Consider the following 287,168-nt stretch of genomic DNA (forward strand, 5'->3'; position numbering starts at 1 on the left):
GCAACAAACACCGTTCAAAAGTTTGGGGTCACTTAGGAATGTCTGTGTTCATGAAAGAAAAGCCCCCACCAAAAAGTCAATTAAAATAACACATGAATCAGAAATACAGTGTAGACATTGATAATGTTGTAAATTACTATTGTAGCTGGAAATGGCAGATTTTTAATGGAATAGCTACATAAGTGTAGCCCATTATCAGCAACCATCACTTCTCACTAATCTCGCAGCAGTTGGCCAGTCTATTTTCAAGACATCTCACACCTACTCTGTTACGGAGTCAGTTGAGTTTGGCTCTTAACATCCATTCCTTTTGGGGATTGTGTGTGGAATTTCCCCAAATATATTCTGATATCCATATAATGTTATTACTTAATTCACATATTGCCATGACAACAGGACTATATAATTATACCTCATACAGTATAAACGGGGTGTTATACAGATGATCTGATCTGTAAGACATATCTGTATTTCCACTTCTGTCTAGACAGGGAGAAGATCATCCATGCTACTGCAATAAATGCAATGCTTGCTTGGCTTCGGTTGATGCCCGTTCCACCTGTATGATGTGCCTAGGCTTAGAGCATGGGGCGGCAGCGTAGCCTAGTGGTTAGATCATTGGACTAGTAACCGAAAGGTTGCAAGTTCAAATCCCTGAGCTGACAAGGTACAAAATCTGTCGTTCTGTTGTTCTGTCGTTCTGTTAACTCTGTTAACTCACTGTTCCTTGAAAATAAGAATTTGTTTTTAACTGACTTGCAGTTAAATAAAGGTCAAAGAAAAAAATGCCATTCCTTTTATTGTGCTACTTTTGGCACGTGCAAAAATCGCTGAAGTTGGAGACTTTTATCTCCCTCACCAACTTCAAACATCTGCTATCTGAGCAGCTAACCGATCGCTGCAGCTGTACATAGTCTATTGGTAAATAGCCCACCCATTTTCACCTACCTCATCCCCATACTGTTTTTATTTATTTATTTTTCTGCTCTTTTGCACACCAATATCTCTATCTCTACCTTTACATAACCATCTGATCATTTATCACTCCAGTGTTAATCTGCATAATTGTAATTATTTGCCTACCTTCTCATGCCTTTTGCACACAATGTATATATAGACTCCCCTTTTTTCTACTGTGTTATTGACTTGTTAATTGTTTACTCCATGTGTAACTCTGTGTTGTCTGTTCACACTGCTATGCCTTATCTTGGCCAGGTCGCAGTTGCAAATGAGAACTTGTTCTCAACTAGCCTACCTGGTTAAATAAAGGTGAAATAAATAAAATAAAAAAACGTGAAGTATGATGGAGACAAACTCTAGAGGCGCTGGGAGCGCAGCGGGCCTGCCCTCCAAGAAAGACGGGACCTACTCTGGATGAGTTGGAGGCCCAGGCAGCCTCTCTGTCTTAGCAGCTCTGCTCTCTCAGCCCAAAAGGCTCAGCTGAAGACTTAAGACAGGATCTTGATGCTATCTCCATCCTTGCTGGTAATGACCTAAATGAAGACACCTTTGAGGCCCGTTCTGGATCAGCAAACTATGGCTCAGAGAGAGCTGAGAGTGAAGCGCCTTGTTCATCAGCTGATATGCAGGAGCTCCTCAATAGGGTTCTGAATGCTCCGGATGTTAAACCAGACCCTAATAGCATTCTGGGCAGAGTGAACATTCCTCAGTGCCCCAAGTTCTCCAATGAACTGTGTCAAACTTGGGCTAAGGTGAACTCAAGGTTCCATCTCTCAAGCCAGTGCAAGCCTTTGACCTTCATGGCTTCCCCTGAGGGGTTGGGACTTCCTTTGTCATTGGGTGCTCTAGCTGTCCTGGAGGGCAGGCAGTGTGTCCCAGGTGATGCGTTGGGCAGACCGTACCACCCTCTGGAGAGCCCTGCGGTTGCGGGCGGTGCAGTTGCCTTTAATTGTAAAAGTTGCTCTTATTTGTAAAAGTTCCTGAGGGTTTTAGGGGCCAAGCCGAATTTCTTCAGCCTCCTGAGCTTGAAGAGGCTGTGTTGCGCTGCCTTCTCCACACTCTCTGTGTGGCCGGAGGAACACTGAGTAACTTGAAGCTTTCCACCTTCTCCACTGCGGTCCTGTCAATGTAGATAGGGAGGTGCTCCCTCTGCTGTTTCCTGAAGTCCACGATCAGCTCCTTTGTTTTGTTGTCTTTGAGGGAGATTACTATTTTCCTGGCACCACTCCACCAGGGCCCTCACCTCCTCCCTGTAGGCTGCCTCGTCATTGTTGGTAATCAAATCAAATCAAATCAAATTTTATTTGTCACATACACATGGTTAGCAGATGTTAATGCGAGTGTAGCGAAATGCTTGTGCTTCTAGTTCCGACAATGCAGTAATAACAAGTAATCTAACTAACAATTCCAAAACTACTGTCTCGTACACAGTGTAAGGGGATAAAGAATATGTACATAAGGATATATGAATGAGTGATGGTACAGAGCAGCATAGGCAAGATACAGTAGATGGTATCGAGTACAGTATATACATATGAGATGAGTATGTAAACAAAGTGGCATAGTTAAAGTGGCTAGTGATGCATGTATTACATAAGGATACAGTCGATGATATAGAGTACAGTATATACGTATGCATATGAGATGAATAATGTAGGGTAAGTAACATTATATAAGGTAGCATTGTTTAAAGTGGCTAGTGATATATTTACATCATTTCCCATCAATTCCCATTATTAAAGTGGCTGGAGTTGAGTCAGTGTCAGTGTGTTGGCAGCAGCCTCTCTATGTTAGTGGTGGCTGTTTAACAGTCTGATCGCCTTGAGATAGAAGCTGTTTTTCAGTCTCTCGGTCCCAGCTTTGATGCACCTGTACTGACCTCGCCTTCTGGATGATAGCGGGGTGAACAGGCAGTGGCTCGGGTGGTTGATGTCCTTGATGATCTTTATGGCCTTCCTGTGACATCGGGTGGTATAGGTGTCCTGGAGGGCAGGTAGTTTGCCCCCGGTGATGCGTTGTGCAGACCTCACTACCCTCTGGAGAGCCTTACGGTTGAGGGCGGAGCAGTTGCCGTACCAGGCGGTGATACAGCCCGCCAGGATGCTCTCGATTGTGCATCTGTAGAAGTTTGTGAGTGCTTTTGGTGACAAGCCAAATTTCTTCAGCCTCCTGAGGTTGAGCTTCTTCACAATGCTGTCTGTGTGAGTGGACCAATTCAGTTTGTCTGTGATGTGTATGCCGAGGAACTTAAAACTTGATACCCTCTCCACTACTGTTCCATCGATGTGGATAGGGGAGTGTTCCCTCTGCTGTTTCCTGAAGTCCACAATCATCTCCTTAGTTTTGTTGACGTTGAGTGTGAGGTTATTTTCCTGACACCACACTCCGAGGGCCCTCACCTCCTCCCTGTAGGCCGTCTCGTCGTTGTTGGTAATCAAGCCTACCACTGTTGTGTCGTCCGCAAACTTGATGATTGAGTTGGAGGCGTGCGTGGCCACGCAGTCGTGGGTGAACAGGGAGTACAGGAGAGGGCTCAGAACGCACCCTTGTGGGGCCCCAGTGTTGAGGATCAGCGGGGAGGAGATGTTGTTGCCTACCCTCACCACCTGGGGGCGGCCCGTCAGGAAGTCCAGTACCCAGTTGCACAGGGCGGGGTCGAGACCCAGGGTCTCGAGCTTGATGACGAGCTTGGAGGGTACTATGGTGTTGAATTCCAAGCTGTAGTCGATGAACAGCATTCTCACATAGGTATTCCTCTTGTCCAGATGGGTTAGGGCAGTGTGCAGTGTGGTTGAGATTGCATCGTCTGTGGACCTATTTGGGCGGTAAGCAAATTGGAGTGGGTCTAGGGTGTCAGGTAGGGTGGAGGTGATATGGTCCTTGACTAGTCTCTCAAAGCACTTCATGATGACGGAAGTGAGTGCTACGGGGCGGTAGTCGTTTAGCTCAGTTACCTTAGCTTTCTTGGGAACAGGAACAATGGTGGCCCTCTTGAAACATGTGGGAACAGCAGACTGGTATAGGGATTGATTGAATATGTCCGTAAACACACCGGCCAGCTGGTCTGCGCATGCTCTGAGGGCGCGGCTGGGGATGCCGTCTGGGCCTGCAGCCTTGCGAGGGTTAACACGTTTAAATGTCTTACTCACCTCGGCTGCAGTGAAGGAGAGACCGCATGTTTTCGTTGCAGGCCTTGTCAGTGGCACTGTATTGTCCTCAAAGCGGGCAAAAAAGTGATTTTGTCTGCCTACTACTGTTGTGTCGCCAGCAAACTTGATGATTGAGTTGGATGCCACTCAGTAATGGTTGAACAGGGAGTACCGGAGGGGGCTGAGCATGCACTCTGGCGGGGCCCCTGTGTTGAGGATCAGTAAAGTGGAGGTGTTGTTTCCTACCTTCACCACCTGGGGGCGGCCTGTCAGGAAGTCCAGGACCCAGTTGCACAAGGTGGGGTGCAGACCCAGGGCCCTGAGCTTAATGATGAGCTTGGAGGGTACTATGGTGTTGAATGCTGAGCTATAGTCAATGAACAGCATTCTGACATCGGTATTCCTCTTGCACAGATGGGATAGGGCAGTGTGCAGTGCGATTGCATCGTTTGTGGATCTATTGGGGCGGTAAGAAAATTTAAGTGGGTTTAGGGTGTCAGGTAAGGTAGAGGTGATATGATCAGAGGCTACCTAGAACATATCCCAGTCCGGGTGATCTAAACAATCTTGAAGCCTGGACTCTGATTGGTCAGACCAGCATTGAATAGACCTTAGCACGAGTACTTCCTGTTTGAGTTTCTGCATATAGGAATGGAGGCGCAAAATGGAGTCATGATCTGATTTGCCGAAGGAGGGCAGGGGAGGGCCTCGTAGACATCTCGAAAAGGCGAGTAGCATTGGTCTAGTGTTTTTCCTAGGCGAGTAGTACACTCAATGTGTTGATAGAACTTCGGTAGCGTTTACCTCATTTGCTTTGTTAAAATCCCCTGCTTCAATAAATGCGATCTCAGTATATGTGGTTTCCAGTTTGCATCAAGTCCAGTGTAGTTCCTTGAGGGCCGTTGTGGTATCGGAAAACCGATGAGTGGTCGAGGAGTGTGTCAATTCGTTAGTAGGCAAACGGAGGACGGTCCTCCTCTCCTTGATAGCCTACTTTTGGCGAGGAAGCTTAAGTGTATCCTACCGCGGAAGAGTTTTGATACCTGCCACAACCCCTTTATACAGATTTTCAGGGCTCTAGTTCAAATGGGGTGAGGAGCATGAGCTTTCAAAGGTTTGCATTTTCAATCACTTGTTATAGGCCAGAACATGATTATAATAATTTCTACATTGCTGTGGCCGACCCCTGTTCTAGGCCTCACCAACTCACAGGAATTTACTTTTTTTTTTCACTAAATCGTCAGAAGGAAAATAATAATAATCAACTTCAACAAATACAATAGGGTTTCACTCAGCTTCGCTGCTTGAACCCCTAATTAGTCATTTATAATACTAACATAGTTTATTTAACCTTATAGCGTAAGTTTTTGTAATGCAAGGACTCTCTAGTTTGGATACCACTGGTACAGTTTTACAGAGACATTTCAGGGATACAGCAGAGAGTTTGGCTAAAACTGCCAAATGTATTACTCCTAATAGCCTACACATGCTTTACCAGCTAGTAGAACACTGACCCAGGTTAAACTGGTTTGACCTGTAATAGGCTATAGGCCTACCCCAGGTCCAGGTAGACCTAGCTGGTTAAAGTGCTTATTAGAACAGTAGCTCTACTGGTATTTGCTTAGTAATAAAGGACCACTTAACCTAATTGATTAACCTAATACTATGTTTCCAAGTTAATTTATTCACAAAGATTAACATTCGGATCATGCTCAATATAGTATCTAGTACCCTTGAATGTAGTATCTAGTACCCTTGCATGTAGTATCTAGTACCCTTGCCTCCATACAATGCAGCACTGCCGGGAAACCACAAGAGGGCCCTTAACCCCCCAAAAACGTCAGAGTAAGACATGAGAAATTGAATGATGTGTGATATTTAACATTGTCCAAATATACAATAGTTTTGCGGCAGAATATAATGGCTGAACATTTGATGCACATCTCCTTTCAAAATGAGAACATGCTGAAAGTTGTGGGCCTGTGGTTAAGGCTGGGCTTTGTGAATAGAGGGGTCTGGTATTGGCATTCTGAGTCCTTCTCTTTTGTGGGCATGTCTGTTACCATGGTATTTCAAGCATTGAAGTGATGTTGTAGGGAAGGTGTTCGAACTGGGCCACCAGATACTGTAAAGTGGATCAAATGGTTTGTTTTTTCCCTTCTTGTTAATTATGGTGGGTGTTTAATTATTGCAACATTATAAACACTGACTGACTTTTCGCATTCACAGAAGAATGGATCATGCATGTCCCTTAACCTACAATCGTCATCTTTATTCTGTGTAGCCTAACTCTTCTTTGGCACATATTCTATAATATGACTGAAAAAACGATATCATTGATAGGAATGATGAATGGACACAGACAGCCTTGTTAAAAAACTTCAGAACTCATCGCGCAGGGTCTGTGAAATAAATTATATTATTGTGTGCCCTACAAATATCCTGCATTGATTTAGTTGATATCATCAACATGTGCAGCTCATTTTTAATCCAATAATACTGTGTATTTTGTTTCATTGTAATTGAGTGTAACTATCTTATGAAGGACATGGCTATCTAATTAAACTGCAAGGGTGGCTAGGCGAAGAATAGTAATTGAAAGCTCTCCTCGTGGAGGAGGGAGGGGGGATTTACAGTCTGCTAATCCCCTTGTCCTCAATCTTTCTCCGACAGGATGGAGCAGGACGCACCTGTGGGACGTGGGAGAAATCCTGAGATTCCAACAAACTCACAACTTTCTGTACAGCAGGCATATTTTTTGTTTTATAGTTGCTAGTGTGTCGTTCATTTAGATACGCATTTAACCGCGTGCATCCGTTAATTTTGATCTAAATCGAACGGTTAATCCTATTTGAAAACGCTACCAGCGCACGGGACTGGAGCGGAACGTTTATTTTTCGTCTCTTTCTTGCTGTTTTTGGATTCAAATCAACCGTTTCTCTATGAGCGACACGGAAAATTACAGCTCGGGTTCCAAATTGGAATCTGTAATACAGGTCATGTCATGGCTCGTGCACGATTGCACTTCTATTTATCGTTGTTTTTTAGCATGTATTGATATTCTTCTGTAAATAATTTATTGTAAAGCTTTATATAAATATCAATAGGCTACCCAATATGTTATAAGTATGTAGCCTCGTTGTAATTACAATAGACGTCTTCGCTGTGGATGCTGATGGTTTGACACTTCGACAGAGATGCCATGAAATCTGCTCTCTGTGTTATGAAAGTGTATGTATGCGTGCTCTGCAGAGTGTGAGGTCAGTGTTCTATTCTGAATACAGCTCTCTGGTAGACAGGAGTGACTGCTGAGAAGCCACCTGTCCTCATGGTACTGTGATCTGCAGGGCCCTTAGTTTTAGTCTGTCTCCGAGGAGATTAACTATAACTATGTCTTTGTCTCCCTGCCAGAGGGTGGAGGAGAGTGTGCTGTCTGAGGAGAAGAGGCTGACGGTCCGAGGTGCCTCCCCAGAAGACCCAACTACGTGTCTACCTGCACGGGTACGAGAGATTGTCACCAAGAACCTCAACGAGAGCTGTGAGTATCCAACCATCAGATTACTCTACTTTGAATGCATCTGTGATATTATAGTGTCCTGAATATTGAACAAAGCGCTGTGCTCTTCATTAACACGATTGGTTGTCTGGCACTCTCTCTCCCCACCCCACCCCAGCACCAGGAACCAGGTTCTCAGTGATGTCTGTCCAAGAGGAGAACCGGGTGCTGCAGGTAGAGCTGGGAAGGCTGGAAGACCTGCTGGCCCATAGCAAGGCGGACCGCCATGAGCTGGCTATCAAATACAGCGCAATCAGCGAGAGGGTAAGAGACAGAGAAGAGGAGGAAGAAGACCAGTAAGTAAAATATATACAATTAGATTGTCCAGGAAAAGATAACAGGATTGGATGTAAAGCACATAACAAAATGGAGGTTGAGAGAGAGAGAATTGAGGCATTTGGTGGGGATTAGTTAGTGAGTTCTCTTCTTAATTATTAGTTTGGACTGGTTGTATTACAACACTAACCTGGCTTCGAGAGGCCATATATGTGGTGGGTTTAAATGTTTCACCCACCATTGTGGTCTCTAATCTTTCCCGTAAAGGAATAGTAGGTTGAGTTGCCATACACCTGGCACTGTAAAGACCAAGCAGGCCACAGTCAAAGGGACATTTGACAGGCACATATAACAAATACCAATTTACACCATTCCCAATGTTCCTTTCATTATTTTCTTTGTCTGCTCTGGAGAATTTTGTCCGTCTCCTTGGTTACGGGGACAGGAATGAAGTGAAGTGGCATGTTGCTATGGCGTTTGTCACCCCTGGTGATTGTAAACAGGGGCTTTAGTGGGGAACAGAGGGGGGTCAGGCTAGAGGGGGAGACTCATTAGTATGGCGTTAGAATTTAGCCTTACTAAATGCGGGTGAACATCAAAGATTATTAGCCAAAACACAAACAGGAAATATCTACCATGTTATCTTTAATCAGTTTTCTTCATGGTGACAATGATTTGGCTAGCCTACAGTTAAAATGCATAAATAAAGGTTAAATAAAGGTTAAATGAAAATATTATATATTTTTAAATTAGTGATTATATTTTTTTAAATGAGCTCCGTTCCGGCCATTATTATGAGCCAGTCTCCCCTTAGTCCCTGACCCTACATTACTCATCTCATATGTATATGTATATACTGTACTCTATATCATCTACTGCATCTTGTAATACATGTATCACTAGCCACTTTAACTATGCCACTTTGTTTACATAGCCTACATTACCCATCTCATATGTATATACTGTACTCGATACCATCTACTGCATCTTGCCTATGCCGTTCTGTACCATCACTTATTCATATCTTTATGTACATATTCTCTTGCGTTCATTGCACGCTGAGTCAGTGTATATGCAACTGTTTGGGCCGCATAATTTGCCAGAATTTTATGTAATTATGACATAACATTGAAGGTTGTGCAATGTAACAGTAATATTTAGACTAATGGATGCCGCCCCTTAGATAAAATACGGAACGGTTCCGTATTTCACTGAAAGAATAAACGTCTTGTTTTCGAGATGATAGTTTCCGTATTCGACCATATTAATGACCTAAGGCTCGTATTTCGGTGTGTTATTATGTTATAAGTAAGTCTAGGATTTGATAGAGCAGTCTAACTGAGCGATGGTAGACAGCAGCAGGCGCATAAGCATTCATTCAAACAGCATTTTCGTGCGTTTTGCCAGCAGCTCTTCGTTGTGCGTCAAGCATTGTGCTGTTTATGACTTCAAGCCTATCAACTCCTGAGATTAGGCTCATGTAACCAATGTTAAATGGCTAGCTAGTTAGCGGAGTGCGCGCTAATAGCGTTTCAAACGTCACTCGCTCTGAGACTTGGAGTAGTTGTTCCCTTTGCTCTGCATGGGTAACGCTGCTTTGAGGGTGGCTGTTGTCGTTGTCGTTGTGTTCCTGGTTTGATCCCAGGTAGGGACGAGTAGAGGGACGGAAGCTATACTGTTACACTGGCAATACTAAAGTGCCTATAAGAACATCCAATAGTCAAAGGTTAATGAAATACAAATGGTATAGAGAGAAATAGTCCTATAATTCCTATAATAACTACAACCTAAAACTTCTTACCTGGGAATATTGAAGACTCATGTTAAAAGGACCACCAGATTTCATATGTTCTCATGTCCTGAGCAAGGAACTTAAACGTTAGCTTTCTTACATGGCACATATTGCACTTTTACTTTCTTCTCCAACACTTTGTTTTTGCCTTATTTAAACCAAATTGAACATGTTTCATTATTTATTTGAGGCTAAATTGATTTTATTGATGTATTATATTATATGAAGTTAAAATAAGTGTTCATTCAGTATTGTTGTAATTGTCATTATTACAAATACATGTAAAAAATCGTCCGATTAATCGGTATCGGCTTTTTTGGTCCTCCAGTAATCGGTATCGGCATTGAAAAATCATAATCGGTCGACCTCTAATATTGACATCACTTTTACAATAGCCTATGAAGGCACGCAGCTTACTTTATCGCCCCTCCCTGCTCTCTTGCTATAATGTGTGTGTTGCTCTCTGTTACGAATCCCTTTGGCCCTGCAGTCTAGAGGGGATGGAAACGAGACCCGTAACATATCTCATGCAAATCATAAGTGAAAAGGAACAGTGAGACCTAATATCAGACAACCTAATTCTACTGTCAAACACTTAAGGTTTATTGTTCAAACACACGGTAATGGGTGGTGTTGGTGGGGGGGCTGAGCTGGACCCAAGGAAAGAATTATGGTAAAACATTTCAGCATATCTTATTTGACTTTCTAGGTCTGACCACATAGCATAGCTTGCAGTCCCGAAGAAAAACAGTAAGCAACAGGGGTTACAGTGTGACTCCCCCTGTGCCACATCACCCCCTCAACCTCTCTGTTATGTGTTTTAATCTACGTAGCTAGAGCATGCGCTCTGCCTGGAGACGGGTGACGGGGAGCAGGATTCACCAGAGTCTCGCAGCCTGGCTCAGCAGAACGTGGACCTGCGCCGGCGTCTGGATGAGGAGCAGGCGGCCTACAAGCGTAAACTCACAGCCTACCAGGAGGGCCAGCAGAGACAGGCTCAGCTGGTGCAGAAGCTGCAGGCCAAGGTATGATGTATTTGTTTCCGTTCACCTCCATTTCATTTGGAGGGTAAAGAGTGTTTTACTAGTTTATTTGTAAGTCTGTAATTGTCTGCCAACCTTGTTAACAGGTTGAGCCTAATGGCGTGTTTTTTTGTTTTTTATTTACTTTATTTTTTATTGAAGAACACACAAATGAACACAAAACAGGTAATGGCTGTGTTTTTTTTATGGTTTTAATTTGGGAAGTGAGTTCATGAACCTCATAGATGTCTTCCTGTATGACATCACTGCCTTACATACTCTCCTACTAAGAATTAAACATTTTATGATGACAAATAGGAACTGACGCTGCTTATCTAATGTAATCTATATTATGTCACCAGTCAGAGAGCAGATCACCTCACTGTGTCCTCCCCTCCAGGTCCTGCAGTACAAGAAGAGGTGTGGAGATCTAGAGCAGACTCTAGTGGAGAAGTCCTCGGAGCTGGAGCAGCACAGACTGAGTGTTCGTACTGCTCTACACCACTATGGAGACATTCTGAAACAACTAACCATGCATTTAGTTACAGCATTGAGTTAATCTACAATTCACATCGGATGCGTAACTGTGATTCTTATTTCTCTTTAGGGTCGTTGTGATCTGTCCAGCAACAGTCACCGCGGAGAAGAGGTGGATCCATGCTGCGACTTGGAAAATGCTCTTATCCGGTTGGAGGAGGAACAGCAAAGGTTAGTGATTGTAATCTGCCTGGGCCAATCAGTAATGAAAATAATGGCATACAGAATTCAATGCAATTGATGCAATGCCGTGTTATGCTCCACAGGAGCAGCAGTCTGTCTGCAGTGAACGCCATGCTGAGAGAGCAGTTGGAGCAGGCAGGACACGCCAATGAGGCACTCAGCCAGGACATACGCAGGCTCACTGCTGATTGGTCTAAATCCAGGGAGGAGCTGGAGCAGAGGGAGTCTGATTGGAGGAGGGAGGAGGAGGTGGGTATTAGAAATGGGTTTTTGCAGATGGCTGTTTTAATTTTTTAAATAAGAAACACTTTTCTTATTTTCTGTCACATGCCATTTCACAATTTCTCTCTTAGTCTTTCCACAGTTATTTCAGCAGTGAGCACAGTCGTCTACTGTGCCTATGGCGACAGGTGGTGGGCTTCCTTAGGCAGGTGTCTGAGCTGAAGAGCGCTACAGAGAGGTCAGAACAACAAACTGCACAAATGCACCTCATTTTATATTGTGAAGTTGCCACGACATTTGTGCTCTATGGAATTTGTATTCTTTCATATTTCGCCCTCGGCCCCTTTCCCCCCCTGCCAGAGACCTGTCTGACATGCGTAACGAGCTGGTACAGACCTCCCACTCTATCCAGTCATCCTGCTCCGGCCTGTCCTCCACGATGCGCAACCGGGAGGGAGGGGCGGCCCTGGCTCTGGAGCGGGAGGTGGCGCTGCGGGGGCAGCTGGAGCTGCAGCTCAGAGAACGGGTGGCCGAGATGATGAGCCTGCAGACCAGGACAGACGCAGAGAGGGCCGAGCTCAACGCCAGGTCAGGGACAGAGTTGAACACTCTGCTCAGTCATTGGCAGTGTCTCAAATGGCACCCTACATAGAACACTACTTTTGACCAGAGCCCTATGGGACTCTGACACTGTCTGTCTCTCTGTGTTTACTGAGTGGCAGCCTGGTCTGTCCGGTGACGGTAAATCAAGAGGGTGAAGTGTAATGTGCATCTTAGAGATTCAATGGTGCGTGTGTGTGTGTGTGTGTGTGTGTGTGTGTGTGTGTGTGTGTGTGTGCGTGCGTGTGTGTGGTCAGACTGTCAGATGCAGTGCAAGAGTGGGAGAGGCTGAAGGGGCAGACTGAGGAGAGAGACAGAGACATGGCCTCTCTGACCAGGAGACTGGAGGTGAGATTGGCCTGTGTGACCCCAGCATAGAAACTCCCTGTAGCCATTAGCCATCATACCCCTCACTATGGTTCTATCCTCCTACAGGAGCAGAATGGCAACGATGAGACAGACATGCAGGTGATGAGAGCTCATACTGAAACACTGCTGGACACACTGAGAGACATCGCACAGGTACAGCAGTCTCTCACTTATGCACGCGCACACACACATATACACACACACACAGCAAACTTTGACCAACCTCCACATTTAAACCCCTCCCTAGACTGTCCTGTCCGATGGGGACTCGTCATCAGAGGCAGACCAGGAGAACACCGGAGCTCCTCTATTGGCTCTGCTCCGTGGCTCCTCCCCTCACCGCTCCTCGTCATCACGGCGATCCATCTCTCCCAGACGCTACTCCTTGTTGGCACCCGTCCCAGAAGCCAGCCTGTCTGCCCTGCGCTCTGCTGTCAACAGCAGACATCTCCAGCTGCAGGTACCCTGTCCCTCTGCTGCAGCTGGACACATTAACACATCTTCTACTATCTAAGTGGTTTTACTGTAGTCATTCCCTGGGATTGGGAATTGAAGCTTCTTCTAGCCTGCTTTATTACAATGTTACATTGTCCAACTTTCCTATACAAACATTTCCTATAAAAGTTGTCTTGTCTCTTAATTCCTCTGTATCACTTTCAGCATCCAGTGTTCAGTGTCCCACTCTATCCTCTCTCTCTGGTCCACAGGAGGTCCGGGGGTGCCTGTCCTCTGCCCATTCATCATTGCAGACACTGCGCAGACAGCTCGCAGAGGCGGAGTCAGCCAAGCGAGAGGCAGAGCAGCGCAGTCGGACCCTGCAGGGAGAGAGGGATGGATTTCAGATAGAAAAAGACACCACGCAGAGAGAGAGAGAACGTCTGAAACAAGACAGAGACACACTGGCTAGGTACAACCAGGAGAGTCCGCAAGCAGACTTATAAAACAACTTGGGTGATGGGAAAACCCTTTAGCACCAGGAACTGTCTTCCCTCAGGGCACTGGTTAAAGAACAGGCCTTCGTGTGCATGGAGAGAGGAGTAGCTAATGCTACATATATTATAAGCACTAGCAGTTCAATTTATTTTGAGGAAGCGCACATCTATCCTTTCATACAGTTTTACAGAAATCTCTAATCACCATGTCCTGTTGTCCTCTGTGTCTGTGTGTCTGTCCTCTCAGCGAGAAGATGGCTGTGGAGAAGGCAGCCCACACAGCTCTGATCAAGGCCCAGATCCTGCAAATGGACTGTGAAAAGCTGCAGCAGGCCGTGACGTCGGCCCAGAGAGAGCGGGATCACGAGAGAGAGGAGAAGGAGGCCGTACTGCAGGACAGAGACCGAGCCAAGGCTGAGACCGAACGAGTGTGAGTGAGAGAAGAGATCAGCGAAACCAATTGTCATTGATAGGGTGAGTGAATGGAAAACAAACCCTGTGGGCATGTCTCTGTGTCTAACGCTGTCCCTGACCCCACAGTCAGAAGCAGTGGGAGCAGAGTGAGAGCCGGGCGTCTGTCCAGCGAGGGGAGCTGTCTGTAGTGAGAGAGACCCACCACCAGGCGGAGGTAGAGAAGCAGCTGCTGGAGGGGGAGAAGGCCCAGCTCACTGAGGCTCTGAACCGGGTAAGACACACAGACAGACACGGATGATATCACTCAAACTCTCTGGATCCTCTTGTTTGGATGTTACCATTTGTTCCTCCTTTGACTTCCACTCCTTGAAAGTTCATCCCTTAAAATTTCACCCATCCTCTCTCTGTCCTGTATGTTTTCTCCTCTCTACCACAGGCTGAGAGCAGTCATACAGAGCTCTCTCTGCTGGTCAATAAGCTTCACTCTGAGGAGGCTGCCCTCCAAGACTCTCTGGCCAAGATGGGCAGCATGAACGAGGGCCTGGCCCAGGACAAGTCTGACCTCAACTCCATCATCTGCCAGGTAAGACACAGTGGGACCAACACCTTGATCAACATGTGACTAACACTTGTGGGTGAAGTCATATAGGACTGAAGCAAGAGTAACCATCAAAACAAAGCATCTCTCTGGCCTATTCTATAGGATAGGTATCATGGTATGCCTTCCTGGACCTCTTCAATTTAGGCCTTCCTCGCCCGTTCACACTCTCATACGTGTCCATGTTTCTCTCTCTCTGTCTGTCTCTCAGCTGGAGGAGGAGAAGGCCCATCTGCAGGCCCAGAAGCGTGAGGCGGAGCAGGAGAAGCTGACCATCAGAGATGAGCTGGTCCGAGTGGAGCAGGACAGACTAGAGCTGGACACCGCCCGCCTCGCCCTCCACCAATCACTGCAAGAGTCCGAGCTGAGCAGGGTGGGAATGGAGGCGGAGTTTCAGAGTCTCCGGGCAGATAGAGTGAAGCTGCAGGACAAAGTCACTCAGGTAAATGATGAGTCTCCACTCTGAATGGGAAAGTGGCATATGATAATGTGTCTTCTCAGCAAGAAAGAGCTTCAGTAATTAACAAAGCATGATCATCACTGAGTTCTGAAACCTTATTGTTCCATTGAATATGTCTGTAAATGTGTACAGTTTTACTGCATGTACCTGTGTATTTCTGCTGACAGTTGTGTGGCGAGGTGAGCTCTCTGGGGGTGGAGTTGGGCATGGCCCGGGGTGAGGAACAGAGGCAAGGTGTGGCCCTGGAGGAAGTAGGGCGGGGCAGAGTGGAGCTGGCTCGAGAGAGGGCGAGGCTGGTGGTCCAGCTGACTGCGTCAGAGAGAGAGAACACCAACCTGACTGAGGAGCTGGCCACATTCAGGTGAGATCTGTGTGTGTGCACGTGTGTGTGTGTGTGTGTGTTGAAGAATTGGTCCCTAATGTGTGTGTCGTGCCCCTGCAGGTCGGAGCGGGAGGCCCTGGAGACCAGCCTGTTTGAGGAGCAGCAGCAGCTGGTGCAGCTGGAGTCTTGCAGAGAGCAGCTGGAGACAGAGATCCAGAGCCTGCGTCTGCGCTGTGAGACAAACACTGGTGAGAAATGGAGAGAGAGAGAGAGGACAGGAGGAGGAACCAAATGAGTGAAAACAAGATGGTAGTGGCAGTGTGGCAGAGAGCGCATCAACAAGGAAGACGGAGGTATTGATATGTTAGAATGAAATATTGAGGAGCATTGATGAAGCCATAGAACATCAAAAGAACTAGGGGAAACCAGATCAAGTGTTAGTGAAAAGGAGTTGAGGAGAAATGATGCTATAGCCATTACATGACTGTCTGAACACCAGTGTGAAACTGCTCATCATGTCCCCTATTGTCCTGTGTAGCGGAGCTGAGGCGTGTGCGTGCTGATGGGGAGAATGCACTGGCACAGAGTGAGAGGGAGAGAGAGGCTCTGAGCCAGGCCCTGAGCAGCAACCAGCAGGAGTTCCAGCAGGCCCTACGCACTGCCATCACTGACCACCAGGAGGAGGCAGAGAGACTGACCGCTGAGAAGGTGCGGGGGGATGGGGGTTCTCAGACTCTGTAGAATTCTTATTTACAGTGACGGCCTACAGTAGTGTTACTAAACTGTCTAGGTCTGTTTGGAGAGGTTTCTTCTCTAGCAGTAAGAGTATTGTATGGATGGTTTTACTTGTATCCAGTACTATTAGCATTATAGTTATTTTTCTTTCTTTTGCCCGAATGTGTGTCTTGATTCTACTCAGTTGTTCGTGTTCTTTATTTGGGCTTGTCAGGGCCTTACAATGAACATCAACAACGGAGTGTGTTTGTTCTCCAGGAGGCCCTGCGTCACAGTCTGGAGTCTGAACAGGAGGGGGCACTACGCCGAGTCAGACAGGAGGCCGAAGAGCAGCTCCTCAGAGCCGAGAGAGACCGGGAAGACCTGAGAGATGAAGTGAGGAGTCTGCAGCACAACAGAGACCAGAGTCTGCTACAGGCAGAGACAGAGAAACAACAGGTCAGTCACATCTGAGAGACCAGACAGACACCATGTAATAGAGATCAGACTTTGTAATGAAGTGCAGAGTAAATAGTGATAAGATATAACTACCTTCATGAGATTGTGATCCATATGCCCAGTTCTAGAGGCCCTTTCTATTGCCCTCTGTCAGATGCTGTCCCTGAAGGAAGCAGAGAAGGCTGTGCTGTCTGAGAGAGTGTCCATCCTGCTAGAAGAGCTGGGTACTGCAGCCCTGGAGCTGGACAGACTAGCCAGAGAGGCAGCTCATTACAAAGACCAGGAGAGGGTAATTCTAGACCGCTTTAGAACTCTGTGCCCGTTCTGTACTATCCTGAATTGTTCTAAATTACATTAAAAGGCTAAACATGTATGTGTCCAAACTCAAACGTCTCCCTGACTTTTGTCTATAGGCCTCAGTGGGAGCTCTGACCATTGAGTTACTGGAGCTTCGCTCTCAGCTGGAGGATGCTGACAGTGTTCATGATCGGGAGCTACACAGGCTGCAGGAGAACTGCACTGACCTACAGACACACACGGACATTGCACTCAAAGAGGTTAGGGATGGTTAGAGTCAGGGATGGAGCCGGTGACCATTTCTGGTTCAACATTTCTTCACCACTCTCCCTAACTTCCTCTTCCAGTTGGAGGAGTGCAGAGCTTCTCTCTCAGCCAGTGAGGAGAGCCGAGACCAGGTGAGGCGGGACATAATGGAGATGGAAAGGCGCCTCAACCAAACCCGGGACACTGGAGAGGGGTACAGAAGGGACGGGGTGGAGCTACGGCGCACCCTCTGTGATGTCACCAAGGAGAGAGACACTCTCAGCCTATCAAATGCCCAACTGAGAGAGACACTGAGAAGTGCAGATACTGAAAGAATCAGGTAGAGCTTGGCTGCACACCTCCCACATGTTCAGTTCTAGTGTCACTGTTGGGTCGTAAATCCGAAAGAAAGCATCGATACAAAAGTGTGTAATGTTTGACATTTTAGTTTGACCGAACTCTCACTGCAGTAGTTGCAGTACTAATATTGTGTGTGTGTCAGTGTGAAGCGTCAGTGTGAGGAGAAGGAGCAGCGGCTGGCTGTTCTGGAGGAGAGCCTGTCGTCCGCCCAGAGAGAGGTGGCTGAACTCCGCAGCTGTTTGAGAGAGGTCGAGAGGTCACGACTGGAGGCCCGGAGAGAGCTGCAGGAGATACGCAGACAGGTCCTTCACACACACGGTCACATCTCTGAAATAATATTTGTATAATTTTACATTTATCGGTTTACCTTAAATGCAATGGAACACTCTAAATAACTTGACTAGGCATTGAGTTTTTGCTATCCACGTGATCTTACCAGGAAAAACTCCAGACTTTGGCTTAGACATAGTCTATAACTTGTCCTCCATCCGATCACTCCATCAGGTGAAGGTGCTTGATGGAGAGAAGGAACAGAAAGGGAAGGAGGTGGCTGAGCTGCAGACACGTCTCTCCCTGGAGGAGCAGAGAGAGGAGGAGAGAGGGAGGGCGATGGTCTCTCTCAAACAGAAGCTGGTCGAGGCTGACACAGCCATGACCTCCATCAAGAAAGAGGTGAGGATGGTGGAAGACATTGAGGAGGGTGTAGAGTGAGAGTTTAGGCTTGGTTAAACATAAAACTTAATCAACCTCCCTCTACACATCCCTTTCTGCTGCACCTCTCTTTCAATCTCTATCCCTCCCTCTTTGCTCCCTCTCTTTCTCCTCCCTCCAGCTGTCCATCCTCCAGAGGCGTCTGACAGAGTCAGAGTCAGGATGTCGGGGTTGTGAGAGGGAGCTGACGGCCCAGCTGCAGGAGGCCCGGGGCTGTGAGAAGAAGCTCCAGGATGAGGCCAGGAACCTGTCCCTGCGGGCCCAGACAGCCCAGGACTCCCTCACCCTGTCTAGCCTGCAGCTCAGCGAGGCCCAGGGCCGCCTGGCAGCCACCGAGGCAGAGCTGGCCCGGTCCGAGGCCGGACGCAGGGAGCTGGAGTTCCGCCTGGGCAGCCTGCAGTCGGCGCTGACCCGTACACTGGGCATCGGAGTGGGAGGCCGGAGCAGTGCCAACTGGGGCAGGAGCCCCAGGGGGAGCTCCCCAGCAGCATCCCACAGCAGCATCACACGTCACCGTAGCCTCTCGCCCCTACGCTGCTCACTGTCGCCCCCTAAAGGTGAGGGCGAACCCTTGCCAAACATCAGTGTGAAAGCAGGCTGTAATGTATTGTATTTACAGAGACTAACAAAGTCCTGTAGAATACTTGATGGGATTGGAGTTATACTTGAGGAATTACACTGATTGTCATTTTTTCTTCCAGATTTTGGAGGTTCGACCCCTGACAACACATTGGGCTGCTCGAGGCAGATCTCCCCAGAACAGGGTGACACGCCCCTCCCCATGCCTCTGCCTGAGCTGGACCCTGAGACGCTGCGCTGCGGCCTCAGAGACTTCCTCCAGGAGCTCCGAGACTCTCGGAGAGACAGGGTACTGTAGACATGATGCATGTCAGTCCAGTATCATATAAACATATAGATTTGAAATGTTATTTACCATTCCGTCAGACACATATATTAACATATATTAAGACTAAGTGATTTCTCTGTGCTAAACAATTATACAATAAATCTCTGAAATGTGAATTTATATGATAGAAATGGTCTGTCAGTGCATGACGGGGTTGTTGAACTGTGTTTCATGTTGTTTTCAGGACGAGGCTCGCTGCCAGTTGGGGGCGTTACAGAGTGTGCTGGAGGAGATGACGGGGGAGAGAGACTCCGCCCAGAACCACCTTTCTCAGCTACACAACACACTGCAGGAGTGCCAGGAGGGTGAGCCACACACACATGCACACGGGCACGCACACAAACCTTAAGAGGGCCAAGAGAGTCAATTACACAGTGAAGTCATTCACAGCCATCCAATGGCCCAGGACGGGCTCACATTATGCACACATTGGCATATAGACCTTGTCTGTGAATGCTCCAGTGTTGTGACTGTCTGTGTGTTTCCGTCCAGGTAAGCGTGGTGTTGACGGGCGTCTGAGCTCCACCCAGGCCATGCTCCAGCAGCAGGAGGAGACGGTGAGGAGGGGAGAGAGGGAGAGGAGGGCCCTCACTGACAGAGTCAAGGTTCTGGAGAGAGCCCTGCAGACTGCAGAGACGGAGAGGAAACACACACAGGTACACATATTGCAGAGACTGAAACTCACACCTGAACTCACATAAACACATATTTACTGTATTGTATGTGGAAGAACTTCTCTGACTAGGATTCTTGTGTCTGCTAACACAATGCTGCACACTGACCTGCCAACACTGTCGTATGGTGACCCTGCAGGAAGCATTAGGTGGGAGCAGAAAACTGACGGTGACTGTCATAACAACAGATGCCACAGAAACACTGAGTAATTAAACACAACTTCATGTCATATCTCTGGCCAAAGCAACTCCATATGTCCAGCCCTCACACAACCCTAGGAAACACAAGAAAAGTGCTCTCTGCTTATGAGAGAGAATTTATGATTATAGTTAGAGGGTCCAAATCAAATGGTCAGGTGAATGCTTTCTGTTGCTGGAAAGAGAGGGGTTAAATTTGGTTAGAAAAAGAGGGGGGGATTTGAGCATTAGAGGGAGTTGAGAGAAGGAGGGAGGGATGTGGCCAGCTGTGTGTTTATGTCTGTCTGGCCTCTCTGTGAGAGTGTTTGTGGAGTGTCTGTGTTTGCCCTCATGTCTAGTTCTATAGCTCTCTACAGCAGGGGTACTCAACTACTATTTGAGAAAGTCCAGTCACACACATTCCCTAAATTACATAGGTCCGGATGGATATAGTCATTACTTGGCTTAGTAACAAACCCCCACAACGTGACCCATGCGACCCCCAAACTGTTCACACCTCTCTTGTTGGTGGAGAAACATTTTTGCAGTTTTAAAGCAAATTTCCTGCAATTCTACACTTTGCCATGTCTTATGTGTACCTGAGTGACTCAACAAAATCAATGTAGTCGTTGAGTATGGCTGCTCTAGTCTCTAGCCCTCTCATTAGACAAGCAGCCTTTCTGCTGTCAGACTGTCACATACTGTATCTGTATGGACTGGCTGGCTTTGACATGTGACTGCCAGTTTCAGATCTTTCTCTCTCACATTGTCTCTCTCACTCTCTCCTCTTTCTCGCCCTCCTCCCTGTAGGACCAGTTGAGTAAGCAGCGTGCGGGCGAGGTGCGTCTGGAGGCTGAGCGGAGGAGACTGCAGGAGGCCCTGGAGACTGCCGAGGCCCGAGGGACCAGGGTGGAGCTGGGGAGACGCAGCCTGGAGGGGGAGCTGCATAGACTCAAACTGAGCCTCGGGGACAGGGAGGCTGAGAGCCAGACCACCCAGGAGCGCCATGACGTACTACTCAAACAGGTAGCACACTGGATGGACACTCTTACCCACATGTCTATGAACAGATACATCCCTGATAGAGGCAGGTTATGCTGAGATTTAACCAGAATCAAATGGGAATACACTTAAACCGTATACACACTCAAAGCACTAATACACACTGTGTTGTGGATCTGTCCCAGGTGTCGGAGGGGGAGAGCCGTGTGACGTCGCTCCAGAGAGAGGTGGAAAGGCTGAGCCAAGCTCTGTCTAAAGTCCATGAAGGAGAGGCCTGTCTCAGAGAGAAGACCCAGAACCTTTCACAGAGCCTCCAGGAGGCCACGGCTGCCCACAGCGCCACCCAGGGGCGCCTGGTCGCACTGCAGAAGACCCTGGGGCTGGCCGAGCAGGACCGCAGGCATCTACAGGTGGGCGGAGAGGAACCATTGATGGGACAGTAGGGATGAATTTCAAGTGTTTGTTGTCAAGGTTCATCCCTGTAATTTAAATAGGATTACAGCAAATTGTAATGAGCAGTGAATGGAGTGTTGCTGTGTTCAGGAACGAGTGGATGTAGCGCGGGCCTCCCTGGCGGAGGGGAAGAGAGGCATGGTGGCCCTCACTGAGCGAGTGCAGAGCCTTCAGACTGAGCTGACCCAGAGCGAGCTGAGACGAGGAGAGCTGGAGGCAGAGCTGGCCCACACACAGGAGGTGTGTGAGAGAGACTTTTACCCATACATAATCATTACCTGAAGGATAGGGGTAAAGACATAGCGGGGGCATGTAAAGAATTGAAATGGAGAAAAAGAGCGAGAGAGAAAGAGACATAGGCCTGATTCTCATCTGTGTAGCTGTTCCTTCACCCTGTCTGTCCTGTAGGCCCTGCGTCAACGGTCCACCAGTCTGACAGAGGCCCAGCACAGTGCCCAGTCAGCCCAGGCAGAGAGAGCGGCTGCAGAGGAGAGGCTGCGGGGGCTGCAGAGGGCCGTGGCCGTGCTGGAGACCGAGAAGAAAGATGCGGAGAGACAGGCTGTCCGCCTGGAGAAGGACAAAAATGCATTGAGAAATACACTGGACAAGGTGAGACGAAGACAAGACCGTGAGATAAACACCAAACACAACAGCCATCAGGAATATACACAGAGTCTGGAAATATTAACACCTTCCTAATATTGACTTGCACCCACCCCCCTGTCGTTCTCTGTAAACATCATCAATGCATTGACTCGCTCCTGTAGATTCATGCTTTACAATATCTGTAAAGTACGACCTTTCCTCACACAGGAAGTGGTGCAGGTCCTAATCCAGGCACTTGTCATCTCCCGTGTAGACTACTGCAACTCACTGTTGGCTGGGTTCCCCGCTTGTGCCATCAAACCACTACAAGTTATCCCGAATGCCGCAGCCCGCCTGGTGTTCAACCTTCCCAAGTTGTCCCATGTCACCCCACTCCGCCGCACACTCCACTGGCTTCCAGTCGAAGCTCGCATCCGCTTCAAAACCTTGGTGCTTGCCTAAGGAGCAGCAAGGCAAACTGCCCCTTCCTACCTTTAGGCTATGCTCAAACCCTACACCCCAACCGAGTGCTCTGTTCTGCCACCTCTGGTCTCTTGGCCCGCCCCCCCCTACAGGGGGTCAACTCCCACTCCGCACAGTCAAGGCTATTTTATGTCCTGGCACCCCAATGGTGGAACGAGGTTCCCCCTAACGTCAGGACAGCGGAGTCCCTACCCATTTTCAAAAACGTCTGAAACCCTACCTCTTCAAAGAGTATCTGAAATAAATCCCACGGCACTTGTCTTTTCTTACAAGTGTATCCGATGTGAAATGGCTAGCTAGTTAGCGGTGGTGCGTGCTAATAGCGTTTCAATCGGTGACGTCACACGCTCTGAGACCTTGAAGTAGTTGTTCCCCTTGTTCTGCGAGGGCCGTGGCTTTTGTGGCGCAATGGGTAACGGTGCTTCGAGGGTGGCTGTTGTCGATGTGTGCAGAGGGTCCCTGGTTCGAGCCTAGGTAGGGATGAGTAGAGGGACAGAAGCTATACTGTTACACTAGCACTGACTTTATTGAGGGAAAATTTAACTACTTTATTGAGGGGAAAATTTAACTACTTTATTGAGGGGAAAATGTAACTACTTTTTTGAGGGGATAATGTAACTACTTTTTTGAGGGGATAATGTACTTCCTACGACTGTAATAGGTGGTTTTCTCACTATCTTGAGATGCTCACTAATTCTAAGTCGCTCTGGATAAGTGTCTGCTAAGTGACTAAAATGCCAAATCTAATTTTCTATTAAAATGCGGAATTGACTGAATTAAATATGAAATGGACTCTAACCTTTGAGTGGTACTGAGGTGATTGTGACCGTTTGGGACTGTCTCTTGTCAGGTGGAGCGTCAGAAGCTGAAGACTGAGGAGGGTAGCATGCGTCTGTCTGCAGAGAAGGGCCTCCTGGATCGCTCCCTCACCACTGCCGAGCAGGAGCTGCAGAACGCACAGAGACAGATAGCACTGCTACAGGTGGGCAAGGACTAGTAGGGAGAATGTAAACTGTAGAGAAAGGCAAAGAAAGGTGAACTTTACTTCAGGGGGTAGCAGTAAGGTGACAGTGACTGTCATGAGATGTGGCTGAGTGTTTCCTCAACATGTGAGTCATCGTATTTCCCCTGCTAAATTAGCATAATTAATGATGGAGTCAGGCGTTAGTTATTAACTTGACCTTTATTTAGTTGGTTGGTTCTGTGTGGGTCAATGTGGTAATGAAACAATAATTTACATTACATTTTTCCTCGGCGCACACATTAGTATTTTACTGGGGTCAAACTCAATTTGATAATACAAAGCATTCATCAAAGTCAAGTCCCATAGCATATGATTGTAAGATAAAAATCAACCCCTCCCCCAACCACCAGTAAACCCCTCATTCACTGAGGCGATTGGCTGATGTTGGTGTACATGTTTTATTTGGCTGCTTTGTGAAAGGAGAAGTTGGTGGATGTAAGAAAGAAAATAACATTTTCCATGGCGAGTGTCTCAATGTCCGGTGTTTGTCTAGTCATTGCTATAATAGAAGACCAGGATAATTTCTACTTTGTAGTTTGTCTGAAATTCTCTGTACAGATAAGTGAGGGGGTTAGTCAGGTGAGATGGTGCTTTTGTTGCAGATTATTGTACTTTCCTCTTCATTAGTTTGACCCTCCCAGAGAGCCTGTCTGTTATTCCCTGAGCTCCGGGGGTCGTGTTCACTTCAAAGCCAGCCAAATGAAACCCCATGCAGGCGTGTGTTGGAATCACTACCAAATGGCTGCTAGTTAGATGTCTAATGTTGAGCAGTTAAGCAGAATTGTTTGGCTTGTTTGTCCTTGGTCTGGACCCTGATGGTGTCTGTTACGACTGAAGTTTTATAACAACGTGCACATCATCCTTGACATACATTTTGTACATAAATGACATGATGTGGCCTAGCTAGTAGGCCACTGTTGAATAGTATTTTACTGTGGAGACTTTGTTAAATAGTTGGAATTGTAAGAGTTGTTTCCCAGTCCCTTTCTCTGTGATGTCATTCTAATGGAATACAGAAAGAACATAACCCTGTCCCTTTCTCTGTGATGTCATTCTAATGGAATACAGAAAGAACATAACCCTGTCCCTTTCTCTGTGATGTCATTCTAATGGAATACAGAAAGAACATAACCCTGTCCCTTTCTCTGTGATGTCATTCTAATGGAATACAGAAAGAACATAACCCTGTCCCTTTCTCTGTGATGTCATTCTAATGGAATACAGAAAGAACATAACCCTGTCCCTTTCTCTGTGATGTCATTCTAATGGAATACAGAAAGAACATAACCCTGTCCCTTTCTCTGTGATGTCATTCTAATGGAATACAGAAAGAACCAAAAAAAACCTGTCCTCAAACATTTACATCAAAAGTTGCAAAGTTATGAACAAAGACACAAAACATCCACATCAAATTACAGATTTTTCTTGATCAAATAACATGGAAAACAACAACTTTTTGTGCAGTATTAATTTAACTTCCTTATAAACCACTTTTACACAATGTAAATGTACATAGGCTGGTCATCTAGGTTTGTACCTGTAGACTTTCCATCACCATGAAGAAAAACAGTACAGTAATGGAGTACATCAATGGTTTGTGATGATGTAGCTAGAGCATGGTGCTTGCAATGTGGCTAGAGCATGGTGCTTGCAATGTGGCTAGAGCATGGTGCTTGCAATGTGGCTAGAGCATGGTGCTTGCAATGTGGCTAGAGCATGGTGCTTGCAATGTGGCTAGAGCATGGTGCTTGCAATGTGGCTAGAGCATGGCGTTTGCAATGCTAGTGTTGTGGGTTCGATTCCCACGGGGGACAAGTATGAAAATATATGCACTCACTGCTATGTTTCTCTAGATAAGAGCATCTACTAAAATGGAAAAGGAATGAATAGACCGTTTCAGTTTTCACATAGAAATACAGTGCCTTGCGAAAGTATTCGGCCCCCTTGAACTTTGCGACCTTTTGCCACATTTCAGGCTTCAAACATAAAGATATAAAACTGTATTTTTTTGTGAAGAATCAACAACAAGTGGGACACAATCATGAAGTGGAACGACATTTATTGGATATTTCAAACTTTTTTAACAAATCAAAAACTGAAAAATTGGGCGTGCAAAATTACTTTCAGTGCAGCAAACTCTCTCCAGAAGTTCAGTGAGGATCTCTGAATGATCCAATGTTGACCTAAATGACTAATGATGATAAATACAATCCACCTGTGTGTAATCAAGTCTCCGTATAAATGCACCTGCACTGTGATAGTCTCAGAGGTCCGTTAAAAGCGCAGAGAGCATCATGAAGAACAAGGAACACACCAGGCAGGTCCGAGATACTGTTGTGAAGAAGTTTAAAGCCGGATTTGGATACAAAAAGATTTCCCAAGCTTTAAACATCCCAAGGAGCACTGTGCAAGCGATAATATTGAAATGGAAGGAGTATCAGACCACTGCAAATCTACCAAGACCTGGCCGTCCCTCTAAACTTTCAGCTCATACAAGGAGAAGACTGATCAGAGATGCAGCCAAGAGGCCCATGATCACTCTGGATGAACTGCAGAGATCTACAGCTGAGGTGGGAGACTCTGTCCATAGGACAACAATCAGTCGTATATTGCACAAATCTGGCCTTTATGGACGAGTGGCAAGAAGAAAGCCATTTCTTAAAGATATCCATAAAAAGTGTTGTTTAAAACCTGTTAAGGATATGGCAGACATAGAGAGATTGGGTACCCCTAGTAAACTGGAAAAAAAATCTGTCAAAAATTGCTAATATATGCAAATAAAAAGTATTATTGGATAGAAAACACTCTAAAGATTATAAAACCGTTGGAATTATGTCTGTAAGTATAGCAGAACTCACAGGGCAGGCATTCTTCCAAACTAGTTTTTGTGGCCATGAAAGTTGGAGCAACTTTGACGTCATGGCCCCCACCCTTCCCAACCAGTTATGATTCTGGGGACACTTTCTATCTCTTCCGCTAGATGTCCTCTTTCAGTAGAGCTTTGAATCGTTCAAATCCCGCGAGAATTGACCCTATGGGAGTGAAATTAGTGCGTGCCACGAGAGAATAGGCTGTGCGTATGGGCGCGAATTGGTCCCAGCCATTCCTTTGTTCCAGCACTCAAGAGAAGGGCAGACGATGGCCGATTGAATTGAAGTTTGTTTTGCGTGTCTAAAACATCATAAAGCTTGCTTCTGCACTTAGTTTGACCTGTTTAGTCGACATATAATATGTAATTTTGAAGTTTTGATGCGCAACTTTTCCGGACCAGAGGACGTTTTGGGTGCATTTCAGCTGATGTTATTAGCAGTAGCTAATACAAAGACGCAAGACTTGAAACCAAACGATGTATTGGGTAAGTATGAAGCCTTCCAGAACATTCTGAACGAAGACCATCGAAGGTAAGGGAATATTTATGCTTAAATCTGTGTTTCTGTTGACTCCAACATTACGTAGAAATGTAGCTTGGAACTGAGCGCCGTCTCAGCATATAGAATAGTGTGCGATTTCTGTAACGTTAAAAATAAATCTAACACAGCGGTTGCATAAAGAAGCAGTGTATCTTTCTAACTATATGTAGAACATGTATATTTAGTCAAAGTTTATGATGTCTATTTACGTTATCTTGCCGCGCTACATAGATTTCCTGCGGGCATTTTTGAGTAATTTCTGAACGTGAACTCACTGTAAATGGACATTTATGGATATAAATGGCATATTATTGAAAAAAAAAAATATGTACTGTGTAACATGTCATATTACTGTCATCTGATGAAGATTTTCAAAAGGTTAGTGAGCGATTTATTTTTTAATCCTGCGTTTGTTGATTGCATGTTTTGGCTATTCAAATGAGCTGTGTCTGGTGGTGGTTTTACATATATATGTGCTATGTTTTCGCCGTAAAACATTTTAGAAATCTGACTTGCTGGCTAGATGAACAAGGTGTTTATCTTTCATTTGAGCTATTGGACTTGTTAATGTGTGGAGGTTAAATATTTTTAAGAATATTTTTGCGTTCCATGCGCCACCGTTTCAGCTGAACGTGGGAGGGTTGATTCCCAATTGGGAACCAGTATCGTAGACAGGTTAAAGTTTGCCACAAGCCACCTGGGAGACACACCAAACATGTGGAAGAAGTTGCTCTGGTCAGATGAAACCAAAATTGAACTTTTTGGCAACAATGCAAAACGTTATATTTGGCGTAAAAGCAACACAGCTGAACACACCATCCCCACTGTCAAACATGGTGGTGGCAGCATCATGGTTTGGGCCTGCTTTTCTTCAGCAGGGACAGGGAAGATGGTTAAAATTGATGGGAAGATGGATGGAGCCAAATACAGGACCATTCTGGAAGAAAACCTGATGGAGTCTGCAAAAGACCTGAGACTGGGACGGAGATTTGTCTTCCAACAAGACAATGATCCAAAACATAAAGCAAAATCTACAATGGAATGGTTCAAAAATAAACATATCCAGGTGTTAGAATGGCCAAGTCAAAGTCCAGACCTGAATCCAATCGAGAATCTGTGGAAAGAACTGAAAACTGCTGTTCACAAATGCTCTCCATCCAACCTCACTGAGCTCGAGCTGTTTTGCAAGGAGGAATGGGAAAAAATTTCAGTCTCTCGATGTGCAAAACTGATAGAGACATACCCCAAGCGACTTACAGCTGTAATCGCAGCAAAAGGTGGCGCTACAAAGTATTAACTTAAGGGGGCTGAATAATTTTGCACGCCCAATTTTTCAGTTTTTGATTTGTTAAAAAAGTTTGAAATATCCAATAAATGTCGTTCCACTTCATGATTGTGTCCCACTTGTTGTTGATTCTTCACAAAAAAATACAGTTTTATATCTTTATGTTTGAAGCCTGAAATGTGGCAAAAGGTCGCAAAGTTCAAGGGGGCCGAATACTTTCGCAAGGCACTGTATATAGGGAAGGTAATCAGGGAAGTGATGGGGTCCAGGTGAGTGTCATAATGCAAAGATGTGCGTAACCATGGTAACAAGCAGGCTGGTGACCTAGAGGCCGGAGAGGGAGCACACTTGACAGATTACAGCTGTGAGTCTTTCTGGTTAAGTCTCTAAAAGCTTTCCACACCTGGACTGTGCAACATTTGCCCATTACTATTTTAAACATTCTTCAAGTTCTGTCAAATTGGTTGCTGATCATTGGTAGACAGGTATTGTCAAGTATTGCCATAGATTTTCAATTAGATTTAAGTGAAAACTTCAACTTGGCCACTCAGGAACATTCACTGCCTTCTTGTTGTTGATTCTTCACAAAAAAATACAGTTTTATATCTTTATGTTTGAAGCCTGAAATGTGGCAAAAGGTCGCAAAGTTCAAGGGGGCCGAATACTTTCACACGGCACTGTAAGTCATTCCCTGTCCCTTTACTAGTCCTGTATTAACAGGCCTTTACTAGTCCTGTATTATTAGTCCTGTATTACTAGTCCTGTATTAACAGACCTTTACTAGTCCTGTATTATTAGTCCTGTATTACTAGTCCTGTATTAACAGACCTTTACTAGTCCTGTATTAACAGACCTTTACTAGTCCTGTATTAACAGACCTTTACTAGTCCTGTATTAACAGACCTTTACTAGTCCTGTATTAACAGACCTTTACTAGTCCTGTATTAACATACCTTTACTAGTCCTGTATTAACAGACCTTTACTAGTCCTGTATTAACAGACCTTTACTAGTCCTGTATTAACAGACCTTTACTAGTCCTGTATTAGATTACCTATACTAGTCCTGTATTAACAGACCTTTACTAGTCATGTATTAACAGACCTTTACTAGTCCTGTATTAACAGACCTTTACTAGTCCTGTATTACTAGTCCTGTATTAACAGACCTTTACTAGTCCTGTATTAACAGACGTATATAGACGTCTGTAACACTGGACCTTTACTAGTCCTGCATTAACATACCTTTACTAGTCCTGTATTAACATACCTTTACTAGTCCTGTATTAACAGACCTTTACTAGTCCTGCATTAACATACCTTTACTAGTCCTGTATTAACATACCTTTACTAGTCATGTATTAACAGGCCTTTACTAGTCCTGTATTATTAGTCCTGTATTATTAGTCCTGTATTACTAGTCCTGTATTAACAGACCTTTACTAGTCCTGTATTAACATAACTTTACTAGTCCTGTATTAACAGACCTTTACTAGTCCTGTATTATTAGTCCTGTATTATTAGTCCTGTATTACTAGTCCTGTATTAACAGACCTTTACTAGTCCTGTATTAACAGACCATTACTAGTCCTGTATTACTAGTCCTGTATTACTTGTCCTGTATTAACAGACCTTTACTAGTCCTGTATTAACAGACCTTTACTAGTCCTGTATTACTAGTCCTGTATTAACAGATCTTTACTAGTCCTGTATTAACAGACCTTTACTAGTCCTGTATTACTAGTCCTGTATTACTAGTCCTGTATTAACAGATCTTTACTAGTCCTGTATTAACAGACCTTTACTAGTCCTGTATTACTAGTCCTGTATTACTAGTCCTGTATTAACAGACCTTTACTAGTCCTGTATTAACAGACCTTTACTAGTCCTGTATTACTAGTCCTGCATTACTAGTCCTGTATTAACAGACCTTTACTAGTCCTGTATTAACAGACCTTTTCTAGTCCTGTATTAACAGACCTTTACTAGTCCTGTATTAACAGACCTTTACTAGTCCTGTATTAACTGACATTTACTAGTCCTGTATTAACAGACCTTTACTAGTCCTGTATTAACAGACCTTTACTAGTCCTGTATTAACAGACCTTTACTAGTCCTGTATTAACATACCTTTACTAGTCCTGTATTAACAGATCTTTACTAGTCCTGTATTAACAGACCTTTACTAGTCCTGTATTAACAGACTTTTACTAGTCCTGTATTAACAGACCTTTACTAGTCCTGTATTAACAGACCTTTACTAGTCCTGTATTAACAGACCTTTACTAGTCCTGTATTACTAGTCTTGTATTACTAGTCCTGTATTAACAGACCTTTACTAGTCCTGTATTAACAGACCTTTACTAGTCCTGTATTAACAGGCCTTTACTAGTCCTGTATTACTAGTCCTGTATTAACAGACCTTTACTAGTCCTGTATTAACAGACGTATATAGACGTCTGTAACACTGGACCTTTACTAGTCCTGTATTAACAGACCTTTACTAGTCCTGTATTAACAGACCTTTACTAGTCCTGTATTAACAGACCTTTACTAGTCCTGTATTTACTAGTCCTGTATTAACAGACCTTTACTAGTCCTGTATTAACAGACCTTTACTAGTCCTGTATTAGTGGACCTTTACTAGTCCTGTATTAACAGACCTTTACTAGTCCTGTATTAACAGACCTTTACTAGTCCTGTATTAGTGGACCTTTACTAGTCCTGTATTAACAGACCTTTACTAGTCCTGTATTAACAGACCTTTACTAGTCCTGTATTAACAGACCTTTACTAGTCCTGTATTAACAGTCCTTTACTAGTCCTGTATTATTAGTCCTGTATTACTAGTCCTGTATTAACAGACCTTTACTAGTCCTGTATTAACAGACCTTTACTAGTCCTGTATTACTAGTCTTGTATTACTAGTCCTGTATTACTAGTCCTGTATTAACAGACCTTTACTAGCCCTGTATTAGTGGACCTTTACTAGTCCTGTATTAACAGACCTTTACTAGTCCTGTATTACTAGTCCTGTATTACTAGTCCTGTATTACTAGTCCTCTATTAACAGACCTTTACTAGCCCTGTATTAGTGGACCTTTACTAGTCCTGTATTAACAGATCTTTACTAGTCCTGTATTAACAGGCCTTTACTAGTCGTGTATTAACAGACCTTTACTAGTCCTGTATTAACAGACCTTTACTAGTCCTGTATTAACAGACCTTTACTAGTCCTGTATTAACAGACCTTTACTAGTCCTGTATTAACATACCTTTACTAGTCCTGTATTAACAGACCTTTACTAGTCCTGTATTACTAGTCCTGTATTACCAGTCCTGTATTAACAGACCTTTACTAGCCCTGTATTAGTGGACCTTTACTAGTCCTGTATTAACATACCTTTACTAGTCCTGTATTAACAGATCTTTACTAGTCCTGTATTAACAGACCTTTACTAGTCCTGTATTAACATACCTTTACTAGTCCTGTATTAACAGACCTTTACTAGTCCTGTATTAACAGATCTTTACTAGTCCTGTATTAACAGACCTTTACTAGTCCTGTATTAACAGACCTTTACTAGTCCTGTATTAACAGATCTTTACTAGTCCTGTATTAACAGACCTTTACTAGTCCTGTATTAACATACCTTTACTAGTCCTGTATTAACATACCTTTACTAGTCCTGTATTAACAGACCTTTACTAGTCCTGTATTAACAGACCTTTACTAGTCCTGTATTAACAGACCTTTACTAGTCCTGTATTAACAGACCTTTACTAGTCCTGTATTAACAGATCTTTACTAGTCCTGTATTAACAGACCTTTACTAGTCCTGTATTAACAGATCTTTACTAGTCCTATATTAACAGACCTTTACTAGTCCTGTATTAACAGACCTTTACTAGTCCTGTATTAACAGACCTTTACTAGTCCTGTATTTGCAGGCGGATATAGACATAATCAGCACAGACATATTTTTTATTCTGTATCCCCGAACTACTATGCCATGTATTGTTGACATACCTCTTGTTAGCACCTAGAAAACTACTCTTACCCTAAGTCTCTGACTTGGTGTTTCTGTGGCCCAGTGATTAACACTCCTCTCTATCTGTTTCTATGTCTCTCTGTGTATCCAGGCCCAGCTGGCTGAGATGGAGCAGTCCCACAGTGAGAGTGAGAGCTCTGTCCTCCAGCATGATGAGGTGCTGCGTGAGGCAGAGAAGCTGAGGGTCACCCAGAGGGAGTTAGAAAGGATTCTGGCTGCCCGGGACAGAGCCCACCGCCACCGTGTCAAAGGCCTTGAGGAGCAGGTATGTACACGCACAAGGTGAAAGGTTAAAGGGCGAGAAGACAAACCATGAATGTCTGTGTGTCAGTCCCTGACCCTCTCTGTCTGTCCCACAGGTGTCCACTCTGAAGGAGCAGCTACAGCAGGAGATGAGTCATAGACAGCCCTCTCTACCCACCTCCCTCATATCTGGGGGTAACTGAGCACTGAGCAGCGCTCAAGGGAAATGCTCAGTAACAGGGACGTAAACAAATGTGTTCCCAATTTGAGAGAAATAAGCTTTTTGTGTGTATGGACATTTTCTTGGATCTTTTATTTCAGCTCATGGGACCAACACTTTACATGTTGGGTCTTATTTTTGTTCAGTATACTTGTAACAAACTAGAAATAGCACATATCGAAGTGCATTATTTATAACTATTAGGATTATGTATAGGGTTGAATGCACATGCATCAATCAAGTGGATTTGAAAATGAGGGAACAGTTGTGTATCTGGAAGATATTAATGTTGATCAAGGATCTTTGACTACAATGCCTGTTTGTTTGAGTCCATGACAACCAGCTCACCAGGGCAGATTGATCCGTATAAAGTGCCAACAAACAAACTCATCACAATAAAATCACTCCAAGCTGAAGTTGTAGTAAAAAAAACATTTATTTTCTCCTCCATTATAGTGAAAGGGTTTTACAAAGCAGTAGTACAGTAACAATTTATGAGCCGCCACTTCTTGCCTCTGATATGTGAAACTATGCACTCACTGCAAGGTCACCAGCCACCGTAGCTCTAGTCATGTGGCCGACCGTGTTACACAAAAACACTTTCAGGAGAGATCAGGCGTCAGGTCAGAATCCGTCTCTTCAAGTCTGATTGTGGATGCTCGCCACCCAGGAAGTGCAGAGGCAGTGGGATGATGATTGAGTGCTGATAATGCCTCTGTTGTTGAGGTCAGTGCACAGTGGCTGCCACTCTTGCTGTTCCCTCACTACTATGACTGATTTCAACAAAGGTACAGTAAACAACAACAAACACCACACAATGATGTAGAATATAGGATACAGTAAGGCAAAAAAAACAAGATCAAGATTGTTTTATGTGCATCTCTTGAGTGCTGATTTCAATTCCTTAGCACCAGTATGTTAGTGATTTTATAGCACCAGTTATGTTATACAGTCATCAATGTTCTGTTGAATATGAAATAATATGTTTAGACATACACACATTCTACTGATCCCACCTTGCATTATGTATAATTCTGAAAGAGAGATGAAAAAAGGGATGATGGGGAAAGTCACTAGAGAAGTAGAGAAAATAAACAAATAGAGGAGTTTTTTGGAACCAAAGATTATGTGGAATACAGTCGAAGATTAAACAGGAAAAGAGATGGGACAGAGGAAGAGAAGGGTGTAGGGGGTGGGATGTGGACCCTAAGAGATGTGGCAGTATTTGGGCTGGAGTTCTCTCTGATGTGTCCATGTTCTCAACAGCCTCCACAGCTCTTCCCACAGCTGCTCCCCAGTGACCCACACTGGCCACTCACCGCCGCTACACCACACCGAGAGAACTGGTCACGGCACATGTCAGCTACAGAGGGAGAGAGAGAGAAGGGTTACAAGTTTGCTCCTGTACTGTCCACGTCTGAGTGTGTCCGTCGGCGTGTGGGTGTGTGTGTGCTTTTCTTTATTAGGGACAGTGGGTTGTGCAACATAAACCAGAAAAAGTGTAGGCTGACCACCTCTTAGCAGCTCTTCATGCGCACACACGGTCCTGACACACACCTCCTTGTTGATCACATACACCCTTCGCAAGCTGAGGAGAGAGTAGCGGGGTTACAGTGTGATATTGAACACTATATAAATCCACTGTCAATACCCTCATGGTAAAAACAAAGGTGCAGTAGCATACCTGTAGAAACAGAGGCTATTCAGACACTGTTTGCATGGCTTGTGAATAGAGTAGAGTCTGGTGCAGGGGTACTGCTCTTCTCGGCAATCTACACAACACAAAACAAGTGAGCCATGCAAGAAAATACATACAACCCTATAGATATCGCAATAAAGCCAATCATTCATGAATCACTTTACACACGGGCCCTCCCTTCCCCTCTCTCTTTCCCTATGTTTCTTACCTAGGGGGCCAGGTTCTGTGGGCTCTGTCTCTGGCTCTGGAAAACAAAACAGAAACTCAACTCCCATTGAAATGGAATACTTCTGTTAATGTGACAACAGAACATGACAGTGGGTGTAGATGTTGAACTGTAGATAATACATGTTGAAGAGTAGATCATGAGAGGTGGGTACGTACCAGATGGACGAGGACGTTCTGGCTCAGGGAATGGTCGAGGACCATGTAACAAGACCTGCTGCTGGACATCCGTGTCAGGATTCTCTGACAGGGAGAGAGAGTTTTCAGTACATCATCAAAGGGCAGAGAAGCTTTCTACATCAGTTTATCAAAACTACGTTTTTATCAAAACTGATGATACTACCAGAGTAATATAGGTAACAAGCTCATACAAGTATCTTACCAGGAAAATAATCAGGGTCATAGTCCTCTGTGAAGCAAAATGAACAACGGTACAGTATGAGATATGCTTTTGTTGCATTGACTGGTAACATATGAAAAACTTACAACAAACAAACAGACGGACGGACAGAGACAAGCATGCAAACCTTCATGACAGATGACTAACAGATCTACTCAAATACAGTGGGGATTTTGACCACCTGCTTTCAAAATTGAGAGGAAATGTATAGGAGATTGTCTTTATGCATTCCTTCATATTCAAGATGTTAGCAAATGATGAAATAATAAGTGGTATTTACAAAAGACTAGTGACATTATTTACACTACATGACCATTATTTACACTACATTTACACTACATGGCCTGCTTGTCGAACATCTCATTCCAAAATCATGGGCATTAATATAGAGTTTCCCCCCTTGGATGCAATAACAGCCTCCACTCTTCTGGGAAGGCTTTCCACTAGATGTTGGAACATTGCTGCGGGGCCTCCATTCAGCTACAAGAGCATTAGCGAGGTCGGGCACTGATGCTGGCTCGCAGTCGGCGTTCCAATTCATCCCAAAGGCTTTCGATGTGGTTGAGGTCAGAGCTCTGTGCAGGCCAGTCAAGTTCTTCCATACCGATCTCGACAAACCATTTCTGTATGAACCTTGCTTTGTGCACGGGGGCATTGACATGCTGAAACATGAAAGAGCCTTCCCCAAACTGTTGACACAAAGTTGGGAGCACAGAATTGTCTACAATGTCAATGTATGCTGTAGCGTTAAGATTTCCCTTCAATGGAACTAAGGGGCCTAGCCTGAACCATTATTCCTTCTCCACCAAACTTTACAGTTGGCACTATGCATTGGGGCAGGTAGCGTTCTACTGGCATCCACAAAACCCAGATTTATCCGTCGGAATGCCAGATGGTGAAGCGTGATTCATCACTCCAGAGAACACGATTCCACTGCTTCAGAGTCCAATGGCGGCGAGCTTTACACCGCTCCTGCCGATGCTTAGCATTGTGCATAGTGATCGTAGGCTTGTGTGCGGCTGCTTGGCCATGAAAACCCATTTCATGAAGCTCCTGATGAACTGTTCTTGTGCTGGCGTTGCTTCCAGAGGCAGTTCGGAACTCGGTAGTGAGTGTTGCAACCAAGGACAGATAATTTTTAGGAGCTACATACTTCATCAGTCGTCGGCCCCGTTCTGTGAGCTTGTGTGGCCTACCACTTTGCGACTGAGCCGTTGTTGCTCCTAGAAGTTTCCACTACACAATAACAGCACTTACAGTTCACATGGGCAGCTCTAGCGGGCAGAAATTTTACAAACTGACTTGTTGGTAAGGTGCCATCCAATGACGCTGCAACGTTGAAGGTCACTGAGCTCTTCAGTAAGGCCATTTTACTGCCAATGTTTGTCTATGGAGATTGCATGGCTGTATGCTCAAATGTGGACACCTGTTAGAAACAGGTGTCACTGAACCTACTAATTTGAATGGGTTTCCAAATACTTTTGTATATATAGTGTATTTATTTGTATTTTACTTATTTTATCCTCATTTTTACTAAGTAAGTTGACTGAGAACACATTCTCATTTACAGCAACAACCTGGGTAATAGTTACAGAGGAGAGGAGGGGGATGAATGAGCCAAATGGAAATGTATAAGGTTTTCTCTCTCCTCCTCACTGTCAGTCCACCTCCACACAGGACCCATGGCCCAGCGTCGTCCGGGTTGGGCCGGTGTGGGCCGGCAATGTAAATAAGAATGTGTTCTTAACTGACTTGCCTAATTAAATAAAGGTTACATTTAAAAATGTAATTTAAAATAGAGAGCAAACATGAGAGTCTTCCTACTGCTCTCCGTGCCACACACAGGACATGAAATGTTTCCACCTGCCTGGTCAAATTGAACATTTGTCATGGTTTACCCTCAGGGCAGGTAGACAAAAGATGTGAAAATGTGGTGAGACAGTACTGAGTCACTGTGTGTTTGTACACATGGACAGATAGTGTAGTAATGACATGGATGAACTCACCCAGGAAAGGAAAGGGTTCTTGGTAGAGTGGGGGCTGGGCTAGCAGAAGGACTGTTGAGGCAAAGTTAGCTAAATGTTTAGGCAAAGGTGCTGGACAAGTGTTTTGTGGTGGTGCTAAGCACAATGTGAAAAACAGTATTGTGTAGAATGAGTATTAGGTTGGTCTATTGTTGTGTGTACACTACAGTAGAGTTGTGCATGTTGTGTATATTATGTAGTGTGCAGTGTGCAAGACTCACCTGGCATGGAGAGCAGTAGGAGGACTCTCATGGTCGTGTTCTGTGTGGAGGTAGACTGACACTGAGGAAGAGAGACCTTATACATTGTCAAATGAGTTACTGATTCCAAGTGATATAGAGAGATCTGTCACATAGTGTTCACGCGACATAGATGTATTTCTATGTCACTTTTCAGAATCTTTACCCATGGGCCTCTTGTCTTTTCCCTTCCATCTCTCCTGTCTTGCATTCTAGCCTCACCTCTTCCCTTTCCCTGGACTCACCTCCCCTCCACCTCCTCCACGCTCTCCTTCATTCTGCCCTGCCCTGGCCCCATAAAGTCAAAAAAAAGGAAAACTTGGACAGAAAGAATGTGGCACGTCTGTCTTTCTTAACAATCCCTGTTTTTCTCCTTTCCTCTGTTCCACTGTGAAACGCTCTAAAGCAGACAGACCAGTGGCTAAATTCCAGGAAAATAACCACTGAGCCCCTCCACCATCTTCTATATCCCTCTCTCCACGTCTCTCATTTTCCCTCTGTCACCCTCTGTCATTTCCCTTAAACACTCCCCCTCACCTCTGTCTCTCTCTCTCTCTCTCTCTGTCTCTCTCTCTCTCAAGAAGAGAGCACTTTTCTTGTAGAATAAGCAAATACTCCTCTGCTTCTGCTTAACTGTACTGCACACAATCAGACAGTCCAGCTTATGTGGGTTTTGTGCACTTATCGTGTGATCATCCGTATGTGTGATTGTCATCACATATGTTTCATATTATGAGGTGTGTGGCATACATGTGCATATGATTGGATGTAATGTGTGAGTGTACATGTATGTATGAAGGTATATGTCACCAAAGTGTGTGTGTGTCTGTGTGTGTGTGTTCAGACATTCCTCTTGTGCATCACAGTGGCTATTGGAAACCATATGTTTTCACAGCACACATCTGGGAGCTATTACACCCCCTTCTTCAACCCCATTTCATTTCTCCCCCTCCCCAGCCCTCCCCGACCCCCTCCCCCAAAGCATAAGGACTTGGGAACAATGCCACCATGAAAGGGGAGAGCCATGTCTCTCCTTATCTTTCCTCTCATTCCTACTAAACAGTTTGTTTGTTTTCAAGTGCTATGTAAAATTTTAAAAAGTGCATATAATTTCCCTCCAGCTCTCCCCCTGGCTCTAATCCCCTCCCCTCTCCCTCTAATACTCTTTAATATCCCTCATTCATTTTCTCCTTTTCCTCTGTTTTATTTATGTTGGCCAGCCCCTCTCCATTGTATTGTCATGGCCTCCAGCAATAACCCCACCCCTGGAGTGCAGAAAGCCCCATCCAGTGTAAACAGACGACCAATAAACAACCTCAAGTCAGTTTAGAACAATCTTCAAATAAAGTACCATTCTGAACAAACCTCAAGTCAGTTTAGAACAATCTTCAAATAAAGTACCATTCTGAACAAATTAAATGATTAAAATACTTGTCAAATAACCACATTCCATTAGACCCAACCATGTCGTGAATTGCGTGATTTTATAAAAGTTGTAGAGGTAGGCTATAACTTCCAGTACTGATGATGGATACATACTGTATATGCATATTTCATATCGCACACCACCATGACAAATGGTTAAAAACTCCACAACTGTAGCCTACCTACTACTCCCTTGACCTTTGAATTCAAATATTAAAATTAATAAAAATAATCGCACATGATTACAAATACATTTATGCTGTTTTTGCAATTATTTAATATTTGGACATATTAATTTTAACAACTTGCATCAATTTGTAGCTCTTACCTTATTTTTATTTTCTCCGGCGATCCGCAAGTCTCATGCGTCCGTCTTCAGCAGTCTGACCGAGCGCCACATTGTAACGCCCCGCCTTCAAGCCCCCTCTCCCCACCTCTGTCTGTCCCATCGCCCACTCCCGCCAATCACAGTCAGGAGACCATGGCACTGACTGACTGCACATAAACCCACTAACCTTCAGGATGGATAAATAGGTTTGAAAGCAGTAGACTGTATACATGATTGATTCTAGTGGCCCATTTTGTTCTCCCTTTTCACTATGAGTGTACATGTCTCTCTACTCCAGGATTAGTCTGTAAAAGGCTGACATCTAGAGGACATGGATTGAAATTCCACACACGTATATGACACAGTGCACTAGCCTAGTGGGTCAATTTCTGCAACAAACTAAAAGTGATTAAACACGAGTGCTCCACTGTTTTGGTTCCCTGGTTACCACAGCGTAAATCGAACCGGTGTACATGTGCAGTACTGTGTGACAGCAAGAGTGCTGCATCTCGCTCATCTCAATATATCTGGTGCTGCCCATGGCAACGACATTTTGCAGAGAGCACCTTTAAAAAGTAAAATACAAACTGCAGGACTGACAACCAGAGCATGCAAAGTTTAATAACAGGACTGACAACCAGAGCATGCAAAGTTTAATAACAGGACTGACAACCAGAGCATGAAAAGTTTAATAACAGGACTGACAACCAGAGCATGCAAAGTTTAATAACAGGACTGACAACCAGAGCATGAAAAGTTTAATAACAGGACTGACAACCAGAGCATGCAAAGTTTAATAACAGGACTGACAACCAGAGCATGCAAAGTTTAATAACAGGACTGACAACCAGAGCATGCAAAGTTTAATAACAGGACTGACAACCAGAGCATGCAAAGTTTAATAACAGGACTGACAACCAGAGCATGCAAAGTTTAATAACAGGACTGACAACCAGAGCATGCAAAGTTTAATAACAGGACTGACAACCAGAGCATGCAAAGTTTAATAACAGGACTGACAACCAGAGCATGCAAAGTTTAATAAGCAAAGCAGGGTTTTTTGTTGACTTGAGCTGATCTTAAAACCAATCGACATTTGAATGCTGTACATGCTTCTTCAGCACTCCACAATGAATGTGATGTTAAAAATGAATTTGAACAAAATAGTATAGGACAGACAGCACGTTTGATCACAAGCAGGCATAATAACCAGGGATACAACGGTAGGCATTAAAGCATTACATTTATTACACATTAAAACAAAGACTCCCGTTATATATATATATATATATATACACTCACAGTTGAAGTCAGAAGTTTATATACACTTAGGTTGGAGTCAATTAAACTTGTTTTTCAACCACTCCACAAATTTCTTGTTAACAAACTATAGTTTTGGCAAGTCGGTTAGGACATTTACGTTGTGCATGACACAAGTAATTTTTCCAACAATTGTTTAAAGACAGATTATTTCACTTAAATCACAATTCCAGTGGGTCAGAAGTTTACATACACTAAGTTGACTGTGCCTTTAAACAGCTTGGAAAATTCCAGAAAATGGTGTCATGGCTTTAGAAGCTTCGGAATGGCTAATTGACATCATTTGAGTCCATTGGAGGTGTACCTGTGGATGTATTTCAAGGCCTACCTTCGAACTCAGTGCCTCTTTGCTTGACATCATGGGAAAATCAAAAGAAACCAGCCAAGACCTCCACAAGTCTGGTTCATCCTTTGGAGCAATTGCCAAACGCCTGAAGTCACCACGTTCATCTGTTCAAACAATAGTACGCAAGTATAAACACCATGGGACCACGCAGCCGTCATACCGCTCAGGAAGGAGACGCATTCTCTCTCCTAGAGATGAACATACTTTAGTTTGAAAAGTGCAAATCAACCCCAGAACAACAGCAAAGGACCTTGTGAAGATGCTGGAGGAAACAGGTACAAAAGTATCTATATCCACAGTAAAACAAGTCCTATATCGACATAACCTCAAAGGCCGCACAGTAAGGAAGAAGCCACTGTTCCAAAGCCGCATAAAAAAGACAGATTACGGTTTGCAACTGCACATGGGGACAAAGATGGTACTTTTTGGACAAATGCCCTCTGGTCTGATGAAACAAAAATTGTACTGTTTGGCCATAATGACCATAGTTATGTTTGGAGGAAAAATGGGGGGGCTTGCAAGCTGGAGAACACCATCCCAACCGTGAAGTACGGGGGTGGCAGCATCATGTTGTGGGGGTGCTTTGCTGCAGGAGGGACTGGTGCACTTCACAAAATAGATGGCATCATGAGGTAGGAAAGTTATGTGGATATACTGAAGCAATATCTCAAGACATCAGTCAATAAGTTAAAGCTTGGTCCCAAATGGACAATGACCCAAAGCGTACTTCCAAAGTTGTGGCAAAATGGCTTAAGGACAACAAAGTGGAGTGGCCATCACAAAGCCCTGACCTCAATCCTATAGACAATTTGTGGGCAGAACTGAAAAAGTGTGTGCGAGCAAGGAGGCCTTACAAACCTGACTCCGTTACACCAGCTCTGTCAGGAGGAATGGGTCAAAATTCACCCAACGTATTGTGGGAAGCTTGATGAAGGCTACTTAAAACGTTTGACCCAAATGAAACAATTTAAAGGCAATGCTACCAAATACTAATTGAGTGTATGTAAACTTCTGACCCACTGGGAATGTGATGAAATAAATAAAAGCTTAAATAAATCACTACCATTATTCTAACATTTCACATTCTTAAAATAAAGTGGTGATCCTAACTGAACCAAAGACAGGGAATTTTTACTAGGATTAAATGTCAGGAATTGTGAAAAAACAGAGTTTAAATGTATTTGACTAAGGTGTATTAACTTCCGACTTCAACTGTATATAGTTATGATGGATGAGCAACAGATATACATATTTATTGTCTGTGAATCCATCACCCTCTGAACTCAAACCCACCCACACCAGACCAAACAATGGGAATGAACCATCATTCTAGTGAAGTTAGCAGGTCATGTCTCACATCTCTCCCAACTGTTCCCTAGGAGTCCAATTTTTTTATTTTTTTATTATACCTTTATTTAACTAGGTCAGTTCAGAACAAATTCTTATTTTTAATGACAGTGAGTTAACTGTCTTGTTCAGGGGCAGAACAGAATTGTCAGCTCAGGGATTTGAACTTGCAACCTTTCGGTTACTAGCCCAACACTCTAACCACTAGGCTACCCTGCCGCCCCAGACCTACTGTTGGATGATCGACTCGAGAGATGTAGTGCTGGAGTGTGGAGTTGGTGAAGTTCACAAGTGTGCAGGCCCAGTAGACCTCACTGGTAGGGCATCTTAATTGTAGATTAATGTAAAGTGAGGGGGGGGGGTCAAGGGTCATGACCCCAGAGTTCAAGCAACAGCTGATTTCTTCTCCTTGTAAGTGGCCATCATCTTCTTAATCTCTGCAATCGCCTTCCCTGGGTTCAGGCCCTGTAAGTGTAGGAGAGAGGTGATGAATTTGACAACAATGAGAAAGTAGAAGTGAGTGCTAGTGAGCAGTGAAGTTTACCCTTCGAATGGAGGAGTAATGTTTATTAGACCGAGGTTACCTTGGGGCAGGTCTTAGTGCAGTTCATGATGGTGTGACAGCGGTAGAGAGAGAAAGGATCCTGCAGCTTGGAGAGACGCTCCTCTGTGAACTCGTCTCTCGAGTCGATCATCCAACGGTAGGCCTGGAGAAGGACCGCCATGTGAGCTCACAAACAGTCCAAGGTGCATACGCACATTCACTCATCAGTGTCCCGTTGATCAAAATACAACAACTCTGAATCAAACTAGTCAGACTAGTCTAAACTCATACACAAAAGCACAGGCCTGCATAAGGACAGCAGGTCCCAGGTACTTGTCTCCATTCCACCAGTAGCTGGGGCAGCTGGTGCTGCAGCACGCACACAGAATACATTCATACAGCCCGTCCTGACAGGGAGAGACAGGACAGTAAAAAAGAGAGCACAGAAGACATTTTGACAAAATGGACACAGTTGCAGCACTCTGTTCAACCATCTAAATTCTGCTCATTGTCAATGAACCAGAAGTAATTTGGGTGTACCAGTTTTTGTCTGTCCTCCACAGTCTGAGGGTATTGTTCCTTTCCCTCATTTGTCTCATCCTTCTTCTTCAGGTAGGGCTCGATTGACTTGTACTGAGCATAGAAATTACTCATGTCCTGCAACCAAAAGAACGCCATCACAAACTCACTCCAACTTTAATGTGGGATTGACAATTAAAATACAGCCAGTGTGTGACAAGCTTGTATGGAATGATGATACTCACAGGGACCAGATCTTTGACCACATACATGTGTGGCAGAGGGTAGATCTTGGTAGCCTTGCTGGTGTTGGTGTCAATCTTGTTCAGACAGGCCAGTGTGTTGCCTCCATTGATGTTCATTGCACAGGATCCACAGATACCTGCACCATAGCAAACACATACAAACACTGCCTTACTCACATTATATGAAGTTGCAAAAGGAACGGATCCGTGTTATTTTTCCTTGACTGGGGCATGTCCATTGGAGGATAGTCAGTCACTAGAATAAACCTGATCTGGTATCACCCCTGGACAACCTGTTCTAAGATAATTCCATCCTGGACACACTTTCCAACCTTAACGACATCTAAATAACTAACGTAACAAAAACACAGTAAACCAACATTTAAGAACACTAAGAACACTCTTCTCTCACTCCCCAAAGAACATTAGTGATTCACCACTAGAATCATCTCAACCATTTCCTCTATTCATCAGTATCCCCAAAATAACCCTACTTCCCTCCACACACTGACCCTCTCTGCAGGAGCGACGGAAGGTCAGAGTGCTGTCCATCTCATTCTTTATCTTGATGAGGGCGTCCAATACCATGGGGCCACAGCTGTGGAAAGGAGGGAAGCAGACAGTCCACTTATTGTTAAGAACCTCATCTGTACACTGAAGATGTATGAGAACAGGATTGACACCTATATACTGAACAAAAATAGACCCACCCACTGGGGAGCAAGGCCCAGCCAACCAGAATTTGTTTTTCCCCACAAAAGGCCTTTATTACAGACAGAAATACTGCTAAGCACCCCCTCAGACGATCCCACAGGTGAAGAAGTCGGAAGTGGAGGTGGTTACACGTGGTTTGCGGTTGTGAGGCCGGTTAGACGGACTGCCAAATTCTCTAAAACGACGTTGGGGGCGGCTTATGGTATAGAAATGAAGATTCAATTATCTGGCAACAGCTCTGGTGGAAATCCCTCCAGATGGCATGCCAATTGCACACTTACTCAAAACTTGAGATATCTGTGGTATTGTGTTGTGACAAAACTGCACATTTTAGAGTGGCCTTTTATTGTCCGCAGCACAAGGTGAACCTGTGTAATGATCATGCTGTTTAATCAGCTTCTTGATATGCCACACCTGATTATCTTGGCAAATGCTCACTATCAGGGATATAAACAAATTAGTGCAAAAACATTTTGAGAAATAAGCTTTTTGTGCGCATGGACAATTTCTTGGATCTTTTATTTCAGCTTATGAAACATGGGACAAAGACTTTACATGTTGCGTTTATAATTTTTGTTCAGTATACTTTACAAATCCATGCTATGATAGTACTCCAGGGTATTTTTGTCACAATGCCTCATTGCCAGAACTGAGCCAACAGAATTGGACAGATGGAGAAAGAACAGGAAGAGGACTGGGAACCTGTCCAGAGTATCAGGGTTTTCTCCTTCATTCCATATGAAGGGTGCTCATGATTCCCTCTCGAACAAATCCAAATATTTGTCACATGCGCCGAATGCAACAGGTGTATACTTTGTATACTTTTATACCTTGAAATGCTTACTTAAAAAGCCCTTCCCCAACAACTCAGTAAAAAAATAAAAAAAATAATAGGAAATAGCACAGTACCTTAACAATAATGACTCTATATACAACGAGTACTCCATCACCAGCAAACACAAGGGGAGGTCTGTACTAACAAGATCTGAAACTGTGATAAATTACAAAGTGCCTGTTCCAATAACCTAATGGAAGTGTTCAACTGATAAGGCGGGCTGTACTCACGTGTTGAGATCAATCTCAAAGGTCTGCATGCGGGGCTTATCCCCCACCGTGTCTGGGTCCCAGCGGTACACCTGGAACTTCTTGACTCTGGGCTGGGGTGCTGTGGCCGCCGCTGTCTGGGCGTACCGAACCGCCTGAAGTAACAGAGGAGAGAGAATGAGGAGAGCTCAGCCTGTCTGTCATGAACCACATTACAAGCTGTGGGATTGAACAACTTCTTCATGACTGACGACTCAATGCTCCTGGTAGAAGAATGTGTATTGGCAGTGTCGAGTGTATACACAACATTAAGAACACCTGCTCGACCAGGAGAAAGCTATGATCCTTTATTGGATGTCACTTGTTAAATCCACTTCAATCAGTGTAGATGAAGGAGAGGAAACAGATTCAAGAAGGATTTTTAAGCCTTGAGACATGTGTATATGTGCCATTCAGAGGATGAATGAGCAAGACAAAAGTTAAGTGTCTTTGAACAGGGTATGGTAGTAGGCGCCAGGCGCACCAGTTTGTGTCAAGAGCTGCAACCTGCTGGATTTTAATGCTCAACAAATCCTTCTTTAACCTCTCTCCTCCCCTTCATCTACACTGATTGAAGTGGCTCTAACAAATGATCCCTTATTGATGTCACAACTTCCACCTGGTCTGTCATGGAAAGAGCAGGTGTTCTTAATGTTTTGTATACTCTGGTCATATACAAATAAACAGGGTTTTAAATTATTATGTTTAGTTAAATATATCTGTTTGGGCTTTTTGCAGTCTACAAATTATTTGTAATTATGTTCCGGCCCCCTGATTATACGCTAAAGAAAAGAGCTTCAGCCCATGGCTAAATCTAGCTGATGATCCCTGGTATATAAAGCATACTGGGGTATTTTGAATTACCCATGGTTTGTTTCTCAATACAGTTTATATACACACATTGCTCAAAAAAACTAAGGGAACACTAAAATAACACATCCTAGATCTGAATTAATGAAATATTCTTATTAAATACTTTTCTTTACATAGTTGAATGTGCTGACAACAAAATCACATACAAATTATCAAATTTATCAACCCATGGAGGTCTGGATTTGGAGTCACACTCAAAATTAAAGTGGAAAACCACACTACAGGCTGATCCAACTTTGATGTAATGTCCTTAAAACAAGTCAAAATGAGGTTCAGTAGTGTGTGTGGCCTCCACGTGCCTGTGTGACCTCCCTACCACGCCTGGGCATGCTCCTGATGAGGTGGCGGATGGTCTCCTGAGGGATCTCCTCCCAGACCTGGCCTAAAGCATCCGCCAACTCCTGGACAGTCTGTGGTGCAACAGAGACATGGAGCGAGACATGATGTCCCAGATGTGCTCAATTGGATTCAGGTCTGGGGAACGGGCGGGCCAGTCCATAGCATCAATGCCTTCCTCTTGCAGGAACTGCTGACACTCCAGCCACATGAGGTCTAGCATTGTCTTGCATTAGGAGGAACCCAGGGCCAACCGCACCAGCATATGGTCTCACAAGGGGTCTGAGGATCTCATCTCGGTACCTAATGGCAGTCAGGCTACCTCTGGCGAGCACATAGAGGGCTGTGCGGCCCCCCAAAGAAATGCCACCCCACGACTTACCCACCGCCAAGCCGGTCATGCTGGAGGATGTTGCAGGCAGCAGAACGTTCTCCACGGCGTCTCCAGACTGTCACATCTGTCACATGTGCTCAGTGTGAACCTGCTTTCATCTGTGAAGAGCACAGGGCGCCAGTGGCGAATTTGCCAATCTTGGTGTTGTCTGGCAAATGCCAAACGTCCTGCACGGTGTTGGGCTGTAAGCACAACCCCCACCTGTGGACGTTGGGCCCTCATGGAGTCTGTGTCTGCTCAAACGGTCAGAAACATGCACATTTGTGGCCTGCTGGAGGTCATTTTGCAGGGCTCTGGCAGTGCTCCTCCTGCTCCTCCTTGCACAAAGGCGGAGGTAGCGGTCCTGCTGCTGGGTTGTTGCCCTCCTACGGCCTCCTCCACGTCTCCTAATGTACTGGCCTGTCTCCTGGTAGCGCCTCCATGCTCTGGACACTACGCTGACAGACACAGCAAACCTTCTTGCCACAGCTCGCATTGATGTCCCATCCTGGATGAGCAGCACTACCTGAGCCACTTGTGTGGGTTGTAGACTCCGTCTCATGCTACCACTAGAGTGAAAGCACCGCCAGCATTCAAAAGTGACCAAAACATTAGCCAGGAAGCATAGGAACTGAGAAGTGGTCTGTGGTCACCACCTGCAGAACCACTCCTTTATTGGGGGTGTCTTGCTAATTGCCTATAATTTCCACCTGTTGTCTATTCCATTTGCACAACAGCATGTGGTCCCAAATCTGGGATTAAGGGGCTCTTTTCCAAGTTTAAAATGATAAACATTCAACATTGGCCATGCTGTTAATGAAGCATGATTTGTGCCGCTTTAGTGAGTTGAAGACAACTGGGAAGTCAGGAATAAACAAGCTCCAAATGGGAAAATACGTTTTGAACTGTCATCCAACTCGGAATTGTAAATCCATCCTCTTTCTAGAGCAACGACCTGAAGATCAATGACGTCATCATGATTCAACCCACCCCGAGTTCCCAGTTGTTTTGAAAGCACCATAAATCCAGAGAATGCCAGACTTTCATGACAACATTTGCCCACCAAGGACCACCGCACCCCCTTCCTGTTCAAGTGAACACAGGACAACAAAGGTGAGTCCAAAAATGGAATGCATGCTGCTGCACAAATGATGTAATATGCTATGGAAATATTTATACTGTAGATAAGAAATAATACTAAGTGTATGTTGTGTAGTAAGATGTTAGTAGTCCATGTGACTCACCCTAATAATTTGGTATATTAACCCCTCTTAATTTCACCTATTGTACTGGACTTGGTGCTGCACATGTAGCCTATAACCTGTTTTAGAGAAATGTAATAATCAAATATTGTGAGAGCTTTCATTGTCTGCTTATATGCCCCCTTTAATTTATCCTACGGTTCTGACTTGATGTACAGGGAGAACACTAAGAACGGCCTATGTTCTGAATTATGTTGCTGTTCATTTCAAAAGTGCTAAAAAATAGTTATATTGACTACATCCATCCTAGCTCGCTCATTAATGTCTTAATCGAAATGACAGATGGCCTCTTATCCTCTCATCGTCCCCATATGCCATAGTTTGTACATCTGAATTATCAGTAGAAACCACATTTGTTTAATATCAGATGTTTTTTTTAAAGGCAGTAATTGAGACTGAATGAACTGTTTCGCTGCCAGACAAGGCTCCTCTGACAGCCAGGTGTAGCAGTGGTAAGATGTTGGGACTGTTGTTGGGACAACTTTATGTAGGCCCTAACAGTTTGTGGGCACCGTTTAAATGCTAAAATCACCACTGGTTTCACTAAGGTCAAATAATTTCGGTCAAGCACTGGGCTCCAGCTATGCATTTGGTTTGCTAACTTGCTCACCAAGTGTCTAGCTTGCAAGATCAAGCTTCTTGGTTACAGCAGAAACAATCAATCCCCTCCCGAGTCATAGATCAAGATCCCTGTTGTCTAATACTTGTTTTGTGCGTGCAGCAAACTGCGACCTCTGCCAAGTGAACCGTTGTTTGATAAACGGAGAAGGAGCAACCTTGTCATAGCATGGGACATTCTTTAAATTTTGGCAGGGGAAACAGAGTGAATTTTTTAAAATAAAAATCTATGGATTCCAACTCTAACAAATCAGGACAAACACAGGTACACAGTAAGCGTTAAATAATTGACATTTATAGAAGTATCTAGTGGTAGTGCATTTTTGAAGTCACTAATTTCATACACCATTGGAAAACAGTGGATTACGTTGCACAATTTGACAGAGGTCACATAGAATTACTTTTTTATAAAAAGGTATTTGGCCTGTACTGAAGCGCTCAATAACTTTCAACATTGCACCTTTCAAACAAGTCAGTTCGTAAAATGTCTGCCCTGGTCAACTGTAAGTGTGGTTATTGTGTAGTGGAAACCTCTAGGAGCAACAACGGCTCAGCCGTGACGTGGTAGGCCACACAAGCTCACAGAACAGTTCCTCTGGGTACCAGCTCATGTGGGAGTAGAGGGAAATGAGGAGATGGATGTTAACACCAAGCAGACTCATTAAACATCCTAAAGTTGAGAAGGAATTGTCAATCAGTAAAGCAGAAGCCAAGGGGTTAATAAGAACAGTGGTTAAAAACAAATGAAAAGATTTGTGGAACAGGGAGGGAAAGGGAAGACACCAGCATAAGATGCAGGGAGGTCCTCAGGTCGAGGTGAGAAGGGAGGAAGGGGTCATCACAAGGCTGAGATTGGGACACACAAGGATCAAAAGTACATTGAAATTGGTAGGAAAACATCTGACTGGGAAGTGTGATTGTCAGGAAGAGATGGAGACAGTGGAACACATATTTTAGTGCCAGCAATATGGGAGGGAAAGAGATTGTTATTCGATTTAAGGAGTAATGGGGTTGAAGAACCAATATTAAGTTAACTGCTGGGGTTCATCTTCAGGGGATGTAGTATTTAATTATGCATTTAGTTTCCTTAGACTTAGAAAATAATGGGTAGGATCCAGACCTTCCCTCAGTTCTGTCTCTGGTCCACACTCCAGTCCAGTTGGAGGCGGTAATGCACCTTAAAGTTGGTTGCCAACCTCCATATAAATTCCACAGAAGAAGCCCAAACAGCCAAATACTCAATTTAAATGTGAATCGATTCTCATTTGCTGTAATATTACGGTTGGTGAAACATAAATCCCTCTACTTTAATATCACAAATAAGTTTACAAATTGAAAACATACAAGTACTGTACACTAACAGTTGCAACCACATTATTGTTCAGTGACAACACGATATTGGCGTACCTTCCATTTACACACAAGTGTTAGTGTAACGGATGTGAAATGGCTAGCTAGTTAGCGGTGGTGCACGCTAACTAATAGCGTTTCAATCGGTGATGTCACTTGCTCTGAGACCTTGAAGTAGTGGTTCCCCTTGCTCTGCAAGGGCCGCGGCTTTTGTGGAGCGATGGGTAACTGTTGTTGATGTGTGCAGAGGGGACGTACTAAAGTTATACCGTTACATTAGGAGACACAAATAGCTAATTAGCACAGGTAGTCCGTCTTCCGTCTGTTTTCCGTAAACAAGAGCTGTAACATGGAAATACATGGAAATATGGCCATGTGGGAACCCTAACACTATAAAAAGGTGTGCATTAATTAATTGAACATGAACTTGAATGTTATTATTATTATTTCTCACCGATATTTTTTTTTATTAATATTATTTCTCACCGTTATGAAATATACATTCCTTATAATTCCAAAACCATAAGGAAAGCGATGGGTGTTCATGTTTAGAGTAAGCGTCAGGGCTCTTAACAAAATATCCAAGATCAGAAGATATTATCGTCAAGAGACACAATGTGCCAAATATTTTACCGGATGTATAAATGTAAAACATCCGGTTAGCGTTCACACTCACTACCAATATGGTGATGAGAGGAAACGAAGTGGGATAAATGGAATGAGATGGATTTTGGCCAACATTCTGCTGATCTACACACTGTTCTGCTTCCAAAACTGTAATCTGTAACAAACAGTGTTCTGCATTTTAGACTTTGACCTTTGCCAAAGTTTCACTAAATTGCGTTGTTTAAAAGTAGTGCAAGGGCAAATTGAGTTATTGCACACGGGCACATCATTCCCGAAAATAAATATGCTTGAACGCGCCAATAGGATTTTACTACTTCGTACTTGGCTCTGCCCACCTCCTTGATTATTCTGCCCACTGTGATTAATTTACTCCCATTGGAAACAACAGGCTCTGGTCGATCTTGGGTTAGTTATACAAATCTTTGCTAAAGCAATTAGTGTCTATGGGTATGCTAGCTGACAAGCAAGCGCACGTCGTTCGAAAAGATCAACAAACCGCATTAATTTATTAGGCAATCGTTCAAATGGACACAGCCTTACCACCATTCCAGTGGAAGAACGGAATGCCACCGTACTACAGCGACCCAAAGACGATAGACAAACGACCGACATCTTGCGCAATCTGTGGTTCTCTGACCTCTCTCTGGTATCTGCTGTCCCTGAATGCACTGCGGTATTTCCTTTAATAAAAACTGATCTGTGATCAGTGTTAAACGTCTTTGGTTTTACCAAACTATGCAGATTTGCGAAAATTATATTGTCACTATATGATTGATTTGCAGATTAGATCATTTGCGCAACGCTCGGTACAAAGAGGTTATCTGCATTTTAAACCCTCTTCCAATATACAGATGTCACAAATGATTGTGTCTGTTTAAATAAATGTACATGCACATACTATGCACATGATATTCCACATGTACAGTTTATGTAAAACCGTAAACTAAGAGTTTTTTACTTTATGTTTTGCTCAAATAAATGTGGGACCACTACGCGCGTGCGTAGTCAATGAAGTTAACGGCAGATACTCTTTGAGATCAACATTACAGCAGTCGTCCCCTGTCCTATATTATTAAAATAATATAATCCAGTGAGGTTGGCAAAGGGAAAAACGACAGGATTGTAGCAAAAATCGTTAAAGGTGGTGTTTTTTTTACTTTATCTTGTTGCATCCGCAATCGTGTGTCTCATAGATAATAGAATAGGTACAAAAAGTAATCAGTAATGCACGGGTAAATTAGCACTGTAGCCATTTAGCTAGCTATTCTATTTAATTGACATTACAGAATTTACTTTGTATGCAACATTTACTCAACGTAGTGACAGTTTCACACTACAGGTAACTCATGTATGAAGCTTGCTAAAATGGCTACCTAACTAGTTACAGACGAAGCATTTGGCTAATTTAACAAAAAACTGCCTGGCACACAGTTCAGGGCTAGCAAGTCTCATTCCAAAGAGAGGACTGTTCCAATTGTAGGGCTGTTATAAATACACATAGGCCTACTCACCTCTTGCCGAGTTAGCTTACAAGGTGGTTAAAAAAAAAACTAGTCTACTGATGAAGCATCAAGTAAAATAATACAAACATCCCAGTCAAAATCTGTAAATTTAAGGTAGAGATATGTTTTACATGGGCTTCATGTCAATATGCCTATGGCGGCCTTCCGCATCTGCGGAGGTCATCATCAGCCAATTAACGTTCATGAACTAAAAACTAATGTACCTTTCCATTTGGGTTTAATTCTATTTTATTCCTGTAAAATCAGGGGATTAATTAAAATTGTGCAATATGGTTTAATGAGTTTCAATTAACATCCTGTATGGTCAGTTCAAATGAACTTCACCCCAAACAACCCTGATACTCTTGTAGTGTATTGTCACCCTTTTTGCCCTTTCCTATCATCTGTATTTCTCTTCTATCTGTGTGTCCATCAACATTTCAGAGGTAGAAAGAACAGATGCTACAGGCTGGCAGTACAAAGGGCCTTTGTATATTCCACCAAGGCTCGCAAGATCAAATGACGTAACATGCGTATAGTAAGAGCATGGTCAGAAATATAGCCATGTCATTGATACATCTAATTTTATGTTCTAGCTATGCAATACCCTGGATCTATATGTGCACTCTTACATGTCATCAAGATCTCTCCTCTGTCATTATCATGTGCTTATGATAAATCAGCTACATGTAGATGTGTGCTATTGTGAGTGAGAACCTAAAACAATGCTTTTCACCAGCTTTGGATCTCACACATCGCGGCTGCTTCACGGGAGAACGGCATGAAGTACCCCACCTTTATGCACAACCTGGTGAACGTCAGTACAGTAGGCCAACAGCAGGGATCATCAACTAGATTCAGCCACCGGACAATTTGTTTTCTGGAGCGGATGGTCACAGGGCCGGAATATAATTACAAATAATTTGTAGACAGCAAATTGAACACAAGAAGCCCAAACAGATATAACATTTTACTAAAACATCATTTCAAATCTAGTTTACATTTGTATATGATCACATATAAACTAGTATGTGGACACCTGGTCATTAAAGATCTCATTTCAAAATTATGGGCATTCATATGGAGTTGGTCCCCCCCTTTGCTGCTATGAAAAAATCCACTCTTCTGGGAAGGATTTCCACTAGATGTTGGAAGATTGCTACTGGGACTTGCTTCCATTCAGCCACGAGCATTAGTGAGGTCAGGCACAGATTTTGGGCGATTAGGCCTGGCTCGCAGTCTGTGAGCTTGTGTGGCCTACTACTTGCTCCTAGACGTTTCCACTTCACAGTAACAGCACTTACATTTGACCAGTGCAGCTCTAACAGGGCAGACATTTGTTGGAAAGGTGACATCCTAAGACGGTGCGACGTTGAAAGTTACTGAGCTCTTTAGTGCGGGCCATTCTACTGTCAATGTTTGTCTATGGAGATTGAATGGCTGTGTGCTCGATGTAATACACCTATCAGCAATGGGTGTGTCTGAAATAGCAGAATCCACTAATTTAAATGGGTGTCCACATACTTTTGTCCAGTTAGTGCATCTCATGTATAGTTGTGCATGCATGGGAATACTTTGGAACAGATTTCAAAAATGTAAATCACTTGGAGCTGAAAAGTTGGGGGACCAAATAAAATCTCCCACGGGCCACCAGTTGGAGAACCCTGGCCTACAATATGTCTTAACCTATTTACCACACTATCTCTCCGTTCCAGCTTGTGATAATCTCCTGAGATTTGTGTCCATCCCTCCTCTTCTCTCCCCTTACAGAGTAGTGTTCTGAGCGACCTTGCCATCACAGAGCCTAAGTCATTCCTGTCTCTTGCAAAGCTGGTTAGGGTGAGGCAACAGGAGGGATTCGTTGCAGCGTTAGGCAATGTCAAAGAGCCTCCTGGTGTCGTCTCACTCATCGTCACACTACAGTGATTTAGCCACCTCCTCCACAGGCAATTGCAATTGACTCTATACCACCTATTTGCTTATCTCAGCAAGGGCCCACACATCTAATAACCCAGTTTCCTTACTAGCAATACGACCAACACAGTGCTGCCCTGCCACGATATTACTCCCTTTCTGAATCATGGCTGCTGGAGAGATGTTGACGTAATCACTCCGCACCTCACTCAATATGATAGCATTCATAGGAGAGGTATGACTGACAGGGGAATACTTGGCTTTCATTTGTAATGCCTTGTGTCTATGTACATATGTGTGATTGGAAAATCATTGTCTACTAAATAAAACATTTTGCTACTTATTCAGTGTTCTGATGTTGTTGCTAATATTACCAAAAAAATTATGCACTTTCTCCTCGAGAGATGACTCAATTTAGGGTTTTCAAGACAGACTACTAAAGGACTTCACCTAAGCAAGATCATTTTAAATTACTGTCCCAAGTAATTATAGTACTGTTACATAGACTGTTAATAAGTATTTAGTTCCTGTCAATGAATTTGTTCGAGAACGTTTTGAAAATATTCAGGTTTCCCTGAAATGCTACTGCAATGTATTACTTAAATCTAAACAGCTCTCAATGTAAGCTTATGTAAAATGCAATTAATTTAAAATGCGTTCTGTTGACAGAAGTACAAAAAAACTCCGCAAATGATGCAACTATCACATTCATTGTCTCAAATGGCCTTCCAGTGTGGTTATTCAGGGTTATTATAAGACTTACGTTTTAGACCACTGCGGCTACCATAGCCTCTTACGGATGGGCTATATGTTTGATCTCAACAAAGGACAAACTATCAGAGGAATAGTGTTTTTCCAAACCAATCAGCACGGGATAATTTTTTAAATTATTATTTATATTTATTGCGCTTATTCAAAGACTGCAGCATGACACGCGTGTGGAGGAAGTGTAGTGATAGACTGCCAAGCCTGATCACTTCCACCTGCCTGGGCCAGCAGTTTATTTTATGTTTTCTGGCTGCTCTGCCTGACTAAGGGGCAGCCTGAGGCGCCCTCAGAATTCCCAGTTCCAGCGCCACCCCCTCCACGGGTTGGCAGCTCCGGTGGTGGTGGCGATAAACCCAAGGACAAATTGAGCAATTTCGACCCAACAGGGCCAGCGCGAGCGACCCAGGCGGTAAAGAAGCTCGACAAGTCTAGTAAGTGTATTGCATGATAACTAGATTATATAGGACTGTGTAACTAGTAGCTAATTAGAGACATATTGGTAATCATTAAAGAACGAGCGATGCACCCGCAGCAGTGATGCTGATGCAACACCGGCCGGTGTTTTTACATAGCGTAATCTCCTAGCTAGTTTCCACTGTTATCTATCTAGTTAATTAGTCTTCATGACTGCTATCAGTAGGACAACACTATAGTAAACGAGAATGACATGTATCACATTGAACGTTGTGCTGCACGTTTTCATCCATGTTGGAAGTTGATCGAGAGTGCATTCAAGGTGAAAGGTGCAAAGGGTATTCCTTCATACAGTTCAGTTTGCCAGATAGTTCTAGTTACATTACATTTAGTATACCTTAATTCAGCCAGGTTTAAAACCTTGTATTACATTATTTTCCAGAACATTAAGTTGATTTTTCTGGAACTTCTAATCAGTTTGAATATAGTCTACTGTCATTAAATTAAATGTATGTCTCTTGAAGACCGAAATCAAGATACTGTTGCACTAAACAAGGCACATGCAGAGTAATGTGTAGGACACCAAATACATTGTACTATTAATCCAATATCTGATCATGCTATTTGTGTTCCCTCTGTGTGTGATGGTGGAAGGGGTATGAGGCAGCAGTGGAGCAGCTGAAGGGGGATCAGCTGCGTATTCAAGGGGAGGAGAGAAGAAAAACTGTCGGCGAGGAGACCAAGCAGCATCAATCGGTGAGGGAGCTGGTACTGAGAGGGTTTAGTGATACTGCAGAAGGGGTGATTGCGCAGTAGTATTCATTGTACTGCAGAGTATGGAGTCAATGATGGGCTCATAGCATGCATCATAATGCAGAGGTATGGGTAAACTGTAGAAGCAAGCATTTGCTTTGTAGTTGTTAGATGTCTTTGAGTTTGTAGAGAGTACAATTGTGTTGGTAAGTTTAGAGCTTGAAATTGTTTGCACAATTAGCTTTAATTCTGAAACAGGCTACAATGAGAGCTGGAGAGGAGCTTACATATAGGGGTTACATATCTGTCCACCAGAGGGCGACTAACATGTTACTATGGTTACCGTCTCCTCATATCCCTTTACAGAGAGCACAGTTCCAAGACAGACTTGCCAGACAGAGGTATGATCAACTCAAGCAACAGGTAAGACCAACTGCCATTAGCTGCAATATCTACTCAGTCCTGTTTAGGCTAGAAAGAAGTAGAGTGAAAATGCTGTGTCCACCTGACTGAGTGTCGCCTCTCTTCTGTGTCCTCAGCAAGCCCTGAATGAGGACAACCTTCGCAAACAGGAGGACTCTGTGCTTAAACAGGAGGCTATGAGGAAAGGTACTGACCCCGTATAATACAGTCACATAGCCTCCAGGAATATGGTTCTGCTTCGATTTTCACTGGTCATTATAGCCATATGGGGTCTGGCAATCACAAAATGTGTAAGGGATGATCAATAAGGGGGTATGTGTTCTATAGAGAAATAATGCATGCTCTAGAACAGGGGTGTCAAACTCAAATACCCAGTGGGCCAAAATGTAAAACCTGAACAAAGTCACGGGCCAACATTGAACAAATTAACCTTTTAATATGGACCCAAACAAGTTTTGCTTTAACATTGAATATGGAACAAGCATCGCTTATTACCATACAATATAGAATTTAATAGTGGAGACATGCAAAATCGAATTTCAAATGAAAAAACACATCAATGGCATTCATTTATTAAATAAATAAAATTTAAATAAAAATTGTATGCCTCTTTTCTATTTGCAGCCTTCTGATTTAAATACCAAAATAAAATGTTTCCACTGGCTAATAATTTTACAAATAAAATGATAATAAATCAATCAACCATTCAAGCCCATGCCTTGTAGCAAGAAAAAGTGCATAAAGAAAATGTTAATTATTGCACACTTGTCTAATCTGATGTGCCCAAGCCAGATACCTGGCATCTCTTCTTGGATGCTAGTTCATCAATGTCTGGGCTCAAGCTCTGAGCTGAAGAAATCCTCAGTATCGAGCGAAGATGTTCATTAGTCAGACGTCTCCTGTGAGTTGTTTTGGTCATCTTCATCGAGGAGAAAAGTTGCTCGCATAGATAAGTGCTGCCGAACATGGAGAGCATCTGAGCAGCTTGGGTGCGGAGCTGAGGCATTGTGTCAGGGATGAACCGTGGAAACTGTGCGGCGCCCACAGCATCATACTTTGACTTCAGCGTGTCGTTGCACTGGAGTTCAATCAGCTCCATTTGGATGTTGGTTGGTGCATTTTCCACATCAACTGCGAAGGGATTACTAAGCAGTTCAAACTTGCATTTCTGGGCATCGAAGTTGGCAAATCGCCGGCTAAACTCAGCGGCGAGAACACTGAGTTTTTCAGCAAACTGTGCGCATGGGAACACGGCGGTAGAGATCTGCGCTTTTATGGATTGGCAGCAGGGAAAATGGCAAGGGTTTCCTTGCAGCATCTGATTCTCCCACAGGCACAGTTTAGTTTTGAAGGCCCTCACTGCAGCGTACATGTCTGTGATGATCCGCCCCTGAAGCTGCAGGTTCAGCGCATCGAGATGGCTCGAGATGTCACAGAGAAAGGCCAGCTCACACAGGAACTTTTGCTCCCGGAGCTCTGCTGTATCCTTCCCTTTGGTTTCCAGGAATTGACATATTTCCTCACGCAGCTCGAAACATCTGTTCAGTACTTTTCATCTGCTTAGCCATCTCACCTCTGTGTGATACGGCACGTCTGCGTATTCCGAACCACACTCCTCCAGAAAAGATTTAAACTGGCGGTGATTTAGACCTTTGGCTCTTATAAAGTTAACTACCTGTGTTACTGTGGTCATAACATGTTCCATCTTTAAGGCTTTGGCACACAGTGCTTCCTGATGTATGATGCAGTGGTAAACAGTTAGCTCACCTGCACAGTTCTCTTCCCGCATCTTCTCCCGAACCATGCCCACCAGTCCACTCTTTTTACCGCACATCGCTGGCGCACCATCTGTCGTTAATCCAACGAGTTTATCCCACGGCAGCTTTATTTCAGTTACACATTTGGAAACCTCCTCAAAGATTTCCTTTCCTGTGGTTGTGCCATGCATTGATTTGAATCCTAATAGCTCCTCCGTAACACACAGATTTGAGTCCACTCCACGGATGAAGACTGACAGCTGAGCAGTATCAGATGCGTCGCAGCTCTCATCCACAGCGAGGGAGAACACAACAAAATCTTTTCCCTTTTCCATCAGCTGGTCATACAGATTGGTGGCAAGATCACATGTGCGATCAGCTACTGTGTTCCTGCTCAGGCTCACGTTTGAAAATGCTTGTTTTTTCTCTGGGCATACGAGGTCACAAACCTTCATCATGCACTTTTTCATGATCTCTCCCTCATTAAAGGGCCGGGCTGATTTTGCGATCTCTGCTGCCACTATATAACTAGCCTTTACAGAGCCTCGCTTTGTGATGTGGCTTTTTTAAACATATTCTGTTGTGAAACCAAACTTCTTTTCATCTCCTCTACTTTCTGGCTCCTTTGAGTCATGTCCAGGTCCTTGTATTTGTCATGGTGTTTCGTTTCATAGTGTCGTCTAATGTTGTACTCCTTACTTACAGCCACGTTGACTCCACAAACAAGACAAACAGGTTTGTCTTTTACATATGTAAACAGATATTCTGCCTCCCACTTGTCCAGAAAGCTCCTGTTTTCTGCCTTTCTTTTCGCCATTTTTGGGAAGGGTTAGCTCTCTGACAGTTGTAGCGTCTATGTTGCTATGACTACTGTCACAGAGGAGAGAGCGTTTCTGGGTCCTGTCCTGATTGGCGCGCGAAAACAGCAGAGCATTATGGGATTCGTAGTATTAGTGGTGAATGCGCTGTATAATACCGGCGGGCCAGCTCTAGTAGTAATTTGGTATTGTCTCGCGGGCCAAATATAATTACCCCGCGGGCCAAATTTGGCCCACGGGCCAGAGTTTGACACCCATACTCTAGAATGTCCTTCAAGCCAATAAGAAACAAGTATTCAACAATGCTATGGTATAATGATATTATATCCACGGATTTACCCGCTCCACATAGCAACAATCGAGCACGAGATGCAGCTGAGGCACAAGAATGAGCTGCTACGTGTAGAGGCAGAGTCTAAAGCACGTGCATGTGTTGAACGGGAAAACGCAGACCTCATCCGCGAGCAGATCCACTTCAAGGCAGCAGAGCACAGACTATACGGTGAGACAGACTTAGTGTATTACATTACAGACCATACAGAAAGATACTATATTGGATACCTGACTGTCTTTGTATATTTCAGGACTGCAGGTGCTGTGTTTGGGGAAGGATTCCAGGCCTTTGTGTCAGACTGGGATAAAGTCACAGCTACGGTGAGACCTGCCTTCCACTCTATTTCCTCATTTATGTTCATTAATATGCAAACTGCCAATGACTCCTAAATAAGTACCTGATATCTTAAAGGTTTATTTATATCTGATCTAAGCTGTTGTTGGAGTGTCTCTAAATGTAGTGTATTTGTTCCCTCACACCACTAGGTGACAGGACTGACCCTGCTGGCTGTGGGTGTATATTCTGCCCGGAACGCCACAGCTGTGGCAGGGCGCTACATTGAGGCCCAGCTCGGTAAGCTCTCATTGGTCAGAGACGTCTCGCATCACTGTGGCGGAGGCAATCAAGCACCCCACCAAGAGAGAGCGGCCCTGCTGTGCATTGTAGAAGTCCTGTGTCTGATGCTTTTTGTGTTTTATTTTTACATTTTTTTTATTGCAAGTAAATTAAGTTAGCTAAACACGTATGTAGAAGTACTATGAAGTGATGGCGAGGTACATTTTCTTATTTTTCCTCTCTTATAGATTTCAAAGTGCCTGACAAGCAAACCTCAGGATGCCCTGGAGGGAGTAGTGCTCAGTGTGAGTACCAACACTCAGCACACACCTGAGCACCAGAGAGTCAGTCATACCTTATACAGTCTCAACACAACTATACCTGGGAGATATTATACCCAGCACATGTATTAAAGAGACATTAATAGAGAATGCTGTGTACACATCTTGTGTAGAGTGAATATATGTTTTTGCAGCCCTGCTTTGAGACAAAATGTTGATCTCCCTGATATGAATGATTCCCTCCACTCCCCACAGCCTAACTTAGAAGAGTGTGTATGTGACATCGCCATAGCAACTAGGAACACACGGCAGAACAGGGGGCTCTACAGGAACATCCTCATGTACGGCCCCCCAGGTACTGGAAAGACGCTAAGGTAGGCCCCTTACAGAATCACCTTGACTTTGACAAGAGGTGATATGTTGGTAACTGTCTCTCTGTGGTTTGAGTAGAAGCTAGCCGTGCACTCTGGGATGGACTATGCCATCATGACGGGTGGAGATGTGGCGCCCCTGGGCCGTGAGGGCGTCACCGCCATGCACAAAGTCTTTGACTGGGCCAACACCAGTCGCCGTGGGTATGCTACCCTCACTTTCAGTGCTATCATACTATTGATAGAACTTAATGTAAATGTAACCATGATATAACCATGTAACGTAAGTATCTACATAATATACATTTTAACTTGCCATAAACAGACATGCACTTGAAATGATATACAGAGAACGAATTAAGACCAGTGCAGCTCTGCTAATGCCATCCTGTGTCCTGTCTGACACAGCCTGTTGCTGTTTGTTGATGAAGCCGATTGCATTCCTTTGCAAGAGATCTACCGTAAGTGTGTTGTGTACAACCTGGGATCAAATACATATGTATTTGAGTATCTGGTATTTAAAATACCCTTTTCTGTGTGTTTGAGTATTTTACAATACACAGGCCAAAACAATAACTTTTATTTGAGTATTTAAATGGTTATTTGTAAAAAATAAAATTAGTACTCTACCAAATTGTATTTGAGAGTATTTTCAAATACCTCTCTTAAATACTATTTTCAAATATCTGGATTAAATGCATTTTCAAATATATATTTATTTTTTATTTTCAAATACTTTCCAAGTGCATTTCCAAATAAAGTAAAATATTCAACTACTTGCCTTTTCAAATATAAGATATCTGAGTACTTACTTCGAATGTATGAAAGTAATTGAGCTATTTCAAATACTATTTGAACCCAGGTATTTGTATCTTCCTGTATTGAAATGATAGCAAAAACAAAGATCTTGTTGAAATATTGGAAAATAAAATTCAAGGTTTGTGTCTTTTTGTTTGCAGGAGAAGATCAGTGAAGAGCACAGAGCAACTTTGAACACATTCCTGTACCGCACTGGAGAGCAGAGCAACGTCAGTCCTCATTCACTCTAAATTCACCATATCTATGCCCAATACCCTGAAATCTGATGTACAAACTTCCTCAAATACCACAGCATTCTAACCCTAGTAGCCCACTGGTGTGTTGTCTTCCTCCAGGTTCATGATGCTGGCTAGTATGGTGCTGGCTTGTAACCAGCTGGAGCAGTTTGACTGGGCCATCAACGACCTGCCGGGTCCTGATGAGAGGCTGGTGTACATGTACTTTGACAGGTACGTGCTTGAGCCTGCCACAGAGGGGAGACGGTGAGTCATACAGCGTTACGCCCACACAGCACAGCAGCACAGGTTTAAATAGGGCACTCTCACAAGCACACACACACTGGGATGTATAATGGAACAAGTTCTAATGCCAAGTAATTAACTACTCCCAGACATACTTGGAGTCATCCACATTCCTTGACACACACACACACCTACCCACGCACACATGTGGACGGGCATTAACTTTTGAGTGCCTGGGTGGAAGGAGGCCCCTCTCTATTTTTCTTCAAAATAAGCTCTGGCTGTGGAGTGTCAGGAGCAGGTGTCCCAGCAGTAAGCAGCAGCAGGATCCCAGTCAGCCGTAGCCATGCTGAGTCACTAATTACAGTGGGGCTTTGAGGGCCTGAGAAGCAGAGGGGCAGGGGGAGATTTACACACCGGGCACAGGAAGCTGGACCAGGCTCAACAACACTCAGACAACCGAGCCAGCTGGTGGAGGGAGCTTGGCCACTTAAGGAGTGGCTACCCAGATAAGAGTCAGACAAACCTCATAACGCAGACCTGTTTCCATTTTGCCAGACAGGTTGTCATTCAGATCCGTATCTGTCTGTAATCCCTCTCTATGTTCCATGTTCCTCTGTCTCTGTTTGTCCCTGCAGGAGAATGAAGCTGGCTCAATTTGACTATGGTCAGAAGTGCTCAGACATCGCTGAGCGGGCAGAGGGCATGTCGGGCAGAGAGATCTCTAAACTGGGCGTGGCCTGGCAGGTATGTGATGCGATTCCCCTGTTGTTCATAGGTCAATGCTTTCTGCTGAGCTTTTTGAAACGATAACAACCAGAATTGTCCAATTATGCCAATTTGACATAAATGATTTGTTGTTAGGAGAGCCTGTGTAGAGGGTCATAGATAGATGAAAGGTTAGGGATGGCCACAGCAGGCAATTCTGACCCAAGGTGATTTGGTTACCAAGGAAGTCCAGACCCATTTATTCTCCCAACTATTTATAGAAGCAGAGCTGGGAAGTGGATCACTATGTATGTCACTGTTCCTCCCCTTCTGCTGTGTCATGTTCATCTCTCCTGTGAGACTCATTCTGTGGACAAGAACTGTAATGATCAAATATTTTATTTAGATTTAATGTAATAATGAATGTATTCTATGTCCTCCTGTAGGCGGCAGCATACTCCTCAGAGGACGGCGTCCTAACGGAGCCCATGATTGATGCTCGGGTGGACGACGCCGTGCGGCGGCACCTCCAGAAGATGGACTGGCTGCACGGGGAGGCTGGGGCCAAGAGCACAGCCTCTCCCAGCACTGGACCAGTAGACAGAAGCAATATAGGCTCTACTTCTATGGGAGCCACCACAGCCTCATGAGTACTCAACCCGGTCCTGGACATGGACAGCAGACCAGAGACCCCTGTCAAGTGGGAGGAGCTGGAATTGGAGGTGCCTCTACCTGCAGAATCAGCCCCACCTTCCTCAGACAGTACCACCCTGCCTGCGGAGGAGGGGACTTTCCCGGCCAAAGGGGAGGGTGTCGAAGCAGTGGTAACACCTTGGGGGGGAGGGGTAGAGGGTGTAGCCCAAACTGATGCAGCCCCTAGCAGTGAGGGTGGGACAGAAACTCCTCCCAAGGATGGGACTCAAGTTTAACATTAGGGGAAGGAAGAAAGAGGGTTGCTTTTTGGGATTAATGGGTTTACAGGAGGACGCCTCTTGTTCCTCCTGACTGTCTGTATACGTCTGTCTGACTGAAAGAGATGGGGGACGGGGAGGAGGGATGGAGGCACTAACAGATCATGAAACAATCCTGGAGAGGTTGGAGAGCTGTGAAAATACATGATTTGTATTAAAAGTATACTTTATATGGAAACACTGTCTAATAATATTAATGTTGATGTTGATGTGGACTGTAAGAGATGATACTCTATTATTCAGATGGTGTGGATGAAAATAATCCAGGTTTCTTACAATGGCTGCACCTATGTTAATAATTGTAAAAATCATGTGACCAACAGATGGTGATGAACTATATCTTGAACCTGTGTAATGATACACCAGGACTCCGTCACTGTTAACCTCCAGTGGTCCGTTTTAATGAAATAACCATTTAATTTTTACAACACCGATGTCTGCACAGAGGGATGGGGGTGGGCTGGGGAGGTGCAGGGAAGTGAAAGGGTGCTACATCCCGCTCCCTAGAGACTAATTCATAAGGGATGAACACTCAGGATCCCAATGGGTTACAGTCCTCATACAGTATCACTCTTCAATGCCATGACAAGAGCATGTTGCACCTGTGATATGAGTTAATACACCACAGGCAGTCCCTTTCAAAGCAACTATTATGTAGGCACTCTACAGCTGGCTGTTCAGTGTGAAGTATTTCGTCAACTATAAAGAGTTCCTGAGTGTTACCTTCCTTCTTGGAATTTCATCTCCAGGTTTCCATGGTGATGACCCTCTGGACCAAATATCAAATAAAACCTTTAACCCCTTAACAACACACACATACACAGCAGTGCCATTCCTAATGGCTCTTTAATGTTGGCACACTGCATATACTGTACACACCACACAATTAGATGAGCAGGCAGCATTTATGTTCTCTTCCACACCCCAAATAATGTGTAATTATTGACATCAATAACCAAGAAAGAAATGACACCCACCCACGAAAAATACATTCCCTCGGCCCCTTTCAGTACAGCTTTCACATGCCAAGTTTTTAAAATAGACAAAGTACTACCAATACACAAATCCCTCTCAAAATTTGACCACCCTCAAGAAAATAAATATTTTTATTTCAAAATGGGGATATTCAGGCAAAATAAACAAACTGTTCTACAAACGGACAAACCCCAAGCAAAATATACACCCTATCCCCACTTCTAGCTAAATTCACATTCTAAAACCAAATATATATATATATATATATATATATACTATTTTGAAAAACTGACACGCTTTTATCAAATTGCTAACCCCACTACTAACTGGATCCTACATCCTTTTACATGAAATCATTTCTAGTCAAGAAAAATATGGACGGTGAGGAGTTTTGCACTGTGTGTGAAGGCCATTGAGCCAGTGGCAATAAGAAACAGTATGGTTTGAAGGGTATATCTTGAATAGTCTTTGTTTAGCTGCCCTTGTGTCTGGTTGGTCAGTTGTCAGCAGGTCTCAGTCTATGGTCTCAGCCAGTCCAATGCTCTCAGAGGTGGCGTGGGCTGGGGTGTCCGTTGTGGTACAGTTTCTGCTTAATGTGCACCATGTTCCCACTTGAGTCCTCTAGCTTTTTAATGTGCACCCTTCTTCCCAGGTTACAGAAGCGGGGAACCCATGACCAGGAGAACGCATCTGGACACAGTAAAGGAAAAAAAGATGTGGGTTGGGGAAGATGTACGACATTGACTGAAAGATTAAAGATGTGTCCTCCAGTTAGTTTGTGTGTGAGTGTGCATGCATCTTTTTCACTTGCTGGCTCTGGGATTCAAGATAGCCACCTCTCGGTTACTGGTGAGAGGGGGGATTGAGAGAAGACGAGACCACTCCACCAAACTACTAAAGCCCACAGACTTTTCACAGGATAGACAGAATTAAATAACATTAATTTAATTGGTGAGATGGAAGGGAGAGATAAATTTCTGAATTTTAAGCGAGGGAGAGGGATTACAAATCTATACAGAGAGATGAGAAAGAGAAATCACAAGACACTGAAACATTGCAGTAAATCTAATCTGAACAGTTTTAAAACCACAGACACTCAAACGCTGTGTGTGTGTGTGTGTGCATTAGGGGAAAGATCAATTTGAAACGACATGAAGCTATACATGACTAATTTCTACACCAACCAACTCCATCACTTCATACACGGCAAGCAGCTCTGGCTGGGAATTATACTAATCCCACAACTGGATAGAGAAATATGAAGAGAAAACTCTACACACATAAAAAACTGTGACTAGACTAAAGGGGAAGAATGTATGATGACTTTATCAGTGCCAACAGTTTAATGTAGAAATCTGAGGGGGGGGGGGGGGGGGGCTCCCACTGTCATATATAAGCCTGAAAAACACTGATCCAAAATGAATTTTAGGAAATCAAAAGAGAAACAGCAGCAAGCTGGGGAATATTGTGATAAAGTGGGTCGATGGCTGAGTCACACTTATAAAAAGTCATTGAACCGTAGACAGGTTTACACACTGTACTGTAGTCTCCGGAACAGAGGCTGCCCACGATACTGCAGTTTTCATCAAACAAGGCTAATTCAAAGTTGAGACATCACACCTCTGCACCTTTACACATTTGTTCTCCTATACATTCCCTTACTTATCCAAAGAACATCCTATTTTTACCCCCACCCCATGAACAAAAAATCTGTATTCCTTACTAACTTTCTACTGCTGCTATTTTTGAAACTCAAAGCTGTGCTAGGCTTTTGAGACCAGCTTCCCATACATTGTCTCTCTGCCTCTCGGAGCCGGCCTGTGGTGTTGTGTCCCCCTGCTGACTCACCATGGTGCTGTTTGGCCCTCCAACGTCTGAGGGCAGCGTGCAGCGCCCCATCCAGGCACAGCAGCAGCCAGATGAGGAGGAAGCCCAGCAGCAGCCCCAACATCAGGTCCAGCTCCTGCTTGGTCACACTGTCACTCACAAAGTAGTTCTCTGCAGAGTCCACCAGAGACTGGTCCCCATCATACGGGATCACATAGTGTACATGGTGCCTGAAGCCCAGAGGGAGGTGACAGAGGGAGAGGGGAGGCGGGGAGGTGAGGAGACAAGGAGAAGAGAGAAGGGAGCAGGACACGTGGAGCGGGGAGGGAGGAAAAGGGGAGAGAGTAGAGCGAGAGAAGAGAGGAGGGACAGGAGGATGGGGGGGAGTAAAAAGTGCATTGAGGAAGATACAATGACATAAGGGAGTAATTAAATCTACCATACAAAGACTGTATATGGTTAGGCTATGTGTGGTTCTATGTACTTTGCTGTAGTGCTGTGTGTGGGTGAGTGGGATGGTTGGATGGATGGGGTTGGGTGGGCGTGCTGCTGTCAGCCCCATCATTGAGCGGTGAACAGCTGCAGCTGGAGGGCAGCACAGGAAACGCATCACTAACAGCTGGCCTCACTGCCCCATGGGAGGTGGGGCATGGGGGGTGTATGTGGACCAGCCCCCTCTACCACTTGGCTGCAGGAATCACCTCCAGTAGAGAAAACATAGCAGCAAGAAGAGTGTTGACGTGGGCAACCACTGGACAAAAACTTGTTGGATCAATGTGGTTTCCACATTATTTCAACCACAACTACAATGTGATGACGTTGAATCAACATGGAAAACTGATTGGATTTTCAAAAAGTAATCAACGTAAGGGAATTTAGTCTTTTTTTCACCCAACTTTTAACCTAAATCCAATGACGTGAATGTTGAATTCTCGTTAGTTGACAAGTCAAACAAAAACTAGACAGTAAAACTGCGTCTGTCCCCAGTGGCCAGAGAGTTGCAAGGGAGAAAGGTACTGTATGTGCCAACAAAAAAAGGAGGATGTGGAGAGCACAAACAAACAAGTCAATCAATATAGTATAATATCAATTGATCAATCAATGTGCATGAGAAAGCAGAGATACTAAAACAAACTATTCTTAAAATCAACATGCAACAAAGCATGCTGGAAAATATAATAATGAGGCAACTCCCACATCTTTTTCTATCTGAGTGAGTAAACGGAAACCTTAGGAGTTGATGGAAAACTTGACAAGTGACGTGTTTTAATAAACTAATTAGACACATTTTGGCAGTCTTGTTACAAAAGTTTGAACAGAAATTAAATGGTTCGTTGGATCAGTCTAAAACTTTGCACATGCACTAATGCCATCTAGTGGCCAAAATCTAAATTGCACCTGGGCTGGAATAATACATTATGGCCTTTCAAACCTGATGGTACAAAATTCAAAAGGCACTCACACATCTGAGCAATCTTATTTGCAGGTGCATGGCAAGGATTGAACAAGATGAAGGAAAAGGGAAACCGCACACTGCTCTTGATAGTATCACTGATCTTTAATAAGCTTACGTATCGGCCACACGGCCTTCGTCAGAGCTTTGTTGATTTTTTTTAATTTGCACCCTTATGTAGACCTGGCCCCACCCACATCCGTTTTACACATCGAAGGGGGTTGGAGGCAAAGGAAAAACAAATAAGTGCTACCAAATACAACAATATGCATTTCATAAATATTACAAAAGTGTATAAATAAGACGTATTGAACACGTCTGTAAAATCTCAATGGGGACATAGTAAGTTTTCATTAGTCACTGGGTACATCGTACGAAAAACGTCAGAATAATCTACAAAAGACACATATGTCATGTTCTAATTCACAACATAACATACATAGGCATTTCATCATGAAGTCCTTTAGGAAATAATGTCTGAAGGGTGAAAATCCCAAAACATTATCTTTTACTCAGAGTATTATTAATATCTCCTCCCCTGTCTGATATCTTAACTTTCTCTATGCTACAAAATCTAAAAGGTGGAAATGTCATGCTTCAGGTCAGTGAAGTGTAATGTGAAATGTAATAGGGCTTGCTCTAATCTGGAGCAAGCCCTATTAAACAACCTTATCTCAAAACCTGAATATGAATATTTTTGCTGCAAATGTGCCATACGTCCATGCTTATACATTTTACCGAAATTACACAAACTTAAAACACGACAAGGCAACTATCCAGGCAGACCAGTGGTTGCAGGAATAGGCTCAATGCTAGAGCCATTGTCGAACTTTGTAGGCTCTTTTATTAACAAGGTTGTCCACTACCGGCAAATCTATTTATTTTGCCCATCGAAATGTTAGCTATTAAAATTAGATCCAGCAATAACATCAAAGGCCTAGAAATCCAGAGCTTAAAAACAAAAGGTGTCATTGTACGCTGATTATTTATGTTTTTTCTTTTAAATCCTAAATTTGGATCTCTCCACATAGATGATATAGATCATTTTCCTAATCTCTCTGGATTACAACCAAATTATGATCTATTGGATCACAAAAAAAGTTTACCAATAAAATGGTCTGACGGTGAAGTGACATACTCGGTATTCATATCCCGAAAGAAAGAAATTATCACTACAATGGATTTTAATAGAAAGTTGACAAAAATAGATAAGATCTTGCTACCGCGGAAATGAAAATACCTGTCTATTTGATGAACAAAAAAAATCGCCCTGATTAACTCTTTAGTCATATCCCTGTTGACCTATTTGCTTATGGCCTTGCCTACACCTAGTGACTTTTAAAAAAATGATATGAGCAAAAAAACATTCCTTTTTTTATGGAAAGGCAAGCCAGACATAAAACGGGCCTATTTATATATTGAATATGAATTCGGAGGGCAGAAGTATTAAATATTAAAGCATAAGACCTCTCACTAAAGGCTTCAGTCATACAAAAAGTATACTTCAATCCAAACTGGTTCTCTAGCAGATTAGTAAGAATATCCCACACAATGTTCAAGAATGGCCTTTTCCCCTGTATTCAGACTACAACCTCTCACTTTTGGTTATTTGAAAATGAAATGAACTCCAAAATATCGCTATTTTTCAAACAAGATATAGAAAGTTGGTTGCAATTTCAGTTTAATCTACCAGAAAAGATAACAAATATTACAACAAATATTATGGTTAATCTAAAATGTACTAATTGATTAAAAAAAAAATATATATATATATTTTGGGAAAAAAATAAAAGGTATAATCTTTGGAAATGATATCATCAGGCCTGGTCTGCTCTACTCAAAATTACAGCCAACTAATTTCAGCATTACCAACCAAATGGAAGAGGCAAGTGGAAGGGGGAGAAAGTAAGGAACTTGTCTGTCGGCCTTGCATTAAAAACTAAAATTGGCTAAATTGTGATAAATAAAGAAATACACCAGTTTCATAAAATCTCAAAAATTGAAAAAATTGAAAAAAAGGGGATAATCCTTAAGAGGTTATCTATTTAGCAGTCTGGCTATTTAGCAGTCTTATGGCTTGGGGGTAGATGCTGTCTCGGAGCCTGTTGGTCTGAGAACCGATGCTCCGGTACCGTTTGTCAGATGGTAGCAGAGTGAACAGTCTATGGCCTGGATGGCTGGAGTCTTTGGCAATTTCTCAGGCCTTCCTCTGACACCGCCTGATATAAAGGTCCCAGATGGCAGGGATCTCGGCACCAGTGATGTGCTGGGCTGTCCGCACCACCCTCTGTAGCGCTTTGGGGTCAATGGCGGTGCATTTGCCATACCAAGTGGTGATGCAGCCAGCCAATATGCTGCTGTATAACTTTTTGAGGATCTGAGGGCCCATGCCAAATCTTTTCAGACTCTTGAGGGGGAAGAGGCGCTGCCGTGCCCTCTTCATGACTGTGCGGGGGGGGGGGGGGGGGGGGGGTATGTCCTTAGTAATGTCCTTAGGTTATGTCCTTAGTAATGAACTTGGAGTTCTCGACCTGTTCCAGAACAGCCCAGTCCCCTCTTTCTCCTATAGTCCACAATCAGCTCCTTGGTCTTACTAACGTTGAGGGACAGGTTGTTGTCCTGGCACCACACTGCAAAGTCTCTGACCTCCTCCCTTTAGGCTGACTCATCGCCATCGGTGATCAGGCCTACCACCATCGTCTCGTCAGAAAATCTTGATGGCGGAGTCGTGCGTGGCCATGCAGTCGTGGGTGAACAGGGAGTACAAAAGGGGACTAAGCACACACACCTGAGGGGCCCCTGTGTTGAGGGTCAGCGTGGTGGAGGTGTTATTGCGTACCCTCACCACCTGGCAGCAGCCGTCAGGAAGTCCAAGATCCAGCTGCAGAGGGATGGGTTCAGTGCAATTGAGATTGTGTCATCTTTGGATCTGTTGGGTCAGTACACAAATTGGAGTGGGTCTAGGGTGTCTGGGATGATGGTATTGATGTGTGACATGACCAGCCTTTCAAAGCACTTCATAAGTACAGATGTGAGTGCTACAGGGCGATAGTAATTTAGGCAGGTTACATTGGAGCTCATGGGAGCAGTGGTGGTCAGTTTGAAACATGTTGGGATTACAGACAAGGATAGATCTATCTTGCACTGACCCTACGCACACTCACTAGACTATATACTGTATACAAACCATATACACACTCACACACATTACATTGACACTCTCACACAAAACCCACACACATTCACATACACTGCATACGCACACACACATAACACGCACATGCAGACCGACACAACACAAGCACACATACATACACACACTTTTACAACCATAATTTTCTGCTGCTGCTCTTGTATTTAGGTTACTCTTATTATTATCTATCACTTTACCTTGTCTTTATGTACATATCTACCTCAAATACCTCTGGTACTAATCTGGTACTGATCTGGTACTGGTACTGCCTGTACATAGCTCCATTCCTGTGTATTTTATTTTATTCCTCTTGTGTTACTATTTTATTTGTTATCTTTAAACTCTGCATTGTTGGGAAGGGCTCCTAAGCAAGCATTTCACGGTAAAGTTCAGATCAGTTGTATTCGGCACCTATTACAAAAATACATTTGTTTTGAGATAAATAACTTACATTTTCTAAACTAATCCAATCTGTCACTTGGATTTATTGCACCCATTGCTGAGATGGTTGTTCCAGTTTAGATATTTTAGGTAGTCGTGTTTGTTTAGTCCTTCACCATAGCAGTCATTCTGAGTGCAGGTTGTGGGTGATAAAATAGTACAATTCTTGGGTATTCTCCCTCTGTCTGGATTCCGATAGGAATTACTAATCACTTCACAAACCAGCATGTTGTGTCTTGCAGGTCTGATGTGTCCCATGAGCCAGGATTTTCAAACCACAATGTCAATAACTAGGTCATAACTAAAGGTCTTATGAGATTAAATGTATAATTTGTCTTCATAAAGGGTTTACTTTTCATTTTAACACATTCACATAGACAGTCACCAGGTGAACGCTTCAGGAATATAAGTGATTGAATGCAACAACCATGCCTCTGTCACTATCAAATAGAGTCATTGGTGGGTATCTCTCACATTCACTTGAAAGGCATGCTGGGAAGAATGCAAATATGACTTTACCCTACAGTGTGAAAATAATACCCCCAGTGTTAAGTGTTTAAAACCGTAACGCCCTGTGCTGAATACACGTGTTCATGTGTTTAAAAGGGTTACAGCGAATGATGCGTTTAAAAAGTGTTACAGAAATGGGTTTAGTTATGTGCTCAGATCCTAAACACTTGCTTTTGCAGTGTACTTTTAAACAAACTGTTTATGAATGCTCTTGTTTTGCATAACATTAAATCACATTATTTTGGAAAGTTTGTTTTACCTTCCACAGTTGCAATGGCAGACGTGATCCTCCCCTCGTAAATGTGGTAAAATATAGTTGTGAAAGCGGTCCAGTAGCGCGTTCATGTCCGTTAGACACTCTACAGCCTGAAAAGAACCACTGAAGTCAACTGGGACAAAACAAGCCGCATTCCCATAACAGCATATGTTGCCCGAGTTCTCAGGTAGATGACACACAAAAATGTAAATTCTAAAAATATTTAAGTATAGTTACTCCAGAAAACAATGTTTTCCTTGACAGTTTAGTGATTGTTTCGCCTCATGTAGGCCATGTTGGTGTCTAGGTCGTTTGAAATATCCATTTGACAGCTTTGAACAGATTCAATTGTTACACATAAGGGAGTGTGGGGAATGAGGATAACGGTGTTCTTCTTACCATCACAAATAAATCCCCCAAAATCATAAAGATCGTGGCGGTTATGCACTATTGAATCAAAACTTCCAGTTTTTTGCTTTCCCTCCAGAACTATCCTGTGATACCTGTGCCAAAAAAAACACCCTGAAGTGAAGGCGCTCATGGATGCAGCATCAGTGTCCAACTACCCATCATTGCATCGTCTATCCGATGTTCCTTTCTCCGCGACATGAGGAGATGAGGACCAGTCTCATTTTCGCTCCCTTTTGAAAAGCACTCTGTGCACCAGCGAAGATGGTTAATCGAGGTGCGTGCAACCGGGAGGCGTGGTGTGAAAGCTGTAGCGTATGTCAGAAAAATGATTGTTAGGCTATTCCAGAGCACGGCACAGTTGATATCAGGACGAAGTCGCGATCCATGCGTTGCTGTGATGCCAGCCACTGCACATTTTCTGGTGTAGCCTATTTACCTGGACGCATCCACTAGCATTAGGCAAGGAATCATCGATTCGTGTTTTCTTCTCCAATCAGGTCGTTTTCCGTGTTAGCTCCCTCTAGCAGGTGTTTGTTCATTGTCAGGCTATCTATCATTTCTCATAGTCCGACAGGATAGGCTACTTTGGCCCAGCTGAAAGAGAATACGGAGCCTCCCACTGTGCATTCCAGTTGATAATAGCGGAGGCATTTTTGGACTCCTTCAGAGAAACAAATTATAGGCTGAATCAATTTCCACCCCATATTTGCCCTCAAAAGCTCAGTAGGTCCGCCTATTCATATGTCAAGGGTTTAGTTTATAATAGCATGCTTCAACAGAAATTAACAACGAATTAACATAACTGTTATGCATACTCTCTCTCTCTGACAATCAGCAGTTTAAATATGTATTCTACACCATTCTGTTGGGCTGGGCTTCGTTTGTGACAACACATTCACTTTATTGTCGACGTCTATCAGGGAAAAGCAAACAAGAAGAAGATGAATTGGGCCTGAGTGGATTGGGGCCCCGGGAATGCCAGCCCTGTGCCGGCCATGGTTAATAATAGAGTGTCACATATTGAAAGGCTTTTTCTTAATGTTGTCCTGACTCTCTAACCTGCATGGAACCAGTGTCTCCTTATAAGGTCGTACACATAAACAATTCAGCACCATGGACAGCGCCGCGAAGCGTGCCAGCTAACGATATAGCACCATGAACAGCACCATGACGAGCATAGGCCTACACCAGTCACCTGAAATCTAAAATGTCACAGAATCAGCTTTTGCCTTATTATATTGCCATGACAAACCAAACCACCCTGGTCTTATAGGCCTATTGTGAGGTAAGGACAAGGTAATTTATCCATTTGTGTCACTAGAGATGACAGGGGGAGGTTAGGATATGGGAATGTCACTTCAACCCTAGTTCTGTCTCCGGTGATTTTCTTTTTGCATTACCCATAAATAAGTGACCTTGCAGCCCTCCCATCCTTTCCTCTTCTCTCCCAGTATGAACAAACTGCTGCATCAGTCAAATAATATTCTCTGACATTATAGTCCATGTGCAACTCAAGGTGGGCCAGGCTACTGTGTTCCTGCCATTCAATTGTTTCTGTGCACCGAATATAACAACTGTATTGCTCATTATTAGTCAGTGAAATTGGAGTAAGCTTAGGACTGAACAATTTTTATTGGGCATGCTGTTAATGCCATGGGTAACTGCATAAAAAGTCCTGGGATAAAACACATATTTGAAATGGTATATACAGTACCATGTTGCCATGGACATGAGCATCAGCAGATGGAAGAGGACATTTTTTGCCATCTTTATGAATGCAGTCATTGGGCTATAGAACCTTTACAAGGTACATTTGTTAATTAAAATCTTCCATCTGCATGCAGAGTGGTGTATCCAGGATCTGTGCAATGCACTAAAAATAAGTCAATTCATCAAGTTTTTCTAGAGATGTTTATTCATTTAATGGATTCATATGTACATACAGAAATATTCAGGCACTCTGGACTGAACTCTCAGCTTGCAAATAATTACAATATTTTCATTCTTTTCAGTTTTCAAAAGAAAAAAAATATTACACCCTGAAAAGGTAGCAGATCTGAGTTTTTAAACATGAATCAAAACATAATGGAAACGAGGGCAAAAGAGAACCTCGTGGTCTCTATTTGGTTCATTATCCCCCTATTTTGATGAATTCCTAATTAACTACTGGTATACACACACACACACACATTCATGCCTAACCAGTCTCAACTCTATCCCATCCGTGGCAACAATACTACTCTCCACCATCAAGAGTAAATGTGACAAATCATACTTCATAAAAACAATATATATTTATCATTCTTAAAAATGAATTAAATTCATTGTTGCGCAGCAATCAGCATCCCTGTGCAAGACTTAGAAAAACATCCTCCTTTAGAGGTAGAGGAGGACGTGTTTGACAAAAGGGGCATTTCTCTTTGTGGGAAGGCGTGTTTCACTGTAGGATGGGGGAGGACCTTGGGCCCACCTTGGCCCTGAGGAGGAAAGGCAGAGCAGGAGGGATGAGCCTGCCTACTTGAGCGCATTCATCCCTGTCCCCTCAGCCCTGACCAACAGCAGAGGGTGTGTGTGTGAAAGGTAATCAGTAAGTGTATATGGAAGTATGCATGAGTTTGTGTATAAACGTGCATGTTTGGTCAGGGGCGTATGATATTGCAGATTTGGTAGCATGGGCATCAGTAGAAGCAGACAGTGTGGAGGAAAGGCCTGTTGCTCTTGTCCTCAAACTCCTGCAGCAGCTCGTCCATTTCGTTTTCCATATCATCCGTGTGCTGGATCTGAGAGAGGGAAGGGACGATCAGACATACAACACCTGCTACAGGGGTCAAGGCAAGACATCCATACACTTTAGGGCTCAGTGTAATAGAATTACAGTGACATACCACTTACTCATACAACATTTAAGCATGTATTTATCGCCAATATAGTTTGCACACCTACGTTCCAAATCATTATGGTCAGACACACCATGTATCTTGCAGAAACACATATCCCACTGTAGCAACAACGTGACACTATGTAGCCATACTACCATATATCTCTGATATCCATGCTATGACAATGTAACAGTGTAATCCTGTGATAATGGTTGCTGGTGGCCAGGCAGGCAGAGACACTCACACACTGACACAGCTCACAGATGAGGAAAGCCCCCAGTGTGGCCTCCTCGTGGTTGTCCTGGATGTCCACGTTGATGACGTGAACCGGCGTGAAAGTCTCCTGCTCCCGAGAGCTCAGGTCTGAGTGGGAGAAATTGGGGAGAATAGTGATCGTTGATCAACATGAATCCAGAGTGACCTAGCCCGAGACTAACTTTATTTTAAGCGTATTCACTATTCCTAATTGATATTTCACAACTTGACATGAGAAGCCCCCAACCCCCCCTTCTGTCCCAGGTCCCTTCTCACCCTCTAGCACTTGGTCGTAGACCCTCTCTTCACAGGTGATGACCAGGTCAAACTGGTCCTTACAGCTCTGGAAGCGTTCCGGTCGGGACTTGATCCGCTTGTTGCGGTCCAGCATGTGCAGGATTCCATTCTGTGTGTATCTGAGGTGCTCAGGGTCAAGGAACACAGCAAGACGAAAGACCAACACACAATAGCTCAAACATATGAAACTTAAGGTGTCAGTCAGTCACTGTGAATACTCAAGACACAATGCCCCCTAGAGGCCAAAACTCACTCAAAATGTATTTGATCTTTGGAAGCTTCTAATAAATGTAACTAATAACACTTATTGTAACTGGCCTCAAATAACTTGAACTACCAGTGCAATATTTTAGGAAGTCACCTACCCTATCTACTCAATTTAAACAACAAAAAAATTGCTATTTTTTAGAGCAAAAACCGAGATGAATAGTCAAGAAAATATTACAGAAATGATCTCCAATCCTCGCCTGCATTGTAAGGATAAGGTCCCACTCTTGTATACTCCCAAATAGGGACTTGGCCAGTGAAAGGGGTGCTATGGTGTTCCCACTAACAATTAATATATAGCCCTTCTTTTTACGAGCATGCAGATATCTCCTTGCACAAAAATAAAGTTTTGTACATTTAAACATACCTCTTTAACCATACCCACCCCAAAGCACTACTGAGCAGGTCTTCCAACACTGAAATGTTTTAAATACGCTGAATCCCAAATGGATCGCTAGCTGCTACCCCACCATGTACTTCAGTAGATCTGAGAGGATTTAATAGGCATCTACAATATGGCAATCACTCCACCTTTTCACCTTAAGTGCTTAAACATATCTAATTTTCTCAGATCTTAGGTGTGAAGGGAGTAGGAGTCCATTTACGGTTGGTCCATGTGGGTTCCAGAGTGGCCGTATGAATGTATGCCTATTCAAAGAAGTTGGCTCCAATGGCCAATTTATTTTCTGAAGAGCATATGGTTGAGAGCCCTGTAGTGGGGGGAGGGGCTACAATTCTTTACATGTGAAAGCATATACTGACACAGCACAGAAGGAAAGAATGTTCACATTCAAAAGTAGTGCCCTTGGCTAAACAATATGTAGGATAAAAAAAACTACACTGACAACTAGTTGGGTCAAATACATATAGTTATACAAACCAGCCCTTCTCTTTTGTTTAAAGTCTACATCCAGGTCCTGATATGGAAAGACTGGGATATGTTCCCTAGAAGTATTGGTTTCTTGGCCCCGAATCAACCTACCTGGTTATAGAGGGTAAATGGCTACTTGTTTACATGTTGAAACCTGCTGAAGGCAAAATATTCCAAGCGCACCACCATTGTTAAAAAAGCATTGTGACAGCATGTGAGAAATCTCAAAAATAGATGTAATTGACTAGCCTGAGTGGCAGTCTATGTGCTATCATGCCAGCTTCTTGTCATTCTGTCATGCCAATGTTTGGATTAACAGGGGCAGCAATGGTGTTCGCAAGAGCACAAACAGATCTGAGATCAGGTTAGTGAAGGACACCCTTACCTACAAAATCTCCCAACAATAAACACTATGAAATACTTCCCTGTTCAATCACCCTTAACAATTTAATACTTCTAATTCTGTATATTTTTCTGTGAAGATAAAGATAATAACTCACTGCAGAAAAGAAACATGAAGAGGTAGGGCTGTGTTTATGTTGTGTCTGTGTGTGAATGCAAGAGTGCAGGGGATACAGCTCCTTGTCCTTGCGGACCAGGTCGTTGTACATCTGTTCATAAGTGGTTTTGAAGTCGTACACATTGGGCTTGTCCGGTGCAGGACCAGGTAGCTTCACATGGGACCCTGTCCCAAAAGAGCGAACTTCAAAGCCTCGCTTGCTGTATAAACAAAGAGAATGATGGGGGGAAACGGTTACTTACAGACCAGCACATGCAAGACAAAAAGCATAGACCACAGAAGGGGAAATTTGTGGATCAGTCACCATCAATAAAGTAATCTCATCTCAAGAGCCATATCACAGGCGTCATTCCCCAATAGGCAGGCTCTCCTTACCTCTCTCCACGCATGGAGATTTTCCAAGTTTTATTTACTCAGTAAAATTACAAATTAGTCTAAGATACATTTGTTTAGTGTTAAGGCCAAACAAATCAAACGTGAACAAGCATTGCTTTGCGTAGACTCGAGAAGACTGGTCGCGAACGACAACGCCATCAAAAGCTTCATGCGCTACAAATTAGAAATCAAGTATATTTCTCTCGCGTGGAGGCAAAGCAACGCTCGATCGTGTTTGATTTGACCTTTACCCTACCTAAAAAAAAGTTATACATTTTGAGTGTAGAGGCTGCGTTTGATTTGACCTTTACCCTGCCTAAAAAGTTTCTAAATTTTGAATGTAGAGGCTGTTGAGTGACAACTACTTTATGACGCTTTCATGGAATAATCCCGAACCTGAAAGTACGTTGTAGGTGATGCATGGCAGGTCTCCCTATTTTTTTATATTTCACCATCTTTTTACAATTTCAGGTAGTTCACTGGTTGGTTGCCTAGTTCTAGTCAGAGTTTGATCTAGCTACCTCCAGCTAGTGACTGACGGAGGCTATGCGGATGGCCACTGCACTGAACAAAAAATGCCCTACTTCCGGTATTCGTAACACCGGCGAAGAAAAATAAATTAGCTTTATCTCCATGTGTGCCACTGGGAACTAGTTGAGCTTGATACGAAAATAAATAAGTATACGTCTCTGTCGTGTAAATATGGAAGTTAGCCATTGTGTATTGTAATAAAATGCGTCGTTTGCAGGAAACAGGCTGCGGTCTGCGTAGTAAGCCCATTGTTGTGTCGAGGAGGGTGAGCTCTCAGCCAGGTAAAAGACCCAGGCCGATGAAAATCAAAGGTCCTTGCTTCTTGGCATGTCGTCGTTGTTGTTTAGTTTTCTTCCAGTAATGTTACCTGAGGATGTTGTGCGCTTCCATGCTGCGGTTCTGGTTGCTCGAGCACACAACCGCCACGCGCAGCGGGTGGCTCGGCATTGCGAATGCTATTTTTCTGAAATAACTAGCAATCGAATGTTAAGTACAGCACACAACTAGTTAAAATGTGGTAGAAATGTAACTATTACAAAAAGACTGCTGGGAAGGCCTTCGATCTAGCTAACTAAGCAAATACAACGGGGTGTAAACGTTTCAAGGCGATGTTACAATCTTCTTTCTGTGAGCCTGTTAAAATGGCGGCGGGGACTTTTAACCAAGGTTTTACAGTTGATGTCATAGGGGGCAGGGCTTCATACCAAATCGATTTTTTTCCTCCTGTGCATGCATGACGTCATCCAAACAAACTTCTCAAGTGTTCCCAAGCCCTGATGATGCTGGAAAAGACGGCCACTTTTGATTTAATTTAATCTTTATTTAACTAGGCAAGTCAGTTAAAGAACAAATTCTTATTTACAATTACACCAGCCAAACCCAGATGACACAGGGCCAATTGTGCACTGCACTAATGAACTCCCAATCATGGCTGGTTGTGATACAGCCTGGATTCAAACCAGGGTGTCTGTAGTGATGCCTCTAGCACTGAGATGCAGTGCCTTAGGTCACTGCGCCACTTGGGAGCCCCCACTGTGCTACATGTATCCTACATTAATTGTACAAAAAGCTTAGGCATAGCCATCTATATTTTATTTTTTACAATGGATGGATGGATAGATAGACGGATAGACACAAATAATAATAATTTTCTGTACCCATTTACACATACAAAAATCATATGCTCGCAGTGTTTTATTGATTCCACAGGGCCTCCTAAACTAGAGGTTGGGCACAGTATATTTGGCAGACTGCAGAGCAGACCAGCCTGTTGAAGGTCTACAACAAAAATATAAACACAACATGCAACAATTTCGAAGATTTTACTGAGTTACATTTCATATAAGGAAATCAGTAAATTGAAATAAATTAATTAGTCCCTAATCTATGCATTTCACATGACTGGGCAGGGGCACAGCCATGGGTGGACATGGAAGGGCATAGGCCCACCCACTGGGGAGCCAGGCCCAGCCAATCAGAATGGGTTTTTCCTAACAAGTTTTTTTTTATTACAGACAGAAATACTCCTCAGTTTCATCAGCTGTCCGGGTGGCTGGTCTCAGACGATCCCACAGGTGAAGAAGTTGGATGAGGAGGTCCCGGGCTGGTGTGGTTACACGTGGTCTGTGGTTTTGAGGCCGGTTGGATGTTCTGCCAAATTCTCTAAAACAATGTTGGAGTTGGCTTATGGTAGAGAAATTAACATTCAATTCTCTGGCAACAGCTCTGGTGGACATTTCTGCAGTCAGCATGTAAATTGCATGCTCCTTCAAAACTTGAGACATGTGGCATTTTGTTGTGTGACCAGTGTAATGATCATGATGTTTAATCAGCTTCTTGATATGCCTCACCTGTCAGTATGATGGATTATTTTGGCAGAGGAGAAATGCTCACTAACAGGGATGTTCAGTATACATAGATCTCTACATCCAGGAGAAGGTAAGGCAAATAGGAATCATTCTTGGGTGCCTGAGGGTGCATTGTTGACATTAATTAAATTAACCCTCTCTGAGGTGAAAAGTAAGAAATCATTAATTCAATTACCTAATGTGCTTGAACTTATTACTTACCACTGAACATATGTAATTACTGCAAATATATAACTGGACCCCAAAAAAGAGGAATCGTTCTAAATACTGGTTCATAATATTGCTCAACTATAGACCATGTTTCACTCTTAGGTAGGCCTACTGACTAGCAGCTTACTATCTCTAATACAGAGCACTTTGATTACTAGCATAAAGGCTAATGAGATAAATACACAAGAGAAAAATAAACACACAAATTAATGCTCACACAAACGGAATTCTCTGAGCCCTATCATTTGAACAGTATTTCATAGTATTTGAAAGTGTGGTGGTCTGTTGTGAGGCTTAGTTCATCATTCTTCCACAAGCTTACAGATCTACTAGTGTGTAAGGTGCAATGCCCTGAATCCGAGTGAGATTTGTATTATGTGTGTGTGGGTGTTCAACCACAGTATGTTACATAAATGGGTTTTTAGTGTATTGATTTAGATGTGAGATTAAAATAAATGACTGCGATATTGCTGAATAAGGTTACGTGTGTGTGCACACACATGCGTGCGTGTTTGTGTGAGTGACATTAGTGGTAAGAGTTGTATGTGGAGTGTGAGTGCTGTGTCATGGGGCTCATGATGTTCTCAGTGATGTACGCCACCAGCAGGCAGATGATGACCAGCATCACACAGATGGCTCCTCCCACCGTTGTCATGGCAATCACAATGTCCTGCATGCCCAAGGGTGAGACAGTGAACTCCACACAGTCCCACAGGTTCTCCCTCTGGCCTGCTCCTTCTGAGTGGAGCTGTGGGGTCAGGGTGGAGGCAAGCTGATGCAGGCAGATGCGGTAAGGGACGTTCTCATGCAGCTCAGTCAGCAAGAAGTCCCTGCAACCAGAGCCAAGATGGGTGTTAGCGCACTCAAACTGGGTGTAGCTCCCGTTCCACCAGCAGCTTAGCCCAAACCCACCCCTTCTGACACGTCGTCCACCGAATACCCTCTTTGGTGGGGCAGTTACAAACCTGCTCTCTTCCCCAAGCCCTGTCCCAGGGGCCCCTTTCTGTCCCTCTACACTTGTTCCTCTAGTCTCTGTCTCTTGTTTATCTAGGTCATGTCCAGCTGTGTTTCCTTTATTTGTCCTTTGAGCCTCTCCCCTCAGATCTTCATATGTCCACTGTAGTAGCACGCTGCCGTTGGTCAAAATGTTGGCCACCAGGGACCCTCCTGCTGATGGAACAGTCCGGCAGTCTCCACGATGACACCTGAACCCCAGCAGTGTGTGTCGAAAACACAGCCGCCCCCCGATTCCCTCCTCCATCACCCGGTAGGCACATATTGGTGCCACTCCTCCATCCATGGCCCACCCTGTTCCACCTTGAACATGGTCTGGCCTGCCAAATATCATAGTGGTGCCTGTATTGCCTCTGCTGGTTTTGATGGAGGAAGTGCCATTCCTATGGCTGAAGTCCCCCTGCCGCCTTGGTGAGCCCATTGTTTCATTCTTACTGAAATAATCAACATTGTAGATATGCTGTTGGCCAGAGATTGGGGAGACAGCCACGTCCTTCTCGCTTCCCTTGTCTGATGATGTGGATGAAGTTTGCGCGTCGCGGCCGCCGCTCGTCCGGTTGGAGACGATTGTCGCGCGGCACAGACAGAACAGTACTGCCGAGAAGGCAACCAGCGATTTTCTTCTCATTTCTTCTCTTCTTACCAGTTTACTTTCACTGTATTTAGTGCAAATGCATAGTGGACAGCTCCGTTACTGTCGGCGGAGATCCGAGGCGAGAGAGTTATGGGGGCAGGTTGCTTCCATTACACAGTCCTACACCACCATCAAAGCGCTGTATTCCCCCGATGGCCAGCACGAGAACAATCTGCGATAAAATCGGACAATAAAAATGATATACCATAGAATAATAGATGGCTGATTGATACAGACCACACTTTTAGAGAATGAGCCAGACTGCTATCACTTACGAATGCTTTGTTTTAAGCCATACACCACATGTTGGTTACGCACGCAACTCAACAGACCAATAAATAGGTCACACAGCTTATTAGAATGGTTAATGTAAACGGCAATAAATGTAAGATGCAATTTGGCTATTGAGAGAGAACTTACATTTCTAGGTTTTCGAGAACGAAGACGGCGGCAATGATCTTTTCAGGTACATTTGTCTCAGTCTTGTCCTGTCTGGCTGTCTGTGATGATTGTTGTGAGGAAGAGTGTGTGTTTTTGTGTTTGTCAGAATGTTTGTAGCGTAGTCATCAGCAGCCAATTACATGAGTCATAATTTCAAGTCCCTACTCCAATCTTAATTTCCCTGCCACCCTTTCTGTTTTTTTGTGCCTTTCCATCCTTCCACCCAACCGACCGTCCTCCAGTTAACTCCCACTCCTTACTCCCACATTGGGTGCCAGGCTGTAGTCTTCAATGCTGCTGTGTGTAGTCTTTTGTCCATACTATCAAATCAGGCAGATTATTGGAAATGCAATATAATGAGATTGTTTTGTGCAAAAAAAATAGTTTCTTATTATCAGGCGTAATTGTCTTGTAATAGCCTAAGCATGATATATTCATACTTATTCAAAATTGTTGGAAAATAAACTCTGATAACAGTTTATAACACATTCGTCATGATATAGGCAGATGTTACCAATACTAACGAACATCTGGATATTGTCAATAGTGGGCTATAATGTAAACCTGAAATCTAGGACTATGGTTTGTTTTGATGTGATGCGATTTCCAAACCTAGACTCTAATAATCAGGGATTCAACAAGGGTTCTTCTAAGATCCTCAAAGTTATTCGAAGACCCTCAGGGCTCTTGGCACTGAAAATGAATCAAGGAACCTCCTTAGTTGGTGGGGGTTCTTGCAGGAACCTAACTGCCCAACTTCGATTTGAATTTGAAAGGACAGCAGGTGCAAGGGTTGTCCCTTGTATGATCTATATTCATATTGTTTTACAATGATACTCTCTATCTTTTCATATTTGGGCAAATCTTTCTAAAACAGAAAATGGACACAATTCAATGGGTATCAATCAACAAAGAGTTACGAATATTTAGGCTATAAGAATATGTTGAAGGCTAGCTGTATTGGGTGCAGATGACTGAACTGATCACCTATTACCTCATATTTAGATATTTTTATTATGAATTGCCACTAAAATCATAATAAACACGGACAACTCAAATATTGTGTTATTGTTCTTGTTGTTATGCATATTATTATTATTATTATTAATAACAATAATAATAGTAGGGGAGTTAAATTAAATTAAAATTAATTAAATTAACTCCAAAAGGTTCTTCAAAGGGTTCCTCGAGGATCCATTAAAACAAGTTATTTGAAGAATTTATAGGGGTTCCCCCACAGTTTCAAATTGAAGAACCCCTAAAGGATACTCCAGGAACCTTTTCTTTTTAGAGTGTACAGTGACCTCAAGTGGTAATAATTGATAGTCGGTCTACAACATTCTACAACAAGCCTGTGTTTCTTTTGTACACATTCAAACACTTCTGAAGTTTTTGCTGAAACATTCATGTCTGGTTAGATAAACAACCTCCTTATAACTTCTTTAAAATAGTATTTAATCTTTGAAATAATTATGGAGAATTATAACAAGGATAATCAGAGCTGGATTATATCAATCTAAATACTCATTCATTGCTAATCATCATATAGGTAATAAAACTCACAGTTTAACAACACCTACTGGCAGTTATAATGGTCACAAAAAGCTTCATATCTTTCTCTGAAGATCTTTAATTTGAGAACATTTAGTCTTTGATCAGTTTTGACTCAGCAGTTCTATGTGGAGGTTATTGGAGGTAATGATTATATGTCCATTCCTAAAAGGAAAAAATTGGCAAGCCAGCAAGGTAGTAGTGCCAAGGGAGAGGACAGGAACAGTGTGCAGCATCAGTGGAAGAGATGATTTTAATAAGACCGCTGGGAAGCCCCCGGGGGATGCTGGGTAAATGAGTCTAATGATGACTCTCTACGATCCTCCCCTCTGCGCAATGGGAGATAACAATGTGCGGGATGATGACATAACACACAAACATCTAAACATACACGTATGGGCCAACAGATATCTGCCACAGTCACATACCCCTTTTAAAATAGGTCGATTTAGCCATATTTTATTTGTTTGAATTGACAATTTACAGCCAGGTTTGTTAAAGGGCAACAAAGAAATACATGCCTGAACGCTCTCTCAAATGAGCTAAGATTGGCATGAAACCATTTGTATATCTTTATAGTATAGATGGTCTCAGGTGTTAGTCTTAGTCAGCCTCACATGTCTTGTTGACGTGACCTGTCTGTGTGATATGAGTTGATACACTATATATACAAAAGTACATGGACACCCCTGCAAATGAGTGGATTTAGCTATTAGCTGTATAGCTGTACTCGGGTCCAACACTCACTACCGAGTTTCAGACTGCCTCTGGAAGCAACTTCAGCACAATAACTAGTCGTAGGAAGCTTCATGAAATGGGTTTCTATGGCCAAGCAGCCACATACAGTACAAGCCTAAGATCACCATGCGCAATGCCAAACGTCGGTTGGAGTGGTGTAAAGCTCGCCACCATTGGACTCCGGAATTTAGGCTTGGTAGATGCCAGGAGAACGCTACCTGCCCCAATGCATATTGCCAACTATAACGTTTTGTGGAGGAGGAATAATGGTCTGGGGCTGTTTTTCAGGGTTTGGGCTAGGCCTCTTAGTTCCAGTGAAGGGAAATCTTAATCAATAACGTTATAGATGATTCTGTACTTCCAACTTTGTGGCAGCAGTTTAGGGAAGGCCCTTTTCTGTTTCAGCATGACAATGCCCCCGTGCACAATGCGAGGTCCATACAGAAATTATTCGTCGAGATCGGTGTGGAAAAACTTGACTGGCCTGCACAGAGCCCTGACCTCAACCCCATCGAACACCTTTGGGATGAATTGGAACGCCGACTGCGGGCCAGGTCTAATCGCCCAACATCAGTTCTCAACCGCCCTAATGCTCTTGTGGCTGAATGGAAGCAAGTCCGCACATCAATGTTCCAACATCTAGTGGAAAGCCTTCCCAGAAGAGTGGAGGCTGTTATACCAGCAAAAGGGGAGCCAGTGGTGTGTAAGTGGTGTGTGTTCGCTGCTGGCCAATGCAGTGACAAATCTGCATACCTAAGCAGCAGGCAAGGGCATGGAAGGCCTACCTAGGCGACAAATGATTAGAGTAAATTCACCCTGAGCCAGGTCAGCAACACTGAAGATGCTGAGTTTTTTTCTGGGATGGCTTTGTTTGTGTATGAGGGCGTGTAGGTGTCTATATAAATAGTTCACACTTAACAGGATAGAGGCAGAGGTAGAATTGAGACCCTAGAATAGCAGTAATACATGTAGGCAATGAACAACAAAGAAATTGTGGCGCCATGCTGAGGATACGATGTCAAAGGTCCTCACTGTAGATGCTATTCTTTTTGGGTTGCTGGTCTTTTCTGGCATCCTGTGAAACATACTGATCATCCATGAGGTGAGGAGAAATGGAACCCTAACTGTCAATAGTCATGAAATATCTCCGCCTGAGATAACATCACATAATTAGTATAGCAGTTCATTATACTCTTTCTCTCTCCCTCTCTCTCAGGTGTTCGTTGGCCATTAAAAGTCTCTCTTGTCGGCTCCCTCCTTCTGACAAAATCCTGGTGAACCTGTCGCTTGCCAACCTGCTGATGTCTCTGTTCCTCACGGTGCCCGTCTTTGTGTCTGGACGTGTCCCTGGCCCTGGACTGATGCCACCTCTTCTTGCTGCTGTGGGTGTGGTGGCGGGCCGTGGGCTGCAGAGCCAGGAGCTGTGGGGTCCCTAGCACAGCAACGTGAAAGAAAGAGGGTGTGGGTGGGCCCGGAGCTGGTCTATGGGGTCAACCTGGCCTTCTCCCTGCTGGTGCTGGTCAACACCACTCAGGTCCACGGCAACACCATGGTGGAGCTGATGGTCATTAGCTACACCACCCTGCTGGGCTGTGTGTGGGATTTCCCCTCTGAGGAGCATGGCTCAGCCTTCGCCTCCTCCTTCCTGGCCCTCAACAAGGTGGCTCCACTGGTGCTGATGGTGGGCACCAACCTGGCTACACTGGCCAAGCACGACGGGCAAGGCAGGGGGAGGAATGCAGGGAGAGCTGGGCAGTCATGTGGTCAGTGAACGCAAGGGTAATCATGTGATCATGATGACGCTGTTTGTGGTTGCGATGGTGACGTACTAGAACCATAACGGGGGGCACCATGCAGAGGGGCTGCTGACTGTGTCCCACTTCTCTACTTCTCTGTTTGTGGGCTTCAGCCCTATGGTGGTGGCTCTGGGAAATGACAAGCTGAGGAGGGTCAAATGTCAACAGGAGGAAATAGTGGAGGAATGCAGAGCTCCAGACACAATGGGAAAGAAGGTAAAATAAACTGTTTTCACTATTCAGTAAGAGAGAGGTAATCAAAGTACAGGAGAGAGTTGAAGCAAATATCCAATTATTAAAACAAATATGTGACTGAATAAATGAGTATGACTTTGTATGGAATAATTAAATAACCAGTGCTTGCCTCCCCCTCATTCTGCTTTTAAATGTCCACATATATATATACAAACCCTGTTATAAGTAGTAACCCATCCAATAAATACCTTAGAACATTTAAAGTCATGGAATGTTTAAGATCTGGAGTGTTGAAATATTGTGATAAGTTCTCACATTCTGCAAAGACAGATCCTGTTGGACTGTTCACTCCCTCTCAATGAGCTTCATGTAGAGGAGCCTCTGGCATAGAGGCTCAGAGATTGAGAGATGGTACAAATAAAGGCCTTTATTTTGACTGTTTTTTAAAGAGCAAACAAGACAGAACATGTAACAACAACTATCTATAGATAGGAGTGCCCTTTCACGTACAGTCTATACATCAAAAACATTCTGTCGCTCACAAAAGAGCAGGTTTACAGAAATAAAATGTGTTAACGTAATCTGACTGACATGTACAGATGAACACATTTCATTGCAATGATGAACTCTACAACCTTTTCTATTAAACTCCTCCAAACAACTAACAGTGCTATTCCTCAGTACTGATAAATCAATAGAAATTGTGATAAAAAATAAATGAATTCTCTCATAGGTGCCATGTTAAATCAGTCTGCCTCTGGAAGAGAATCAAATGGTTGCCAACGTATAGAGAGGAATGCCAACAACCATGTCATTCTAATGTATTGTTAGGCTATGTTAAGGCAAGTGTACTATTATTATTCCACTGACTTCCCCATAATGTCAGTTGCAGTGTGTGTCAGGGTGTGGGACCTGTCAGTGAGTAAGAAAAGACTTAACGACAGCACGCAGCCGCCGGTGACCCACTGCCAGCACAATGGGTGAAATGGCGATGAAGATAGTGTTGGCAAAGCGAGCTATAACCAGAAGGAACCCGGCTGACAAACCTCGGTTGTAGTTGAAGTAGTTTATAGAAATGATGCTGGTTCCCCAAGACCCAATGAAGAGCATGATGAGGGCTAGAATCACCTGGAGAGAAAATTCCTAATTTTAACAACAATAACAATGTTACAGGTCCAAATCACATGTTGTCCATCTTTCCATCCACAATAACCAGGCGGCAGGCCACACACAACAAGACATCATTCTGAATCATTCCAGTCTCTCTCACCTTGGCAGCCCGTCTCTCAGCCGGTATCCTCTTGATGACGGGCACGTCCTGGGTCATGTGTGCTGGGTTGTGGGTCCTGCCGTGGGTGTAAAGTGTGTAGAGGGAGCCCAGGTTGGTGATGGCCATCAGGATGATAGGCAGGATCTCGTGGATCACCATGGAGGTGGTGGCATATGCCAGGCCGTTGTAGCTGGAGGGGAAGTTCCACACACAGCCCAGCAGGGGGCGCGTGGTGCTGCTGACCAACATCAGGGTCTGGAGGGGAGGGGGAGTAGAGAGGGAGCGTGGAGGGAAGAGGAGACGAGATGGGATGGGGAGGGAAGAGAAGGTAGAGAAGGGATATAAGACATTTTCCCACAATTCAAAGAGGAATACACATCACAATTGTCTATCTCTCCGCTTGTATTGAATCAGGGTCCTACCTCTGTGCTGTTCTTGTTCCCCTTGGTAGAGTAGATGTGTGCAGGTATAGCATAGATCAGGTTGAGGAACCAGATGAGGCCCAGGCTAATCAGGAGGGTCTTGGGGGGCCTGCGGGGTCCGTGAACAGTCCCAGGGGGAGGGGCCACGCGTCTCAGTGTCTGGAAGTGGAAAGCACTGAGGAAGAGTGTTGACCACACGTTGACTGAGCGAAGCCACACCCACACCCCCATCAGGACGTGACACCCGTCTTTGGAAGAGTTCAGCTAGAGAGAGAGCTGGGTGTGAGGTTTTATGTGTGTACACTATAGTGCCTACCTGAACAATGCTCTTATCAGTAAGTATGGCATGGTATATTGACAGATTGCTTTATTTTCACATGGCATATCTCTAGTTACAGCCACACCACCCGCCATAACCCTTGCATTTTAAACTACAATTACTCAAAGACTAGCCCAAATCTTTCCTATATCTCAAGTATCACAACCATTTTACTTAGAGCCCAAACCACACATAATCAGCATACCTCCTTCCCCCTTGTTTCAAGCACCCACATACAGCCCTCATTCTTCATGGCATGCCCTACCAGAGTGCCCGACCCCTGCCACATTCCCATCCAGCTCCTTACCTCCAGCCCCAGGTCAGAGATGACCAGCAGGACGTTCCTCAGAACAGACACCAGCAGGTTGGACAAGACCATGTTCATCAGGATGATATCTGAGTTACGTACTCCACTGGGGTCTTTGAACACGCTGTCCAAGATCACGCCAATCACCGTGGTGTTACCCACAATGCCCAGTAGGACCAAGATTATGTAGAATGCGGTCTGGGTGGGAGACGTAGTGACACGGAGCCCCACACCCACAGGCTCCAACTCTCTCAACTCTGGCATTGGGCTCTCCATCTCGGCTACTGAATTGGAGTTAGAGTTCTGGGTAGAATACTCTTCAGTCTCTCTGCATCTTAATCTGTTTACCCAGTTTGTTATCAAAAGTTTCTTCTAAGAGTAGTTATATTCCAGTAACTGTCTGCAGCCTCTAATCCACTGCTAGATTTTTTATTCCAAATATCAACACCCTGTTGGTCATAGATCATAAATACAAATGTGCAAAACTCATATATTGATTGCTTCCCATCTATTATAGCTACACCTGTATAGACACTCCCTATTTCTGTAGCATTGAACACAAGCCCAACCTCCCACAGAACTACCAATGTCAAATCACCATGGACACCAGATAAATACAAAGTAGTTCCTGCCATACACATCCACCTAAAACCACAGCAAAAGGGTCTTTCCCTAGTTACCCAACCAACCTGTGCTAGGTCAGGTACACTGTACCCACTGGGCACAAACGTCAGTTCAATGTCTAGTTTTGATTTACATTTGGTTGAGTTTGTCAACTAACATGAACTCAACATGAAATCAACAGAAAATGTCACCATGTCATTGGATTTAGGTTAAACGTTTGGTGAAAAATGCCCTTATGTTGGTGACTTTTTGCAAATCCAATCAGTTTTCCAAGTTGATTCGATGTCACCAGATTGATTTTTGGGGTTGAAATTACATGGAAACAACATTGAATCAATCAGTTTTGCCCAGTGGGTATACCCATGGGAATTTCAGTGTTTCAACCTCAGATTTCTGCTACCAAGCTGAGAGTGCATAAAAATGGAACACAAGAGATTAATCAACTAGCCTAATTGAAACACGCTGCCTTAACAGCTATCTAGGTTCATTATAATGCCACACTAGCTCCCCCAGGGACAAATAGAGAGGTGCCTTTGTTTATGGTGCTCAATACGAAGTCCTCACTTGATGATTCCATTCATAAAACAAGACAAGAGATCATCTAAAAAGCATTTCATATATTGTTTGAACAAAAGCGTTGGACTATGATCTTTGGAGGGGAATTCAGACTTTTTTCTCTCCGCACGGATTTTAAGCATGGGGAAACGCATGTGCCAACCAGTTACGCTTTTGGGGTGGAGATCCCAATAACGGAGGTGTGGCAGAGGTGTGTAATATCATAATGTTTTTAAATCTATGCATGGGTTCTGAAACGGACATGAATATGTATATGTTTTGATGGCTATCTTTCATTGATCTCCATAATCTGAAAGCATTCTCCATAGGCTATACTAGTATTGTGCCAATCAAATTCTAATTAAAGGGATTGCTTTAGATAAATGAACTGAAAAACGAACTGAATGAAAACTCCCCGATAGCCGGAAAAAGTGTCCCAACCAAATATGGTGGATAAATTAAACATCCTACTCGGTCCATTTACAATTGAATAAAAAATGTCACAGTTCCGGTTCTTCCATAGGCACCAGTGCATTAGCAACTGGGTCTGGTCTGATTTCTCGCATCCTCTTCTGTCCCAACTGTCCCAAAAAAGGGAGTGGAGTCGGAGACAGAAGAGGAAGCAAGACACTTTTTTTCTGGTTCAAAGAAAGTCAATGAACTAAGAAGACCAGGAGCAACATCTAGGAGCAACAACGGCTCAGCCGAGAAGTGGTAGGCCACACGAGCTCACAGAACTAGACCGCAGAGTGCTGAAGCACGTAGCGCGTAAACATTGTCTGTCCTGAGTTGTAACACTCACTACCGAGTTCCTGCCTCTGGAAGCAACATGAGCACAAGAACTGTTCGTCTGGAGCTTCATTAGCAGCCACACACAAGTCTAAGATCACCATTCGCAATGCCAAGTGTCGCCTGGAGTGGTGTAAAGGGATAAATCACACTTCACCATCTGGCAGTCCGATGGACGAATCTGGGTTTGGCGGAAATCTGGGTTTGGTGGGAAATCATGTCAGTTTATATCCTGAGTAAACTATCCATTTAAAGATGGTACAGTGTGTGTTTGAAACAAGAACACTTACCCTCAGATGGACAAAGAGGTTCAAAGTTGTTTTTGCTAAGCATAGCTATGAATTTGTCTCTAGTATTTTTAATATTTTAATACAATGAATTGCAACTTTCAACCTTTTCAGTGGCATGTTGAAAGAGTCATACAGTAATTGAGCATTAGAACTTATTAATACTTATCTGTACTAAATATATTTGGTTTAAAATTATTATCTACACCTGGGGCAATGGACATTTGGGAGAATGGGCATTTACAGAATGTTCAGCTAGAAATGTATTGTGTAGATCAAATATGGTCTACTGTCAGATAGATTGGAATAGTATAGGAAATTGTGTGTGCATTCTTTTTGCAATTCCAGATACAGCCCTGCCATTTGTTGAAAGCAGCCAATCCAATAGTTTCTGAAAATAAGTAATCTCCTGAGCTCTGTGTTCAAATGTATTTTTTTAAGTAGTTGCTTTTTCAGATGTTTTCAAATAGTTTTCAAAATGTAGTTACTTTCTGAGATCTGTATTCAAATAGTTAAAACAATTAGACATTTCTGGGGATCTGTATTGAAATAGTTGTAGTCAGCTCCAAAGTCACTATTTGTTGCCCCCCAAAATTGTTACTTTCGACAAAGCATATTTAAAGATGCACTGTGCAGAAATCGCTCCGCCATTTCCTGGTTGCTAAAATTCTAATAGTTCTCCTAATTTCAATTCATATGACAAAACATGCAAGTATAGTGTAGACAATCATTGTACAACCTAAACTACTGTAAAATATATTTAATTAAACGACTATATTGTATTTTCAGCTGTTTGAAGCTGGTGTAGAAAACAGAAAGTAAAAAATGAAAAAATGAAACGTAAGAACAGGAAGCATAGAAACAGAGCACATAGAACAGATCTATTGCTTTTTAGACTTGTTTTCAATGATAATGACAGATCTGTAACTCACATTTCCATGTTTTTTATTCAACCTCTATTTAACTAGACATTTCAGTTAAGAACAAATTCTAATTTACAATGGCAGCCTAGGAACAGTGGGTTAACTGCCTTGTTCAGGGGTAGAAATACAGTTTATTACCTTCTTAGCTCAGGATTTGATCTAACAACCTTTTGGTTACTGGCCCAATGCACTAACCACTCTAACCACCTGCCGCCCCAGGTGAATTTGGTCGGTCCAAAAAGTTACATTTTGCAGCTAATTCTAGACTATATATTAAGATTCATATCTGATAGCCCACAACCATGTGCTAATGATCATACAGTGCCTAGTGAAAGTCTACACTACCCTTGCACAGTCTTTTCAAGTATTGTAGTGGCAGCATAATGTTTGGGTACATTTGTCATCAGCAAACCCAGGTAAAAAGTTAGAAGAAAACCTGCAGTAGTCTTCTGAAAATTTAACCCTGGGATAAGAGTTTTATTTTTCAGCGGGTCAATTACACAAATGTTTATCCCAAAGACACACCAGAAATGATTTCCAAGAGGTGGTGAGCAATGTTGGCGTGCAGCTCCCCCTGGATTGCCAGAGAACAAATATCAGCGCTCACAGAGAAGCACGAGATTGAATTTCACTCAACTTTCTAGAGTTTTTCCCATTAGTTCACTCTATCAATGTTTCCCTTTACCGTGGGAATTGTGATCGAATCAACGTTACATTAGCCCATTTCGATGCAACATACCGAAACAAAACTAACTATAGGCTACAAGATATTTTGTTGTAGGCAGAACGCATCCGAGTAGGATTGCATTGACAAACACGACTCTGGCTCGCAACGCACTCTACACAAACCGAACCGTGCGGCATAATCGGTGCGGTTGCAGTAGACAGTGGTGTAAAGTACTTAAGGAAAAATACTTTAAAGTACTACTTAAGTAGTTGTTCGTGGTACCTGTACTTTACTTTACTATTCATATTTTTGACAACTTTTACTTTTACTTCACTACATTCCTAAATAAAATAATGTACTTTTAATTTTACATACATTTTCCCTGACACTCAAAAGTACTCATTAGATTAGATGTTTAGCAGGACAGGAAAATGGTCCAATTTACGCACTTATCGAGAAAACATCCCTGGTCATCCTACTGCCTCTGATCTGGCGGACTCACCAAATTTGCATGCTTAGTTTGTAAATTATGTCTGAGTGTTGGAGTGTGCCCCTGGCTATCCATACACTAAAATAACAAGAAAATGGTGCCAACTGATTTGCTTAATAAAATGAATTTTTTATTATTTATACTTTTACTTTTGATACTTAACTATATTTTAGCAATAACATTTACTTTTGATACTTAAGTATATTTAAAACCAAATACTTTTAGACTTTTACTCAAGTTATTTTTTATTAAGGCATCTTTCCTTTTACTCAAGTATGACAATTGGGTACTTTTTCCACCACTGCAAATAGAACACTGCCATATATATATATATATATATATACATATATATATATATATATATATATATATATATATATATATATATATATATACAGTGCCTTGCGAAAGTATTCAGCCCCCTTGAACTTTGCGACCTTTTGCCACATTTCAGGCTTCAAACATAAAGATATAAAACTGTATTTTTTTGTGAAGAATCAACAACAAGTGGGACACAATCATGAAGTGGAACGACATTTATTGGATATTTCAAACTTTTTTAACAAATCAAAAACTGAAAAATTGGGCGTGCTAAATTATTCAGCCCCTTTACTTTCAGTGCAGCAAACTCTCTCCAGAAGTTCAGTGAGGATCTCTGAATGATCAAATGTTGACCTAAATGACTAATGATGATAAATACAATCCACCTGTGTGTAATCAAGTCTCCGTATGAATGCACCTGCACTGTGATAGTCTCAGAGGTCCGTTAAAAGCGCAGAGAGCATCATGAAGAACAAGGAACACACCAGGCAGGTCCGAGATACTGTTGTGAAGAAGTTTAAAGCCGGATTTGGATACAAAAAAATTTCCCAAGCTTTAAACATCCCAAGGAGCACTGTGCAGGCGATAATATTGAAATGGAAGGAGTATCAGACCACTGCAAATCTACCAAGACCTGGCCGTCCCTCTAAACCTTCAGCTCATACAAGGAGAAGACTGATCAGGGATGCAGCCAAGAGGCCCATGATCACTCTGGATGAACTGCAGAGATCTACAGCTGAGGTGGGAGACTCTGTCCATAGGACAACAATCAGTCAGTCGTATATTGCACAAATCTGGCCTTTATGGAAGAGTGGCAAGAAGAAAGCCATTTCTTAAAGATATCCATAAAAAGTGTAGTTTAAAGTTTGCCACAAGCCACCTGGGAGACACACCAAACATGTGGAAGAAGGTGCTCTGGTCAGATGAAACTAAAATTGAACTTTTTGGCAACAATGCAAAACGTTATGTTTGGCGTAAAAGCAACACAGCTGAACACACCATCCCCACTGTCAAACATGGTGGTGGCAGCATCATGGTTTGGGCCTGCTTTTCTTCAGCAGGGACAGGGAAGATGGTTTAAATTGATGGGAAGATGGATGGAGCCAAATACAGGACCATTCTGGAAGAAAACCTGATGGAGTCTGCAAAAGACCTGAGACTGGGACGGAGATTTGTCTTCCAACAAGACAATGATCCAAAACATAAAGCAAAATCTACAATGGAATGGTTAAAAAATAAACATATCCAGGTGTTAGAATGGCCAAGTCAAAGTCCAGACCTGAATCCAATCGAGAATCTGTGGAAAGAACTGAAAACTGCTGTTCACAAATGCTCTCCATCCAACCTCACTGAGCTCGAGCTGTTTTGCAAGGAGGAATGGGAAAAAATGTCAGTCTCTCGATGTGCAAAATTGATAGAGACATACCCCAAGCGACTTACAGCTGTAATCGCAGCAAAAGGTGGCGCTACAAAGTATTAACTTAAGGAGGCTGAATAATTTTGCACGCCCAATTTTTCAGTTTTTGATTTGTTAGAAAAGTTTGAAATATCCAATAAATGTCGTTCCACTTCATGATTGTGTCCCACTTGTTGTTGATTCTTCACAAAAAAATACAGTTTTATATCTTTATGTTTGAAGTCTGAAATGTGGCAAAAGGTCGCAAAGTTCAAGGGGGCCGAATACTTTCGCAAGGCACTGTGTATATATATATTCACTTTGAACTGGACTGATTTTACAGAACGAGCTTGTCTTGAGATCAAAGCTAAAGCTACATGTAGCGCAGTGTACACATTCGTTCATATCCTTTGCTAGTGAGTGAGTTATTAGCCCAGTTATACTGTATATCATTTGTAGTCAGCAATGAGGGGGTGATTGCTTCCTACAAGAGCACAAAACGTGTGCATTTCTAGACGTCTTTGAAAAGCGAGTCAGTTAAACATCTCTTAAGGATAGGATCCTTTTTTCCCATTTTCGCTTAAAATGACATACCCAAATCTAACTAGGCGCAATTTAGATTTTGTCCACTATGAGAGAGAAAAACAGTAGTTGAACAGTTTTGAAAATATTAATTTCTTCAAAAATGAAGGAGAAGCAAGAGAGAGCTAGCTACATTTAATTGTTTTTCCACTTTCACTTACTTAGCTAGTGAATGCAGCTAGCTAGTTTAGCCTACTCAAACATCCGACTCAAACGGAGAGGGATTCTATGGTACCTAAACTGGCTATGGCTATCCAACACTGGAACTCATCTAAGTCAAGGTAGCTTAAGGGTTTTATTCATTTAATTCCACCGGTGTTATCGATTTAAAGCCACCTGAGTCAGCTCTCCGTACTCATCCTGAGAAGTGTGTTAGAGTTCCAGTACAAGTGATGCCGGCTCTATGCACCAGGTCTCAGGTACGCCTTCCCAGCCCAGTACGTCCTCTGCTAGCTCCCCGCACTCACCATGCGGAGTGTGTCATCGTTCCGGCACCATCTGTGCCAGTTCTACGCACCAGGTCTCCAGTATGCCTCCACAGCCCAGTACGTCATGTGCTAGCTCCCCGCACTCACCGTGCGGAGTGTGTCATCGTTCCAACACCATCTGTGCCAGCTCTACGCACCAGGTCTCCAGTGCGCCTCCACAGCCCAGTACGTCCTGTGCCTGCTCCTCGCACTCTCCCTCAAGTGCATGTCCCCAGTCTGGTACGTCCTTTGCCTGCTCCACGCACTCTCTTTGAAGTGCGTGTTCCCAGTCAGGTACGTCCTGTGCCTGCTCCTCGCACACTCCCTCAAGTGTGCCTTCTCTGTCCAGGATGTCCTGTGCCTGCTCCCCGCACTCGCCCTGAAGTGCGTGTCACTAGTCCGGTGCCACCTGTACCGGCCCCACGCGTCAGGCCTCCAGTGTGCCGTCCCAGTCCAGGACATCCTGTGCCTGCTCTTCGCGCTCGCCCTGAGGTGCGTGTCACCAGACCAGTACCACAGGGGCCGACCCCACGCACCAGGCTTCCTGCGACGATCCCAAGCCCAGAGCTTCCGGCGACAGTTCCTAGCCCAGAGCTTCCGGCAACAGTTCCACAGTCCGGCACCTCCGGCTACGGTTCCACAGTCCGGAACCTCTGGCGACGGTTCCACAGTCCGGAACCTCTTGAGATGGTCCACAGTCCAGAACCTCCTGAGATGGTCCACAGTCCAGAACCTCCTGAGACGGTCCACAGTCCGGAACCTCCTGAGACGGTCCACAGTCCGGAACCTCCTGAGACGGTCAATGTTCCGGAACCTCCAGTTCTATGGCCGGAGCCTTCCCCTGCACCGATGCCCAGTCTGAGCACGGCATCCAGTCCTGCTCCAAGGCCGGAGTCTTCCTCAGCGCAGGTGCCCAGTCCAGTTACGGCGTCCGGTTCCGCTCCATGGCAGGAGCCTTCCCCTGCACCGATGCCCAGCCCGAGCACGGTGTCCAGACCAGCTCCAAGACAGGAGCCTTCTTCTGCACCGAGGCCCAATCCAGGTACAGTGTTAAGCCTGGATCCATGGCTGGATCCGCGGGATGAGAGGGTTCTTCGGCACGCACCAGAGCCACAACCAAAGATGGTGGATCCGAGAGCTGAGCGGGTTCTTCGTCCCGCACCAGAGCCGCCCCTGATGCTGGCGGATCCGCGGGATGAGTGGATACTTCGTCCCGCACCAGATATTATAGTCCTTCTCTTTTAGCCAGGGAAAATACTGATTGTCTATTCTTGTTTTCTGCTAAGCCGTTACAATTATAACTGGCTATACTTATTTCACCAATTACCATAATGAGAGACACAAGTTTCAATTATATTTATCATAATATATGTTTGTAAATGTACCATTAAAAATTAACATGATGATTGAGTGTCTATATAGCTGTACCATTATATTTGCATTGCTACTAAGTAAACCTCCAATTTGTCCCCACTTTTCCACTCGCTAAAACCCAGGTGTGTAAAACAGGTGTGTAAAATAAACTGTCAGTTCTTGGCTCCTTGTTCGGGCGGTGTTCGGCGGTCGACGTCACCGACCTTCTAGCCATCACTGATCCATTTTTCATTTTCCACTGGTTTTGTCTTGTCTTCCTTCAAACCTGGTTCCAATCCCATCAATTACATGTTCTGTATTTAACCCTCTGTTTCCCCTCATGTCTTTGTCGGAGATTGTTTTATTGTATGTTATGTGCAAGTCATGTGTCGGTGTGCGACAGGTTTTGTACCCACTTATATTATTTTTAGTATATTTTAGTTTTTGGAGTTTTATGAGCACTTATTAAACGACTCCATTTATACCAAGTTAGTTTTCCTGCGCCTGACCTCCCTGCCACCGACACGCACCCTTTACAGAATCACCGACCATAACTATGGAGTCAGCAGGAGAGGGTACCACGGCCATTGAGGTGGAGGAGCGCGTCCAGGAGCATGCAGTTATGCTCTACCATTTTGGCGACGCCATGGATCGCGTTGTCCAGACAATGGACCGCTGGGAGAGACAGGGAGTTCTTCCAGCGCCTCCACCAGCACAACCGGGGTCTCCCCTGAGCGCCCCTTTCCCGCCTGAACCCAGTGGGATCTGTCTCTATTTGCCCCAGGAGTACGACGGGAGGGCTGCGAACTGCCAGAGGTTCTTGTTGCAGTTAAATCTCTATATGGCCACAGTCCACCCGGCTCCATCGGACCGTGAAAGGGTGTCCGCCCTCGTCTCGTGCATCACCAGGAGAGCCCTGGAGTGGGCCAACGGCGTGTGGAGAGAGGGAGATGTGGCGTTGGACCAGTTTGAGGAGTTCAGCGGGTGAGCGCCTCTACCATCTGAGGCAGGAGACAAGGAGCGCCCAGGAGTTTGCCCTGGAGTTCGCCCTGGAGTTTAGGACTCTGGCTGCCGGCGCAGGATGGAACAACAGGGCCCTGATCGTACGTCGGGAGCTGGCCTGCAGAGACACCACCTTCACGTTTGACCAGCTGGTGGACCTGTCCATCCGGCTGGACAACCTGCTGGCTACTCGCGGACTTTCAGATCAGGGTCTGGTGGTTCCATCTTCCCGCACTCCCTCTCCGATACCCATGGAGCTGGGAGGGGTGGTGAGCAGGGAGACTGGAGGGGGTTCACGCTCGTGTACCATCTGTGGCCGCAGAGGTCACACTGCCAGTCGGTGCCTGGTTGGTTCCTCTGGGATGCGAGGCAGCAGGCAGGGCGCTCTGGCGTCACCCCAGGTGAGCCGGCACCACTCTCACCCAGGTTCTTCTGTTGTTCATATGTTTGTATCTGTCACGTTCCCTGAGTTTTCCTCCCATTCCCAGCATAAGGCGCTCGTCGATTCAGGCGCGGCTGGGAATTTTATTCATAGAGCTTTAGCCTATAGTTAAGGGATCCCCATCGTTCCCGTGGATGTGCCCTTCCCCGTTCATGCCTTAGATAGTCGACCATTAGGGTCAGTGTTGATTAGGGAGGCCACTGCGCCTTTGGGCATGGGGACCCAGGGGGTCATACGGAGAGAATTAGTCTCTTCTTCATTGACTCTCCTGTGTTTCCCGTGGTGCTGGGCCTACCCTGGCTAACTTGTCATAACCCCACTGTTTATTGGCCACAGAGGGCTCTCACAAGGTGGTCGCGAGAGTGCTCAGGTAGGTGTTTAGGGCTTTCCGTTGGTGCTACAATGGTGGAAAGTCCAGACCAGGTCTCCACCGTGCGCATCCCCCCTGAATATGCCGATTTGGCTCTCGCCTTCTCCAAACAGAAGGTGACTCAATTACTACCTCATCGACCGGGCGATTGTGCGATAGACCTCCTGGTTTACGCTGCACTTCCAAGGAGTCACGTGTATCCCCTCTCAAAGGCGGAGACGGAGGCTATGGAAACATATGTCTCCAAATCCCTGCGTCAGCGGTACATTAGGTCCTCCACTTCACCTGCATCCTCAATTTTCTTTTTTTTTTGAAGAAGGAGGGGGTCAGTGCCCTTGTATTCACTATCAGGGTCTGAATCAGATCACTGTGAGGTATGGTTACCCGCTACCGCTCATAGCCACAGCGATAGAGTCAATGCACAGGGTGCGCTTCTTCACCAAAATAGATCTCATTAGCGCTTACAACCTGGTGCGTACCCGAGAGGGAGACGAGTGGAAGATGGCTTTCAGTACCACCTCTGGGCACTATGAGTACCTCATCATGCCGTACAGGTTGATTAATGCACCATCAGTCTTCCAAGCCTTTGTAGACAAGATTTTCAGGGACCTGAACGGGCAGGGTGTAGTGGTGAATATTGATGACATTTTGATATACTCATCCATGGTGCGCAGAGTGCTTGGTCGCCTGTTGGAGCATGACCTGTCCGGCAAGGCTGAGAAATGTATTTTCTTCCAACAGTCCGTCTCCTTCCTAGGGTATCGCATTTCCACTTCAGGGGTGGAGATGGAGAGTGACCGCATTGCAGCCAGGTGTAATTGGCCGACTCCCACCACGGTAAAGGACGTGCAGCAGTTCTTGGGGTTTGCCAACTACTACCGGAGGTTTATCCGGGGTTTTGGTCAGGCGGCTCCCATTACCTCACTGCTGAAGGGGTGCCTGGTGCACTTGCAGTGGTCAGCTGAGGCAGACAGGGCTTTTAGTCAACTGAGGGCTCTGTTTACCTCGGCTACCGTGTTGGCCCATCCGGATCCCTCTTTGGCGCTCATAGTGGAGGTGGACGCGTCCGAGACTGGGATAGGAGCTGTGCTCTCTCGGCGCTCCGGTACACCACTGAAGCTCCGCCCCTGTGCCTTTTTCTCGAAGAAGCTCAGCCTGGCAGAGCAAAACTATGATGTGGGGGACCAGGAGCTGTTGGCTGTCGTCAAGGCCTTAAATGCTTGGAGACATTGGCTTGAGGGGGCTAAACACCCTTTTCTCATCTGGACTGACCACCGCAATCTGGAGTACATCCGGGCGGCGAGGACACTGAACCCTCACCAGGTAAGGTGAGAGATGTTTAACTTCTTGGATATAGGGGGCGCTCTTTTAATTTTTGGATAAAAAAACTTTCTTTCGTTTTAAACAAGATATTTTGTCACGAAAAGATGCTCGACTATGCATATAATCGACAGCTTTGGAAAGAAAATACTCTGACGTTTCCAAAACTGCAAAGATATTGTCTGTGAGTGCCACAGAACTGATGCTACAGGCGAAACCAAGATGAAATTTCAAACAGGAAGTGCCCCAGATTTTGAAGGCGCAGTGTTCCAATGTCTCCTTATATGGCTGTGAATGGGCCAGGAATGAGCTTACACTTTCTGTCGTTTCCCCAAGGTGTCTGCAGCATTGTGACGTATTTCTAGGCATAGCATTGGAAGATTGACCATTTTACACTACATCTACCAGGTGCTCGCTTGGTGTCCTCCGTCGCAATTATTGCGGAATCTCCAGCTGCGTGTATTTTTCCATTTTCTTCCGAGGAGAAACCCAACTGCCACGAATGATTTATCATCGAATAGATATGTGAAAAACACCTTGAGGATTGATTCTAAACAACGTTTGCCATGTTTCTGTTGATATTATGGAGTTAATTTGGAAAAAAAGTTTGGCGTTGTAATGACTGAATTTTCGTTTTTTTTTCTTACAGTGACAGTGTTGTTAACAAAAGGCTAAGCTTGTGAGTGAATATATTTATTTCATTTCATTTGCGATTTTCATGAATAGTTAACGTTGCGTTATGGTAATGAGCTTGAGGCTATGATTACGCTCCCGGATACGGGATTGCTCGACGCAAGAAGTTAAGGCAGACGCATTGTCCCGGCTGTATGACACAGAGGAGCGGCCCATGGATCCCACTCCCATACTCCCGGCCTCTTGCCTGGTGGCACCGGTAGTGTGGGAGCTGGACGTGGACATTGAGCAGGCGTTGCGTACAGAGCCCGCTCCCCTTCAGTGTCCGGCTGGGCGTCTGTACGTTCTGTCTGCTGTCCGCGACCGGCTAATCTATTGGGCCCATACGTCACCCTCCTCTGGTCATCCTGGTATCGGTCAGACGGTGCGCTGTCTTAGTGAGTAGTACTGGTGGCCCACTTTAGCTAAGGACGTGAAGGTTTATGTTACCTCCTGCTCGGTGTGCGCCCAGTGCAAGGCTCCTAGACACCTGCCCAGAGGTAAGTTACAACCTGTCGGTGGATTTCCTGACTGATCTTCCTCCTTCACAGGGTAACACCACGATCCTGGTCGTTGTGGATCGTTTTTCTAAGTCCTGTCGTCTCCTCCCTTTGCCCAGTCTCCCTACAGACTGCGGAGGCTCTATTTACACATGTCTTCTGGCACTATGGGGTGCCTGAGGATATAGTGTCTGATCAGGGTCCCCAGTTCACGTCGAGGGTATGGAGGGCGTTCATGGAAGGTCTGGGGATCTCGGTCAGCCTTACCTCAGGTTTTCACCCCAAGGGTAACGGGCAGGTGGAGAGAGTTAACCAGGATGTGGGTAGGTTTCTGAGGTTTTATTGCCAGGACAGGCTGGGGGAGTGGGCAGCGTTCGTGCCCTGGGCAGAGATGGCCCAGAAATTCGCTCTGCCACTCCTCCACTAACATTTCTCCCTTCCAGTGTGTATTGGGGTATCAGCCGGTTCTGGCTCCTTGGCATCAGAGTCAGACCGAGGCTCCTGCGGTGGATGACTGGTTCTGGCGCGCAAAGGAAACATGGGACGCCGCCCATGTCCATCTTCAGCGCGCTGTGCTGAGCCAGAAAGTTGGTGCAGACCGTTACCACAGTGAGACCCTGGTGTTCGCAGTCCACAGTTTGTGGGGCCATTTAAAGTCCTGAGGAGAGTGAACGAGGTGTGTTACAGGTTACAGCTTCCCCCCGATTACCGCATTAACCCCTCGTTCCATGTGTCTCTCCTCAGGCAGGTGGTGGCTGGCCTTCTCCAGGAGTCTGAGGTGCAGGAGGTTCCTCCACCCCCCTCTGGACATCGAGGGGGCCCCGGCGTACTCCTTTCATTCCATACTGGATTAGAGACGTTAGTTGAGGGGCCTTCATTGCCTCGTGGACTGGGAGGGGTATGGTCCGGAGGAGAGATGCTGGGTTCTGGTGGAGGACGTGTTGGATCCTTCGATGCTGCGAGATTTCCACCGTCTCCATCCAGATCGCTTGCGCGATCGAGGTTGGTGCTGACGCGCTGCTGGAGCCGCGTGTCAGGGGGGTGTACTATCACGACTTCCGCCGAAGTCGGCCCCTTTCCTTGTTCGGGCGGTGTTTGGCAGTCGACGTCACCGACCTTCTGGCCATCACTGATCATTTTTCAGTTTCCATTGGTTTTGTCTTGTCTTCCTCACACCTGGTTCCAATCCCATCAATACATGTTGTGTATTTAACCTTTCTGATCTCCCCATCCCGGATCCGGGTTCGTGAATACAGACTCAAGCTCATTACCATAACGCAACGTTAACTATTCATGAAAATCGCAAATGAAATGAAATAAATATGCTAGCTCTCAAGCTTAGCCTTTTGTTAACAACACTGTCATCTCAGATTTTCAAAATATGCTTCTCAACCATTGCAAAACAAGCATTTGTGTAACAGTATTGATGGCTAACGTAGCATTTAGCATTAGCATTCAGCTGGCAACATTTACACAAAAAAACAGAAAAGCATTCAAAAAAATAATTTACCTTTGAAGAACTTCAGATGTTTTCAATGAGGAGACTCTCAGATAGCAAATGTTCAGTTTTTCCTGAAAGATTATTTGTTTAGGACAAATCGCTCCGTTTTCTGCGTCACGTTTAGCTATGAAAAAACCCCTGTATCCAGGATTGTGTAAATCTATCAGCAAGCTCATTAGCATAACACAACGTTAACTATTTATAAAAATCGCAAATGAAATGAAATAAATATGCCATCTCTCAAGCTTAGCCTTTTGTAAACAACACTGTCATCTCAGATTTTCAAAATATGCTTCTCAACCATAGGAAAACAATAATTTGTGTAAAAGTAGCTAGCTAGAGTTAGCATTTCGCGTTAGCATTTAGCGTTAGCATTAGCGTTAGCATCCAGCACGCAACATTAACAAAAACATAAAAGCCTTCAAATAAAATCATTTACCTTTGAAGAACTTCTGATGTTTTCAATGAGGATACTCTCAGTTAGATAGCAGATGCTCAGTTTTTCCAAAAAGATTCCTTGTGTATTAGAAATAGCTCCGTTTTATACATCACATTTGGCTACCAAAAAAAATCCATAAATTCAGTCCTCAAAACGCAAACTTTTTTCCAAATTAACTCCATAATATCGACTGAAAACATGGCAAACGTTGTTTAGAATCAATCATCAAGGTGTTTTTCACATATCTCTTCATTGATACATCGTTCTTGGACACATGCTTTCTCCCCTGAATCAAATGGTAAAGTAGAAGCAGCTGGCAATTGCGCACCGAATTCGACGCAGGACACCAGGCGGACACTTGGAAAATGTAGTCTCTTATGGTCAATCTTCCAATGATATGCCTACAAATACGTCACAATGCTGCTAAGACCTTGGGCGAACGACAGAAAGTGTAGGCTCATTCGTTGCGCAATCACAGCCATATAAGGAGAGAATGGAAAACAGAGCTTCAGAAATTCTGCTAATTCCTGGGTGATGCATCATCTTGGTTTCGCCTGTAGAATGAGTTCTGGGGCACTTACAGACAAAATCTTTGCAGATTCTGAAACTTCAGAGTGTTTTCTTTCCAAAACTGTCAAGAATATGCATAGTCGAGCATCTTTTCGTGACAAAATATCGCGCTTAAAACGGGAACGTTTTTTATCCAAAAATGAAATAGCGCCCCTAGAGCTCTAACTTAACTTCTTTGGGACTGGGGGGCAGTATTGAGTAGCTTGGATAATAAGGTGCCCAGAGTAAACTGTCTGCTACTCAGGCCCAAAAGCTAGAATATGCATTTAATTAGTGGATTTGGATATAAAACACTCTGAAGTTTCTAAAACTGTTTGAATGATGTCTGTGAGTAACATAACTCATATGGCATGCAAAAACCTGAGAAAAAATCCAACCAGGAAGTGGTAAATCTGAGTTTGTAGTTTCTCAAGTCAATTGCCTATCGAATATACAGTGTCTATGGGGTAATATTGCACTTCCTAAGGCTTCCACTAGATGTCACCAGTCTTTAGAACCTTGTTTCAGGCTTTTACTGTGAAGGGGGAGAGAACGACAGCTGTTTCAACCAGGTGTCTGGCAGAACGCCATGAGCTCAGTCTCGCACGGGCCTGTGAGAATTAGCTGCGTTCCTTTCCCTTTCTAAAGACAAAGGAATTGTCCGGTTGAAACATTATTGAAGATTTATGATATAAACATCCTAAAGATTGATTTTATACATTGTTTGACACGTTTCTACGAACTGTAATATAACTTTTTGGACTTTTTGTTTGAACTTTCGCCTGGACTTGCCCGTGCCTCGTGAGTTTGGATTTGTGAACTAAACGAGCGAACAAAAAGGAGGTATTTGGACATAAATTATGGACTTTATCGAACAAAACAAACATTTATTGTAGAACTGGGATTCCTGGGAGTGCATTCTGATGAAGGTCATCAAAGGTAAGTGACTATTTATAATACTATTTCTGACTTTTATGGCATCTGTGACTTGGCGCTGACCAAACATAATCACAAGGTGTGCTTTTGCCGTAAAGTCTTTTTGAAATCTGACACAGCGGCTGCATTAAGGAGAAGTTTATCTATAATTCCATGCATAACACTTGTATCTTTTATCAATTTTTATTATGAGTATTTCTGTAATTTGATGTGGCTCTCTGCACTTTCACCAGATGTTTGTTTGAGACAATGCATTTCTGAACATAACACACCAATTTCAAATGAGGTTTTGGACATAAAGATGAACTTTATCGAACACAACACACATTTATTGTGTAACATGAAGTCATGTGAGTGCCATCTGATGAAGATCGTCAAAGGCTAGTGATTAATTTAATTGCTATTTCTGACTTTTATGAGGGCTCTCCTTGGCTGGAAAATGGCTTTATGGTTTTCTGTGACTAGGTGCTGACCTAACATAATCGTTTGGTGTGCTTTTGCCGTAAAGCCTATTTGAAATCAGACACTGTGGCTGAATTTACAAGAAGTTTATCTTTAAAATGGTGTTAAATGCTTGTATGTTTGAGGAATTTTAATTATGGGATTTCTGTTGTTTTGAATTTGGTGCCCTGCAATTTCACTGACTTTTGGCGAGGTGGGACGCAAGCTTCCCACATATCCCAGAGAGGTTAACCCTTTGTTTCCCCTCATGTCCTTGTCGGAGATTGTTTTATTGTATGTTATGTGCAGGGTTTTGTACCCACTTATATTATTATTTTTGAATATTTTGGTTTTTGGAGTTTTATGAGCATTTATTAAACGACTCCGTTTATACTAAGTTTGTTTTCCTGCGCCTGACCTCCCTGCCACCGACACGCACCCTTTACACAGAAATACAGTGTAGACATTATTCATGTTGTAAATGACTATTGTAGCTGGAAATGGCAGATTTTTTATGGAATATCTACATAGGTGTACAGAGGCCCATTATCAGCAACCATCACTCCTGTGTTCCAATGGCACTTTGTGTGAGCTAATCCAAGTTTATCATTTTAAAAGGACAATTGATCATTATAAAACCCTTTTGCAATTATGTGAGCACAGCTGAAAACTGTTGTTCTGATTAAATAAGTAATAAAACTGTCCGCCTTTAGACTAGTTGAGTATCTGGAGCATCAGCATTTGTGGGTTCGATTAGAGGCTCAAAATGGCCAGAAACAAAGAACTTCCTTCTGAAACTCGTCAGTCTATTCTTGTTCTGAGAAATTAGGCTATTCTATGAGAGAAATTGCCAAGAAACTGAAGATCTCATATAACGCTGTGTGCTACTCCCTTCACAGAACAGCGCAAACTGGCTCTAACCAGAATAGAAAGAGGAGTGGGAGGCCCCATTGCACAACTGAGCAAGAGGACAAGTACATTAGAGTGTCTAGTTTGAGAAACAGACTCCTCACAAGTCATCAACTGGCAGCTTCATTAAATAGTACCCGCAAAACACCACTCTCAACATCAACAGTAAAGAGGCGATTCCGGGATTCTGGCCTTCTAGGAAAGAAGGCAAAATAAACTGTTTTCACTATTCAGTAGGAGAGAGGTAATAAAAGTAGAGGAGAGAGTTAAAGCAAATATTAAAAAAAAACATGTAACTGAATGAATGAATGAGTACGACTTTGTATGGAATAATTAAATAACCAGTGCTTGCCTTCCCCTCATTCTGCTTTTAAATGTCCACATATATATATACAAACCCTGTTATAAGTAGTAACCCATCCAATAAATACCTTAGAACATTTAAAGTCATGGAATGTTTAAGATCTGGAGTGTTGAAATATTGTGATAAGTTCTCACATTCTGCAAAGACAGATCCTGTTGGACTGTTCACTCCCTCTCAATGAGCTTCATGTAGAGGAGCCTCTGGCATAGAGGCTCAGAGATTGAGAGATGGTACAAATAAAGGCCTTTATTTTGACTGTTTTTTAAAGAGCAAACAAGACAGAACATGTAACAACAACTATCTATAGATAGGAGTGCCCTTTCACGTACAGTCTATACATCAAAAACATTCTGTCGCTCACAAAAGAGCAGGTTTACAGAAATAAATTGTGTTCATGTAATCTCACTGACAAACAAACAGTGGTCTTCCTCAGTGATCAATACATTCTTAGAAATTGTCATAAAATAATAAATGAATGGGTTTGACTCTCATAGCACCATGTTAAAACAGTCTGCCTAAGAGGATCAAAATGGTTGCCAATGGTTAAACTGATGATGACCTGAGGCCGAAAAATTTGTGTTTTGTTTTCACTTTCATTTATGCACTTTCTTGCACTCTGATTTTTTGGGCACCATGCAGTGGCGGTTCTAGACCATTTCAACTGGGGGGGCCAAGCTGGGGCCAGTTGTACTGTTAGAGGTGCAAGTTACATTAGAACGTTATTGTTGACATCGTTTTCTTCACTGCATTGCAGGCATTAGCAGGCAGAAGACCATGTTCATAATCATCATCTTTGCCACTGTCTAATAATGGATGTAAAAAAAGAATGATAGCAAAAATGAGTTACTGTATGTAAAAATTAATTCATACTCCACATTTAGGGGGGCCACAAGGGGGTTTTGGATGTTTAGTTTTTTCGACAGTGTGCGAGCCTCCATCTCTCCCAGTATTCTTATTTTGACTCCTACCACACATGGAAAATATACTGCTCAGTTAGTAGTAAGTACCTTAAAAGAGCACAGATGACCTCATCATTTTTGCCAATGGTTAGAGGAATACCAACAAACATGTAAGTCTACTTTATTATTAGGCTATGTGAAGGGAAGTATAATATTTTTCCACTGGCTTCCCCATAATGTCAGTTGCAGTGTGATTCAGGGTGTGGGACCTGTCAGTGAGTAAGAAAAGACTTAACAACAGCACGCAGCCGCCGGTGACCCACTGCCAGCACGATGGGCGAAAATGCGATGAAGATGCTGTTGGCAAAGCGAGCTATTATCGGGAGAAACCTGTCTGAAGATCCTTTATTGTAGTTTAAGTAGTTGATAGAGATGATGCTAGTTCCCCAAGACACAATGAAGAGGATGGTGAGGGCTAGAATCACCTGGCGAGAGAGGGAAGGTAAGGAAAGAAAATACTGTGAAACTATTTACCTTTTTTCGTCCTCTCTTAGCACGACGGTCATAAAAGATACACACGCATTCTCTATAAAAACACTGTTAATTGAAAACACACCAGGATCATTAACACCTTAGTAATCCAAAAGCTATTTTTTTCCCACATTCCTCATTTTTTATGACAATAACAATGTTACAGGTCCAAATCACATGTTGTACTTCTTTCCATCCACAATAACCAGGCGGCAGGCCACACACAACAAGCCATCATTCTGAATCATTCCAGTCTCTCTCACCTTGGCAGCCCGTCTCTCAGCCGGTATCCTCTTGATGACGGGCGCGTCCTGGGTCATGTGTGCTGGGTTGCGGGTCCTGCCGTGGGTGTAGAGTGTGTAGAGGGAGCCCAGGTTGGTGATGGCCATCAGGATGATAGGCAGGATCTCGTGGATCACCATGGAGGTGGTGGTGTAGGCCAGGGTATTGTAGCTGGAGGGGAAGTTCCACACACAGCCCAGCAGGGGGCGCGTGGTGCTGCTGACCAAAATCAGGGTCTGGAGGGGATGAGAGAAGAGGGTAGAGGAGACAGAGGACAGCAGAGAGGAGAGGAAATGAGGGGAGATGGGGAGGGGGGAAATAAGGCGGAGAAGGTTTTGTAGACAGTTTCCCACAACTTAAATAATACACATCACCTATTGTCTACCTCTGTGCTTCTATTATATCAGGGTCCTACCTCTGTGCTGTTCTTGTTCCCGTTAGTAGAGTAGATGTGTGCAGGTATAGCATAGATCAGGTTGAGATACCAGATGAGGCCCAGGCTAATCAGGAGGGTCTTGGGGGGCCTGCGGGGTCCGTGAACAGTCCCAGGGGGAGGGGCCACGCGCCTCAGTGTCTGGAAGTGGAAAGCACTGAGGAAGAGTGTTGACCATACGTTGACTGAGCGAATCCACACCCACACCCCCATCAGGACGTGACACCCGTCTCTGGAAGAGTTCAGCTAGAGAGAGAGCTGGGTGTGAGGTTTTATGTGTGTGTACACTATAGTGCCTACCTGAACAATGCTCTTATCAGTAAGTATGGCATGGTATATTGTCAGATTGCTTTCTTTTCACATGGCATATCTCTAGTTACAGACCACACCACCCTCCATAACTCTTGCATTTTAAACTACCATTCCTCAAAGACCAGCTCAAATCCCTCCAATATCTCAAATTCCAAATTCCAACCCTTTTACTTTGAGCCCAAACCTCACACTTTCCATACTTGCCACCCCATTGGCTCAAGCACCCACATACAGCCCTCATTCTTCATGGCACCCCCTACCACAGTGCCCGACTCCTGTAACAGTCGCATCCAGCTCCTACCTCCAGCCCCAGGTCAGACATGACCAGCAGGACGTTCCTCAGCAGAGAAAGGAGCAGGTTGGAGAGGGCCATGTTTATCAGGATGATGTCTGAGTTACGTCCTCCACTGGGGTCTGTGAATACGCTCTCACTAATTACGCCAACCACCGTGGCGTTACCCACAATACCCAGCAGGACCAAGATTATGTAGAGGGCGTTCTGTAAGGGATACCCGTTGACACCGAGACCCATCTCCACTGGCTCCGCATCTCTCAACTCCGGCATTGGGGTCTCCATCTCAGCTACTGAATTAGAGTTAGAGTTCTGGGTAGAATACTCTTCAGTCTCTTTGGATCCTAATCCAGGGCCCTGTTTTCCCAGTTTCTTCTAAGAGTAGTTATATTCCAGTATCTGTCTGCAGCCTCTAATCCACTGATTGATGTTTTATTCCAAATATCAACAACTCTTGGTCATAGATACAAATGCACAGCAAAATATATATTGATTGCTGCCCATCTATTATAGGTACACTTTCATAAACACTCACTCTTTCTGTAGCATTGAACACAAGCCCAACCTCCCACAGAACTACCAATGTAAAATCACCATGGACACCAGACAAATACAAAGTAGTTCCTACCATACCCATCCACCTAAAATCACAGCAAAGGGCATTTCCCTAGTTACCCAACCAATCAATGCTAGACCAGGGGTACACTACACCCATGGGAATGTGGGTGTTTCAGAGTTTAGCTACCAGGAGCTGAGAGTGCATATACACAGAACAGGAGAGATTAATCAGCTAGTCTAATTGAAAAATGCCTCCTTAGCAGCTAGGTTAATTAGGATGCCACACTAGCTTCCCCGGGGAGGAGGGGGGAGGTGTGTTTGGTTTTGGTGCTGAACAGGAAGTAATCACTTGATGCCATTCATAAAACAAGGCAAGGTCATGCAAAAGCATTTTATTTTAAAAATATTGTTCAGACAAAAGCTTTGGACTATGATCTTAGAGCATAGTTTCCCAAATTATAATGTAATACAAGCAATGTACAAAAGTGAAAACATTGGAAAGTAAGAATCTGGCTTGTATTTGGTTCATGATGTGCTGTTTCATAGGCCATTTACAGTAACGCTCATGGCTCTTCATTGACAACAGCTATGTTCAACTTGAGTATTCATCTCTCCTTCCTCTTACCCTCTCGTTTTCCCTCTCAAGTTCACTCCGACGCTCCCTCTCTTTTTCCCTTTCTTTCTCTCCCTCTATCCCTGCGACTCATTTTCTGGTGGTGGGCGAGAGAGATGGTGTATGAAGGAGAAGAGACACTGCGACTTCGTCTGAAACCAAGACAGATGTTAGTCTCAGAGCTGAGACTCAAAAATGTAGCCCATATGGAACAGAGTAAGACAGTGCTTCTTCCCTATCTTCATCTGTCAGGAGAAATGAACTGAGTCACTCTCCTCATCACTACAACTCTCTCTTTTCTTCCTGAGAGAGGAAAAAAGAGCAAAGGAAAAGAGTATACATTGGGGAGAACAAGTATTTGATACACTGCCGATTTTGCAGGTTTTCCTACTTACAAAGCATATAGAGGTCTGTAATTTGTATCATAGGTACACTTCAACTGTGAGAGACGGAATCTAAAACAAAAATCCAGAAAATCACATTGTATGACTTTTAAGTAATTAATTAGCATTTTATTGCATGCCATAAGTATTTGATACATCAGAAAATCAGAACTTAATATTTGGTACAGAAACCTTTGTTTGCAATGACAGAGATCAAACGTTTCTTGTGGTTCTTGACCAAGTTTGCACACACGGCAGCAGAGATTTTGGCCCACTCCTCCATACATACCTTCTCCAGATCCTTCAGGTTTCGGGGCTGTCGCTGGGCAATACGGACTTTCAGCTCCCTCCAAAGATGTTCTATTGGGTTCAGGCGTGGAGACTGACTAGGCCACTCCAGGACCTTGAGATGCTTCTTACGGAGCCACTCCTTAGGTGCCCTGGCTGTGTGTTTCGGGTCGTTTTCATGCTGGAAGACCCAGCCACGACCCATCTTCAATGCTCTTACTGAGGGAAGGAGGTTGTTGGCCAAGATCTCGCGATATATGGCCCCATCCATCCTTCCCTCAATATGGTGCAGTCGTCCTGTCCCCTTTGCAGAAAAGCATCCCCAAAGAATGATGTTTCCACCTCCATGCTTCACGGTTGGGATGGTGTTCTTGGGGTTGTACTCATCCTTCTTCTTCCTCCAAACACGGCGAGTGGAGTTCAGACCAAATAGCTCTATTTTTGTCTCATCAGACCATATGACCTTCTCCCATTCCTCCTCTGGATCATCCAGAGGAGGACCTTGCGTCCGCTGCAGGATGGATTTTAATCCATGAATCTGTGTAGTTCTGGGCTGATCCCTCACCTTCCTCATGATCATTGATGCCCCACGTGGTGAGATCTTGCATGGAGCCCCAGACCGAGGGTGAATGACCGTCATCTTGAACTTCTTCCATTTTCTAATAATTGCACCAACAGTTGTTGCCTTCTCACCAAGCTGCTTGTCTATTGTCCTGTAGCCCATCCCAGCCTTGTGCAGGTCTACAATTTTATCCCTGATGTCCTTACATATCTCTCTGGTCTTGGCCATTGTGGAGAGGTTGGAGTCTGTTTGATTGAGTGTGTGGACAGGGGTCTTTTATACAGGTAACAAGTTCAAACAGGTGCAGTTAATACAGGTAATGAGTGGAGAACAGGAGGGCTTCTTAGAGAAAAACTAACAGGTCTGTGAGAGCCGAAATTCTTACTGGTTGGTAGGTGATCAAATACTTATGTCATTCAATAAAATGAATTACTTAAAAATCATACAATGTTATTTTCTGTATTTTTGTTTTATGTTGGACTTGGGAAGAAATCATGGAAGGACAGGAGACCCTTCCTTGGCAGGAGTCGCAGAGGACGCAAGAAGGGGACCGCGGCCACAGAAACCGCGGTCATGGAGCTGGCAGTTGAGCAGAGGGAAGAGCCAGAGACCATCTGGGAGGAGATAGAGAGGTGGTCGGTCGACCCAAGGAGAGTACCAGAGCCCACCTGGGAGTCGATGGAACAGTGTGAGGAGGCATACTGGAGAATGGAGTTGGCTAGTAGTATGCGGCAAAGCAGGCGTATGGCCTCCATTGCGCCTCCCCAGTCCGGTACGTCCTATCCTCCTCGCACTCTCCCTGAAGTGCGTGTCCCCGGTACGTCCTGTGCCTGCTTCCTGCACTCGCCCTGAAGTGCCAGAGACTGTCAGGGAGGCATTGGAGAAGTTAGGAGAGAGAGAGTTGAGAGAGATGTTGTGCAAGTGTGTTCTTCTCAACATCTGACCAGAGGATCTGATTAGCAGTCTGGTGCAACCTGGGCTGGCTCCACGCTTCTGGCCTCCAGTGCGCCTCTCCAGTCCGTTACGTCCTGTGTTTCCTCCTCGCACTTGCCCTAAAGTGCGTGTCACCAGTCCGGTGCCACCTGTGCCGGATCCACGCATCAGGCCTCCAGTGCGCTTCCCCAGCCCGATACGTCCGGTGTCAGCTCCCCGCCCTGAAGTGCATGTCACCAGTCCGGGGCCATCTGTGCCGGCTCCACACACCAGGCCTCCGGTGCGCCTCCCCAGTCCGGTGTGTCCTGTGCCTGCTCCCCACACTCGCCCTGAAGTGCGTGTCACCAGTCCGGTGCCACCTGTACCGGCTCCACGCACTAGGCCTCCGGTGTGCATTCACAGTCCAGAGCTTCCGGAGATGGTTCACAGTCCAGAGCTTCCGGTGACGATCCACAGTCCAGAGCTTCCGGCGACGGTTCACAGTCCGGAACCTCCTGCGACGGTCCAGGGTCTGGAACCTCCTGCGACGGTCCACGGTCTAGAACCTCCTGCGACGGTCCACGGTCCAGAACCTCCAGCGACGGTCAACGGTCCGGAACCTCCAGCGAGGTTCAACGGTCCAGAGCTTCCAGGCAAGGTTTCCAGTCTAGCTCCAAGGCCGGAGCCTTCCTCTGCGTCGGTGCCCAGTCCAGGCACGGTGTCCAGTCCTGCTCCATGGCTGGAGCCCTCCTTTGTGCCGGTGCCCAGTCCAGGCACGACATCCAACCCAGCTCCATGGCCGGAGCCCTCCTTTGCGCCGATGTCCAGTCCAGGCACGGCAACAGGGATGAAACAAATTTGTCACAATTTTTGTGTGTGTATGAAACTAATATATACTTAGTAAATAAGGTATTTGTTTTTTATATTGCTAAGTTTGCAAAAATGTATAAAAATCTGTTGTAGCTTTGTCATTATGGTGTATTGTGTGTAGATTAACGAGGGTAAACATTTATTTCATCCATTTTAGAATAAGGCTGTAATGTAACAAAATGCGAAAATGCTTCCATCCTCCTCTGGGCACATTGACTTCAATACAAAACCTAGGAGGCTTATGGTTCTCACCCCCTTCCATAGCTTAGAAAGTAATTATGACAACATCTGGAGGACATCCTCCAACCTATCAGAGCTCTTGTAACATGAACTGACATGTTGTCCACCCAATCAAAGAATCAGATAATTATTCTGAAAGCATAAGCTACAGCTAGCTAGTACTGCAGTGCATACAATGTGGTGAGTAGTTGACTCAAAGAGAGAAATACATTAGCTGAACAGTTTTGAACAAATTCATTTCTTCCAAAATGAAGGAGAGGCAAGAGAGAGATAGATAGAGAGAGAGATTTTATCATTTTTCCCCTTTCAGTTTCACTTACTTAGCTAGCAAATGCAGCTACCCAGTTTAGCCTACTCAGACACTATAGAATGCTATGTTAGCTAGCTGGCTATGAATATCCAACACAACACTGGAACTCTTCCAAGTCAAGGTAAGCTTTTGGTTTACAAATTCATTACCACTGTGGCCCGCTGGTGTAAGTGCTAAATTGCTTACTGACTGTACACTGCAACATTGCTCCATGATTGTAGCAGGTTTACTAACGCATTAGTTAGAACTATTAGCTATCTTTACTATGACGTTACCTTAGCTAATATGGTGACAATGATGTAGGCTGTGTGTAGCGCTTATGATATGGTTTGTAAAGATATGGCTTGGAAAGGTTTTTTTGCCTGGTCACATACAGCTGATATGTTGTGCATTGAAGTCCACATTCAAAGGGAAAAGGTGAGAGGAGGAGAGCACATAGATGTGAGAAGGAATACAATGTGGCTGTTATGAAAGTGAACTGTGTTTATGGGTGATCAGGGGTGTATTCATTCCACCAATTCTGTTGAAAAACATTTCTTAAACGGAATGAAACGGGGATAAACATACCTGAATTTGTCCAATGGAAACTCTTGTTTGCAACTGTTGGACTAATGATTACACCATAGATCAGCTGGATGCAGGCAAGAGTTTGCAAGGCGGTATTGAACATTTTTGTATCATGTAGTAGCCTAAACCAATCACTGTTATTGTCAGACCCTGACTGTTATTGTCATCCAACATGCTGTAATAGAAATAAGGATATACTAATGAAAAAATAAAATCGTCCTCATCTTAAATGTCACCGACCACTACTGATGTACACATGCTGGTTTTCCTTCAGAAAAGCATGCATCACAACTTTGTTCATTTGCAACATTTCTCTTGTTAATTTTCGCTTGTAAATGTCCACACTTGTATATACTTGTACTACTTTTTGAGCTGGATTTGCCTGTCTTTGAAATTCGTTTGTTCGTTTTCACACGTTAGCATTTAGCTAACAGCGTCTATGTGATTTCGCTGTTAGTTTATGTAAATTTGGTTAGCATTCTGTTAATAAAATCCAAATGAAATGTATTTATGAAGCCCTTCTTACATCAGCTGATATCTCAAAGTGCTGTACAGAAACCCAGCCTAAAATCCCAAAAAGCAAGCAATGCAGGTGTAGAAGCACCGTGGCTAGGAAAAACTCCCTAGAAAGGCCAGAACCTAGGAAGTAACCTAGAGAGGAACCAGGCTATGAGGGGTGGCCAATCCTCTTCTGGCTGTGCCGGGTGGAGATTATAACAGAACATGGCCAAGATGTTCAAATGTTCATAGATGACCAGCAAGGTCAAACAATAATAATCACAGTGGTTGTCGAGAGTGCAACAGGTCAGCCCCTCAGGAGTAAATGTCAGTTGGCTTTTCATAGCCGATCATTCAGTGTCTCTACCACTCCTACTGTCTCTAGGGAGTTGAAAACAGGTCTGGGACAGGTAACACATCCGGAGAACAGGTTGGGGTTCCATAGCTGCAGGCATAACAGTTGAACAGCTTTTCTTGTGTTTTTAGTGCCCCATTGTGTGCTATGCCAGTAATACTGTAAATCCCGGGATGAGAGAAGGATGGTATGACAGTATGAAAATCTGGATACCATCCAAGCCTACTCACTATGTCACCACCCATCAATTTCTTTCAGGCTACGGGTTGTGTCTGGACAGAACCTGGGTATCACGGCTACTCACTCACCCACTTACTCACTCACTCACTCACTCACTCACTCACTCACTCACTCACTCACTCACTCACTCACTCACTCAGGCATTGTCTAAAAATGTACTAGCTGCCAAATCCATGCATTCTCTGTCCTTGTTTCCTTTATTCCTCACCTCCCTCCCAAAGCACATTGGAGGAGAGTATTGAAAGTTCCTTGCCCTGGGGCCTCCTCATCCGATGTGCTTTGAAAGAGAGGTGAGGATTGGAGGAAACACGGACGAAGGAAACAAGGATTTGACATCTAGTCAGTGATTAAAATGCAATATAACCATAAAGAAAATATAGTGATACTAAAGTATTCATTAAATTGACCTTTTTCAGTACCTCCTCAGTACTGAACAGTGCTGCATCTGCTAATTACATGGACAAGGGGGACCTGATCAGTAATTCTAGATCAGCAATGCTACTATGATACAAGCCTAGATATGTCAAAAACAATTGGTGTGGGAGTGAGTACGTGGCAGGCAGGGGAAGTTAAGGAGAGGAGTGTACTGAAGGTGTCTTTGTGTAATTACTTATTTGCATTTTACATAACAGAACCAAATATAATACCATAGGGGCCTATAACGTTACTGTTATACCAAAACATCTAATTTCCAATGAGATTGTAGGATGGTTAGCTGAAGCTGAATTGTCCCCTTAAAAAATGATCATGCTCCAAAACTCAACCAGAGCGAGCCACTAAGCAGTATACATGCTTTGATTAAAACAAAATATAAGAAAGGCTAAAAGTTTGTTAATTAACACCATCCGCTGTAATTTGCTCATGAAACAGTAATTCAAGAAGATGCATAAAATGCATATTCCCATGAAACTGATTGAGATCAATCAATGACTGGCAGTTTGCAGGTTTCACCGGTAAAATGTGAAGAATTATCATGGCCTATTCTGGCCTATTTTGATGGCCTATTTTGAAATGATTTAGCCTATGCTTCACTTGATGTTTGAGGGTATTAAAAATATAATATTTTCTAGAGACATAATGGCTGCATTTACACAAGAAGCCCAATTCTGATATTTTTTCCACTAATTGGTCTTTTGACCAATCACATCAGATATTTTTCAAAGTTGATCTGATTGGTCAAAAGACCAATTAGTGAAAAAACAGATCAGAGTTGGGCTGCCTGTGTAAACACAGCCTATGTGTGGGCATAGGCAGACGTTGCAATTGGAGGATGCATGATATGCATAATCTATAATGATAGGCTCTTCAATTGGGTGCATCTGTCAGTAAAAACTTTAATTGAGGAAATGATGACGTCATTAAAAAAAAAAGTGCTTTCCCTCACCTAAAAAAAATGCTACATCATTGGTAGAGACTACAGTGTCATCAGCAAAGTGTCAGACAGTTTAATTAGCAAAGATCTGAGTAATGAAGAACATGCTTTTTTTTTGCATTACATTCACACTTAGGGGTGTACTGTGCATACAGTGCAGCAGGGAAAACATTCTAAACAGTTTAACGTAGGCCTGATTGTCACAACCTGTGGTAAAATATGTGTCCCACTAGATGGTGCTCTTCAGAAACAAGTTCACAAGAGCTAGGCTCACGTGTTGATTGCATTATGGGAGAAGTCAAAAACTGAAAAATGTGTGAGAAAGTACATTTTCACCTTTTATTCATGAACTGTATATGCTGTATATATTTTTTCTTCCAGAAATGCCTATGTGACATGGATGATGGGAGATAAAAAATATGCAGTTGTCTTCTTTTTCCCCTCCATCCACCCCTCCTCCTTTTCACCCTTATTCATCTCTCCCTGTCAGTGGCTATCCTTCTAATTGAAATCAGAGAAATGGAATCCATACATTTGGATTACATCACCTATATGGTGAAGCTACAACTCTTTATCTTGACCCAGCTGACCCAGAACGTGTCTTCCTTATGACATGACGGCATAATCTTCTGTCGTGGTAATTTTTACACAGAGACACTCAAAGTCAATCTTAAATTAATCATTGTTTATTATCAGTGAGCTGGAGATGTTCCAACAAACGTAATGCACCATAGTGAACATCTGTCAGAAGCTCTGCTGGGGCAGTCCCAACAGTTGTCTTACTGTATATACGGCAAAACACAGACAAGTTATATTTGCCTCATTTAGCATAATTCATTACAGTGCATTCTGAAATTATTCAGACCCCTTGACTTTTTCCACATTTTGTTACATTACAACCTTATTTTAAAAAGTATTAAATCACTTTTCCACCTCATCAATCTACACACAATATCCACAATGACAAAGCAAAAACAGGTTTTTAGAAATGTTTGCTAATCCCTAAAAAAAGTGAAATACCAAATTAAACTTTATTTGTCACATGCGCCGAATACAACAGGTAGACCTTACCTTGAAATGCTTATTTACAAGCCCTTAACCAACTGTGCAGTTCAAGAAGAGTTTAGAAAATATTTACCAAATAAACTAAAAAAACACAATAAAACAACAATAACGAGGCTGTATACAGGGGGTACCGGTACCGAGTCAGTGTGCGGGGGTACAGGTTAGTTGAGGTAATTTGTACATTGTACAAATATCACATTTACATAAGTATTTAGACCCTTTACTCAGTACTTTGTTGAAGCACCTTTGGCAGCGATTACAGCCTAGATTATTTTGGGGTATGACGCTACAAACTTGGCACACCTGTATGTGGGGAGTTTCTCCCATTCTTCTCTGCAGATCCTCTCAAGCTCTGTCAGGTTGGATTGAGAGCATCACTGCACAGCTATTTTCACGTCTCTCCAGAGATGTTTAATCGGGTTTAAGTCTGGGCTCTGACTGGGCCACTCAAGGACATTCAGAGACTTGTCCCGAACCCACTCCCACGTTGCCTTGGCTGTGTGATTATGGTTGTTGTTCTATTAGAAGGTGAACCTTAGCCCCAGTCTGAGGTCCTTAGCACTATGGAGCACGTTTTCATCAAGGAACTGTACTTTTCGCCGTCCATCTTTCCCTCAATCCTGACTAGTCTCCCAGTCCCTGCCGCGGAAAAACATCCCCACAGCATGATGCTGCCACCACCATGCTTAATGTAGGGATGGTGCCAGGTTACCTCCAGACGTGAAGCTTGGCATTCAGGCCAAAGAGTTCAATCTTGGTTTCATCAGACCAGAGAATCTTGTTTCTCATGGTCTGAGAGTCCTTTAGGTGCCTTTTGGCAAACTCCAAGCGGGCTGTCATGTGCCTTTTACTGAGGAGTTGCTTCCATCTGGCCACTCTACCATAAAGGCCTGATTGGTGGAGTGCTGCAGAGATGGTTGTCCTTCTGGAGCTCTGTCAGAGTGACCATCGGGTTCTTGGTCACCCTGACCAAGGCCCTTCTCCCATGATTGCTCAGTTTGGCCAAGCGGCCAGCTCTAGGAAGAGTCTTGGTGGTTCCAAACTTCTTCCATTTAAGAATAATGGAGGCCACAGTGTTTTTTGGGACCTTCAATGCTGCAAAAATGTTTTAGTACCCTTCCCAGGTCTACTCATTCCAGGGTTTTTCTTTGTTTCTTTTACTATTTTCTACATTGTAAAATGATAGTGAAGACATCAAAACAACGAAATACACATATGGAATCATGTAGTAACCAGAAAAGTGTTAAACAAATCAAAATGTTACATTTGAGATTTTTCAAAGTAGCCACCCTTTGCCTTGATGACAGATTTGCACTCTCTCTAGTTTTAATGACACTCTCATGTTCTATGACATTGGAATGTCTTTGAATAGCACTGAATTTGAATAGCACTGAATTAAATTCTACTTCCTGTCACTCAACTGCAATGTCTACATCCTGTGGAGTGTGGCCAATTTAATTTAAATGTAACTCATGAGTTGAATGGGAACCAATTCCAAAATTCTGAATTGAGCCCAACTCTGGTATGTGTGCGCGCAGTATCAGACCTGTTTGTGTGCGTGCGGTGCAGCAGAGCCCCAATCCCCGGGCCATGCGGTAGACAGGGGACACACACACTCGGCTGCTGGGGGCCAGGTGTGTGAGCAGTGTGGACAGGGAGTCAGGGGGCAGGTATAGGCAGGAGAATGCAGGGCGGGAGGGGCTCTGGGTCTCACCCCTCTCCCAGTTGAGCCAGTACCCCCTCAGCCCCTCATCGTGGCCCCACCACCGGACCTGCACCGCATCACGCCCCACTGGGGTCAGCTGGAGGTCAGCCAGGGCTGGCAGCACTGAGACACACAGATAAAGGACAGGCTAGTGTGTGTGTTCTATTTTATAAGCCATAAATCACAGAATGAAAAAAGAGAGGGGCAAAGCCTAAGGGAGGCATGGACTCCTTATAAATGACTGTAGGATAAATGTACAGTATGTCAGGATAAGTAAAAGGTTTCATGACATTTAAATGTCAATACCATTTAACAAGCATTCATTAACATAGTGTTTCCCAACCAGGGGATACTTGAGAAGACTCATGAGACCATAGACTTACTGGTAAAATGCACACTAGGGGGGTACTTATGGGGAAATCCGGGCAGAGCAAAATGTACTTGGTGGTACAGTTACCGAAAAAGTTAGGAACCATTGAATTAACACCACAAATACAATATTGTTGCTGAGAGGGAAACAATTTAATATTAAGGAAAGACAGCAGAAGTATAAGGGACAGTTAGAAATGTACCTGGAGGAGGGGTCCCAAAAAAATATGCACCCCCCTCCCCAATGTTACAAATATTTTCACATCAACCTTCCCTTCTACTGTTATAAAATGTGCACACCCTCCCCCTTCATGAAATTAACTCAAAAATAGTTATTACCACCATACATTACAATAACTGTAACAACCCAGTGTTTATAAACGTGGATATCGACTTTACCACTTTAGCATGGTTTTGAGGCACAGTTAATGCCACGCACAGCTAATGGGCCAGAAAGTTGAGGGTTCACTATAGGCGAGCTCACTCTCTCTGGCTGTTTTATTACACTATGATCAGAGCAGGCTGCATACAATGATCATCTGGGGAGAAATCAGATTTTCAACATTTCGTTGCTGTATTTATAATTATATAAAATATATGCAACATGTTTTCCACCAACAGGTTTCTGTGCCGATATATCACACACAACCAATAAGCAATGCGTAACTGCATACCAATTACTGACTTTGAACACTTATCATCATGGTTTGTATTTTCAACACCACAATCAAGTAGAGTATGACAATCTTGAAAAATAGAAAATACATCTCTCCCTACTCAGTATCCCTACTCAGTACCCCTACTCAGTACTCCTACTCAGTATCCCTACTCAGTACTCCTACTCAGTACCCCTACTCAGTACTCCTACTCAGTACTCCTACTCAGTATCCCTACTCAGTATCCCTACTCAGTATCCCTACTCAGTACTCCTACTCAGTATCCCTACTCAGTACTCCTACTCAGTACCCCTACTCAGTACTCCTACTCAGTACCCCTACTCAGTACTCCTACTCAGTACCCCTACTCAGTACTCCTACTCATTATCCCTACTCAGTACCCCTACTCAGTACCCCTACTCAGTATCCCTACTCAATACTCCTACTCAGTACCCCTACTCAGTACTCCTACTCAGTATCCCTACTCAGTACTCCTACTCAGTATCCCTACTCAGTACCTCTACTCAGTACTCCTACTCAGTACCCCTACTCAGTACCTCTACTCAGTACTCCTACTCAGTATCCCTACTCAGTACTCCTACTCAGTACACCTACTCAGTACTCCTACTCAGTACCCCTACTCAGTACTCCTACTCAGTATCCCTACTTAGTACCCCTACTCAGTACTCCTACTCAGTACCCCTACTCAGTACCCCTACTCAGTACTCCTACTCAGTATCCCTACTCAGTACCCCTACTCAGTACTCCTACTCAGTACTCCTACTCAGTATCCCTACTCAGTATCCCTACTCAGTACCCCTCCTCAGTACCCCTACTCAGTATCCATACTCAGTATCCCTACTCAGTACTCCTACTCAGTACTCCTACTCAGTACTCCTACTCAGTACCCTTACTCAGTACCCCTACTCAGTACCCCTACTCAGTACTCCTACTCAGTACCCCTACTCAGTATCCCTACTCAGTACCCCTACTCAGTACTCCTACTCAGTACCCCTACTCAGTACCCCTACTCAGTATCCCTACTCAGTATCCCTACTCAGTACTCCTACTCAGTACCCCTACTCAGTACTCCTACTCAGTACTCCTACTCAGTACTCCTACTCAGTATCCCTACTTAGTACCCCTACTCAGTACTCCTACTCAGTATCCCTACTCAGTACCCCTACTCAGTATCCCTACTCAGTACCCCTACTCAGTACTCCTACTCAGTATCCCTACTCAGTACTCCTACTCAGTACCCATACTCAGTATATTCCTACTCAGTACTCCTACTCAGTACTCCTACTCAGCACCCCTACTCAGCACTCCTACTCAGTACCCCTACTCAGTACCCCTACTCAGTACTCCTACTCAGTATCCCTACTCAGTACTCCTACTCAGTATCCCTACTCAGTACCCCTACTCAGTACTCCTACTCAGTATCCATACTCAGTATCCCTACTCAGTACTCCTACTCAGTACCCTTACTCAGTACCCCTACTCAGTACCCCTACTCAGTACTCCTACTCAGTACCCCTACTCAGTATCCCTACTCAGTACCCCTACTCAGTACTCCTACTCAGTACCCCTACTCAGTACCCCTACTCAGTATCCCTACTCAGTATCCCTACTCAGTACTCCTACTCAGTACCCCTACTCAGTATCCCTACTCAGTACTCCTACTCAGTACTCCTACTCAGTATCCCTACTTAGTACCCCTACTCAGTACTCCTACTCAGTATCCCTACTCAGTACCCCTACTCAGTATCCCTACTCAGTACCCCTACTCAGTACTCCTACTCAGTATCCCTACTCAGTACTCCTACTCAGTACCCCTACTCAGTATCCCTACTCAGTACTCCTACTCAGTACTCCTACTCAGTACCCCTACTCAGTACCCCTACTCAGTACTCCTACTCAGTACTCCTACTCAGTACCCCTACTCAGTACTCCTACTCAGTACTCCTACTCAGTATCCCTACTCAGTACCCCTACTCAGTACCCCTACTCAGTACCCCTACTCAGTACTCCTACTCAGTATCGAAGGCTTGGTTTGAATGTCATTTTGTTTTTTTGTAACAGTTGTCACTTTCCATTAATCAAATGGCCATTGCGCAGTTTGGATGGTGGAATTATATTAGAGTGGAGTGGATGAACGTGTGCAGGTAGCCTAATCAGATCAAAACATTGTGAGTAGTTGTGTTAATGCCACACATAAAAAAGGTAATACATTTTAAATGACAAATATTTAGGTCATATTGAAGTGTCAGGTTCTAGGTCGAGGAATAGCCACTTGGATCGGAAAGGAGCCAGAACGTGTTAAGCTTTCCTGAATAACTGGGTCTGCTGGGCGCATATAGGCCTATGTGGACGACATGGGAGAACGGGAGAATGATGACCGTAACAGACAGCGCATCAGTATCACAAGTAAAAATACAACCAGACTGGCCTGCTCCTGTGGCTATCTAGAATCTTTCCAGAGTAGACCCACAGATGATCTAGATGGAACGAATGGAATGAAACGATCCAAAAACTTTTGCACCATTATTCAAATGATATTTTCACTGCAGTTTACAGCCTGGAGTTTAATTGCACTCAATTGTTCATTGGATTATGGTGTTGTAGGCTAGTCTAGGTAGGATCATTTTATTGTCCCTTAACAAGATCAATGGGGGAGCTTTTTGAGCTGCATGTTTTCTATGTTCTTTCATGCCCAATGATACACCTGGCCTGTCTGCTGCCAATCAGTTATTCCTCTATATCTTGTGGATTTATATAGAAAATGTGTGCATATTTTAATGATTTTATGTGTGGTATGATTGCTAGTTAACCTATTGCAGATCTGGATAAATGATCCAACTACCTCTATTGTCAGTATGGATAGAGGGCAGGATAGATAGTTGACTGGTAGACTATATTGATCTGTGGTATAGTAATCGCACAGAGAAGTGTAGTGCATAAGGGAAGTACCAAAGCACCTTGATAGGGAAGAAGCAAGTAAGCAGATGAGGGCATTTGGCTATATGGAAGATATCGTAAAACCTGCATAATGGAAATTGTAAATCAGGGAAAAAAACGCACTACCCTCCCCTGTTCCCAATAAAGAAAACACACTCCCCAGAGCAACCCCCCCCAAAATCTAGACAACCCTCCCCTATTTTGGAACAGCCCCCCTAACCCAGTAAATGTCGAATTGTCCCTAAATCATAGAAACACACCAACACACATCTTACCCTCCTGAGTGCAGGCCTTGACAGACATGGCCTTCTCTTTGCCTGTGGAGTACAGGGCGCTGACAGTAACTAGGTACTGTGTGTCTGGCTCTAGACCAGTGAGCAGAGTGGAGTTCTGATGTCCGTGTAGCCTAACCGTGTGGACCTGCCCACTGGGTAGAGCTCCATACTCTATCTGGTACCGCTGGACATGTTCAGTTTGCAGAGGACCCCAGCTCACTCGCACCCTGTCAGGACCTGAGTCTGCCACTGTGACCACCGCTGGGCTCAACACCTCTAGGTTAGAGGATAGGAGAGGGAGAGGATGGGATGGGATGAAACAAAAGAGAATATTATTATCCACAAAGATGTGTTCAATAATGTAAAAATATATGCTGGTTGTGTTGATTTTCTATTATACTATCTGCTCATTTCATTTATCTACCACATCACTGCTCTCCATCCCCCTCTCCCTCCCTCCTTCCCCGTCTCCTTCCCTTCCCCCCTCTGACCGGGTTGTGTAGTGAAGGTGACACTGAGAGTGTTGAGATAATCATGGTTGGACTGGGAGTTGGGGGTGAGGGAGGCAGTGTAGATGGTGTCTGGCTGCAGGCCACTCAGCTCCACCCAGCTGGCGTCCCCAGGGAGGGTCCGTCTGTGGTACTGCCCCCCACTGCTGGCCCCGCCGTTAGGCTGACCACCACCTGGCAGAACAGAGCTGTAGTGTAAAAAGCTGTAGAAATCTGTGTTGGATCCGAGTACAGGACGCCACTGCAGCACGGCACTGTGGGAGGACACCTGTACCACCCTCAGGCGCTCAACGTGGATCAGCTCTGAGAGAGAAGGGGGGATACAACTCAGTGGGGTAGAGTTTGCATTTACACTACAGAGGATTTCATCTGCAATCACAGTCCTGTCTATAAATACTTGTCTATAAATACACCCCCGCCCCACACACCAATGATGGCCTCCCTCAGGTCCTCTGTGATGATACTGATGTCATCGATGTCCACAAAGTACAGGTGGGACTCGATGGGCGGGGTCACCACCCTCTGCAGTACCTGGTAGTTCCCGTGTCCCGTAGAGACAGCCAACAGAGACACACCCGCCCTTCTCAGCTCTGCCATTGGTCCATCCACCATGCCCGGGTGTACCCCATCCGTTAGCCACACCAGCACTTTGGGGAGCTCCAACTCATCCCCAGCCCCAGCTCTGGCTAGCAGCCCCTGGGCCTGTCTGAGGGCAGCCTCTGTGTTGGTGTCCCCTTGGAGTTGCCTGGTCCTATGCAGTGCCCCTTGCAGGCCAGGCTGGGTGCTGTGGGCGTCCAGACCAAACTCCAGGTGTGGCTCAGTGCCCACCTGCAGCAGCCCCGCCCTCACCTGACCCCGCCCCAGAGAGAAGGGGAGGAGTAGCTCGGACAGGAAGTGCAGCAGGCGAGAGAACTCGTAGGATGACACACTTCCTGAAGAATCCAACAGGAGCAGGATATCCCCCTCACAACAGTTCAGAGCTGAGAGAGAGAGAGAGAGAGAGAGAGAGAGAGAGAGAGAGAGAGAGAGAGAGAGAGAGAGAGAGAGAGAGAGAGAGAGAGAGAGAGAGAGATAGATAGATAGATAGATAGATAGATAGATAGATAGATGGTGATGGAGGGACAGAGCGAGAGGGAGAGGGAGAGGGAGAGAAAGAGTAGGGAAAGAGAGAGGGAAAGAGAGAGATTACACTGAAGTTATTCACCTTATATATAGAGTAAATATATATATATATATATTTATGTTCAACAAGGCAACATAAAAACACATGCGATGAAAAGCTCTTCAGCACACATTGTTAGCCTTTGTTTTACTCCCTGTCATGGTTTTTCTTTACTTTGCTAACCTTCCTGTCCAAATTGAAATATTTGCTGTTCTTTGTGTGATCATTAAAATGAACCTTGATTGTTTAAGGCATTTTATTCAAACATAATGGGATCCAAGCCATAGAACACAGGTCAAGAGAGAGGAGAGGAAAGAAGAAGAAGAATAAGAGACAAGAGTGCTAAAAGATGAATAAAAGGAATGGGTTGAAAGATGGCTGTCAATGGAGTGAGAGATATTAAACATATAAAAACAAAGGATGGGGAAGAAAAATGATGTAAAATATAAAGAGAAACCAAATCACAGAGAGAGAGACCAAACAACAGAGAGTGAGAGAGAGAGACCAAACAACAGAGAGAGAGAGAGACCAAACAACAGAGAGAGAGAGACCAAACAACAGAGAGAGAGAGAGACCAAACAACAGAGAGAGAGAGACCAAACAACAGAGAGTGAGAGAGAGAGACCAAACAACAGAGAGAGAGAGAGACCAAACAACAGAGAGAGAGAGACCAAACAACAGAGAGAGAGAGTGAGAGAGAGAAACAGAGAGAGAGAGAGACCAAACAACAGAGAGTGAAAGATAAAGAGAGAGACAGAGAGAGAGAGACCAAAAAACAGAGAGAGAGAGTGAAAGATAAAGAGAGAGAGACCAAACAACAGTGAGAGACTGAAAGATACAGAGAGAGAGACCAAACAACAGAGAGAGAGTGAAAGATACAGAGAGAGACACCAAACAACAGACAGAGAGTGAAAGATACAGAGAGAGAGAAAAACAACAACAGAGAGAGAGTGAAATATACAGAGAGAGAGACCAAACAACAGAGAGAGTGCAAGATACAGAGAGAGAGAGACCAAACAACAGAGAGAGAGTGAAAGATACTGAGAGAGAGATCAAACAACAGAGAGAGAGAGTGAGAGAGAGACCAAACAACAGAGAGAGAGTGAAAGATACAGAGAGAGAGAGACCAAACAACAGAGAGAGAGTGAGAGAGAAACCAAACAACAGAGAGAGAGAGTGAAAGATACAGAGAGAGACCAAACAACAGAGAGAGAGTGAAAGATGCAGAGAGAGAGACCAAACAACAGAGAGAGAGTGAAAGATACAGAGAGAGAGATCAAACAACAGAGAGAGAGTGAGAGAGAGACCAAACAACGGAGAGAGAGAGTGAAAGATACAGAGAGAGAGACCAAACAACAGAGAGAGAGAGACCAAACAACAGAGAGAGAGTGAAAGTTACAGAGAGAGAGAGAGACAACATTATATGCAGAGAATAGCCACAGTCTGGCCAGATGCTCTTTGTTGAGCACATAATAATGGTCACCTTATCATCTCTTTATTCTCAGGAACAATTTACAGCACTTTTCTTTCTCAACCATCTACATAGGGGAGAGTGGGGTAAGTCAAGACAGTTTATACATTCAGCATCCCCGCCAAGAGAAATAAAGTATTATCTCAAAAACAAAAATAAGATATCTTAAAGTGTGTAAATACTGTAGAGGGAGAAATTGAAAGGCAGAGTGTGTAAGTATTGGGGGGAAAAAGAGAAGGACAAGGAAAGAGAAGAGAGAAAGGGGATTTGCACTGGCACTTAAGAGGAGGAGGGGAAGAGGAATGCAGCTCTCTTCCCTCTCTGAGATCCACAGTGCAAAGGTGTTTGTGGGTGAGAGAGAGTGTATGTGAGAGAGATGCATTCATCTTCCTCTCTATTTATGTCATTAAAAAGTAGCCACAAAACTAAATTAGCTTTGTTCCCACCTTTATGACCTGTAGAGAAATGTATGCAAAGCCTTTGCTTAATCTTTTCCAAAGACACCTGAGTCATAGATCCAAGTGTTTACGTTTAAGTAGTTGGGCACTACCATTATTATTACAGCTTGTTACTGTCATTTGGCAAACAAAATGTTCCGGATTTCCAGAGACATTCTGGCCAAGGTCAGCAGGGCAAAGGTTTTTCTTGACGATAGCAACTAATATCAATAGAAGACAGAACTTCTGTTGTCTCCCTTTCAACTGTAATCCCAAGAGCTGGAGCTCTCTTCCTCTCTCAAACAAACATACTGAAAAATCATGAATCGTATAGACAACTCTGTCAATAATAGTGAGAAGGTGTTTGTGGGTGAGAGAGAGTGTATAAAAACAAATTATTATCTAATGATGTGACTAAGTATCCCGACTTTACCAGCTCCAACAATGATGAGGACAAAATAATAGACAGAGTGGAAATAAGTTACTACTTGTGGCTATACTTCACTAATAGATCAGATACATATTACTGCACATAGTTTAACATTCCAAGAAGTTCATTGTTAGAGAACTAAAACAAATGATTATCTAATGATGTGACTGAGTATCCCAACTTTACCAGCTTCAACTCTGCAGAATGGAACGTTGTTAAAAGCATTAGTGAAATATGCACACAGCCATCTCTCTAACCGTGAAACACCTGTATAAGGTAGACTAAACTTACCTGTGCCAGGTACAACGTTTTGTGTGCTGCTCGGCCACAGTAACACACCGAGCAGCAAACAGGAAAATCCAAGCCACTCCATCATGAATTGGATCAATACGTTATGATGAAATAGAGCAAACAAGTGCACCCTGAATGGGACCTTCTCAAGTCACTGTCCATAGCTTTGTTGTACTGTATTACAGTTCCTTCCCTCTCACACTTCCTCGAGATTCTCATGCGCCAAGGGATAAGTCTTGTTGTACAGCCTGCTTCCTTAGAAAGGCTGAAAAGTAATCACAAACTGGTACCACACAAGGGCGCTCTGGTATACACACACTCACACACACACAGCGTAGACGACTTTATCCACACTACCTCATTCAAAACGTATACAAAAATGTTTGATCAATTTAATTTCTTTCCACTTTTAGTCAAATTTCATTACTTTTATCACTGGCACAAGTCTCCCACTTTCACAGAATGCATTTACCCCCCTCTCCACAAGATCAACTGATAAAGTGCTTCTTCTATTTAATTTCCTCCTCACCCTCCAATATCTTTAAGTCCTCTCCTCCCCCTTCTCTTTCTGTGTTCCTTTCTCAAGCCTTCTCCCCTCAACAGTCAAGAGTGTTTTGGCATCACTTTTGTTGGATTTTGGCCCAGTTTCGGACATTATCCAGGTTGCGTCTGTAGCCTACGCCACATTGTCAACAAACTCATTATCACAAATGTGATTAACACTTTATTGACTCCACTGGTATTCATCACTCTGCCCTCATACTTGGACCCCCCTTCAGTGAACCAACCTGGTCTCAGAGCATTTCGTATTATTGAGTGAATAGGTTTGTGTTCTACTCAGGGATGGGCGGAACAGTGTGCTGGCACATCTTGAGAGGATGCAGGCTAACAGGGTGGAGTGGTAGCAAACTACTCATTGCAATAATTATAGTAGGGGCTGTAACAATGAATATGCAACTTTTCAGGGAAGTTAGGAAAGCAAAGGATAGCTTTTTCAAACAGAAATGTGCATCCTGTAGCACAAACTCCAAAAAGTTCTGGGCCACTGTAAAGTCCATGGAGAACAAGAGCACCCCCTCCCAGCTGCCCACTGCACTGAGGCTAGGAAACACTGTCACCACCGATAAATCTACGATAATTGAGAATTTCAATAAGCATTTTTCTATGGCTGGCCAGGCTTTCCACCTGGCTACCCCTACCCCGGTCAACAGCTCTGCAGCCTCCACAGCAACTTGCCCAAGCCTCCCCTATTTCTACTTCACCCAAATCCAGATAGCTGATGTTCTGAAAGAGCTGCAAAATCTGGACCCCTACAAATCAGCTGGGCTAGACAATCTGGACCCTCTCCTTCTAAAATGATCCACCACAAAACACCACAACCCCTGTTACTAGCCTGTTCAACCTCTTTTTCGTATCATCTAAGATCTCTAAAGATTGGAAAGCTGCCGCGGTCATCCCCCTCTTCAAAGGGGGAGACACTCTAGACCTGAACGGGTTACAGACCTATATCTATCCTACCCTGCCTTTCTAAAGTCTTCGAAAGCCAAGTTAACAAACAAATCACCGACCATTTTGAATCCCACCGTACCTTCTCCGCTATGCAATCTAGATTCCAAGCTGGTCATGGGTGCACCTCAGCCAGTCTCAAGGTCCTAAACGATATCATAACCGCCATCGATAAGAGACAATACTGTGCAACCGTCTTCATCGACCTGGCCAAGGCTTTCGACTCGGTCAATCACCACATTCTTATTGGCAGACTCAACAGCCTTGGTTTCTCAAATGACTGCCAATGTCCGGACCTCTGGCAGTTTCTATGGGGGTGCCACAGGGTTCAATTCTCGGGCCGACTCTATTCTCTGTATACATCAATGATGTCGCTCTTGCTGCTGGTGATTCTCTGATCCACCTCTACGCAGACGACACCATTCTGTATACTTCTGGCCCTTCTTTGGACACTGAGTTTCAATGCCATACAACACTCCTTCCGTGGCCTCCAACTGCTCTTAAATGCAAGTAAAACTAAATGCATGCTCTTCAACCGATCGCTGCCCGCACTGCCCGGTTCTGACTTAGAATATGTGGACATGTACAAATACCTAGGTGTCTGGTTAAACTGTAAACTCTCCTTCCAGACTCACATTAAGCAACTCCAATCCAAAATTAAATCTAGAATTGGCTTCCTATTTCGCAACAAAGCCTCCTTCACTCATACTGACAGATCCTACAGATCCTTGACTTTGGCGATGTCATTTACAAAATAGCCTCCAACACTCAGCAAATGGGATGCAGTCTATCACAGTGCCATCCATCCGTTTTGTCCCCAAAGCCCCATATACTATCCACCACTGTGACCTGTCTGCTCTCGTTGGCTGGCCCTCGCTTCATATTCATTGGCAAACCCACTGGCTCCAGGTCATCTATAAGTCCTTGCTAGGTAAAGCCCCGCCTTATCTCAGCTCACTGGTCACCACAGCAGCACCCACCTGTAGCACGCGCTCCAGCAGGTATATTTCACCGGTCATCCTTACAGTTTTCTGCTGCCAATGACTGGAACGATTTGCAAAAATCACTGAAGCTGGAGTCTTATCTCCCTCACTAACTTTAAGCATCAGTTGTCAGAGCAGCTTACCGATCATTGCACCTGTACATAGCCCATCTGTAAGTAGCCGACCCAACTACCTCATCCCCATGTTGTTTTTTGTTTTTTTCTCCTTTGCACCCCAGTATCTCTACTTGCATATTCATCTTCTGCACATCCATCACTCCAGTGTTCAATTGTTAAAATGTAATTAGTTCGCCACTACGGCCTATTTATTGCCTTACCTCCCTAATCTTACTACATTTGCACACATTGGATATAGATTTTTCTATTGTGTTATTGACTGTACATTTGTTTATTCCATGTGTTACTCTGTGTTGTTTGTGTCGCACTGCTTTGCTTTATCTTGGCCAGGTCGCAGTTGCAAATGAGAACTTGTTCTCAACTGGCCTACCTGGTTAAATAAAGGTGAAAAATAAATATATAAATAAAAAATAATAATAAATGAACTGAATTTTGGATGTTACATCCAGTATAGCATCCGGCTCAGAGTTACATCTAGCATATAAAAGTAATGTGAGTTCCAATTTCAAAATAATTGTACCTTGATTTATTATGGCAAAATACAATTCTGTCATTTTACGATTTCAAAATAACAGTGTTGATTTGTCATGCCAAAATAAGTCCCGCATTTCCAATTTCAAAATAATGTCCACAATTTGTCATGTATGTTTTTCATGTATATTTAATTTAATTTCAATAGTAATGAAGGGGGGAATGTCAAAAAAAAAAAAATTAGAAAGAGATATACATTAAACATTATGTCATACTGTTAACCCACCACTTTGTTTGTGTTAGCCCAACTCATGTTATGTGGTCTCTGATTACCAGAACAGACACTTCTACGAATGCATTTAGGTCATATCACTGACTCTACCTTTAAAAGTGACATTCCGGTGGCATGCATTGAAACACTTGGCCTTATCGTGGCTTTCGTTTGCAAAAATACTACAAATTTTGCAGATCCACAGATGATGCAATCTCTATTGCACTCCACACTGCCCTTTCCCACCTGGACTAAAGGAACACTTATGTGAGAATGCTATTAATTAACTACAGCTCAGCATTCAACACCATAGTACCCTCAAAGCTCATCACTAAGCTAAGGATCCGGGGACTAAACACCTCCCTCTGCAACTGGATCCTGGACTACCTGACAGGCCGCACCCAGATGGTGAGGGTTAGGAAGCAACACATCTGCCACGCTGATCCTCAACACTGGAGCTCCCCAGGGGTGCATGCTCAGTCCCCTCCTGTACTCCCTGTTCACCCACGACTGCATGGCCAGACACGACTCCAACACCATCATTAAGTTTACAGACGACACAACAGTGGTAGGCCTGATCACCAACAATGACGAGACTGCCTATAGGGAGGAGGTCAGAGACCTGGCCGGGTGGTTCTAGAATAACAACCTACCCCTCAACGTAACCAAGACTAAGGAGATGATTGTGGACTACAGGAAAAGGAGGACTGAGCACGCCCCCATTCTCATCGACGGGGCTGTAGTGGAGCAGGTTGAGAGCTTCAAGTTCCTTGGTGTCCACAACAACAATAAACTAGAATGGTCCAAACACACCAAGACAGTCGTGAAGAGGGCACGGCAAAGTCTATTCCCCTTCAGGAAACTAAAAAGATTTGGCATGGGTCCTGAGATCCTCAAAAGGTTCTACAGCTGCAACATCGAGAGCCTCCTGACTGGTTGCATCACTGCCTGGTACGGCAAATGCTCGGCCTCTGATCGCAAGGCACTACCCAGAGGGTCACTGGGGCTAAGCTGCCTCTTCAGGGCCTCTACACCAGGCGGTGTCAGAGGAAGGCCCAAAAAATTGTCAAAGACCCCAGCCACCCCAGTCATAGACTGTTCTCTCTACTACCGCATGGCAAGCGACACCGGAGTGCCAAGTCTAGGACAAAAAGGCTTCTCAACAGTTTTTACCCCCAAGCCATAAGACTCCTGAACAGGTAATCAAATGGCTACCCGGACTATTTGCATTGTGTGCCCCCCCAACCCCCCACCCCTCTTTTTACGCTGCTGCTGTTTATCATATATGCATAGTCACTTTAACTATACATTCATGTACATACTTCCTCAATTGGGCTGACCAACCAGTGCTCCCGCACATTGGCTAACCGGGCTATCTGCTTGTGTCCCACCCACCACCCGCCAACCCCTCTTTTACACTACTGCTACTCTCTGTTCATCATTTATGCATAGTCACTTTAATCATATCTAAATGCACATACTACCTCAATCAGCCTGACTAGCCGGTGTCTGTATGCAGCCTCGCTACTTTTATAGACTCGCTACTGTATATAGCCTGTCTTTTTACTGTTTTTTTTTAAACTCTTTACCTACCTATTGTTCACCTAATACCTTTTTTGCACTATTGGTTAGAGCCTGTAAGTAAGCATTTCACTGTAAGGTCTACCTGTTGTATTCAGCGCACGTGACAAATAAACATTGATTTGATTTGGAATGAATGGACTTGTTTACTAAAAGTATCAATAGTAAACACCTTATTTAGGTGTGGGACGTTCATTATATGACAAGAAAAAATGTGCGGGTCTATTTCGCTCCAGCAGATAGCATAATCTGTCTATTCACAATTCACCATGGCAACAAGGCAGCACCAGACAACATAAAGAGCTGGCAGCAACTAATTGAAAGATTTTTCATGAGGGGATTATCTCTGCCCTTGACTTGCAATTGAAACCGGTAAATTAATCACTCGCATTGCTCACTTATGAAGTGGATGTCTATTCAACTAAAGTGGAAAATCTGGAGAAGGCGGCCAAATCCGACAGAAGTGCGACTCCGTGACCTGGAAACAGCACCAGCTAAATTAGAAGGGGCAATCAATATCCTAAAATAGAAAATGGAATTACTTGAAAATCATTCCCATGAATTAAATATGCAGGTCATAGGACTTGAAACTGACATGGAAGCTGGAAACCCAACTTCTTTAATGAGAAATCCTTTGTTTTAACTGTTTGGGTAGGACAAGTCAGGTCTCATGCAGCTAATTAACATTATGCACCGTCCAGGTCCTATCCGGAATGGCTCTCGCAATATAATTGTACGAATCCACAGTTTTTAAGTCAACTTTCTACTGCTAAAGAGAGATGGCCAGTCCCATATGGGCTACTACACAGTTGTTTTTTAAATATTCCTATTGATTACTGTCCCCCGTCATTTAGGGCATTCTACTGAATTTATCTCCCATGGAGGACTTGCCCTACAGGCCATGATGAATGATTGTGAAGATCTAGATTATCAACTGCATTTCTTGCACATACCGTCTTATTTGTTTTGTACATAGTATGGATCAATTAAATGCTTCAGCTACAGAATCCTATTTGACTCTTAAAGCTTGCATATCTGTTGTTATATACACTTTTTTCTTTATTTTTACTTTATCCAACCTAACTCATGAAGTCTGCTAACTAAATTGTAAAGGTCTCCCATGTGTATCGTGAATGGGCCACCACCCAAACAACATTCAGCCAACTTGACACAACTGAGGGAAGTATTGGAGTCAGTATGGGCCAGCATCCCTGGGGAACGCTTTTGATACCTTGTAGAGTCCATGCACCGACCAATTAAGGCTGTCCTGAGGGCATGAAACAGTAGGAAGCTGTTCCGAATGTTTTGTCCACTCAGTGTATATCATTAATATAACATTCCTTTCTGAAAAGAATGGCAACACTACCTATTCTCTACTGGAATTTGAAAGGCCTATCAAATGTTCCAGTTGCCTTAATATCCTAACAAGAAACCATATCGATACAGCAATGCTGTATAAGGACACACACAGAATGCAGAACCGTTTGTAAAAACTTGCTGCTTTTCATCAGCCCCAAATAAAACTAAAGACGTAATCATAATGCTACAGTGCATTCGGAAAGTATTCAGACCTTTTCCCCTTTTCCACAGTTTGTTACGGTACAGCCTGATTCTAAAATGGATTACATTAAAAATGTTCCTCATCAATCTACACACAATACCCCATAATGACATCGCAAAAAGAGGTTTTACAAACTTGAGCAAATCTGTAAAAGAAAGAAGAAATATCACATTTACATAACTCTCTAGAACTCTTTTTTGGTTACTACATGATTCAATATGTGTTATTTCATGGTTTGATGTCTTCTATTATTCTACAATGTAGAAAATAGCAAAAATAAAGAAAAACCCTTGAATGAATAGGTGTGTCCAAACTTGTGATATTTCAGTTTTTGTAAATTTGTAAAAATGTATTAAAACCTGTTTTTGCTATGTATTTATGGAGTATTGTGTGTAGATTGATTAGGATCTTTTAAAATCAATTTTAGAATAAGGTTTTAACGTAACAAAACGTGGAGAAAGTCAAGGCGTCTGAATAGTTTCCGAATGCACTGTAAGTTTTTCTTTATTGTTCACACAATTTCTATTTGGCGCAAATTTGAAAAACAATGTAACTTGGAATCAAAATGGCCTTTTGCATCCCCCAATGGTCCAAATGTGGAATCTGTATCCTTGTCGAAGTCATGGACACTAATAGTTTGAGAACATTCCAAGATTTGAAAGACAAATACACATTACCAGGCAACTCCTTTTGTTCTATATTTACAGTGTATTTGGAAAGTATTCAGACCACTTGACTTTATACACATTTTGTTACGTTACAGCCTTATTCTAAAATTGATAAAAAATATATATTTTTCCTCATCAATCTACACACAATACCCCAAATTGACAACGTGAAAACAGGTTTTTAGATTTACATAAGTATTCAGACCATTTGCTATGAGACTCAAAATTTAGCTCAGTTGCATTCTGTTTCCATTGGTCATTCTTGAGATGTTTCTACAACTTGATTGGAGTCCACCTGGGGTCAATTCAATTGATTGGACATGATTTGGAAAGGCACACACCTGTCTATTTAAGGCCCCACAGTTGACAGTACAAAACCAAGCCATGCGGTTGAAGGATTGTGTCGAGGCACAGATCTGGGGAAGGCACAATTTCTGCAGCATTAAATATCCCCAAGAACACGGTGGCCTCCATCATTCTTAAACGGAAGATGTTTTGAACCACCAAAACTCTTCCTAGAGCTGGCCGCCCAGCCAAACCGAGCAATCGGGGGAGAAGGGCCTTGGTCAAGGAGGTTAGCAAGAACCCGATGGTCCCTCTGACAGAGCTCCAGAGTACCACTGTGGAGATGGTAGAACCTTCCAGAAGGACAACCATCTCTGAAATACTCCACCAATCAGGCCTTTATGGTAGAGAGGCCAGACGGAAGCCACTCCTCTGTAAAAGGCACATAACAGCCCATTTAGAGTTTGCCAGAAGACAGCTAAAGACTCTCAGACCATGAGAAACAAGATTCTCTAGTCTGATAAAACCAGGATTGAACTCTTGGGCCTGAATGCCAAGCATCACGTCCGGAGGAAAGCTGGTGCCATCCCTACGGTGAAGCATGGTGGTGGCAGGATCATGCTGTGGGGATGTTATTCAGTGGCTGGGACTGGGAGACTTGTCAAGATTGATGGAAAGATGAACAGAGCAAAGAACAGAGAGGTCCTTGATGAAAACCTGCTCCATAGTGCACATGACCTCAGACTGGGGCGAAGGTTCATATTCCAACAGGACAACAAACCTAAGCACACAACCAAGACAATGCAGGAGTGACTTTGGGACAAGTCTCTGAATGTCCTTGAGTGGCCCAGCCAGAGCCCGGACTTGAACCCGATCGAACATCTCTGGAGAGACCTGAAAATAGCTGTGCAGCAACGCTCCCCATCTAACCTGACAGAGCTTGAGAGGATCTGCAGAGAAGAGTGGGAGAAACTCCCCAAATACAGGTGTGCCAAGCTTATAGCTCTTACCCAAGACTCGATGCTGTAAATGCTGCCAAGGGAGCTTCAACAAAGTATTGAGTAAAGGGTCTGAATATTTATGTAAAAGTCATATTTCAGTTGTTAAATTTGGACAAATACATGTATACTTCACTCTGTAAAGAATTATCTCAGCTAAAGCCCAACACACACAAATAGACAATCTATAAAGCGCAACACACAAAGTACATACAAAATATACCATATACATGTACACATTGAGTGCACAAAGCATTTCTCTTTCCATGACATAGACTAAACCGGTGAATACATTTGAAAGCTATGATCCCTTAACGATGTCCCTTGGTAAATACACTTCAATCAGAGACAGGTTATAGAAGGATTTTTAAGCCAATTGAGACAAGGTTTGTGTATGTGTGCCATTCAGAGAGTGAATAGGCAAGACAAAATATGTGAGTGCCTTTAAACGTGGTATGGTAGTAGCTGCCAGGTGCACCGGTTGGTGTGTGCATGCGAGTGTTTGTGTGGCGTCAGTATGCATGTGTGTACAAGTTATGTTTGTGGGCTTATGTCTGTGTGTGTGTGTGTGTGTGTGTGTGTGTGTGTGTGTGTGTGTGTGTGTGTGTGTATTCCTCCCTACCCCATGCCAAGGCTGGCAGTGCCAAGCACAAGCTGGATGTGTGTGTGGATGTGTTAAACAGCCACCACTAACATTGAGTGGCTGCTGCCAACACACTGACACTGACACTGACTCAACTCCAGCCACTTTAATAATGGAATTGATGGGAAATTATGTAAATATACCACTAGCCACTTTAAACAATGCTACCTTATATAATGTTACTTACCCTACATTATTCATCTCATATGCATACGTATATACTGTACTCTATATCATCGACTGCATCCTTATGTAATACATGTATCACTAGCCACTTAACTATGCCACTTTGTTTACATACTCATCTCATATGTATATACTGTACTCGATACCATCTACTGTATCTTGCCTGTGCTGCTCTGTACCATCACTCATTCATATATCCTTATGTACATATTCTTTATCCCCTTACACTGTGTATAAGACAGTAGTTTTGGAATTGTTAGTTAGATTACTTGTTGGTTATTGCTGCATTGTCGGAACTAGAGGCACAAGCATTTCGCTACACTCGCATTAACATCTGCTAACCATGTGTATGTGACAAATAAAATTTGATTTGATTTGATTTGATTATTACTGTTGCTCCCATCTAAAAGATACCTAACCAGTGAAAGTGTGGCTGTGACCGTCCTGTCAATGCCTGTCATCACTGTTTGATATCTTTTACTGCAGGTATGCTTTACTGTATTTTATTTTATTATTAAACACAACACATTTATACTATACGATTACCTTGTGTATTGAGTCTCAGAGAGATATTCTGAGAGCAGTGAACGTGTGGCTGTGACCGTCCTGTCAATGCCTGTCATAACTGTTGGATATATTTTACTGCAGATAAAAACCAAGTCAACCTGAAGTGGGGGTAGGGCTGTGGCAGTCACAAAATTTTGTCAGCCTGCGATTGTCAAGCAAATAACTGTTGGTCTCATGGTAATTGACTGATAATTAACATAAACAAATTTAGCATCTCTTGGCTTCCACACAGCCTACAAGCCCCTGATGCAGCCCTTTGGAACATCTACATTTTAAAAAGTCTAATAAACATGATATGAGGTAAATGTAGTTTATTTCAGAAGAATAGAATAGCATACTCTCAGTTGTCCTTATGTTAGGACCTGATCTGACTATGCCATATGGCTGTGGGCTACACTGGTTCATTTAGTAGACAAGATTTGCTTAGAATTCCGTGGCATCATTTTATATTATTTTATAGTATGGGAGACTTGAACGAAGCTGAATAAAATAGAATGGATATTTTCTCCAAAGGATTTGAGGGAGTGCGCACATACGGCTATTCTGTGTTGAGCGGTTAACAAAGAAATAGGTATTCCTATATGCTTACTTTAGAGTTACTAAGGTAACTTAGTTGTGATACAAACATTGGGCTACATGTTTTCATTTTTAATACATTGTAAGACTGCATGATGCAACTCTAATAATTATTTGAAAAAAGTTGCTTGAAAGGCATGAGCTCTGCTTTGTTATTGCTCAGGCTGTACACACTTTGTCAGTCTCTCATTCACAATTTGAGAAGCACTTGATAACGCCTCGAATTTCCCATCAGCATTCCCTTTTTATGGTCATAATGCATCCTAAAAAAATCCATACCTTTTGCAAACCTTCTCCCTAAATGCTGCCACTCTGAAGCACCTCTGATCTCACTCACACCGCTCTCCATCACATGATTGGGTCATTCTCACAGGCTACAAGTGAAGTCAGACACATTGGGGACACAACTGAGCCCGTCCTTATCCAATTCCAAGGAGCATGTTGAAAATATTGGAACAACTTTCCACATTTACTTTTCGTCTGCCAACAAGATGAGTAGTCCTAAAGAACAGCAAAAGCACTAGCCTATGTCAATCTACTATCCCCCATTGTACAGAAGTTTCTGTGCAGAAATAAATAATCCAAACATAGTCTGGGACCATTGTGGGATGCGATAGATCCCAAATTAGTACAACCACTTGCATCCCAAAAACCTTTTTACGCAATGAAGCTGACACAATAGATCAGAACGTTTACCTTAAAATGTTAATAAACTATTAGGCTATTTCTTCACATAATAAGCACAGCAATGTGCACACGGCAGTAGGCTTGAAGCACAAATGTTCCATTAGTGGGAAACCACCATTATCAAAAGTGACCACAAATATGATTATGCATGTAATGCCTTTATTATAAAGGTGCATTTTTATGGTGAAAATGATCTTCCCCAAACTTGAAACTCACTTGCTGCATACATAATTTTAAGAAGTTATTTGGCCACTTTAGTGATACAAACCTTATCAAAACATATAGGCCTACGGGCTAGGCTACATGAGGTGTGTGACTATGATTAGAAAAAGTCACACAAAAAAATGCATTGTTTCTTGCCTTAAGCTGGGGATCATTCACAAGTGGTAATATATCATTCACAAGTAATAGGCTAATATTGTCACCCATCAGACTATTCTTGATTGAATCTTGTCTTTACGTATACTAAATAATGTATGTGTGAAATTCGTTTTGATTTAGAATGGACCATTATCATGCACCTGTCTTGAAACAGGGGCAGCGGGGAAAAAAACACGTATTCTATGCACTTAAATAGCGAATGGAGGACACTTTTCCTGTGGTCCATTTTCATGCCAGCCAGGTAGGCTATACTCCTGTAGTAAAGATAAGCAATGTACTTAATATTAGGAAAGTTGAGAAATAAATATAGTATGCCTAGCCTATAGAAAGCTGATGGGATCATCTTATAAATTGAGGCCATCACTCTGTTTTCTCACTCAATGGCATAGCCTTTAGAAATGTTGCGCAACATGGGCTCATGGGCTCATGAGTGTTTGATTAGATTTTCGTTTAAATTTCTTTGATATCAGAGTGATTAGAGGGACAATAGAGTGCTGAGTACCAGGCAGTTAGCAAGCTTGTTAGGCTATTAATGACCATCAGCAGCATCAGAGCTGGGAAAAGTCATGGCGGTAATACAGTCACTGCAACAACCCTAAGTGTGGGTGTCCTGTACCTTTCTTCTGGGTGGCTATGAAGTTGGTTACACTTGGGTGGCTGGAGAATGTTTTGGTCCTTCCTCTGACACCGCCTGGTATAGAGGTCCTGGATGGCAAGAAGCACGGTCCCAGTGATTTACTGGGCCGTACACACCACCTGTCACGGGTAACTTGGTGCGTGAGGGAAGAATCAGGCACAGAAAGCATATAGTTCTACAGGAAGACGTGCACTTTTAATATCGCACAGAAAATAATGCCCAACAAAACAGGGCGCGGAAAATGTGGACCAACCCAACACAACAGGGTACCAGGTCCAGAGGACGACACCAAAAAAACATACACACGTAACATATGAGTAGTCCCGCACGAAACAAGGGTGGGTAAATGTACTATAAATAAGGAAGCCAATCAAGCACACAAATAGTCAGGTGCAACTAATAAGACAAAACAAACAGGCAACGAAAAAGGGATCGGTGGCGGCTAGTAGGCCGGTGACGACGACCGCCGAACACTGCCCGAACAGGCAGGGGAGCCAACTTCGGTGGAAGTCGTGACAGTACCCCGCGCCGGGCGATCCAGATGGAGGCGGTGGAAGTCTCTCAGGAGGGAAGGATCCAAAATGTCCCCCGCCGGTACCCAGCACCTCTCCTCCGGACCGTACCCCTCCCAGTCCACGAGGTACTGTAGGCCCCTCACCCAGCGTCTCGAGTCCAAAATGCCACGCACTGTGTACGCCGGGGACCCCTCGATGTCCAGAGGGGGCGGATGGACCTCAGGCACCTCACCTTCCTGAAGGGGACCAGCCACCACCGGCCTGAGGAAAGACACATGTAACGAGGGGTTAATACGATAATACCTAGGAAGTTGTAACCTGTAACACACCTCGTTTATTCTCCTCAGGACTTTGAATGGCCACACACACTGCGGCCCCAGCTTCCGACAGGGCAGGCGGAGGGGCAGGTTTCGGGTCGAGAGCCAGACCCTGTCCCCCGGAGCGAACACGGGGGCCTCACTGCGGTGCTGGTCAGCGCTCCTCTTCTGCCGTCCCCCCGCCAGTCTCAGCGACTCCTGAACGGCTTTCCAGGTATCCTTTGAGCGCTGTACCCATTCCTCTACCGCAGGAGCCTCGGTCTGGCTCTGTTGCAATGGGGCAAGGACCGGCTGGGAACCCAACACACACTGAAACGGGGACATGTTCATTGAGGAGTGGCGGAGGGAGTTCTGAGCGAGCTCAGCCCAAGGAACATACCTCGCCCACTCACCTGGCCGGTCCCGGCAATATGACCGCAGAAACCTGCCCACATCCTGGTTTACGCGCTCCACCTGCCCATTACTCTCGGGGTGAAAACCCGAGGTCAAGCTGACCGAGACCCCCAGTCTCTCCATAAGCGCCCTCCAAACTCTGGACGTGAATTGGGGGCCCCGATCAGAAATGATGTCCTCAGGCACCCCATAGTGCCGGAAGACATGGGTAAACAGGGCCTCCGCAGTCTGCAGGGCCGTAGGAAGACCGGGCAACGGGATGAGACGGCAGGACTTAGAAAACCGATCCACAACGACCAGGATCGTAGTACATTCGGTAAGAATGTCCACCGATAAGTGTGTCCACGGCCGTTGTGGAACGGGGAGGGGCTGTAACTTCCCTCTAGGCAAGTGTCGAGGAGCCTTGCTCTGGGTGCACACTGAGCAGGATGAGACATAAAATCTCACGTCCTTAGCCAACGTCGGCCACCAGTATCTCCCCCTAAGACTCCGCACTGTCCTCTCGATGCCAGGATGACCCGAGGAGGGTAGAGTATGAGCCCAATGGATTAGTTTACCACGGACCCCCCTCAGCACGTACTGAGCCCCTGCTGGACACTGAGGGGGGGCCGGCTCTAACCGTGATGCCCTCTCTATCTCCGCGTCCACCTCCCATACTACCGGTGCCACGAGACACGAAGGTGGAATGATGGGGGTCGGCTCAACGGACCGCTCCTCGGTATTATAGAGGTGGGACAGCGCGTAGGCTTTGGTGTTTTGGGAGCCTGGCCGGTACGAGATGGTGAAACGAAACCGGGTAAAAAACATGGCCCATCTAGCCTGACGCGGATTTAGTCTCCTTGCTGCCCGGATATACTCAAGATTACGATGGTCAGTCCAGATGAGAAAAGGGTGTTTAGCCCCCTCAAGCCAATGTCTCCATATCTTTAGCGCCTTGACTACAGCCAACAACTCCCGGTCCCCCACATCATAGTTTTGCTCCGCCGGACCGAGCTTCCTCGAAAAGAAAGCACAAGGGCGGAGCTTTAGAGGCACGCCCGAGCTCTGGGACAGCACGGCCCCGACCCTAGACACGTTCACCTCCAATATGATTGCTAAAGAGGGGTCCGGATGCGCCAACACGGGTGCATTGGTGAACAGCTCCTTCAGACGACTGAAAGCTCTGCCCGCCTCTGCCGACCAACGCAAGCGCACCGGTCCTCCCTTCAGCAGTGAGGTAATGGGAGCAGCCACCTGACCAAAACCCCGGTAGTAATTGGCAAACCCTAAAAACCGCTGCACGTCTTTCACCGTGGTCGGAGTCGGCCAATTACGCACAGCTGTAACGCGGTCACACTCCATCACCACCCCGGAGGTGGAAATACGATAAGCCAGGAAAAGTGGTTAACACAAACATGTGACCAACAGGAAGCTCTGGGTGAGTCTGGTGCTGACTCTCCTGGGGTGACCGAGTAGTGCTCCGCCTGCCTTCCCGACTCCCAGATGAGCTCCTCCAGCACCGGTCGGCCGTGTGTCCTTGCCGACCACAACTGGTGCAGGAGGAGACTCCTCCTCTGGTCCCCCTCGATGCATCCCCCTTTAACTCCATGGGGATAGGAGCTGGAGGGCCGGGGGGTGGAAACAACAGGGCCTGTTCCGGACGCCCGCGGGCAGCCTGCAGGTTGTCAAGACGAATGGACATGTCTATAAGTTCATCCAAACTGAGGGTGGTGTCCCGACACGCTAGCTCCCTGCGGACGTCCTCCCTGAGGCTACAGCGGTAGTGGTCTATTACACTGCTCGGAATCGGCAGGTGAACTCAGGGTAATGATCCCTCGCCGAGTCTGGGCCATTCCACACTGCTTTCGCCCACTCCAGGGCTCGTCCCGTCAGAGATGAGACGAGGACGCTCACGTTCTCCTCCCCGGAGGGAGTAGGATGGAAGGTCACCAGGTATAGTTCTAGTTGGAGGAGGAACCCCTGACACCCAGCCGCCGTCCCATCATACTCCCTAGGGAGCGCCAGACGCAGAGCCCCGGAGCCGGATGCTGTAGCAGGGGTAGGAGGTGCTGGTGGAGGGGGTGCTGGAGATGAGGTGGGAAGGCCACTCCTTTCCCATCGGTCCGTCCTCTCCGTCATTAGATCCATGGCTGATCCGATACGGTGGAGAATGCTGGTGTGGTGGAGGACCCTCTCCTCCATCGACGGGAGAGGAGGTGCGGCTGCTCTTGCTGATTCCATTCAAAAGGTGCGGGATTCTGTCACGGGTAACTTGGTGTGTGAGGGAAGAATCAGGCGCAGATAGCATATAGTTCCACAGGAAGACATGCACTTTTAATATCGCACAGAAAATAATGCCCAACAAAACAGGGCGCGGAAAATGTGGACCAACCCAACACAACAGGGTACCAGGCCCAGAGCACGAACACCAAAAAAACATACACACGTAACATATGAGTAATCCCGGGTAAACGTACTATAAATAAGGAAGCCAATCAAGCACATAAATAGACAGGTGCAACTAATAAGACAAAACAAACAGACAACGAAAAAGGGATCGGTGGCGACTAGTAGGCCGGTGATGACGACCGCCGAGCACTGCCCGAACAGGCAGGAGAGCCAACTTCAGTGGACGTCGTGACACCACCCTCAGTAGAGCCTTGCGGTCGGATGCAAAGCAGTTGCCATACCAAGCGGTGATGCAGCCAGTCAAGATGCTCTTGATGGTGCAGCTGTAATCTTTTTGAGGATCTGAGGGCCCATGCCAAATCTTTTCAGCCTGCTGAGGGGAAAGTGACGTTCTTCATGACTGTGTCGGCGTGTTTGAACCATTCTTAGTAATGTGGACACCGAGGAACTTGAAGCTCTCGACCCGCTCCACCTCAGCCCTGTCAATGTGAATGGGGGGGCGTGCTCGGCCCTTCGTTTCCTGTAGTCCACGATCAGCTCCTTTGTCTTACTGATGTTGAGAGAGAAGTTGTTGTCCTGGCACCACATTGCCAGGTCTCTCACCTCCTCCCTATAGGCTGTCTCATCGTTGTTTCTGATCAGGCCTACCGCCGTCGTGTCGTCGGCACACTTAATGATGGTGTTGGAGTTGTGCATGGCCATGCAGTCATGGGTGAACGCTGAGCTGTAGTAGAACAACATTCTCACAAGTGGAAGGGCAGTGTGGAGTGCAATAGAGATTGCGTCATATCAGGGATCTGTTGGGGCGGTATGGGAATTGGAGTGGGTCTGGGATGTCTGGGATGACAGTATAGATATGAGTCATGACCAGCCTTTAAAATTATTTAATGGCTACAGATGTGATTGCTACAGGGTGATAGTCATTTAGACAGGTTACCTTGGCATTCTTGGGCACAGGGTCTATTGTGGTTTGCTTGAAACATGTAGGTATTACAGACTGGGTCAGGGAGAGGTTGAAAATGTCAGTGAAGACACTTGCCAACACATGCTCTGAGTAATCTGTCTGGCCCAGTGGCCTTGTGAAATTTACCCTGTTTTAAGGTCTTACTCACATTGGCTATGGAGAGCGTGATCATACAGTCATCCGGAACAGCTGGTGCTCTCAGACATGGTTCAGTGTCGCTTGCCTCGAAGTGAGCATAGAGGGCATTTAGCTTGCTTGGCAGGCTTGTGTCACTGGGCAGCTCATGGCTGGGTTTCCTTTTGTAGTCTGTGATAGTTTGCAAGTCCTGTCACATCTGACGAGTGTCAAAGCCGGTATAGTAGGGTTCGATCTTAGTCTTATATTGCCACTTTGCCTGTTTGATGGTTCGTCAGAGGTTGTAGCGGGATTTCTTAGAAGCGTCCCCTCAGTGTCGCGCTCCTTGAAAGCGGCAGCCTTTAGCTCAGTGCGGATGTTCCCTGTAAATCCGTGGCTTCTGATTGGGATATGGACGTACTGTCACTATGGAGACGACTTCGTCGATGCACTTATTAAAAAAGCTGGTGACTGATGTGATAAACTCCTCAATGCCATCGGATGAATCCCGGGAACATATTCCAGTCTGTGCTAGCAAAACAGTTCTGACCACTTTTTTATTGACTGACTCACTGGTGCTTCCTGCTTTAGTTTTTGCTTGTAAGCAGGAATCAGGATGATAGAATCATGGTCAGATTTGCAAAATGGAGGGTGAGGGAGAGATTTGTACGCGTCTCTGTGTGTGGAATAAAGGTGGTCTAGAGTTTTTTCCCCCTGTCTTTGTGCCAGCATCGGTTTGTGGTGGTAAATAGACAGCTACAGTAATATAGATGAAAACTAGATGTAAATAATGTTGTCTACAGCTTATCATGGATAAGCAAAACCTTGAGACTGCATTCGATTCTGTGCACCAGCTGTTGTTTATATAAAAATAAAGCAGACCTTAGTGCTGCTTTTGATACCATCGATCACCACATTCTTTTGGAGAGATTTGTCTCTGTGAATGGTTTGTCCTCTGACAAATCAACTGTAAATTTCGGTGTTCCTCAAGGTTCCGTTTTGGGACCACTATTGTTTTCACTATACATTTTACCTCTTGGGGATGTTATTCGAAAACATAATGTTAACTTTCACTGCTATGCGGATGACACACAGCTGTACATTTCAATGAAACATGGTGAAGCCCCAAAACTGCCCTTGCTAGAAGAATGTGTTTCAGACATAAGGAAGTAGATGGCTGCAAACTTTCTACTTTTAAACTCGGACAAAACAGAGATGCTTGTTCTAGGTCCCAAGAAACAAAGAGATCTTCTGTTGAATCTGACAATTAATCTTAATGGTTGTACAGTCGTCTCAAATAAAACTGTGAAGGACCTCGGCGTTACTCTGGACCCTGATCTCTCTTTTGAAGAACATATCAAGACCATTTCAAGGACAGCTTTTTTCCATCTACGTAACATTGCAAAAATCAGAAACTTTCTGTCCAAAAATGATGCAGAAAAATTAATCCATGCTTTTGTCACTTCTAGGTTAGACTACTGCAATGCTCTACTTTCCGGCTACCCGGATAAAGCACTAAATAAACTTCAGTTACTGCTAAATACGGCTGCTAGAATCCTGACTAGAACCAAACAATTTGATCATATTACTCCAGTGCTAGCCTCTCTACACTGGCTTCCTGTCAAAGCAAGGGCTGATTTCAAGGTTTTACTACCTAACCTACAAAGCATTACATGGGCTTGCTCCTACCTACAGTGCCTTGCGAAAGTATTCGGCCCCCTTGAACTTTGCGACCTTTTGCCACATTTCAGGCTTCAAACATAAAGATATAAAACTGTATTTGTTTGTGAAGAATCAACAACAAGTGGGACACAATCATGAAGTGGAACGACATTTATTGGATATTTCAAACTTTTTTAACAAATCAAAAACTGAAAAATTGGGCCTGCAAAATTATTCAGCCCCTTTACTTTCAGTGCAGCAAACTCTCTCCAGAAGTTCAGTGAGGATCTCTGAATGATCCAATGTTGACCTAAATGACTAATGAGGATAAATACAATCCACCTGTGTGTAATCAAGTCTCCGTATAAATGCACCTGCACTGTGATAGTCTCAGAGGTCCGTTAAAAGTGCAGAGAGCATCATGAAGAACAAGGAACACACCAGGCAGGTCCGAGATACTGTTGTGAAGAAGTTTAAAGCCGGATTTGGATACAAAAAGATTTCCCAAGCTTTAAACATCTCAAGGAGCACTGTGCAAGTGATAATATTGAAATGGAAGGAGTATCAGACCACTGCAAATCTACCAAGACCTGGCCGTCCCTCTAAACTTTCAGCTCATACAAGGAGAAGACTGATCAGAGATGCAGCCAAGAGGCCCATGATCACTCTGGATGAACTGCAGAGATCTACAGCTGAGGTGGGAGACTCTGTCCATAGGACAACAATCAGTCATATATTGCACAAATCTGGCCTTTATGGAAGAGTGGCAAGAAGAAAGCCATTTCTTAAAGATATCCATAAAAAGTGTCGTTTAAAGTTTGCCACAAGCCACCTGGGAGACACACCAAACATGTGGAAGAAGGTGCTCTGGTCAGATGAAACCAAAATTGAACTTTTTAGCAACAATGCAAAACGTTATGTTTGGCGTAAAAGCAACACAGCTGAACACACCATCCCCACTGTCAAACATGGTGGTGGCAGCATCATGGTTTGGGCCTGCTTTTCTTCAGCAGGGACAGGGAAGATGGTTAAAATTGATGGGAAGATGGATGGAGCCAAATACAGGACCATTCTGGAAGAAAACCTGATGGAGTCTGCAAAAGACCTGAGACTGGGACGGAGATTTGTCTTCCAACAAGACAATGATCCAAAACATAAAGCAAAATCTACAATGGAATGGTTCAGGTGGTCCAGGTGTTAGAATGGCCAAGTCAAAGTCCAGACCTGAATCCAATCGACAATCTGTGGAAAGAACTGAAAACTGCTGTTCACAAATGCTCTCCATCAAACCTCACTGAGCTCGAGCTGTTTTGCAAGGAGGAATGGGAAAAAATGTCAGTCTCTCGATGTGCAAAACTGATAGAGACATACCCCAAGTGACTTACAGCTGTAATCGCAGCAAAAGGTGGCGCTACAAAGTATTAACTTAAGGGGGCTGAATAATTTTGCACGCCCAATTTTTCAGTTTTTGATTTGTTAAAAAAGTTTGAAATATCCAATAAATGTCGTTCCACTTCATGATTGTGTCCCACTTGTTGTTGATTCTTCACAAACAAATACAGTTTTATATCTATGTTTGAAGCCTGAAATGTGGCAAAAGGGGAGTCCAAGGGGGCCGAATACTTTCGCAAGGCACTGTCTCTCTCTGATTTGGTCCTGCCGTACATACCTACACATACGCTACGGTCACAAGACGCAGGCCTCCTAATTGTCCCTAGAATTTCTAAGCAAACAGCTGGAGGCAGGGCTTTCTCCTATAGAGCTCCATTTTTATGGAACGGTCTGCCTACCCTTGTCAGAGACGCAAACTCGGTCTCAACCTTTAAGTCTCTACTGAAGACTCATCTCTTCAGTGGGTCATATGATTGAGTGTAGTCTGGCCCAGGAGTGGGAGGGTGAACGGAAAGGCTCTGGAGCAACTAACCGCCCTTGCTGTCTCTGCCTGGCCGGTTCCCCTCTTTCCACTGGGATTCTCTGCCTCTAACCCTATTACAGGGGCTGAGTCACTGGCTTACTGGGGCTCACTCATGCCGTCCCTGGAGGGGACAGTTATTTTCAAACTACAAAATGTTCTCTTAGCGTCATGGCAAAATGTGTAGAATTGCAGGAAATGTGCATTAACACTGGGTTTGGGGGCCTTCCACTTAAGACGTCAGCATGTTTCAGTTCGGCTGGCACTGAACGAGTTTGCTGGTGTACTCCCTTAAAAGACAAAAAATGGGATAAAGCAGCAAAATTACCCTGGGACAGCTGAGGCTGATGAGCTGATAATAGCCATCTATGGCCAAACAAGGAAGTGACAACACCCAAACAAGGAAGAGAATAACACTAGAGAATAAAATAGTGTACACAGAGAGACACTTGACTGACGAGAATTGCCCGGGATCCAATAGATTTGCTTTACCTAGCAAGACAAGAGAGATAGGGAGACGAATGTAGGGGAATACGGTTGAAAAAGAGATGGTGAAATGTTTCAAGAGAGTTCTTTCGGGTCCAAATTGCTGCAGAAGATCCTAGATTCACCACTGCCAGCTGTCCTGCCAGGTAGAAAAACACCAAGTCCATGTTTTCCTGAGAGATGCAGCTTTCCCCCTACTTGAGAATCTCACACGTCCTTATCCAAGTATGTTGATAATAGAATGTTGGAATCTGTTTAACTTCTGTTCTGTTTCAAATTTCCTTTGTTGCTGCATACATGTATGCACCTCTTTTGGAATATGGTTCCAAGGGAAATGGTATGGTGTTTTTTGTTTTTTTGTTGACCAAGTAAGCGATAGTTCATATCTGACATAAATTCTCTTGTTACCTCTCTTTCACAGGTGTCCATCTCAATGAACCTGGGCATACCTACAACTACTGCCACTCTTGTTGTCGGAGAGTCATAGAGAATGTCATATAGAATGCATTCAACATCATGGCTGCAAGAACATTGTGAAGGCATATGTGGCCCTCCACAACTACATGTCCTCCAATGATGAAGCTCTCGAGCTGATTACAAGATGCATGCCTCCTACTTTTGCTTGCATGCCCCTCCCTTCTGGCAACTACCAACTTGGAGAGTGGAGGGTTCTGGCAGGGGACCAAAAGCCAGGGAGACCTCATGCCAAGGCGACACGGCTTGCAAGTTAAACAAGAAACTAGCTAAGAGACTTATTCCTCTCCCCCTGGACATGTGCCATTGCAGGAATACATGGTTAGGAAAGGACAACTTAACCCAAGGCCAGCCAATCATGCAGAATTGGCTTTTGTTTGGACTGCTCACAGACTCACTCAGTTCTTCTTCCAAAGTACTTTGTACTAAAATGTGGAGTTGTAATCTGGTTAATAAAATTAAACTTGAAAATATTATGTATTAGTGTGCATCCGAGCTGGTCATGGGTGCACCTCAGCCACGCTCAAGGTCCTAAACGATATCATAACCGCAATCGATAAAAGACAATACTGTGCAGTCATATTCATCGACCTGGCCAAGGCTTTCGACTCTGTCAATTACCGCATTCTTTAAGGCAGACTCAACAGCCTTAGTTTCTAAAATGACTGCCTCGCCTGGTTCACCAACTACTTCTCAGACAGAGTCCAGTGTGTCAAATTGAAGGGCCTGTTGTCCGGACCTCTGGCAGTCTCTATTGGGGTGCCAAGGGGTTCAATTCTCGGGCCGACTCTTTTCTCTGTATACATCAATGATGTCACTCTTGCTGCTGGTGGTTATCTGATCCATCTCTATGTTGACGACACCATTCTGTATACTTCTGGCCCTTCTTTGGACACTGTGTTAAAACCTGTTTGGGATAGGGGGCAGCATTTTCACGTTTGTATGAAAAGCGTGCCCAGAGTAAACTGCCTGCTACTCAGTCCCAGTTGCTAATATATGCATATTATTTCTATATACATAGATAACACTCTGAAGGTTCTAAAACTGTTTGAATGATGTCTGTGAGTATGACAGAACTCATATGGCAGGCAAAAACCTGAGAAAAATCCACCAGGAAGTGGGAATTCTGAGGTTTGTAGTTTTTCAACTCTTGGTCTATCGAATACACAGTGTCTATGGGGTCAAATTGCACTTCCTATGGCTTCCACTAGATGTCAACAGTCTTTAGAAGCTTGTTTGATGCTTCTACTGTGAAGGAGGGGGGAATGAGGGCTCTTTGAGTCAGGGGTCTGGCAGAGTGCCACGAGCTGGTGACGCGCGTTCACGTGAGAGTTAGCTTGAGTTCCATTGCATTTCTGAAGACAAAGGAATTCTCTGGTTGGAACATTATTGAAGATTTATGTTAAAAACATCCTAAAGATTGATTATATACTTCGTTTGATATGTTTCTACGGACTGTCACAGAACTTTTTGACTTTTCGCCTGCTCCTAGTGATCACGCGTCATGAATTTGGAATACTGGGCTGAACGCGCTAACAAAAAGGAGGAATTTGTACATAAAGATGAACTTTATCGAACAAATCAAACATTTATTGTGAAACTGGGATTCCTGGGAGTGCATTATGATGAAGATCATCAAAGGTAAGTATTTATAATACTATTTCTGACTTCCGTTGACTCCAACATGGCGGATATCTGTTTGGCTTGATTTGTTGTCTGGGCGCCGTACTCAGATTATTGCATGGTTTGCTTTTTCTGTGAAGCAAAACATTACTGAATGTAACACGCCAATGTAAACTGAGATTTTTGGATATAAATATGCACTTTATCGAACAAAACATACATGTATTGTGTAACATGATGTGCTATGAGTGTCATTTGATGAAGATCATCAAAGGTTAGTGATTAATTTTATCTATATTTCTGCCTTTTGTGACACCTCTCTTTGGCTGGAAAAATGGCTGTGTGTATTTTTGTGACTTGGCTCTGACTTAACATAATTATATGTTGTGCTTTTGCTTTTGCTGTAAAGCCTTTTTGAAATCGGACATGATGGATAGATTAACAAGAAGTTTATCTTTCATTTGGTGTATTGCACTTGTTAATGTATGAAAGTTACATATTTCTAAAAAATATTTTTGAAATCTGCACGCTGCCTTTTCAGCAGAATGTTGTGGAGGGGTGTCGCTGCCAGTACCTGCCTGCCCGTCTAGCATCACTACTCTGGACGGTTCTGACTTAGAATATGTGGACAACTACAAATACCTAGGTGTCTGTTTAGACTGTAAACTCCCCTTCCAGACTCACATGAAGCATCTCCAATCCAAAATTAAATCTAGAATCGGCTTCCTATTTCACACCAAAGCCTCCTTCACTCATGCTGCCTAACATACCCTCGTAAAACTGACTATCCTACCGATCCTTGACTTTGGCGATGTCATTTACAAAATAGCCTCCAACACTCTACTCAGCAAATTGGATGCAGTCTATCACAGTGCCATCCATTTTGTCACCAAAGTCCCATATACTACCCAGCACTGCGACCTGTATGCTCTCGTTGGCTGGCCCTCGCTTCATATTCATCGCCAAACCCACTAGCTCAAGGTCATCTGTAAGTCTTTGCGAGGTGAAGCCCCGCCTTATCTCAGCTCACTGGTCACCATAGCAGCACCCACCTGTAGCACGCGCTCCAGCAGGTATATTTCACTGGTCACTCCCAAAGCCAATTCCTACTTTGGTCGCCTTTCCTTCCAGTTCTCTGCTGCTAATGACCATAATGAGTTGCAAAAATCACTGAAGCTTATATCTCCCTCACTAACTTTAAGCATCAGCTGTCAGAGCAGCTTACCGATCATTGCACCTGTACATAGCACATCTGTAAATAGCCGACCCAACTACCTCATCCCCATATTGTTGTTTGTTTGTTTTGCTCCTTTGCACCCCAGTATCTCTACTTGCACATTCATCTTCTGCACATCCATCACTCCAGTGTTTAATTGTTAAATTGTAATTATTTCGCCACTACGGCCTATTTATTGCCTTACCTCCCTAATCTTACCTCATTTGCACACACTGTATCTAGACTTTTCTATTGTGTTATTGACTGTATGTTTGTTTATTCTGTATGTAACTCTGTGTTGTTGTTAGTGTCACACTTATTTGCTTTATCTTGGCAAGGTCTCAGTTGAAAATGAGAAATTGTTCTCAACTGGCCTACCTGGTTAAATAAAGGTGAAGAAAAAAATTATGTTTTTAATTTAGATTTGATTGAACTACCCCACACAAGTAGAATAAAGTCGTTAAAAACTGTGGCACAAAGCTCTTCTCAACGTTGTCAGCACTTAATGTTCAAATAGAATGCATTGAAACACATTGTATTGAGATGAGGAAACAGACCTTTTTCAGCACAATTTTTTTTGCATTTATTCTTCCACCTGGGCTCTTAAAGTAAACCACATTATAAAACTGGTTGTTTTGATCCTAGATGTTGATTAGTTTAAATGCAGGAGTTGTGTAAATCATTATTTATTTAAGTTATTGTCTCTCAACATAATTGAATCTCTGCTAGCTAGCTATATGCAAATGATTTGTTTGGCATAGTAATGTCAGATGAATAGAATGATTGACGACTGGATCAAAACATGAGAAAATAACTAACAACCAGCCCAACGTTACTACGCTAAACGAATCACTGGTATGTAGCTAGCTAGCAGAAATTCAATGACGATGAGAGTTGAGAGATGATTGAATAAATATCCAATAGGGCTGGTTAATAAATTAATGGAATTCTAAGTGTTTACAGTTTCCATGGTGAATTATTAATTTCACGTTCATTCTAGGGCTAGCCAGCCTACTGGCACTGGAGAGATTGCATTTGTAAAATTATACATTGTTGCACATGTCATAGATGCAGACAGGTAGGTTTATACAACCCCGACCGTTGCAAACCAAATAGTAGCATGGAAAAATAATGTGTAGATGCTTTTTTCCCAAGAGAGATATAGTTCATGAATTTCCTGCCTGGGCTGCGGGACAGTGGAATTATGACATTAAGATGTCATGTTATTTTGTCCAACAAGTCATTGTCCCACAACTCCCGCATATCAACCAATCAGCATCCAGGATCCGAACAACCCGTTTGAGAAGGAAATATAATTGAAGTGTCAGGGTGTAACTACAAATATTTATTAATAATAATACTTCAACCTGCGTGTCGTGATCGCGTTTGGTGTGGGGGAACAAAATCAATTTGCACATGATGGCGCACGCAGACGCACGCGCACGCACGCGCATGCAGACGCACGCGCACGCAGACACATGCGCGCATTCATTTTGGGCATAGTGTCAGAAAATAAATGATATTATTTGTACAATAGCACAAATGTGTCTGCGAAAAACAGACATGTAAACAACAAAAGTGTCTATAGAATAAAATGAAAGTGTCTAGTGTCTAACTCCTGAGATGTCTGAACAACAACAAAACAAGTTGTTAATTTCACTGTGTTCCCAGTCGGTCCATGTCCTCTTCTTGAAGTCATGCAAATGGTGATCAAATTCCTCCCGCAATTTTGGCGATGAAATCACCTTTCTGTGCCGGGGCCCTGTGGAGAGGATGGGGGGAGGGGGGGGAATAGAGGAGTGTCTGTGGAGAGCAGTGTGCATGGTGGGGAAAGGAGGAAAAATAACAACAGAAGAGAGGATTGGAGATCAGAATAAAGTAAATAAAATTATTTACCTCTGGGACAAGCTGGTGGCTTGGTGCAGATCTTGAGATCTGTCTTCAATCATTTGCAATGCATTTTTGAGTGATGTGTCAAGGGCTGAGTCTGCATCTCTTTTCTCCCTTCTCATACCCCTGCTACTACTGCTGCTGCTCTGTGGCATTGGTGAGGAGCAAGACAATGGAGTAGGTCTTAGAGGTGGGCCCAGGATAGAACATCCCAGGTCCTGTATGGAGAAAGTTTCCCATTCTGCACTATAGCTCAGTGTGGGATAAGGCTAGGGCTCGGAGTATAGGGCTCTTTAGTACACATGTCCAAACGATCAATGAACAACATATCAAATATCATTAACCAAGACAACAATAGACTATAATGTTGCATACATTTGAGCAGAGTTGTGTAGGTCTGGCCTAGTTACTCAACTCTGCTCAAACTTTTGCAACATTTTAGCTAGCTGGACCTTGCTACCAAACTTTGACTTCGGTGTTAACAATGTGGGAAGCTTATGATTTTCCTTATCTGACAAAATTATGTTTGACCAAAAATTGTAATGATCTTTAGATTAGTTGGTTGGCTTGCTTTCTCTGCGCAAGTATGCTGCTTGGCTAGCTAGCCAGCCAAGTAGCTAGTGCTAGCTGGCTAGCTATTGTTATCAAATATGGCTACTCTTTTCCTCGACTACAATAGAAAATACAACAACTTGCATGTCTGGTGAAGACAGCATGTTGCTTTCCAACTACCCATGCATCATGTGCCGAACAAGACAGGAAAGCTGCAGCAACATTTCTGGAGTAGCCGTTCTAGTGGCATCTCCCTTGGTTATTTTATTTTCCTTGATGAACTTGGCCTGAATATTACCCCACTTTTTCCAGCAAGTGATTGGGTCGGAACCAAGCATCTCCGCAATATCACTCCATGAATTGGCCTTTACATGCGGGTCTTTATATAATGCATGGCTAGAATTGTAGATGTGCAGGCACTTTTGTACCTCCTCAGCCAAGCCATGCTTGAAGTTGGTGTTGTTGTCATTTGCTGTATTGAATACACACTGAATTTCGGGCTGAATCGAGAAGATCACCACTACAGTTGACCAATCACCAACGAAGGAGCGTAGACTTCAGTTACCAAACATCTGTTTGCCTCAAGGGAAAACCCTTGCCAAAGACAAAAAATGAACAAAAACATCACAAAATATCGTCATACTATACACAAACCGGTCAGACCTGATGGGAAGCATGCAAACGCCTTTATTCCTTTCCACTTATTCTGTTTTCAAAATACCCCTTCATATACCCCTCAAGAGAGGCATAATAAGTCATGCCAAACTGTGCAGAATTGCAGGAAATGCTTTGTAAAAATGTCCACAAAAAAAATCTGGAGGAGGACCCCCCTACCATTCATGCTATGTTGCCATATAATGCTTATAAGACGAATAACAGTTTCTAAAACTGCACATCGAACGCTCTGGTCTGTCCTAGGAGTGAGGGTAAAACGGTAGGCATGTTCTCTGCTATCTACTGTTTTCATTATTCTTTTGGCTATGGGGAGGGTTCAGGGTAAAAATATATTTTACTGAAAGGAGGGCCATACATTTTCATTTCAGAGAGGTCAGATTTTCTCCCGGTATCCCTCATTATAAATAATGTGCTTTCCCCAACTGTTAATACCACACCTGCCAGATATCAGAAAAGAGATACAATCCTCTAGGATCACATGTAGGACTACTTTCATCTGACAGTTGGGAAAAAGGTACCTAGAAAATGTGTGTGTGTGTCTTCCCTTGGAGGTCAGGGAAAGTGTAACTTTCATTTAGAATGGAAATAAGGGAATGCTCTCCTTTCACTCCCCATCATCATGTGAGACTGAGTTGTGTACTGGGGTGTAAATCATCATGTACCATTTTCTGAGTCAATTGAGTGCCTGTGTGCGTGCATCAAATCAAATCAAATTTGATTGGTCACATACACATTGGTAAGCAGATGTTAATGCAAGAGTAGCGAAATGGCTTTCCTTCTAGTTTTGACTATGAGGTAAAATCTTACAAGTAATCTAACAAATTCACAACAACTTCCTTATACACACAAATACACACAAATGTAAAGGGATGAATAAGAATATGTACATATAAATATATGGATGAGCGATGGCTGTGTGGCATAGGCAAGATGCAGTAGATGGTGTAGAATACAGTATATACATATGAAAAATGTAGGATATGTAAAAATGATTAAAGTGGCGTTATTTAAAGTGACTAGTGATACCTCTATGTAAAAATTATTAAAGTGCCGTTATTTAAAGTGACTAGTGATACCTCTATGTAAACTTTATTAAAGTGCCGTTATTTAAAGTGACAAGTGATAACCTTTATTAAGTTATTTAGGTGGCCAGAGATTTGAGTCTGTATGTTGGCAGCAGCCTCTCTATGTTAGTGATGGCTGTTTAACAGTCTGATGGCCTTGAGATAGAAGCTGTTTTTCAGTCTCTCTGTCCCTGCTTTGATGCATATCTGTACTGACCTCGCCTACTGGATGATAGTGGGGTGAACAGGCAGTGGCTCAGATGGTTGTTGTCCTTGAAGATCTTTTTGGCCTTCCTGTGACATCGGGTGCTGTAGGTGTCCTGGAGGGCAGGTAGTTTTCCCCCGGTGATGCGTTGTGCAGACCGCACTACCCTCTGGTGTGTAAGTGTGTATGTGTATGCATCTGTATTTATACTTAAAAACTCTTAAAGGATAAGTTTGTACGCATTCCAACAGTATTTCAATTCTCACACCATGTGTGCACCATGGACTGGTACTATATTATCACGGCACATTTGTGAAATACAAAGCTGTAGCATTGCACTGTGTGAAAACATTAACTGGTCTGGGTTGCAGAGCACATCTGCAGTGGAGGGCGACATGCTGTTAAAAGCCATTTATGATTTCCATGCTGATTAGGTGGCCCCTGGCAGAGAAGCCCTTATTAACTTTCAGGTTAGCATGCAGTCATCTTCCCAGGCTTCCTGTTGCCTGGACTAACAAGGAGCTAGAGGATTATTCCTTCACAGGAGCTACATGTCACATGAGGACTTGAACCACTTTGACAAATAATTCAATGGTTTTTGGATACCTAGTTTAGATTTCCACTGAGGTAGGTGAATACAGTAGATTTGGAGACAGTGCACCCATGCCCTTGAGCATATATACCATACTGAAACTATCTGGAGGATGTCACTGACACCATTTGACATTGAATCGTTCTTATTTCCATACCCTATTATTGACTTTGATGGATCTCTCAAGAACATTTCTGAACAAAATGTATTTGTAAAAAAAGAAGGAAATAGCATGCAGCGAGCACTTGTACCAAACCACTGGTTAGAGGCTAATGGAGGGATAATGATTGGAAACTTCATGCTCGCTTTGCATGCCCACCCTTCATCTTTCATACTGTAAACCTACCTGACTGTCAGGGCATGCAGAATCTCTTCCCCTAACTAAACAACACACACTGATATCAGGATTTAGATATTTACCATGGAAATTCCCTGGAGTTTGTGTCAGGGCATACAGTAAGGTTGAAATGTATATGCCTATCAGACGAGAAGATACGCATTTGTTCCCCATGCAAAACAATAGGTTAACTGTCCTTTTTGTGGTACTTCATGATATAACTGGCCTTTTGTGTCGTCACTGTTCTTCAATCAGGGTATCTTCAACACTCACAAAAAGGGAATAAGTAATAGTGTTTGGTGCAGTTTATTGGTTAACCACAAATCTACCCTTTCCTACATGTCCATTTCCTTTCACCACACAGCAAGAAGAGAGAGTGAAAGACTTGTCATTATAGAGCTTTGGCATCTGTGCTTAGTTCTGAGAAGATACAGAGAGTTTTTGTATTGGGTTTGGAAAAGGCAAAGGAAACCCACAGAATGGGGAATATTTGTGAGCTCTCTAGGACACAAAGCCCTCATTGACACAAACAAACCACTAATTCAACCCAATCCAAATGTCAAACATGTGATGTTATCATCAGCCTGTCTATTAGCCATTTGGCATTATGGTAAAACCCAATCAGAGCTGAAAATGAGGACAAGGCCATGGGAACAACTGATGTTCTGGTGTCAGTCTTTGTGCACATGAACCTTCTGTTCCTGAATACAGACCCAGCAGAAAACACTTAATGTGTTCACTCTTGGCTGATTTGTGCACTTGGGGAAGTTTCCCAGCTATTCACCCTGCTTCATTGGCTTAGTATGTGCTTGACACTTTTATAAGAAGGCTGATTCAGTTGAATTAAGGTGTTTGAAAGGAAAAGGGGGGGTTGTTTTGATACTTCTAGGGGGCAGTTTCCCAGATAGACTACATTTTTAATTGTACATCATTTTGTGTCCAACACTAGGCTTAATATTGGTCCTGTAAATGCCCATATACATTTAGGCAATGGTGCAGTTGAAGCTGGTATAGCAGTTAGCCTAGCGTCGACAGTTCGAATCCCAGATCCGATGGGAAAAATCTGGCGTGAAGTGAGCTGGTGAGGGTTGCTGGTATCAAATCTTAGATGCCATTGCCTGCTGTTGAGTGTGACGTGGTGAGGTTGAACGCAGGTGCAGAGAATGGACCAGATGAAGAATCAATGATTTAGGATAAAGCAAATACTTTACTGACAAACAAGGTAACAGAAGGATCACACATGGCAATCAAAAACCAAGCTTCTGCAAAAACAGAAACACACTCCTTTTAAAGGGGAAATCATAATGGCAAATAGATAACACCTGAGTGTCATAATTGTCTCTAAGATGTTCTCTGCCGCTATCTGGTGGCTGGTGGAACCATGACACTTGTGTGTTTGAGCAAAGCACTTAACCCCCTACAACAACAGCTCCCTGGGCAGTCCCCCGCACCGCTCCAAAAACCTGTATACTGTATGTATTTATGTAAAGTATGTGTGTATTTTGGAGGGGTTGGGTTAAAAGCAGAAGTCAAATTTCAGTTGGACTAATAAAGTGATCTTATCAAATAAAGTGATCTTATCCTAAACGAAGTCACCTTGTCATCGTACCAATTAATAGTATTAGCTTTTTGAACCACACCTGGATTGTACAATATTTGCACATTTTTCTTTAAAAAATTGTTCAAGCTCTTGTCAAGTTGGTTGTTGATCATTGCTAGACAGCCATTTCCAAGGCAATTTAAATCAAAACTGTAATTAGGCCACTCAGGAATGTCATCTTGGTAAGCAACTCCAGTATACAGTGGGGCAAAAAAGTATTTAGTCAGCCACCAATTGTGCAAATTCTCCCACTTAAAAAGATGAGAGAGGCCTGTAATTTTCATCATAGGTACACTTCAACTATGACAGACAAAATTAGAAAATAAATCCAGAAAATCACATTGTGGGATTTTTAATGAATTTATTTGCAAAATATGGTGGAAAATAAGTATTTGGTCAATAACAGAAGTTTTTTAAATATTTTGTTATATACCCTTTGTTGGTAATGACAGAGGTCAAAAGTTTTCTGTAAGTCTTCACAAGGTTTTCACACACTGTTGCTGGTATTTTGGCCCATTCCTCCATGCAGATCTCCTCTAGAGCAGTGATGTTTTGGGGCTGTTGCTGGGCAAAACGGACTTTCAACTCCCTCCAAAGATTTTCTATGGGGTTGAGATCTGGAGACTGGCTAGGCCACTCCAGGACCTTGAAATTCTTCTTACGAAGCCACTCCTTCGTTGCCCGGGTGGTGTGTTTGGGATCATTGTCCTGCTGAAAGACCCAGCCACGATTCATATTCAATGCCCTTGCTGATGGAAGGAGGTTTTCACTCAAAATCTCACAATATATGGCCCCATTCATTCTTTCCTTTACACGGATCAGTCATCCTGGTCCCTTTGCAGAAAAACAGCCCCAAAGCAAGATGTTTCCACCGCCATGCTTCACAGTAGGTATGGTGTTCTTTGGATGCAACTCAGCATTCTTTGTCCTCCAAACACGACAAGTTGAGTTTTTACCAAAAAGTTATATTTTGGTTTCATCTGACCATATGACATTCTCCCAATCTTCTTCTGGATCATCCAAATTCTCTCTAGCAAACTTCAGACGGGCCTGGACATGTACTGGCCTGTACTGGCTTAAGCAGGGGGACCCGTCTGGCACTGCAGGATTTGAGTCCCTGGCGGCGTAGTGTGTTACTGATGGTAGGCTTTGTTACTTTGGTCCCAGCTCTCTGCAGGTCATTCACTAGGTCCCCCCCGTGTGGTTCTGGGATTTTTGCTCACCGTTCTTGTGATCATTTTGACCCCACGGGGTGAGATCTTGCGTGGAGCCCCAGATCGAGGGAGATTATCAGTGGTCTTGTATGTCTTCCATTTGCTAATAATTGCTCCCACAGTTGATTTCTTCAAACCAAGCTGCTTACCTATTGCAGATTCAGTCTTCCCAGCCTGGTGCAGGTCTACAATTTTGTTTCTGGTGTCCTTTGACAGCTCTTTGGTCTTGGCCATAGTGGAGTTTGGAGTGTGACTGTTTGAGGTTGTGGGCAGGTGTCTTTTATACTGATAACAAGTTCAAACAGGTGCCATTAATACAGGTAACGAGTGGAGGACAGAGGAGCCTCTTAAAGAAGAAGTTACAGGTCTGTGAGAGCCAGAAATCTTGCTTGTTTGTAGGTGACCAAATACTTATTTTCCACCATAATATGCAAATAAATTCATAAAGAATCCTACAACGTGATTTACTGGATTTTCTTTCTAATTTTGTCTGTCATAATTGAAGTGTATCTATGATGAAAATTACAGGCCTCTTTCATCTTTTTAAGTGGGAGAATTTGCAAAATTGGTGGCTGACTAAATACTTTTTTGCCCCACTGTATATTTGGCCTTGTGTTTTTGGTTATTGTCATGCTGAAAGGTAAATTTGTCTCCCAGTGTCTGTTGGAAAGCTGACTGAACCAGGTTTTCCTTCAAGACAGCCTTTCTTAAATTATGGGTCACGTGTCAGAGTACATTTATAATTATTTCATTAATTACTGGAATTGATTTGTACATCTGCGCTCTCTGTACAGTGCGCTCTCTGCTTTGCAGCGGTCTCTGCTCAGTTTGGCAGCTGCGCAAGTGTGAGAGGGAGATGCCTGTGTGCTTCTCCCTTTTCTTGAAGATCACTCCGCGACACGCACGACGCAGAGCTGTCGTTCAAGCCACTGACTTGTTATTCCCACTTGCCATCACTCACTGATGTCATGAAATGGACTCGTGCAAGCTACATGTTTTGACTGCGCTCAATTATCATGAAACGCATATACAGCGATGAGTTTCTCTCTCTTTCATACAAACTTATAACGATGAGCGCCCACAATGTGTTTTGTGCTGGGAAGTGCGACAGTGGAAAAGTAAGTCAGCTAGCAAGGCATTGTTGTCATTTTATAACAGGTGATGGATGATAAGCAGAAATAAGGGAGTACTAACTATCATAGTAGTATATGTGAGTTTCACTTTCAAACTATCCCCTATGCACAGCTAATAGATAACATTCGCCAAAGCAAGCTAGTTACTGATAGTGCCACACTAGTAGCAACAGTTCCAACCTAGACTTCCTTTCAACAATAAGTTCTACAGTAAGATGTCTATATTGCATTTGTTTTAGGCATAAGGGCAATGAAATGTACCAATATTTATGTAGAGTTGCATATTTTCCTTTTTTGGGTCCCAAGAAAACACTGAATTTCTAATTTGGGTCCCAGGCTGAAAAAGTTTAAGAACACCTGCTCTAAGATTTTACCTGTGCTGAGCTCTATTCCATGTATGTTTTACCTGAAAAAATACCTAGTCGTCGCCGATGACAAGCATACCCATAACATGATGCAGTCACCACCATGCTTGAAAATATGAATAGTGGTACTCAGTGATGTGTTGTGTTGGATTTGCCCCCAAACATAACACTTTGTATTCAGAAAATAAAGTTTATTTCTTTGCCACATTTTTTGCAGTTTTACTTTAGTGCCTTATTGCAAACAGGATGCATGTTTTGGAATATTTTATTCTGCACAGACTTCCTTTTAACTATTTTATTTAGGTTTGTATTGTGGAGTAACTACAATGTTCTTGATCCATCCTGTTTTCTCCTATCACAGCCATTACACTCTGTAACTGTTTTAAAGTCACCATTGGCTTCATGGTGAAATTCCTGAGCAGTTTCCTTCCTCTCCGGCACCTGAGTTAGGAAAGATGCATGTGTCTTTGTATTGACTGGGTGTATAGGTACACCATCCAAAGTGTAATCTACCAATGGGTGCCCTTCTTTGTGAGGCATTGGAAAACCTCCCTTATCTTTGTGGTTGAATCTGTGTTTGAAATTCACTGCTCAACTGAGGGACCTTACAGATAATTGTATGTGTTATCAAGGCACAAGGCGAGACCCAGATGCAGACAAAGGAGGCAGATGGTTGGAGTCATACAATGTTTAATAATCCAAAGGTGTAGGCAAGAGAATGGTTATGGACAGGCAAAAAGGTCAAAACCAGATCAGAGTCCAGGAGGTACAGAGTGGCAGACAGGCTCGTGGTCAGGAAGGCGGGTACAGAGTCCAGAAACAGGCAAGGGTCAAAACCGGGAGGACGAGAAAAAGGAGAATAGCAAAAGGAGTATGGGGAAAACACACTGGTTGACTTGACTAAACATACAAGACGAACAGGCACAGAAAGACAGGAAACACAGGGATAAATACACTGGGGAAAATAAGCGACACCTGGAGGAGGTGGAGACAATCACAGGGACGGGTGAACCAGATCAGGTGAACCAGACCGTGTGACACGGGTGGTATACAGACATGAGGTAGTGAGTCCATGCAACTTATTATGTGACTTGTTAAGCAAATTTGTACTCCTGGACTTATTTAGGCTTAACATAACAAAGGGGTTGAATACTTATTGACTCAAGACATTTCAGCTTTCATTTTTTATTAATTTGTAAAAATGTTATCACTTTGACATTATGGGGTATTGTGTAGGACAGTGGCACAAAATCTCAATTTAATACATGTTTTATTCAGGCTGTTCTGAAGGCACTGTATGTGTGTGTGAGAGAAAAAGAGAGAAAAGAGAGAAGAAGAAAGGGAGAGGTCTGAGTAGTTCTCCACTGATGGAATGTAGACCTGTGAAGTCAGCGTGGCAGAGTGATGATGGAAAGAAAAGACCAGTGAATGAGAACGAGGAGGAGAAGGAGGGCATGCTCCCATCTCGAGGACCGTATCATCAGAGGACATTATGGGATTGTCTGCTCCGTCATTATTGAAGGGCAGAATGGGCATGAAGTACAGATTGAATTGTGCTCTATCATGCACTCCTTTCACTGTTGCATCGTGTAGGGATCACTGGCGTAGCACAGTTTCGCGGGCCCTCTGCAACATTTTTTCAATATTTTTTGGGGGGTGGGGGGGAAAACAGCAGCCTTCCTACAATTCGTATTGTCTGGAAACATTTGCAGGTTTATAGCTAATCTCATGCATTTCTACACATTTTGCAATGAGTCTGAGTTTATTTTTTATTAATGTTTTGGGTTGGGGGACCCCAGAGTCCGTGGGCCCTCGTGCCTTGCAGGGGCTGCAGGCGGGTGTTGTACACCAGTGGTAGAGATATATACTGTACTATGGGCAGAGTACAGACCGTTGCAGGCTCTCTTGCTCAGGTTGACACTGCTCTTCATTCTGAGAGTTTGTTATCAGGGCTTTATGGAACCTGCTTTGCTGTGATACAGTAGCTACCTGAGCAGTGGCTGAACTAGCTATTAGTATGCATTCCTATGCAGAAGGTGTCCTCTGTCATGAGGGTACTCTACTCAAATAAGCTGGGGCTTTATGAAGGAGATGGAGAGGAAGAATGAGGAGAAGCCTTAGAACACTCTGACTGTCCTTATTGTTTTTCCAGAGGGGAGCAGGGGGGATCCAGACACTAGAAGGGAAGAATGATGGAAGGCTGGGGGCCCAGTTTCCAATCAGTTCCAACTTTCAACAGGGCAAGAAATTCCTTTACTCTCTGGTTTTTCCATAGGAATTATTAACGTGTTACGACAGAGACATTTTGTCAGATGAGAGAGCGATAGTTCACTTTTCACCACTCTGGTCTGGTTGCTTTGGTTATAGTCCTATTCATATACATATTTTTTTTATCAATATAGCCATCCCTGAATAATCTCACAAACAGTATATTTTGCTTGGTATCAGGTATGTGAAAAGCAACAGTAAGCTAAACACTGAATAATCTCACAAACAGTATATTTTGCTTGGTATCAGGTATGTAAAAGCAACAGTAAGCTAAACACGGAATAATCTCACATACAGTATCTTTAGCTTGGTATCAGGTATGTAAAAGCAACAGTAAGCTAAACACTGAATAATCTCGGCATCCAGAAGCAGAGAAGATCCCTTTCAGGCTGTGACGAGAGACTTGGCACTCAAGAATAAGATTATAAAACAAGGCTTTGATGACTCATGAGATAAATTGATGTGAATTGAATAGGACAGTGAGAAAAATATAGATATGATATTAGTGCAGTATGTCTCAATGCACCTCAGGTTCACAGTGAACATGTTTCCAGTTGTGAGAATTAGTTATGTACAGAAAAACCCAGGGGGATTCCTGTGTAAGGGTTGTAATTAATTTGGCTCAAACCATAATTGTCTCCAAGTACTGCGAGACTGGCAGTTGCCTGCTCCCCCACTGGTGTTACTACTGATGCCAATTCACTTTGTCCTCCAACAGAAATCAACATGTTCTTTATAGGTAAATGAGTCCTTTGGCCCATTGTTCTCTGTAAATCAAAGAGCTGAATATCAAGAAGGTACAGATTAAACTGTACATTCTGTGCGCACCATTGTAATCTCTATGCAAATCATCTCCTAAAGCTGATGCTCTCTGTAACATTTCTTCAAATTGTCTCATATGTGCTCTATACACACACAAAGCAAACCAAGGTTGCCTAGTCACTGTTTTACAAGCCTTGAGCGAAATGTACTGAAATAACCATCAAGAGCATAATAACAACCATCAACAACATGCTGTTATGTATCATCCATTGAGCATCCGAAACCTTTATAAAATCGAGTTATCAGCAACTTATACCAATCGTCTTCATAAGCACATACTATATGCCTGCGCTAGTTTGCCTTGGTTTTAAAGGTTTAGAAGGAGCTGGCAGCCAATCAAATGCAAGGTTCCTAGGCTGCAGCATGCGTCACCACCACCTGTGACCTACATGTATCAGAGTGTAAGATGCACAGAATCTGGGCTGTTTGTGTTGAACAGTATGAGATGTACAGTGTCTGTAGACAACAGTGTTCAACTAGACCCCCATGCAGATGTGTTCACCTTGACATTATGCTAATATTGTCTCTAGTCAGCGGCTGTTGCCTGTGGTTGCCATGGGCACTGCATTGCTAGTTCCTGGCCTTGGAACTACCACACCAGTTACACAAACACTCTGTGTTCCGACAAATGATAAACTCTTTGACCTATTTGTGTCAGCCTGTACAGCCCAACCTACTTGATTTGATCATATTCCTCTCCCAATGCTCTTTGCCTTCTCTTTTTTACTATATATTCTATCTAATATATTTTCTCCAACACATATACACATATACACATATACAGTACCAGTTTATTCATTTGAATTGTCCAACTTTCTCTCAAAGTCAAGCTCCCTTGCCCAAGATGTCAGCACCTCTACAGTACTAACCATAACATACCCTATATCCTTCATATACCCTATCCCCCCAAAAAACAGTATTTCAAATACCATAGTTTACAGCTCTTGTTTACTTGTAAGTGCATATTCTCATGTCAAAAACATCTGTTCATGTTAGCCTTTTAAGTGCACATAACTCTTCTCCATGGTTTTTCATGCATTCCTGACATATTGTTGGCTATGAGTGTGCTTGTTGATGAGTTTCATATGTGCTGCATATTTATTTGTTCCATGCTTGCTCATGAGTTTCATGTCTGTTCCACGTCTTGAATCACTGTTCCTGCAACTGAATTGCACTCTTGCCAGGTATCTTCTGGGAAAAGGTCATAGGAGAGTGAAAGACATGATACACTTTGAAGGCATGCACAGCTATATTCTTAAGAAAACAGTAAACCAGTAATACAATACATGCATTGGTGTAAAGTACTTAAGTAAAAATACTTTAAAGTACTACTTAAGTAAGTTTTTGAGGTATCTGTACTTTACTTTACTATTTATATTTTTGCCAACTTTTACCTTTACTTCACTACATTCCTAAAGAAAATAATGTACTTTTTACTCCATACATTTTCCCTGACACCCAAAAGTACATGTCACATTTTGACTGGAAAATGGTACGATTCACACACTAATCAGAGGACATCCATGGTCATCCCTACTGCCTCTGATCTGGCGGACTCACTAAACACAAATGCTTTGTTTGTAAATGATGTCTGAGTGTTGGAGTGTGCCCCTGGCTATCCGTCAATTTAAAAAAAAAATTGTGCCGTCTTATTTGCTAAATATAAGGAATTTGAAATGGTTTGTATTTTTACTTTTACTTTTGATACTTAAGTACATTTGAGCAATTCCATTTACTTTTGATACTTAAGTATATTTAAAACTAAATTATTTTAGACTTTTACTCAAGTATTATTTTACTGGCTGACTTTAACTTTTACTTAAGTCATTTTCTATTAAGATATCTTTATTTTTACTCAAGTATGACAATTGAGTATTTTTCCACCACTGAATACAGGGGGACCGAAACATAATTACAAATAATTTGTACACTGCAAATGGACTGCAAGAAAACCAAACAGATATAATATTTGACTAAAACATAACCATTTCACAAACCTTGCTTACATTTGTCTCTCTATTATGGGTGTGTTACGACTTCTGCCGAAGTCGGTCCCTCTCCTTGTTCGGGCAGTGTTCGGCGGTGAGACGTCACCGACCTTCTAGCTATCACTGATCCATTTTTCATTTTCCATTGGTTTTGTCTTGTCTTCCTTCACACCTGGTTCCAATCCCATCAATTACATGTTGTGTATTTAACCCTCTGTTATCCCTCATGTCCTTGTTGGAGATTGTTTGATTGTATGTTTGTGTATTATGTGATGGTGCGTGACAGGTTTTGTACCCACTTTTTATTATTTTGTAATGTTGGTTTTGGAGTTTTGTGAAGCACTGATTAAACGACTCCGTTTATACCAAGTTTGATTCTCCTGCACCTGACTTCCCTGCCACCAACACGCACCCATTACAGCGTGGGAATACTTGGGAACATATTTACAAGATTAAAATCACATGAAGCTGATTTCCTGGTATTTTACAGTCTTATGTCCAACAATGAAAATTCAACAAAAAATGGTTATATACAGTGCCAGTCAAAAGTTTGGACACACCTACTCATTCAAGGGTTTTTCTTTATTTGTACTATTTTCTACATTGTAGAATAATAGTGAAGACACCAAAACTATGAAATAACACATATGGAATCATGTACATCTTAGCCATGTCCTGTTATAATCTCCACCCAGCACAGCCAGAAGATGACTGGCCACCCCTCATAGCCTGGTTCCTCTCTAGGTTTCTTCCAAGGTTCCGGCCTTTCTAGGGAGTTTTTCCTAGCCACCGTGCTTCTACACCTGCATTGCTTGCTGTTTGGGGTTTTAGACTGAGTGTCTGTACAGCACTTTGACATCAGCTGATGTAAGAAGGGCTTTATTATCATTGATTGATGTAGTAACCAAAAAAGTGTTAAACAAATCAAAATATATTTTATATTTGAGATTCTTCAAATTAGCCACCCTTTGTCTTGATGACAGCTTTGCACAGTATATTAGTGGAGGCTCCTCAGAAGATGAAGGATCATTCTCCTCAGTGAATTTCTTAATAGTGAAATATTAAAAAAGTTATCCCTTTTAGATAAAACTACACCAAATGTATTAAAACACACTGTTTTGCAATGAAGGTCTACAGTAGCCTCAGCAGCACTCTGTAGGGGAGCACCATGGTGTAGCCGGAGGACAGCTAGCTTTTGTTCTCCTCTGGGTACATTGATTTCAAAACAAAACCTAGAAGGCTCATGGTTATTACCCCCTTCAATAGACTTACATAGTAATTATGACATCTTCCGATGGACGTCCTCTAACCTATCAGAGCTCTTGTAGCATGAACTGACATGTTGTCCACCCAATCAAAGGATCAGAGAATGAATCTAGAACTGAAAGCATAAGCTACAGCTAGCTAGCAGTGCAGTGCATAACATATAGTGAGTAGTTGACTCAAAGAGAGAGAAAGACAATAGTTGAACAGTTTTGAACAAATTAATATATTCCAAAATGAAGGAGAAGAAACTAGCAAATGCAGCTAGCTAGTTTAGCCTACTCAAACACCTGGTTCAGACAGAGAGGGATTCAATTTTAGCTAGCTGGCTATGGCTATCCAACACTAGAACTCTTCCAAGTCAAGGTAAGCGTTTGTTTTTTATTGCCACCGGGGCCTGTCATTTATTGCCACCGGGGCCTGCCGATGTAACTGCTAAACTGCATGCTGTACACTGTACTGCGTGATTGTAGCGGGTTTACTGATGTGTTAGTTCTATTAGCTATGCTGACTATGACATTAATATGGCTACATCGATGTAGGCTGTGTCTTGCAATTATGGTATGAAAGTTTGGCTTGGCTGGTCACAGACAGCTGTTGTGTTGTGCACAGAGCCCACAAGCGAAGGGAAAAGGTGAGAGGAGGAGAGAGCGTAAATGCGAGAAGGAATTATATATACAATGAGTAATCATGCAGTTTATATGTGGCTGTATTTGCATGTGATCAGGGGTGTATTCATTCCACCAATGTTGTTGAAGAACGTTTCTTTAACGGAAGCAAACAGAACAAAACTGAATTTGTCCAATAGAAACTCTCATTTGCAACTGTTGGGCTAATGATTACACCTAAATCAGCTAGACGCAGGCAAGATTATGCAAGTCAGAATTGAATGTGTCAATGTCTGTCACCTTGATTACTCAAATATCTCTCTACCTGTGCACCTACGTTGTAAAAAAAGAAAATCTAAAAATTATGTATACACTGCTCAAAAAAATAAAGGGAACACTTAAACAACACAATGTAACTCCAAGTCAATCACACTTCTGTGAAATCAAACTGTCCACTTAGGAAGCAACACTGATTGACAATACATTTCACATGCTGTTGTGCAAATGGAATAGACAACAGATGGAAATTATAGGCAATTAGCAAGACACCCCCAATAAAGGAGTGGTTCTGCAGGTGGTGACCACAGACCACTTCTCAGTTCCTATGCTTCCTGGCTAATGTTTTGGTCACTTTTGAATGCTGGCAGTGCTTTCACTCTAGTGGTAGCATGAGACGGAGTCTACAACCCACACAAGTGGCTCAGGTAGTGCAGCTCATCCAGGATGGCACATCAATGCGAGCTGTGGCAAGAAGGTTTGCTGTGTCTGTCAGCGTAGTGTCCAGAGCATGGTGGCGCTACCAGGAGACAGGCCAGTACATCAGGAGACGTGGAGGAGGCCGTAGGAGGGAAACAACCCAACAGCAGGACCGCTACGTCCGCCTTTGTGCAAGGAGGAGCAGGAGGAGCACTGCCAGAGCCCTGCAAAATGACCTCCAGCAGGCCACAAATGTGCATGTGTCTGCTCAAACGGTCAGAAACAGACTCCATGAGGGTGGTATGAGGGCCCGACGTCCACAGGTGGGGGTTGTGCTTACAGCCCAACACCGTGCAGGACGTTTGGCATTTGCCAGAGAACACCAAGATACGCAAATTCGCCACTAGAGCCCTGTGCTCTTCACAGATGAAAGCAGGTTCACACTGAGCACACGTGACAGACGTGACAGAGTCTGGAGACGCCGTGGAGAACGTTCTGCTGCCTGCAACATCCTCCAGCATGACCGGTTTGGTGGTGGGTCAGTCATGGTGTGGGGTGGCATTTCTTTGGGGGGCCGAACAGCCCTCCATGTGCTCGCCAGAGGTAGCCTGACTGCCATTAGGTACCAATATGAGATCCTCAGACCCCTTGTGAGACCATATGCTGGTGCGGTTGGCCCTAGGTTCCTCCTAATGCAAGACAATGCTAGACCTCATGTGGCTGGAGTGTGTCAGCAGTTCCTGCAAGAGGAAGGCATTGATGCTATGGACTGGCCCGCCCATTCCCCAGACCTTATTCCAATTGAGCACATCTGGGACATCATGTCTCGCTCCATCCATCCAACGCCACGTTGCACCACAGACTGTCCAGGAGTTGGCGGATGCTTTAGTCCAGGTCTGGGAGGAGATCCCTCAGGAGACCATCCGCCACCTCATCAGGAGCATGCCCAGGCGTTGTAGGGAGGTCATACAGGCACGTGGAGGCCACACACACTACTGAGCCTCATTTTGAAGTCAAAGTTGGATCAGCCTGTAGTGTGATTTTCCACTTTAATTTTGAGTGACTCCAAATCCAGACCTCCATGGGTTGATAAATTTGATTTCCATTGATAATTTTTGTGTGATTTTGTTGTCAGCACATTCAACTATGTAAAGAAAAAAGTATTTAATAAGAATATTTCATTCATTCAGATCTAGGATGTGTTATTTTAGTGTTCCCTTTATTTTTTTGAGCAGTGTATATCAAGGTGACAGATATATATATATATTTATGATATATATATATTTATTTATTTATTTATTGCTCAGAAAAATTTGAGGGCAAAATAAAACCACCCATGGGCCTAATTCGGCCAGCGAGCCACCAGTTTGGTAACCCTGATGGACACTGTCCCTGTCAAATAAATCTTATAAAGTAAAGGAAACTGCTTATGAATGTGTGTTTATGTTGTGTGCATACATGTGAAAGGTGAAGTCACATCTTATGAACATAGTATGTCTAGCAAATATATCCCTCTGGGTAATAAATATTCTCCACTCTACTCTACTCTCGAGTATGGAGGTTTGTGCACACAAACAGTGTTGAAGCAGTATATTTTTTATGAGCACATGGAAGTTGTGCGTGTTTATGAGGTGGCAGGAGGTGGGACACCTGTTCTGATGTCCAGGTGTGTAAAGATGTGTGTCTGATGACAGGACCATGACAGCATATCTTCTGTTGACAGACATGATCCGGGTTCCATACTCTATCTCATCCCTTCTCTTCACTTCCATCACTTGTTTCTGTCATCCATCAGCTCCTGCCTTCTTCTCCTTTCTCCTCCTGGCCCTCTAAGCTGCTCCTCATCTGCCTTTCTCATTCATCTCCTTCTCTGGCCTAGGGTGGGGCCAAGGGGGACTGGGGAGTCTAGCACTCTCGTCCTCTCAGAGTTGCAGGTCTCAATGGATATGTCACCCAGGAAGGAGGGTGTTTGTTTATGCCTGAATTCTGTTGGTCTGTTGTGTTAGTAAGGATGATCTCCACAGGGTTGTGTGTGTGTGTGTGTGTGTGTGTGTGCGCGCGCGCTTGGTGCGTGTGTGTACATTGTTAGGACCCGCCCTTGGGCTGTGTTTTTTCTGGAGCACATGAACAGCTCCATCGTCAGTCAACCTGTCTCTGCTGAACATCACTTCAGTCAGCACCTAAACACACACTGCCAGTCAATGTGGATTAGCGCTACATCACTGACACACCAGCACAATGGACTTTACCCTGGGGATCACACAGGAGTGTCAGGGCTGGGTTTTGGTGCAGGAGGATTTCACTCAGTGTGTCTGTGGCTGTTTGTGTTACCTTCACTGCCCTGTTTCATGTCCTTGTTGTATCCTGTACACTCTCATAGGTTTGCACTGTGTGTGTGATGTCTGTGAGTGTGTGTGTTTCTGTGTGTGTGTGCAGTAAGGTTTGTGGGGGTACCTCTTTGATGTGTGATGAAAGGGGACCCATATGCACTCAGTCTCACAGCAACAACCATGCTGCTCCCACCACAATGTGAAATCTTCTCACTGGAAGTCTGTCTGGATCTGAATCATTAGACAACAAGAGACTGGAGCCTCTGAGCCAATGATTGCAATGTCAGTCATTGACTCATGTAATCAAATGAAATGTGGCTCTCCCAATGATTTTTTATTTCACCTTTATTTAACCAGGTAGGCTAGTTGAGAACAAGTTCTCATTTGCAACTGCGACCTGGCCAAGACAAAGCGTAGCAATTCGACACATACAACAACACAGAGTTACACATGGAATAAACAAAACATACAGTCAATAATACAATAGAACAAAACAAAACAAAAAGTCTATATACAGTGAGTGCAAATGAGGTAAGTTAAGGAAATAAATAGGCCATGGTGGCGAAATAATTACAATATAGCAATTAACCTCTCTGATCTCCCAAACCCGGATCCGGTATCGTGACTACAGCCTCAAGCTCATTACCATAACGCAACGTTAACTATTCATGAAAATCGCAAATGAAATGAAATAAATATGCCATCTCGCAAGCTTAGCCTTTTGTAAACAACACTGTCATCTCAGATTTTCAAAATATGCTTCTCAACCATAGGAAAACAATAATTTGTGTAAAAGTAGCTAGCTAGCGTAGCATTTAGCGTTAGCATTAGCGTTAGCATCCAGCACGCAACATTTCAACAAAAACATAAAAGCCTTCAAATAAAATAATTTACCTTTGAAGAACTTCTGATGTTTTCAATGAGGATACTCTCAGTTAGATAGCAGATGCTCAGTTTTTCCAAAAAGATTATTTGTGTATTAGAAATAGCTCCGTTTTATACATCACATTTGGCTACCAAAAAAACCCGAAAATTCAGTCCTCAAAACGCAAACTTTTTTCCAAATTAACTCCATAATATCGACTGAAAACATGGCAAACGTTGTTTAGAATCAATCATCAAGGTGTTTTTCACATATCTCTTCATTGATATATCGTTCTTGGACACATGGTTTCTCCCCTATATCAAATGGAAAAGTACAAGCAGCTGGCAATTGCGCACCGAATTCCACGCAGGACACCAGGCGGACACTTGGAAAATGTAGTCTCTTATGGTCAATCTTCCAATGATATGCCTACAAATACGTCACAATGCTGCTAAGACCTTGGGCGAACGACAGAAAGTGTAGGCTCATTCCTTGCGCAATCACAGCCATATAAGGAGACAATGGAAAACAGAGCTTCAGAAATTCTGCTAATTTCCTGGTTGATGCATCATCTTGGTTTCGCCTGTAGAATGAGTTCTGGGGCACTTACAGACAAAATCTTTGCAGATTCTGAAACTTCAGAGTGTTTTCTTTCCAAAACTGTCAAGAATATGCATAGTCGAGCATCTTTTCGTGACAAAATATCGCGCTTAAAACGGGAACGTTTTTTATCCAAAAATGAAATAGCGCCCCTAGAGATCTAACAGGTTAAAAACTGGAATGGTAGATTGGCAGAAGATGAATGTGCAGGTAGAGATACTGGCTTGCAAAGGAGCTAAATAAATAAATAAATAAATACCAGTATGGGATGAGGTAGGTAGATAGATGGGCTGTTTACAGATGGTGTGATCAGGTGCAGTGATCTGTAAGCTGCTCTGACAGCTGGTGCTTAAAGCTAGTGAGGGAGATGTGAGTCTCCAGCTTCAGAGATTTTTGCAATTCGTTCCAGTCATGGGTAGCAGAGAACTGGAAGGAAAGACGACCAAAGAAGGAATTGGCTTTGGGGGTGACCAGTGAGATATACCTTCTGGAGCGCGTGCTACGAGTGGGTGCTGCTCGGGTGACCAGTGTGCTCAGATAAGGCGGGGCTTTACCTAACAGAGACTTGTAGATAACCTGTAGCCAGTGGATTTGGCAACGAGTATGAAGCAATGGGCCAACCTATGAGAGCATACAAGTCGCAATGGTGGGTAGTGTATGGGGCTTTGGTGACAAAACGGATGGCACTATGATAGATTGCATCCAGTTTGTTGAGTAGATTGTTTTGAGGCTATTTTATAGACGACATCACCGAAGTCGAGGATTGGTAGGATGGTCAGTTTTACGAGGGTATGTTTGGCAGCATGAGTGAAGGATGCTTTGTTGCGATATAGGAAGCCGATTCTAGATTTAAGTTTGGATTGGAGATGCTTAATGTGAGTCTAGAAGGAGAGTTTACAGTCTAAACAGATACCCAGGTATTTGTAGTTGTCCACGTATTCTAAGTCAGAGCCGTCCAGAGTAGTGATGCTGGACGGGCGGGCGGGTGCGGGCAGTGATCGATTGAATAGCATGCATTTAGTTTAATTTGCGTTTAAGAGCAGTTGGAGGCCACGGAAGGAGAGTTGTATGGCATTGAAGCTCGCCTGGAGGTTAGTTAACACAGTGTCCAAGGAGGGGCCAGAAGAATACAGAATGGTGTCGTCTGTGTAGAGGTGGATCAGAGAATCACCAGCAGCAAGAGCAACATCATTGATGTATACAGAAAAGAGAGTCGGCCCGAGAATTTAACCCTGTGGCACACCCATAGAGACTGTCAGAGGACCGGACAACAGTCCCTCCGATTTGACACACTGAACTCTATCAGAGAAGTATTTGCTTAACCAGGCGAGGCAATCATTTGAGAACCCAAGGCTGTCGAGTCTGCCAATAAGAATGTTGTGATTGACAGAGTCGAAAGCCTTGGCCAGGTCGATGAATACGTCTGCACAGTAATGTCTCTTATCGATGGCGGTTATGATGTCGTTTAGAACCTTGAGCGTGGCTGAGGTGCACCCATGACCAGCTCTGAAACCAGATTGCATAGCGGAGAAGGTATGGTGGGATTCGAAATGGTCAGTAATCTGTTTGTTAACCTCTAGCGTCGCGCAAACCCGTATCCGGGAGCGTAATCATAGCCTCAAGCTCATTACCATAACGTAACATTAACTATTCATGAAAATCGCAAATGAAATGAAAGAAATATATTGACTCACAAGCTTAGCCTTTTGTTATCAACACTGTCATCTCAGATTTTCAAAAAATGCTTTTCAACCATAGCTACACAAGCATTTGTGTAAGAGTATTGATAGCTAGCATAGCATTAAGCCTAGCATTCAGCAGGCAACATTTTCACAAAAACAAGAAAAGCATTCAAATAAAATCATTTACCTTTGAAGAACTTCGGATGTTTTCAATGAGGAGACTCTTTTTTTCCAAAAATATTATTTGTGTAGCAGAAATCGCTCCGTTTTGTTCATCACGGTTGGCTAAGAAAAAAAAAAAAAAATTCAGTCATTACAACGCCAAACTTTTTTCCAAATTAACTCCATAATATCGACAGAAACATGGCAAACGTTGTTTAGAATCAATCCTCAAGGTGTTTTCACATATCTATTCGATGATAAATAATTTGTGGCAGTTGGGTTTCTCCTCGGGAGCAAACAGAAAAATACACGCAGCTGGAGATTACGCAATAATTGCGACGGAGGCCACCTGGTATATGTAGTGTAAAATGGTCAATTTTCCAATGATATGCCTACAATACGTCACAATGCTGTCGACACTATGGGGAAACGACAGAAAGTCTAAGCTCATTCGTGACCCATACACAGCCATATAAGGACGCATTAAAACACAGCACCTTCAAAATCTGGGTGCACTTTCTGTTTGAAATGTCATCTTGGTTTCGCCTGTAGCATCAGTTCTGGGGCACTCACAGACAATATCTTTGCAGATTTAGAAACGTCAGAGTGTTTTCTTTCCAAAGCTGTCAATTATATGCATAGTCGAGCATCTTTTCGTGACAAAATATTGCGCTTAAAACGGGAACGTTTTTTTATCCAATAATGAAATAGCGCCCCCAGAGTTCCAAGATGTGAACTTGTCTTTCGGAGTAAGACAGGGTAGGATAGATATAGGTCTGTAGCAGTCTGGGTCTAGAGTGTCACCCCCTTTGAAGAGGGGGATGACCGTGGCAGCTTTCCAATCTTTGGGAATCTCAGATGATACGAAAGGGAGGTTGAACAGGCTAGTAATAGGGGTTGCAACAATTTCGGCAGATATTTTTAGAAAGAGAGGGTCCAGATTGTCTACCCCAGCTGATTTGTAGGGGTACAGATTTTGCAGCTCTTTCAGAACATCAGCTATCTGGATTTGGGTAAAGGAGAAATGGTGGGGGCTTTGGCGGGTTGCTGTGGAGGGTGCCGGGCAGTTGACCGGGGTAGGGGTAGCCAAGTGGAAAGCATGGCCAGCCATAGAGAAATGTTTATTGAAATTCTAAATTATAGTGGATTTATCAGTGGTGATAGTGTTTCCTAGCCTCAGAGCAGTGGGCAGCTGGGATGAGGTGCTCTTATTCTCCATGGACTTTACAGTGTCCCAGAACTTTTTTGAGTTAGTACCTCAGGATGCAAATTTCTGTTTGAAAAAGCTTGCCTTAGCTTTTCTAACTGCCTGTGTATATTTGTTCCTAACTTCCCTGAAAAGTTGCATATCACAGGGGCTATTTGATGATCATGCAGAACGCCACAGGATATTTTTGTGCTGGTCAAGGCCAGACAGGTCTGGAGTGAACCAAGGACTATATCTATTCCTAGTTCCAAATTTTTTGAGAGGGGCATGCTTATTTAAGATGGTGAGGAAGGCACTTTTAAAGAATAGCCAGGCATCATCTACTGACGGGATGTTTCAGGGAGCGTTTGACAGTGATGAGGGGTGGTCGTTTGGTTGCAGACCCATTACGGATGCAGGCAATGAGGCAGTGATCGCTGAGATCTTGATTGAAAACAGAGGTGTATTTGGAGGGCGAGTTAGTTAGGATGACATCTATGAGGGTGCCCGTGTTTACTGATTTGGGGTTGAACCTGGTAGGTTCATGGATAATTTGTGTGAGATTGAGGGCATCAAGCTTAGTTTGTAGGATGGCCGGGGTGTTAAACATGTCCCAGTTTAGGTCACCTAGTAGCATGAGCTCAGAAGATAGATGGGGGTTAATCAATTCACATATGGTATCGAGGGCACAGCTGGAGCAGAGGGAGGTCTATAGCAAGCGGCAACAGTGAAAGACTTGTTTCTGGAAAGGTGAATTTTTAGAAGTAGAAGCTCAAATAGTTTGGGAACAGACTTAGATAGTAATACAGAACTCTGCAGGCTATCTCTGCAGTAGATTGCAACACCGCCCCCTTTGGCAGTTCTATCTTGGCGGAAAACGTTATAGTTAGGAATGGAAATGTCAAGGTTTTTGGTGGTTTTCCTAAGCCAGGATTCAGACACGGCTAAGACATCTGGGTTGGCAGTGTGCTAAAGCAGTGAGTAAAACAAACTTAGGGAGTAGGCGTCTAATGTTAACATGCATGAAACCAAGGCTTTTACGTTTACAGAAGTCAACAAATGAGAGCACCTGTGGGGTGGGAGTGGAGCTAGGCACTGCAGGACCTAGATTAACCTCCACATCACCAGAGCAAAAGAGGAGAAGTAGGATAAGGGTATGGCTAAAGACTATACGAACTGGCCGTCTAGCACGTTCAGAACAGAGAGTAAAAGGAGCAGGTTTCTGGGCACGATAGCATAGATTCAAGGCATAGTGTACAGACAAAGGTAAGGTAGGATGTGAGTACATTGGAGGTAAACCTAGGCATTGAGTAATGAAGAGAGAGATATAGTCTCTAGAGATGTTTAAACCAGGTGATGTCATTGCATATGTAGGAGGTGGAACAACATGGTTGGTTAAGGCATATTGAGCAGGGCTAGAGGCTCTACAGTGAAATAAGACAGTAATCACTAACCAGGACAGTAATGGACAAGGCATATTGATATTAGAGAGAGGCATGCATAGCCAAGTGAACATATGGGTTCAATGAGTGGTTGGGCTGGCTGGGGACACAGCGATTCAGACAGTTAAACAAGCTAGCAGCTGGTAGACCGGGGCAAGCTAGCAGTTAGCAGGCCGGGTAAGCAAGCAAGCAGTTAGCATGGGCTAGCAGTTACAGACCGGGCAGGTAAGCTAGCAGTTAGCAGGACGGGGCCGGAAACTAGCAGTTAGTAGACCGGGGCAAGCTAGCAGTTAGCAGGCCTGGTTAGCAAGCAACCGGGTAGCAGGGGATAGCAGTTAGCAGACTGGGTTAGCAAGCAAGCATTTAGCAAGGGCTAGCAGTTAGCAGACCGTGCAGGCAAGCTAGCAGTTAGCCGACCGAGTTAGCAAGCAAGCAGATAGCAGGGTCTAGAAAGTTAGCCTTTGTGGGACGTCGCCTCTTCGTGCGGTGATGTCGATAGACCAGTTGTGGAATTAGTAGGGTTCCAAGTAGCTCTAGGTAGCTAGCAGGCCTAGCTGGTTAGCATAATGGGCCTTCAGCGGGCGTCGCACCTGAGGGGCCTGTTGGGAGTCCTCGGGCAGATTATGTAGGTATTCCAGTCGTAGGGGATCTGCAGGGTCCATGCCCCGTACCGGCTGTAGAAGGGGTCTGGATATTGTAGCCCAGGAGTATAGTTCGGTGGTAGCACAGGAACCCTGGCCATGGCTAACTTCAAGCTAATTTGTGCTTGCTCTGGGATGGAAACGCTAGCCAGGAGTAGTCATCCGGGATTGCGGTTAGCTAGTTGTGAAGATCCAGATGAAAACGTTCAGTTTGCGGTAGGAATCCAGGGATAAAAATAACAGGTCCGTTATGCTCTGGTTAGAGTCACGTTGTTCGAACTGACGAGAGCTTTCCGAGCTGAAGGTTAGCTGATACCGCTGGCAATGGTTTGCTGACTGATAGCTGGTAGTTAGCTGGCTAGCTTCAGTTGAGGGATTCCAGATCCGAAGTAAATATAAATACTTTAGGGGAAAAAAAAGCAGATCCACGCCACATTGGGTGAGGCGGGTTGCAGGAGAGTATTTAGATGGAGGTTTAAAATGTTTTAAAGGATATATGATGAAAAAGATGTAAAACGATATTACAAGGGACACGACAGGACAAAGACGTCTGACTGCTGCGCCATCTTGGATATTTTGATGACCTGACTGTTGGCCCATACCACAGAACTTTACCACTGGAATAAGATTCATTACTTGGATGAGTCAGTGATAAATGAATGACACTATTGTTCATAGTCAATTGCCTTGAAATTGTCTGGACATAATGACACAAAACCCTTATGATACCAAACCTGCAAATGAGAGTCAAATGACATAATCACAGTGAGTCAGTCTCTATCAATTCATCCCCTGTGTTCATTTGTGCAGCAGGAGAACAATGCCAGTAGCCTTGGTAAAGTCCTGGCTGTAGTAGCGCCTCAAAATAATTATAATAATTTTGACCAATGACCCCCTTTACTTCTCCTCTATCCCTATGTTAAATAAACTCTACTCTCTATCATGGCTTCAAATATATTACTTTTGTATTAAAATGGAAAACACTTCCTCCAAAATGTGATTGTAATACCAACAGTGGCTTGCGAAAGTATTCCCCCCCTTGGCATTTTTCCTATTTTGTTGCCTTACAACCTGGAATTAAAATCGATTTTGGGGGGGTTGTATCATTTGATTTACATAACATGCCTACCACTTTGAAGATGCAAAATATGTTTTATTGTGAAACAAACAAGAAATAAGACAAAAAAACATAACTATTAACCCTCCCCCCAAAGTCAATACTTTGTAGAGACGCCTTTTGCAGCAATTACAGTTGCAAGTATCTTGGGGTATGTCTCTATAAGCTTGGCACATCTAGCCACCGGGATTTTTGCCCATTCTTCAAGGCAAAACTGCATAAACTCCTTCAAGTTGGATGGGTTCTGCTGGTGTTCAACAATCTTTAAGTCATACCACAGATTCTCAATTGGATTGAAGTCTGGGCTTTGACTAGGCCATTCCAAGAGATTTAAATGTTTCCCCTTAAACCACTCGAGGGTTGCTTTAGCAGTATGCTTTGGGTCATTGTCCTGCTGGAAGGTGAACCTCCGTCCCAGTCTCAAATCTCTTGAAGACTGAAACAGGTTTACCTCAAGAATTTCCCTGTATTTAGCACCATCCATCATTCCTTAAATTCTGACCAGTTTCCCAGTCCCTGCCGATGAAAAACATACCCACAGCATGATCCTGCCACCACCATGCTTCACTGTGCAGATAGTGTTCTCAGGGTGATGAGAGGTGTTGGGTTTGCGCCACACGTAGCGTTTTCCTTGATGGCCAAAAATAAAAAAAAATTGTCTCATCTAACCAGAGTACCTTCTTCCATATGTTTGGGGAGTCTCCCAAATGCCTTTTGATGAACACCAAATGTGTTTGTTTATTTTTTCCTTAAGCAATGGCTTTTTTCTGGCCACTCTTCCGTAAAGTCCAGCTCTGTAGAGTGTATGGCTTAAAGTGGTCCTATGGACAGATACTCCAATCTCCGCTGTGGAGCTTTGCAGCTCCTTCAGGGTTATCTTTGGTCACTTTGATTAATGCCCTCCTTGCCTGGTCCATGAGTTTTGGTGGGCGGCCCTCTCTTGGCAGGTTTGTTGTGGTGCCATATTCTTTCAATGTTTTAATAATGGATTTAATGGTTCTCTGTGTGATGTTCAAAGTTTCAGATATTTGTTTAGAACCCAACCCTGATCTGTACTTCTCCACAACTTTGTGCCTGACCTGTTTGGAGAGCTCCTTGGTCTTCATGGTGCCGCATGCTTGGTGGTGCCCCTTGCTTAGTGGTGTTGCAGACTCTGAGGCCTTTCAGAACAGGTGTATATATACTGAGATCATGTGACACTTAAATAAAGTCCACCTGTGTACAATCTAGCTAATTATGTGACTTCTGAAGGTAATTGGTTGCACCAGATCTTATTTAGGGGGTCATAGCAAAGAGCGTGAACACATATGCACGCACAACTTTTCTGTTTTTTAAAACGTTTTTATAATTTTTCATTTCACTTCACCAATTTGAAATATTTTGTGTATGTCCATTACATGAAATCCAAATAAAAATAAATGTTTCAATTACAGGTTGTAATGCAACAAAATAGGAAAAATGTCAAGGGGGTGAATAATTTTTCAAGGCACTGTATTCATCTACCACTGCAAAATCCAATAGCACTAATGTTATAGCCCATGACTATAAAGGACCTTGGTAGGGCCATAATGACGAGAGAGATTAGTGACACGGATCCATCATCTCATCGCAGAGTAATGGGAGGTCAGCAGTGGCCTATAATGAGAATGTGTGGGGGGCGCAAGTAATAGGGAATTACATTTTCTAAAGGGGGATAGACTATAGAGGCATGAGACAGGCTAGATAGAGGACATGAGATTGTTTGGTAAAAGGGAATTAGCATTAAGCTGTAAATTGAAAGTAAAGCGACAAAAGGAGACATACTGAGAAATGGAGAGGAGAGAGAGGAGGTGTCTCCATTTGCCTTCTCTGGTGGGAGTAATGAGAGTGAGAGTGTGGCAGACGCAGGGGGCGGACTCCATTTTTCAGGTTAATTTTGGGTCTGAAAATCAGTTGCTGTCAGGCACAGGGACAGAAAGAGACTGACTATGGGCAGGCACAGACAAAAGTTACAACAGGACTCAATACAAGGAGAGAGGGAATGAGAGAGAGAGTTAAAAAGTGCGAGTGGGAAAGTCAAGAGAGCAAAAGTAACTGAGGTGAGAGTGAGTACAAGACATGGAGAAAGCTAAGTGTAGCAGAAAAGATGCATGGAGAGAGAAACTGACAGGGCCGACTCAATGGGTGGCAAAGCCAGGCATGGACCTCCCCCGCAGATAGAATTTGTGCCCTCCTCCAAGGTTTGTTTCCCCATAAACATAACAAATGGTATATGAATTACCATGCCCGGTTTGCAAATGTACCGCCGCTGGGCCTACCAGTAGCGCAGACCCAGACAGAGGCTATATGCCGGTGTGTGCTCATGATCTGAGGAGGGGGAAAGAGGGAGGGAAGGGGGATGTAATAATGTAACATTTAGTCATTCAAATCCAAAAATGCATTCTGATTGGGCATCTAGCCATGCAATTGCATAAGGTACTGCCTTCATTACCTTGTTTAGGAAGCTTATTGGATCCCAGGACAGGGTAAAATTGGGGGGAAAAGTTGTTTACTTTTACATACAGCTACAGCTAGCGTCGTTAAGCTTTGGTAGTGGGGCACTGACTTAATAATTATAGCTAGTTAGCTAAGCTTTGATCAGCATGGATATCCGAAAATGGCTGGGCACTGCCAAGAACAAAAAACCTGAGGACCACCATGTCGAGACCGATGCTGAGCGTACCTAGCAGCTTGCTAGCCTGACCACTGAGGTTGAGGAGCAAATGCAAAATGCAATACCCGCCCATCCCCCATGCCTCCTGCTGACCAACAAGACAGAGAAAAGCCATGGCCTAGCACCAGCAGCATGAGGGTAACATCACAACAAGCACCTGCACCACCGTTACCCCAGCCACTAGCACCTGACGACCTCAGTGATGATGAGCCAGCGCGGGTTTGTCTTTCAGTGGGAGAAAACAGGCCTTTTGTAGCACCTGGTTGTGGTGCACGCTATGCCGTTTCAGGAGGCGATTGAATACTTTTTTGTGTGTAGACTGCACAGACTTCTTGATCAGAGATGGACTGTGTCGTGGAAATGTCAGTACTGAGAGACTTTGTAAGTTCTTCAAACGATCATCTTTATTTAATGTTGATTAATTATTGCAATAAGTGAACCAGTCTGAGTAGCCTGTACAGACAATGCACAGTTTTTATATAGCTGATACCAAGAATGCTCAGTCATGGCTGGTTCCAGCCCTCCCATAAAGATGGTGGCGCACCATAAGCCACTTTGGGTTCATCCTGTGGTCATCTGCCTCTGGTGTTGTCTGTCTCCCAGATGCCAGGATAATTAGGAATACTGAGGCCTTTGTTCTGCTCCTCCAGGCTATCTCTCACTGTCTTACTGTTTAGTTAAGTAAATCATTGTTAAATATCCAACAAATCAGGTAAATATGTAATTTTTCTATCACAACTGGCAACCTCAACACGGTGTCAGTCATTTTGAAATCAAGTGACAACATCACAGAGATGCTCGTTGAAATCAAATATATTTGTGCATATGGCACAGAAGTGAGACTTGAGGCCACATGCTTCTTGAAAGCAGTGGCAGAGGAGGGCAGAGCTTTAAATGTATTGCTAACATGACTCACAAAATCCTGGTGCTTCTCGACCCTCCAAACAAGTTACTGCAGTCTGAAGCAACTGATCTGCACACCGGTGTAAAACTTGTTTGCAGTACATATGGGTGTGTTGACAAACTGTGATGTGATGCTGAATTCAAAAAGCTTTGGGAGGCATGCCAGGAGGGCACGAGCACACCAGCTCCAAGCAAACGATGGAGACTCGTGAGTAAAACTTTGAAAGAGTATGTAGTTCAAAGCACAGTAGGTCAGCATGATGATGGAGACGAGGGAATGTAAACAACTGTTTTTCAGCACTTCAGATGCTGTGCTGTGGGAAATGTCATCTAATTTAGGGAAGGAATTAGTCAACTGGTGGAAGCTCTGTGCGTCATGGATCCAAAGAGCCCAGACTTTTTGGATGTGAACAACGTCAAGCTAGATCTAACCAAAACTGAACCAGTGGAAGCAGAATTTATTGAGACTCGTACATTCTTGCAAAGTGAAATAGCAACCACAGCCAGCAACAACAAATGGACCCCACTCAGTGTCCTTCAAAGATCGGACGGCCTTTGTCAGCAATGTTGACTGTGCTGTTGGCACTGATAGATGTATTAACATTTGGGGCATCTACAGCAATGTGCAAACATTCCTTCTCCACCCTGAATGATGTATGCAGTGAGCACAGACGCAGCATGTTACAACAACAAAAGCCCAGCTTGTCCATCTGGCATTTTAGAGGGGCCTGACAAGTACATTTCGCCAGGAAGGAGAATGAAATCAGAAACTTTTCATGAGTTTCAACACATAATCAAAGAGGCAGCAGCTCTTCTGAAAGGTAAGCTACTATCTTTATGGCTCTGTCCATTGTGCCTTAATCATAAATTTGTTGGTTTTCCCTCATGTAAGCCTGATTGTTTGTCAGATTTTTTAACATAATGTATAGCTACTTTAGGCCTTTGTTTTTTACTTCAATGCAGGTTAGATTTATCTTTGATTCTTAATATCATTGTCTGTTTTTTGTGGGTATAATTGCTATTGATATATATACAGATTTGTGTTATTTTATGGGTATAGTGACAATGAGGTGAGCTCTGGTGCGGTGCTCCTATTGTCCTGGCTGTCCACTTCAGTGGTGCTGAAATTGGCAGCTCATCCTTTCATCCCCCTGACTGGCGGTAGCCTTCTCTCCATGGTCCTGAATTGTTGTTTTAATGAGCGCATCTTGGGCTACCAGTCTTCATGGGGATTCTCTTCAACATTGCATGCTTTTATTGTGTGCAAAATTAAATTTGTTGTGTATATGGCTACATTTCAGATAGGTCTAAATTGTTTAAAACATTTTGTATGTTGCAATAGTATAGGACCAATACCGTGTGTAGCCTACTAAAAGAGGTAGACAAACGTTCACTCTGTTATCATTAATTTGCATTACACACAGTTGTTGTGTGGTAGGCTATTGTAAAAGTGATGTCAACACTATGAAGGCACGCAGCTTACTTTATGGCCCCTCCCTGCTCTCTTGCTGTAACGTGTGTGTGTGTTGCTCTCTGAATTGGCATTTACTCTTATTCGTGGCAGATTCAAATTGGCTACTGTCATGTAGGACATTTCACACCAGCTATGAATATAGTTGGATTTAGTTTGCTTTTCTGAAACTCTCCCATAGAAAATGTTGCACACCTGGAGATGTGGAGGCTTGGCTTACTGTAGATTATGCTCATTGCGTAGTGTCACAAATTTGACTAATGCAGCCTATAGTTGTAGTAATTGATGTTTACATTATGAAGCCTGTGAGAATATTTGATGGCCTACTGGTGCTCATTCTGTCGAGCTGATCTGTGCTTTTTGGTAGGCGCAAATTATGTGTAGGCCTATGGCAGCTACAAGGTTGTTGATGTGCATTTCAGAAATGTTTTTGTAAATTTGAAAAGCAATAGGACCAATCTACCTTTTTTTATTAGGGCTCTAAAGCAAAACTAGTTGTGCCCCTCCATGGATTTAAAATACCCCTCAGGCGTGTCATCCTGGAGTCGGGCCTGGAAACTGAGTTGTTTTTCCTGCATATAGAGAAAGAGATGGTGGTGCAGGGAGGGAGTGGAAATAGTTTGGACAGGAGAGGGGTAGGTAAAGAGAGATAGTGGGGATGGGAGATTGATAGAGATGGTAAATACTACAATGACAGTGATTTACTGCACTGGGAAATTGGAAGCTGAAGGCAGAGAGAGAAGGAATGAGTGGAAACCGGAGTGAGAAAACATTATATACACCACACACAGGGCAGCCCTCATTTTCACTGGAAAACCTGAGAGAAAGCAGTGTCCTCTCCAATCTGTTCATTTATGTGTGTGACTGTGAATGTCTTTTCAGTTTCTATGCATACTATTCCTATATATACCAACTATATAGGTCTAATTGCTATATGAGATTGGAACATTACACATTGGCATCAAATTGCCTTTCTGATATACAGTGGGGCAAAAAAGTATTTAGTCAGCCACCAATTGTGCAAATTCTCCCACTTAAAAAGATGAGAGAGGCCTGTACTTTTCATCATAGGTACACTTCAACTATGACAGACAAAATGAGAAAATAAATCCAGAAAATCACATTGTAGGATTTTTTATGAATTTATTTACAAATTATGGTGGCCATAGATGTGATTGTCTGTAAATGAGATTATCAGGATCCGATGAAACCGTGACTGCAATTCAGAATAACCAGGAGGAGTCTGAGTGTCATCTGCATAAAGAAGCACTATCGTTGTTAATTTGGAACACTGTGTGTTCTTGGCTGTGATTGCAGCACAATCTTGAGTGTGTATTGTATTCTATCAGCCATTAATTCAGTTGCTGAGCACAGATGAGAACATCTGGTAGACATGATTGTGACTGCTATTTGGAAGACAGCGCAGTGTCAGTGAACGATGTCTTTGACCTCCTTTGAATGAGGCAGTGTATATCTAATCATTAAGGTCTGAGGAGATGTGGTACAGTGCTTTTGGAAAGTATTCCGACCCCATGACTTTTTACACATTTTGTAACATTACAGCCTTGTTCTAAAATGTATTTATTTTTTTATCCTCATCAATCTACTCACAATAACAGGTTTTAAGAAATTGTTGCTAATTTAATTAAAAACATAAACCAGAAAAACCTTATTTACATAAGTATTCAGATCCTTTGCTATGAGACTAGAATTTGAGCTCAGGTGCATCCTGTTTGCATCGGTCATCCTTGAGATGTCTCTACAACTTGATTGGAGTCCACCTGTGGTATATTCAATTGATTGGACATGATTTGGAAAGGCACACATCTGTTTAAATGAGGTCCCACAGTTGACAATAGATTTCAGAGCAAAAACCAAGCCATGAGGTAGAAGGAATTGTCCGTAGAGTTCTGAGACAGGATTGTGTCGAGGCACAGATCTGGGGAAGGGTACCAAAAGATTTCTGCAGTATTGAAGGTCCCCAAGAACACAGTGGCCTCCATCATTCTTAAATGGAAGAAGTTTGGAACCACCAAGACTCTTCCGAGAGCGATCCCCCCCAGCCAAACTGAGTCATCGGGGGAGAGGGGCCTTGTCAGTGAGGTGACCAAGATCCCGATGGTCACTATGACAGAGCTCCAGAGTTTGTTGTGGTGTAAAGTACTTAAGTAAACATACTTTAAAGTACTACTTAAGTCATTTTTTGTGTATATCTACTTTACTATTTATATATTTGACTACTTTTAGTTTTACTTCACTACATTCTTTAAGAAAATATAATACTTTTTACTCCGTACATTTTCCTTGACACCCAAAAGTACTCGCTACATTTTGAATACTTAGCAGGACAGGAAAATAGTCAAATTCACTAACTTATCAACCGAACATCCCTGGTCATCCCTACTGCCTCTGATCTGGTGGACTCACTAAACACACATGTTTTGTTTGTAAATTATGTCTGTCTTTCCGTAAATTTAAAAAACAAGAAAATGGTGCCATCTGGATTGCTTAATATAAAGATTTTTTTATTATTTATACTTTTACTTTTGATACTTAAGTATATTTTAAACCAAATACTTTTCGACTTTTACTCAAGTATAATTTTACTGGGTGACTTTTACTTTTACTTGAGTCATTCTCTAGTAAGGCATCTTTACTCTTACTCAAATATGACAGTTGGATACTTTTTCCACCACTGCACTCCACCAATCAGGCTTTTATGGTACAGTAGAGTGGCCAGATGAAAGCCACTCCTCAGTAAAAGGCACATGACTGCCCGCTTGGAGTTTGCCAAAAGACACCTAAAGAGTCTCAGACCATGAGAAACAAGATGGTCTCTGGTCTGATGAAACCAAGATTGAACTCTTTGGCCTGAATGCCAAGCATTATGTCTGGGGGAAACCTGTTACCATCCCTACGGTGAAGCATTGTGGTGACAGCATCATACTATGGGGATGTTTTTCAGCGGCAGGGACTTGGAGACCCGTCAGGATAGAGCGAAATATGAAAGGAGCAAAGTACATAGAATTTTTTTTTTTTTTTAATTGTTTTACTTTGCTTATTGGATTTTCAACACCACCATTTACAAAATAATTGCACTTGTAAGTTATTTGGTAGTAATATAAAACAACACATCAAATACAACAATGCAGCAAAACAAAGAGTGAGACCGAAAGATATATAAAAATGTACAAAAATAAGATAAAAAATATATATATTTTGATACAGTTGTTACAGGTCAACTAGCACAGATAATACAGTCCTTAACATCCAAGATGCCGTGTATACACATACCAGGCCTCTTACATCACCGATATATAAATATACATCACTCTGGCACTGCAGGGAAATGTAGTCGTTTAACATGAGAAAAGAAGGGAGCCCACATTGCATAGAATTTGTCTATAGACCCATTGAGTGTGTGTTAAGTTTTTTCCAACTTTATGCAATTCAAAATGGATTTAATCCAAAGAGCATGAGAAAGGGGTGCAGAGGATTTCCATCGAAGTAAAATGTATCTAACAAAGTGACAAAGGCAATTATATCCTTAATCATTTTGGTCAGTTGTAATGTGGGTAAGGAAACACCAAATAATGCAATCAAAGGATCTAGTTTGATCTGTGTGCCACTTAATTCTGAGAGTGTGTTAAAACTTCTTATGGCTGCATTACCGTTAACGGGAGCGATATGACAACAACCAGTGAAAGTACAGGGCGCCAAGTTCAAAAGAACAGAAATCTCAAAATTAAAATTCCTCAAACATACATGTATCTTATATCGTTTTGAAGATTTAATATTGTCTAATGAGGTGGTTTGCAGTGAGCAAATTTGACTATAGATTATTGACAAAGTGACTTTCAGAGTAGGAAGTGGGATAAGAAATGTGTCAAACTGTGTTTCACCAGGAAGGGTGGAAAATCGGGGATCTATGCTGTGGACGTAACTCCGGATTTGTAAGAACCTAAAGAAATTATGTCTGGAGAGATCAAAATAAGCTGATAATTGTTCAAAGGTACTAAATTCATTGTTAATATAGAGATCTCTAAATCTTTTAATACCGAGACTAATCCATATTGAGAAAGCAACATCAACCATAGATGGGGGAAAAGCTGGGTTTGAGGCTACCGGAGTGAAAGAAGAGTTTGTCTGAAACCCAAAGTGGGGTCTAAATTGTCCAGATCTTCAATATTGTTTTGACATATATTTTGGTGAAGGAGGAGTAAGGGCCTGTAATGGAGGCGTGAGCGAGGGAAGATAATGATGCTGGTATAGATGAGGTGGCCTCCATCTCCAGTGTCGTGTCTTTGGCTATGCCGGATTAAGTGATATGACATGCTATTCTATAAAATATTGTCTCCGTAATTAATATCACCTGATTGAGCTAATCATGTAAATGTAATTAACTAGAGAGTCGTGGCACCACAAAATAATATTTATAGAGCTGTTATCTTCCGAATAAACTCTTAAAGACCTAGTAATATTTTACATCAATAGCAGTCAATTATTAATCGTCATCTTAATTCAGTCTCATCTGAAAGTTGTAAATTCTTGGTTATCTGCACGAACCCTGGCTAACAAGTTGAATCAGCAATACAAAATTGGGTTTAATTATTTATTTACTAAATACCTAACTAATCACACAGAATTACACATACACATAATTAATCAACTTGATTACAAATTACATCATAAAGGAAAACATCCCTAGAAGGCGGAACAGATATGACAGCTGACAGTTACACAAAAGAAAAGAGGCTGGGTTTGAGTGAAAGAGAGGGAAAGAGAAAGAGAGGGAAGACTGAGGAACAAAGGGCGAAGCTGTGCTATTGTAAAGACAGTATCTTATGCATTCTAAATTACCGCCCATTTGGAAAAGGAAAATGCAATATATATTTACTCTGAGCTGCGCTTCGGTAGGTTGGTGGTAGATGGAAGGCCGTGTTGCCAAACCGAGTCCTTTGTCCTTTGAAGAATGTCTCTGGTGGTCAATTGGATACTTTATAGTAACGTTGTTGTGTGATAGACGGGATACTCTGTCTGTTCCTTCCTAACCCTTGTTTGCATCTGCTGTTGTATCTGCTGTTGTATCATATACCACATACCACCTTATTGTTATTATAAACTTACTTTTTCCACATTTTGTTACCTTGCAGCCTTATTCTAAAATGGACAAACAGTCGTCCCCCCCCCCCCCCCCCCCTCATCAATCTACACACAATACCCCATGATGACAAAGCAAAAACAGGTTTTTAGACATTTTAGCACATTTATATATATTTTTTTAACTGAAATATGACATTTACATAAGTATCCATACCCTTTCCTCAGTGCTTTGTTGAAGCACCGTTGGCAATGATTACAGCCTCGAGTCTTCTTGGGTATGACGCAACAAGCTTGGCACACCTGTATTTAGGGAGTTTCTCCAATTCTTCTCTGATAGGTTGAATGGGGAGATTCGCTGCACAGCTATTTTCAGGTCTCTCCAGAGATGTTAGATCGGGTTCTGGCTCTGGCTGGGCCACTCAAGGACATTCAGAGACTTGTCCCGAAGCCACTCCTGCTTTGTCTTGGCTGTGTGCTTAGGGTCGTTGTCTTGTTGGAAGGGGAACCTTCGCCCCAGTCTGAGGTCCTGAGCGCTCTGGAGCAAGTTTAGTGGAAAAAGTCAGTGGGTCTGAATACTTTCCGAATGCACTGTATATTGTGTACTGCTGCACTGTAGATAGTGTACTGCTACACATACACCCTTATACTGTAAGCATGTGACCACAGATCTCAGACCCTGGGTTTACATCCCTGCTCTACTGGTAATGAAAGTGGTTCCTGGAATGGGGTCAATAAGCCATTTGTTTGCAGCCTTTTCATGTTCAACAGGCCTGCATACAAGGGTAGGAGATGCAATCGAACAGGCTAGAACTCTGGGTAGTCTCTTTGATTAATACCCTTGGTTCTTCTATTGTGGTCTTCCCTCCGTTGCATAGGCTGGGACATAATACCTGACTAATTTCTACTGCCTAACTTTGTGTGTCATGTTTATGTTTTACAGATTCTATTAGTGCAAAGTGTTTTCTAGCCAAGTGTTTGTTTACCCAAGCATTCAGCAGCCATGTAGATTGGCTTCAAGCTTAATTATGAACTCAACATCAACAGTTCTGCTTCAGTGGTGGCATTCATTTACATTTATGCAATAAATGCAGTGTTCAGTTTTCCTTACACAAAAATACTTCTCCTGCCTTAAGATCTGCCACGTATCAGCGACTCTTCAACCTCAGGAGGCTGAAGAAATGTGTCTTGTCACCCAAAACCCTGACTAACTTTTACAGATCCACAATCGAGAGCATCCTGTAAGGATGTATCCCAGCCTGGTACGGCAACTGCTTGCCCTGAACCGCAAGGCTCTCCAGAGGGTGGTGCGGTCTGCACAACGCATCACCGGGGGCAAACTACCTGCCCAACCTTGGCATCTATAGCACCCGATGTCACAGGTAGGCAAAAAAAGATCATCAAAGACAACAGCCACCCGAGCCACTGCCTGTTCACACCGTTACCATCCAGAAGGTGAGGTCAGTACAGGTGCATCGAAGCTGGGACCGAGAGACTGAAGAACAGCTTCTATCTCAAGGCCATCACGCTGCTAAACAGCAGTCACTAACTCAGAGAGGCTGCTGCCTACATGGAGACGCAATCACTGGCCACTTTAACAAATGGATCATTAGTCACTTTAAACGATGCCACTTAATCATGTTTACATATCTTACAATACTCATATCATATTTATGTACTGTATTTTATACCATCTATTGCACCTTGCCTATGCCGCTTGGCCTTTGTCCATCCTTATATTTATATGTAAATTTTCTCATTCACCCCTTTTAGATTTGTGTGTATTAGTTGAGGTTGTTGGGGAACTGTTAGATTACTTGTTAGATATTACTGCACTGTCGGAACCAGAACCACAAGCATTTTGCTACACTCGCATTAACATCTGCTAACTATGTGTTTGTGACAAATAAAATGTGATTTGATTTGAACATGCGTGCCAATTAAAGATCTTGACTAATCAGATGCAAGGCCAAATTAGGGCATAATCCAGCCCAGGTGTGCAGCCTGGTTGGTTGTTAAAAGCTACCTCAGTTTCATCAATTGTAGCATAGCAGAGGCACGCTGTCCTCTAACCTACAGAGTCACATTAGTTGTTGGCATGGGCCTCATGATGGCAAACACGCTCAGGTTATTGTTCAAGCAACTGGTTTGGTTTTTACTTGTGGAAAAGTTCTTACTCTCTCCTGCTTTGTCATATACTTATAGCACTGGCACATGGCAACAACTTCCAAGGCGAACACCGCAATTTGACAATCGTCCACGCTTTAAACAGCCTCCACTCCAACAAACAGTTTCAAGGCCAGTTCGAGTAGAAACTGTCGCTGTGACGTGCCATTCAGACTACATGGAGATAGTCGTGAAGGCTGATCTGTTTAAACTCGGTAATCTAATCGACGTGGATGACCTGCGACTTGGCGTTGAACAGTACCAAGACCAAGGGCCGTGTAGGGCTACAGCTTCAGCAGCCGGAGATGAGTACAGAATATTTGCAGCACTTTCGGACTGTGGAACCAAGCACATGGTAATATATATATATTTTTTTAATTCAGTAGTTGACTTCTTGAAACAACTTTCTCTTAAATGCTGCTTTGTGACTCCGCAGCTGAACGAAGACTCATTGATCTACGCAAACCTCCTCAGATATACACCCAGAACCACACCAGATGACGTTATTCGAATGGCTGGTGCTGTAATCCCAATTGAGTGTCATTATGAAAGGTGAGTTTAGGCTATACTGTTGTATGACGGTCATAGGAATCCTGCGTTGACCTATTGGTGTATTTACCGGTCTGTACTTTCTGTTTCAGGAAGTACAGTTTGGACAGCTCTTCTCTCCAGCCGACCTGGATCCCTTTCACCGCCACAGTGTCTGCTAAAGACACCCTGCAGTTCTCATTGAAGCTTATGACAAGTGGGTATATAAATCCTGGGCTGCATTTTGCAGGGTACAATTTTGTTGACCATTCAGATAATATATCAAAAGGATTCAATGGCACTCTCCCAGAAGCTTGATAAAACCCGTGAATTGAATGTTCAGATATCAAATTTATTTATATAGCCCTCCTTACATCAGCAAGCAATGTAGGTGTAGAAGCACGGTGGCTAGGAAACTCCCTAGAAAGGCTCTGAGGGGTGGCCAGTCCTCTTCTGGCTGTGCCGGGTGGAGATTATTACAGAACATGGCAACGATGTTCAAATGGTCAAAAAATAATCACAGTTGTCGAGGGTGCAACAGGTCAGCACCTCAGGAGTAAATGTCAGTTGGCTTTTCATAGCCGATCATTGAGAGTATCTCTACCGCTCCTGCTGTCTCTAGAGTTGAAAACAGCCGGTCTGGGACAGGTAGCTCGTCCAGTGAACAGGTCAGGGTTCCATAGCCAGGGTTCCATAGCCACAGGCAGATATAAATGTACTATGTAGCACAAATTCCCCTCTGACATGCAAAATACGGAATCACATCAGACAACTGTTATTGGGGACACTTCTATCTGCAACGTTATACAGTTTGCCTCCTAAACATGGCCCTCATTTTAATCCATTATTAGATGCTCACTAGTTGAGCGCCTATTGACAATATGTTCTGGCCGTGGTAGTTTTAATAGCGACTCATGTTCGTAACTTTGAAACGCATCGCTTGCAGTACGATCTTTCTTTACTGCCATTTCCTTTCCAGGTGACTGGCTCTATGAGCGGGGTTCTGGAGTCTACTTCCTGGGTGATCCCATCAACATTGAGGCGTCTGTCAGGGTTGCTCACCACACCAGGTTCAGGGTCTTTGTTAGCAGCTGCGTGGCCACACTGGACCCTGTTAGCAACTCTGTTCCCAGATATGTCTTCATTGAGAGTGATGGGTAAGCAGGGGGGGAATGACTATTATCCGGCTGGCCCATAGAGAACGGTAGAATATGCCATTTGAGGGCTTCCACCATTTTTATGGTTTCTTTGAGACTTCTTAATTGGGTACTAAGGAAGATGCCCCAATATGTATTTTAATATTATCTCCCTCCAGGTGCTTGTTGGATTCCCAGCTGCCTGGTTCCCACTCTGGTTTCATGCGTAGAACCCAGGACAACAAGCTCGGGTTTCACATTGATGCCTTTAGGTTCTACCAGGAGGACAGGGCAGAGGTGAGGGCGGTATTTAATAAAAAATAAAAAATATGTTGTAGAGGCCATTATGGGTACGTTAGTTAAATTATTCTACAGTAACATAATTTATAGACATTATGTAGGCTACTGTGATTCTGCGTCTTTTTTTTGCTTATCCTGTTTTTCACAGCTGTACATCACCTGCCATCTTATGGCAGTCCCTGTCATGGACCATGCAGAGCCTAGCAACAAGGCATGCTCCTTCATTGATGGCAGGTGGGAAAAGTCAAATTTCCTTAGCTACTGTTACTGGGCTGTGACCTATTCACTGGAATAACCATAGCTTTTTAAAAAAGTGGTGTGTTCTTGGTCCATGAGTAGATCTTTCATACATTTCAGATGGAGGTCTGCTGATGAGAATGATTTGCTATGTGGTCATTGTCCAAGCCTGAGTAGACAGAAGGGGGTTGATCAAGCTCCAGTACAACGTCCCCTCAGTCCAAGACTAGGTGGTAGCCAACTTGAACCTCGTGTCTACCGCAACAAACCCCCAGCCTCTGGTGACAATTGGAGTATTGGGACGAAGGCCAAGAAAGGTGTATTTGACATCTTAATCCCGCTATTCCATCACCACCTTCTCAAAACACATTGCAGGGGCGGGACCTTCTCCAATATGGAAATTGAGGGAAGACTAATTGAGTGTCTTTACTGCAGATGTATGTGTTTTAATGTGTTGTCCTTTTAGTATGGGACCAGGATACTACTTTGGGCCCCATGATGGTCCTCCCAAGTAAACAGAAGAGTACACCTCTATCTCCACGGACGAATGGCGGTATCGATATACCTGGCTTCCCTGCCTCAACAGGGGACAGGAAGCCCGTATCACCTGGCAGTCGTTGGCGTGGCATGGACTTCAAGAGAGGTAATTTGACTCTGACATGGCATAATCTTATTCCTCATGTAGTGCACTACCTTTGAACCCAACCCTAGGCAACAGCAGTAACTAGGGTCTGGTTTCAATGACTGACTCGTTTGGCAACTTCTCCCAACAAATCACGAGGCAGAACGTCATGATTTGAAACCAAATTTTGCAGGGAATACCTTTGCAGTGGTTTTAGCGAAGGTAGTTGAGGCAAACTAGCCACTTGCATAATGCACTCATTAAAAATAACTTCTCTCCATCTTGCTAGCTACTATTTTGTATGTATTCAAGCGGTTAAGGTAGTGACATAGGCCTCGCTGACAAACTCGCATTCTAGTACGTACAGAAGTGTAAAGCCAGTTTTTAAAATGTGTGGGAGGCAACCAGGATGCCTAGACTATTGCCCAGACCATGATGCACTGGTCAAAAGTAGTGCACGCTATAGGTCATCGGGTGCCACTTCGGACGCCTGTCTTTTCCTGTCCCTATAGGCTAGCAATTCTGCCAACACTGGCTGTGTTAATCTGTTACATTTTAATTCCAGGACCTTATTTCGCCCAATCCCAAAATGAGGTTAGTCCCTTGGGCCCAAGGGTTGGACCCAACAACAAGCACGGTCTCGTTAGCTCTGCAACAGATGGCTTCATCAGGCAGAAAGAACTAATCGCCCAACAAGGTAATGACAGTACGTTACTGTTTTGAATGTATGATAATTGCATGTGGACTCTGTGCTAAATCGTCTGTTCTCAGAGCTGGAGGCCACTCCAGACCCTAAGTTGATTCCTACACCTGAGCCCATTGGAGACCTTGAGGTTACCACAGAGAAAGAGGGTCTGGGTGAAGAGGAGGATCAGTATGAGATTGGAACCTATTGAAAGGGTATGTATGGGATGATGGTACTGCTATTTTAGAGGGAAATAACCTGCACATGGCAAGCAGGTTAGCACTTATTGGGATGGCTCCGCAGAATGTTCACTAGCTGGCTCAGCCACAAAGTAATAAACTGATTTTTTTAAACATTAACCTCTCTGCCAACCCTAATGCCTAACATTAAATTAAAAGCATACATTGTTACAATGTAGCCAATTTTGACTTTCCATCTGGCACATCTAGTGGAAATCGCTCAGTTCTGCCTCCAGGACAATACCGTCTGTATAAATGTCAACTTGCACATGGCAATTGCCAGTATCACTTTTAAATATCTGCTTTTGATGTGGCTTCATAAAGGGATATGTTCCCAGTCCACTATCAAATTTCTAGAATTGGAAGGCGCTGTTGTCGTGGTGGCCCATAATAGACTTGCTCCAAGCAGCAGCACACTCCAACTCACTGAGGTTGGTGCCGGTCCTGATGTCCCAGCACACAAGGAGGATGACCCTACAACAAAGTGCCATAAGCACCACATCTGCTCCTGGCGACGTCAACCAGTGAAGGGACTACCACAACACTGAGACGATATCTCAAGAGATGCCTGTTAATCTCTTTGAAAAATAAATGATTTAACGCTACTTCGACTGACTTTCTGTCTTCACCATTATGCACTACATGCTAGAGTAATCTGAAATATTGCCTTCATTTGTTAAAGTGAGGGCCTGTTGCTGCCAACTGATATTTCCTAGCTTAGTCTTTGGTCTGTATTGGTGTTTGCGTAGCCAGACATCACATCTTGGATTAATGTGACTCTGTCCCAAGGTTCCTGATTGAGCATGTAAGCTACAGGGCATTCTGAGACATTGGGCTTGCTATGAAGGGTCTGAGGAATGGGTGGACTGCACAGGAGGTTGGTGGCCCCTTAATTGGGAAGACCGGGCTTGTGGTAACTGCAGTGGAATGGTATAAAACCCATGGTTTCCCGTCTTCCCTCAACCTCCACTGGCGGACTGGAAGCAGAAATCGGCACTGGCATTTCTAACTGGTCCTTTTCCTTAATCTGCCCCTTTGAGAGACTTCCAATATCCACAAGGATCAATGGAAAGTTCCTCCCTGACTACATTGCAGATGCCTGCCAGATCTTAATGCCTGGTTATGTATTTAACAAATCAGAACACACAGCACTGATGTGGCACACAACCACTGGTTGCACCGCTTAAGCATCTAGTTGGGCAGGTGCTACGGGATTGCCACAGCACCTGTTCTGATTTCAAAAAGCCAGAGATGAGAAATTATCAGGTGCCAATTCACACACATTAAATGGCTGCTTTTAGACAGGCAGCACAATTCTGCTCTTTTTCCACTAATTGGTCTAGACCAATCGCAACATATTTTTTCAAATCGGATTGGTTGAGGCCAATTAGTGAAAAAATGAGCAGAATTGGGCTGCCTGTCTAAACGCAGCCGATGGCCTTAGGGGTTCTAGGCCCATACTCCCAAAGCATCTCGGACTATAGAACAGCTTATCAATGGATCGGTTTTGCCTTTTAGATCAGTGCACTAGCGCCTTGTTCACACTGCAAGGCCTAATGCTCACATCTGTTAAAGAATTTCACCTTTTCAACCAGGTAGGCTAGTTGAGGACAAGTTCTCACTTACAACTGCAACCTGGCCAAGCTAAAGCAAACACAAACAGGGTTACACAGTGCGACACAAACAGGGTTACACATGGAATAATCAAACATACAGTCAACACAATAGCGACGTGTATATACAGTGTGCAAATGAGGTATTGCAAATAGGCCATAGTGGCAAAATAATTACAATTTAGCAATTAAACACGAGTGATGTGCAGAAGATAAATGTGCAAGTAGAGCTACTGGGGAGCAAAACCTATAACAGTATGGGGATGAGGTATTTACAGCTGAGCTATGTGCTGTGATCTGTGAGCTGCTCTGACAGCTGGTGCTTAAAGTTAGTGAGGGAGATATGAGGCTTCAGTGATTTTTGCAATACGTTAGTCATTGGCATCAGAGAACTGGAAGGAAAGGTGACCAAAGGACGAATTGGCTTTGGGGGTGACCAGTGAAATATACCTGCTGGAGCGTGTGCTATGGGTGGGTGCTGCTTTGTTGTTTTGGAATGCTGACTCTCCAAGCTAAGGTGACAAAGCCTACCATGGATGTTCCCAGTTACTTTGAATGTTAAAAATGATTGTGTTAGAACACTTAAAGCCTCAAAGGACAATGAAACTATTTTCAATACGAGTCCTTTCTGGCTCGCCACAGCAGTCAACTAGCTAGCTAGGTAGCTTTCTAGCACATTCAATCATTTGTCTGTAAGCAATAGATGTTCTTGTCAACCGACTAACTAGCAAGCAACAAGATATGTAAAATAGCAGTCTAAAAACCACGAGGGCAAATAGATCAAATTTGACCGTTAGACACAAGTCGCATGGCCAGGAATCAAATTTGTATCTGATTTCAAACCACCTTGGAAGGTCAGGGCCAGCACCAGACAAAAGCGGTCGCTTAGGGTCCCCGGACACTAGGGGGCCCCCGACCCAAAAAGGTTTATACACATATACAGTACCAGCCAAAAGTTCGGACACACCTACTCATTCAAGGGTTTTTCTTAATTTTTTACTATTTTCTACATTGTAGAATAATAGTGAAGACATCAAACTATGAAATAACACATGGAATCATGTAGTAACCAAAAACGTGTTAACGGAACACTAAAACTTGAATTTCTCTGTCTCTTGTCAGTTGGCCATTTCAGTACAACAGCTCAATTTCCCTGTCACTTTAATGTACAGTGTTCCGTTGATGTGTTAAAACCCTTCAGCGACGTTTTGTTTCAATGACAAGGCTGACAACTACTCTAGGCCAATTAAGGCAGAAATGTAAAATTAAAAACACTATATTACATTTCGGAACAGATTTCACAACACATTAAGTGTGCGCCCTCAGGCTACTACTCTACTACCACATATCTACAACACAAAATCCATGTGTAGGTGTGTGTATAGTGTGTATGTTATTATGTGTGTGTGTGTCTGTGCCTGAGTGTGTGTCTCTTCACAGTCACCACAGTTCCATAAGATGCATTTTTATCTGGATTTAATCAGATTTTACTGCTTGCATGAGTTACTTGATGTGGAATAGAGTTCCATGTAGTCATGGCTCTATGTAGACTTGGGGACTGTGAAGAGACCTTTGGTGGCATATCTTGTGGAGTGGCATGGGTGTCTGAGCTGTTTGCTAGTACGCTAGACAGCTCAGTGTGTTCAAAGTGTCAATATTTCTCACAATTGGCCTGTTCTTGGCCAATTGTAATTTTGGCCAATTGTAATTTGTAAAGTCCCTCTTTGTGGCACCCGATCACACAACTGCAAGGTAGTCCAGGTGCGACATAACTAGGGCCTGTAGGGCCTGCCTTGTTGATAGCGTCGTTAAGAAGGCAAATCAGTGCTTTATAATGGACAGACCTCTCCCCATCTTAGCTACTGTTGCATCAATGTTTTGACCATGACAGTTTACAGTCCAGGGTTACTCCAATTACTTTAGTCTCCTCAACTTGCTGAATTTCCACATTATTCATTACAAGATTTAGTTGAGGTTTAGGGTTTAGTAAATTATTTGTCCCAAATACAATGCTTTCAGTTTTTTTTTATATATTTAGGACTCATTTATTTATTGCCACCCATTCTGACTGCAGCTCTTTGTTAAATGTTGCAGTGATTTCTCTTTCTGTGGTAGCTGAAGTGTATAATGTTGAGTCATCAGCATACATAGACACACAGGCTTTACTCAGGTCATTAGTAAGGATTGAAAAAAGTAAGGGGCTGTTACTGTAATTTAATTATACCAATATGTATTCATTAATTGAATTCCCTTAATCTATTTTATGGGAATTTGTAAGATTCTTGTTTGCTTAAAATAGACGGAGACCAGTCTTTTCAATAATAGGTAACAGAATTTATTCTCGGAGCGCGCTCCCACGTTACCACGAGCAACAGTTTATATACAATAACATGACGTCATTTCATTGCTTAACAGAATCCCCTCCTCTCGACCGGGACAAAGGGAACTTTAAAAGTTCATTCTGACCCCCCTAGCCTAGCACATACACAGGACACACAACACAACTGAATTAACTTTTGACCCCTCAACATTATTGATCACCACTTAGCTGACAGTTCTAATTAACAGAAAACCTAGGAATGCACTCACTGTCTTATCTAAAACACCCCAGAGCTAAGTTTTGTCGGTTCAACCATAGGTTAACTACCTTATCTGTTTACTTAATCCACAACCCATTTCTTTCTTCCTAGTTGGAATGGTGTTCATTAACTTGAATTACTCCTTGTCCGTGTCACACAATCCCTTCTTATGAACTCATATTGTTAATCAGATATAATAAAACAGAGTATAAGTTTACTTAGTTACAGTTCCATTTAAAATTATTTGTTCAGTCATTTAATGATAATTTTCCTAACAGGGGCCTAGACAGCTGTCCTGGGGAATGCCTGACTACCAGGATTATGTTGGAGAGGCATCCATTAAATAACACCCTCTGTGTTCTGTTAGAAAGGTAACTCTCGATCCACAATATTTCAGGGGATGTAAAGCCATAACACATATGTTTTTCCGTCAGCAAATTATGATAGAAAATGTAAAAGTGGCACTGAAGTCAAATCAAATCAAATCAAATTTTATTTGTCACATACACATGGTTAGCAGATGTTAATACGAGTGTAGCAAAATGCTTGTGCTTCTAGTTCCGACAATGCAGTAATAACCAACAAGTAATCTAACTAACAATTCCAAAACTACTGTCTTATACACAGTGTAAGGGGATAAAGAATATGTACATAAGGATATATGAATGAGTGATGGTACAGAGCAGCATAGGCAGGATACAGTAGATGGTATCGAGTACAGTATATACATGATGTGAGAATGTAAACAAAGTGGCATAGTTAAAGTGGCTAGTGATACATGTATTACATAAGGATGCAGTCGATGATATAGAGTACAGTATATACGTATGCATATGAGATGAATAATGTAGGGTAAGTAACATTATATAAGGTAGCATTGTTTAAAGTGGCTAGTGAAATATTTACATCATTTCCCATCAATTTCCATTATTAAAGTGGCTGGAGTTGAGTCAGTGACAGTGTCAGTGTGTTGGCAGCAGCCACTCAATGTTAAATGGTGGCTGTTTAACAGTCTGATGGCATTGAGATAGAAGCTGTTTTTCTTTGTTTCTTTGTTTTCTGTTCAGCTTTGATGCACCTGTACTGACCTCGCCTTCTGGATGATAGCGGGGTGAACAGGCAGTGGCTCGGGTGGTTGATGTCCTTGATGATCTTTATGGCCTTCCTGTAACATCGGGTGGTGTAGGTGTCCTGGAGGGCAGGTAGTTTGCCCCCGGTGATGCGTTGTGCAGACCTCACTACCCTCTGGAGAGCCTTACGGTTGTGGGCGGAGCAGCCCGCCAGGATGCTCTCGATTGTGCATCTGTAGAAGTTTGTGAGTGCTTTTGGTGACAAACCAAATTTCTTCAGACTCCTGAGGTTGAAGAGGCGCTGCTGCGCCTTCTTCACGATGCTGTCTGTGTGAGTGGACCAATTCAGTTTGTCTGTGATGTGTATGCCGAGGAACTTAAAACTTGCTACCCTCTCCACTACTGTTCCATTGATGTGGATAGGGGGGTGTTCCCTCTGCTGTTTCCTGAAGTCCACAATCATCTCCTTAGTTTTGTTGACGTTGAGTGTGAGGTTATTTTCCTGACACCACACTCCGAGGGCCCTCACCTCCTCCCTGTAGGCCGTCTCGTCGTTGTTGGTAATCAAGCCTACCACTGTTGTGTCATCCGCAAACTTGATGATTGAGTTGGAGGCGTGCGTGGCCATGCAGTCGTGGGTGAACAGGGAGTACAGGAGAGGGCTCAGAACGCACCCTTGTGGGGCCCCAGTGTTGAGGATCAGCGGGGTGGAGATGTTGTTGCCTACCCTCACCACCTGGGGGGCGGCCCGTCAGGAAGTCCAGTACCCAGTTGCACAGGGCGGGGTCGAGACTCAGGGTCTCGAGCTTGATGACGAGCTTGGAGGGTACTATGGTGTTGAATGCCGAGCTGTAGTCGATGAACAGCATTCTCACATAGGTATTCCTCTTGTCCAGATGGGTTAGGGCAGTGTGCAGTGTGGTTGAGATTGCATCGTCTGTGGACCTATTTGGGCGGTAAGCAAATTGGAGTGGGTCTAGGGTGTCGGGTAGGGTGGAGGTCATATGGTCCTTGACTAGTCTCTCAAAGCACTTCATGATGACGGAAGTGAGTGCTACGGGGCGGTAGTCGTTTAGCTCAGTTACCTTAGCTTTCTTGGGAACAGGAACAATGGTGACCCTCTTGAAGCATGTGGGAACAGCAGACTGGTATAGGGATTGATTGAATATGTCCGTAAACACACCGGCCAGCTGGTCTGCGCATGCTCTGAGGGCGCGGCTGGGGATGCCGTCTGGGCCTGCAGCCTTGCGAGGGTTAACACGTTTAAATGTCTTACTCACCTCGGCTGCAGTGAAGGAGAGTCCGCATGTTTTCGTTGCAGGCCGTGTCAGTGGCACTGTATTGTCCTCAAAGCGGGCAAAAAAGTGATTTAGTCTGCCTGGGAGCAGGACATCCTGGTCCGTGACTCGGCTGGATTTCTTCTTGTAGTCCGTGATTGACTATAGACCCTGCCACATACCTCTTGTGTCTGAGCTGTTGAATTGAGATTCTACTTTGTCTCTATACTGACGCTTAGCTTGTTTGATAGCCTTGCGGAGGGAATAGCTGCACTGTTTGTATTCGGTCATGTTACCAGTCACCTTGCCCTGATTAAAAGCAGTGGTTCGCGCTTTCAGTTTCACGCAAATGCTGCCATCAATCCATGGTTTCTGGTTAGGGAATGTTTTAATCGTTGCTATGGGAACGACATCTTCAACGCACGTTCTAATGAACTCGCACACCGAATCAGCGTATTCGTCAATATTGTTATCTGACGCAATACGAAACATGTCCCAGTCCACGTGATGGAAGCAGTCTTGGAGTGTGGAGTCAGCTTGGTCGGACCAGCGTTGGACAGACCTCAGCATGGGAGCCTCTTGTTTTAGTTTCTGTCTGTAGGCAGGGATCAACAAAAAACAGCTCCCACAATTTTTGATTATCAATTTCTCTCAGCCAATCATCAATAATTTGTGTAAGTAACGTACATGTTGAATGCCCTTTCCTATAAGCGTGCTGAAAAATTGTTGTTAATTTATTTTCTGTGAAATAGCATTATCCAAAAGTTTACTAAGGGTTAGTAACAGGCTGATTGGCCAGCTGTTTGAGCCAGTAAAGGGTGCTTTGCTATTTTTGGGTAACGGAATGAATTCTGCTTCCGTCCAGGCCTGAGGGCACACACTTTCCTGAAGGCTTAAATTGAAGAGATGGCAACTAGTAATGGTAATATTGTCTGCTATCATCCTCAGTAATTTTCCATCCAAGTTGTCAGACCCAGGTGACAACAATAATTGTTTCTCTTCTTCCACACTCACTTTACGGAATTCAAAATTACAATGCTCATCTTTCATAATTTGGTCAGTTATGCATGTAGGTTCATAATTAGTTTTTGGCATGTCATGCCTAAATTTGCTAATCTTGTCAATGAAAAAAATCATGAAAGTAGTTGGCAATATCAATGGGTTTTGTGATGAATGAGCCATCTGATGCAATGAATGATGGAGCCGCGTTCACCTCTTTGCCCAACATTTCATTCAAGGTGCTCAAAAGCTTTTAACTATCATTCTTTATATAATTTATCTTTGTTTCATAGTTCAAATCTTCTTCTTTGTGTTCAGTTTAGTCACATGATTTCTCTATTTACAGTACGTTTGCCAATCGGCTGTGCTGCCAGACTTATTTGCCGTTCCATTTTCCTCATCGCTCTCAACCATACAATTGTTCAATTCCTCATCAATCCACAGGGATTTAACCATTATTACAGTCATTTTCTTAATGGGTGCATGCTTATTAGTAACTGGAATAAGCAATTTCATAAATAAGTTTCATAAAGGTTCAACACCCTCAGTAACTAAATATCACCCTGCTACAGTACTAAACGGGCATCTACATGCACAAATCCATGTAGATGCCAAGATAAGTGTTGTGATAAAACATTGTTCAGTGTGACAGTTTTACAATGTGTTGCTTTGCTGATGTAGCTGGGTCGTTCCACGAAATGGGGGCCTTTTGGACATGCAAACTTTAAAATATCTCTTCTTTCAACATTCAATTGCATGGAAGATTTGTTTAACCTACAGAAAAAAACATTTTCCCATCTCAGGCGTTATAATCTTATGAACTAAGTACAATTGAACTGCACTTGTTCCACAGTGTCTGTCAACCCTGTTACGGACACTAATGTACCTGCCTAACTATTTTTTTGAGATAAATCCAACATTTTCTCATTGATCAAGTATCCCTTGTACAAATACACTCACATATAATATCAAACTGATAAGGTTTACACTTGGGCCTCTAACAGGTTTGATGATAACAAGGTTTGAGAAGAAGATCGGCCATCATTCCTCTTGTGGTGAACAGCATATGGTGTTCATGAAATTAGGAATTATACATAAATTCTACACATAATGAAAGTTAAATAAAATTCAAGTTTTCCTAACATTAATTGAGCGAACAGTTTTACCACCTCAACTATGATAAAACAATTATAAATAGACCAAAATGAGAGAAAACACTTCCTTCCTTTTCCACCATGCTTTTCAGAGGACCCAAATGATACCACCTGCTGTGAATCATTTAAATTGGTGGAATGGTCCATTATTTTAAGGGGTAAATTGAATGCATAACATAAAGGGCAGACTTAAATGCATCAGTAATAACATGAATATAAATAATAATCTTCAGAAATGACTTTGTCAAAGCAGCAAAATAACTAGGCTTTTACGATGGATACATGATGGGATTAATTGGGATGAAAAATTGTTAGAAGTGACAGTGTTGATGGAGGGACATGTTGAACTTTGGAACTTTAGCAAGTCTTTATTAATAAAAATTCAGATTTTTTTAATTATCTATGTTATCTATATTAAAGTGCACTTCATTTAAAGTTCCACCATGCAGAAATCGCTCCGCCATTTCCTGGTTGCTAAAATTCAAATAGTTTGCCTAATTTCAGTTTATGTGACAAAACAAGCAAGTAAAGTGAAGAGAATCATTGTACCATCTAAACCGCTGAGAAATATATTTCCATAACCAATAATATTGCATTTTCAGCTGTTTGGAGCTGTTATACAAAAACTAATGTAAAAGACGCAAAAATCTAAATTTAAGAACAGGAAGCATAGAAATATCACACATAGAACAGATCTACCTCTTCTTAGACTTGCTTTCAATGAGAAGGACAGATCTATAATTCACATTGCTGTGTGAATTTAGTTGGTCGGCCAAAAAATTGCAGTATATGTTTCAGCTTTAATATAACAGGCTTTTAAAATTATATATTGAGAGCTCAGTGACTTTCAACGTGTCACCGTCATAGGAAGCCACCTTTCCAACAAGTCAGTTCGCCAAATTTCTGCCCTGCAAGAGCTGCCCCGGGCAACTGTAAGTGCTGTTATTGTGAAGTGGAAACGTCTATGAGCAACAACGGCTCAGCAGCGAAGTGGTAGGTCACATAAGCTCACAGAACGGGACCTCCGAGAGGTGAAGCGCATAGCGCGTAAAAATCATCTGTCCTCGATTGCAACACTCACTACTGACTTCCAAACTGCATCTGGAAGCAACGTCAGCACAATAACTGTTCATCGGGAGCATCATGAAATGGGTTTCCATGGCCAAGCATCTGCACCCAAGCCTAAGATCAAAATGTGCAATGCCAAGCATCAGCTGGAGTGGTGTAAAGCTTGCCACCATGGAGCAGTGGAAACGCTTTCTCTGCAGTGTAGAATACCGCTTCACCATCTGGCAGTCCGACAGACAAATCTGGGTTTGGCAGATGCTAGGAGAATGCTACCTGCCCCAATGGGGTCTTGGTAGAGGGGTGACAAAAATGTATAGATGTACAGTACCAGACAAAAGTTTGGAAACACCTAGTCATTCAAGGGTTTTTCTTTATTTTTACTATTTTCTACATTGTAGCATAATAGTGAAGACATCAACACTATGAAATAACACATATGGAATCATGTAGTAACCAAAAAATAGTTAAACAAATCAAAATATAACCACACGCATTGACAGCTTTGCACACGCTTTGCATTCTCTCAACCAGCTTCACCTGGAATGCTTTTCTAATCAGTCTTGAAGGAATTCACACATACTGCATGCTGAGCACTTGTTGGTTGCTTTTCCTTCACTCTGTGGTCCAACTCCTCAAAACCATTTAAAGTGTGATGAGGTTGTGTGATTGTGGAGGCCAGGTCATCTGATACAGCACTCCATAACTCTCCTTCTTGGTCAAATAGGACAGATTTTCACTGGTCAAATGTCCATTGCTCATGTTTCTTGGCCCAAGTAAGTCTCTTCTTCTTATTGGTGTCCTTTAGTAGTGGTTTCTTTGCAACAATTCTTCCATGAAGGCCTGATTCAAGCAGTCTCCTCTGAACAGTTGATGTTGAGATGTGTCTGTTACTTGAACTCTGTGAGGCATTTATTTGGGCTGCAATCTGAGGTGCAGTTAACTCTAATGAATTTATCCTCTGCAGCAAAGGTAACTCTGGGTCTTCCTTTCCTGTGACGGTGCTCATGAGAGTCAGTTTCATCATAGCCCTTGATGGTTTTTGCGACTGCACTTAAAGAAACTTTCAAACTTCTTGAAATGTTCCATATTGACTGACCTTCATGTCATAAAGTAATGATGGACTGTTGTTTCTCTTTGCTTATTTGAGCTGTTCTTGCCATAATATGGACTTGGTCTTTTACCAAATAGGGCAATCTTCTGTATACCACCCCTACCTTGTCACAACACAACTGATTGCTCAAACGCATTGATGGAAATAAATTCAACAAATTCACTTTTATGGCTTGGGTGCAGTATTTCGACCCCTGGATGAGAAGCGTGCCTAAAGTAAACTGCGTGTTACTCAGGCACAGAAGCTAGGATATGAATATAATATATTTGGAAAGAAAACACTCTAAAGTTTCCAGAACTGTTAAAATAATGTCTGTGAGTATAACAGAACTGATATGGCAGGCAAAAACCTGAGGAAAATACATCCAGGAAGTGGGATTTTTTTTATGTGGGTATTTTCAATTGAATTCCTATAAAGTATCTAATCGGTTAGGACCCAGATTGCACTTCCTATGGCTTCCACTAGATGTCAACAGTCTTTAGACATTGTTTCAGGCTTGTTTTCTGAAAAATGAAGAAGAATGAGACCTTTCTGTCAGTGAACTGTAGAATCATGCAGTGCTGGTTTGCGTGTGTGACCGATTGAGACGCCTTTCGTTGTTTTTCCTTTCTATTGAATACGCTATTGTCCGGTTTAAATATTATTGATTATTTAGACAATTGACAACCTTAGGATTAATTATAAACATCGTTTGACATGTTTCTACAAACTTTACCAGTACTATTAGGATGCATTCGTCTGCATGTTTTGACCGCCTTTGAGCCAGGGGATTACTGATCAAAACGCGCCAACAAAACTGAGTTTTTGGGATATAAAGAGGGACTTTATCGAACAAAACGAAAATGTATTGTGTAGCTGGGACTCTGTGACTGCAACCATATGAAGATCTTCGAAGATTAATTTTATCGCAATTTCTGACTTTTGTAATTCCTTTTACGTGGTTGTAAAATGTTTGTATGCTTTTGTAAGCGGGTCGCTGTCCTCAGATAATCGCATGGTATGCTTTCGCCGTAAAGCCTTTCTGAAATCTGACAAAGCGGCTGGATTAACAAGAAGTTCATCTTTAAGCCGATGAATAACACTTGTATTTTTTATGAATGTTTATTATGATTATTTCTGTATTTTGAATTTGGCGCTCTGCAATTTCACCGGATGTTGTCGAGGTGGGTCGCTAGCGGAACGCCTGCGCCAGAAAGGTTCATTGAAATGCATTCCAGGTGACTACCTCATGAAGCTGGTTCCGAGAATGCCAAGAGTGTGCAAAGTTTTCATTAAGGCAAAGGATGGCTACTTTGAAGAATCTCCAATATTACATATACATGTATTTTGATTTCTTTAACACTTTTTTGTTTACTACATGATTCCATATGTGTTATTTCATAGTTTTGATGTCTTCAGTATTATTCTACAATGTAGAAAATAGTAAAAAAAATAACGAAAAACCCTTGAATGAGTTGGTGTGTTCAAACTTTTGACTGGTATTGCATTTAGAGAAAATCCCTAGTACTGACTTTACATTTCTAAAGCACTGTGCACAGCATGTCCTTAATTTAGTTAATGCATAGTAGTTGAGTATATAAAGATGCATGATACTTTAACATGTTTATTTAAAATATGTCCTGCACTGTTAAAAAAGAAAGACTCCCATCATTGTCTAGTAGTGCACCTGAGCTGAGATCTGGTGTTTGGAGGGTGTTTGAATGTAAACCTAATGTAAGTGTTATGATACACTGAATGGATTTTCAAACCGAATGGAATTACTCTAAAACACACAAAGTGGTTATTTAGTCTGAATATTGGTATTTTCAAGAGAGGCAGATGTATTTACTGCTAAATCTCTCTCAGGTTGGAACAGTGGCCATTGTGGAATAGAGTAAGATGAGGACTGTGTCATGAGGTCGATTTCTCAGAGAATGGCAGAAGTGTATACCAAGTTTGAATCTGACGGTGCAAAGCAAAGATGAAAGTAAGAAGGAAGGCGATGAGGACACTGGATGGACTACAGTTGCTAAAGGACAGATACCATGAGCTAAAATGACAGTTAAAATGCTGTCTAGTAAGCCTACTTCTCACAGCACAACTATTTCACAGTTTGTAAGAGTGCGGTTTGAGGATGAGAAGATGTACCTTGGAGATCTGTTTGATGTTCCCAGGATGGTGACGAAAGTGTTGCGATCTGTGTAATCTGTGAGGGTGACCAGAAGTGTAATTTTGTAGATTTCTTTGTGTGTGTCAGCAGAACAAAAGGATTGTGCATTGCACCTCACCCGAATCAAGGAGAAAAAGGTGACGGAGGAGGACACCAATCATTCTCTGTGGAAGTTGGGGCTAAGAAAATCAAGATGAAAGTTCCTAGAGTAGTTGGGGCTCGACGATTGACACATGTGTTCAATGGAAAGGAGATAGAGAGTACGTCTGTGTTACTGTTGTTTTGGTGAGTCACTCCCTACACATGTCAAGATAGGATATGTGAGTTACCCAGTGAGGGCATTTGTTCCCAGGTTGTTGCAGTGTTCCTACTGCAAAGCATTTGGGCATATGTCAAGTGTATGCAAAAGAGTATGACTTGAGTGTTTATTTTCCTGCGGAAGATGATGATGTGGAATGTCGCAATTGTGGTGGGATTCATGCAGATGAGTTCCCTGAATGTCCTATAAGGGTGAAGGAGGCAGAGATTGCTAGGATAAGAGCTGTTCAGCATATCTCCTATGCTGAGGCAGAAAGAAAAGTTAAAGAATGCTCTAGTGGTTCTGTTGCTGTGGAGACACGGTAGTCCAGTGCTGATGGAGAGAGGTCTGTCAGTGATAAAGAGATGCTCTGTTTTTTTGGCACCACACTCCACAAAGCAAGTCCTGCAGACTAGTTTAATCTTATCTTGATTATTGCCCAGTCATGTGGTCAAGTGCTGCAAAGGACCTAGTTAAGCCGCAGCTGGCACAGAACAGAGCAGCACGTTTTGCTCTTCATTGTAATCAGAGGGCTTACATCAATACTATGCATGCCAGTCTCTCTTGGCTAAGAGTTGAGGAAAGATTGGCTTAATCTCTTCTTGTTTTTATAGGAAATATAAATACGTTGGAAATTCTAAATTGTTTGCATGGTCAACATGCACAAAGCACAGACACACACACTTACCCCACCAGACATGCCACCAGGGGTCTTTTCACAGTTCCCAAGTCCAGAACAAATTCAAGGAAACATGCCGTACTATGAATTGCAGTGGCGAACAAGAAGAGAAATAAGAGAAGTAAAGTGATCGTGAGAATCTAGGCATTGTGACGTGAGGTGTTGCTTTATTCATTTTTTTTACACCAGGTTTGCTGTTCACTTGTGTTATATGAGATGGAAGGAACTCCCTTCCATCTCATATAGCACAAGTGAACAGCAAACCTTGTTTAAAATACAAATAAAGCAACACCTCACGGCACAATGCCTCTCCCCATGGGACCTACTTTTGTGTGTATGTATTGACATGTATGTGTCACACAAACAAACACACACACTATATGTTAATGTTTTTACATTTATGTAAATTGTAGTCTTTTGTCTGTAATGTCTTTTACGTTGCGTCGGACCCCAGTAAGACTAGCTTGCACCGTTGGCTAATGGGGATCCTAATAAAATAAAATACAAATCTGTGGGTGGTGGTTGCAAGGTGCATGATCTAGATACCCTTGTTGTGAAGAAAGTCCATTTTGGGGGCATTTATTGCTATAGTGATAAACTGCACTGCAAGAGTGGATAAGAACTCAGGAAAGATCGATATCATTGTATTTGCAGCTGAACGGTTCTTGGGAATGAAGGATGTAACGGGCGAGGAGCTGCACAGACTGGAGCTGGCGCTGTGTCATCTCAGGTCACCTGGATCGGAGTAGGGCTCGAGGTGTATTTTTATGGACTGGGGGGGATTTCCCCCTTTTCTATTTGCCAAATCCAGTATTGGGCATCAGTTTTATGTTTGAAATTTATGGCGAGTTGAGTAGAAATAAGAGTGAGAAGGAATGGATTGACGAACAAGAAGAGAAATAAGAGATGTAAAGTGGTCGTGAGAATCTAGTAAAGCCAAGCCTTACTCCGACTCTTTTTTTAGTTGGAGTGAGGATTCTGGGCCGATGGCTTTATCTGGGAGATCCATTTGAAGTCTCTAGGAATATCATAGATATGTTGGACAAGGTTATGTCAGTGAGGATAACAAGAGGTGGGCTTATTTTGTTTTTTTTGTGTGTCCGAGGAGCAGAAGGAGTGGGCTTTGCAACTGAAAAATATATTGGATTGGAATGTGTCATATGTGGATCTGCAAAGCAGGGCACATATCAAGGGTGTTATCTCTGGAGTGGCGCTAGAAGGAATCCTGTCGACGAATGTTCCGTCCTCATATGAACCAATCAAATTGAAGCCGCTTTTGTCTTATCACTCCATATGGGTTGAGAATTCTTAACTCGCCTACAGTCATCTGCCGCATTACATCGTGATTTCACAAATCATTTGTTTATCCAACTGTTTGGTTATTGTATGAGGATCAATTTAGACAAAATGCTGGCTGTACAATTTAGTTAGCTAGCTAGCCAAAAGGAAATTGCCAGCACTGTTTTATCATGCAACAAACTAACCAAGCTTGCAACGAACTAAGCTGGTTAGCCAGTGGTGCTCATGTTGAACAATTTCAGTTGAAACTGGTAAGCGAGAGGTCTGGGTTCACTTAAAAATATACATTATTGACTGCCAAAGCATGTACACAATCCTTTACTAACCCTGATGCCTGTATTTAATAACCAGCTCATGTTTAATGTCTCTTGTTTATTGTTTTACTTTTTACCCCAATTTCATGATATCCAATTATTAGTTACAATCTTGTCCCATCGCTGCAACTCCCGTACGGACTCGGGAGAGGCGAAGGTCAAGAGCCAAGAGTCCTCCGAAACACGACCCTGCCAAGCCGTACTGCTTCTTGACACACTGCTCGCTTAACACAGAATCTAGCCGTGTGTCAGACGAAACACCGGCCAACTAGCAACCATGTCGTTTAGGCTGTGCAGGGTGCTTATATTTGTCCTGCTACACACAAGTGTGTTATAGAAATGTGTTTCTTGCATATCCCAACTCCCCCTGAGACACCAGCAGGGAGTGGGGTCCCAGCCAGAGTCACCATTGTACAGTGGCCCTAAGAAGGGAGAGTCTCTTCATCAAAGAACAAAAGTATAGGTGCCACCTGAGTGACGTAGCGCTCTAAGGCACTGCATCGCCAGCACCGGGAAACCTGTGAGGTGGCTCGCAATTGGCCCAGCATCGTCTGGGTTAGGGGAGGGTTTGGCTGGCCAGGATTTCCTTGGCCCATCGTGCTCTAGTGACTCCTTGTGGCGGGCCGGGCGCCTGCAAGCTGACTTCGGTCACCAGCTGGACAGTGTTTCCTCCGACACATTGATGCGGCTGGCTTCTGGGTTAAGCGAGCAGTGAGGATTGGCAGGGTCATGTTTCGGAGGATGAATGGCTCTTGTTTTTCGTCTCTCCCGAGTCCGTAGGGGAGTTGCAGCGATGGGACACGACTGTAACAATCAATTGGATATCACGAAATTGAGGAGAAAAATGGGTAAAAATACAAAAAAATACAACAACAACAAAAAATTGATGGATGACGTGAATTTCTTCACTCCATCCACCATATGGGTCAGTCAATGTGCACCAACCACTCCACCTACTTCCTCAGGTATTTCATCTGCACACACTTCATGGCCTATACCAGAGAACCCCCTTGATAGGCTCTCTGCTTCGAAGATCCATACACAAAACATTCCACTCCTACTGTATATCTTTTTGAGGCACAAAGCATATGAACTGCTCTGCAGACACACAAATCTAAATAAGACCACTTTTTGTGACCAACGCCACATTATCCCCCAACGCATTCCAGATTTTCCTTGAGAAGTCAAACTGGTCTCCAAGGTAACATTAGTCCAAAACCCTCAGTCTAGACTAGGCTTGGATTTCCTAGTTTCCACCACAACTTTACTTCTCTTGTTTCCTTTCATTTTTGCCACTGTACTCATCTTCACCCGACATGCTGTCAGTTTCAAATGAAACATCCTCTCCTCTCTCGTTCCGAACCTGGATCATGTGACAAAATCATTCATTTTGATTGGCTGTCATTTTTTAAGGCCAGCTTTTTGGTTCATACTGCTGGCTTGTTTGCCTACAAGCTTTAGCTTTACCTATTGTTTGATGCTAGCCCCACATGCTATATGCCAATTTAGCCTGCTTAGGCTTTTCCTTACCACGCCACATGTTATTGCCTCCCACTTTTGACATTCATTTTTGGAATTACAAATGAGGAGTTTGTCAACACAATATATAAGAGCAGTGAATAAGAGGGACTCTCATTTACAGTATAGGTAAAGGCATCTACTGTAATTCTGCACTAGACAGGATTTGAAACACCATAATAGTGTTTTCAACCTTTTCCATGTAAGTCTGGCAAGGTGTTAAAAAAAGTGATGTTACAACACAACATGTCATGTTTCAGAGCACCTCAGGATGAATTTTTCAGTACACCGTCAATCTGTCTCAATACCTTCACAACCATGTGTTTCAATAATCCAGCAAAGTTAAGGTTTCGTCTCCTTTAAGGTCGTGGCAGCTCAGTTGCCACTCGTCTTAGCGTTACAAAGCACTTTATTTTAACAGTGTGTGTTACAGTAACAGCCCTGAGTGTAAAAAAAGAGTACAGTCTATTAAGCTACTCAGTGTTAAAATTGGTCACATTAAACCCCAGTTAATTGGGCCACATCAGGGGGAAATGAATAAGTGCATGTACTTGTCAGTACATCTAAAGTTGGAGAGTTTGAAGTTTAATGAGGAGTCTGAAGATGACTATCAAACATTATTCCAGGCAGAGTGAATCATGCCACTGCAGACCCACTGTACTGGAACCCTCCCTCTTATCACCATTAATAGTTAAAGTGTGTGTCTGAGAGAGTGTGTCTGAATAATGATGAGTGAGAAAGTGACAGACTCACAAATATCATACCCCCAAGACATGCTAACCTCTCACAAATACTATAACAGGGGAAGTTATCATTTTTGAGGTGTATGATATTTGTGCGTGTAACTTTCTCACTCATCATTATTCAGACACACTCACACTATTACAGCACTGTTGGATCTTTTTGATACACGCGCAATGACATCTGATAAATATGTGTATGCAACCAATACAATTCTATTTGATTTAGATACTGGTTTGGTGCTGAAGATAATGAATATGAGCTTGAAAAGTGGCAGAATTGCCCTTTAACCCAGATGGTGAAAATAATGAAATCAATAGAATGAACAACATCTGTCAAATGAAGTAAGATTGTAAACAGATTTTCCTTCCATTCTAGACATTTGAGTGACAGTTTATGCAATACTGTTTCGTTTCTCTGCTACATCATGTTCACAACTATATGTTAACAGAAAAATATAAATATACATAACCAATACAAATTCACAGAGAACAGCTGCTAGTATATCCCACCATTACCTCCACTGCCTCCTCTCTGACTAGCAATAGTCCCCTAACCACTGCCTTGTTAACATGTCAAGCTTTGTTTTTAAATAATTGTACTGGTTCCCGTTATATCCATTTGATTGTATGACATTCACTACAGTTTAATGGGACACTAAATACATTAGGTGACACAGTGATTCTCCAGGACTGGATTCTCTCTTGACCGTTGCCCTATTAAACTTTTAGACAACTGGTTTATTAGAGTGTTGGTCCAATCAGACCCAAGCAAGGACGTCGCCTCCCCAGTCCAAGCCCGGTCCACGGTACCAGGCGCGTGTAATTGGCTGAAACAGCAGGAGGAGCCGCAGCCTCCGGAGCAGCCCACAGAAGATGGCTGCCGCGACCACCACCAGCGGTGACATCATCACGAAGCCCAGGATAATAAGGGCGGAGCAACTGTTGTCGTCGAGGTAACGGCAGAAAGGAGAGTGGGAGTCTAGGACCTGCGGGGGTGGAGAGGGAGACCAATGTAACATTCAGACAGAAACAGACTCCAAAGATATGGACAATTATATTCATACAGTATGTGTTTCTGAGTTGTTTTTGTTAGTGAAGCAAACGTTGGTGCTTTATCTGTAACTGAACTGAGGAGGTGTGTGTGTGTGTGTGTGTGTGTGTGTGTGTGTGTGTGTGTGTGTGTGTGTGTGTGTGTGTGTGTGTGTGTGTGTGTGTGCGCATGAGCAAGCAAGAGGGACCATATGGGGGAAGGTAGTGGGGTGTGACAGACTCTTTCCCAGTTTCTCTTCAATGTTCAGATAAGAGGCAGCTGCCAATAAAACCCCTAGGCTGTCAATTACCTGTGAGTGCCACACACAGAGAGAGAGAGAGAGAGAGAGAGATATGGAGGAAGATGGAGAGAGACTGGGATGAGAGAGAGACAGATAGAGATAAGAGTGGAGCCCTTGCTCTGCTTGCTAGACTTGATTAAAAACCTGTAAGCAATGCTAATGGGTGATATACTATATACACACTGTCAGCAAGAGGGAAGAGGAGGGATACAGCTACACAGAGAGGGACATGCACAGGCAGACAGACATGCACGCGCACAAACAGAAACTCACAAAAACACTTACATAGGAGTACACAAACACTCAAACACACTCAGTGTTTTCTCAATAGGGCTACATTCTATAATAACTCTCTCGCATAGAATTCTCTAATTGTCAACATTTTCAAGAGGAATTTCCCCAGCCACCTCAGCTGAGCTCTGCAACCTCGAAACCCATCACCAACTACAAGTACACACTCATCTACACAGCATCATTATGAGAGTGTTAGCATTTACTGACTGCCTCAGAATACACATCATAATCCTGTTTTAGACACAGTCTCTTCTTAAAGGTGGTCTTAACATGACAGTTTACTACAAAAACAAGTTTGCTTCTCAGCACATCATAATCATGTTGTAGTCCAGTGTGTTCTAGACACAGTCCGCCTACAATGATAGTTCAGTTCTAAATTAAAATTAAGTTTGTCAGATGCTTTAAGACCTCAAAAGTGTTCTAATGCCAAGATGCCTCCAGGCCATGTTGTCTATCCAGCAATATGCTTCCCTTTCCCATTCATTTGTGATTGAGGAATAGAGCCGGATCTACATAAGAGATGGCATGAGATGTGGTCTCATCTTGACATTAAACCACCATTATGAGATCTGCACTAACTTTGATTTTAAAGTCAACTCTCACTTTAATGTTGCCTATAGGCCAATGAAGTGATGTCAGCTTCCGGGTGATGTCTAAAGAAGGGCGAGGCTGATAGGACTTCCCTGCCAACCCCTATCTTACCCAGAAATGTAGTGGTGTGTCTGTCTGTCCCCAGTGCCTGTGCCATGTACTGCTAAAGAAACACAGGGTGTGCCCCAGGGTTATGCGCTTGCCCCCCTACTCTTCATAATCCACAGTACATACTCCCACTTGGACAGATACTTGAACCTGGACGTCCTGTCCCACCCTGAGTGTGTTTTCCTCTGGTCCAGGGTGTTCTCTGTGCCATGAGCGACAAGAACTGAATCCTACCACTCTTTAAATACTTGTGCAAGCTCAGTATACTTTTAGAGTGTTGGGTTAGGGTGGAGCAGAAGGGAATCGTTCATATAATTTCATGTTGAAACACTTTCATGTTGGGGCACGGCAGACTGTTATCCACTAGTGGGGTTCTTAATATTATGTTATTTTAGCTGGTTCCATATGCAAATAAGCTGTTATTAACTGGTTTATTAAGGGTTGCCAAGCGTAACGCAGGTTGACATAAAGTGTTGTCAACTTTGTTCTAAGGGCAGAAAGAATCTGATTGGTTTAGGGCAGAACAAATCTGATTGGTTTCTAAAAGGTCAATGGGCGGAGTTTAACAGATGCACAACTTTTGAAAACATGGCAGAGGTTTGAACTGAGAATCTTGTAAATAAAACTTTGAGTTACAAGTTGTAATGTTTTGAAATCATTATTGTGTTACAGTAGTCTGACAAATGAGACAATATCTCTAAGATACAACTGGTGTCCTGACTTGAAGCAAAGAGTAAAATGTAGCATACTTGCAGCAACATACTAAGCTAATCAGCGAAATCTAGCAAGCTAAGCATTATGACCTCAATTCGGAGATAAAATCCTACCACAGTATTCTGATGGTCAAAGGTTGTGTTAGAGACATTGAGTGGCACTATGAGCAACCCACTACTCACCCGTGAGTGGCAGAGGAAGCCGACGTAGAGCAGCAGCGAGGCGGGCAGCAGGACCAGGGTGAACACGGCCATCAGGACCAGGACACACACCAGGACCACGCCCACGTTCCACAACAGCAGCCCTGCCCCGCACGCCACACAGCCACACCTGCCCCGGCGGCTTCCCCACGCGCTGCCCTCACTGTGGGCCAGGGGAGGGGGCAGCATCTTCACCCCCTCCCCCACCCAGAACTCCTGCTCCTTCTCCTCGTCACCTGAGCCCCCCTCATCCAGGTCCACGTCCACCCCACACATCCTGATGGGGAGAGAGCGATGGAAGGAGAAAGGAGGAGAGAGAGAATACATTGATATATTTAACAATGGAGTTTATCAGTAGGAGAGTGAATCGTCCAATGTCATTCTTCATGGATGTAGCGTAATCCTACTTTTCCTACAATCCCCTGCCTATTGTCCTATGTTTCCCCACACGTTAATGTGTTTACCACTGGGATGTCACGGACCAACACACAGCTTTGTGACTAATGGTAAACCATTAATGCTATTGGACGTACAGCTTTAAAACAGACTTCTGAGAGAGGAAACATTAACTATGGATTTGGTGTAAGGCTGCATGAGCTGTGACTAAACCACACAAAAACAACACTAGACACTTTGGAACACAAAGCTTTCCTATCTCATCCTAGAATATACAAGGTCTGAGGTCATCTGCACCTGTACACAGCCCATCTGTAAACAGCCCATCTATCTACCTACCTCATCCCCATACTGTCTTTATTTATTTATCTTGCTCCTTTGCACCCCAGTATCTCTACTTGCACATTCATCTTCTGCACATCTACCATTCCAGTGTTTTAATTGCTATATTGCAAATACTTTGCCACCATGGCCTATTTATTGCCTTAACTCCCTTATCTTACCTCATTTGCACTCACTGTATATAGACTTTCTGTTTTATTTTGTTCTACTGTATTATTGACTATGTTTTGTTTATTCCATGTGTAACTCTGTGTTGTTGTATGTGTCAAATTGCTATGTTTTTATCTTGGCCAGGTCGCAGTTGCAAATGAGAACTTGTTCTCAACTAGCCTAACTGGTTATAAAGGTGAAATAAAAAAAATAAAAAAATCTGCCTTCGGGCCTAAACAGCAGGAACACAGACTTCATCAAAGAAATTGGAAATGCAGACATTGTCATCCTACAAGAAACATGGTATAAAGGAGATGGACCCACTAGTTACCCTCTAGGTTACAGAGAGCTGGTAGTCCCATCTATCAAACTACCTGGTGTGAAACAGGGTAGAGAGTTAGGCTGTATTTTAATTTGGTACAGAGCGGACCTAAAACCCTCAATTAAATTAGTTAAAACAGGAACATTTTACATCTGTATAGAAATGAACAAGGAAATTATCTCAACAGAGAAAAATGTCCTCATGTGTGATACCTACAGTGGGGCAAAAAAGTATTTAGTCAGACACCAATTATGCAAATTCTCCCACTTAAAAAGATGAAAGAGGCCTGTAATTTTCATCATAGGTACACTTCAACTATGACAGACAAAATGAGAAAAAAAATCCAGAAAATCACATTGTAGGATTTTGAATGAATTTATTTGCAAATGATGGTGGAAAATAAGTATTTGGTCACCTACAAACAAGCAAGAATTCTGGCTCTCACAGACCTATAACTTCTTCTTTAAGAGGCTCCTCTGTCCTCCACTCATTACCTGTATTAATGGCACCTGTTTGAACTTGTTATCAGTATAAAAGACACCTGTCCACAACCTCAGACAATCACACTCCAAAGTCCACTATGGCCAAGACCAAAGAGCTGTCAAAGGACACCAGAAACAAAATTGTAGACCTGCACCAGGCTGGGAAGACTGAATCTGCAATAGGTAAGCAGCTTGGTTTGAAGAAATCAACTGTGGGAGCAATTATTAGGAAATGGAAGACATACAAGACCACTGATAATCTCCCTCGATCTGGGGCTCCACGCAAGATCTCACCCCGTGGGGTAAAAATGATCACAAGAATGGTGAGCAAAAATCCCAGAACCACACGGGGGGACCTAGTGAATGACCTGCAGAGAGCTGGGACCAAAGTAACAAAGCCTACCATCAGTAACACACTACGCCGCCAGGGACTCAAATCCTGCAGTGCCAAACGTGTCCCCCTGCTTAAGCCAGTACATGTCCAGGCCCGTCTGAGGTTTGCTAGAGAGCATTTGGATGATCCAGAAGAAGATTGGGAGAATGTCATATGGTCAGATGAAACCAAAATATAACTTTTTGGTAAAAACTCAACTCGTTATGTTTGGAGGACAAAGAATGCTGAGTTGCATCCAAAGAACACCATACCTACTGTGAAGCATGGCGGTGGAAACATCATGCTTTGGGGCTGTTTTTCTGCAAAGGGACCTGGACGACTGATCCTTGTAAAGGAAAGAATGAATGGGGCCATGTATCGTGAGATTTTGAGTGAAAACCTCCTTCCATCAGCAAGGGCATTGAAGATGAATCGTGGCTGGGTCTTTCAGCATGACTATGGTCCCAAACACACCGCCCGGGCAACAACAAATTCAATCCCCTCTAGACAATTTCCTGGGCAAAAGGTTATACTTTAATAGTGAAGGTGTAAACTTGGCAGTAGAAAACCTAAACAGTATTTTTAACCTCTCAGCTTCCCTATCAAATCAAAAAATGTCAACCTAAGTAAATTAACAACAATGACAAATGGTTTGATGAAGAATGCAAAAACCTAAGAAGGAAATTGAGAAACCTATCCAACCAAAAACATAGAGACCCAGAAAACCTGAGCCTACGCCTTCATTATGGTGAACACGAATAGTTATCTATCCAAAATGGAGATGTATGGATAAACCACTTCTCCAATCTTTTTGGCTCTATAACAAAGAACAAACAGCAAAAACATATACATGATCAAATAAATCTTAGAATCAACTATTAAAGACTACCAGAACCCGCAGGATTCTCCAATTACATCGAATGAACTACAGGACAAAAAACAACCTTCCAATCCAAATAGACCTGTGGGGTTGATGGTATCCTAAATTCAATTATAAAATATACAGAGCACAAATTCAAATTGACTATACTTAAACTCCTTAACATCATCCTCAGCTCTGGCATCTTCCCCAATATTGAAACCAAGGACTGATCACCCCAATCCACAAAAGTGGAGACAAATTTGACCCCAATAACTACCGTGGGGGATATGTGTCAACAGCAACCTTGGGAAAATCCTCTGCATTATCATTAACAGCAGACTCATACATTTTCTCAGCAAAAACAATGTACTGAGCAAATGTCAAATAGTATTTTTTACCAAATTACTGTACGACAGACCACGCATTCATCCTGCACACCCTAATTGATAAACAAACAACCCATAACAAAGGCAGTCTTCTCATGCTTTGTTGATTTCAAAAAAGCTTTCAACTCAATTTGGCATGAGGGTCTGCTATACAAAGTGATGGAAAGTCGTATTGGGGGAAAAACATACAACATTATAAAATCCATGTACACAAACAAGTGTGTGGTAAAATTGACAAAAAAACACATATTTCTTTCCACGGGGCTGGGGGGTGAGACAGGGATGTAGCCTAAGCCCCACCATCTTCAACATATATATCAACAAATTGGCGAGGGCATTTGAACAGTCTGCAGCACCCGGCCTCACCCTACTAGAATCTGAAGTCAAAGTCTACGGTTTGCTGATGATCTGGTGCTTCTGTCCCCAACCAAGGACGGCTTACAGCAGCACCTAGATCTTCTGCACAGATTCTGTCAGACCTGGGCCCTGACAGTAAATCTCAGTCAGACAAAAATAATGGAGTTCCAAAAAAGGTCCAGTTGCACAATAAAAATTCCATCTAGACACCATTGTCCTAGAGCACACAAAAAACTATACATACCTTGGCCTAAACATCAGCAACACAGGTAACTTCCACAAAGCTGTGAACGATCTGAGAGACAAGACAAGAAGAGCCTTCTAAGCTATCAAAAGGAACATCAAATTCGACATACCAATTAGGATCTGGCAAAAAATACTTGAATCAGTTATATAACCTATTGCCCTTTATGGTTGTGAGGTCTGGGATCCGCTCACCAACCAAGGAGTCACAAAATGGGACAAAAACCAAATTGAGACTCTGCATGCAGAATCATGCAAAAATATTCTCTGTGTACAACGTAAAACACCAAATAATGCATGCAAGCAGAATTAGGCCGATACCTGATAATTATCAAATCCAGAATAAGCTGCTAAATTCTACAACCACCTAAAAGGAAAAGATTCCCAAACCTTCCATAATAATTTGAGAAATGAACAAAACAGAGAAATGAACCTGGAGAAGAGCCTCCTTAGCAAGCTGGTCCTGTGGCTCTGTTCACAAACACAAACAGACCCTACAGAGCCACAGGACATCAACACAATTAGACCCAACCAAATCATGAGATAAGAAAAAGAAAATTACTTGACACATTGGAAAGAATTTACAAAAAAACTGAGCAAACTAGAATGCTATTTGGCCCTAAACAGGGAGTACACAGTGACAGAATAATAAGAAACTCACATATCTAGTGGATAAAATACCACAGTGTGCAATCACAGCAGCAAGATTTGTGACCTGTTGCCACAAGAAAAGGGCAACCAGTGAAGAACTAACACCATTGTAAATACAACCTATATTTATATTTATTTATTTTACCTTTTGTACTTTAACTATTTGCACATCATTACAACACTGTATATATATGTAATATGTAAACATGTTTCCCATGTGTGAGTGAGAGAGAGAAAGAGAGAGAGAGAGTGAGAGAGAGAGAGAGAGAGAGAGAGAGAGAGAAAACAACAAGGTACAGCATATTGTTGTTCCACAAAACATAATAAGGACTCATAAAAGGACCCAATTACCCTTACCATCACGCCCAGATACATTTAACTTGTGTCCGATATATCATCGTTATTTTCATCACCCCGCCCAGCCCCATTCCTATCCCCACCCCATCCTGCGCTCAGTGGAATTGATAACAGCGATCGATCCACCGCCACTCCCCACCCCTTCACCGACCGGGCTTCTTAGTAGCAGCAGCACCACCCCCTGGATAAAAACTGGTTAAATCAATGTTGTTTCCACATCATTTCAACCCAAAAATTAAATGTAATGATGTTTAAAACGGATTGGATTTGCAACATAAATCATCAACTTTGAACCTAAATCCAATTCATTGTTCGTTGATTTCAAGTTGAATTTACATTTGTTGGCAGCTCAACCAAATGTAAATCAAAACTAGACGTTGAACTGACGTCTGTCCCCAGTGGGACTCACAACTATAAATAACACATTTAAAATTCAACACTGTCATCATACTTAAGATATAGTATTTCACAAAATACAACAATCCAAGCAGATTTGTATTCCAAATATATTTTCACATTTACCTCGCTCTGGTGTCTCTGTCGCTATGCCTCAGAAGTCTCCTTTGAAATTGTTGACCCCAGAACAGGAGCAGGTGCTTCCAAACTCCAGAGTATGTCAGAATAAGATGATATTTCCTCGTTTGCTGAGAACAGTAAAAACAAACAAAACAGCGCTTCATAGGATGCGCACCTATTGCCTTTTCCAAGACAGTAGCACAGCGATGCTTGTGTGCTGCGTTCGAGTGTGTATAGATCAGAGCGGTGCGCAGAGCGCATGCTGTGAGTATGTGTACTATGTTAGTGTTTGAGTGAGAGAGAGAGAGAGAGTTGGAGAGAGTCCACCTCAGCACAATTGGACACGGCACACTGTCCTCTTCAACATTAGTGATTTCACATGCAAGCGGTGGAGTGAAAATGAGATAACGGGATGAGCAGACCATACCATAAACCCTATTACTATTTGCCTGTTTAAATGATGTCCTCTTCTCTTTTAGCTGAATCTGATTTTCCCAACGTTTGACCTTACTTTGGAAGCTCATCTAACTTTTTTTTTTTACTTAAAAAATAATAATTTTATCCAAGTTTACTTGGAGCATCATAAACGTACTCTCATGTAATGCATTATTGCATCCCTATGTTAATTATCCTTGTTTACCAAAAGCCTTGGTAACAGCGCCATCATATAAGCACAAATCCCTCAGTGATGCAACATCAGAAGACCAAAGCCAGGCAAAGCAGCACTCACCCATCTCTTGGACATAGGCTGCTTGTTGGCAGTGTTACCTTTACAGGCTCTGGTACTGTTAACCTACAGATGGGACATGGAGGGCTTGATTAATAATCCCTGTAGGTTCTATCAGCCAGACATGAGGCTGTCCTATGCACCTCTCTGATGAGAGAGGTCTGGGTTGGGCTATCCCCATGTGACAGATTACGGAGACCATACCCCGCTCACCCCCTCTAATGTCTCACAGTAGCCGATACCACAGTCCCTCCCAAACAAAAAAACAAACACACACACACACACTGTCACTCTCTCCACATTCTCTCCACTTCCCTTGCTGTCTGTAGGACTGGGCCGGGCCCAGCTGGGGAATAGGTTAAACTGATGGTATGACATGGTTGACAAATGATGAATAGAAAACTCTCCCTGGAGTATTCTCTCTCTCTCTGGTGCAGGACCTTTTACTGGAAAAACCACCCTGTGTAGTCCTCTCCCACTGATAGTCAGGACAACTTCTCAATGCAGTCATACTGACATCTGCTGGTCTGTTTGGTTATGGTTTCAAACATGGTTGGTCTTTTTTGTTCGTTACCAAATCATGCTTATTTGTCAATTGAAAGGTTTGAACAGTTTCAAGTCAAAACACACAGTCACCGGTGTTTAATCATTCCTTTTTCTTGTAATGCAAAGCAGCCATAAGTTACTGTAACTTAATATCAGCCAGGAATAGATCTCTCTGGTCAATGTAACCTCTGTCTGTCCCTGACCTCAGACACCCCACTGATCCCCTTCACTATCTGTATTTTAAACTCTATTGAGCTCTACCAACAGACAGACCAGAGAGCTGCACTAATGGACGAGCTCAAGCTGTACTCGCTCTCTCTCTCTGAACTCCTTCTTCCTCAGGCTTTTAGTCACTCTAACCAACTCCATCTATCGACAACACGCCACTCTGGGTTGCCATGACATCTCATTGGGAAGATGTATATTTTAGTGGCTTTATAGGTCAAAATCACTCAGTGATGGAATTATCAGATGAGAGTTAACCTTCATAAAGGTAGAAACAGGAACATTGTCCATATGATCTCAAACTCAGATAATAAAGCACTTAGCTGGTGGAGAAAAAGGAGTGGGAATTTACATTCATTTACATTACAATACTTTTTGTAGTTTTAATGCCTGCCGTTTAGTATTGGTTAAAATGGGGGGAAAGTCCTCTCTGCGTGTTTGATCTGTATGTTACTTACTAGCCAAGGGTTTCTATTAGAGAACAACATGTCCATTGTGACAGAGAGTGGCAGAGAGTAGTGAAGATGCAAACATGGCCAAAACCCTCAAATCTATGGTCCACAGTTAGAATTATAACACGCACAGCCTTAACCTCTGCACTTGAGGGAAAATCTGAAACACTATGGTGTTAGTACATTTAAATAGGTGAGATTAGGACTGGGGATTGAAAGGTAACCAATGTAAAGAGATGTACAATTCTGTAACTTGTTTTCAAATCCGAACACTTCTCAAATCAAATCAAATCCAATTTTAATAAAATCACATTTTATCAGTCACATGCGCCGAATACGACAGGTGTAGTAGACCTTACAGTGAAACAAGCCCCTAACCAACAGAGCAGTTTCCAAAAATACGGATAAGACTAAGAGATAAAAAGTAACAAGTAATTAAAGAGCAGCAGTAAAAAATAACAATATATACAGGGTGCTGCCGGTACAGAGTCAATATGCGGGGGTACCGGTTAGTTAAGGTAATATGTACATGTACAGTGCCTTGCGAAAGTATTCGGCCCCCTTGAACTTTGCGACCTTTTGCCACATTTCAGGCTTCAAACATAAAGATATAAAACTGTATTTTTTTGTGAAGAATCAACAACAAGTGGGACACAATCATGAAGTGGAACGACATTTATTGGATATTTAAAACTTTTTTAACAAATCAAAAACTGAAAAATTGGGCGTGCAAAATTATTCAGCCCCCTTAAGTTAATACTTTGTAGCGCCACCTTTTGCTGCGATTACAGCTGTAAGTCGCTTGGGGTATGTCTCTATCAGTTTTGCACATCGAGAGACTGACATTTTTTCCCATTCCTCCTTGCAAAACAGCTCGAGCTCAGTGAGGTTGGATGGAGAGCATTTGTGAACAGCAGTTTTCAGTTCTTTCCACAGATTCTCGATTGAATTCAGGTCTGGACTTTGACTTGGCCATTCTAACACCTGGATATGTTTATTTTTGAACCATTCCATTGTAGATTTTGCTTTATGTTTTGGATCATTGTCTTGTTGGAAGACAAATCTCCGTCCCAGTCTCAGGTCGTTTGCAGACTCCATCAGGTTTTCTTCCAGAATGGTCCTGTATTTGGCTCCATCCATCTTCCCATACATTTTAACCATCTTCCCTGTCCTTGCTGAAGAAAAGCAGGCCCAAACCATGATGCTGCCACCACCATGTTTGACAGTGGGGATGGTGTGTTCAGCTGTGTTGCTTTTACGCCAAACATAACGTTTTGCATTGTTGCCAAAAAGTTACATTTTGGTTTCATCTGACCAGAGCAACTTCTTCCACATGTTTGGTGTGTCTCCCAGGTGGCTTGTGGCAAACTTTAAACGACACTTTTTATGGATATCTTTAAGAAATGTCTTTCTTCTTGCCACTCTTCCATAAAGGCCATATTTGTGCAATATACGACTGATTGTTGTCCTATGGACAGAGTCTCCCACCTCAGCTGTAGATCTCTGCAGTTCATCCAGAGTGATCATGGGCCTCTTGGCTGCATCTCTGATCTGTCTTCTCCTTGTATGAGCTGAAAGTTTAGAGGGACGGCCAGGTCTTGGTAGATTTGCAGTGGTCTGATACTCCTTCCATTTCAATATTATCGCTTGCACAGTGCTCCTTGGGATGTTTAAAGCTTGGGAAATCTTTTTGTATCCAAATCCGGCTTTAAACTTCTTCACAACAGTATCTCGGACCTGCCTGGTGTGTTCCTTGTTCTTCATGATGCTCTCTGCGCTTTTAACGGACCTCTGAGACTATCACAGTGCAGGTGCATTTATACGGAGACTTGATTACACACAGGTGGATTGTATTTATCATCATTAGTCATTTAGGTCAACATTGGATCATTCAGAGATCCTCACTGAACTTCTGGAGAGAGTTTGCTGCACTGAAAGTAAAGGGGCTGAATAATTTTGCACGCCCAATTTTTCAGTTTTTGATTTGTTAAAAAAGTTTGAAATATCCAATAAATGTCATTCCACTTCATGATTGTGTCCCACTTGTTGTTGATTCTTCACAAAAAAATACAGTTTTATATCTTTATGTTTGAAGCCTGAAATGTGGCAAAAGGTCGCAAAGTTCAAGGGGGCCGAATACTTTCGCAAAGCACTGTAGGTAGAGTTGTTAAAGTGACTATGTATAGATGACAACAGAGAGTGGCAGTGGTGTGGAGAATGGAGGGGGCAATGCAAATAGTCTGGGTAGCCATTTTACTAGATGTTCAGGAGTCCTATGGCTTGGGGGTAGAAGCTGTTTAGAAGCCTCTTGGACCTAGACTAGGTGCTCCGGTACCACTTGCCGTGCGGTAGCAGAGAGAACAGTCTATGACTAGGGTGGCTGGAGTGCCTGGTGCCTGACACTGCCTGGTATAGAGGTCCTGGATGGCAGGAAGCTTGGCCCCAGTAATGTACTGGGCCATTTGCACTACCCTCACGGTCAGAGGCCGAGCAGTTGCCATACCAGGCAGTGACACAACAAGTCAAGATGCTCTCGATGGTGCAGCTGTAAAACCTTTTGAGGATCTGAGGACCCATGCCAAATCTTTTCAGTCTCCTGAGGGGGAATAGGTTTTGTCGTGTCCTCTTCATGACTGTCTCGGTGTGCTTGGACCATGTTAGTTTGTTGGTGATGTGGACACCAAGGAACTTGAAGCTCTCAACCTGCTCCACTGCAACCCCGTGTATGAGAATGGGGGCATGCTCGGTCCTCTTTTTCCTGTAGTCCACAATCATCTCCTTTGTCTTGATCACATTGAGGGAGAGATTGTTGTCCTGCACCACATGGCCAGGTCTCTGACCTCCTCCCTATAGGCTGTCACGTTGTTGTCGGTGATCAGGCCTACCACTGTTGTGTCATCGGCGAATCTAATGATGGTGTTGGGAGTCGTGCCTGGCCGTGCAGTCATGGGTGGACAGGGAGTACAGGAGGAGGCTGAGCACGCACCCCTGAGGGGCCCCTGTGTTGAGGATCAGCGTGGCGCATGTGTTGTTACCAACCCTTACCACCTGGGGGCGGCCCGTCAAGAAGTCCCGGATCCAGTTGCAAAGGAAGGTGTTTAGTCCCCAGGGTCCTTAGCTTATTGATGAGCTTTGAGGGCACTATGGTGTTGAACACTGAGCTGTAGTCAATGAACAGCATTTTCACTTAGGTGTTCCTTTTGTCCAGGTGGGAAAGGGCAGTATGGAGTGCAATAGACACTGCATCATCTGTGGATCTGTTGGGGAGGTATTCAAATTGGAGTGGGTCTAAGGTTTCTGGGATAATGGTATTCTGTATCCAAATGCTACATTTCTTTCTTGTGATCATTCGACTTTTTAGTTTGAAATGATATACACACCAGTACAGCTCCCGATTGGTCTAAGGCACTGTATTTCAGTGCTAGAGGTGTCACTACAGGCTGTATCAAAACCGGCCGTGATTGAGAGTCCTGTAGGGGCGGCGCAAGTGGCCCAGCATCGTTAGGGTTTGGCCGGGGTAGCCCGTCATTGTAAATAAGAATTTGTTCTTAACTGACTTGCCTAGTTAAATAAAACACAGCGCATGCTGCTGCATCTTTATCAAGTTGCCCTCTGCAGTACCTCTTTAAAACAGCAGAGAGAAGCATAATCAAATCTATTATATATGAACATAGGCAGCTGACTAGTCCAAGATCATGTTCCCACCACATGATGACAATAACAGACAAAAGCCTTAAATAAATCACTACAGATAGAGAGCTTCATTGATAAGATTGAACAAAAAGAGCTTTATTCTCGTATGAGAAGCACAAATTGGAACATTTAGCTTTAGGTCAGATACTAATGCAAATTAGTGAGAGACATTATGTCAAGAAACTGTACAGTTTGTACTGTGGCTCTGTGATTAATAAACAAATTCACGCCAGATGAACAGAAATAAGTCTACAGCTTCAAAGGTCTATAGCTGTGTCAGAGTGCATGCCTGAGTGTGTATAGGATTGTGATATTCGTTGTCCTACGAGAGAAGGTAGATGACAAACAATGTATAAACTGGTGAGTTTAAATGCGCTAATTTATACTATGGTTGTCTTGTGAAGAGTACAGCATGAGTGAGCTTCTGTGTGCGTGCTTTTATAAGCCGTTTTCATTGTCATGTTAAGTGAGGTTTTATTTTCAAAGTGCTTTAAAGGTGTTGAATGAAGAAATAGTGGCTGAATCGAAAAGAAGGAAAATGCATCATACTGTAACTGTGTGTATAAGAAACAACTTGTGGAGTGATTTGGGAGAAGAATCGGGAACTGCGAGAGAGGAGTGTCAGTGGCGATCGAGCGACCTACCCTCCATCAGATGTGTGTGTGTGCTGGTGTGGCTCTGTGTGTTTGTGAGCATGCTGAGAGTGTGTGTCTGTGTGGGAGTGAGGGGGTGAGCCGCCGTGGTGGCTCTCTGGTAAGGAAGGAGGGTCCTGGGCGCTCTCTGATAGGTAGAGCTGCATCACTGCCCCCTCCTGGGCTCCCTCCTTACTGCAGGACTGGCAGCTGCAGTGGAGGATCCTCTCCACCAGTTTATCCACACGAGGAGTGTTCTCAATGCCCGGGCATTCTAGAGTCACCTACACACACACAGCGTACAATGCATTACACACACACACAACGTACAATGCATTACACACACACACACAGCGTACAATGTATTACACACATACACAACGTACAATGCATTACACACACAACGTACAATGTATTACACACATACACAACGTACAATGCATTACACACACACACACAACGTACAATGCATTACACACACACACACACACACACACACACACACACACACACACACACACACACACACACACACACACACACACACACACACACACACACACACACACACACACACACACACACACACACACACACACACACACACACACACACACACACACACACACACACACACACACACACACACACACACACACACACACACACACACTCTCTCTCTCTCTCTCTCTCTCTCTCTCAGGAAAAGGCAGGTAGCCTAGTGGTTAGAGTACTGGGCCAGTAACTGAAAGGTTGCAAGATCGAATCCCTGAGCTGACAAGGTAAAAATATGTTATTCTGCCTCTGAACAAAGCTGATAACCCACTGTTCCTAGGCTGTCATTGTAAATAAGAATTTGTTCTTAACTGACTTGCCTGGTTAAAAAAATGGACAAGCACTGCTGGACAGTCTGACAAAGCCTCAGTATCCATCTTCAAACAATGTATCCCTGAGTCATGTTGTGCTTTTAGGAATTCATGCTTGACATAGCTGCCAAACCAACAATAGACGGGATCTGAAATAATTTGACAATGCACCATTAAGGATGGAGACCATGAAAATAAATGAGTCTTGAGAAGCTTTTATGCACAGAGGAACATAACTGCTTTTAGCCAATATATAACAATCCAGAAAAAGTGCATTCCATTATCAAAGAGAGACCTTAGACAGCAGGATTATGTGGATCACATATGGAGCCGACGCACAATTGACCCCTCGTCGTTCGGGTTAGGTGAGGGTTTGGCAGGCTGGAATGTCCTTGTCCCATCACACTCTAGCGACTCCTTGTGGCGGCCGGGTGCATGCACGCAAAAGCGTCGCCAGTTGTACTGTGTTTCCGCCGACACAATGGTGCGGCTGGCTTCCGGGTTAAGCGGGCAGTGTGTCAAGAAGCAATAAGGATTATTAGGTGACCGTGATGGTTTGAGGGCCAGATTGGGAATTTAGCCAGGACACCGGGGTTAACACCCCTACTCTTACGATAAGTGCCATGGGATCTTTAATGACCTCAGAAAGTCAGGACACCCGTTTAACGTCCCATCCGAAAGACGACACATCCTACACAGGGCCAATCACTGCCCTGGGGCATTGGGATATTTTTTTTAGACCAGAGGAAAGAGTGCCTCATACTGGCCCTCCAACACCACTTCCAGCAGTATCTGGACTCCCATCCAGGGACTGACCAGGACCAACCCTGCTTAGCTTCAGAAGCAAGCCAGCAGTGGTATGCAGGGTGGTATGCTGCAGGCAAATAGGTCAACTTTTGTACAATGGGGGATAGTAGATTGACATAGGCTAGTGCTTTTGCTGTTCATTAGGACTACTCATATTGTTGGCTGATGAAAGTAAATGTGGACAGTTGTTCCAATATCTTCAACATGCACCTCGGAATTGGATAAAGACGTGCGCAGTTGCGTCCCCAATTTGTCTGTCTTCACTTGTAGCCTGTGAGAAAGACCCGATCATGTGATGGAGAGCGGTGTGAGTGAGATGAGCGGTGCTTTGGAGTGGTCAGCATTTAGGGAGATGGGCTGCCTGGATTTCTTTAGGGTGCATTATGGCCATACTAAGGGGATTCTGCCGGGAAATTCGAGGCATCATCAAGTGCTTCTCAAATTGTGAATGAGAGACTGACAAAGTGTGTACAGCCTTCGCAAAAACAAAGCAGAGCTCATGCCTTTCAAACAACTTTTTTCAAATCATCACTAGTTGCAGCCTTACAATGTATAAAAAAAAATATAGCCCAAAGTTTGTAGAACAACTCAAGTTACATAAATAACTCTAAATTAAGCAAATAGGAGTGCCTGTTTCTTTATTAACGCTCAACACAGAATAGCTGCATTTGCGAACTCCCTCAAATCCTTTGGAGAAAATATCCTTTCTATTTTATTCAATTGTATTCTTCATACTTTAAAATAATGCCATGAAATTCTAAGCTAATCTTGTCTGCTAAATGAACTAGTGTAGCCCACCGCCATATGTCATAGCCAGATCAGGACCTACCATAAGGACAACTTAAGTATGCTATTCTGTTCTTCTGAAATAGACTACATTTTTCTTTAGACCTGTCTAAAATAAATAACAGATTTATTGTGATGATGTAGGCTATATAACATGGATTTTTTAGACTTTTTAAAATGCAGATGTTACAAAGGTCTACATCAGTGGCTTGTAGGTGTGTGGAAGCCAAGAGATGCTAAATGTGTTTATGTTAATGGTCAATCACGACAGTTATTTGTTTGACAATCACCGGCTGAGGAAATGACGTGACCACCACAGCCCTAGTTGTGGTCATGTGTTTATATTGAAAGAGTTGTGTTACATTATCTGGGGTTTGTGTGTGTGTGCGCGAACCTACCACTTCCCACTGTGTCTGTGCAGGCATGCAGGAATCACAGTGCACCAGTGACTCGGTGGACTGAGGGAAGGTGTTTGGGACGCTGTAGCTGAAGCACTGCCCCAGACACGCCCTGAGATGATAGGAGAGAGAGGGAGGAAAGAGAGAGGGGGGGAGGAAAGATGTCCTCATTCAGCTTATATACAGTATGTGTATATTTAATGGCTGCTTTGATTCTGTTTGGAGGTGACCCATGTACATTCAAATTATAGTGCTATTTGGGTAATTTGGCCATTCAAAGTCAAACTTCATTCCTGGTTTTCATTATTAAAGTGAGTCAGTCACACTCTTGAAAATAGTATGACATTCCTCTGCATGTGTGTGTGTGTGTGTGTGTGTGTGTGTGTGTGTGTGTGTGTTTGTGCGTGCGTTTGTGCGTGCGTTTGTGCGTGCGTTCCATACTGACCTGTTTTGGATAGAGCGAGGCTGGCAGCCAGTGTGCCCGACTATCTGTGTGATGTTCTTGGCCTCGCACCAAGCACTCTTGTCAGGGAACAGCGCCAGACGGTTGATGTGAGCGGGCGGTGCCGCCGAACAGAGCTCAAGCAGAGCACAGCAAATCACAATTCTTTGCCACATGATTGAACCTTAAGGAGCATAAAACATGTATTGTTATAACCACCTGAAATTATTTATGTTAGTTCAGTTACATATGCCTAGCCTGTTGTTATGTCTTAAAAAATAATTGAAATAGCAGGCTGTTTTTGCACAAGAAACCAAATTATAAAATATGTGCCATGATTTGGGGGGGACACTTCTAGGTACAGTGGGGCAAAAAAGTATTTAGTCAGCCACCAATTGTGCAAGTTCTCCCACTTAAAAAGATGAGAGAGGCCTGTAATTGTCATCATAGGTACACTTAAACTATGACAGACAAAATGAGAAAAAAAAATCAAGAAAATCACATGTAGGATTTTTTATGAATTTATTTGCAAATTATGGTGGAAAATAAGTATTTGGTCAATAACAAAAGTTTATCTCAATACTTTGTTATATACCCTTTGTTGGCAATTACAGAGATCAAACGTTTTCTGTAAGTCTTCATAAGGTTTTCACACACTGTTGCTGGTATTTTGGCCCATTCCTCCATGCAGATCTCCTCTAGAGCAGTGATGTTTTGGGGCTGTTGCTGGGCAACACAGACTTTCAACTCCCTCCAAAGATGTTCTATGGGGTTGAGATCTGGAGACTGGCTAGGCCACTCCAGGACCTTGAAATGCTTCTTACGAAGCCACTGCTTCGTTGCCCGGGCAGTGTGTTTGGGATCATTGTCATGCTGAAAGACCCAGCCACGTTTCATCTCCAATGCCCTTGCTGATGGAAGGAGGTTTTCACTCAAAATCTCACAATACATGGCCCCATTCATTCTTTCCTTTACACGGATCAGTCGTCCTGGTCCCTTTGCAGTAAAACAGCCCCAAAGCATGATGTTTCCACCCCCATGCTTCACAGTAGGTATGGTGTTCTTTGGATGCAACTCAGCATTCTTGGCTGCCTAACTACTTGTTTGCCCCACTGTATATGCATAGCTTTAATTAATAAATCCTGTTGCAGTTTTGCAGCATTCTGTTCTGTTTCCTCTTCTTCACTCATTCATTTAAACACGGTAATCATCTGCACTATGCTCACATGGCCGAATTGGCTCTGGCATTGCCTGTGAAGAAGAACAATAGTGAAGGATTGCCTGGTGAAAGTCTACACACCCCTTGCACAGTTGTCACATTTGGCTGGATTAAAATGTAATCCAAAAAGGGATTACATTAGATTTACTTCCTACTGATCTACAGTCAAAGAAATTCAAAGAAAAGGTATAGAACAATGGCTTTCCAAGAGGAGTTGAGTGTTCATGAGGGGTCCAGTCTCAGTCCTGACTTAAATCTGCTTGAAAATCAATATTGCTGTCCATGAATCCCAACCAAATTTACTGAGATTGAACAAATTTGACAAAAACAAAGGATCGATGCACTGGTGTAAAGTAACTAAGTAAAAGTACTTTGAAGTACTACATAAGTCGTTTTTTGGGGAATTGGTACTTTACTATTTATATTTTTGACAACTTTTACTCCACTACATTCCTAAAGAAAATATGTACGTTTTACACCCATAAACTTTGCCTGCCACTCAAAAGTACTTGTTACATTTCGAATGCTCAGGCAGGACAGCAAAATTTTACTGAGTAACTTTCACATTTACTGAAGTAATGTTCTTTTAAGGTATCTTTACTTATACTCCAGTATGACAATTGAGTACTTTTTCCACCACTGGATTTGTACTGTGTACAAACAATACTGACAAAACACCTGCTCTTTCCATGACATAGACTATCCAGGTGAATCGAGGTGAAAGCTATGATCCCTTATTTATGTCACTTGTTAAATCCTCTTCAAATCAGCATAGATGAAGGGGAGAAGACAGGTTAAAGAAATATTTTTAAACCTCAAGAACTGTAATGCTGCTGGGTTTTTCACACTCAACAGTTTCCCATGTGTATCAAGAATGGTCCACCACCCAAAGGATATCCAGCCAACTTGACACAACTGAGGGAAGCATTGGAGTCAACAGGGGCCAGCATCTCTGTGGAACTCTTTCGACACCTTGTAGAGTCCATTCCCCAACGAAATTAGGCTGTTCTGAGGGGGAAAGGGGGTGCAAATCAATATTAGGAAGGTGTTCCTAATGTTTTGTACACTCCGTGTATATTGCTCTAAGAGTTGTACAGAACTGGTAAAATCTTATTAAAAATGATGTACCGCTGTAATTGCAGCCAAAGGTGATTCCACCAAGTATTGACTCTGGGGTGTGAAGACATACACAATCAAGACATGTTCGTTGTTTTATATATTATTAATTTAGATATAGATATAGATAATAGTTCTATAATTTTCTTTGACAATTTAAAATGTGTAGCAGATTGTGTAGATCAGTAGGAAAAAATGTATTGAAATCCTTTTTTAGATTTATTATGGCAGCAAAATGTGACAACTGTGCAAGGAGTGTGTAGACTGTCCCTAGGCACTTTAGCCCACTTGGTTCAAAGTGGCCCAGCAGAGAGTAGAAGACAGAGAGACCAAGGGGTAGAGGTGGGAGAGAGGGAGATGTCTGCTTAATACCTATTTACTCTAATAAACTACGTCCACAAAAACTTATCTCTAGTTTAAAAGCTGCGTAGGTCGGTTTCGTCATCTTACCAACTTCTACCAAAAAAATATATTTTGTTTCTTATAAAGTTGTTTGGTCACAACATTTTGGCTGCAAACCTTTCCATGTCGTTTTATGTGTCATCTTTGAGGGCATTTTGCTGTGCCTTCAGGCAAATAACATTCCTGAAGGATTCGATATCGCTGTCCAACGACCAAATGCCCTGTGGCTGTAAAACAGAGAGCGTGAGAGGCGATTGGGGAGAGAGGGCATGACAAGAAGAAATGCGCACAAGAAGCTGTGGAAAATTTTAATAAGTGCTAATTCTACAGATGGGCTATTTCATGCATTCCAGCTATTTTTTGGCACTAATGTAATTATAGAGATATTTGCCTTTATAGGTCTAATCACTTAAAGGAATAAACTTTTTGACTCTAAGGGCCTAGTTTATAATCAGGTCATAAGATATGTATTATGCTTAACCACACTTCTAAGAACTTGGCTACAGTGTATAGCAAAATAACTGACAAATAGGCTAATTAAATCCAGCAAATGATAATCATCAGACAGCTCCACAGAACAGAACCACAGGAAACAATTACAATGTGCTTGTCAAAAGGAAGGACAAATTACAACTCTCAATGAAGGCAGTTTGCAACCAGGGTTCTAGCCAGGGTCTGAGTTTTAGTGAGGCCCGGAGTGAAGGTTTCCCCCTTTCCTCATCCAATACATTTTAGGAAAGTTGAAGCTCATTTTACTGCATTTCTAAAATTATATTTGGAGAACAGCAAAAAACAAGCAAAAATTAACCCAGAAATTAGCATATTGGTCACCTCAGTCGATCTACAAACACGTAGTCTATCAGCTATACAATTAGCCACTACCCATTAACCTATTAACTCAGCAAGGGAATAAAAAGTATAATTTCATACCTACAGAGGGATCTGTTAGCAGAAAAGGTATTTTATTAAAAAATGGTGAACAAGTACATTTGCTTTACCAATTTTTGTTGTTTTTGCAGTTTTACAGCTAATTTCCTGCAATTTTACACAATTTACAAAGGGGTGGAGAGAGCGTTTCACAGTTTTAAAGCCAATTTCCTGCAATTCTACACATTTTGCCATGACTTATACCATGTTAATATGATATAAGTGAGAGTGACTAACAAAATCAATGGGGCCCCCCTGGAGGTCAGGGCCTCTGGGCACGTGATTAGGCCTACTACAAGTTTAGATAGCTGGCTAGACTAACTAGACTAATTTACCAATCTAAAAATGTTGAACTGACATGGGCTAATTGAATGACTGTCAGTGACATATAACAAGAGGAAAACTGCTCATGCACAACCATGTTTCGAAATTGCACCTTATGTATTTTAGTATTTTATTTTTACAAAAAAAATGTCAGAGGTTCAGACCTATGTAGCTACGGCCCTGTTTGCAACGTGACATTTTGTTGTAAAATTGTGGCAACTCTACGAGACTGACAAAAGCATAAAAAAATTGAACTTTGTGTCTGGATAGACTGTTATTTTAAAAAAAATGTATACTTACCGTTGGGAACCACCAAAATGCAGCAATATTCTGCTGAGACCCTTCACTAGAGATTCAATACCCGTCTCTCCCAACCCTCTCTTGCCACCCGTCCCGCAGGAGACCGGAGAGACGATGGAGGATACGCTCTAGTTGATCATTGGAAAATGAAAATATAACTGCTTTCAGCTGAGGCAAAGACTCACCCTTGATATAATTCCTAGTCCTAGAAAACAATTACATCTTCCGCCAGTGAGAGACGGACAGATATGGAGAGGAGTGAGAAGACAGTGCGCATTAGAAACCCTATCGGTCTCTAAGTCCATCAGCATACTGGGTCCCTCCCCTCCGTGCTCTATCCCTTCCCTTATGAGTCTGTTTACACCTCTTCTCTCCAAAAACGGGAGGCTATGTCTTTTCCGTGAAGCTGTACGTTCCAAGTTCTCGCCTTTGCTTTAGTCGCTGGATTTGGATATAGGCGCTGGATTTGGGTATAGGCGCTGGATTTGGGTATAGGCGCGGCTGTGCCTCCGGACAGGAGTCCCGCTGTGTTTTTGGACTACCGAGAACGGGAGGGGGGTGAATGAGTTTGGCAGGTCTGAATTTATCAGTGTTTCAGCTAATTGAGCCCCTCTCCCTTTCCGGTCATACAACACTGCATAGGCATGACATAGGCATATCATGGCCATATGTTCTGTGAAAAAATGGTTTTACTCATATGCACCTTCTATCAGATCTCATTGTTTTCTCTCCGAAAAAAGTGTTTTTGTTATTTGACTTCTAAACTTCCTGAAAGTAACATTTTTATAAGCATATAGTAAAATGTTGCAAATAGTGACACATGCATCACTGGTGTCAGTTCACAGTGGCTGTTCTTAAGTGAGTGGAATACCTACAGTGCCTTGCGAAAGTATTCGGCCCCCTTGAACTTTGCGACCTTTTGCCACATTTCAGGCTTCAAACATAAAGATATAAAACTGTATTTTTTTGTGAAGAATCAACAACAAGTGGGACACAATCATGAAGTGGAACGACATTTATTGGATATTTCAAACTTTTTTAACAAATCAAAAACTGAAAAATTGGGCGTGCAAAATTATTCAGCCCCCTTAAGTTAATACTTTGTAGCGCCACCTTTTGCTGCGATTACAGCTGTAAGTCGCTTGGGGTATGTCTCTATCAGTTTTGCACATCGAGAGACTGACATTTTTTCCCATTCCTCCTTGCAAAACAGCTCAAGCTCAGTGAGGTTGGATGGAGAGCATTTGTGAACAGCAATTTTCAGTTCTTTCCACAGATTCTCGATTGAATTCAGGTCTGGACTTTGACTTGGCCATGCTAACACCTGGATATGTTTATTTTTGAACCATTCCATTGTAGGTTTTGCTTTATGTTTTGGATCATTGTCTTGTTGGAAGACAAATCTCCGTCCCAGTCGCAGGTCTTTTGCAGACTCCATCAGGTTTTCTTCCAGAATGGTCCTGTATTTGGCTCCATCCATCTTCCCATCAATTTTAACCATCTTCCCTGTCCCTGCTGAAGAAAAGCAGGCCCAAACCATGATGCTGCCACCACCATGTTTGACAGTGGGGATGGTGTGTTCAGGGTGATGCGCTGTGTTGCTTTTACGCCAAACATAACGTCTGGCATTGTTGCCAAAAAGTTCAATTTTGGTTTCATCTGACCAGAGCACCTTCTTCCACATGTTTGGTGTGTCTCGCAGGTGGCTTGTGGCAAACTTTAAACAACACTTTTTATGGATATCTTTAAGAAATGGCTTTCTTCTTGCCACTCTTCCATAAAGGCCAGATTTGTGCAATATACGACTGATTGTTGTCCTATGGACAGAGTCTCCCACCTCAGCTGTAGATCTCTGCAGTTCATCCAGAGTGATCATGGGCCTCTTGGCTGCATCTCTGATCAGTCTTCTCCTTGTATGAGCTGAAAGTTTAGAGGGACGGCCAGGTCTTGGTAGATTTGCAGTGGTCTGATACTCCTTCCATTTCAATATTATCGCTTGCACAGTGCTCCTTGGGATGTTTAAAGCTTGGGAAATCTTTTTGTATCCAAATCCAACTTTAAACTTCTTCACAACAGTATCTCGGACCTGCCTGGTGTGTTCCTTGTTCTTCATGATGCTCTCTGCGCTTTTAACGGACCTCTGAGACTATCACAGTGCAGGTGCATTTATACGGAGACTTGATTACACACAGGTGGATTGTATTTATCATCATTAGTCATTTAGGTCAACATTGGATCATTCAGCGATCCTCACTGAACTTCTGGAGAGAGTTTGCTGCACTGAAAGTAAAGGGGCTGAATAATTTTGCACGCCCAATTTTTCAGTTTTTGATTTGTTAAAAAGTTTGAAATATCCAATAAATGTCGTTCCACTTCATGATTGTGTCCCACTTGTTGTTGATTCTTCACAAAAAAATACAGTTTTATATCTTTATGTTTGAAGCCTGAAATGTGGCAAAAGGTCGCAAAGTTCAAGGGGGCCGAATACTTTCGCAAGGCACTGTATAAAGAACCACATGAAGGAATATGGCTCGGTGGAAGTGGATATATACCATAGGCAGGGCCAGTGTTCAGGTTTTGTCCCAATCTTTGAATAAGCCACTGAAGAACACCTTGTGTCATGTACTGTCATGTTGTGTCTTGTCTCTGTTCTTTCCCTTCACCCTGTCTCCCTCTGCTGGTCGTTGTTAGGTTACCTTTCCTCCCCCGCTTTCCCCCAGTTGTTCCTTGTCTCCTCTAACTACCCATTCACCCCGTTTCCCACCTGTTCCCTTTTTCCCTCTGATTAGGTCCCTATATCTCTCTCTGTTTCTGTTCCTGTCCTTGTCGGATTCTTGTTTGTTGTGTTTCATGCCTGAGCCAGACTATCGTCATGTTTGCTGTAACCTTGTCCTGTCCTGTCGGAATCTGCCGGTCTATCTGAGCCTACCTATGTTTGGTTATTAAAGAAGCTCTGTTTAAGTTAGTTCGCTTTAGTGTCCTCATTCACTCACCATAACAGAAGAATCCGACCAAGAATGGACCCAGCGACTTCGGATCCTCTCCACTCAGCCGTCGGGATCCAGGGAGCGATGCTAGGCAGACACGAGCAGGAAGTGTCTGCTGCTCGACATGCCGTTGAGACCCTGGCCACCCAAGTCTCCAACCTCACAGAACAGGTTCACCATCTCCGCCTCGATCCACCGGCCACTTCCAGGGCTTTCGAATCTCCGGAGCCCAGAATCAATAACCCGCCGTGTTACTCTGGGGAGCCCACTGAATGCCGCTCGTTCCTCACCCAGTGTGATATTGTGTTTTCTCTCCAGCCCAACACTTACTCCAGGAGCACTGCTCGTGTCGCCTACGTCATATCTCTCCTTATTGGACGGGCTCGTGAGTGGGGCACGGCAATCTGGGAGGCAAGGGCTGAGTGTACTAACCAGTATCAAGACTTTAAGGAGGAGATGATACGGGTTTTTGATCGATCTGTTTTTGGGGAGGAGGCTTCCAGGGCCCTGTCTTCCCTATGTCAAGGCAATCGATCCATAACAGACTACTCTATTGAGTTTCGCACTCTTGCTGTCTCCAGTGGCTGGAACGAGCCGGCCTTGCTCGCTCGTCTTCTGGAGGGTTTCCGCGCAGAGGTAAAGGATGAGATTCTCTCCCGGGAGGTTCCTTCCAGCGTGGATTCCTTGATTGAACTCGCTATTCGCATTGAGCGACGGGTTGATCTTCGTCACCGAGCTCGTGGAAAGGAGCTCGCGCTCTCCGTCGCCTCCCTCTCCGCATCACTACCATCTTCCTCTGCCGGCTCGGGTGCTGAGCCCATGCAGCTGGGAGGTATCCGCATCTCGACTAAGGAGAGGGAACGGAGAATCACCAACCGCCTCTGTCTCTATTGCGGTTCCGCTGGTCATTTTGTCACTTCATGTCCAGTAAAAGGCCAGAGCTCGTCAGTAAGCGGAGGGCTACTGGTGAGCGCTACTACTCCTGTCTCTCCTTCGAGATCCTGCAGGGAGCCAGGTTTTTCACTAAGTTGGACCTTCGTAACGCTTACCATCTCGTGCGCATCAGGGAGGGGGACGAGTGGAAGACGGCGTTTAACACTCCGTTAGGGCACTTTGAATACCGGGTTCTTCCTTTCGGCCTCGCTAACGCTCCAGCTGTCTTTCAGGCATTAGTCAATGATGTCCTGAGAGACATGCTGAACATCTTTGTTTTCGTTTACCTTGACGATATCCTGATTTTTTCACCGTCACTCCAGATTCATGTTCAGCACGTTCGACGTGTCCTCCAGCGCCTTTTAGAGAATTGTCTTTTTGTGAAGGCTGAGAAGTGCACTTTTCATGCCTCCTCCGTCACATTTCTCGGTTCTGTTATTTCCGCTGAAGGCATTAAGATGGATCCCGCTAAGGTCCAAGCTGTCATTGATTGGCCCTTCCCTAAGTCACGCGTCGAGCTGCAGCGCTTTCTCGGCTTCGCGAACTTCTATCGTCGTTTCATCCGTAATTTCGGTCAGGTGGCAGCTCCTCTCACAGCCCTTACTTCTGTCAAGACGTGCTTTAAGTGGTCCGTTTCCGCCCAGGGAGCTTTTGATCTCCTCAAGAATCGTTTTACATCCGCTCCTATCCTTGTTACACCTGACGTCTCTAGACAGTTCGTTGTCGAGGTTGACGCGTCAGAGGTGGGCGTGGGAGCCATCCTTTCTCAGCGCTCCCTCTCTGACGACAAGGTCCACCCATGCGCGTATTTTTCTCATCGCCTGTCGCCGTCGGAACGTAACTATGATGTGGGTAACCGCGAACTGCTCGCCATCCGGTTAGCCCTAGGCGAATGGCGACAGTGGTTGGAGGGGGCGACCGTTCCTTTTGTCGTTTGGACTGACCATAGGAACCTTGAGTACATCCGTTCTGCCAAACGACTTAATGCGCGTCAGGCGCGTTGGGCGCTGTTTTTCGCTCGTTTCGAGTTCGTGATTTCTTATCGTCCGGGCTCTAAGAACACCAAGCCTGATGCTTTGTCTCGTCTCTTCAGTTCTTCAGTAGCCTCCACTGACCCCGAGGGGATTCTCCCTGAGGGGCGTGTTGTCGGGTTGACTGTCTGGGGAATTGAGAGGCAGGTAAAACAAGCGCTCACTCACACTCCGTCGCTGCGCGCTTGTCCTAGGAACCTTCTTTTCGTTCCCGTTCCTACTCGTCTGGCCGTTCTTCAGTGGGCTCACTCTGCCAAGTTAGCCGGCCACCCTGGCGTTCGGGGTACGCTTGCTTCCATTCGCCAGCGTTTTTGGTGGCCCACCCGGGAGCATGACACGCGTCGTTTCGTGGCTGCTTGTTCGGTCTGCGCGCAGACTAAGTCCGGTAACTCTCCTCCTGCCGGCCGTCTCAGGCCGCTTCCTATTCCCTCTCGACCGTGGTCTCACATCGCCTTAGATTTTGTCACCGGACTGCCTTCGTCAGCGGGGAAGACTGTTATTCTTACGGTTGTCGATAGGTTCTCTAAGGCGGCTCATTTCATTCCCCTTGCTAAGCTTCCTTCTGCTAAAGAGACGGCACAAATCATCATCGAGAATGTTTTCAGAATTCATGGCCTTCCGTCAGACGTCGTTTCGGACAGAGGTCCGCAATTCACGTCTCAATTTTGGAGGGAGTTTTGCCGTTTGATTGGGGCTTCCGTCAGTCTCTCTTCCGGCTTTCACCCCCAGTCTAACGGTCAAGCAGAACGGGCCAATCAGACTATTGGTCGCATCTTACGCAGTCTTTCTTTTCGTAACCCTGCGTCTTGGTCAGAACAGCTCCCCTGGGCAGAATACGCCCACAACTCGCTTCCTTCGTCTGCGACCGGGCTATCTCCTTTTCAGAGTAGCCTCGGGTACCAGCCTCCGCTGTTCTCATCTCAGTTCGCCGAGTCCAGCGTCCCCTCCGCTCAGGCTTTTGTCCAACGTTGCGAGCGCACCTGGAAGAGGGTCAGGTCTGCACTTTGCCGTTATAGGACGCAGACTGTGAGGGCTGCTAATAAGCGTAGAACTAAGAGTCCTAGATATTGTCGCGGTCAGAGAGTTTGGCTCTCCACTCAGAACCTTCCCCTTAAGACGGCTTCTCGCAAGTTGACCCCGCGGTTCATTGGTCCGTTCCGTATTTCTCGGGTCATTAATCCTGTCGCAGTTCGACTTCTTCTTCCGCGATACCTTCGTCGCGTCCACCCGGTCTTCCATGTCTCCTGCATCAAGCCCGTCCTTCGCGCCCCCGCTCGTCTTCCCCCCCCATCCTTGTCGAGGGCGCACCCATCTACAGGGTCCGTAGAATTTTGGACATGCGTCCTCGGGGCCGTGGTCACCAGTACCTCGTAGATTGGGAGGGGTACGGTCCTGAGGAGAGGAGTTGGGTTCCCTCTCGGGACGTGCTGGACCGTGCGCTGATCGAGGATTTCCTCCGTTGCCGCCAGGTTTCCTCCTCGAGTGCGCCAGGAGGCGCTCGGTGAGTGGGGGGGTACTGTCATGTACTGTCATGTTGTGTCTTGTCTCTGTCCTTTCCCTTCACCCTGTCTCCCTCTGCTGGTCGTTGTTAGGTTACCTTTCCTCCCCCGCTTTCCCCCAGCTGTTCCTTGTCTCCTCTAACTACCCATTCACCCCGTTTCCCACCTGTTCCCTTTTTCCCTCTGATTAGGTCCCTATATCTCTCTCTGTTTCTGTTCCTGTCCTTGTCGGATTCTTGTTTGTTGTGTTTCATGCCTGAGCCAGACTATCGTCATGTTTGCTGTAACCTTGTCCTGTCCTGTCGGAATCTGCCGGTCTATCTGAGCCTACCTATGTTTGGTTATTAAAGAAGCTCTGTTTAAGTTAGTTCGCTTTTGGGTCCTCATTCACTCACCATAACACCTTGGAAACCATGAATGGACCCTCCAATAAATCTATTGAGCAAGTAAGCGCCAGAAAGTAATGAAAACCAGCAGACGCTGTGGCTCTTTAGTGCCTCGTGAGCTGTGCACCTCTTCAGCAGTCAGTCAGTGTCCCAGACTTCCAGTGGTTATTTTGCATAATGGAGGAATGTTGCTTCTCAATGATCATTTCTAACAGAAATTTGCTCACTGGCCACTGCAGTCCCTCATCCTACCATGACGGTACTCTGTTATCCTCAAATAAACTCTGCATGCTGGACTGGCACCTCTCTGACCTCCCTCTTCTGGCAGTAGAACAGACCACATCTGATGGAAAATGGTTGTAATTATGATGCTGACGTGTATGATATCTGAACCAGCTGTGTTTTCTGATTAGTGGCAAGGTTATTAGTGATTATGACTGTCTTCTGGAGAATCTGGCAGACAGGCACAGACAGGTACACGATTATGTCCTAGAAATCTACCCCCCTCTTCCCTCCACAGGTGTGCAGCTTGGATTGTATCCACAAGCACCCGTACCAGTGTTCTGCGCTTCACTTGAAGACAATACTTTGATAGGCAGGGGAAGAGTGAAATAGAGGAACCTTTTTTTGAGATAATAATGTTTGTACCATGTTGTGTTGCTACTATGTTGTCATGTGGTGTTGCTACCATGCTGTGTTGGCATCTTAGGTTTCTATTTATGTAGTGTTGTCTCTCGTCGTGATGTGTGTTTTGTCCCATTTTCTTTAATCCCCTGTCCCCGCAGGAGGCCATCTTTGTAAATAAGACTTTATTCTTAACTGACTTGCCTAGTTAAATAAAAAATGTCAATATATACTCCTTACTTTTTGACGAATGCTTTGCAGAATGCATGCGTGAGTGTTTACATGTATGTGTGTGCAAGAGTGTCTGTGTGAAATAATGTTTATATACACACACACGACTGTTGAAGAACATATTGTATCTATTATGGAGAGATACACGTGAATGTGATTTTTAAATTGATTATGTGGTATAAATACAGTATGTGTTTGAGATTGTATATGTATGCCTGGGCATATCTGGATGTGTGCTGTATGTAATGTGTATAGTTTAAGCTCATGAGGGAGCATGTGAGTTTGTACACGTGTATGAATGTGTGCTTGAATAAGTGCCTTGAAGTGAAAGTGTGAACGTGTTTCTCGCTCTCTGTGTGTGTGTGTGTGTGTTTGTGTGTGTGTGTGCGTGTGTTTTCAGACGTGCACGGTGCAGTACTCACCTGTTAGTAATAAGAGCTGAGCTTCAGTCCAGCACTGACATTCTAGAACATTCCACAAATTCTGCTGCTCCAGGGGGCTGGACAAACACACACACACACAAAACACACTTACAGACACATACACACAGTGCTGACAATGAACACACAGGTATAGAAGATTGCTCACAAGACACACAAGCTAGCATGATCCTTCTCCATGCAGCACCACCTACACAATCACTGTCAACACACACATGCACATGCACACACACAGGTTCTCTGCCATCGCCAGCCTCCCAAACACTCCCATATGAGGTCAGACTGCATGGCGTTGCAGATAAGACTTTCACCTGGAACAATGTATATCGTCCTTCTTGCCAGTGCAACATTGGTAACATGTCCTACAGTTTCTCCACTGAAACTATTTGTGGTAGTGCTAGATGGTAGCAATGCACAATAGCTATTATTCAGGGGTGCAACTTTGGTTTTAGAAGTGTGGGGGGGGGCATAATTATTATTATTTTTCAGCCAGATACACTCAAAAAAGCCTACCCGACCGCTCGGAGGCGTCCGTATGGTCCTAAAGCACATCGTTTCCTTGTTTTGTATCACATCCCCAATGAAAGTTGCACCCTGATATTAATGATAGTGCTAATTAGTTGTAACATCATAGATACAAAATCCATGATCACCCCCCTCCATCATCCATGGCTTCATTTTCTTTAGCTATCTTTTTCCCCCTGCTTCCCTTGAGGGCTACAGGTGCTGAAGCTGGCTCCCATTCTAAAACAGCAGGAGTTTAACTCTCCTACTCATTAAGACACAAAATACTTAAATTCCCCCCTGCTCTCTCCCTCCCACACCAAGCTTGCCAAAGTAATTTCAAAATACAGATGTTATTTGTGAGCACTCAAATACTTTATTGACACAGATGACAAAAGTAACTTAGGATATTTCTGTCAAATTCTTCAATACCGTTTTATTAAATATATACATATCGACTGCCCTGAGACTAACACAGTAATTACATTGGGTGGCAGGGAGACAGAGTTCTGTCCAAAATAATGAGGGCGAGACAGCAACTTCTACATCAGCCAACTCATCAGTCTTCTACTGTTCCTGAAAGACAAAAAGAACAGTAATTGTATTATGTGCAATTATTGATGAGGACAAAAGATGGGATACTGTATTTCAAACTTAATGGCATCGACCTTGGTCATGACGTGTGTGATTTGCTCACCTTCACCATGTGGCCATGGAGTAGGTAAGGTGACCTGAAGTCCTGCTGGCAGTTGGAGTAGCCCATGCCCAGCCCCACACCCAAGCCAAACACCACTGGCCATGTGCGCCCTGAAGATGGGATGGACAATTCACTTTAATAAACAAACCATAACTCCCACAAAGATCAACACATGGTCAGTGTTATTAAAAAGCACTAATTACTATGACTGTTCCCTGCTGTCTGAGGCAATACTCACGTTTGAAGAAGAGAACTGAAAACACAATCCCCACACCAAGGCCGGTGGCTACAGCGAGGGAGAGAGAAAGAGAGCAAGAGATGCATAAACTTCGACAGAAGAACAGACAAAAACCAACTCAGCAGCACACCCTATGATTAAGTATTGGCGTGATGCACACATACACACAGGTACAGAATTCCCTGGTGTGCTCCAAATTAAAACTTCTAACAAGTTGGGGGGGGGGGGGGGGGTGCAACATGGCCCCTAACCCCAGAGCTGGTGAACAGCACCTGTCAGCCATGGTTCATTAGAGAAAGAAAGCGGAAGAAGACGAGGAAATGCATGTGAAAATGAACTTAATTGGAAAGAAAAAAATGGAAATGGAGTGAAAAGGGAGAGATGTCTGGGGGTAGGAGGAGCTAGTGCTGATGAAGGACAGACACAAAGAGGGAGGAGAGATGGGGGGATAGAGGACAGGCAGTGTGATCTAGAGATCTGGGATGTGTATGTAAGGGAGAGTGAGGGTCCAGGTGGGTTGATGTGATCTCCATGACTAGGAGGTGGACAGACAAACTGATCTTATCACAGACAGACCAAGTAAGTGTGGACCAGAGGGGGAGCTTGAGGAGGAGGAATGTGTTTGTGTTCTTAGCTTCACCTCGCTATGGGCCTCGCCCCACCCAGCTCTGGGCCAGCCATCGCAGAAACACATAAAAACAACAGTTTGGGCCCCTCCACTTCTTAATTGGATTCAGAGAGCTATGCAGCATGACGATGCGCCGTTGCCAAAGCACTCAGACGCTGCTCCCTCCGCCAGGATTACACAACTTACACATGTCAAACAAGACCACAAAAAACGACATCCCACATCTTTATTGCTGCTGACAAACATAAAATCATGCTCCTCTTCACCCCTCCCCCTCTTTCCAGTCCAAGATTTATGATTTACAGACTCAGCTTGTCTCTTTAACCCCACTCCCCCTCTTAATCTCCCCATTTCTCCTCCTCCCGCTCCTCCCCCTTCCTGTGATAGTTGCCGAAATGCAGTGAAGTTGGCCAAATATGAAGCCAGATCTGCAACAGATTTACAGTTATGAATCACTAGCCACACAGTGTGATCAAAATCTAAAACCTGGAAATTAGGAGGTTCTCATGGCTAGTTGCTCCAAAGCTAGCTGACATTCCAAGACCATGGCCAAATTCCTTGGTTACAAAGGATGAGAATTAAAATCCCTCTGAGGAAAAGCACTACTCAAATGGCCTCTAATTTCCCCAGATATTGTGATTGGAAAGGGTGCCTTATTATCATCAGTTCAACATCAGAATGTGTGACATGTTCTTGGACATTATTATGGATATTGGACTCTACCGTCACACTCCACATGCATGATTAAAATGTTTTATCCCCAACACGAACCAGCAAGTGTAATAGTAAAGTAACATTTAGACAACATAGGTCAGGGATCAGGCTAGTGCAACTATCCTGTCTGCACTGACCTTATCTAAAGTGTAGTAACAGTTTACATTAACTGTAAGTTTATTAATCCTCATTACACATCATATATCAGCACATGATAGACATGACAGGGGTCCATGTGGCTCAGTTGGTAGAGCATGGCGCTTGCATTGCCAGGGTTGGGGGTTGGATTCCCACAGGGGACCAGAATGAAAAAGTATCAAATGTACCGAGCACTACTGTAAGTCGCTCTGGATAAAAGTGTCTGCTAAATTACTAAAATGTCAATGTAAATGACATAACTACATAGGACATAATTCCAGCTTGATTTATGTACTCATAGTAATGTGGGTATTCCAATAACACTGGTTATGTTTTGATCGAAGAAGCTCTAGATGGGCTTGATAAAGAGCATACAATTCAGGGCCAGCTGTGCCATCAGAGTCCTGGGTTCGCGCCCAGGCTCTGTCGTAACCGGCCGCGACCGGGAGGTCCGTGGGGCGACGCACAATTGGCCTAGCGTCGCCCGGGTTAGGGAGGGCTTGGTCGGTAGGGGTCGGCTTGTCTCATCGCGCACCAGCGGACTCCTGTGGCGGGCTGGGCGCAGTGTACGCTAGCCAAGGTGGCCAGGTGCACAGTGTTTCCTCCGGCGCATTGGTGCGGCTGGCTTCCGGGTTGGATGTGCGCTGTGTTAAAGAAGCAGCGGCTTGGTTGGTTGTGTATCGGAGGATGCATGACTTTCAACCGTCATCTCTCCCGAGCCCGTACGGGAGTTGTAGCGATGAGACAAGATAGTAGCTACTACAACAATTGGATACTACGAAATTGGGGAGAAAAAGGGTGTAAAATCGTAAAAAAAATCGTTTGTCTGTCTATCAGAGATGTCAGAGATTTATATCAGAGATTTGTTTAAGCTACTAGAGATGTCAATGGTATTTCTTAGATTTTTTAATCAAGGCAATACGTCCTCTCTCTGACATGGGTATGAATGAATGAAATTGTTAACATTTTCAACACAGTTAGTGTGACCTGCATTGCAGTTAGGGATTAGGGACAGTTAGGGATTCTGGTAACATTTTACTGCATGACATTGTATCAGTTATACCGAGCACTGTTATAACAGTTCTGTCATAGAAACATTGTAGCAAAGGCGTGAAGGGCACGAGATCTGAGTGTTTCAAGGACTTGACGCAGAATAATAAAAAACAGAGGACCTGCGAACGCAAATGTTTGGGTCCGCTTCCGCAACACAATAGCCTATAATATAATTTCTACAACAAAGCAATCAGTCCAAAAAATATAGCTATGTTAATGAGCTTTTGATTTGAAATGGCAATTGACCTCACCGGGTAACGTTATACGGCCCACACCATGTGATGCTAAGATCATGCACCTAGTCCCCGGCTTACACCGCCGTGTTTTAGGTTGTACGCTGTTAGGAATATATTTCTCAATAGATGCATTTTTTCAAAATGTAGATATTTACCTAACTTTACAGCGCTATCAGCTAGGCATCGGTCCCACTTCCGTCCTTGTTCCTCGGCCATGTCTTAAGCTGCTACCCGTCAGACGAAAAATCTTCAAAAACCGCGAGATTTGGGTCATGTGATCCTTACGTCACGCTTCTTCCTCCTCGTCTTCTTCTTCTTCTTCTTCTTCTTCTTCTTCTTCTCCTTCTTTAAAGTTTAGATTACAACTATTGGTGTATTGCCGCCACCTACTGTACAGGGTATATAACAACCATTCCACTCCTTCAGTCACATCCCTTTATTTAAGTGGGCAAGTCAGTTAAAGAACAAATTCGTATTTACAATGGCGGCCTATAAAAAGGCAAAAGGCCTCCTGCGGGGATGGAGGCTGGGATTAAAAATAAAAATATAGGAAAAAACACACATCATGACGAGAGAGACGACACTACATCAAAATAGATCTAAGACAACAACATAGCATGGCAGCAACACATGACAACACAACATGACAACAACATGGTAGCAACACAGCATGGCAGCAGCACAACATGGTAGCAGCACAAAACATTATTGTGCATTCCCTACTCATACTCAGGTGCCTGTGAGGAAGGAGCATTCATCGACGGGATTCCTTGTAATGCCTCTGCAGTAAAATCCCCAAAATGTAAAAAAAAAATTCTCAGCCGCACAAAATTATGCCTATTTTCTCAGAATTCCATTCTGTTTGCACTGTGCAGTTGACAACCAAAGTAATAAACATCCACCTTCTTATTAACATGCAACGTGTTATGATCCCTCTGTTGACTATTAATATGATCCCTCTGTTGACTATTAATATAATCTTTTGACTCTATCTACTCCTACTACCATTACTTCTTCATCTTCACTCCTTTCTTCCACTCTTGTCAACACCTCCGGATAGGTGACATTCTGGACAGCCCTTATTCTTGCCACCTCCCTCTCCTTCACCTGACAGGACCCTTCAGAAATTCAAGTGCATGTTCACCATCACAATTTCAGCATTTACACTCAGCTGGCATATAATACTACTCCCGTCTACATACACTTGACACATTACCAAATAATTGACATTTATCACACTGCATGTGTTTGGGCACGAATGTCTCTCACAGGGTTGGAGCGAAAACCTACAGGAGGTTAGCAGGGTTGGAGAGCCCTGCACTAAAGTAGATCTCAGAGTACTTTGTTGAGGGAAGCTTTATTATGACCAAACAATGAGGCGAGAGGCATTACAACAATTTGGCCCATATCCACAAAGCATCTCAGAAAAGGTCCTATTTGAATCTTGTTCAAATCTGTTTTAAGGCAACAACAAAAACGTCCAGCTCAGAGTATGTATTGGGATGATGTTAAGACACTGTCCAGACAAACTCTCAGCCAGGAGTAAAATTAACTAATAAAAGTTTATCTCAGGTGGTAATCAAAACAGTTTGAGATACCACAAAGGAAAGATAGTGATGATGAAACCCTTTGATGGCGCCATAGACAATGATAAAGGCCTCTAGTGGCCAAAAGGCCAAATTAGCATGGGAAACGACATAGAGATAAATAGTAATGGTGTCTTTTTGTAGGCACTAACTCCACCATGGTTCATTGGACAAAGCCTATGCAGAAAATGAATTGGGTTTTTGGACTTTGGGGGGATAAACGCCAAAAATTAGGTCTGTAACTAACACAGGCATAGTAGATCTTATACGTTTTGTTCTATGAGATCATCTTCATCAGCTAACTTCACTTTTTGTGAATTTGGATTTTTTTGAAAAGCACATGAAGTATATAAAGGCTTCATAATTCATAACTGCTATTATCTCATAGAACATAACTTATAAGATTTCCTAAGCATGTTAACCTCAGACCTTATTTTCTGCGTTTATTCCAAAATCCTATTCTTTCACCATTCATTTTACGAGTTTTAGGATGACAAGTTGGCGAGCGCTATTGAGGGCTTCCACCATAATGTAGACAACTGGGTGGGACATCCGACTTCATTGCCTGATCCCTCCTAGTGATCATGTTGGAGTCATGTCCAACCAGGTCATCAGAAGGGATCAGCCAATCATGAAGAAGAAAATTGACTACTTTAAAATTGAGATAGCTTCAATGGCGCTGCCAATGCTGTCACATACACTATAATGGAGCAGCTACAAAGATGAGTCCTATCTACATGTACAAATGACCCCGACTAACCTGTACCCCTGCACATTGACTCGGTACCAATACCCCCTGTATATAGCCTCATTAATGTTATTTTATTGTGTTACTTATTTTATTTGTATTTTATTTTTTACTTTAGTTTATTTAGTAAATATTTTCTTAAAACTTAATTGTTGGTTAAAGGCTTGTAAGTAAGCATTTCACGGTAAGGTAACCTGTTGTATTCGGCGCATGTGAAAAATAACATTTGATTTGAGTCCTCTATCTATCTCTATGGAAGGTGTTCATTTACTTTGTTGCAAAAGATGGCAGGAATAAATAACCAATCGCGATGAGGCATCGAAAATGAACTCATTCCCTCCCCACATGCCCCACAACTACGACAACATAACCAACAAAAACGGGTCACAGCTACTGCAGCTCTGTCGGACGCCGGGTACGTACATAGTCAATAGTAGGCCTCGAGGGGACTCCTATGGTAGATACACCTAGAGCTCATCTCTTGGCAGTAGTGCTGTAGACTACTTTATCACTGGCCTCAACCCATAGTCTCTTAGAGCGTACACAGTCAATCAGATCACAGCAAAATCACACTCCACTTGAACAGAGCTTTGCGCAATCATGCAGCATAAAAGATAAAGGAAGTTAATGATATTAAGAAATTATATAGATGGAAGGAATGTAGTGTGGAAATCTACCAAAAAACAATTAGGCAACAGCAAATTCAATCCCTTCTAGACAATCCACAAAAGTGAAGACAATTTTGACCCCAATAATTACCATGGAATATGTGTCAACAGCAACCTTGGGACAATCCTCTGCGTTATCATTAACAACAGACTCTGACATTTCCTCAGCGAAAACAATGTACTGAGCAAATGTCAAATTGGCTTTTTAACAAATTACCATACAACAGACCACACATTCACACTGCACACCCTAATTGACAAACAAACAAACCAAAACAAAGGCAAAGGCAAAGTCTTCTCATGCTTTGTTGAGTTCAGAAAAGCTTTTGATACAATTTGGCATGAGGGCCTGCTATACAAATTGATGGAAAGTGGTGTTTGCGGAAAAACATACGACATTATAAAATCCATGTACACAAACAACAAGTGTGTGTTAAACATTTTTATTTTTATTTTATTTCACCTTTATTTAACCAGATAAGCTAGCTGGCTAAGATAAAGCAAAGCAGTGCGGCAGAAACAACAACAAAAAACTAAAACCAGTGTACAGTCAATAACACAATAGAAAAAAAATAAAGTCTATATACAGTTTGTGCAAATGGCATGAGGAGGAAAGGCAATACATAGGCCATAGTAGCAAAGTAATTACAATTTAGCATTAACAATGGAGTGATAGATGAGCAGATGATGATGAGCAGATGATGGTGTGTAAGTAGTGATACCGGTGTGCAAAAGTGCAGCAAAGTAAATAAAAACAATATGGGGATGAGGTAGGTAGATTCGGTGGGCTATTTACAGATGGACTATGTACATCTGCAGGGATCGGTTAGCTGCTCAGATAGCTGATGTTTGAAGTTAGTGAGGGAAATGTAAGTCTCCAGCTTCAGCGATTTTTGCAATTCGAGCAGAGAACAGGAAGGAAAGGCGGCCAAAGGAGGTGTTGGCTTTGGGGATGATGTTGGAGGAATTATATTCCTATGTGTTCATTAATCAATTCAATTATAACAAAGCAAAACACTTTGTCCGTTTCCAAGAATTTGTCAGGTTCTTATTTGCATAAAATACACTGTAGGACAAAGATCAGTCTCAAAATTAATCAATAGCGTTTATTCCGGAGAGCTCTACTTAAAATACCATGTACATTAGTTTATACAGTGCCTTGCGAAAGTATTCGGCCCCCTTGAACTTTGCGACCTTTTGCCACATTTCAGGCTTCAAACATAAAGATATAAAACTGTATTTTTTTGTGAAGAATCAACAACAAGTGGCACACAATCATGAAGTGGAACGACATTTATTGGATATTTCAAACTTTTTTAACAAATTTAAAAACTGAAAAATTGGGCGTGCAAAATTATTTAGCCCCCTTAAGTTAATACTTTGTAGCGCCACCTTTTGCTGCGATTCGATTGAATTCAGGTCTGGACTTTGACTTGGCCATTCTAACACCTGGATATGTTTATTTTTGAACCATTCCATTGTAGGTTTTGCTTTATGTTTTGGATCATTGTCTTGTTGGAAGACAAATCTCCGTCCCAGTCTCAGGTCTTTTGCAGACTCCATCAGGTTTTCTTCCAGAATGGTCCTGTATTTGGCTCCATCCATCTTCACATCAATTTTAACCATCTTCCCTGTCCCTGCTGAAGAAAAGCAGGCCCAAACCCCAATGCTGCCACCTCCATGTTTGACAGTGGGTATGGTGTGTTCAGGGTGATGAGCTGTGTTGCTTTTACGTTTTGCATTGTTGCCAAAAAGTTCAATTTTGGTTTCATCTGACCAGAGCACCTTCTTCCACATGTTTGGTGTGTCTCCCAGGTGGCTTGTGGCAAACTTAAACAACACTTTTTATGGATATCTTTAAGAAATGGCTTTCTTCTTGCCACTCTTCCATAAATGCCAGATTTGTGCAATATACGACTGATTGTTGTCCTATGGACAGAGTCTCCCACCTCAGCTGTAGATCTCTGCAGTTCATCCAGAGTGATCATGGGCCTCTTGGCTGCATCTCTGATCAGTCTTCTCCTTGTATGAGCTGAAAGTTTAGAGGGACGGCCAGGTCTTGGTAGATTTGCAGTGGTCTGATACTCCTTCCATTTCAATATTATCGCTTGCACAGTGCTCCTTGGGATGTTTAAAGCTTGGGAAATCTTTTTGTATCCAAATCCAGCTTTAAACTTTTTCACAACAGTATCTCGGACCTGCCTGGTGTGTTCCTTGCTCTTCATGATGCTCTCTGCGCTTTTAACGGATCTCTGAGACTATCACAGTGCAGGTGCATTTATACGGAGACTTGATTACACACAGGTGGATTTATCATCATTAGTCATTTAGGTCAACATTGGATCATTCAGAGATCCTCACTGAACTTCTGGAGAGAGTTTGCTGCACTGAAAGTAAAGGGGCTGAATAATTTTGCACGCCCAATTTTTCAGTTTTTGATTTGTTAAAAAAGTTTGAAATATCCAAGAAATGTCGTTCCACTTCATGATTGTGTCCCACTTGTTGTTGATTCTTCCCCAAAAAATACAGTTTTATATCTTTAAGTTTGAAGCCTGAAACGTGGCAAAAGGTCGCAAAGTTCAAGGGGGCCGAATACTTTCGCAAGGCACTGTATATCACACATAACGTCATAGCGTCTTAAATGTCCCTCCTCCTCTCCGACAAGGACAAAGCTGCTTCAAAAGTCCATTCCCACCCACTAAAGCACATACATTACACACTATATCTGGATTATCTCCTGAAGTCTCACCACAGTTTATTACCACTTAGCTGACAGTTCCAGTCCCCCCCAGATACAGGAAACCTGGAGGGGCTCTCGCTGTCCTATTTTATCTCCACAGAGTTGTAGCTGGGTCTGTTCAAACATAGGTTAAGGATTCTCTTTGCTTACTTTCGGTACACACATACATTCCTTCATCGACAATGGTTATCATTTCTAATTGCCCCTTGTCCATGCTACATAACCTCTAATCCTAATGGTTAAGTTTCTGGGTAGAATTATTTAATCATTTATCTTAAACCTTGATAAAATATCTTAACAGATGACCAGTGAGATATACCTGCAGGAGCGCGTGCTACGGGTGGGTGTTGTTATGGTCACCAGTGAGCTGAGTTAGCATAGACTTTACCTAGCATAGACTTATAGATGACCTGGAGCCAGTGGGTCTGGTGACGAATATGTAGCGAGGGCCAGCCGAGTAGAGCATACAGGTCACAGTGGTGGGTGGTATAAGGTGCTTTGGTAACAAAACGGATGGCACTGTGATAGACTGCATCCAGTTTGCTGAGTAGAGTATTGGAAGCTATTTTGTAGATGACATCGCCGAAGTCGAGGATCGGTAGGATAGTCAATTTTACTAGGGTAAGTTTGGCGGCATGAGTGAAGGAGGCTTTGTTGCGAAATAGAAAGCCGATTCTAGATTTTATTTTGGATTGGAGATGTTTGATATGAGTCTGAGGTGGATCAGGGATCAGTGGATCAGTAGAGTTGGATCAGGGAATCAACCACAGTCTGCAGCATCCAGCCTCACCCTACTAGAATCTGGAGTCAAATGTCTACTGTTTGTTGATGATCTGGTGCTTCTGTCCCCAACCAAGGCGGGCCTACAGCAGCACCTAGATCTTCTGCACAGATTCTGTCAGACCTGGGCACTGTCAGTAAATCTCAGTCAGACAAAAATAATGGTGTTCCAAAAAAGGTCCAGTTCCCAGGACCATGAGTACAAATTCCATCTAGACAGTGATGCCCCAGAGCACACAAAAAACGATATATACCTCGGCCTAAACATCAGCACCACAGGTAACTTCCACAAAGCTGTGAACGAGCTGAGAGACAAGAATAGCCTTCTATGCCACGAAAAGGAACATCAAATTTGACATAACAAATAGGATCTGGCTAAAAATACTAGAATCAGTTATATAACCCATTGCCCTTTATGGTTGTGAGGTCTGGAGTCCACTCACCAACCAAGAATTCACAAAATGGGACAAACACCAAATGAGACTGCATGCAGAATCCTGCAAACAAATTCATCTGTGTACAATGTCAAACACCAAATAATGCAGAATTAGGCTGATTCCCTCTAATAATCAAAATCCTAAGCAAGCTGGTCCTGGGGCTCTGTTTACAAACACAAACAGACCCCACAGAGCCCCAGGACAGCAACACAATTAGACCCAACCAAATCATGAGAAAACAAAAAGATAATTAGTTAACACATTGGAAAGAATTAGAACTAGATTGCTATTTGGCCCAAAACAGAGAGTACACAGTGGCAGAATACCTGACCACCGTGACTGACTCAAAATTAAGGAAAGCTTTGACTATGTACAGATTCAGTGAACATAGCCTTGCTATTGAGAAAAGTTGCCGAAGGCAGACAAAATGAGGTGGAAATTGAGCTGCACTTCCTAACCTCGTGCCAAATGTATGACCATATTAGAGACAAATATTTCCCGCAGATTACACAAACACACAAAGAATTCAAAAACAAAACAAATTTGGATAAACTCCCATATCTAGTGGGTGAAATACCACGGTGTGCAATCACAGCAGCAAGATTTGTGATCTATTTCCAGTAGAAAAGAAGAACAAACACCATTGTAAATAGAACCTATATTTATGTTTATTTATTTTCCCTATTGTACTTGAACTATTTGCACATCATTACAACACTGTATATATACATACAGTGGGGCAAAAAAGTATGTAGTCAGCCACCAATTGTGCAAGTACTCCCACTTAAAAATATGAGAGAGGCCTGTAATTTTCATCATAGGTACACTTCAACTATGACAGACAAAATGAGGGGAAAAAATCCAGAAAATCACATTGTAGGATTTTTTTATGAATTTATTTGCAAATTATGGTGGAAAATAAGTCACCTACAATATATTTTTGTAAGGACTGACGCTGGACATGAGAAGCAGGTACGGGGAGTTAAACATTTAATAAAGAACGGACATGCAACAGAACAGGAACAGCGTCAGAAGTAGTTACACCAAAAATCCTGAAATTTCCATCCCTAACTATAACATTTTCCGACAAGATAGAACTGCCAAGGTGCTCCCGGGTGGCGCACTGGTTAAGGGCTGTGCCACCAGAGACTCTGGGTTTGCGCCCAAGCTCTGTCGTAACCGGCCACGACCGGGAGGTCCGCATGACTTTCAGGTCTGTGCCCACCTTTCCAGTAACAAGTTTCCCGCCGTTGCCGCTTGTTATAGACACCCTTCAGACCCCAGCTGTTCCCTGGACACCATATGTGAATTGATTAACCCCCATCTATTTTCAGAGTTCGTACTGTTAGGTGACCTAAACTGGGACATGCTTAACACCCCGGGCAGTCCTACAATCTAAGATAGATGTCCTCAATCTCACACAAATGATCAATGAACCTACCGGGTACAACCCTAAATCTGTAATCATGGGCACCCTCTTAGATATCATCCTGACCAACTTGTCCTCTAAATACACCTCTGCTGTCTTCAACCAGGATCTCAGCGATCACTGCCTCATTGCCTGCGTGCGTAACAGGTCCACGGTAAAAAAAAAACAACTCTGTCAAACGCTCCCTACAACAATTTAGCGAGCAGGCCTTTCTAATCGACCTGTCCCGGGTATCCTGGAAGGATTTTGACCTCATCCCATCAGTAGAGGATGCCTGGTTACTCCTTAAAAGTGCTTTCCTCGCCAATAAGCATGCCCCATTCAAAAAGAAGAACTAAGAACAGATATAGCCCTTGGTTCACCCCAGACTTGACTGCCCTTGACCAGCACAAAAACATCCTGTGGCGTTCTCATTAGCATTGAATAGCCTCCACGATATGCAACTTTTCAGGGAAGTCAGGAACCAATATACTCAGTCAGCTAGGAAAGCTAAGGCTAGCATTTTCAAACAGAATTTTGCATCCTGTAGCACTAATTCCAAAAAGTTTTGGGACACTGTAAAGTCCATGGAGAATAAGAGCAGACCCAAACTGTTATAGACCTATATCCATCCTGCCCTGCTTTCTAAAATCTTTGAATGCCAAGTTAACAAACAGATCACCGACCATTTCGAATCCCACCGTACCTTCTCCACGATGTAATCTGGTTTCCAAGCTGGTCATGGGTGCACCTCAGCCACGCTCAAGGTCCTAAATGATATCATAACCGCCATCGATAAAAGACAGTACTGTGCAGCCGTCTTCACCGACCTGGTCAAGGCTTTCGACTCTGTCAATCACCGCATTCTTATCGGCAGACTCGATAACCTTGGTTTCTCAAATGACTGCCTCTCCTGGATCACCAACTACTTCTCAGATAGAGTTGAGTGTGTCAAATCAGAGGGCCTGTTGTCCGGACCTCTGGCAATCTCTATGGGGGTACCACAGGGTTCAATTCTCAGGCCGACTCTTTTCTCTGTATCTATCAATGATGTCACTCTTGCTGCTGTTGATTCTCTGATCCACCTCTACGCAGACGACACCATTCTGTATACATCTGGCCCTTCTTTGGACACTGTGCTAACAAACCTCCAAACGAGCTTCAATGCCATACAAGACAGCTTCCGTGGCCTCCAACTGCATTTAAGAAATAGTAAAACTAAGTGCATGCTCTTCAACCGATTGCTGCCCGCACCCACCCGCCCGACTAGCATCACTACTCTGGACGGTTCTGACTTAGAATATGTGAACAATTTCAAATACCTAGGTGTCTGGTTAGACTGTAAACTCTCCTTCCAGACTCACATTAAGCATCTCCAATCCAAAATTAAATCTAGAATCGGCTTCCTATTTCGCAACAAAGCCTCCTTCACTCATGCTGCCAAACAAAGTTTAATTGTCACATGCGCCGAATACAACAGGTGTAGATCTTACAGTGAAATACTTACTTACAGGCTCTAACCAATAGTGCAAAAAAGGTATTAAGTGAACAATAGGTAGGTAAAGAAATAAAACAACAGTAAAAAGACAGGCTATATACAGTAGCGGTGTCACATTCTGACCTTAGTTCTTTTGTTATGTCTGTGTTTTAGTATGGTCAGGGCGTGAGTTGGGTGGGTTGTCTATGTTCGTTTTTCTATGTTGTGTTTTGTGTTTGGCCTGGTATGGTTCTCAATCAGAGGCAGGTGTCGTTAGTTGTCTCTGATTGAGAATCATACTTAGGTAGCCTTTTCCCACCTTTGTTTCGTGGGTGATTGTTTCCTGTTTTGTTGTTTGTGTCACCATTCAGGACTGTTTCAGTTTTCGTTTCCATTCACTTTGTTATTTTTGTATTGAGTCGTGTTCAGTTATTATTAAAGTATCATGGACACTTACCACCCTGCGTATTGATCCGATCCTTGCTACTCCTCCTCGGAAGAGGAGGAGGAAAGCCGTTACAAGCGGGGCTATAAAAGTAGCCAGGCTACATACAGACACCGGTTAGTCAGGCTGATTGAGGTAGTATGTGCATGTAGATATGGTTAAAGTGACTATGCATATATGCTGAACAGAGAGTAGCAGTAGCGTAAAAGAGGCGGTTGGTGGGTGGGACACAATGCAGATAGCCCAATTAGCCAACGTGTGGGAGCACTGGTTGGTCGGCCCAATTGAGGTAGTATGTACATAAATAGGTAGTATGTGCATGTAGATATAGTTAAAGTGACTATGCATATATGATAAACAGAAAGTAGCAGCAGTGTAAAAAGAGGGGTTGGGGGGGCACACAATGCAAATAGTCCGGGTAGACATTTTATTACCTGTTCAGGAGTCTTATGGCTTGGGGGTAAAAACTGTTGAGAAGCCTTTTTGTCCTAGACTTAGCACTCCGATACCGCTTGCCATGCGGTAGTAGAGAGAACAGTCTATGACTGGGGTGGCTGGGTGTCTTTGACCATTTTTAGGGCCTTCCTCTGACACCGCCTGGTGTAGAGGTGCTGTATGGCAGGCAGCATAGCCCCAGTGATGTACTGGGCCGTACGCACTACTCTCTGTAGTGCCTTGCAGTCAGAGGACGAGCAATTGCCGTACCAGGCAGTGATGCAACCCTCGTAAAACGGACTATCCTACCGATCCATGACTTTGGTGATGTCATTTACAAAGCCTCCAACATTCTACTCAGCAAACTGGATGTAGTCTATCACAGTGCCATTCGTTTTGTCACCAAAGCCCCATATTCTACCCACCACTGCGACCTGTATGCTCTCGTTGGCTGGCCCTCACTGCATATTCGTCGCCAAACCCACTGGCTCCAGGTTATCTATAAGTCTACGCTTGGTAATGCCCCACCTTATCTCAGCTCACTGGTCACCATAGCAACACCCACCCGTAGCACGAGCTCCAGCAGGTATATTTCACTGGTTATCCCCAAAGACACCACTTCCTTTGGCCGCCTTTCCTTCCAGTTTTCTGCTGCCAATGACTGGAACAAATTGCAAAAATCACTAAAGCTGTTGTCTTATATCTCCCTCTCTAACTTTAAGCATCAGCTGTCAGAGCATCTTACAGATCTCTGTACCTGTACACAGCCAATCTGTAAATAGCACACCCAACTACCTCATCCCCATATTGTTACTTATCCTCTTGCTCTTTTGCACCCCAGTATCTCTACTTGCACATCATCATATGCACATCTATCACTCCAGTGTTAATGCTAAATTGTAATTATTTCAACCACTATGGCCTATTTATTGCATCACCTCCCTATTCTTCTACATTTGCACACACTGTACATAGATTTTTGTATTGTGTTATTTACTGTACGTTTGTTTATGTGTAACACCGTGTTGTTGTTTTTGTCGCACTGCTTTGCTTTATCTTGGCCAGGTCACAGTTGTAAATGAGAACTTGTTCTCAACTGGCCTACCTGGTTAAATAAAGGTGACATTTAAAAAATGAAACATTTTAAAAAGACAGACGACAATCAATGCAGCAGCTAGGAACAGAGCTGGGGAACTGACAAGTCCAGGTGAGTCCAATAATTCGCTGATGAGCGTGATGAGGTAAGGCAGGTGTGCGTAATGATGGTGGCAGGAGTGCGTAATGCTGGGGTGCCTGGCGCCTTTGAGTGCCAGGGAAAGGGAGCGGGAGCAGGCGTCACAATTTCACTTGCTTTGGCAATGTAAACATATGTTTCCCATGCCAATAAAGCCCTTAAATTGAATGGAACTCTATACCATGCTCCATAAAACCACGTTGAATGTGACATAGTCCTACTTCCAATGTTGCAATGGTAAAACGTTTGATATAAATTTCACCTAAAGAAATCACTCTGCCTACTCTTAATTATTGCCTAGTATGTTAGCATGCATAACTCTTTTTTAACCAATTCTGTTAGCCTATATATCAACACACGTCACTCCTGTTTTAATCGCTTTGGTACAGTAGGCATCATGTCGCTTACCGATAATGTTGCTGAGATGCATACAACGTTTGAAAGGTCTATCATTTTCAACATAAGCCCACGTTAATGTATACTTTAACATTATATTATGTGAGCGAAACATACAAATAAAACATGAACAAATGTATAAAACATTTTCCTTATGATTTTTTTCGAGCACTAATGTTACTACAACAACAAAAATACTTAAATACATGTCATTTTGTCCTTGAAACATTTAATTGAAATATACTGTAGAATTCCATTCATCCCTATTTGTTATAAGAACAAATTCTTATTTACAAAGACAGCCTAACCCGGACAACACTGGGCCAATTGTGCACAGCCGTATGGGACTTCCAATCACAGCCAGTTGTAATACAGACTGGAATAGAACCTGGGTCTGTAGTGATGCCTCTAGCACTGAGATGCAGTTCCTTAGACCGCTGCACCACTGGTACTGCTCCTACAGGGGAGTGCCAATATGGCCGACCGCTGTCTTCAAAACCCTCTCAATGGCCAATACATTTTTTTTTAAATTAAAAAAAAAATATATATATATTTAAAAAAACAATTTTTATTATTCATAATACAAAAATCAACTTACATTGCTACATCAAACATGTCTAGCAAACCAAACACAGGTCAATGGCCAATACATTGCTTCTGTATTCCAGGGTTTGTATACATCATTGGTACCCCCTCCCCTACCCTCCCCTCCCCTCCCTCCTCTATCGCCCTCTTCTCGTCCCTCTGTTTATCTACTCTTTACCATTCACCACTCCTCTCCTTTCCATACTTGGCAATCCCTTACTTACTCCTCTCCGATTGGCTGTTTCAGAGAAGGAGTGGAGTGACCCGGACATGCAATCTCCGCTTTTTTCACCGTCTCTCTTCCTGTGTTTCCACTATTTACCACAGCCACAAAGGTCAGATTGGCCATATCGTAAAAATTCATGAAAAATAAAACGTCACTTTTGGTCTTAATTTAAGGTTATGGTTATTCACAACGTTATCAGTGTGGTTACGGTTAGGGTTACGTTTAAGATCAGGTAAAAACATTTTTTTTAATAGAAATGGGTGGGGCTTATAACTTTGTGACTGTGGTAAGTAGTGACGATCCCCCTTCCTGTACCCGGTTGAGGAAGTTAATTCGCTGACAGGGCTGGGTTCCGTGAGGGAGGCGAAAGAAACGTAATTTACATGGTGGGGATAAAAACAACAACAGTATAGAAGAACAAGTTGTGCAAGCACAATAAAACGTACGTGTAAAGCATATTTCCTCTCCGAGATCGTCACTGAGCGCCGCAGACATGGTAAGGCCGCGGAGACGAGCTGGAGGAATGGGTCGTTTTTGGTGGGGCTGCTAAGGGATATTAGCCAGCTAGCATGCCATCTGTCCTTTTATAGGAAGTGCTGTGTTACGTTTCGACAGAGGCATATACATTCATATACATTATCTGCCCACAGTTAGCTAAACGACCTAGCTATGAATATTACTCCGATTTTCATTGTTAACTAACTAGCCAGCTTGATGTTCCGCGCGCAGAATAAAGTTACAGGATGTTTTGGATTGAAAAACTAGTTCGGGGATTAAAGGGGTCTCGCTCTCGCTACCCCCTCTTCTTGCAGACACACACACCATGGTTAAAATAGTACAAGCGCTGGGTTGCCTGTCGCTAAAATCGGCCTGCTCCGCCCCTTCCCTCCTTTGGATTTCAGGCGACGTGTAAACCACAACTCAACTTTTCATTGACTTCAACAATGTGAATTACGTTCAGTAGCTTTTGTTGACTTTACTGTCAGTGTAAGTTTTTGTAGAACACGTTTAATAATGTAACTGAAATTGTTTCATGAAATAATTCACCAACATCCTTTCAATGTTAGGCATATTGTGGTGCACCTGACAAAATATATTCAACCACCATTGTCACGTGCATGGTAATTCAAATCAAATCAAAGTTTATTTGTCACGTGCTCGGAATACAACGGGTGTAGTAGACCTTACAGTGAAATGCTTACTTACAGGCTCTAACCAATAGTGCATAAAATGTATTAGGTGAACAGTAGGTAAGTAAAGAAATAAAACAGTGAAAAATAACAGTAGCAATTATTTTCTGACTATAGGCCTATATTATGGGGCAGGTAGCCTCGAGGTTAGAGCATTGAGCCAGTAAACAAAAGGTGGATTGTTCGAGTACCAGAGCTGACAAGTTGAAAACATTTTAACAAATATTTCACTGTGCCCTTGAGCAAGGCACTTAACTCAAATTACTCCAGGGATACTGTACAATGGTGACCCTAGCCATGACCCCACTTCCTGCAGGGGAGTTGGGATATGCAAAAAAACATTACCATTACACACTTGTTTATTATTATTTTAAACACTTGAAGTAATGTGACTGGCTTGTCACCAACAAATCTAACTAGCTACATTCACACCTCAAACTCCACTCTACTCCTTTTATGAATGTTTCACACTTGGAATGAAGGTCTAATACAATATAATGGAGAGCAGATTGCTTGTCTCCCCAGCCACCCGCTGACCTCATCCATCATGTTGGTCCATCCTCGCTGCTCTTTTCAGCCCCCGGGGCAGTTGGTCCGGCAGTGTTTACACTGAGACTAGGGCATTGGTAAACAGTGTCAGGGAGTGCAGGTGTAGTCTGAACAAGACTGATTCATCTGCCTAGAAACAACCCAAAAGTGTGAGAAGGGCATGCAGTACATGATCTGAAAACCTTGGCTGTGTTCGGGAGAAAGGAGACTGAAGTTTGTTTAGGGAAGGAATGCTTTTGTCTGTGTGATTCTCCTATAGCCAGCTGCTCTTCTCTGGCTTGTATCTACCTTGGTTTCATCTGATGACTTGGCATTTGATTTTGGATTTATTAGGATCCCCATTAGCCGACGCCAATGGTGACATCTAGTTTAACTGGGGTCTGACATGTATAACACGACATTCGGCAAGACTTTACAATTTACATACACATGTTAATGTTTTAAAATGTATCTATCAGTTACACATGTCAGTACATACACACAAGTAGGTCAAATGGGGGAGAGGTGTTGTGCTGTGAGATTTTGGTTTTTGAAACCAGGTTTTCTGCACTAGTGCTATATAAGATGGAAAGGAGTTCCATGCACTCGTGGCTCTGTATAATACTGTACGTTTCCATTAATTTGTTCTCGACCTGGGGACTGTGAAAAGACCCCTGGTGGCATGTCTGGTGGGGTAAGTGTGTGTGCTGTGTGTAAGTTGGCGACGCAAACAATTTGGAATTTCCTGCACATTCTTTCTTATAAAAACAAGTGACGCAGTCAGTCTTTCCTCAACTCTTAGCCAAGAGAGACTGACATGTGTAGTATTAATATTAGCCCTCTGATTACAATGAAGAGCAAGATGTGCCTCTCTGTTTTGGGCCAGCTGCAGCTTAACGAGGTCTTTCTTTGCTGCACTTGACTGGACAATATTCAAGATAAGATAAAACTAGAGCCTGCGGGGCTTGATTTGTGGAGTGGTGTCAAAAACGCCACAGCGGTCCGACCTCTATCTTTACAACCTTTGAATCTATATGTTTTGACCATGACAGTTTGCAATCTAAGGTGACACCAAGTCATTTAGTATCCTAAACTTGATCAACAGCCACACAATTCATTACCAGATTCAGCTGAGGTCCAGAATTTAGGGAATGATTTGTACCAAATACAATACTCTTAGTTTTAGAGATGTTTAGGACCAGTTTATTACTGGCCATCCATTCCAAAACAGACTGCAACTCTTTGTTAAGGGTTTCCTTAACTTCATTAGCTGTGGTTGCTGATGCGTATAAAATGAAAGACATTGAGTTGATTACTGGTATTCCTGTGAATTTGAATATTGTCATTGGTGTGTTTTTTGTTGTTGTTTGCGAATCAGATGTTGTTTATGAGAACCACCATGTGTTTTGACAGGTGTTCAGTTTGTTGTTTCTAGACTTTTAGGGCTTTAGGCTATATCTCAATTTGTTTTCTTTCCATCTCTTAAGATTAGTGTGTTGCTGCACTATTTATCAGTACTTACTAAAATTCTGTTACTTTTGTTTATTTAATTGGAATAGGACTACAGTCGGAACGGCGTTAAGTTCAAGTTGGATGAATATAAATTTGACTTCATTTGCTCCAGATTAGAGATTGACCAATTTATGATTTTTCAACGCTGATACCGATTAATGGAGGACCAAAAAAGGACGATACCGATTAAAAAAAAAATATATATATATATATATAAAAAAAAGACAATTACAACAATGCTCAATGAATAGTTTTTTTATTATAACTTAATATAATGCATAAATAAAATCAATTTAGTCTCAAATAATGAAACATGTTAAATTTGGTTTAAATAATGCAAAAACAGTTTTGGAGAAGAAAGCAAAAGTGCAATATGTGCCATGTAAAAAAGCTAATGTTTAAGTTCCTTGCTCAGAACATGAGAACATATGAAAGCTGGTGGTTCCTTTTACATGTGGTCAGCCTGCCACGCAGTCTCCTCGTGGAGTGCAATATAATCGGTGTCCAAAAATGCTGATTAACGATTCTTATGAAAACTTGAATATGGCCCTAATTAATTGGCCATGCCGATTAATCGGTCGACCTCTACTCCAGATATCTCAGTCCTGTACATTTCTCAGGGGTTTCATGTTGTGGCTGGCCTGTCGTTCCCTGCATGCTGATATCCTGATCACCATAGTTCAGAGAGGGATCACCCTCAGGGAAGTCTCTGCTAGGTGGTCCGCTAGCTTAGCTTCTCCCTATTAACAACAATCCTCTCTGTTCCACTGCTAGATCTCCTCAGTAATTGAACATACGGAGAGCTTGTGGAGGGACTGACGCCATGAATCAATCCGTGTTCATTCATCCTTCTTTCTGAAGTTCAGTTTAATCACATTTATTCATGTGCTTGTTTGACAAAGTTGTCTGTAATACAACACTTCACAAATGGGCCTGTATTCAAAAAGGCAAGCCTGAGCCCACAGCAGTCATCATAAAAACAATAAAAAAAGAGGCACATTTTCTTCTCTCCTCTCCGCTCCGGACTGCATGTGCTGCCATAGAAATAGAATAAATATAATGGATGTCCCCATTAAAATCAATGATGGCATAATGGGTGGACTGGCGGCCTTTGCGAGTGTACCCATAGGAGCAAAGCAGGAAGTAAAAGCAGGAAGTGTACCCATCCATGCTGTGATTTGTTGATTTAACTCCACTGCATTGGAAAAAAACATTGCATGAGCCACAGTTAAAGGTATACTCAGTGAATTGCCATTGCCATGAGCAGCACAGCAGATATTGAGATGCGTGAGATGCAACACCTCTCTCACACAGTCACACACAGTATCTGGGCATGTGCATTTTTAGTCTCAACCATAACTGTCGGTTCTATGGTAATTGTGCCAGTAAGAGCAGAGTATTGTAATGGATACTCATTCTCCACAAATTAGTATTTTAAATGTTATTAAAATTCTTTCCTCACAAAGGTTTGTACTCAGTTTTATAGCAGAGGCAGTGGAGTGAATCGTTCACATCCTTTTGGTATAGGTTTAGTCACATTTTCAGTTGATGGGAACTGTTCTCTTCATTTATGAGCTCTCAAGCAATCAAATAATTTACATAGACTTAAAATAATGTTGACCTTTCTAGATGCCATAAAATGACGGGCCTGTATCAATAACTGGAGGCTCCACAGCATTGCCTTATATGGTAACCAGTCAATCTGTCTTCTAACTACCATGGTTGCAAAATGTTTTTCACGTTTGACCCTGTCTAAAGCGTTGAGTTTTTAGCCAGGGCCCAGTTGTAGATTTAGACACTCCCCTAAAGGAATCTACCATGTGTTGTAAAGTTGCCTAGTGTACTAGATAGGCCTATCACATGCTCAACGAGGCTATTTAGGGGCAAATCCAGAACTTCCTCTCTCATGCCACTTAGTTTTTCTTTGATAAAGGCTGTTACTGAAACCATGAGCAGCTAGTTCCATGACCTATGTAATCTTAGGATGCAGTGAGTGTATGGCTATTGTTGTCAGGGTGTGAATGTTCTCTACATACCCTAGTCACGGCCTGGCTCGGCTCTGTCGTATCTACCGTAAGAATGTAACATGCATCCATCTCTGGCTGCCTCCTCATTCTGCTGGGGCTGTGTGGAAGGCCGGGAACTTTTTTGGCTCTGTGGTCAATTCAATCTATTTTGGTTGATTTAAATGCAGACAGTGATGGGGATGCATTTTAAACCAAAACACTTTAAAGTTAATTTAATCTCCTTTTAAAAGATTCATGAAAATCAACTGTGAACAGTCAACTTCTTATATTCCAAGACCAGCTTAAACTGTTGAGACTCTTTCTGCAGGGTTGAACTTGGCAAGGATCAAGTTAATTTCTCTTGTAAAATAAAAACAATTGACAAAGGGCAAGTGCAACTTGCTTTTAGACTTTCTTTTGCAGAACTATACATTTTGTGTTGGAATGTGTATCAAAAGCTGACTCTTATTTTGTGTGTTTCAGAATGACCAGCAGCTGGACTGTGCTCTGGACCTGATGAGGCGTCTTCCTCCCCAGCAGATCGAGAAGAATCTCAGTGACCTCATCGACCTGGTGAGTCTCCAGCAGAAGACAACCTTATAGGGAGGGGCACTCAACTGTACGACACTTACAAATGACCTGATGATTGGCGGGAAAAAAAATGATAATTAGACAATTGTGGGAGCTGTTTTATTAGACTTCAGTGCAGCTTTTGACATTATCGATCATAGTCTGCTGCTGGAAAAACAACCTGTTTATTTGGCTTTACATCAACTCTTGATCCATGATATAGCAGAGATCTGTCTAATGGAAGCGCCTCCAACATAATCAAGTCTGTAGTTGCAGCGAACTGAAAAGAGGAGTGACCCAGGGATGTGTGTGCTTTTGGGACCTTTAACAGAAAGTGACTGGCAGAATGGGTGTTGTATGTGGAGGATGAGGGCTGCAGTAGGTATCTCAGATAGGGGGGAGTGAGGCCTAAGAGGGTTTATAAATATCCTTCAACCAGTGGGTCTTGCGATGGGTACATAGACAACCAGTTTACAGAGGTGTATAGAGCGCAGTGATGTGTCCTATAATTAGCATTGGTGGCAAATCTGGTGAGGAACATCTAGCCACACGAGCACCCTTGCCTGCCGAGCTATTAATTATGTCTCTGTAATCAAGTATAGGTAGGATGGTCATCTGAATCAGGGTTCGTTTGGCAGCTGGGGTGAGAGAGGTGCGATTATGATTGAGGAAACCAAGTCTATACTCCCAAGTACTTGTATGAAATGACTACCTCAAGCTCTAAACACTCAGAGGTAGTAGTCACACCGGTGGGGAGAGGGGCATTCTTCTTACCAAACCACATGACCTTTGTTTTGGAGGTGTTCAGAACAAGGTTAAGGACAGGGAAAGCTTGTTGGACACTAAGAAAGCTTTGTTCTGGAGCGTTTAACACAATATCTGGGGAGGTACCAGCTGAGTATAAGACTATATCAGCTGCATATACATGGATGAGCGCTTCCTACTGCCTGAGCTATGTTCATGTAAATTGATAAGAGAGTCGGGCCTAGGATCGAACCTTGGGGTACTCCCTTGGTGACAGTCATGGGCAGAGACAGCAGAGGTGCTGACTTTATACACTGCACTCTTTGAGAGAGTTAGTCAGCAAACCAAGCAATTGGAACCTCCCCAGAGAGGAGAGGGGCTCGGCGATGATGGGGGCTGCAACTTTAAAGAAGAAAGGATCTGACCCAGATGGTTTTTGGGGTCAAGTTAAGGAGCTCCTTTAGCACCTCCGACTCAGTGACCGCCTACACGGAAAAACTTTGTAACAGGTCAGGGGGCAAAGAGGGAGGCGCATCAGGGCTAGTCGCATTAGAAGGGCTGGGAGATTAGGAAATGTTGGACAGACAAGGAGGCATGGCTGAGTCAAATAGGAATCCTGACTTAATGAAGTGGTGATTAGAGCTCAGCCATGTGGTTGTTACTGACAAGGAGCAGATCAACAGGTTAAAGAACAATTTTTAAGGCCTGAGACCATTGAGACGTGGATTGTGCATGTGTGCCATTCAAAAGGTAAATGGGCAAGACAAAAGATTGCCTTTGAACGGGGTATGGTAGTAGGTGCCAGTGTTCCTAATGTTTGGTGTAGTCCATCTATATAAATGCACCATTTGTAAACAATCAAGATGAAGTTGTTTGATGATTCATTTGTTTAATGAAAGTGCTGCTGCGGGAGCTTATGCCTGATTGCCTGTTAAGCAATTCAAGGACATTAATAAACACTTGGAACATTTTATATATATTAATTTAAGTTTGTCAGTAATGTGTTGGCTACTGCAGTAGCCTATGTGTAGACCTATAACCTATTGTCTGTCTGGTTTGCAAGGAGTGGTTTTTGAATGGCACAATTTATTTTACCTACAATTTTCTCAAGTAAAGCAGAAAAGTATCAGATTTGTTTAAACTTCCTTTTTGATTAGTCTCTTGCAATTGTTCTCTCTCATGTATTGCTGTACAATGTTTTTAATAAGGCTATTCGCAAACAACTTTCTGAGTGGGAACTCCGTTAGGCCTATAGATTCATTCAATGGTTGATCACGAAATAGTAGGCTATTCCTAGACCAACAAGTCACATTCAAATAGATTGGGGAGAAAGAGAAACTTTAAAAACATTTTTTTTTTACAATAAGCCAGACAACGGAGTGTCCGCTGCAAAAGGTCCATGATCATCCGACATAGGAGGGGCGAGAAACACACGTTAGGGCCAAGGAACACACGTTAGGGCCAATCTGGCATTTTGCGCTGCTTTGGTGATCTCCTTTTTCTACAATCTACATTGTTCTATTGCATTATGTTAGTCTGACTACCACACAGTACCAGTCAAAAGTTTGGACACCTACATGTTAATTTTCTTAATGTTTTGCTATTTTCTACATTGTAGCATAATACTGAAGACATCAAAACTATGAAATAACGCATATGGAATCATGTAGAAACCAAAAGTGTTAAATAAATCAAAATATATTTGAGATTCTTTGAAGTAGCCACCTTGATGACAGCTTTGCACACTCTCGGCATTCTCTCAACCAGCTTTACCTGGAATGCTTTTCCATGAGTTCCCACAAATGCTGAGCACTTGTTGGCTGCTTTTCCTTCACTCTTTGGTCCAACTCATTCCAAACCATCTCAATTGGGTTGAGGTTGGTTGATTGTGGAGCCCAGGTCATCTGATGCAGCACTCCATCACTATCCTTCTTGGGTACATAGCCCTTACACAGCCTGGAGGTGTGTTGGGCCATTGTCCTGTTGAAAAACAAATTATAGTCCCACTAAGCGCAAACCAGATGGGATGGTGTATCACTGCAGAATGCTGTGTTAGCCATGCTGGTTAAGTGTGCTTTGAATTGTAAGTAAATCACTGACAGTGTCACCAGAAAAGCACTCCCACACCATCACACCTCCTCCCATGCGTCACGGTGGGAACCACACATGCAGAGATCATCTGTTCACCTACTCTGCGTCTCACAAAGACACGGTTAGAACCAAAAATCTCATGTGGACTCATCAGACCATAGTACAGATTTCCATCGGTCTAATGTCCATTGCTCGTGTTTCTTGGCCCAAGCAAGTCTCTTCTTCTTATTGGTGTCCTTTAGTAGTGGTTTCTTTGTAGCAATTTGATCTTGAAGCCCTGATTCATGCAGTCCCCTTTGAACAGTTGATGTTGAGATGTCTGTTTCTTGAACTCTGAAACATTTATTTGAGGCTGCTAACTCAAATGAACTTATCCTCTGCAACAGAGGTAATTCTGTGTCTTCCTTTCCTGTGGCGGTCCTCATTAGAGACTGTTTATCATGGTGCTTGATGGTTTTTGCGATTGCAAATTTTTTTTGGTATTGACTGAGCTTCAAATCTTAAAGTAATGGACTGTCGTTTCTCTTTGCTTATTTGAGCTGTTCTTGCCATAATATGGATTTGGTCTTTTCCCAATGTAGTGCTATCTTCTGTATACCACCCCTACCTTGTCACAACACAACTGACTGTTCGAACTCATTAAGAAGGAAATAAATTCCACAAATGAACCTTTAACAAGGCACACCTGTTAATTGAAATGCATTCCAGGTGACTACCTCATGAAGCTGATTGCGAGAATGCCAAGAGTGTGCAAAGCTGTCATCAAGGCAAAGGGTGGCTATTTCGAAGAATATATATATATATATGAGAATAGTAAATATGAAGAAATACCCTGGAATGAGTAGGTGTGTCCAATTTGACTGGTACTGTATGTATTTAACTTATGGTATGGCAAATGAGGAATAGGCCATTTGCTGATGTCATCACCATCAATGATGGCTGTTGAACATCGTCGATAGAAGATCCAATCGTAAAATCGCTCAGCCTTAGTTTTATTGCAACTGGACTACTGCCCGGTCAAGTGTCACGGAGGGACACAGGCAAAGTTGGCCCAGAACAGAGAAGCACGGCTGGCCCTTAAATGTACACGGAGAGCTAACATCAATAACATGCATGTCAATCTCTCCTGGGTCAAAGTAGAGGAGAGAGTGACTGCATCACTACTTGTCTTTGTGAGAGGTATTGACATGTTGAAAGCACGGCGCTGTCTGTTCAAACGACTAGCTCACTGCTCTGACACCCACAAGACATGCCTCCAGGGGTCTCTTCACAGTCCACAAGACACTGCAAAACTCACAGTACTACATGGAACTCAATTCTGCATCAAGTAACTCAAGCAAGCAGTAAAAAAAACCTACACCTTATGGAACAACGCTGACTGTGAAGAGACGTATACGCTAACACACACACTTTATTGTTGTAATATTGTTTTATTGTGGTTTAACATTTTGTATTGTAGAGGTGTCGTATGATGAACACTTTTTTTAAAATTATTTTTTGTGATATAATTGCCTTTTTTTTGTTTGGACTCCATGACGAGTAGCCTGCTGCCTTGGCAGCAGCTAATGGGCATCCTTAATAAATAACAATAAAAACCACTCAGTCATATACACACTGACATGACCTCACCCATGCAAATCTGAGTGCTCCACAGAGAAACAAATAATCTGTCTACATTACAAATATATACTGAACAAAAATATAAATGCAACAATTTTTACGTTTTTACTGAGTTAAAGTTCATATAAGGGAATCAGTTAATTGACGTAAATTCATTGGACCTTAATCCAGGCCTGGGCAATTATGTTCCATGGAGGGCCACATTAGAATATATTTTTGTCTTCGTGGGCCAGAATCATATTACATTATATCTACTGTAAGTCATGTCCTGATATGCTACTTATTTTCCTTAACATGCACAGAAATAAACCACATCCATGTTCTACTTTTGGTAGATATTTTCTTTATTAAATATGCAATGAACTACACAGAGGGAAAAGACTGAAAGATCGATAAGCTCAAGTTGCAGGTCAGTGGGAGCGTTATCCACATTGAAGGTGAAAGGAGAGGAAACCAGCAGCATGATATTTTCCAACACTTTGAAAGCCTCAAAACAACAAACTCACAGTTCAAAGCATGCAGCAGCGATTTTCTATACTTCTCCCACTGGTTGTCTGATAGGGAACATACTAGTAGGGGATGGAAGGTGTGGGTTTGTTGGCTTCTACTTGGTGGGTCAGGAAGAGTAATTTCCCCTTGAAGGCTTTGACAAGGCTCTACATCTGATGTGCAAAAAAAGCCCTTCCCTTGTTTCGAATTCAGTTCATTCATGAGGGCCATGATGTCCACGGTGAAGGCAAAATCAGCCAACCATTCTTTCTTGCAGTTGAGGGAAATCCACATTTTCCTTTCATTTGCAAAAACTCAGCAATCTCCGACTTCAGGTCCCAGACCTTTTTTTTTTAAGCATCTTCCCAAAACCATCTCACGTTTGTGTGGTAGGGGAGATCTGCATGATCCGACTGTCTTCCAACAGTGGGACAAACTGCTTGTGGTTTAAAGATGTTGCTCTTATGAAGTTTACTACTTTAGTGACTGAATCCACAACATGGCTAATTTTCAGAACACATTTACAGAACACCACCTGATGAATAATGCAATGCATGGAAATCATTTTCTGATCTGGGTTCAACTCAGCTACTTGATCTTATGTCCTTTTCAAAAGGCAAACATGTTTTCCTGTCAAGTTTGGGAACCATCAGTAGTCACACTGGATAACTTTTCAAAACCCCGTACCAGCTTTGCCACACACTTATTAACCTCCCTTATCTCTCCCTGTGGTTGTGCTCTTCATTGACTGCACTGAAGCAAGCTCCTCTGTAATTTCAAAGTCTGGGGTTATGCCTCGTAAGAATATTAACAACTGCGTCATGTCACGTGCATCACTAATCTCATCCAGGGCCAAGGAAAAATATGTGAAATCCTCGTCTTTCAACTGTTCCATATTCTCTGTCCTCAACTCTTCGTCTTGACAGGGAAACATTTTCAAACAGCTCTTTCTTGTCATGGCAAAGTATTGCTGCAGAGTCCATTTAAACATTCTTTAACGAATTTGCCCTCAGCAACTGGGTTGCTGTGTTTAGCAATTTTGGGACAGTACATAGCTAGTTCTCGCAATTCCGTTGTTTACTAAATGCAGTTTTGTGAAAGGTCCTTGCTGCTTTTGCAACTGAGAAAGCAACTCTCTTGGTGCACTTTCCTTCTGCTCAGAAGCCATATTCCTATATTTTTCAGCATGCTTCATCAGGAAGTGTCAGGACAAGTTGTAGTCTTTCAAGACAGCAATGCGGTCTTTGCACTAGAGGTCTACCGATTTTTAATCGGGCAGATTTCAAGTTTTCATAACAATCGGGAATCGGCATTTTTGGGTGCTGATTATGGCTGATGTACATTGCAATCCACGATTACTGCGTGGCAGGCTGACCATCTGTTAGGCGAGTGCAGCATCAAAATGACCTTGTGGCTGCAAGGAGCCAAGGTAAGTTGCTAGCTAGCATTAGACTTATCTTATAAAAAAACAAATCTTTATTTTATTTTACCCCCTTTTCTCCTCATAGTATCCAATTGTTAGTAGTTACTATCTTGTCTCATCGCTACAACTCCCGTACGGGCTCGGGAGAGACGAAGGTCGAAAGCCATGCATCCTCCGATACACAGCACAACCAAGCCGCACTGCTTCTTAACACAGCGTGCATCCAACCCGGACGCCAGCCGCACCAATGTGTCAGAGGAAACACCGTGCACCTGGACCTCCCGGTTGCGACAGAGTGCGAACCCACAGCTAGCACTCATTTTAACCCCTCTGGTACCAGTGGGACGCTCCACCTCGACAACAGCCAGTGAAATTGCAGGGCGTCAAATTCAAAACAACAGAAATCCCATAATTAAAATTCCTCAAACATAGAAGTATTTTAAAGATAAACTTGTTGTTAATCCCACCACAGTGTCCGATTTCAAAAAGGCTTTACGATAAAAGCAGAAAAACACAGCCATTTTTCCAGCCAAAGAGAGGAGTCACAAAAATCAGAAATAGAGAGCGAATGAATCACTAACCTTTGATCTTCATCAGATGACACTCCTAGGACTTCATCTTACACACTACATGTATGTTCGATAAAGTTAATATTTGTATCCAAAAATCTCAGTTTACATTGGCGCGTTGTGGTCAGAAATGCATTGTCCGAAACAAACATCTGGTGAAAGTGCAGAGAGCCACATCAAATGACAGAAATACTCATCATAAACATTGATAAACTATACAAGTGTTATTCATGGAAATATAAACTTCTCCTTAATGCAACCGCTGTCAGATTTCAAAAACGCTTTACGGCGAAATCACACTTTGCGATTATGTTAGGTCTGCACCTAGCCACAGAAATGCATACAGCCATTTTCCAGCCAGGGAGAGTGTCACAAAAGTCAGAAATAGCATTAAAATTAGTCACTTACCTTTGAATCCCAGTTTGACAATAACTGACTGATTAGTTCCATAAAGTCCATTTATGTCCAAATAGCCACTTGTTGTTAGCATGTTCAGCCCAGTAATCCATCTTCATGAGGCGTGAGCACTTCGTCCAGACAAAAACTCAAAGTTTCGTTACAGGTCGTAGAAACAAGTCAAACGATGTATGGATTCAATCTTTAGGATGTTTTTAACATAAAACATCAATAATGTTCCAACTGGAGAATTCCTGTCTGAAGAAAAGCACTGGAACGAGAGCTAACTCTGTCGGGAGCGCGCGTCTTGAGCCTGAGACACTCTGCCAGACCACTGACTCAAACAGGTCTCCTTTATAGCAGAAGCCTGAAACAAGTTTCTAAAGATGGTTGACATCTAGTGGAAGCCTTAGGAAGTGCAAATTCACTCCACAGACACTGTATTCGGTAGACCAAGCTTTGAAAAACTACAAACCTCAGATTTCCCACTTCCTGGTTGGATTTTTCTCAGGTTTTCGCCTGCCATATGAGTAATGTTATACTCACAGACAACACTAGGAAGTTTCTAAAACTGTTTGAATGATTTCTATCCAATAATAATATGCATATATTAGCATCTGGGACAGAGTAGGAGGCAGTTCACTCTGGGCACGCTATTCATCCAAAAGTGAAAATGCTGCCCCCTATCCCAAAAGAGTTTTAATATGGTAGAATCCGGAAACTATCATTTTGAAAACAAAATCTTTATTTCAGCGAAATACGGAACGGTTCCGTATTTTATCTAACATTTTGTCTAAGTCTAAATATTGCTGTTACATTGTACAACCTTCAATGTTATGTCATAATTACATAAAATTCTGGCAAATTAGTTCGCAACGAGCCAGGCGGCCCAAACTGTTGCATATATCCTGACTCTACGTGCAATGAACACGAGAAGTGACACAATTTCACCAGGTTAATATTGCCTGCTAACCTGGATTTCTTTTAGCTAAGGTTTAAAAATATATACTTCTGTGTATTGATTTTTAAGAAAGGCATTGATGTTTATGGTTAGGTACAGTCGTGCAACGATTGTGCTTTTTTTTTCTTGCAAATGTGCTTTTGTAACATCATCCCCCGTTTGGCGAAGTTGGCTGCCTTGTTAGGAAGAAATAGTCTTCACACAGTTCGCAACGAGCCAGGCGGCCCAAACAGCTGCATATACCCTGATTCTGTTGCAAGAGAAGTGACACAATTGACCTAGTTAAAATAAATTCATGTTAGCAGGCAATATTAACTAAATATGCAGGTTTAAAAATATATACTTGTGTATTGATTTTAAGAAAGGCATTGATGTTTATGGTTAGGTACACGTTGGAGCAACGACAGTCCTTTTTCGCGAATGCGCACTGCATCGATTATATGCAACGCAGGACACGCTAGATAAACTAGTAATATCATCAACCATGTGTAGTTAACTAGTGATTATGATTGTTTTTTATAAGATAAGTTTAATGCTAGAAACTTACCTTGGCTTCTTACTGCATTCACGTAACAGGCAGGCTCCTCGTGGAGTGCAATGAGAGGCAGGTGGTAAGAACATTGGACTAGTTAACTGTAAGGTTGCAATATTGAATCACAAGGTAAAAATCTGTCGTTCTGCCCCTGAACAAGGCAGTTAACCCACCGTTCCTAGGCCGTCATTGAAAATAAGAATGTGTTCTTAACTGACTTGCCTAGTTAAATAAAGTTGTAAAAAAATAATTTAAATGGCCTAATTGGTGTCCAAAAATACCGTTTTCCGATTGTTATGAAAACTTGAAATCGGCCCTAATTAATCGTCCATTCCGATTAATCGGTCGCCCTCTAGTGTGTTATCATGCTGAAACATGGGGTGATGGCAGCGGATGACTGGCACGACAATTGGCCTCAGGATCTCGTCATGGTATCTCTGTGCATTCAAATTGCCATCAATAAAATGCAAATGTGTTTGTTGTCCGTAGCTTATGCCTGCCCATATCATAACCCCACCGCTGCCATGGGGCACTCTGTTCACAACGTTAACATCAGCAAACCGCTCACGACGCTGTACACATGGTCTGCAGTTCTGAAGCCGGATGGATGTACTGCCAAATTCTCTGAAAGGACAGAGGTGGCTTATGGTAGAGAAATTAACATTAAATTCTCTGGCAACAGCTCTGATGGACATTCCAGCAGTCAGCATGCCAATTGCATGCTCCCTCAACTTGAGACATCTGTGGCATTGTGTGACAACTGCACATTTTAGTGGCCTTTTATTATCCCCAACACAAGGTACACCCGTGTAATGAATATGCTGTTTAATCAGCTTCTTGACATGGTGGATGGATTATCTTGGCAAAGGAGAAGGGTTATGCCCAATGCCGTCGGGTACACCAAATAAAAATGTAATTCACATTTTTAAATATAATTGTTTTAATGTTTTTCACATTTTAAAACGGTCCTTTTTATATTTTACAAGGGGGCTATAATTTTTTTTAGCCTTTCTTGCCTGAGTAGCGCTCGTTTCATTGACAAAAATAAAATGAAACCATCTAGTGTTCAGCGAAATAACACAATGTCAAATTAACATCCAATCACATTAACCGTTACTCTTTCGCGGGACTTCATCTAACTGTCTGTATGTAGCCAAACGTAGCTGCTGCTCATTCTGTTTGCTCGAAAAATTGATAAATGGTTTTTAAAAAAAGTATGGCTCACGCTCATAGACACATACCAGCTCTACTGGTAGCAGTACTACCAAACATCCACCATTAAAAACCATGAACCATGATGCACTACATTTTGATTTGGGGTTCACTTGTATTGGGAGTAGTGCCTTTCCTCAGCCACAGTGTGTTTATAGTACTTTTGCACATTTACACATCTCACAACTTGATGAAACCTTCACTTTTGCGCAGACATTTTAGAAACAAAACATGGCAATTTGAAAACTAAGCCACAGGAGTTTTTTTGGAGTGAGATTTAAGATGACTTTCGAGTACTAAGACATGTATAAAAACAACCGATACCATTTAATAAGAATGGCTAGGAGTGGCTAGGACAGGCAAGCCCTATACTATTGTGAAGGACTTACAGTTGAAGTTAACATGCACCTTAGCCAAATACATTTAAAATCAGTTTTTCACAATTCTTGACATTTTAATCCAAGTAAAAATTCCCTGTTTTAGGTTAGTTGGGATCACCGCTTTATTTCAAGAATGTGAAATGTCAGAATAATAGTGGAGAGATTTTATTTCAGCTTTGATTTTTTTCATCACATTACCAGTGGGTCAGAAGTTTACATACACTCAATTAGTATTTGGTAGCATTGCCTTTAAATTGTTTAACTTGGGTCAAACATTTTGGGTAGCCTTCCACAAGCTTCCCACAATAAGTTGGCCGAATTTTGGCCCATTCCGCCTGACCGAGCTGGTAACTGAGGTCAGGTTTGTAGGCCTCCTTGCTCGCACACGCTTTTTCAGTTCTGCCCACAAATTCTTCTATAGGATTGAGGTTAGGGCTTTGTGATGGCCACTCCTCAATACCTTGACTTTGTTGTCCTTAAGCCAGTTTGCACAACTTTGGAAGTATGCTTGGTTATTGTCCATTTGGAAGACCCATTTGCGACCAAGCTTCAACTTCCTGACTGATGTCTTGATGTTGCTTCAGTATATCCACATAATTTTCCTTCCTTGTGATGCCATCTATTTTATGAAGTGCACCAGTCCCTCCTGCAGCAAAGCACCCCCACAGCATGATGCTGCTACCCCCGTGCTTCATGGTTGGGATGGTGTTCTTCGGCTTGCCAGCCTCCCCCTTTTCCTCCAAACATAACAATGGTCATTATGGTCAAACAGCTGTATTTATGTTTTCAGGTGATGTCGATATAGGAATCGTTTTACTGTGGCTACTTTTGTACCTGTTTCCTCCAGCATCTTCACAAGGTTCTTTGCTGTTGTTCTGGAATTGATTTGCACTTTCGCACCAAAGTACGTTCATCTCTAGGAGACAGAATGCGTCTCCTTCCTGAGCGGTATGACGGCTGCGTGGTCCCATGGTGTTGTATACTATTATTTGTATAGATGAACGTGGTACCTTCAGGCGTTTGGAAATTGCTCCCAAGGATGAACCAGACTTGTGGAGGTCTACAATTAATTCATTTTTTCCTGAGGTCTTGGCTGGTTTCTTTTGATTTTCCCATGATGTCAAGCAAAGAGGCACTGAGTTTGAAGGTAGGCCTTGAAATACAGGTACACCTCCAATTGACTCAAATGATGTCAATTAGCCTGACAAGCTTCTAAAGCCATGACATTTTCTGGAATTTTCCAAGCTGTTTAAAGGCACAGTCAACTTAGTGTATGCAAACTTCTGACCCACTGGAATTGTGATACAGTGAAATAATCTGTCTGCAAACAATTGTTAGAAAAATTACTTCCATGCCCTGCCTCCAGTCCACTTACCGATATCTGAACGAGAGCCTCACTGAAATTGTAACTACGGGACTATAAATTTGGTAACCACTGGTGTAGATGAATACTTAACATATTTACATTGTAGCGGTATTTATTAGAGAGGGGTAAAGGAAAGCTTTTGTTCGGGCGCCAGGCAGGTATTAACCATGCCGAAAGGAAAAGAGTAGAATAGAAAGAACCACTACCAGACCCACACACATCAGCAGAAGAGACTGCCTAGAGTGTAGCCTGTTTACCAGATAGCCAGTGGAGAGAAAAGAGAATACACACCATATAAAACCCACATCACAGCACAGGGGTAACCCAAACAAGAATACCTCATACAATAATACTAATACTAATAATGGCAGAGCAATTCAACAGCAACTTCATACAAGAACGAACCCAGTCATCAACATAGGATTTGCAATAATCTGTATTATTTTCTAGTAGATGAGTGCAGAGGGTATGAATGTGGGGGGTGTTCATCGACACAACAAAGGCCTTAAAAATGTCCAGTCTTCTCGGCCACGTGTCATTAGTACATCTCAATACAGTTCACATAACAATACACAATTTGCAAGCAACCTCCCTTTTAACTAAAATGTCCAAATACTTCTGGCAGGGCAATACTAGTCCAGCTCTAATGCACTTCAATGGGAAGTGCATTGGAAAAATAGAGAGTCTGTTTCAGGGTAAAGCACTGGAACGATAGAGGGAAGAGAAAAAGAGAAAGAGAACAAGAGAGATCTTAGCTGTGGTCTTCAGGCGTGCAGGTGTACTGTCTGACTGTCCGATGGTTTGTTGGTTTGTATGTTAAAGCTTCGCAACAATGTTGCTACTAATCCATGCGATCCATAACGGGCGTGGTTCCAAACTAAAACAACCACGACCTAGAGCGATTACACCGATGATTGAGTTAAATACTCTATAAACTACACACGCTGAAAACAAACAAAACTTCTGCAGCACAGCACACACAATCAAACTGTCGCGCCACCAAAGAGCCCCTCCCAAAAGAGCTGAACGAGCTCTCTTTATATTCTTCTTCCTTACTGCTCATGCTCTCTTAAAGTGGCAGTGCACGGTGAAGGCTCTGTGCAGATTTCGCCACAACATGTTTTGTTATGCGGAAGCTCGTATCAATCAATACTGATTGAATTGTCATAGTTATTAAGCTTACACACAGCTGGATTTCTGAACTCCATGATATGTATAGCTCGGGGGTGTTGGGTTGCAACGACGTTAGGCGGAGTGTACCTTCGACTACATCGAGTCTCAGTCGATACAAGGGAACAGTCTGGTTGTATTTGGTTAACATTTTATCTGATAGGGGATTTCAGCAAACAAAGAAAAGCACGTAGCTACAGAGGACAAACGGGTGCACAGTGAGGGTTTTAAAGCTAGAATTTATTTTAATTAAAACTGTAACAAAGCACCTTCCCCGATTCTGTTTCGGTAAAAAGCTGAGGAACTGGCCTGGAGAAAGGGCAAGGGGAATACCTAGTCAGTCGTACAACTGAAATGTGTCTTCCTGAATCAGAGGGGTACGGGGGCCTGCCTTAATCGACATCCACATCTTTGGTGCCCGAGGAACAGTGGGTTAACTGCCTTGCTTAGGGGCATAACGACAGAATTTTACCTTGTCAGCTCGGGGATTCGATCCAGCAACCTTTCGGTGAATGGAACCACTCTAAATTCATAACAGCTATGGATGCTAGAATTTACTATCCATGCCATTTAAAATGAGTTTAACCATGTTTTTAGGCTATAGTGTTTGTTTGCATTCATATTGTTTACAAACATTGCAAGATTATTTTGAGCTCTGATAGGGTACGAAAGTTAAACTAAACTCATGAGGTATGTATAACTTATATTCTTCAAGATTCATTGGGTGTATATAATAAATAATTTAAGTCCAAAAATGGATGTAGCAGTTAACATTTTCAGGCGTATCGACTGACAGCGACTCGACGAAGTCAGAGATACAGTCCACACACTCATCTCCATTAATTTACATTATGGAGTTGAGGAACTCTGCTAGCTTATACAGACTTACAGTACACTTCTAGACTACCTACTAACAGCCAGGACTGTGCTTGAAATCTCCCGTAGTGCAAAAACATCTGACAGATTAAGCTGAATCAGACAGAACTCAAACCACACGTTCTCTAGTGATTGTTCTCCACATTTTGGGGGGGATCATATCCCTTCAGAACCTCGTCTGCTCCTCTTCCTTTCTTCTCCCCTTTGACAACTCACTCCCCTGGGCACCAGCACTCTCCTTGACCGCCTCAGCCCGCTCCTCTGTATCTGGTTGTTAGCGCTCATTAGTAACGCTGTCAATCACTCTACATGAGCCCATTTAGCCCCTCCCTCTCCTTACACTCACTCCTTACGGTTGGGAATCACCTGAGCTCACCTCCTCTAGTGTCATCCTTTCCCCCTCTATACTGTTCTGTCGCCTCAACCATTCTCTTTCCTCCTTGATTCTACTTTCTACCTCAGTTTCCCACTTCTGCCTGCCTTCTGTCCCCCCTCTGTTTCTGTGTGTCTGGCGGTTGCCAGGTGTGGGGCTGTGTCCGTGGAACAGAGAAGGCATTGTCTCTGTGTGTTCTGAAGGGGGGCGGGGGGATCCATGTCACTGAGTTGTCATTTGTACCCCTTTATCCCATGAGACTGTCATTCAAATTCTTATCATATTCTTTCCCCCTCTCATTTCCGTGTCACCTTCTCTCCCACTTAGCAAGTAGACATGGAATGAGGGAAAATTGGCTTAACCTCATCTTCCCCCTCATTCAGGGACATCATATGCCAGCTTTCTCTCGTCTCCTTGTCATCTTTTTCTCACGCACACTATGCCCTCTCTCAACCGCTGCAGTCTACCCAGCTCTTGCCAAAGAGAACTTATTTGTCCCCCCCATTGTCTTGCATCGGAAGAGGAACTCATCTTCTGAAAATCACTCTGCTCTCGGTAGCTATGTTGCACTGGCTACTACGGCAAACTATGCTCCAGCTAGCACCCTATTCCAAGCTTGTTTGAATGGCCATAGCTAGTTTGCCAGCTTGTTGAAGTTGTACGGGGCTGTCCTCAGAAATCTGCATGTTTTCAAAAAAAAATTATTTAACCTTTTTTTAAATTTAACTAGTCAAGTCAGTTAAAGATAAATTCTTATTTATAAACAGTGGGTTCATTTCCTTGTTCAGGAGCAGAACTACAGGTTTTTCTTTTTTTTACCTTGTCAGCTCAGGGATTCGCTCCAGCAGACTTGGTTACTGGCCCAACGCTCTAACCCCTAGGCTACCTGCCGCCCCGTTTCTGACTCTGAGAGCTGCCACTGTGCCTCACTACTTTGCAACATTATCTTGTTGGCCAAATATTACAGAGAGCAGTCAGCTGTGCAATAGGACTCGGCGCACGAATCACAGCAGAACAGGTATTTCATGATTACTCATTTATGCATTAGCTAGAACTTCACTATGCTAGCTAGCTAGTGGGACTATTCAGCATTGAATGTGTGTGAACTGGCGTTAGCATCCTTGACTTTTTGAGACTGGTTCAGCGAGCAGACGCTAGCAAATATTGTGCACATTACAAATTAACTTTTGAGGATGAAAGGGGGTTCAGGGGACGATGTCACCTTGTTAACATTTTCAAATATTAAAACAGCATATTGTAGCCGGACTGCTTTTTAGCTATCCCATATTTGTTTATGCGAGTGATCAGTGCAGACCTCAATCTGACGTGGGACAATGTCTACACCATATACACACACACACACACACACACACCTAGAGCTGGGTGATATTGCCAAAATAGCGTGTGTATACATGCTCGCTCGCTACGTCGCTCTACCTCGCTCGCTCTACCTCGCTCGCTCTCGCTCTACCTCGCTCGCTCTACCTCGCTCGCTCTACCAGTAAAAAGTTTTTTGGGAACACCTACTTATTCAAGGGTTTTTATTTTTACTATTTTCTACATTTGTAGAATAATAGTGAAGAAACAAACTATGAAAACGCATATGGAATCATGTAGTAAGCAAAAAAGTGTTAACCAAATCAAGATATATATTTGAGATTCTTCCACCCTTTGCCTTGATGACAGCTTTGCACGCACTTGAGATTTTCTCAACCCGTTTCACCTGGAATGCTTTTCCAACCGTCTTGAACAACTTCCCACATATGCTGAACACTTGCTAGCTGCTTTTCCTAAACTCTGCGGTCCAACTCATCCCAAACCATCTCAATTTGTTTGAAGTTGGGATTGTGGAGGCCAGGTAATCTGATGCAGCACTCCATCACTCTCCGTCTTGGTCAAATAGCCCTTACACTGCCTGGAGGTGTTTTGGTCATTGTCCTGTTGGAAAAACAAATGATAGTCCCACTAACCGCTAGGCTACCTTCCGCCCCACTAATAATAATGGGGCGGCAGGTAGTGGTTGGACTAGTAACCGGAAGGTTGCAAGATCGAATCCCCGAGCTGACAAAGTAAAAATATGTTGTTCTGCTCCTGAACAAGGCAGTGAACCCACTGTTCCTAGGCCGTAATTGAAAATAAGAATTTGTTCATAACTGACTTGCCTAGTAAATACGCCATCCCAACTGTTTTGGGATTTTTTTATCTGTAGCCACCCTGGTTAAGTGTGCCTTGAATTCTAAATAAATTAGTGTCACCAGCAAAGCACCATAACACCACCACCTCCATGCTTTGCGGTGGGAAATACACATGCAGAGATCATCCATTCACACACCGCGTCTCACAAAGATATGGCGGTTGGAACCAAAAATAAACAATTTGCACTCTAGACAAAATAACACATTTCCATCGGTCTAATGTCCATTGCTCGTGTTTCTTGGCCCAAGCAAGTCTCTTCTTATTATTGGTGTTCTTTTAGTAGTGATTTCTTTGCAGCAATTCAACCATGACGGCCTGATTCACACAGTCTCCTCGGAAAAGTTGATGTTGAGGTGTCTGTTACTTGAACTCTGAAGCATTTATTTGGGCTGCAATTTCTGAAGCTGGTAACTCTAATGAACTTAACTCTGCTGCAAAGGATAACTCTGGGTCTTCCATTTCTGTGGCTGTCCTCATGAGAACAGTTTCATCATAGCGCTTGATGTTTTTTTGCAACTGCACTTGAAGAAACTTTAGTAGTTCTTGAAATGTTCCGTATTGACTGACCTTCATGTCTTAAAGTATTGATGAACTGTAATTTCATTTAGCCTATTTGAGCTGTTCTTGCCATCATAATACGGACTTGGTCTTTTACCAAATCTTCTGTATACTTGTGACAACACAACTGATTGGCTCAAACGGATTAAGAAGGAAAGCAATTCTACAAATTAACTTTTAAGGCACGCCTGTTAATTCAAATCAAATCAAATGTATTTATATAGCCCTTCGTACATCAGCTGATATCTCAAAGTGCTGTACAGAAACCCAGCCTAAAACCCCAAACAGCAAGCAATGCAGGTGTAGAAGCACGGTGGCTAGGAAAAACTCCCTAGAAAGGCCAAAACATAGGAAGAAACCTAGAGAGGAACCAGGCTATGTGGGGTGGCCAGTCCTCTTCTGGCTGTGCCGAGTGGAGATTATAACAGAACATGGCCAAGATGTTCCAATGTTCATAAATGACCAGCATGGTCCAATAATAATAAGGCAGAACAGTTGCAACTGGAGCAGCAGCACGGCCAGGTGGACTGGGGACAGCAAGGAGTCATCATGTCAGGTAGTCCTGAGGCATGGTCCTAGGGCTCAGGTCCTCAGAGAGAGCAAGAAAGAGAGAATTAGAGAGGGCACACTTAAATTCACACAGGACACCGAATAGGACAGGAGAAGTACTCCAGATATAACAAACTGACCCTAATTGAAATGCATTCCAGGTGACTACCTCGTGAAGCTGGTTGAGAGAATGCCAAGAGTGTGCAAAGCCGTTGTTAGGTTCTTATTTTTCAGAGTAAATAACTCGCGGACATTAGCGAAGCTTTAACCAAGTTTAAACACTCCTCCAATCCTTACATTTTATGGCTCTACATGAAGCTAATAAAGAGGGTAACAGGATAACAAACCTTTATTACTCCCTTAAGAGAATCTGTCCTCACCTCCTGACCTCAACACTTTCCTTCATCTAATCCACAGATGTCCATTGATTTTCTTCATAGAACCATTCACTTCGGACATAAGCCAGTCTCTTTCATTTCCTATCTCAATGATCAAAGTTTAGCCAATTCCAACACTGTCAAGGCAAAGGGTGGCTCTTTGAAGAATTGAAGAAAATATTTTGGTTACTACATGATTCCATGTCATTTCAAAAATGTTGCTGTCTTCACTATTATTCTACAATGTAGAAAATAGTCAAAATAAAGAAAAACCCTTGAATGAGTAGGTGTTCTAAAACCTTTGACCTGTACTGTACAAAAGTTTGGGATCACTTAGAAATGTCCTTGTGTTTTGCGGGTACTATTTCATTTAGCTGCCAGTTGAGTACTTGTGAGGTGTCTTGTTTCTCAAACTAGACCCTAATGTACTTGTCCTCTTGCTCAGTTGTGCACCGGGGTCTCCCACTCCTCTTTCTATTCTGGTTATGTCCAGTCTGCACTGTTCTGTGAAGGGAGTAGTACAGTGTTGTACGAGATCTTCAGTTTCTTGGCAATTTCTCGCATGGAATAGCCTTTATTTCTCAGAACAAGAATAGACTGACGAGTTTCAGAAGAAAGTTCTTTGTTTCTGGCCATTTTGATCCTGTAATCAAACCCACAAATGCTGATGCGCCAGATACTCAACTAGTCTAAAGAAGGCCAGTTTTATTGCTTCTTTAATCAACAGTTTTCAGCTGTGCAAACACAATTGCAAAAAGGTTTTCTAATGAGCAATTACCCTTTTTAAAATGATAAACTTGGATTAGCTAATGCAACGTTCCATTGGAACACAGGAGTGATGGTTTTTGATAATGGACCTCTGTACGCCTATGTAGATACTCCATTAAAATCTGCCGTTTCCAGCTACAATAGTCATTTACAACATTAACAATGTCTACACTGTAAATGTGCTTTTCTTTCAATCAAGGACATTTCTAAGTGA

General features: G+C 43.3%; 14 protein-coding genes, 2 long non-coding RNA genes and 2 pseudogenes across 29 annotated transcripts in view; 6 read left to right on the plus strand and 12 right to left on the minus strand.

The window, feature by feature from the left end:
• The first annotated feature begins 6,715 nt into the window (after positions 1-6,715).
• Positions 6,716-33,108, plus strand: LOC110528060 (uncharacterized). Of its 2 annotated transcripts, XM_036983614.2 has the most exons (38): positions 6,767-7,105; positions 7,521-7,647; positions 7,784-7,929; positions 10,567-10,758; positions 10,918-10,941; positions 11,156-11,239; positions 11,363-11,463; positions 11,559-11,724; positions 11,829-11,935; positions 12,058-12,285; positions 12,555-12,645; positions 12,733-12,819; positions 12,914-13,126; positions 13,374-13,573; positions 13,846-14,028; positions 14,139-14,283; positions 14,449-14,595; positions 14,822-15,052; positions 15,238-15,431; positions 15,513-15,640; positions 15,931-16,100; positions 16,386-16,565; positions 16,720-16,854; positions 16,979-17,122; positions 17,210-17,448; positions 17,611-17,770; positions 17,973-18,140; positions 18,301-18,736; positions 18,881-19,047; positions 19,271-19,391; positions 19,579-19,742; positions 20,748-20,963; positions 21,125-21,349; positions 21,483-21,632; positions 21,801-22,001; positions 23,311-23,442; positions 32,321-32,494; positions 32,589-33,108. In XM_036983614.2, exons 1-38 carry the CDS (start codon positions 7,052-7,054, stop codon positions 32,673-32,675), a joined length of 6,117 nt encoding a protein of 2,038 aa, XP_036839509.2. In that variant the 5' UTR covers positions 6,767-7,051; the 3' UTR covers positions 32,676-33,108. The 2 variants fall into 2 exon arrangements, with proteins under 2 accessions (XP_036839510.2, XP_036839509.2); XM_036983615.2 differs by lacking the exon at positions 10,918-10,941 and having other exon boundaries at positions 6,716-7,105.
• A 1-nt stretch (position 33,109) lies between these two features.
• LOC110528061 (microfibrillar-associated protein 2) lies at positions 33,110-39,311 on the minus strand. Of its 4 annotated transcripts, none has more exons than XM_021609850.3 (9): positions 39,033-39,311; positions 37,262-37,322; positions 37,023-37,073; positions 34,999-35,025; positions 34,776-34,859; positions 34,600-34,635; positions 34,377-34,464; positions 34,207-34,280; positions 33,110-34,055 (listed from the first exon to the last, which is right to left on the minus strand). In XM_021609850.3, the coding sequence occupies exons 2-9, from the start codon at positions 37,290-37,292 to the stop codon at positions 33,952-33,954; spliced, it is 495 nt and encodes a 164-aa protein (XP_021465525.1). In that variant the 5' UTR covers positions 37,293-37,322; positions 39,033-39,311; the 3' UTR covers positions 33,110-33,951. The 4 variants fall into 4 exon arrangements, with proteins under 4 accessions (XP_021465525.1, XP_021465526.1, XP_036839512.1 ...); XM_021609851.3 differs by having other exon boundaries at positions 37,262-37,337; positions 39,033-39,305; XM_036983617.2 differs by lacking the exon at positions 37,023-37,073 and having other exon boundaries at positions 39,033-39,248.
• A 947-nt stretch (positions 39,312-40,258) lies between these two features.
• Positions 40,259-51,257, minus strand: LOC110528062 (succinate dehydrogenase [ubiquinone] iron-sulfur subunit, mitochondrial). 2 transcript variants are annotated; one of them, XM_090241298.1, is made up of 8 exons: positions 51,130-51,257; positions 45,133-45,266; positions 43,866-43,951; positions 43,354-43,490; positions 43,130-43,246; positions 42,893-42,996; positions 42,630-42,750; positions 40,259-42,510 (listed from the first exon to the last, which is right to left on the minus strand). In XM_090241298.1, exons 1-8 carry the CDS (start codon positions 51,199-51,201, stop codon positions 42,430-42,432), a joined length of 852 nt encoding a protein of 283 aa, XP_090097424.1. In that variant the 5' UTR covers positions 51,202-51,257; the 3' UTR covers positions 40,259-42,429. The 2 variants fall into 2 exon arrangements, with proteins under 2 accessions (XP_090097424.1, XP_090097425.1); XM_090241299.1 differs by lacking the exon at positions 42,893-42,996 and having other exon boundaries at positions 42,630-42,752.
• Positions 51,258-51,618: 361 nt separating this feature from the next.
• On the plus strand, positions 51,619-53,217 carry LOC149982588 (uncharacterized). Its single transcript, XR_016497314.1, has 2 exons — positions 51,619-51,730; positions 52,831-53,217. It is a non-coding gene; the product is annotated as an uncharacterized LOC149982588 (long non-coding RNA).
• Positions 53,218-54,219: 1,002 nt separating this feature from the next.
• Positions 54,220-63,613, plus strand: LOC110528978 (ATPase family AAA domain-containing protein 3-like; annotated as a pseudogene). Its single transcript, XR_016497498.1, has 14 exons — positions 54,220-54,240; positions 55,842-55,943; positions 56,307-56,363; positions 56,480-56,549; positions 59,291-59,592; positions 59,758-59,909; positions 60,074-60,132; positions 60,364-60,486; positions 60,556-60,683; positions 60,888-60,940; positions 61,439-61,507; positions 61,608-61,780; positions 62,398-62,506; positions 62,914-63,613. The product of XR_016497498.1 is annotated as an ATPase family AAA domain-containing protein 3-like (transcript).
• Positions 63,614-63,820: 207 nt separating this feature from the next.
• Positions 63,821-73,011, minus strand: LOC110528063 (transmembrane protein 240-like). Its single transcript, XM_021609854.3, has 4 exons — positions 72,493-73,011; positions 72,097-72,203; positions 66,262-66,470; positions 63,821-65,103 (listed from the first exon to the last, which is right to left on the minus strand). Exons 1-4 carry the CDS (start codon positions 72,517-72,519, stop codon positions 64,958-64,960), a joined length of 489 nt encoding a protein of 162 aa, XP_021465529.3. The 5' UTR covers positions 72,520-73,011; the 3' UTR covers positions 63,821-64,957.
• Positions 73,012-74,401: 1,390 nt separating this feature from the next.
• On the minus strand, positions 74,402-79,128 carry LOC110528064 (RNA polymerase II subunit A C-terminal domain phosphatase SSU72). Of its 2 annotated transcripts, none has more exons than XM_021609855.3 (5): positions 78,867-79,128; positions 77,650-77,793; positions 75,915-76,054; positions 75,628-75,746; positions 74,402-75,284 (listed from the first exon to the last, which is right to left on the minus strand). In XM_021609855.3, exons 1-5 carry the CDS (start codon positions 78,944-78,946, stop codon positions 75,183-75,185), a joined length of 585 nt encoding a protein of 194 aa, XP_021465530.1. In that variant the 5' UTR covers positions 78,947-79,128; the 3' UTR covers positions 74,402-75,182. The 2 variants fall into 2 exon arrangements, with proteins under 2 accessions (XP_021465530.1, XP_021465531.1); XM_021609856.3 differs by having other exon boundaries at positions 78,365-79,128.
• A 550-nt stretch (positions 79,129-79,678) lies between these two features.
• Positions 79,679-82,312, minus strand: LOC110528066 (uncharacterized). The gene has a single exon (XM_021609857.3). It carries the CDS (start codon positions 82,217-82,219, stop codon positions 81,104-81,106), a length of 1,116 nt encoding a protein of 371 aa, XP_021465532.1. The 5' UTR covers positions 82,220-82,312; the 3' UTR covers positions 79,679-81,103.
• A 3,740-nt stretch (positions 82,313-86,052) lies between these two features.
• On the plus strand, positions 86,053-87,258 carry LOC110527127 (olfactory receptor class A-like protein 4; annotated as a pseudogene).
• Positions 87,259-87,353: 95 nt separating this feature from the next.
• On the minus strand, positions 87,354-104,659 carry LOC110528979 (olfactory receptor class A-like protein 4). 2 transcript variants are annotated; one of them, XM_090241300.1, is made up of 5 exons: positions 103,965-104,659; positions 103,535-103,596; positions 88,639-88,902; positions 88,217-88,471; positions 87,354-88,074 (listed from the first exon to the last, which is right to left on the minus strand). In XM_090241300.1, the coding sequence occupies exons 3-5, from the start codon at positions 88,867-88,869 to the stop codon at positions 87,862-87,864; spliced, it is 699 nt and encodes a 232-aa protein (XP_090097426.1). In that variant the 5' UTR covers positions 88,870-88,902; positions 103,535-103,596; positions 103,965-104,659; the 3' UTR covers positions 87,354-87,861. The 2 variants fall into 2 exon arrangements, with proteins under 2 accessions (XP_090097426.1, XP_021466816.2); XM_021611141.3 differs by lacking the exons at positions 103,535-103,596; positions 103,965-104,659 and adding an exon at positions 89,265-92,348.
• Positions 104,660-107,396: 2,737 nt separating this feature from the next.
• Positions 107,397-110,288, minus strand: LOC110527128 (olfactory receptor class A-like protein 4). Its single transcript, XM_021608280.3, has 4 exons — positions 109,922-110,288; positions 109,291-109,554; positions 108,857-109,111; positions 107,397-108,547 (listed from the first exon to the last, which is right to left on the minus strand). The coding sequence occupies exons 1-4, from the start codon at positions 110,195-110,197 to the stop codon at positions 108,335-108,337; spliced, it is 1,008 nt and encodes a 335-aa protein (XP_021463955.2). The 5' UTR covers positions 110,198-110,288; the 3' UTR covers positions 107,397-108,334.
• An 8,062-nt stretch (positions 110,289-118,350) lies between these two features.
• LOC110528067 (von Willebrand factor A domain-containing protein 1) lies at positions 118,351-129,597 on the minus strand. Its single transcript, XM_021609860.3, has 5 exons — positions 129,009-129,597; positions 125,646-126,197; positions 125,200-125,520; positions 124,709-124,984; positions 118,351-120,573 (listed from the first exon to the last, which is right to left on the minus strand). The coding sequence occupies exons 1-5, from the start codon at positions 129,091-129,093 to the stop codon at positions 120,200-120,202; spliced, it is 1,608 nt and encodes a 535-aa protein (XP_021465535.2). The 5' UTR covers positions 129,094-129,597; the 3' UTR covers positions 118,351-120,199.
• Positions 129,598-173,139: 43,542 nt separating this feature from the next.
• On the minus strand, positions 173,140-179,943 carry LOC149982589 (uncharacterized). The gene is made up of 3 exons (XR_016497536.1): positions 179,340-179,943; positions 176,147-176,244; positions 173,140-174,703 (listed from the first exon to the last, which is right to left on the minus strand). It is a non-coding gene; the product is annotated as an uncharacterized LOC149982589 (long non-coding RNA).
• A 12,762-nt stretch (positions 179,944-192,705) lies between these two features.
• LOC110528068 (zona pellucida sperm-binding protein 3) lies at positions 192,706-197,186 on the plus strand. Of its 3 annotated transcripts, none has more exons than XM_036983623.2 (11): positions 192,706-193,194; positions 193,276-193,391; positions 193,481-193,584; positions 194,347-194,524; positions 194,683-194,800; positions 194,952-195,037; positions 195,161-195,357; positions 195,507-195,683; positions 196,228-196,359; positions 196,434-196,562; positions 196,925-197,186. In XM_036983623.2, the coding sequence occupies exons 1-10, from the start codon at positions 192,772-192,774 to the stop codon at positions 196,556-196,558; spliced, it is 1,656 nt and encodes a 551-aa protein (XP_036839518.2). In that variant the 5' UTR covers positions 192,706-192,771; the 3' UTR covers positions 196,559-196,562; positions 196,925-197,186. The 3 variants fall into 3 exon arrangements, with proteins under 3 accessions (XP_036839518.2, XP_036839519.2, XP_036839517.2); XM_036983624.2 differs by having other exon boundaries at positions 197,043-197,186; XM_036983622.2 differs by having other exon boundaries at positions 196,911-197,042.
• A 17,604-nt stretch (positions 197,187-214,790) lies between these two features.
• LOC110528069 (uncharacterized) lies at positions 214,791-223,773 on the minus strand. The gene is made up of 3 exons (XM_021609864.3): positions 223,139-223,773; positions 217,678-217,972; positions 214,791-215,443 (listed from the first exon to the last, which is right to left on the minus strand). The coding sequence occupies exons 1-3, from the start codon at positions 223,654-223,656 to the stop codon at positions 215,216-215,218; spliced, it is 1,041 nt and encodes a 346-aa protein (XP_021465539.3). The 5' UTR covers positions 223,657-223,773; the 3' UTR covers positions 214,791-215,215.
• A 5,077-nt stretch (positions 223,774-228,850) lies between these two features.
• On the minus strand, positions 228,851-237,594 carry LOC110528070 (neuroblastoma suppressor of tumorigenicity 1). Of its 3 annotated transcripts, none has more exons than XM_021609866.3 (4): positions 236,995-237,594; positions 232,710-232,890; positions 232,265-232,376; positions 228,851-229,691 (listed from the first exon to the last, which is right to left on the minus strand). In XM_021609866.3, exons 2-4 carry the CDS (start codon positions 232,880-232,882, stop codon positions 229,416-229,418), a joined length of 561 nt encoding a protein of 186 aa, XP_021465541.1. In that variant the 5' UTR covers positions 232,883-232,890; positions 236,995-237,594; the 3' UTR covers positions 228,851-229,415. The 3 variants fall into 3 exon arrangements, with proteins under 3 accessions (XP_021465541.1, XP_036839520.1, XP_090097428.1); XM_036983625.2 differs by having other exon boundaries at positions 237,180-237,554; XM_090241302.1 differs by lacking the exon at positions 236,995-237,594 and adding an exon at positions 235,561-235,666.
• An 8,388-nt stretch (positions 237,595-245,982) lies between these two features.
• Positions 245,983-249,675, minus strand: LOC110528071 (MICOS complex subunit Mic10). The gene is made up of 4 exons (XM_021609868.3): positions 249,489-249,675; positions 246,565-246,612; positions 246,327-246,436; positions 245,983-246,205 (listed from the first exon to the last, which is right to left on the minus strand). The coding sequence occupies exons 1-4, from the start codon at positions 249,547-249,549 to the stop codon at positions 246,197-246,199; spliced, it is 228 nt and encodes a 75-aa protein (XP_021465543.1). The 5' UTR covers positions 249,550-249,675; the 3' UTR covers positions 245,983-246,196.
• A 13,144-nt stretch (positions 249,676-262,819) lies between these two features.
• LOC110528073 (F-actin-capping protein subunit beta isoforms 1 and 2) overlaps positions 262,820-287,168 on the plus strand; it is a 32,212-nt gene continuing 7,863 nt past the window's right edge. For both annotated transcript variants that reach the window (XM_021609869.3, XM_021609870.3), the window contains exons 1-2: positions 262,820-262,994; positions 268,218-268,307. In XM_021609869.3, coding sequence (XP_021465544.1) covers positions 262,992-262,994; positions 268,218-268,307 — 93 coding nt within the window. In that variant the 5' untranslated portion in view covers positions 262,820-262,991. The remainder of the gene's footprint in view (positions 262,995-268,217; positions 268,308-287,168) is intronic.

Source organism: Oncorhynchus mykiss, chromosome 7 (genome assembly GCF_057628025.1).
Source record: "Oncorhynchus mykiss isolate SJ-2025 chromosome 7, ASM5762802v1, whole genome shotgun sequence".
Classification (NCBI taxonomy): Eukaryota; Metazoa; Chordata; class Actinopteri; order Salmoniformes; family Salmonidae; genus Oncorhynchus; species Oncorhynchus mykiss.

Bases quoted from the DNA above. Each gene is read 5' to 3' on its own strand.
- LOC110528060 (XM_036983614.2), top strand. From the start codon at position 7,052: ATGAGCGACACGGAAAATTACAGCTCGGGTTCCAAATTGGAATCTGTA. The intron at 15,432-15,512 runs GTGAGATCTGTG...GTGCCCCTGCAG, and splicing joins GAGGAGCTGGCCACATTCAG to GTCGGAGCGGGAGGCCCTGG. The intron at 18,141-18,300 runs GTGAGGATGGTG...TCCTCCCTCCAG, and splicing joins TGACCTCCATCAAGAAAGAG to CTGTCCATCCTCCAGAGGCG.
- LOC110528061 (XM_021609850.3), bottom strand. From the start codon at position 37,292: ATGAGAGTCCTCCTACTGCTCTCCATGCCAG. The intron at 37,074-37,261 runs GTGAGTCTTGCA...TTGCCTCAACAG, and splicing joins CCTACTGCTCTCCATGCCAG to TCCTTCTGCTAGCCCAGCCC. The intron at 34,465-34,599 runs GTAAGAAACATA...TGTGTTGTGTAG, and splicing joins CACAGAACCTGGCCCCCTAG to ATTGCCGAGAAGAGCAGTAC.
- LOC110528062 (XM_090241298.1), bottom strand. From the start codon at position 51,201: ATGTCGGTCGTTTGTCTATCGTCTTTGGGTCGCTGTAGTACGGTGGCA. The intron at 43,491-43,865 runs GTCAGTGTGTGG...GCTATGGTGCAG, and splicing joins CCGTCGCTCCTGCAGAGAGG to GTATCTGTGGATCCTGTGCA. The intron at 43,247-43,353 runs GTGAGTATCATC...TTTTGGTTGCAG, and splicing joins TGGTCAAAGATCTGGTCCCT to GACATGAGTAATTTCTATGC.
- LOC110528063 (XM_021609854.3), bottom strand. From the start codon at position 72,519: ATGATTTTGGGGGATTTATTTGTGATG. The intron at 72,204-72,492 runs GTAAGAAGAACA...GGTTCTTTTCAG, and splicing joins TGGGGGATTTATTTGTGATG to GCTGTAGAGTGTCTAACGGA. The intron at 65,104-66,261 runs GTGAGTCAGCAG...TACTGTGTCCAG, and splicing joins GAGGGCCAAACAGCACCATG to ATGCGTTCTCCTGGTCATGG.
- LOC110528064 (XM_021609855.3), bottom strand. From the start codon at position 78,946: ATGCCGAGCCACCCGCTGCGCGTGGCGGTTGTGTGCTCGAGCAACCAG. The intron at 77,794-78,866 runs GTAACATTACTG...TTGTTTATACAG, and splicing joins GAAGCGCACAACATCCTCAG to CAAGCGAGGCTTTGAAGTTC. The intron at 76,055-77,649 runs GTATCCCCTGCA...TGAGCACCTCAG, and splicing joins GTCCGCAAGGACAAGGAGCT to ATACACACAGAATGGAATCC.
- LOC110528066 (XM_021609857.3), bottom strand. From the start codon at position 82,219: ATGAGAAGAAAATCGCTGGTTGCCTTCTCGGCAGTACTGTTCTGTCTG.
- LOC110528979 (XM_021611141.3), bottom strand. From the start codon at position 89,540: ATGGAGAGCCCAATGCCAGAGTTGAGAGAGTTGGAGCCTGTGGGTGTG. The intron at 88,903-89,264 runs GTAAGGAGCTGG...CTCTCTCTCTAG, and splicing joins TCTCTGACCTGGGGCTGGAG to CTGAACTCTTCCAAAGACGG. The intron at 88,075-88,216 runs GTGAGAGAGACT...TTTTCTCTCCAG, and splicing joins CTGAGAGACGGGCTGCCAAG to GTGATTCTAGCCCTCATCAT.
- LOC110527128 (XM_021608280.3), bottom strand. From the start codon at position 110,197: ATGGAGACCCCAATGCCGGAGTTGAGAGATGCGGAGCCAGTGGAGATG. The intron at 109,555-109,921 runs GTAGGAGCTGGA...CTCTCTCTCTAG, and splicing joins TGTCTGACCTGGGGCTGGAG to CTGAACTCTTCCAGAGACGG. The intron at 108,548-108,856 runs GTGAGAGAGACT...CTCTCTCGCCAG, and splicing joins CTGAGAGACGGGCTGCCAAG to GTGATTCTAGCCCTCACCAT.
- LOC110528067 (XM_021609860.3), bottom strand. From the start codon at position 129,093: ATGATGGAGTGGCTTGGATTTTCCTGTTTGCTGCTCGGTGTGTTACTG. The intron at 126,198-129,008 runs GTAAGTTTAGTC...TCTCTCTCTCAG, and splicing joins AAACGTTGTACCTGGCACAG to CTCTGAACTGTTGTGAGGGG. The intron at 125,521-125,645 runs GTGTGTGGGGCG...CTTCTCTCTCAG, and splicing joins CCTGAGGGAGGCCATCATTG to AGCTGATCCACGTTGAGCGC.
- LOC110528068 (XM_036983623.2), top strand. From the start codon at position 192,772: ATGGGCCTCATGATGGCAAACACGCTCAGGTTATTGTTCAAGCAACTG. The intron at 194,525-194,682 runs GTAAGCAGGGGG...ATCTCCCTCCAG, and splicing joins GTCTTCATTGAGAGTGATGG to GTGCTTGTTGGATTCCCAGC. The intron at 195,358-195,506 runs GTGTATTTGACA...TTGTCCTTTTAG, and splicing joins TGGGACGAAGGCCAAGAAAG to TATGGGACCAGGATACTACT.
- LOC110528069 (XM_021609864.3), bottom strand. From the start codon at position 223,656: ATGAGCTTCCAAAGTAAGGTCAAACGTTGGGAAAATCAGATTCAGCTA. The intron at 217,973-223,138 runs GTAAATGTGAAA...TCTCCCCATCAG, and splicing joins GACAGAGACACCAGAGCGAG to GATGTGTGGGGTGGACGTGG. The intron at 215,444-217,677 runs GTGAGTAGTGGG...CCACCCCCGCAG, and splicing joins GCTTCCTCTGCCACTCACGG to GTCCTAGACTCCCACTCTCC.
- LOC110528070 (XM_090241302.1), bottom strand. From the start codon at position 235,597: ATGCCCTCAAAGATGACACATAAAACGACATGGAAAG. The intron at 232,891-235,560 runs GTTTGCAGCCAA...ATGCTCCTTAAG, and splicing joins ACATAAAACGACATGGAAAG to GTTCAATCATGTGGCAAAGA. The intron at 229,692-232,264 runs GTAGGTTCGCGC...GTGTGTGTGTAG, and splicing joins CACAGACACAGTGGGAAGTG to GTGACTCTAGAATGCCCGGG.
- LOC110528071 (XM_021609868.3), bottom strand. From the start codon at position 249,549: ATGGCCGAGGAACAAGGACGGAAGTGGGACCGATGCCTAGCTGATAGC. The intron at 246,613-249,488 runs GTAAATATCTAC...CCCTCGCTGTAG, and splicing joins TGATAGCGCTGTAAAGTTAG to CCACCGGCCTTGGTGTGGGG. The intron at 246,437-246,564 runs GTGAGTATTGCC...TCCCATCTTCAG, and splicing joins TTCAGTTCTCTTCTTCAAAC to GGCGCACATGGCCAGTGGTG.